We start from the raw sequence: 288,358 nt of genomic DNA, 5'->3' as shown, positions 1-288,358 counted from the left end.
TGTGATCCGTGCCTGTGTGTGTCTCCATGTATTTTCCGTGCCTGTGTTTCTCCATGTGTGATCCGTGCCTGTGTGTGTCTCCATGTATGTTCCGTGCCTGTGTTTTCCTCCATGTGTGATCCGTGCCTGTGTCTCCATGTATTTTCCGTGCCTGTGTTTCTCCATGTGTGATCCGTGTCTGTGTGTGTCTCCATGTATGTTCCGTGCCTGAATCTGTGTGTGTCTCCATGTGTGTTCCATGCCTGTTGGCATTTACATGTATGATCCATGCCTGTGTCTGTGGATGTCTTCATATGTGATCCATGCCTGTGTCTGTGAAGGTCTTCATGTGTGATCCATGCCTGTTTCTGTCTGTGTGTGTTTGTTGTTTCCATGTTTGCATCTCCATGCCTGTCTGTGTGTGCAAAGCAGTGATGAGTCAGGACACTCACAAGGCCACATTTGCATTAAAAATGATGTTCTTCGTGGTATCCTAAATTGCAAGAAAATCTAACAAGTTTGTACTGTAAATGTCAGTGATCCCCCAGCCCATCACTCTCCGACTGAATCGTGCTTTAGAAAAAGCATTCTGGCTAAGGAGATTGGAGTCAGGAATTAATCATTAGGCAAAGGGTTTGGAGCCCTGTGGGATTCTATTAGCTGGAAATTCAATATCTGTTTTTAAAAAATGGTTTAGAAATTCTGTGAAAGGTCACCCCATGAAGATAAAATAGCTGATGAAATAAAAGGCAATAAGGGAAAGCAATAACCGAGCCTGTGTTTTCTTGACCTTTTTAAATGTATCCATCATGGAGTCTGGAGTAAATCTCGTTAAGGCTTGCTGCCTCTCTTGTCGAAAGAGGAACAATTTTGAGCCACTCGTTCACTTGCCCTGGCCTTTCTTCCCAGGGTCAGGCAATCAGAGACCTTCCTGTGTCTGACAGCAGGAGGCTTGTGGAGGGAATTTTGTGATGGGATGTGAGAGATACAGCGCAATTCTGACTGCGTATCCTCTAGAAGCACAGCTTCTTATTCGGCCTTTCGTCTCGTGCCTGCAAATTATATCCTGCTACGTGAGGGGGGGCCACCCAAGCCAGTCGCTGAAATGTGCTGAAGATCTGGCATGACGTGCTCTGCCAAGGCCTCTCGGTCCAGGACACAAAGTCCTGCGCCACCGTTTCCAACTTGCTGAATGTATTTGGCCTCCATGCTCACACACACAGAGCATTTTTCCTGGGCTTCGGAAGGCGGGAAAGAAAGGATTTATAGCCGAGTATGACAATGAGAACTCAAAAGGAAAGACAAACCATTGCTCACTGAGTCCCATTACCTGCAGCAGGAATCACCGCTGCCCAGAAATGCACAGCTGGAAAGATTTAGCCTGAGGAAGACATCAGTTGTACCCCACGGTTACTCTGCAATGGGTAACAGTACTCCCCTTCTGTATATTCTGAAATCTATCTGTGCGGCACATATGGACTTCTATAGGGCACGTGCGCCTCGTGGCACACAATGAAATGTGGTTCCCCTTTTATAAACTCCTTTCTGCCAGTCACCCCGAAGTTGATCAGCAAATTACATGTCTCATTGTAATTAGGCAGCATCTTGTCAATCCAGTCAGACTCAATTACTTTCAGACTCGTTAGGGACTGACGGCCACAGGACAGAAAGCGCACAGACCTTCACAATGTGCCACAGTTCCTGAGAACTTGAGCTGAAGGCTGAGAGATTGCCTTCATTTTAGGAATTCATATTTGGAGAAGCTTTACGGAAAGGGAGAGTTTCTGAAACTCAGAATATGCTAATATGAAAGCATGGAAATTTACTCAAGCACTGCAATGACAGATCTGGAAATCTTCTGTACTGCCACGGGAAACGTCACTGTCTACGTGCCACAGGTGCCACCTTGGGCCCCCTTCCAGCCTTCTCATTTTGTATAGAGGACAGTATCTAAAACTTTGCTGAAATCCAAGGAAACCATATCCAGCTCATGTCCTTGATTTAAGTCTCTAATCATTCAAGTGAAAAAGTCGATCTTCCTATGCTATCTCAGCTCTTGCAACTCCCTGGATTGTAGAGAGTTCACTCCCCTTTCCTTCAGCATTAATTTTCCCACCACTGACAGAAAGCTAGCCAGCCTGTACTTTCCAATCTGTTAAAAGTCTGTGTCCTGTTCCCCTTACCTCTCCTCTCTGCCAGGGTCCTTCAGTCTCCTCTCATAGGACTTCTCATCCTGAGTTCTTTCCTCATCCCTTTTAGATGTACCAGATATTTTATTTATTTAACAAATTTTCTATACCGTCATTCAGTTGTACCGTCACAACGGTTTACAAAATTAAGAACATAAATACATAATTATAGTATAAATCAGAATAATTAAGGTAAAAAGATAAAAGGCTTTTGAGTATAATGTCATATAGAATAATTAAATATTAAAGACAAAATCCAGTATCAAAGTAAAAGGAAAGATAAAAATGAAATAAAAGATATGTTAGTTTACCATCTATCTCACACAGTTCCACAATTTGAACATAAGAACGTAAGAAATTGCCATGCTGGGTCAGACCAAGGGTCCATCAAGCCCAGCATCCTGTTTCCAACAGAGGCTAAACCAGGCCACAAGAACCTGGCAATTACCCAAACACCAAGAAGATCCCATGCTATTGATGCAATTAATAGCAGTGGCTATTCCCTAAGGGGCATATTTTTAAAAAGTACGCGCATGTGTGCTTTTGTTTGCGCACCCGGCGCAAACAAGAGTACACCGGATTCCAATCTTGCAAGGTCCTCCTGTAATGTATCACAATCCGCTTGTGATTTAACTACTCTGAATAATTTTGTATCATCTACAAATTTGATAACCTCACTCATCGTATTCTTTTCCAGATCATTTATAAATATATTGAAAAGCACCGGTCCAAGTACAGATCCCTGAGGCACTCCACTGTTTACCCTTTTCCACTGAGAAAATTGACCATTTAATCCTACTCTCTGCTTTGCTAAAACAGTCTATCTTGATAATGCAACATACAGTATAAAATAAGTAAGAGTGGTAAAAACAACATAAAAGAAATCAGTTGATATTCTTCCCTATCTTCTTGTGTCCTATTCTCCATACCTCTCCTCTCCTCCAGGGTCCTTCAGTCTCATCTCATAGGACTTCTCATCCTGAGTTCTTTCCTCATCTCTTTGAGATGTACCAGATAGTCTTCCCTATGTTCTTGTTTTTGAGATCCTTTGTACTTTTTGAATGCTGATTTTTTTTTTGTTTTAATTGCACCTTTTTGGAGAACCTATGGGTTTTCTTTTCTTCTTACCTTTATTTACTTTTCTTACAAAAACATTTGTTCTTTTTATTGTAGCTTTTTTAAGTTAGAGGTTAGGTCGGTTCAGCTTGGAGAAGAGATTGCTGAGGGGGGATATGATAGAGGCTTTTAAAATCATAAGAGTATTAGAATGGATAAATATAAATTTATTATTTACTCTCTCAGAAAATAGAAGGTCTAGGGAGCATTCCATAAAGTTAGCATGTACATTTAAAACTAATCGAAAACAATTCTTTTTCACTCAACATATACTTAAGCTCTGGAATTCGTTGCCAGAGGATGTGGTTAAGGCAGTTAGCTTAGCTGGGTTTAAGAAAGGTTTGGACAAGTTCCTGGAAGCAGAAATCCACAAACTGCTAGTAGTCAAGTTGACCTAGAGAATAGCCACTGCTTATTACCGGCATTAGTAGTATGGGATCACTGCTCTCTGCTTCAATGGCAGGGCGGAAAGAAGAAAATGGGAATTGGATTCAGAGAGCAACCAACAAGGACTCTGACTTTTACTTTGTGTGGAAAAGAAATAAGATTAGGGGTAACTTGCTGATGCGGCTGTTACTACCCTTAACCAATAAGCCTGATACTTTTGATGCAACTCCAATATTGCTCTCTGCTTCAACGTCAAGAGGTATGGGCAATAGAACTCAGACAGCAACCAACAAGGACCCTGACTTTTATAGTTTGGGAAACCGATAAGTATGTGGGTGACATGTACAGAGCAGCAAATGCTATCATAAGCTTGCTGGGCCGACTAGATGAACCATTTGGTCCTTTTCTGCTAGCACTTCCATGTTTCTTTGTTTTCAAGGTAATGTTTTGGGTCATTGCCAAGTACTTGTAACCTGGATTGGCCACTGTTGGAAACAGGATGCTGGACTTGATGGGCCCTCTGTCTGATCCAGTATGGCATGTTCTTCTGCTCTTCTACTTCATGCAGCTCCTTTCAACCTGTCAAGATATTTCATTTTTCATGGTCAAGCAAGCTGGGTCAGAAAATCTCCCCAGTAGGTGCAGGGCTAGACTCTGGGGCAAGGCTGGACTGGATCTTCCACCGGATCCTGAGTGCTGAGCCCTCAGGTTCCAGTATCTGGCAGGACTTTAGCTGGAACAGGAAAATAGGCCTGGAACAGGAGATATTCTTGGTTTTGTAGGCAGGTAGGAACTGGAGACAAGGCCTCGGACTGAAAACAGGGGATATAACAGGGCCATATGGAGGACTGGACAGGACAAACAAGGACTGATCAGGACGAGGACAGTATAACCACAGGAACCAGGACCTGAAGCACAGCAAGATACAGATAAGATAGAAAAATAAGGCAACAGACAAGGAGAACTAAGCAGACCTCAAGGCAGGACAAGGGGAACCTAGAAGGTCCAAAGGCCACAAGGCATGTTAAGAAGGCCAAGGAGGCCACAGGACAGGGCTGGAAGGCCAAGGAAGCCACAAGGCAAGTCAGAAACAAGAAGGCCACAGAGACCATGCAGTAGCAAGGAAAGCAAGGAGGGCCAATGCAAGGAGCCAATGTGACTTGATGAAGAGACACTGAGTTCTGAGAGAGTCAGAGATAAATAGGACTAGGAGCATAAAGGAGGTGGCTAGCATAAGAGAGAGGGTGGCTCTGAGAGGACCTCTGCTGGCTGGGAGGCTGCCTAGCAGCCAAGATCATGACATTTTAGCAATGTCAGTTTTTTTGAAATCCAGGATTTTTTTAGGTTAACTTGTTTCTGCCTTGACCTTCATATCAAATCATACTGTCTGATCATACTGTCTGATGATCACATTGCTTCTGAGTTCCATCACCATTTGTCTGAGCATCTCCCCTTGAATGGCATCCACAGTCTTGCAAGCCCTCAGCGATTCTGCAGAGTGGATGCTCCATGCCACATCTTGCAGGTTAAAGTTTCCAAACAACAAAAATTGGATGTTTGCCATTCTACCAGGAATGTGATTGGTCAGACTAAATGGGTTTTATGCTCATCTGCCATCAGATTCTCTGATTCTAAATATTGGGATCAGAAAAAAGAGATATTGCCTGATTTTATCCCCTTCACAGACTTCTGGATCTGTTTTGCCTAATCTCTTGGGAAGAGTGAGTACAGGTGACCTTGGATCAGATATTCCTGGATTTACTTCAGCTCTGTTGCTTTGGGGGGGGGGGAGAAGCAGACGCCCCTGTTTAGTGACATGGTGGCCCTACAGTAAAACACCGCTGATCTTAATCGTGTGGGTAGGAAGCAGTTGCAGACTTGTAATGGTGGGATACCTGACCTTGGTGTGGTATGAAGGAGTCTGAGGGTGAGTTAGTGCATTCTGGGTAGGCGGGTTGGTTCCTATAGCTTTAAGAGGTTAGAACAAACATCTCAGATCAGTGTGCTCCCACCCCCCAGATAGGTGTTTTAGGGCAGGGAACCTAAGGGCTAGCCTACGTCCTCAGGGTATTAGAGACCCTCTTACAAACAAAAGGCATGTGCTGCCTAACCAGATACATGTGAAGCTTTCCTGTGGGCCTGGACTCGTGGTATACCTTCCTGGTTCCCTTCAGCCCCTGTAGGTCTCACTGACTCACAACTTAAACACCTTTTTACTGCATCATTCCAGACAGCTTTGCAGGAACTTGAAAAATTACCAGGTTTCCTAAAACATAAATCATACTGGTCACTTTTTATATGATTCAATCACATAACTTTTCCTTTAACCCTTAGTAGTCAGCACTATAGCACTTAGGGCTAGCTTCCGTTTTACCAGCAATATCATACGCATCCTGGAATACTCTGCTTCTATTTCTCAATGCACAACCTTAGCCCCGATAAATCTCTGCACTGGCCATTAGACTTATAATCAAAGACCTTGCTTATCTACTGGGCTCTTGGTCTCACAGTACAAATCACACAAGAACATCTGTAAACCTAGCATATACAGATGTGTTTTTGCAATGGAATCACTACAGTTAGTCAGCCCAGCTTAGGCTTACTTAAGTAGCCTGGGTTTAATTCTTAGTTTCTGCAAGAATGCAATTGCATTTTATACAGTAAAACTCAGCTTCAGTCAACAAACACTCTGGGATTAATTCCTTAGCCCTGCTGCATTTTACACAGCCAAACTCATCTTCAATTAATCAATACACTGGATTTACTCCTTAGTTTCTTACAGGAGCACTACTGGCAAAAGCACAGCCAAAGTTAACCCTAATTAACAAACACCCTAGGTTCCATGCTTTTCTTTTCACAGGAGCTCTGCTTCAGTATAGCTACAGCTTGGTCACTTAATAAATTCAAACATAGCTTAGCTCGACAGTGGAAATATTTATCCGGCTCAGGCTCCTCATGCTGTGAGAGTTGCTCCATGGCAGATGTGCAGGGCTCCTTGACTCCCATATGCTATCTGTTTCTGCCTTTTTATGGAATCTGATGAGCAATAGCTGCAGGGTGTTGGCTCCTCCCTAATCAGCTGTTCACTGGTGACATCATCCTCCAGCCCCACCCAGGGAATCCTGGGAAATGCAGCTACACAGGAGCAGCTGCCTTAATAAATCAGGCCTCAAAGCTTTAAATACTCTCTTTTACTGAGAGACCACTATCAAAATCACCACAAGGCAATTGGGAGCACTATAAAAACAACACCTCTTTGGAGCTGGGATTCTGATTTACAGTTCATGGACTGCTCTGTGGAGCTAGGATTCTGATTTACTTTTTATTTATTTATTTATTTATTTATTTATTTGTGAGTTTTGTATACCTTCATTCAGAGAGGGGTACCATCACAACGGTTTACATCAAAACATAAATTACTAATACAAAGTTTGTTCCTCACACTTAAATTACTATCATTAAAATATTACAATTAGTAAAGTAAATCAAAAATCATTCACAACACATTAAAATGTGATTTACAGCTCATGGACCCCTGTGCAGAGCTGGAATTCTGATTTACAGCTCATGGACCCCTCGCTTTAGCTGAGATTCTGATTTACAGCTCAGGGACCCCGCTATAGAGCTGGGATTCTGATTTAGAGCTCAGGGACCCCTCTGTGGAGCTGGGATTCTGATTTACAGCTCATGGACCCCTCGCTTTAGCTCAGATTCTGGGCTGGGATTCTGATTTCCAGCTCATAGACCCTCTGAGGAGCTTGGATTCAGATTTACAGCTCATGGACCTCTCTGTAGAGCTGGGAGTCTGATTTACAGCTCATGGACCCCTCTGAGGAGCTTGGATTCAGATTTACAGCTCATGGACCCTCTGAGGAGCTGCCATTCTGATTTACAGCTCATGGTCCTCTCTGAGGAGCTGGGATTCTGATTTACAGCTCATGGACCCCTCTGTGGAACTTGGATTCTGATTTACAGCTCATGGACCCCTCTGTGGAACTGGGATTCAGATGTACAGCTCAAGGACCCCTGTGAGGAGCTTGGATTCAGATTTACAGCTCATGGACCCTCTGAGGAGCTGCCATTCTGATTTACAGCTCATGGTCCTCTCTGTAGAGCTGGGATTCTGATTTACAGCTCATGAACCCCTTTGAGGAGCTTGGATTCAGATGTACAGCTCATGGACCCCTCTGAGGAGCTTGGATTCAGATTTCCAGCTCAAAGACCCTCTGTGGAGCTGGGATTCTGATTTACAGCTCATGGACCCCTCTGAGGAGCTGGGATTCTGATTTATAGCTCATGGACTCCTCTGTGGACAGTGTGGAGCTGGGATTCTGATTTACAGCTCATGGATCCCTCTCCGTTGCTGGGATTCTGATTTACAGCTCATGGACTTTGAGTGGCAGCCACTTATGAATGAAAGTGGTGAGCTCTGTGTATCCTCCCATTTAATAGGGATAGGGATGGAAAACGTTTATTTACTTCTTTCCCATAGTCATTCTAGAATACCATTTATTTCATTCATTTTTTCTGATGTTTGTGAGTAAACATGTACATATGAATCTTGTGTGTGTAAAAAATGTAAGTGTACAAAGCACTAAAAACAGATTAAATTGACATAAATACCTCAGAAGTATCACTGCACAGGACACGGGTCTCCTTTAATTAATTAATTAACTTTATTTAAAAGAAATTGTAATAAGCACCCTCCAGTAGTTCAGGATGGCAAACAAAAAATACCTACATAATAAAAAAACAATCAATAGCGACTTCACATGAAAACTCAGAAACAGGAATGCGCACACAAGATGGAAGACCAACTCACTTACTCCCCGATATCAGTGAATGCTTTAAATAGAAGGCTGAGGTATTGAAATGCTTTTTTGAACAGGAATGTTTTAAACACTTTTTTAGACAACACTGAATCTGCCATATTATATAATTCATATGGTAATGAGTTCCAGAGCATTGGGCCCGCTGTCGAAAATCCCGTTTCCCAGGTCTATGATAAGTGAGCCAACCATGGTGAAGGAACATCTACAAGGTTCTGCTTGGTTGATCGGAGGGTGTGCACTGCAGTATGGATGTTTAAGGCAGCAGTGATTCATGCATTATTAACCTTATTAAGTAGTTTATGGAATGTGACTGTGAGTTTATAGATCTGTAATTAGACTGGCAACCATGCAATGACTGAAGAATATTTGTAATTTAGTAATGTATTTTTACATGTGTAAGGATATGAGCAGCCTCATTGTGAATCATTTTTAGGGACTGTATGGTGGTCTGAGGGAGTCCAGTGAATTAGTTTCAAACAAAATTGAAAAATGAAACAAATAGGGGCTAATTTCTTCCTTTCTGGGGACCATGAAATGAATTAAGAGGGTCCCCCAAATTAAACAAATCCTATTTGTTTCATTCGTTTGAAATAGAATGATTTCTACAAGCCATTATAGTCAATGGACTCATAGAAATCATAGGATAGGAACAGGTGCATGTGTACAGTTAGAGCATGTAGTCAGCAGAGAAAGGGAGGGTGGGCATGCTGTCAAAGAAATGAGAGAGGAATGACGTATCACAGATAAGCAATTTGCCAATCTGACCTATCGCTGTGGACCAGGTACAATGATGCTAATCTTGAAGACTGAACATGTCAAAGATTTGCTCTGCATTGCTTCTCAATACATTGTCTGTGTGAAACCATCTCTCTGAGTTCTTGCTAAAGATTTTTACTATGGCATATTTTATAGTTTCACTGTGCCAGCAATAGCCTGGCACACGTGAAAGGATAGCAGTAAGGCAGCACTGCATCATAATATCTGTGTCTTACAGCTTGCAGTTGCAGTTCTGTTTTTCCTTTGTGGTGATTTAAGCCTTAGGTACATTTGAGATTAGTCGTTTATTCTCTGTTTGCCTAGCAGCAGGCACAGTGTGCACAGTGGGCACTAGGCATTGGGCATAAGGGAGCAATGAGGGCAGGGCAGAGAGTGTAGCATAACAGGTTGTGTCAAAGAAGTAGTGCAGAGTAGACAGTGTGATACTCACTGCAGCAGTTTCTCTGTTTCCTTCCACAGCAGCAACGTATTGCCACTATCTGGGCATTACAATACCACTGCAAAATGGTAAATCTTTGTTGTAATCTTCACATCCCCAGTGACATAAAAATAATCATGTTCAGGATAGGTAAATGCAGAGCAGATGAAGTAAATGTGTCCAAAATTGACCAGGTTGGCACTGGCATTGCCAGGAAGAACCCAAAAAGTAGTCCTGCACTAAAACTCAAAGGGATTTTCTTCTGGATTACTAAGGCAGCAGGAGCTAGCTCTATGTCAAAGCAACTGACATACAGAGATGATAATGTGCCACTGCAGAGTGCAGATGATAGTGGGTATATTTTTCTCCAATTTGTTTTCAACAAGAGGGAAAAGGCTGCAGCAGATGATGCAGTAAAAACCATTTTTTACTCCACTGATTCAGATGAAGAGTCATTATTTGTCTTGTCTGAATCAGAAGGTATTGAAAGTATAATGGAAGAGAAAAATTTGGGAGGCATATATGGTAGTGTATTAGCTTCATCATCTGGGAGAGGAGTACAGAGGTCACCACAAGTGATCCAGGGATTGAATTCCATAGCCCCAGCTTTCAGAGGCCCCACACCCTTTGCAGTAGAAGAGGACCAAAAGGCTCATCTGCATACTGCTCCAAGCATCCCCCGGGAGAGGAGTCCAGAGGTCACCGCAAGCAATCCAGGGATTGAATTCCACAGTCCCAGCTTCCCAAGGACCCGCACCCTTTGCAGTAGAAGAGGACATGAAGTGCATGCCATTAGGCGTGCGAATCTCAAACTGTTCAATTCTTTGTGTGAAGATCAAGTTAATGGTGGTTAAAGAGGATTGGTAAGCTTAGCTTTGGGAAATGTTTGGACTTATAAAAGTTTGGAGAAAGGTGAAATAGTGGGATATATTATTTAGAGTTTGTGTGTATCTGAGGTAATAAGCAAACCAGAGATAGTTAATTCTAGTGTCTGTCTTTCCCACCCACTCATCCCTTGATTTTTGGACAAGAGATACTTTCTCATTAAAAAAATCAATCAAGCTCTTATCTAAATCATACTATTGTACCAGCCCTTATTGAAAGTTTAATCACCACCTTGTAGGACACTAGCTGATTAATTAGTAAATTAACCGGTAAATTTAAAATACTACTTCCAACTCCCTCAGTATCCTAAACTTAACAAGGAACTCAATAAAATTAAGATGAAAGCAGCATTCCAGCAGCAAGATGGGGCTTTCCAGTCTTTTGCATTGAGTGTCACATCTATGATTTTTTACTTGCCGGTGAGAGATTGTATGTGTGCACTCGGTACAAAGAGCTCCTGGCTCTCAGGGAACAAGTCCGATCTCTGGAGGCTAGAGTAGCAGACTTGGAGGAGCTGAGGTAGAGAAAGGTACATTGATGAGACCTTCAGGGATATAGTAGCCAAGTCCCAATTCCAGACTGGCAGCCCCAGTACTGCCTTGGATCTGAAAGGTTTCCCAGTAGGAGACCTTCACCGTGGTATAGGAGGAAATAATCCTGTAGAAAGGAAATGCTCTCCAGGTGATGCATTGACCTCTCGCACTGAGGACAAGTCTCCAAGGGCTACTGCCCAGGAGGGAAGGGTTAGGCCGGCCATCGTAGTTGGTGATTCAATTATTAGAAATGTAGATAGCAGGGTGGCTGGTGGACATGAGGATCGCCTGGTAACTTGCCTGCCTGGTGTGAAGGTGGCAGACCTCACACATCACTAGATAGGATTATAGACAGTGCTGGGGAGGAGCTGGCTGTCATGGTACATGTGGACACCAGCAACATAGGAAAATGTGGGAGAGAGGTTCTGGAAGCCAAATTTAGGATTTTAGGTAGAAAACTGAAATCCAGAACCTCAAGGGTGGCATTCTCTGAAATGCTTCCTGTTCCACGTGCAGGTCCCCAGAGGCAGGCAGAGCTCCAGAGTTTCAATGCATGGATGAGACGATGATGCACCTCCTGTGTCCACTTTTTTAGAAGACTCCACGGATAATATATCCACTAGAGCAACGTTAATAGTTTCTTTTTCTTTAAAACAGGATAAAAATTCACCGGTAAATTTAAAATACTACTTCCAACTCCCTCAGTACCCTAAACTTAACAAGGAACTCAATAAAATTAAGATGAAAGCAGACAGGGTTCCAGACATAAGACTGGAACCCTGTCTGACTACTTTCCGAAAAAAACTCAAGACATGGCTTTTCGTCCAAGCCTTCCCTGAAACCTAACAGTGCAACAGTTTTCGTCATATAGCTCAATAGACTAAATGTCCGACCCAGCCATTGTATATTCACTCTTGTTCATTCTCCAGTTTTTTTCTGTCCTTTGTTTCCTGGCTACTCTAGCCCCCAAGTTTTATTCACCATGTTATTTGTATCTGCGCCTCGGCCTTCTTGTTATATGGTTCTGTTAAGTTAACCCCTAAGTTTGATGTAAACCGGCCTGATATGAAGCTGTCATGAAGTTCGGTATAGAAAAATGTTAAATAAATAAATAAATAAATAAATAAATAAATAAAAAAAAAAAAACTTGTTCTTTTCAAAATAATTTCAAAATAAAGGCCTTACCTTTTGTGGGTAAAAGATACAAGTCTTCCCAGATGTTTCACGTGCAACTCAAGCATGTAGAAAACATTTTCTTTCTTCTGCATTTTTTTCTTAATCTTTCCAATAAGGTCTTTAAAGTTTGTAGCAAACAAGTTTTTTAAATCACGGGGAAAATAAATAGAGATGTTGAAAACCTTCAGTCACCATACAAAAGTTCATCAAGCACTGCGGTAAGGCATCAATTGGGAAAATTTCAGATTTGTCAATATTTATTTTGTATCCAGAAAGGGCTCCATATTCGGCTAAAAGATGCAGTAAGGTAGGGCCATATAAAGCAGAGGCTGACAGCTAAATCAAAATATCATCTGCGTATAAAAATCTTATGTTCTCTACCACTGAACTTGATACCGCTGATGCCAGCATGCTGCCTAATGACAGCTGCAAGAGGTACAATTGCAATGTCAAAAAGCAAAGGGGTCAGCCTTGGTGGGTGCCTCTTGTAATGTTAACAAAGGAGGGCAATAATCCATTAATCAGGACAGCCCGAGGGTGGTGATACATAGCCTGAACCCATGCAAGAAACTGACCTGGCAACTTGACATGCTCAAGAGTTTGAAACAAAAAGGGCCAACCTACCCTAACAAAGGCTTTTTCGGTGTCCAGAGACATAACAAGCACTGGTTTTCCTCCACCACATGCAAGACATTGAATAAGCGTCTAGTATTAACAGTAGAGATCCTGCCCCGGACAAAACTGGTCTGGTCTGGGTAGACTGAACTCTGCAAAACCACTTCTAGATACAACTGCAACACCTTTGCTATAATCTTTAAGTAAGAGTTTAATAGGGATATGGGCAATAAGAGCCACAATCCAAATTATCTTTACCCTTCTTTGGAATAAGAGTAATATTGGCATCGGTCATGTCACACAATGCTGAGGGTGATTCCCCAGCTTTTTGAAATAACGGAAAAAGGAAGGGAGACACAACCATGAAGTATTTCTTATAAAACTCAATATGGAAGCCAATCCATAAAACCCCTGACATTTCCCCTTTGGCAATGCCACCACCGTGTTTCGTATTTCCATCAACAAGATGGGAGCTGCAAGTTTTTCAGCCTGTTCATCAAACAACCGAGGCAGGTAGATACCTTCGAGAAACTGGGAAATGCCTTCTACCTGAGGGGTCTCAGACATAGCATAAAGATTAGAGAAGCAGGGTACAAAAATCTGTTCAATCTCCTTAGGGTCAGAACTTAATTTACCTTTCGAGTACCAAATGCTAAGGATATGTGACTTGCCCAACTTTCTTTTTACCAGTCTGGCCAGCATCGTACCGGGCTTATCCTCATGAACATAGAACTTTAACCTAAAGTATTTTCAAGCATGCCTAATCTTATTTATCTCAAGAGGCTTCAGCTACTTCGTTTTGCCTCCAAAAACTTGTGTGCAGGGGAGCAGTCATTTTTCTGTCTTATTTCCAGTTTAACAATTTCAACGAGTATTTCAGATACTTTGTCTGCCTACGTATTTTTTGTAAGTGACTTGCGTATGCAATGATCCTGCCTTGTAGAAAAGATTTAAAGGCCGCCCACTGAAGCCTGGGGTCATAGTCAGCTACTGAAATTTGTTAAATTCTGAGACTGCCTTTCTAACCAAGTCTGGAAATTCTTTATCACCAAGGAGAAAAACATTTAAACATGAATTGAAAGCTTAGGCCTTGGAGAGTTAAGTCAAAGCTGAATTGATATTGGGTGGTGATCAGAAATCGTGCTTGAAAGAATTGTACTGTTCAACACATCAGGATAAATATTGGGTGTGCACATAAAATAATCAATTCTGCTATACATGGTGTGCCGCGGCAAGAAAATGTATAATCTCACTCCTAGGGATGGTGCTGCCTCCAGACATCCACAAGGTGGAAGGTGGTGATAATATCAATTTCATTTGTAGAGCAAGCAGATCCCAGCCCAACTTTAAAGGTTTTGTCCATTTCTGGGTTTAGACATATTCCAATCCCCTCCAAAACCAAGGCTTCAAAGCCAAAGGAGGTTATTTTGTCCATCAGATGCCGATAGAATTCCTGTTGTTCGACATTGGGACCGTAAACCTTTACAAGTGTAAAAAAGAAGATGGTATTTTTTAAACAATGTCCACACCTGTTGCACACTCTTTGCCTTTGTAGCTGCACCTTTCAGGTTTTGGGTTTTTTTTTAATTTTCCTCATTTTGTCTGTTTCCCTTTTGAAAGTTCAGCGCTAGAACCATGGATTTACTTACTGTCCCCCTTCCAGTCATTAATTCAAATTTAATCATATTATGATCACTACTACCAAGCAGCCCCACCACCATTACCTCTCTCAACAAATCCTGTGCTCCACTGAGAATTAGATCTAAAATTGCTCTCTCTCTCATCAGTTCCTGAACCAATTGCTTAATAAAACTATCATTTATTCCATCCAGGAACTTTATCTCTCTAGCATGTCCTGATGTTACATTTATCCAGTCAATATTGGGGTAATTGAAATCTCCCATTATTATTGCACTACCAATTTGGTTAACTTCCCCGATTTCTCTTAGCATTTCTTAGCATTTCACTGTCCATCTCACCCCTCTCTCTTCTCTTCCCCAACACACAAGAGATTTCTACCCATAAAGATTTGATTGTACATGTAGTCTAATGCAGGATCTTTATCCTTTTGGACTCTATGTCATCCCAGACAAGAAGTGCCACAGTGCAAACAAGATTCTCCTCTATGTCATTGTGATATAATTTGTACCCCGGTAAAACACTATCCCATTGGTTATCCTCCTTCCAACAAGTCTCAGGTGATTCTTTACTTACAGGCACATGGACTACTTTTCTTATTTTTGGAACCTCACTGTTGGGATGCCTTAACTCTAATGCTTCATTAGTATCAATTGAAGATACCTCTCTCCGAACCATGCGCTGCTGAGCGACTGTCAGCTTTCCCCTTTGTTCTAGATTTAAAACTGCTCTATCTCCTTTTTAAAGGTTAGTGCCAGCAGCCTCGTTCCACCCTGGTTAAGGTGGAGCCCATCCCTTCAGAAAAGGCTCCCCCTTCCCTAAAAGGTTTCCCAGTTCCTTACAAAACTGAATCCCTCTTCCCTGCACCGTCGTCTCATCCTTACATTGAAACTGTGGCGCTCTGCCTGCCTCTGGAGATCTGCACGTGGAACAGGAACCATTTCAGAGAATGCCACCCTGGAGGTTCTGGATGTCAGCTTTCTACCTAAAATCCTAAATTTGGCTTCCAGAACCTCCCTCCCACATTTTTTTATTTTGTTGGTGCCCACATGTACCACAACAGCCGGCTCCTCCCCAGCACTGTCTAAAATCCTATCTAGGTGAGGCGTGAGTTCTGCCACCTTTGCACCAGGTAGGCACGTTACCAGGAGATCCTCACACCCACCAGCCACCCAGCTATCTACATTCCTAATAATCGAATCGCCAACTATGATGGCTGACCTAAATTTTCTGTCCTGGGCAATAGCCCTGGGAGACACAACCTCAGTGCGAGAGGACAATGCATCAAGTGGAGAGCAGGTGCTTTCTACAGGATCATTTCCTGCTGCACCAGGTTGATGCTTTCTGACCAGACCACCTTCTTCCTCCATGGCAGCACCAGGGCTGCCAGACTGGTGATAGAAGTTGGTTACTATATACCTGTCTTTCTGCCTCATCTCCTCCAGGTCTGCCACTCTAGCCTCCATAGATTGGACTGATTCTCTGAGAGACAGGAGCTCTTTGTACCGAGTGCCCAAATACAAACTCTCACCAACAGGTAAAAAAATCATGCATGTGAGACTCTATGCAAAAGACTGGAAGGTCCCCCTCTTGCTACTAGACTGCTGCCTTCATCTTAATTTTGTTCAGTTCCTAGTTAAGTTTAGGTTGCTATGGGAGTAGGGATGCATACAATTTAAGTCCTTTACATTTATTAGTGTATTCACTATCTCTCTCTCAGCCCAAAACTGTGGAAACACTTGACTTGGTGAAATTTCCCTAACCATGCCCCTTTCTTTTTTTATCACAGGCACTATTCTAACAAATTGATGGATCTAGGTCTAAGTTTGCACCTGAGGTAATGGAGAGAAAAGTCAAAAGAAGCAACAGTGGGATTTGAACCCAGCTTTACCTGAATCCTAGCCTGCTGCACTAACCACTAGGCTTCTCCTCCACTCCAAATGCATCCCTGATGTGGGAGGTCTTGACAGTATGGTGGGTTTAGACACCAGTGAGAATGAATGGGGATGCAGACTCTTTCTCACCTGTTAGTGGCACAGTACGAAGGATCAGAAGAGTTAAAGCAGCCTCTGGCAGTGAGGGCTTGGTGGAGATGAGGTGGCTGAGAAAATAAAAGCTAAAAGAACAGTGTTTAAGAAATATAAAGGATCCCAAAGAGAGGATCACAAGGAAGAATATCTGGTGGAACTGAGGGAGACAAAGAAAATAATCAAGAAAGCAAAAAATCAAGCAGAAGAAAGGATTGCCAAAGAGGTAAAGCGAGGTGACAAAACACTTTTCAGATATTTCAGAGAAAGGAGAAAAGTCAAAAGTGGTATAGTGAAATTGAAAGATGAAAAGGATCAATGTGTGGAGAGAGAAGAAAAAATGGCAGAAATATTAAATGAACACTTCAGTTCGGTGTTCATTAAGGACCCTGGAAAAGGACTGTCGCTAGTTAACAAGTAACTGGAGGGGAGTGGAGTAGATGAAACTCTGTTTACAGAAGGAGGAGAAGTCCATTAACTGCTATTAATTAAGTTGACTTAGAAAATAGCCACTGCTATTACTAGCAATGGTAACATGGGATAGTCTTGGTTTTTGGGTACTTGCCAGGTTCTTATGGCCTGGATTGGCCACTATTGGAAACAGGATGCTAGGCTTGATGGACCCTTGGTCTGACCCAGTATGGCATGTTCTTATATTCTTATGTTCTTACAGAAGAGAATGTATGGGAAGAGCCAGGAAAACTGAAAGTGGACAAAGCTATGGCACCTGATGAGGTTCATCCCAGGATACTGAGGGAACTCAGAGATGTGCTGGTGGGTCCGCTGCATGACCTGTTTAATAGATCCTTAGAAACAGGAGTGGTGCCGAGTGATTGGAGAAGAGCAGTAATTGGTCCTGCTTCACAAGAGTGGGAGCAGAGAGGAGACTAGAAACTACAGGCTGTGGGAAAAGTAATGGAGTCACTGCTGAAGAAAGAATAGTGAACTATCTACAGTCAGAAGAATTTATGGACCAGAGGCAGCATGGAGTTACCAGGGGAAGGTCCTGTCAGACAAATCTGATTGACTTTTTTGATTGAGTGACTAGGGAATTGGATCGAGGAAGAGCACTCGATGTCATCTACTTGGATTTCAGCAAAGCTTTTGATATGGTCCCACACAGGAGGCTTGTGAATAAAATGAGAAGCTTAGGAGTGAGTGCCAAGGTGGTGGCATGGATTTCAAACTGGTTGATGGACAGAAGACAATGTGTGATGATAAATGGAACTTATTCTGAAGAGAGAGCGATGTTAAGCGAAGTCCGCAAGGATCAGAGTTGGGACCGGTCCTGCTCAATATTTTTGTCAGCGATATTGAGGACGGGATAGAAGGTAAGGTTTATCTTTTTGTGGATGTTACTAAGATCTGCAACAGAGTGGACACGCCGGAAGGAGTGGAGAGAATGAGACTGGATTTAAGGAAGCTGGAAGAGTGGTCGAAGATATGGCAGCTGAGATTAAATGCCAAGAAGTGCAGAGTCATGGTCATGGGGTGTAGAAATCCAAAAGATCTGTATTTGATGGGGGGTGTAGGGCTGATGTGCACAGAGCAGGAGAAAGACCTTGGGGTGATAGTGTCTAATGATCTGATGTCGGCAAAACAATGTGACAAGGCGATAACTAAAGCCAGAAGAATGCTGGGCTGCGTAGAGAGAGGAATATCTAGTAAGAGAAAGGAAGTGATGATCCCCTTGTACAGGGCCTTGGTGAGGCCTCACCTGGAGTACTGTGTTCAGTTCTGGAGACCGTATTTCCAAAGGGACAGAGACAGGATGGAAGCAGTCCAGAGAAGCGCGACCAAAAAGGTGGATGGTCTTTATAAAATGACTTATGAGGAGAGATTGAAGAACCTAAATATGAATACCCTGGAGGAGAGGAGGAGCACGGGTGATATGATACAGATTTTCAGATACTTGAAAGGTTTTAATGATCCATGGTCAACAAACCTTTTCCGTTGGAAAAAAAATCAATAGAATTAGGGTCACGATTTGAAACTCCAGGGACGAAGACTGAGAACCAATGTCAGGAAGTATTTCTTCACGGAGAGGGTGGTGGATGCCTGGAATGCCCTTCCGGAAGATGTGGTGAAGACTAAAACTGTGAAGGAGTTCAAAGGGGCTTGGGATAAACACTGTGGATCCATAAAGGCTAGAGGATGGGAATGAAGAGAAGAGGCATGGGTTAGCTTGCTGGAATGGTGGCCTCTACCTGGTGATTACTACCCTTACTCAATAAGCCTTCACATGGTTAGTGCAACTCCAACATTGCTCTCTGCTTCAACAGCAAGGGGAAATATGGAAAAGAGTATTTGCATTCAGACAACAACCAACAAGGACTGAACTGCACAGTCTGGGTAAAGAAATAAGCGTGGGGGTAGCTTGCGTGTTGCAGCGGTTACTACCCTAAACCAATTAAGCCTAATGCTTCACTTTGAATGCATATCCAGCATTGCTCTCTGCTTCAATGGCAGGGGGAAATGTGGAAAAGAGGATTTACATTCAGACAACAACCAACAAGGACTGAACTTCACAATCTGGGTAAACAAATAAGTGTGGGGTAGCTTGCGTGTTGCGGGGGTTACTACCCTAAACCAATTAAGCCTAATGCTTCACTTTGAATGCATATCCAGCATTGCTCTCTGCTTCAACAGCAGGGGGAAATGTGGAAAAGAGGATTTACATTCAGACAACATCCAAACAAGGCATTGATCTGTGCAGGCTAGGTAAACAAGCATCGGGGTAACTTGTTTGATGCGGCGGTTACTACCCTTAACCATTAAGCCTTATCCTTCACTTTTGATGCAACTTCAATACTGGTTTCTGCGTCAACAGCAGGGGGTAGCAGGAAGTTTGAATCAGGCAGTTACCAATGAAGGCCTTGAACTTGGTGGTCGGTGACACAGAAAAGTATGGGAAAATAAGTATGGGAGGTTGCTGGGCAAACTGGATGGGCCAGGTTGGTCTTTTTCTGCCGTCATTTCTATGTTTCTATGATGATTTATGTAATAATGCCACCCTACTGTAAACATGTGTTTCAAATGGAGACCTCATGAATAATGAAGTAAATACAGTTCTGGACCTTTTACAGCCACTCGGCTACTCCTCCACTCCAAATGGTCTTCTTTTCAAATCAAAAGGCACACACACACAGACACAAAAAAAGAAATTACCTAGCTCCATGGCCTTCTTTTCTAATCAAAAAAGTACACACATAGACACTAGATAAGAAATTACTTAGCTCCCTGATCATTTATTTTTTAAGTCAGCCACACACACACACTAAGAGAAATTTACTTTTCTTGGATTTTAGTCAAAACACTAACTCACTCTTGAACCGCCAGACAAATCTTCTCTCAATACCCCCTGGTATAGTCACACCGGAGTAGTGAGCTGTGTAATTTTTAGGGAGCTGTGATATTGGTACTATGATTTATTTAGTGGTTGTGGTATAGTGATATTAGTGCAGAGAATTGTTTAGTGTTTGTGGTGCAGTGTTATGGGATAAATACAGGGGACTTCTGAGGGAGTGATGGGAATTGTAAGGGTAGATAAATTGGACGGATGGGCCTTGTGGCCTTTTTCTGCCTCATGTTTCTCTGTTTCCATATCAGTGCAGTGAATTGTTTAGCATTTGCGATGTGGTAATATTGGTATGTGGTGATGTTTGATGAAAACTTTTGTTCCACGAGGGACATTTGTGAATTACATCTGCGGTTAGTGTTACTTACTATACAGTGTGTATTTCATGTTTGCCTCTGCATGTCAAGTATAAACAGCCTTCATGTGTAGCTCCTCAGTTCCTGTTCAGTGTGCCTCGGAAATCCGTAGTCAAATTAAAACCGGCTTCTCCTTTTGCAAATTACTGCCAGTTATCATCTTCAAAGTGTCCTGATTAAGGATGTCTTTTAAGCAGCAGCAGGGAGAGAAGAAACACAAAGCATGAGAGAGAGCAGGGCAGGAGGCTGAAACGCTGCCTTCACACAGTCTACGATTATTGATTCCACCTCATTTCTGACTGTCACCGCTGATGGATACAGTTAATTTTTGCTGTTCTGTATTTATATTGGATATTGTCACTTACACCATTCATCACATGTATAATTGTCATAAAGAAGAGGAACGCCTTTCTCAGACATTTCATTCCAGAATATAATTATGCAGACACACGGCTGTAAAAGGCCCAGAATTGTAATTACTTCATTATTCATGAGGTCTCCGTTTGAAACACGTGTTTACAGTAGGGTGACATTATTACACAATTCATCATCTCTACCAAGCCCTTACTGCCAGAGACTGCTTTAACTCTTCTGAACCTTCGCATTGTGCCACTGACAGGCAAGGAAGGCCACTGCCCCATCTCCCTCTACTACCTAGAAACAGTGGCGACCCCCCGGGAGTGTCAGGATTTTATTAATCTGTGCTGAATGCACTTCTCTCTACAGATGACTGTTTCTGAGAGACAGAACTAAGGTCACATTTATTCTGTCTCTGCTGCTCTACTGGAGGAATCAACTCTGGCCTGGGCTTCCTCATTATAGAAATCGTCGGTTCAGTGTGCTGTGGCAGTCAAAAAAGCAAACAGAATGTTGGGAATTATTAGGAAGGGAAAGGTGAATAAAACGGAAAATGTCATAATGCCTCTGTATCACTCCATGGTGAGACCGCACCTTGAATACTGTGTACAATTCTGGTCGCCACATCTCAAAAAAGATATAGTTGCGATGGGGAAGGTACAGAGAAGGGCTACCAAAATGATAAAGGGAATGGAACAGCTCCCCTATGAGGAAAGACTAAAAAGGTTAGGACTTTTCAGCTTGGAGAAGAGATGGCTGAGTGGGGATATGATAGAAGTGTTTAAAATCATGACAGGTCTAGAATGAGTTAATGTGAATCAGTTATTTACTCTTTTGGATAATAGAAAGACTAGGGGGCACTCCTTGAAGTTAGCATGTGGCACATTTAAAACTAATCAGAGAAAGTTCTTTTTCACTCAACGCATAATTAAACTTTGGAATTTGTTGCCAGAGGATGTGGTTAGTGCAGTTAGTGTAGCTGAGTTTAAAAAAGGATTGGATAAGTTCTTGGAGAAGTCCATTACCTGCTATTAATTAAGTTGTCTTAGAGAATAGCCACTGCTATTATTAGCAAGAGTAGCATAGGATAGACTTAATTTTTTTGTACTTGCCAGGTTCTTATGGCCTGGATTGGCCATTGTTGGAAATAGGATGCTGGGCTTGATGGACCCTTGTTCTGACCCAGTATGGCATGTTCTTATTTATTTATTTATTTATTTTATTTATAGTTTTTATATACCGGGAGTTCCTGTATACAATACATATCACTCCGGTTCACAGTTAACAGAAGAACTACTGCCGGGGGGCAGTTTACATAGAACAGTTTACATGGAACAGTTTACATTGAACAAGACTTGAAACAAGAAAAAAACACTTGATCTAAATAAATAGGTAAAACCAAAAACTATGTTCTTATGTTCTTAACTATGTTCTTATGTTCTTATATAACATAAGAACTATGTATATAACATAAGAACTATGTTCTTATGTTCTTAACTATGTTCTTATGTTCTTATATATGTTCTTATGTTCTTATATATTCTTATTATGTTCTATAGTTATGTTCTTAACTATGTTCTTATGTTCTTAACCAAAAACTATGTTCTTATGTTCTTAAGCGTGATGATCCGATCTTGCAGGACATCGACTGCTTCCTTTGTGACTTCTGGCTCATATTTGATGAACCAGAACATAATGTGGTAAATTTATCGTCCAAGCATTTTTCTAGTGTTACTATGGACATCCTAAGTAAAGGATTGTCCTTTATCCCTTCATTTAGACATAACAATTTTCAAACTCTTACTAAGTTAAAAAAAAATTTCAGGAGACTGAGGCTAAAAGATTTCTTTGGCCCTCAAGAAGGAGTTCCAGCTAATAACACACTCACTAGATCCATAGGCTGGATGCCCCCTGAGTCTCCCAATCCACTCATCCTGGCATTCGAAGCTGTAGTGATAAATGAAATTGAAGAATTAGAAGCCAAAAAGGAATGGGTTAATTACAATATTTCTAAGGAAGAAAAAATGACTATCCAATAGCTACAAGCTGATCAAGATATTGTAATCAGGGGGGTGGACAAAGGAGGTGCATTAGTAATTTTGGATGTGAAAGATTATGAAACAGAAGCCTGGGAGCAACTCCAAAATCAATCATTTTATGAGAGAATAGAGGATGACCCAGGGAATGAGATTCTCACCCATGTTAATAATATTTTGGATGTGGCTATACAGGAGAAGAGCTTGACTAAGAAGGAATATAAATAAATATCTATACATAGAGTTATTTAGTACACCTTACATCTATTTTGCACCCAAGATACATAAATCACTTTTGAAGCCTCCCAGCCAGCCTATAGTGTTGGGGATAGGGTCTGTTTTTGAGGCAGCCACTAAATTTGTTGATTACATATTACAATCTTTAGTGAAGAAAATTAAGTCATATGTGAGGGACTCCACACAATTCATAAATATGATTGAAGAATTAGGGAGTATTCCTGACGGGTGTATTCTAGTTACTGCAGATATTACAGCCCTCTATACCAATATTCCCCAAGTAGACGCTCTGAGTATTATTGAGGTAGCATTGTCTGAACTTCATATTTGTGGATGCAGAAATACAGTAATTTTACAGTTAGCTGAGATTATTATAATGCAATTCTACTTTCAATTCCAAGGAAAGTTGTTTAGACAAATCAAAGGAATCTCTATGGGATCACCTTTGGCGCCATCTGTAGCATGTCTTTATGTGACATCTTATGAAGAGAAATATCTGTATTCGTCAGAGTATTTTCAGAAAGTGGTATTCTACAAAAGATATATTGATGATTTGTTCTGGGTTTGACATGGGGAAGAGTTGGAACTCAGTGAATTTGGAAGTTATTTGAATTCATGTGATCCCAATTTGGTGTTTACTATACAATCAAGTATAACACAAGTGCCTTATTTAGACATCATGATTCAGTCATATAATAGTAGGGATGTGCAGAGCAAAATTTTATGTTCATATTTTTTATGTCCGAAAGGGGGTCCCACTTGCGGCCAATATGGACATAAAAAAAATCCAATGAGTTGGGTATATGTACATATGTGCAAAAAAAAAAATTAAACCCCCTCACCCTCCTTAATCCCCCCCCCCAGACTTACCACAACTCCCTGGTGATCGAGCGAGGAGTGAGGACGTCATTTCTGCAATCCTTGGCGAGAAGCATGTGACGTCGGTGGCACGTCGAGTGACGCGGCGTCACGTGATTCCCGGCTCGTTTGCGCCGGACGGCTCGTTCGGCCCAAAAGAACTTTTGGCCAGCTTGGGGGGGCCTCCTGACCCCCCCAAGCTGGCCAAAAGTTCTTTTTGGGCCGAACGAGCCGTCCGGCGCGAACGAGCCGGGAATCACGTGGCGCCGCGTCACTCAGACGCGACGTCACGTGATTCCCGGCAAGTTCGCGCCGGACGGCTCGTTCGGCCCAAAAAGAACTTTTGGCCAGCTTGGGGGGGCCTCCTGACCCCCTCAAGCTGGCCAAAAGTTCTTTTTGGGCCGAACGAGCCGTCCGGCGCGAACTTGCCGGGAATCACGTGACGTCGGCGTCACGTGATTCCCGGCTTGTTCGTGCCGAACGAGCCGTCCGGCGCGAACTTGCCGGGAATCACGTGACGTCGCGTCTGAGTGACGCGGCGCCACGTGATTCCTGGCTCGTTCGCGCCGGACGGCTCGTTCGGCCCAAAAAGAACTTTTGGCCAGCTTGGGGGGGTCAGGAGGCCCCCCCAAGCTGGCCAAAAGTTCTTTTTGGGCCGAACGAGCCGTCCGGCGCGAACGAGCCGGGAATCACGTGACGCCGGCGTCACTCGACGTGCCGCCGACGTCACATGCTTCTCGCCAAGGATTGCAGAAATGGCGTCCTCACTCCTCGCTCCATCACCAGGGAGTTGTGGTAAGTCGTGGGGGGGGGGGATTAAGGAGGGTGAGGGGGTTTATATTTTTATTTTGGCTCAACAATCGCGATTTCCCACATATCGAACATATCTATGTTCGATATGTGGGAAATCCGATCGTTTATGTCGAATCAATTTTTTAAGTAAAAAAAAAATATGAGTTGCGTTTTACTAATGCGGTCAATCCGAATGCACACCCCTATATAATAGTAAGTTACACACTACAATATATGTTAAGCCCACAGATAGGAATACCACATTACATTTTCATAGTTTTCATCCAAAAAGATTGAAAGAGAGTATCTGCTCATCCGTTCATGATTATAAAATATGTGCTACAAAGTTAATGGATACATTTCAAAATCAGGGAAACCCTAATAAGTGTATTAAACATGCTTATAAAAGGGCCTTATATGCAAATCGACAGAATTTATTAAGGGTTACCCCTCATAATCAGATCAATAGACCAGTATATTCTTTGCCATTTTCATCAAAATCTAGTTCTATTAAGAAGGTTATCCTTAAACACTGGCCTATTTTGAAAACTTTACCAGGTTTTAGTGAAACCCCAATATTTGCCATGAAAAAAGGAAGAAATATTAGAACTATGTTGAAGGCATCTGATGGGACTAGTGAAAGTGAGAGTCATTGGGGGCAATTTGGTTGTGGGGAATGTTCAGTATGTGATCATGCACTCATTATCAAATCATTTAAGATTCCCGTTTGAAATATCTACATATCATAAAAGGATGATTTACCTGCAATTCCAGTAAAGTAATTTATGCCATTACATATCCTTGTAATTTGGTATATATTGGGCACACCAAGCGAGCTATTAAGACTCGGATTATTGAACATAAAAGCCGCTTGAGGACTGGTAAAATAGGAGCACTTTTAGTGGCCCACTGGCAAACAATGGAACATAAGATTGAGCAATTGAATTTTTTTGTTATACAACAGTGTAACATTAATCAACAAGGGGCAGAAAATAAGGTATTAAAAAAGATAGAACAAAGATATATCTTCAATTGGAAAACTGTTATGCCCCATGGACTTAATGAGGAAATAGAGTGGGATGCATTTTATGGGTCATCATAAGCATTGCATATAGAGATTATAGAATACAGTAATGATGTTTTTATGAGATAAGATATATAGATCTACTTTGGTAGCATGTGGGATGGCTTTATACTAGAGGCTCCAAGGTATTTTTTATTTTAAGTAGAGTACATCTGAGAAAGGAACAGAGAAAGATGGATCTATTGAGATGAATTAGTTGTATATTGAAAGCATACGGGGTTTTGTATAAAGTTTGTTGAAGTTTTTAAAAAACCCGGATGTAAGGCTAGGTGATGTAGGGGTAATTGGATGAAGGATATTTAAATTGGGTGACGCGTGAGATAGGCTTACACACACCCAAGTGCTGTGGACGCGTTTAGCGTCTTGAGGAAGTGATCGGTGTTACAGCTATGAGGAGAGGAACTATGGTGAATTTGAGTAACTGACATTGAAACAGTAAGTGGCTATACGAGTATTTATTGATAGAAGGGGGAAGAAGGTTCATTGTGATGAGAAATTATAGCGGGTGTTTGTGTTGCAGATTTGAGAGGCTCAGATGTTGTGAAATAATAAGTGGACTTGCCATTTTAAAGGAGTGAATTTGGCAATCAGAGAAGTGGATAACGGGTGATGTTGTGAACCGGTTTAAGGGAGTTTAGATGACAATTGATATACCTATTGATATTGTATGCACCAGTAATATGGTTGTTTGTTGAAAATCGTATGAGTATAAGAGCCATAATTGGCTTTTATGAGAATAATGTGGGATAGAGTCTCTGGAGTTTAGAAGTAGTTAAAATAGGAATTAATTGTTGTTGATTATATTATAGATGGGATCTTGCATTATGGACCGTCTCAGACATCTGAAGTGGTGAGATACAGTTGACTTTAGTAGTCATATGAAGAAACGAAATTCAAGAATAAAACACAGGGGTGACAGTGGAGAGCGGGATAGCACATTGAATCTCCTTGAGGAAGCCTTATAGTACAGGGCGAAATGAGGCTCTCGTAGGAGGATGTGAATTTTCATTGAAATGATAGTCTGATAATATAATATACAAAATATTGTATTTTGAAGAAAGTACAGTGCTTTTATTTGGTTATGTTTTAATTACGAGGGGATATGTTTATATGGTAGGATATGTATGCATGAGGTGTGGTATGAATGGGGGTCAAGCATGAGTGGGCATGCTATTGGATATTATATTTAAAATTGAGGATGTAAACATTTTTATAATATGTTAATTGTAAAAGTGTGATCTGTATATGGTCCATATGCAATAGAAATTGAATATCTGAAAATATGTTATAAAATAAAGTGTAATTAGGATAATTTGTTCTTTATGACCTCTGATTTGTATGATATCACTTTGTGTTTCTTCAGAGGATATGCATATAATATTCACCTAAGTAGGTTATCATATTTGATGAGCCCAGATGAGTATTATTGGCTGCATCCAAGCTGTCACAGATTCACCAGGGTTCTCGTACTGTCTGTGATTATGCGGTCCACTTCTGGACTCTGGCCTCGTAACTATAGTGGTGGCACGATAGTCTGTTAGCCATCTTTCATCAGGTCCTGTCTGAACCCTTGAAGGATGAGCTGGCCAGACAGGACTCACCTGAGGACTTGGAAGAGTTCATTAGGTTGACTGTTCACCTTGACTTTTGTCTGTGGGAAAGAGCTAGAAAACAGAGCCAAACCCAATGACCCATCCATCTAGCCCCCTAGTTCCAGCAGCTAATGATTCTTCCCATGAGCCCTCCATCGGCCAAAACCCCAGAGGAACCTATGCAAATGGATCAGCTTCGATGGTCACTGGAGGAACGCTTATTTAGAAGGCATCTCAACCTATGTCTTTATTGGCCAGTTCAGGACACTTTGCTGGCCAATACCCTGTTAAAGCGGGAAAACTCCTGAGTCTAGGGATGGTAGGAGAGGCCACCCTAGGTTAAACAAGGTATCTCTTCCCAACTCCTGTTTCTGGTGAGCATCATCCTGGGGAAATCTGAGATCCCACTTTAGGCATTTTTGGATGCTGGAGCAGCTGAGTGCTTCATTGAAGAATTGGTTGTCCTGCGTTATTGGATTCCCACTGAATCCCTGGTTACCATCCTCTCGATGTCATCAGTTTCTGGAGAGCCTTTGCCTGAATGAATAGCTTGCACCAGGATTCCACTCCATATGTGAATGGGCCTCCTCCACCAAGAGACCATTCTGTTCTATGTGCTTCCCAGGTCAATAAATGAGATAATACTTGGTCTTCCCTGGTTAGTTATTCATCAACCTCGCATTTACTGGGCCTCCCTGCAGTTGGAGAGCTGGGGTCCTCCCTGCCACCAGCAATGTTTAACCCCCCTCCAGCCTGCTGCCATGTGCTTGGACTGTGCATGCCTCTCGATGCCTGGGTTGCTGCCACAATATATGTGCTACCCCCTCATAGAATTTACGATTGTCTGAACTTCAGCTGGGGAAAATGCCCCCTCTGGGGGGAGAGTAAACCCACTAACTGAACAAGAGACCACGGCTATGTCACAGTACATTCAGGATAATCTGATAAGGGTTTCATCTGACCATTATTGTCCTCCACTGGCGATGGATTCTTCTTCGTGGGAAAAAAGTATGGGTCTCTTTGACCATGAATTGAATATCGGGACCTAAACAGGATTACCAAGAATTGGTACCTCTTACCACTCATCTCTGAATTGTTCAAAAGGCTGAGAGGGGCCCAAGCGATTACTAAATTAGACCTGCAAGGTGCATACAATTTGATTCGCATCAGAGAAGGTGATGATTGGAAGACCGCCTTCAACACCTGAGATAGTCATTACAAATATTTGGACATGCTATTCAGTCTTCGTAATGCACCTGTAGTCTTCCAGATGATGGTAAATGACAATTTTTTAGATCTGCTCCATTCTCAGGTCATCGTTTATTTAGATGATATCCTCATCTAAGACCTTGGAATAGCATCGTGTTCACGTAAGGCAAGTGCTACAATTCCTTAGACAGCATCAGCTCTATGCTAAATTGGAAAAATGCTTGTATGAGCAAAAGGAACTTTTATTTCTGGGATATAATCTTCTCTACAAGCTTCTGAATCAATCCAGAAAAGTTAGCTGCCATTCTTCACTGGCCCTTCCCAATGAGGCTTAAGACTCTCCAGCAGTTCTTAGGGTTTTCAAACTACTACAGAAAGTTTTTCTGAGACTATTCTTCCCTAGCAGTAGCTCTCACCACCCTTACCTGGAAGGGATCAGATCCCTGGGTTTGGAGTGAGGATGCCATTGAAACCTTTGACCATCTGAAACAGGAATTTACCCACCCTGATCCCACTCAACCATTTATCGTAGAGGTTGATGCCTCCACGCATGTGGTAGGAGCTTTTCTGGTTCAACATAACCCTCATGGTGTTCTTGTTATCTGTGCTTTTTCTCAAGAAAGTGTAATTCCTCTCCTCTGGGGACCAGGAACTCTTAACAGTTAAATTGCCTCTCAAATAATGGTACCATTTATGAAGGGCACCAGATTTCCAGTAACAGTCTACACTGACTAAAAAAATCTTGAATATTTGGGTCAGTCCCAGTGGTTAAATGCTCACCAAGCCCAATGGTCTCTGTTTAATTGATTTGATTTTGAGTTACAGTATCACCCAGCAGAAAAGAATCTATGTGCTGATGCCCTATCCCATTAATTCCAAGAAAACAGTCTTCCACAACACTCGAGTTCTATTATTAAACCCGCAAAGATCCACTTGGCCACCGCCTTGACCATACCCCCAGGGAAAATGATGGTACTACAACACCTCAGGGAATGGGAAATTAAATGGGCCCATGATTCTCGGATAGCTGGATATCCTGGCCTTGCCAGGATCTTTGAACTACTCTCCTGCTATTATTGGTGGCATCAATTGCTACAAGCACTATGTGGAGTCTTGTCCAACCTGTGCCATGAATAAGGTGCCCAGAGCCTGACCCTGGAGTCTACTTCAACAGTTGCCTGCTTCCAAGGGACCATGGACCCACCTTGCCACAGATTTCATCACCAATCTCCTGCCTTCAGATGGTAACACTACCAACTGGGTGATGGTGGACAGGTTTTTGAAAATGGCTCACTTCATTCCCCTTCCAGCAGTGCTATCTGCTCCTGAACTAGCCTGTCTGTTTATTCAGCATATCTTTTGGTTACAAGGCCTACCTACCCATATCCTGTCTGATCATGGTGTGCAGTTTACTCTTGATCTGTCTTTGACCTCCCTTCCATATTAGAAATCTGTTCCATATTAGCCTCACTGAAGGTCAGAGTTGGGGAATTTTGTTAAAGCTATAGTATATGCCTCTCTTACTCAGAGAAACGTGTTCTCAGGTTTAAAGGAAGCAACAATCCATTCTATTCTCAAAAAGTCCAATGCTAACCCTCAAATACTGGCTAATTATAGGCCAGTCTCATTTCTGCCTATGTTATGTAACGTGACTGAAAAACTAGTGTGCAATTAGTTGAAGGCATTTCTAACTGATAAGAACATTCTACATGAAGCACATTTCAGATTTTTCTCCAATACATTATAGAAATACTGCTCCTTTGTAGCACTGATATGATCAGGAAGGGGTATGATAAGAGACTTAATTATTTCCTGATCTTAATTGACCTATCTGCAGTTTTTGACACCTTAAACCACAATATTTTCTTGGGTTGTCTTCAATCTCTGGGTATTGTTTTCACTGTTCTCCACTGATTTACATCTTTTCTAATGGATCGATCATGCAGAGTATATACTGGTAATTCTCCTTTAGTTACAGGGATTTCTCAAGGTTCTTCACTTTTCCCTATACTAGTCAACAATTATTTGCTCCCTGTTTGTCATATTCTTTCCCAGCTAAATGATTCCTTTAAATTGTACACTGATGATGGGCAATTCTTTTTGCCTAGCAGGTCAACTTTTGCCACTGCATTTAATAAAATTTCTGTTTCTCACAGATCAGTGAGTGACTATCCACTATAGTCTTATACTGAATCTCAACAAAACCAAGATTTTTTTTTCTTTCTAGAACTGAAACCATTTCTATCCCTACATATTGGACCTTTACAGACACAACTATTCCAATCAAGTCTGAGGCATGAGACTGAGGTATTCTGCTGCTCTACTCTTTCCATGCATCTACAAGTTCACTCTTTGCTTCATAATTGTTTCTTTAAACTTTGAATGCTCTGTACCATCAAGCAATTCTTAAACACTTCTGACTTCACTCTTGTCACAAAATCTCTTCTTCTATCAACTTTGCATTACTGCAATTCCCTTTACTTAGGACTACACAATAAATTAATAAAACTATACAATAAATAAAAGCTATACAAGATGAGGGAGGAGAAAACAAAATCAATCAACTGAAAAATCAGGACAGGTGTTTAAGAAGCAAAACAAATCAAGGGAAAGTAAGTGAAAAGCCATGACTATAAATGCCCATAGTTTGATCAATAAAATCCCAGACCTGCAGACCCTAATGGTGGAGGCGGACTTGGACATTGTTGCTGTTATGGAGACATGGTTCACTGAGTCTCATGATTGGGATACAGCCATACCGGGCTATAACTTGATAAAGAGGGAACGAGAGGACAGAAAAAGGGGGAGGAGTAGCTCTTTATATCAAAAACAATATCTAAGCAACTGAACTGCAAGGAATGTGGGGTAGAGAAGAAGCATTATGGGCTGTCCTAAAAAAAGATGATGGTGCATCCATTTTTACTGGAGTGGTTTACAGGGCTCTGACTCAAACAGAACTAGACAGAGATCTGGTCGAAGACATCCAAAAGGTGGGAAAGAAGGGAGAAGAATTGATTGTTGGAGATTTTAACCTGCCAGATGTAGACTGGAGAATCCCTTCTGCAGAATCTACCAGAAGTAGAGAGACAGTGGATGCCCTGCAAGGGGCTCTATTCAAACAAATGGTAATAGAACCCTCAAGGGAGGGAGTTATACTAGACTTAGTGCTCAGTGCTTACTAATGGAGATAATGTCACTAATGTCTGGGTGAGTGCCCACCTCAGCAACAGTGATCATCAAACAGGTATTGTTTGATATAACAAATAAGATACAGAGAAGTCACGCAAAGACCTGAGTTTTGAATTTCAAAAATACAGAATTTGTCAAAATAGGGTCGTACCTAGAAGCAGAGCTGGAAGACTGGGAGAAAATGAGATGGAACAACAGTGTGCCAAACTAAAAGGAGCAATTACAAGAGCAACAAATCTATATGGTAGAAAAGTAAACAAAAGTAAGAGATATAAGAAACCTATCTGGTTCTCAAAGGAGATGGCTGATAAAATTAAAGCAAAAAGAACAGTGTTCAAGAAATATAAAGGATCCCAAAAAGGCAAGGAAGAATATCTAGTGAAACTGAGGGAGACAAAGAAAGCAATCAAAAAAGCAAAATGTCAGGAGGAAGAAAGAATTATCAAATAGGTAAAGCGAGGTGACAAAACATTTTTCAGATATATCAGAGAAAGGCTGAAGTGGCATAGTGAAATTAAAAGGAGACAAAGAAATGGCTGAAATATTAAACAATTACTTCAGTTCAGTGTTCACGAAAGAAGACCCTGGAGAAGGACTGATGCTAATTAACAAGACTGTGGTTGGAAGAAGAGTAGACGAAACTCCATTTAGAAAAGAGAATGTATGGGAAGAGCCAGGAAAACTGAAAGTGGACAAAGCTATGGGGCCAGATGAGGAATATTCCAGGATATTGAAGGAGCTCAGAGATGTGCTGGTGGGTCCACTGAAGGACTTGTGCAATAGAGTGGTGCCTCAAGATTGGAGAAGAGCGGTGGTAATCCTGCTTCACAAGGGTGGGAGCAGAGAGGAGGCTGGAAACTACAGGCCAGTTAGCCTCACCTCAGTGGTGGAAAAATTAAGGAAGACTCTGCTGAAGGAAAGAATAGTGAACTATCTACAATCCAATGGGTTGCTTGACCCGAGGCAGCATGGATTCACCAGGGGAAGGTGTCAGACAAATCTGATTGATTTTTTTGATTGGGAGATTAAAGAATTGGATCAAGGAAGAATGCTTGATAATAGAAGGACTAGGGGGCACTCCATGAAGTTAGCATGTGGCACATTTAAAACTAATCACTCACACAATTAAACTCTGGAATTTGTTGCCAGGGGATGTGGTTAGTGCAGTTAGTGTAGCTGGGTTTAAAAAAGGACTGGATAAGTTCTTGGAGAAGTCCATTACCTGCTATTAATTAAGTTGACTTAGAAAAAAGCCACTGCTATTACTAGGAACAGTAACATGGGATAGACTTAGTTTTTGGGAACTTGCCAGGTTCTTATGGCCTAGATTGGCCACTGTTGGAAACAGGATGCTGGGCTTGATGGACCCTTGGTCTGACTCAATAGGTCATGTCCTTATGTTCTACTTGGATTTCAGCAATGCTTTTGATACTTTTCCTCACAGGAGGCTTATGAAAAAAATGAGAAGCTTGGGAGTGTGCGCAAGGTGTTGTAGTGGATTACAAACTGGTTGATGGATAGAAGGCAACGTGTGATGGTAAATGGAACCTACTCTGAAGAGAGAACGGTGTTAAGCGGAGTGCCACAAGGATTGGTGTTGGGACCAGTTCCGTTCAATATCTTTATGAGTGACATTGCAGAAGGGATAGAAGGTAAAGTTTGTCTATTTGCAGATAATACTAAGATCTACAACATGCCGGAAGGAATAGAGAGAATGAGATATGATTTAAGGAAGCTTGAACGATGGTCAAAGATTTGGCAGCTGGGATTCGATGCCAAGAAGTGCAGAGTCATGCATCTGGTGTGTGGTAATCCAAAAGAGCTATATGTGATGGGTGGTGAAGGGTTGCTGTGCATGGAGCAAGAGTGGGACATGGAGTGATAGTGTCTAGTGATCTGAAGACAGCGAAGCAATGTGACAAGGTGATAGCTAAAGCCAGAAGAATGCTGGGCTGCATAGAGAGAGGAATAACCAGTAAGAAAAGGGAGGTGATAATGTCCTTATACAAGTTCTTGGTGAGTATTGTGTTTAGTTCTGGAGACTGTATCTCAAGAGGGACAGAGGCAGGTTGGAGGTGGTCCAGAGAAGGGCGACAAAAATGGTGGGTGGCCTTCATCAAATGAGTTATGAGGAGAGGTTGAAGGATCTAAATATGTATACCCTAGATGAGAGGAGGTGCAGGGGAGATATGATACAGACCTTCAGATACCTGAAAGGTTTTTGCAAAATCAACAAACCTTCTCCGTTTGAAAGAAATTAGTAGAACTAGGGGTCATGAAATGAAACTCCAGGGAGGACGACTCAGAACCAACATCAGGAAATATTTTTTCATGGAGAGGGTAGTGAATCCCTGGAATGCCTTTCCGGAGGAGATGGTGAAGACAAAAATGGTGAAAGATTTCAAAGGGGCATGGGATAAAAACTGTGGATCCCTAAAGGCTAGAGGATGGAAATGAAGAAAAAAGTGTATGGGAGTAACTTGCAGGTGTGGTGGTTACTACCCTTAACCAATAAACCTTCATACTGTTGATACAACTCCATCAGTGCTCTCTGTTTTAACGTTAGGGGGAAAAGAAAAAAAGGGGAATCAGATTCAGACAGCAACCAACAAGGGCGTTAAATTTTAAGGTCTGGGAAAACAAATAAGCATGGGGGTAACTTGCTGATGTGGCTGTTACTACCCTTAACCAATAAGCCTGAAACTTTAATGCTACCATGAGCTTGCTGGGCAGACTGGATGGCCGTTTGGTCCTTTTCTGCCATCATTTCTATGTTTCTATGAAAATAATCTACATTGACAGCTTTACAAGCAATACCAAACTCTGCTGCCCATTTGGTTTCTGGAACTCCCTTAGATGCCCATGTCTTTCCTGTTCTAGCACAACTTAACTGGTTGCCTATAGGCTGGCAGATAAAATTCAAAATTCTGACATTAGTATTCAGAACTGTTAAAGACTCACTCCTGGAAGTCTCCTAAAACCAGGGACCTATTGCCCAGCTTTGCGGCCATGAGGTGTCTGCTGATTGGTTCGGCTCTTTGACTCTGCCAGACTTAATATCAGAGTTAGCTGGTTAATTAATTTCACCCGCTAACTCAACTCCTTCCTGTTACTCCCCTGGAATGTCCCTAACTTATTAGCCAGCTAGAATTTAGCCAGATAAAGGCTGAATATACCTGGGTAAGCCATTTAGATGGATAACTATTACATTATCCATCTAAATGGCTTTTGAATATGTACCTCAATATGACAAAAAAAAAAAATAGTAAAAAAAAAAGTGCATATAAGTACCAAGTAATCTTAAAACTGCTAGCAAAATTAATTTCCTTTGGCTCTAACACCAGAATTATTCTCTGGGAAAAACAGTTATGAAAATGTATTTTTTTATATGATTATAATATAAACTAAAGTCATCCTTAATCACAAGTTTTTACTAATGTAGTTAGTCACTCAACTCTTAACTTGTTTTTCTTCCTAAGTACATAGTCATACTAAAACTCATCTGAAGGTCTGTATCATATCTCCCCTGCACCTCCTCTCCTCCAAGGTATACACATTCAGGTTCTTCATCCTCTCCTTGAAGGTCTTCTGAAACAGACCCCCCACCACCAAATCACCATTTTGATCGCTTTCCTCTGGACTGTTTCTATCCTGTCTCTATTCTTTTTGAGATATGTGCTTACAGTACTCCAGGTGAGGCCTCACGGAGGACATCATCACCTCCTTTCTCTTCCTGGTTATTTCTCTATGCAGCCCAGCATTCTTCTGGCTTTAGCTACCGCCTTGTCACATTGCTTCACCATCTTCAAATCACCAGACACTATCACCCCCAAGGTCCCTCTCCCATCAAATACAACTTTTTTTGGATTTATGCACCCCATATGCATAACTCTGCACTTCTTGGCATTGAATTGCAGCTGCCAAATCTTAGACCACTCTTCAAGTTTTCTTAAATCACCTTTCATTCTCTCTACTCCTTCAGGTGTGTCCACTCTGTTGCAGATCTTAGCATCATCCTTAAAAAGGAATACTTTTCCTTCTAATCCTTCCACAATGTTGCTCACAAAGATATTGAACAAAACCGGTCCAAAAACTGATCATTGAGGCACTCCAATTAACACCGCTGTCTCTTAAGAGTAGGTTCCATTTATCATTACTTCCTGTCTCCTGTCAGTCAACCAGTTACTTTGTAATCCACGCCACCACCTTGGTACCCACTCCCAAGCTTCTCATTTTATTCACAAGCCTCCTATGCGGGACCATATGAAAAGCTTTGCTGAAATCCAAATAAATCACAGTGAGCGTTCTTCCTTGATCCAGTTCTCTAATCACCTAATCAAAATGTCAATCAGATTTGTCTGGCAGACCTTCCTTTGGTGAATCCATACTGCTTCTGGTCCAGTAACCCACCAGATTGTAGATAGTTCACTATCCTTTCCTTCAGCAGAGCCTCCATTAATTTTCCCCACCACTGAGGTGAGGCTAACCTCCTCTCTGCTCCCAATCTTGTGAAGCAGGACCACCACAGCTCTTCTCCAATCCCACAGCACCACTCCCGTTTCCAGGGATCTATTGAACAGGTCCTTCCATGAATCTACCAAAAAAATACACACCTCAAAACATAATTCTCCTCTTTTATTGATCAAACAAACAAACAAAATACGGGGAACCTTGGGGACTAAGTCCTGCCAAGGTTTTATTTAGCTTACCAATGTATTCAGTAAGCTGGGCCGTACATGAAAGAGAACTGCAACATAACTTCTCTGTTGTAAGTTGGATGTGGCAGGGAACTTCCTCTAGGTTAGCAAGCGATTATAAGGTCTCTTGGGGAGTCTTCACCATTTTTTGCTAATAAAAGTTAGGATGTTTCATTTTTATTACAGCTACTTTTTTTGGATTAAAATCAGATACTAGGGATTTCCAAGATGGCTACTGACTAAGAGGCACGGAAATACAGAGCTCCATTACTGCTTCAAACATTTTTCTTTGTAGTCATGCTGCACATAAAAAGAAATGCGAAGATCAGGGAATCAGGGGCAAGCACCCCAGTTCCAGATGCTTCGCAACCTACCATCGAGGAGTTTCTGCTCCCGGTCGATGATACTTCTACTCCGAGGGCGTCCTTGGCGTCGAATCCAGAGGAGCGGGTGGAGCGGTCGCCGGACATGCAGGTCACTCTAAGCCCCGGAGCTCTGTTTACCCCCCCCCCCCCATTCCCTCTGGCACCTCCTGTGTCGGAGGTTTTTGTGACAACGAGAGGATCAACGGGAGACGGAGAGATATCTCCTGTTGCAGGCAGGACTGAGTTAATCCTTGGCCCTGTCTCCGGACCCGGAGCCTTGGGGTTTCCGGAGGGCTTAGCACAGGTAGCAGAAGCAATAGCTCCCTCTGCAGTGAGGGCCTCCACTCCCAGAGGGAACATAGAAAACGCTGGCGGAATCAAAGATGCAGCAGGAAAACCAAGGTACTGTGTTTAATTTGCTACACCCTGCTATTCCTAAACCTACAGAGATTACCATGGATTCTATTTGGGTTGCAATAATGGTGCTGGAAAAATCCATTTCTTCATTCATTAGTTGATGCTACTTCTACTTTAACTGGTAAATTTCAATCTATTAAATTGAATATTCTTTCAAATACTCTAAATTCCAGTATTGGATTCCCAAGTTACTTTTTTGCGACAAAATCAAGAACAGCTGATTAAGTCGGATCTCATACAAAAACGGAAATATAGAAATGGAAAATATAGAAAACTCCATTCAATATCAAAACCTGCGTATTCTAAATTTCCCATTTTCAAAACTATATCCTTTGGATATGCCTAAAAAATATATAACAGAAGTTTTGAAAATTCCTGAAGAAGTGATGCCTACTTTAGCCAAAGTTTACATGACAAAATCTACTGGTATGGATAGGTCTAAACAGATGCTTGAACCTGACTTGGATTTGACACCGTTTCTGCAAACATCTTCAGAAATGAAGATTTCCAGACGTGGAACTTTGTTTCTACAATGCGTCTTTTCCTAAGACAGAGATATGATATTGAAATCCTTCTTTCGTTATAGGAAATCCCAGTTTTTTGGTCAATTAGTTTGGGTTTTTCCGGACATTACACGTTCCACTCAGGAACGTAGGAAAAACTTTCTCTCTATGCATGCTGAAGTAGTGGGTATGGGGGCTAAGTTCAATCTTAGATTCCCATGTCAGTGTATAATGAATATGCAGGGTGTGAAATATGTATACTTTGACCCAGAACAATTGCCCTCCTTTTTAGAAGCAGGTACTTTGATATGTCCTGGTTAAAATGTTTTTTTTTTTTTCGATTACGGTATAAGGGAAAAAATTGTATCATGACAGCCTCTCAATTGCTTATGGTTTTGCTTTATTAAGATTCCGCTCATATATCTTTTGTCTTGGAATCCCTTTATTTCTTTAATATTACATAGGAGAAGAGAATGTAACTTAGTAAATTAAACTTATTTTCTTTTTTCTTTTGGAAATGTAAAAATTATAACTCCTATTTGTATTTTGCTTTAAAATTCCCTGTAATAATGGTAAAAATTCAATAAATAAAAAGTTAAAAAAAAAAACCCAGACACTTATTAGGATTTAAATGTAAGAGACCACTTCCCTCGCTTGTGCAAGATGGACGTGATAGAGAACTTTTTTTCCTATCTAAGAGATTACAAGGCTCTTTGAGCGTTTTCCTGTTAGTCAAAGGCGGGACTTAGTACCCTTGAGGGTTACTATTGGTCCAGGTTCTCTTTAAATGCACAGGAGGACAGAATGGCTCCTGTCTGGCAAGAACAGCAGCATCCACCTCCTGGCTTGAACTCACAGTAAGTTTAAACTACTATGTGGGCTATAGACTTTGATGTCATTATTGAGATCGATTTTTTTCTTATTAACAGTAGCCTCTCCGGCCCCTGAAGCAGGCATTCATTGCCAAAACACTGCCAGTGTCTGGCGGCTTCACAGTGCCTAGAGAAATTGGTTACAAACGTTCAAGGTATTTATTATCGACGCGGTGAAAAGCAGTCAAGCTGATGACATTAGCTGTCCCAGAATGGGCAGCTTCACTCATATTTTGTGTAATAACTTTCCCTAGAAGACTTCTAATTCTTTAAGGACTGTGGGTATCAAGGAGAGTTTGTAAATAAGACAAAATATATAACACACAATGAAGCACAAACATGAGTACTAAGGTTCACTCAAAAAATATAAAGCAAAAATGGTATATACTAACATTGAGGTACTCCCTTTTGGGTGTTACCCTTAAAGATACAAGACATTAAAAGTCTACCCATAAAGATTTGCATTTTCCCCGTATTTTGTTTGTTCCATCCATGGATCTGCCAGCACTTCTCTGAGCTCCATCAGTATCCTGGGATGAACCTGACTCCATGGCCTTGTCCTTTTTCAGTTTTCCTAGCTCTTCCCATACATTCTCTTCTGTAAATGGAGTTTCCTCTACTCAATCCCCATCTACGGTCTTGTTAACTAGTGACGGTCCTTCTCCAAGGTCGTCTTTAGTGAACACCAGGCTGAAGTATTTGTTTAATATTTCTGCCATTTCTTCTTCTCTCTCCACACATTGCTCCTCGTCACCTTTCAGTTTCACTATTCCACTTCAGGCCTCCCTTCTTTCACTGATATATCTGAGAAATGTTTTGTCTCCTCTCTTTACCTCTTAGGTAATCTTCTCTTCTGCTTAATTTTTGCTTTCCTGATTTCTCTCTTCATCTCCCTCATTGTTAACAGACATTCTTCCTTGTTTTCCTTTTTTTGGATCCTTTATACTTCTTGAATGCTGTTCTTTTTGCCTTCATTTTTTCAGGCTCTCTCATTAGAGAACCAGGTCGGTTTCTTTTTCCTCTTACTCTTCTTTGCATTCCTAACATAGGGATTTGTTGCCTTTGTAATTGCTCCTTATAACTTGGCCCACTGTTGTTCCACCTCACCCATTTTCTCCCAGTCTTCCAGTTCAGGAACATCCCCATTTCAATAAAGTCTACCAAGTTACACTTATATCTTGCAACCCCATGATCAAAGATGTGGTGGCTGTGTCCTCATGCTTGTTAAGAATGACTTCAAATTTACAAAGATTGATTTCACAATTTCCAAGCCATTTGAAGTGCTCTTACTAACCTTTGACATATTGAATGTTTGTCTCATCTACTGCCCTGCCTGTGTTATCACATAATTGCTTTCCCATTTATAGAAAGGTTAGCTTGTATCAAACCTGATGTAACAAAAAAAACATGTTTTAGGAGATTTTAACCTACCTGTGCAGCAGGAAAAATGTTCACTTTTAAAATTTGTTTTGTGGGGACCCTATTTAATTGTCTCACATGGATCAGCATCCCCCCCCCCCCCCCCCCCATGGAGTAATTGAAGGATCCACCCTTTACATGGCCTCGCTAGACAAACTAATCAGTTCTGATGTTATTCAGCTGCTGGTCCCTCTTGGCCCAGAACCTCACTAATGACCAACTTAACCAACTGCTTAGGAAAGATCTCTGACTGTTTATGAAAGAAAATAAATTGTGGTTTAAGCCATAAAAGACAGAGATTCTACAGACTGGAAAAAATGACCTCCACCATCTACACAAAGGTGACCCTGAATGGGATAACTCTGTCCTTAGCTGCCATGGCCAGAGCCTGAGCCTCATACTGAATTCTCAGCTCACCATTCAAGAGCTAATCACAGCTTTTCTGCTACGATGCCAACTGCTCCAGCTCTGTAATTTTTTTGCTGGCCCTGCCTATGCCACAGTTATCTACGCTTATGTCATTTCTTTCTTGGACTGCTCAAATTCACTTTACATTGAGCTCCCAAACAAACTAATTCGACAACTGCAACTCAGACAAAACACTGCAGTGTGAACAATACTGAAACAAAGTAAACTGAGAAGAATCACATCAACCTGTTAAACTTACACTGGCTCCCAACTTTCCATCATGTCAAGGACTTGACACAACCCACCCTCGACAACTATTTCACCCCTCTTATAAGTCCTCCCACCCAGGGTGCGCACTACCACAAGCCTGCACAGACATGCCAGGCCCCAAGAAATAACAACTCACCCGCTTGAGAAAAGAAAGCTTCTCAGGATCTGCTCCAGGCCTCTGGGACTCCACCACAGAAAAGCAAGCCAGCCCCAGCTCGTCTGTCAGCAAGCTACTGAAAACTTAGGCCTGGATTTTCTAAGTTTGCAGAACTTAGAAAATCCGGCACTAACGGGGGGCGGGCCTGCGAAAGCCGGCAGCGATCACACCACCGTGGTGCTATTGCTGCCAGCTTTCACAAACCAATAACGCCACCGTGAAAGGTGGTGCTATTGGCCGCGTTACTGATGGCGATAAGGCTCCTTACCTTTTCGCCGTCAGCGATGTCTTCGCGGCATCTGTCCTGGTGCCGCCCTGACTCATCCCCTTCTGGTGCGGACGCCGCCCAGAACATGCCCCGATCTAGGTATACCTTTGGAAAATGACTCTCTTAGTCTTTTGAAGCAGTATCCAACACACAGCTGTAACGATGAGACCCCTATATCTTACTTCCTGTTCAGATTTCTGTTATGAGTCCCGGCTATACCTTCCTCTGGTACATACATACAATCACTTGACTGAGACATAGCACAACCTCTGATCCATGCTACAGCTCACCCTAAACAACCCAACATGATCAGGCTCCACCTCTAAGGTAATGACTGCCTTTTGGCATATGCCGCTCCCAGCCCTTACGGCCACTGCCTTCGCATTTTTGCACTATGGTTACTCCATTTGTCACTACCTTCTGTTCTTGTTTATGATATGTTACTTATAAAATTAAACCCCCATCCTTTGAAACAATGTGCATCCGCACTGCACAGATTCTGTACTCTGCCTAACCTCCAGTTCTCTACTGCACTGTACAGTAAAGTAAAAGTGCGATAGGAGACAGAAGAAAACAAGGATAGAGCAGAGGTCTGAAATCCAATTGAGTACTGTATATCAAGGGGTAGACATTGATCAGCGGTGTTAGCAGCGAGAGGTCGAGGAAGATGAGTGGCCTTGACCACAAAAGAAGTCACCAGAAACTTTGGCAAGAGCGGTTTCTGTGAATGCAGAAGGCAAAATCCACACCGAAGCAGATACAGAACAGCTTGGGGTGGAGAGAAGAGCAGACAAAGTGGCTGGGAGGGGGAAGAATACAGGGTGTGGTAAAAGGAGTAGCTGAGAGAGAGAAGGAAAGGACTGGGAAGGCAGCTGAGAGGAAAGGTTGTGAGAGAAGAGTGAATCATGAAGAGGAGAGGGAGTGCAAGAAGAGACACAGAGAGGGCGAGGAGGTGATAATTGATGGAAGTGAGAGATGGACAGAGAAAGAGAGGCTGTGTGTTCAGGGATACACACAGGGGGGGAGGAAGAGAACTGACCAGGTCAGGAGGAAGCGTGGAACAGAGCAGATTAGGATAGGGGAGTGCAAAGCCCCTTGTCCCCAAATATAAATTAAACCATGTCTGTGCATGGGAAGAGAAGGAGAAAAGAGAAAAATAAGATAAGAAGTGGAAGAGGAGCAAGAGCTTAGGAGAAAGTAAGAGAAAAAGGGAGCTGAAAGAAAGAGAAGTGGGGATGGAATTGGGGAGGGAAGAGGTCCTGATATGGATTCAGGTGCTACCAGGTGTGTATACTGTGCAATTGCACAGGGCGGCACACCCAGAAGGCCATCAGAAGAAGAAGCATCCCCCGAGGCCACCAGAGGACCCTGTCCCACCAGCGGAGAAGAAGAGGAAGAGGCCTGCGAAGCTGCCGGTAGACCCCCATCTCACCGGCAACCGAAGAAAGAAGAAGAAACCCATTTTCCTACTCCTTCTCTCGATGCAGGCCAAAATGATGAAAATCAGAAGATCTATTAGAAGCGCACTTCGAGGTCATCTAAAAAGACACTTAAGATAAGTTTTCGTTCCCCCTGATGCAGGGCAGACTGAAACATCAGCTGGTGTTGGGGGTTTGTTTGATTTGCAATATTGCAGCATACACTTTGAGTTGCAATATAGGGGACAGTGTTATGAACAATGTGGCTTAGCAAATCCTGCACAATTTTAAATGGCATAACAAAAAATTTATAAAAACTTACTGTGGTTTTTTTCTCCTATTTTACCTTTCCTCTGGGGTGGATGATTGAGTAGACCAGGCAACCACCTTTAAAGGTGGTCTTACACTGGCTTCCCAGCCTGCTGATACCCCTTTGGAGAAATATACTGACATTATTTAAAGTTTGTGCTTTCTGAGTGATTGTTGTCTTATCCTGTTGTTATTTTTGGTATACAAATAGGAGTAACTGAAAGGCTCCCAATGGTATGGGTATGTGTGTGAGTGAATGAACGAAAACCCAACTGGGGGGGAGGATGTATGAATGGGAGCCTGACTGGGGAATATATATGTATGTATGGGAACCTTACTTGAGGGGAGAGTGTAGCAACCTGCCTGGAGTCTGTGTGAATAGGAGCTTGACTGGTATGTGTGTGTGTGTGTGTGTGTTTGTGTGTGTGTGTGTGTGTGTGCGTGTGAATGAATGGGAATCTGTCTGGGGTGTGTGTGTGTGTGTGTGTGTGTGAAGAAAATTTGTGCTGCCTTATTTATCCATGCCTTACTCAGGATGGCTGGAAATAAAAAGTTTTCAGGTATGGAGAGCGGTGAATTAGTTTTAATTATTGGATATCTGTGTCTGCTATTTTGAGATAAGTTATTGTTGTTTGGGAAATTTTTAAAATTTTGTATGAGCTCTTAATTATTGGATGTTATTGTATTCTTTAGTATTCCTAAAATCCCGTGCTCTCACCTACAAAAAAGTTCCAATGAACTATCTTTTTTATTATTTACTCAATTCAATGAAATAAATTAAGAACAAAGAGGTAAGTTTCATATTACTGGTGCATGCCTCCACGGCCTTGCTCCCTTCTTGTAGTATAATCATTAACTTGCCTCCTTCCTCCTTTTGTCCATTTTATTTGTGTTTGAAAATAATTTTTATAGAATGTTTTTTTAAAAAATTTTTTCTTAAAAAACAATTGTAATCTCCACCTAGCTTTAATTGGATAACCAAACTTTTTTTTATCCCTATGTACGTGGAAGATTATGTTTAAATCTCCTTTTTATCTACACGCCATCTATTTCTAATTTCCCTAAAAAGGGTTTTGTATGAACGCCGATTTTTTTTTGTGTTTTAAACTGCCACTGTCCAAATGAAACTATTCAAGACTTATCTCTATCTGTATTCTTTAGATCATTGGAAATATTTTTAAATGTATGCATTTACTAATATGATTGATTATATTTCTTGAATTTATTGTTTGATGAATTATTTGAGGACTGGTGATACTTCTGTTTATCCATTGCTGCACTGCATACAGAGTCTGGCTTGTTACAGTTTCCAGTTCAGTTTTTATTTATAGTTTATAGTCTCTTTATTCTGTATTTGGTGAGGGTGAGATGGTGTTCTGCATGTTTAACTAATGTGTGGTATTCTGTGTTTACAAAAAAAAAAAAAGGAGGCGACAGCACAGAATTTGTTCACACAGGGCAGCGAGCTTATCAACTTACCTCTGAACACCATCAGACCACTCCAAATCCTACAAAATGCAGCAGCAAGAATACTCACTGGATCTAAAAAAACATGACCACATAACCCCTACACTTATTTCACTTCACTGGCTCCCAATAAAATTTAGGATAGAATACAAAATACTATCCATACTACATAAAATAATATATGAAAAACAAACAAACTGGCTAAGCTCATCCATAAAAATGCATGATCCAAACAGAAACCTCAGATCAGCAAATAAAGGTCTGATAAAGATTCCACCTGCTCGTTCGAAACAACTCACCTCAACTCAAAAAAGAGCAATTTCTCTAGGAAGCCCTAAACTCTGGAACACCCTCCCAACCGAACTCAGAACACAAGAAAATCTAAAAACTTTTTAAAGAGCTAAAAACATGGAAAGCATATCAACTCACCCAATAAATCTAGTTTATAATGTTACGAATGGGCACTGGTAGGTGTAGTGGACACCACCTAAAGGGATGTCTCAGGGTGGAGAGAGACAGGAATGCAGTAGTGTCTAGTTGCTGGCAGGTGCAGGCAGGAAGTGGATACTAACGGGAACTGTGAAGATGGGAACTGGCTAAAGGGAGTCTAATACAGGCTGGAGGAATCTGATACAAGGTGCATGGAGGTAAGGGTGAACTTGAAATACTGGAACAGCATGGAGCTTTGTATGAAAGTGAATGCAGGTAAAGGTGAACAGAAAACTGGAACTGAGTGCTGGTAAGGATGAATTCAGGAAGCGTGCAGGTAAGAGTGATACTGACTGGAGGTATAAGTGACTGGACTGAGGGAACCCAGGGAAACAAGACTGACAAAGAACTAGACAGACAAGCCAGGAAAGCACTAACACTGAACATGAAACACATAAATGAATGTCGGTATATAAAAGCCCTAAATAAACATAAACCCGAAGGCAGCGGAACAAGGCACAAGCCTGAAGGCAGTAAGGTAAGACAGGAAGCCCGAAGGCAGCAGGGCGAGACAGGGAGCCCAAAGGCAGCAGCAAGGCAGAGAGCCCGAAGGCCAGACACAGGCAGGCAGAAGGCCCGAAGGCCACACACAGCAAGGAGGCTAGAGCAGGGAGCCCAGACGAGCTCGATGCCGAAGCACTGAGGGAACTGCTAGGCAGGGTTATAAAGGAAGTCTGGGATATAGAGTAGACAAGGAGGGAGGACTGGGCCAGCCAGGAGAGCATGCTCGTGGGGGACCTCTGGTGGTGAGGCGGCTGCATAGCAGCCCTGGTCGTAACATATAAAATGACTCTAAAGATTATAAAATATTATATTTCTATGTTAGCAACCTTATGAACCTTTTTGAAACCCTGTTATTCTTCGAAACTTTGTAAACCGTTGTGATGGCGAAACTGAATGACGGTATATAAAACTCGACAAATAAATAAAATAAATAAATAAATAAATTAGTGTTCCTTTTTTTTGTTTTCCATTCCATATGGGTTTGTTGGTTGCCCTGGCTAACAGGCCATACCCAGTTTTATTTTTTTATTGCTTGATTTAAAATAAGAAAACAGCAAGGTTAGATTATACTTTACTACTGTACTTTTCCCAATTAATGTTCTGATTGGATTTACTGTCTGCTTAGACAATACTAGTAAAAGGGTTAATTACTGTTTTATTCTGGTGTGATGATTTTTTCTTGTCTGCGGTACCACAAGTAAGAGTTTGTTTGGGAAGGGAACAGAATTGTGAAACCAGGGTGACCAGGGCCCTGTCTCATCTGTAATGTCTTTGAGAGACCTATCCTAATAGTCCTCAGCAGCATTTATTTGCACTTTCTCCTGGTTCAGTTCTGTTTGTGCTACCCTGTGACCTGCATGGCATATGATAATAAACACCTTTAGTTTAGTCTCAAAGCAGGCTCCAGATTTCTGAAACACTCTGGGAGATGGCACTTATCTCTCAGTGCATGAGATCAGCAGCCAGGAAGTGCCAGCCTGCGAGGCCTGAAAAGTGCTTGCCATGGAAGCACAGAAGTGGGCAGCTGAGAGATGGGCTCCTGTCACTCAGATAGGTTTATGAGAAAGGCAGGAGGGGGTGGGGGCAGATGCAGGGAAAGTGGAGGCTGGGGGAGGGAATGCAGGAGGAATGGAGTTTAGGGAAGCAGTTCTAAGAGGAGGCAGAAAGATCCCACATAGCAGGAGAGGAGATGGGGCAGGTGCTACGGAAGACAGAAATGGAGAGTTGGAGGAGGCAAGAGGTAAGAATGGGACAGGCATAGGGATGAGTGATGATGCAGAGATGGAGGAATAGGAGGAGTAAGAAGGGGTGGGAGGAATAAGAAAAGGACTGGAAGGAGAGAAGAGAGGAAAATGGAACTGAGAGTTAGGTGAGAGAACCAAAAGATGTGTGAAAAGCTACAGAGGAGTAAGAAGAGATGAGAAGTGTAAGCTCAGTAGAGAAAGATGGCACTTGGATTCAAGTTCCAGATCTTGGCCTGACTGTCTGACATTACTGCCTGGATATCCCGCCGCCACCACCTTAAACTCACATGGCCAAGACAGAGTTCCTTATCTTTCTCCCCAAGCCCACCTCCCCGCTTCCTCTTTTCTCTGTTTGTATGGATAACAAGGTCATCCTCCCAGTGCCATCAGCCTATGACCTAGCAGTCATCTTCAACTCCTCTCACTCCTTCTCTATACATAACCAAAACTCTGCTAAAAAAGAATGTTTCTTTCTCGATAATATCACCAAAATCCATCCATTACTTTCTGAACTACCAAAACCGTTATCTACTCTCTCAACCACTCCAGCTTTGATATTTGCATCCTGCTCCTCAAAGGTCTCCCAGTGCTCCACTTCTCTCCACTACAATCTGTCGTAAATTCAGCTGCATGACTTATCTTTCACCAAAGTCACTACACCCATACCAGGGGCCCTTTAAATCCAGCAGCCTTGGGTGTACATGTGCCTATGGAGGAGCGCGGCTGGTTGAGGTCAGCGATGTCCTCCCACATGGTGATCCAGTGGTGTATTGTGCATTGGGAAGTGGTACCCTACAGCATGGAGCACTGGCGGCATTTTACCATGTGTGGAGGCAATGGGGATGGCCCACCTGAGGAGGTAAGAGCGGCAGTTCACAGGAGCAGCCTGCAAACCACAAAACACAGCAATTAGTCTAGCCTTTTTTGTTTAATATATATTTTTTTAATGATAACTTTGCTTTCTGTGTTGAAATATTTCAGGGTTCTTACTGGGTTTATGTGGAGGTTTTAGCTCATTGGACTATTATTGTTAATTTACTTTATTTTTGTAAACCTTGAAAGTTTGAATTGTATGAATTTTATTTTGCTGATTGTTATTTATTGATCTGGATTGTACCTCACTTTGAGCATGGTCTAGATAGAAAGAGTGACACTCGTTTTACATGAATAGTTACATTTTAGGAGTCATGTTCAAACCTTGCTCTAGCTCTGTGGGTCTGTCTCCAAAGTAATTATTTTGCCTTCTGTGCTTACAGAAACAGTCTTTACCGAGTAAGGCCATGCTGTGACCTTGGGCAGCTTGTACTTCAGTAAACATAAACATGCCTTCTCATTCTCGTGTTGTGAAGGTCTTAAAAATGACATAGTGTAATTACATTTTATTAATCATTATTCAAAACCTCATATAAAAAAAACCACACCTCGGAACAGCTGTTTGATCGAAACAGAGCTTTTTCATTAATGAAACACCAGATAGGTTAGAAAGGATTCAGAGTTTATCTGACATTGCTTATTTATTATCAGCAAAACCCATTTAACCTTGGTATTTTAAGATAATTCCTTGTTCTGAATATCAAGTCTAGAAAACTTCTGTTTTCTCCAGATTTTTATGTCCCCTTTACTTCTCACGTTCATGTTAAGCTCCCTGAGACAGAAAACCCCATTACCTGTACCACATTTGTGAATTTTCTTACATTGTCAAAGGACAATTTACAAACCCTTTCAGAGAGTTAAAAAGCATTTTACCCACGTCAATCGATTGCTGAAAATGGCTCTCCCTCCATGCAGGTAATCGCTTGTGAATTCTTCCATAACAAAAACAGGAGAAAAAGTTTGCTTGGGCTTTCCCCAATTTTTATCAGTCCACTTTTTTGCTTTGAAAATATACCTGTACATACCTGAAAACAAGCGGAGATTAAGACAGAGGGCAGAACTTGTGTGGGCTATGTGCGTACCATATACGTCAAACACTGAGTGCTGAGTCTCAATTCTGTCCCAACACAGTTCCGAGGAATTCCAGTACAGACCAGAAAAGGAAGGCTCTCTCCCAATGCATTAACAAGAAAATAGCAGTAAAGCAAGAGTCTCTCCCAACAAGTACAGGCCAGTAAAGCAAGAGTCTCTCCCAATGCATACACAAGTACAGACCAGTCAAGGTAGAGTCTCTCTTATTCATTAACAAGCACATACCAGTAAAGGAAGGGTCTCTCCCAATGCTAGGGGTGTGCATTCGTTTTGAACGCATATGTAAAACGCAACTTATATTTTTAAAAGAGAAAAAAAAGGTTTGAGCAGAAACGCATCGCGAGTTCCAATGTATTCAACATATTTCTGTTGAATACATTGAACCTAAATAAACACTTAAACCCCCCCACCCTCCTGACCCCCCCAAGACTTACCAAAACTCCCTGGTGGTCCAGCGGGGAGTCAGGAAGCCATCCCTGCACTCCTTTGTGATTTCCTCATGGCGCCGATAGCCTGTGTCACAGGGGCTGCCGTGCCATTGGTCAGCCCCTGTCACATGGTCACCGGCGCCATCTTGTGCTCCTACCACGTGACAGGTAGGTCATGTGGCAGGAGGTCGCTCCGGGACCCCCGTTGGACCCAACCGGAACTTTTGGCCAGCTTGGGGGGGCCTCCTGACCCCCACAAGACTTGCCAAAAGTCCAGCGGGGGTCCGGGAGTGGAGGCGTGGAGGAGCACGTGACGCCGGCATCACTCCGCTCCGGCGTCACGTGCTCCTCCGCTCCGGCGTCACGTGCTCCTCCGCTCCGGGAGCCCCGTTGGACCCAACCGGAACTTTTGGCCAGCTTGGGGGGGTCAGGAGGCCCCCCCAAGCTGGCCAAAATTTCCGGTTGGGTCCAACGGGGGTCCCGGAGCGACCTCCTGCCACATGACCTACCTGTCACGTGGTAGGAGCACAAGATGGCACCGGTGACCATGTGAGGAGGGGGAAGAAGGGGCAGATGACATGTTTGCTCTCTGTTGACGGAACCCCCTTCATGGAGCCAGAAAGGATTAGGGCAAGGGCACGGGAATTTTACTCTGCCCTCTTCTCTCCGGACTCTGTCGACTCCAATGCCTGTAGTGACCTGTGGGATGGGCTTCCCACGCTCAGTCAGCGTGACAGGGAGAGGCTGGATAAGCCCTTCACCCTGGCCAACCTCTCTGTTGCACTAGGTCATATGCCCAACAATAAAACACCGGGCATCGATGGACTGACCATTGAGTTCTTTGTCCATTTTTTTTATCTCCTGGGACCTGATCTCCTGCAGGTCCAGAATAAAGCCTTGGAGACCGGTGTCCTACCCCTTTCCAGCCACCACCGCCTGGTGTTGAGCCTCTTACCCAAGGGGGGAGACTTGCTCAATATTCGGAAATGGCGTCCAGTCTCCCTGCTATGCATGGACTATAAGATGTTAGCCAAGGCCATGTTGCAGCAGCTGGGGTCTGTGCTGGCAGGTGTGATCCACCCCGATCAGTCCTACACTGTCCCGGGCCGGACCATCCTTGAGAACATTTTTTGGTCTGGGACCTTCTCCATTATTGTTGTAGGGCTGGTCTGTCGGTAGGCTTTTTGTCCCTTGATCAGGAGAAAGCCTTCGATAGGGTAGATCACATATACCTCATGGGAACCCTCCAGGCATTCGGATTCAGCCCCTGTTTAGTGGGTCTTCTCCGTGTCCTGTACTCTTCTGCAGAGTGCCTAATTAAGGTGAACTGGTCCATGATGGAGCATCTGGCATTCGGTCGAGAAGTGCATCAAGGGTGCCCACTCTCAGGGCAGCTGTATGTGCTGGCCATCAAGCCATTCCTGTGTCTTCGGTGGAGGCGACTCATTGGTCTGGTGCTGCAGACGCTGGAGTTGCGGATCACACTTTCATCCTACGCCAATAATGCGCTCCTCATGGTCCAAGACTCGGTTGATTTGGAGAGGGTGTGAGCCTGCTAGCGGGTTTTTTCATCCGCATCCTCAGTCCAAATCAACTGGGCCAAATGCTCTGGACTTTGTGTAGGGCCGCGACAGGTGGACATACCTCCTAGCCAGTTTGATAACTTTTCATGGAGCAGGGGGACCCTCAAATATCTGGATGTCCACCTAACCACTGCGAAGGCTGCAGCCCCAGCGAACTGGAAGTAGTTGGAAGTGAAGATCGCAATTTGTCTGGGGGCGTGGAAGTGACTGGTCTTTCTGATGTCCTTCCGAGGGAGAGCCTTAATGGTGAACCAGCTGGTGTCCAGCATGCTGTGGCATCAGCTGGCCACCCTGAGACCACCCTCCGGGTTCATCTCCTGGACCAGAGGAAGTTGCTGGACTTATTCTGGGCCAGGAAGCAGCACTGGGTATCCAGGGATGTCCTGGGCCTCCCCCTCAGGGAGGGGGATAGGCGGTGGTGGACATCAAATGCAGAGTCCTCACCCTGTATCTCCAGGCATTGTGGAGATTCCTGTACTCAGACCCACCTCCGCAGTGGTGTCCACTGGAGGAATCTTTCCTCCAACAAGTGGGCGGGTTGCGGTATGACTGGCAGCTTTTGGTGATCAAGACAGAAGTGTACGCACGCAACTTCTCATTGCTGCCAGCCTTCGACCCGTGCATTTTCAAAGTCTGGGGTGTGGTCTCCGGAACAAGAGATCCCTCGAGGCCCCTGAGTTTGGGCACTCCAGGAGAGCCCCTTCTTCACAACCCCGCTCTGGCTGTGAAGGTCCTGGAGTCCCCTCAGGTGCGCCGATGGCTCAAAGAGCCCGGGACCACGCAGGTCGGAGATCTCCTGAGCATAGACCGGCGATGTTGGGTGTCCTCAGAAGTGCTGGCCCGGTTCATGGGCATGAGGCACCTGTACATGGCCAGTCAACTGCCCAGTGACATATGGGGCCTTTTTACCCCCCGACCCCTCAGCCCATCCGAGGGGGTCCTCCAGGCCAGGAGTCCCCCGATCTTCCGGACCTGATTATCGGCCCCCTGAAACATCTAGGACCCCCTCAACCTCCCTGTCCCCTTCCCCATAGCCTCAGCAGGCTAGATATGATCCGGCAGGCTGCTGGATCATATCAGGGGAGCAGGAGGAGGGTGCCCATTCTGCGAGGCAGAGAAGAACATAAGAACATAAGAAAATGCCATACTGGGTCAGACCAAGGGTCCATCAAGCCCAGCATCCTGTTTCCAACAGTGGCCAATCCAGGCCATAATAACCTGGCAAGTACCCAAAAACTAAGTCTATTCCATGTAACCATTATTAATGGCAGTGGCTATTCTCTAAGTGAACTTAATAGCAGGTATTGGACTTCTCCTCCAAGAACTTATCCAATCCTTTTTTAAACACAGCTATACTAACTGCACTAACCACATTCTCTGGCAACAAATTCCAGAGTTTAATTGTGCATTGAGTAAAAAAGAACTTTCTCCGATTAGTTTTAAATGTGCCCCATGCTAACTTCATGGAGTGCCCCCTAGTCTTTCTACTATCCGAAAGCGTAAATAACCGATTCACATCTACCCTTTCTAGACCTCTCATGATTTTAAACACCTCTATCATATCCCCCCCTCAGTCGTCTCTTCTCCAAGCTGAAAAGTCCTAACCTCTTTAGTCTTTCCTCATAGGGGAGTTGTTCTATTCCCCTTATCATTTTGGTAGCCCTTCTCTGAACATTCTCCATCGCAATTATATCTTTTTTGAGATGCGGCGACCAGAATTGTACATAGTATTCAAGGTGCGGTCTCACCATGGAGCGATACAGAGGCATTATGACATTTTCCGTTTTATTCACCATTCCTTTTCTAATAATTCCCAACATTCTCTTTGCTTTTTTGACTGCCGCAGCACACTGCACCGACAATTTCAATGTGTTATCCACTATGACACCTAGATCTCTTTCTTGGGTTGTAGCACCTAATATGGAACCCAACATTGTGTAATTATAGCATGGGTTATTTTTCCCTATATGCATCACCTTGCACTTATCCAAATTAAATTTCATCTGCCATTTGAATGCCCAATTTTCCAGTCTCACAAGGATATGTTTCATATCTTTTTACATTGTCCCCGATTAACCTCCTTCCTCGCAGAGCTGAAAACCCTCCTCCTGAGCTTTTGGTTGCACTTCAGTCCACACTTGTGCATATATGACCGCGTATAAACTTATACCCAAGGGTAAATTACAGGTATTATCCACATATAAGTAACCATATACCATATACCTGTGTTTGTTTTCAACAATGTTTAATTCTTTATTACAACATTTTCTTTAAAACATTAACACATAACATTCATATATTTTACCATAATATTTTATCACATATACCAATACCATTCATACCACACATTCATACATAACAATACACGTTATAATACATGTTATAATACAAACAGGAGTCCCACAGAGTTCAGCCCTGTCCGCAACACTCTTTAACATTTATCTCCTCCCAGTGTGTCACCTACTCGCTGGACTTGGAATAATACACTACATATACGCGGGTGACATACAACTACTGTTACCCATCGTAAACATAATCGAAGAAACAATGAAACTGGCTAATATGTATCTTGAAATAATCAAACAACTCCTAAACCAAATGGAACTGGTAATAAACATTGATAAAACTAAATTCTTTCACCTAGAACGAAAAAATATACACACTACACAACCTATAATCGCAATCAGAAATAATCAAACCGTAGAGTTAGCAATAAAAGTATGTAATCTAGGGGTAATAATTGACACTGAGCTTAACATGAAATAATACATTTCACAGAAATTAAAAGAAGGTTACGCCAAACTAATGGTCCTTAAAAGACTGAAACCCCTGCTAACACTGAATAATTTTCTCCCAGTCCTACAGGCAATGATATTCGTGAGCACAGACTACTAGAACTCTCTGCTATTAGGGCTACCTCAAGTTACTATTTGACCACTCCAAATATTGCAAAATTCTGCTGCTAGAATTTTGACAGGCAAAAAGAAAAGAGACCACATCACAGGTACACTTGCTGAACTACACTGGCTTCCAACTGAACAAAGAATATAATACAAAGCATTGTGTATAATTCATAAACTAACACAGCACTGCACATACATGTACCACACAGAAACCTTAGATCTGCCCATAAAACACTACTAACAATTCCTTCTGTTAAATCAGCACGCCTCACTCAGGTAAGGGAGAGAGCACTGTCGCTGGCTGGACCTGTTCTATGGAACTCCATGTCACTCGAAATAAGGATGCAGAGAAATTTGAAACTATAGTCTGAAAAACTGGCTTTTTAAACAAGCTTTTTATAAAGACAAAGAGAAGGAGGAAAACAGTTGAAAGATAATGACGCACCAAGTAATCAGTTTTTTTCCTCTAATATCTCCATTTGCATATTAACACTAGATTTGAACTGCTTGACAGTTTTTCAACCGACATATAAGCCTTAATTAACACATAGTCTTTTCTTATTAAAATATGTTACCATTCTATGTTGGCACATGTATAATTTGTAATCTATACCAATTATAGTTTTTTTTTATTGTGCCTTTCTATAAACCGTTGTGATGGTGAATTAACTTAACGACAGTATAGAAGAGTTTTTAAATAAATAAATAAATAAATAAATAAATAAATAATACATATTGCATGACACATTGCCATATAAAATCATACATTTTTCTTATTTCCCACTTTATAGCAAACTATTTTTCTTGAATCATTCCCTTATATTCTTTTCTTAATATTCCCTTGTAGCTTTTCCTTATTTTCTTTTCCTTCAAAATACTCCTGACAAGAGACTCCTGTTTCACCTGATGGTTTCCTCAGGGGATCAACTTATTGCATCTATTGCTTCTTTCATATACAGGGAACATCTAACGTCACACCTTGGTTAATATACCAATCTTCATTAACCTATACTTGTCACACAAATATAAAATAATTAATCTCCGCACCTAGAAAACTTTTATTTAATATTCTCTCCACATTAAAAACTCTATTTTTTTAAATGCTTTTTTCAATATAGTACTCAACTCATTCTAATAAACAATACCAATAATTTAAACACAAGCTTCACCTGGTCACATTAAATTCCATTACCATATATCACCACACACAAAACCATTAATGTTGCCACTTACCTTTATACTACAGCTATTTTTCCTTTTATCCGGGGTTTACCAACTCCAAATAATTACACCTTTTATGGTGTAGTTATTTGGTGCGACGCCGGCAACAATCGCACCGCTGCGGTGTAATCGCTGCCGGCTATTGCAGGACCACCCCCGCTTTGCCCCCCCCCCCCACTCCCCGTTACCATGGGATTCAGAGAGCCCAGCGGTGTTAGTAAATCTAGACCCAAATCAAAATCGCCGTCTCTACTCAAAAGATTTTAAACAGCCAAATATATTTCTATTAGTTAGCTTACACCTTAGGATACCACAAAAACAAAGCATTTCATTGTTTAAGTTCAAAAATACTAACCTTAATGATTTAAACTTCGCCACATTATTTCACCAAAGTTACCTCTAGGACGCCTGTCTCTTCATTCAACAATGCCGCGGCTGTGCATTCAACAACTCCATACCCTTTAAATACCTGTCCGAGGGGCAAGATGGCTGCCGGGCGTAAGACCGTAGGAGACACTGGAGGGAAGGCTGCTGAAATTTCCACTTTTCTTCACTTTCAGCTAAAATAAAATGCCACATACTAAGCGAAAGGATCGCCTAAGAGGGGAGAATGTCATTAGACGATCCTCGACAGCCACAGATCTCTGGATTCTTCGTGGGGGCTCCACCGATAGTTCCAGAGTACTTGGTAACAGGGGTATGAAGCAATGTTTTCAAGGCAACCTAGATCGGCGTAATAGGCAGTCTCTTATGGCTTAAACAAAAGCTCATGCAACACCCCGACTTATCTGGTGGTTGTGCGGGTCACCGACGCGGCCACGTTTCAGGTCCACTCTCGGACCTTTCATCAGGGAAATTCGTCCTCTTACGATGTCGGTCAATGTTGAGCCGTTGCCTACTAGGTTCGTGGCATGAATCTTACGATTCTATCCAAGGCTGACAACGCTATGGGCTAACGGAAGTGACTTATTTGAACTGATTGCTGGAATAGCTGCGTGACCAATCTCCAGCAAGCTCTGAACGGATGACTTGTCCAACCATACGGCCAATCAAAAAAACAGACTCCATTGAATGATCTGTGAATGATTACGAGTTATGCAATGAAACTCCAATCTAATAGTTCGTTCAACCCTGCAGGAGCTTGTGATTGCAAGGTGAAGATCCAAAAGGCTTCTCGTTTATTTAACAGTCTTGTCCGCTGCGAGGAGTGTTTACTTGAAAAAATATTTGGAACTTTGGAGTGATTCACTTCACTTTTATTAATAAGTGAAACGATAAATGTCTTAAAGGATACACATAGAAAAATTCACTTTTAAAAAAATGTTTGCACATTGATTATACACTTTGGTCGGAGGAGGTTCGTTGATGATTAGACTGACAGTCAGATCACCCTGATGGGGATTTATGATTATTGCATATGAAACGTTCCTCTCCTTCCATAAATATTTTTCGCTTTATAACAGTTGAATTACTATACTCTATTTTGAGAATTGAGGAATTCCATTTAAGAGAAGTTATATATGCAATATGAAGGATTTATTTTGGGTTATTCTATTAAATCCACCCAGACACGTAGAAAGGAGTTTCTGAGGATGAGACCCGAGATCCTGAAATTGGGAGCTAGGTTCATGTTGAAATATCCATGCAAGGCATATATCAGATATTTAAACGTAAACTATATTTTCCTTGAACAGGAGCAGTTGAGAACATTCTTAGCAGGGCGTTCCCCTATTATAACTCCAACAGGCATGGTGTGACATAGTTTAAGAAGTGGTAGCATACCCGGCGAGCTTATCATTTAAAAATGCTTATATTAATATATATTGAATGCTCCTTTCTGCCCCACAATTGCATTGTTTTTTTCTTATAATTTAAATGTCTGAAAGCACATGGATTTAATATGTATTTACTTATTGTTAAAAATTTTCTTTTTATATGACAATGACTTTTCTGTATAGGAGTTTTTCCTGGTAAATTTTCAAAATTTGAAAATAAAGAATTAAAAAAATAAATAAATACCTGTCCAAGGAACCTCCCGTCCACACGTCATCTACTTGTATCACGCCCCCTACCTTATATTGAGAGCTCTGATTTAAATGAACACATTCCATTCAACTTCTTGATTTAATCCCAATGGTTCCACTGTTCCCCACTGGAAGATATATCTTTGTTCTTTCTGTACCAATATCCTATTGTTAGGTTTGCTGCTCGGAGTTAGAAATCTGTTAAGAGTTAGACTGCAGATTTAGCAAACTGTTAGGGTTGCTCCTCCCTAGGGTAGGAGTTAGCAGGCTGATAGGAATCTCCGTAAGGAGTTAGCAATCCTGTTGAGCTTTGCTCCCCCAGAGGGGAGGAGCTAGCAATCTGTTAGCGACTCTGCTATGGTTAACAGTCTGTTGGCAAACTGTTATAGAGTTGCTCCCCAGAGGGGATCTGTTCTTCCAGAGGGGAGGAAGTAGTATCTGTTATGGATCTCCGCACAGAGTGGCAACCTGATATACGAGAGTTCCCCTGAAGGGAAGTGTTGGCCATCTATATGGTTCCTGCTAAGAAGTAGCAATTGGTTATGATACAGTTCCTGAGGAAGGAGATGTAAGCAATAGTTGAGGGTTAGACTGCTAGGTAGCAGTTTGTTGTACTCAGCTCTTGAAGTGTGAGAGATGAGCACTCTAATGTAGAATGGTGAATCCTTGGGCCAATGGCAGATGACAGCGCCCCCAGGAGGATATCATGAGAGGGACTACCGACTAGGCTGAAGTATGGAGACAGACACAGATAGTTCTTTATTAGACAGGTAGTAGAACCACCAGAGGTGGCAGCAGTGAGCTGATGTGCCCAGCAGGGCTGAAGTCCTTCAGATCCTGGAACTTCTATCTCCGGGTTTGCTGAGCTGTAGAGAGAGACTCATAGTGAGTAGACAGGATATGCTGAATACATAACCAGAAGTAGATGATACACTCACATAGATTAATAAGAAGGCTCAGTAGCTGGAGAGAGTTAAGCTCTCGAGGAGCGAGTACCTGGTTCCAGGGACAGCTCTGAGAGAGCGATGGTAACTCACAGTTATATATCTCTGTAATGGTTTCTTAGGCAATAGAGAAGAGTTAGTATATTCAGGAACAGGAGCTTCTAGGCGAGTACTTGTTCCTTTATGCAAACTGAAATAAGAACTCACGATATCTGTATATGAAATAGCTTCTGAAATAGAAGAGAATCTTCGGAGGGTTTTAGGAACATGGGCCCTCAAGGAGTGAGTACCGGTTCCTATCTGCAATCTGTAATAATAACTCACGATCTCCGTACCTGCGATAGCATCTAGACAGAAGAGAATCTTCAGAGTTCTAGGAACATGGGCCCTTGAGGAGCAAGTACCGGTTCCTATCTGCAACTGGAATAGAAACTCACAATGTTCACGTCTGCGATCACTTCCAGGCAATAGGGAGTCTTCTGAGCGTTCAGGGACATAGGCCCTCGAGGAGTGAATACCGGATCCCATCTTAGCAATCTGAAAACAAGTCAACCTCACTCGTCTATAGTTTCCTGGATCACCCCTGAAGGCCATTTTTAAATATTGAGGTTACATTGGCCATCTTCCAATCTTCAGGTACAATGGGTTATTTTAATGATAGGTTACAAATTAATTGAAATAGGTCAACATTTCATTTTTTAGTTCTTTCAGAACCCTGAGGTATGTACCATCTGGTCCAGGTGATTTACTGCTCTTGAATTTGTCAATCTGGCCTACCACATCTTCCAGGTTCACTGTGATTTGGTTCAGTTCCTCTGAATCATCATCCTTGAATACTGTCTCCGGAATAGGTATCTCCCCAACATCCTCTTCAGTAAACACCGAAGCAAAGAAATCATTTAATCTTTCCGCGATGGCCTTATCTTACCTAAGTTCCCCTTTAACTGCAATACCTCTGCCTCCATTCTCTCTTGCTCATGGAATTCCACTAACTTTTTCTTTAGAATATGTACTATAGAGATGACTCTACCCAGGGGTGCACTTATGGAACTCAGATTCACTGAGGCATACTTGAAGGGCTTCAAGATTTATATCAGCTGCCTCATCACTACCCAATCATGAAGCTGCAGGAGGCAATGAGCACTTATATCTGTTTCCAGAGACAGATCCTCTGCAGCATCACATAAGTGGAATACCAGTGGGTGCCAACACCTTGAATCAGATGCATGTGAGGAATTCCAAAATCTTACTGCTTCTCATGGAGAATCTGCCCTGCCTTCATACCACTGTTGTTTCTGTCTCTTTTGAAGCCTTGGGGTGTTCTTCCCATTATTTATGCTTCTTTGCTCCTTGGATGCCTTGGAGAGCTCCTGCCACTGCTGGTACCCCTTTATGGTTCCTTAGGCTATTCAGATAACATTTTGTACCAAAATTTGTTATGCTTGCTGGCCGCAGTGCTCTGCTGCCTGCCTCACTCACTTGAAGCCACGGCGCCGTAGTGAAGCCTGCCCTGGGATCCCTTGTAGCAGTGGGGAGTTGCCACCGATGTACCACTCCTCTTTTGCAGCACTGAGTGTTGCTGTGCTCAGGGGGCCACTGATAACGCCATCTCCATGCAACACGGGATGCTGCCAGCACCACCACACTCCCTCTCTGCTGTTACAGGATGCTGCCGACTCCGCTCCTGTAATGGGACTCCCTGGGCACACTCGCGTTCCCCTCCCTCCAGATTTAAAGGGCCCACAGTGGGAAATGCTCCGCAGCCCTCACTGCTGACATCATCGGCTTCCTGGACACCCCTCCGGTGCCTTGGCAACAGGTGTCCTCTCTCAGAGTAGTGGATTGCCATTCCTGTATTCCTGAATTTTTGCGTTCCCGAGTCCCTGCATTCCAGCGTTCCTGCCTTCTGTGTTCCTTATTCTCCTCCTTCATCTCTCGGACTGATCTTGGCTTTGACTTCAGAGTGGACCTTGACCATGAGCTTCGCCGCCTGCCATGACCACAAGCCACGCTGCCTGCCTGCCTGCCTGCCTCAACCGTTGCCTGACCTATGACCTTGAGCTACTGCCTGCTCCTGCCTCTGACCTGTGCACCGGCAGCATCTCTTCACCCGGACTTCCAGCGCTGCAGAGGCCCCACCTAAGTCCAGCCGGCCCCGGCACCCGAGGGCTCAACCTAAGGAGAATGTGGGCTGGTAGTGATGAAGTTCCAGCAAGGTCTCTGCTTCCCACCAGCCTCGCCTGCTGACGGTGGGAACCTGTGGGGCTCCTCCCCACAGGTAGCGTTGACTCCCCCTCAGTCCAAGGGTCCACCAGAAAAACAAATTGACAGTCTTGATGTCTTGGCATGCCTTCACTCTTCTGATGATGTCTACCCACCAGTTTTATTTGATATAAATTAGTGGATGTATATTAGTATATTAGTATATTAGTGGATGTATATTATACATAGAGCTAATAGTTTGTTTTTTATTAACCATGTGATAACAGTGGTCTCTGGTTTCTTATCTTTTTTCTGACTTTTCTTGTTTTAGTTATAAACTTAGTATAGTTATGTTAAAGAATTAGGGATTATAATTATACATTGTATTTTTTTTCCAGCTATTACTTTAATTATTTTATTTTATATTTATTGATTTTGTTTTTGTTATGCAGTTTTTTGTTTAGTTATCTCTTTTAGTTTTTTATATTTTGAAGTTGTGAACCGTCTTGGTCAGACTTTGTTTGTGAAAGTCGGTATATAAAATGTTTTAAATAAATAAATAAATAAACTGATGAGAGAACCCCAATTTTGGAGCTTAAAATAGACTGCAGTGTTTTCCCCATAGTCTTTAATGGTAAATGTTGAACAGATTAAACAAACTTTTTTTGTTCATTTTAAACTAGTGAGGTGTTCTACAAAATTAATGAACCAACTGAAACAAAAATGTTTTCACAGCGCACCCCTAAGAAACACTGTTGTGTGGGAGTTCTCATGACCAGAACAGATTTCTTCTTCCTCACTGCTCGACAAACTGCATCACTCTCAGCTGAGCAGAAGTTGCAGGCAGAGCCAGGAACCATAAAGCACTAACTCCTTGCCACTGTCCCATGTGCATCTTACATATCTTAATAAGCACTTTAGAGATATTTGTTCTCCTGGGCCATTATCAAAGTGTAAAGCTTTGTAAGTTAAAGCAATTACAGAAGGCATGATTAATTTTCCATAGATAAAAGTGTCACAATGATGGCATTAAAGAGCATTTTTTAAAGAAATGTAGCAGCCTGTCAGATTTAATAAAAACCTCATTCCTCATTCCCCTGACTCATTCCTCTAATGACTGCAGAAGGCTCTGCTCTGTTTCTCTTCCCTGCACACCAGGCAGCTTCCGATACCAACTCAGGCCTTGTCTATGGAGAATCAATGAACAAGAATCAAACTATGAAGAGGGAATGAAGACAGTCCTGAATCCCCCGATAGCCTGCTGTATTTCTGTGCTTAGTATTCAGGCTGGGAAGAACAAGACCTTGGACTGAATTAAATGTGGCAAGACTGCATAAGAAGCAGGTGAGAATTACTAAGAAAAGAAACCACGCAGACAAAGCTTTGAGAAGGCAGAGTAACTTAAGAGGATATTGAGAGGACAGTGGGATGTCTGGATGAGATTGGATGTGCCTCACACGCTCACTTTACATTGGCTGGCATATGAGAGAGTCCTAAATATTTATAGAACACTGATAATAGGTAACTATAATTATTTATGTGCGACTGTCATCATTGGAGCTATTTAATTACTGGGCATGGCCATCCTGGTTCCACGGAGATTCCATGAACTTGCAGATCATTGCACCTGCCTCACTGTTCATCCTTCACTGTTCCAGCTGCATAATACAAAAAGGGATACGGTAGCAAATATTAAGGGACTCTAGATTACATTCTTCCAACATGAATTGACGCTGGATCTCGGGCCATCATCTGAGTGAAAGATGATGTATTTTCTGTTGGTGCTGCGTGCACTGCCTTGAGCCCTGAGTCTTGCTGTATTGGCGGTTAATAAGTTTGATTAGATAATAGTAATATTAAAGAGGAACTTTTGCTGGCAGCAGTGCTACAGGTATTCCTGTCCCAGGCTTCAGTCAACAATTCTGTTGTGCTACAAGTATTCCTGTCCCAGGCTTCAGTCAACAATTCTGTTGAGTCATGCCACATGTGTGAGTGTTTATAATTCTGTACCTCACTCAACAGAATGAATGGCAGAATGTTTAATATGAAACATTAAAAACCACAGCAGTAACCCAGGCATGCAATGGCTGGACCGGTCTGACAGGCTGTGGAGATAGGTTCAGTTACAGCATGGTCAGAGTGTCTGATTGTTGACTGAAGCCTGGGACAGGAATACCTGTAGCACTGCTGCCAGCACAAGTTCCTCTTTAATATTACAGAGGCCAAAACCAGGCCACAAGAACCTGGCAATTACTCAAACACTAAGAAGGTCCCATGCTACTGATGCAATCAATAGCAGTGGCTATTCCCTAAGTAAACTTGATTAATAGCCATTAATGGACTTCTCCTCCAAGAACTTATCCAAACCTTTTTTGAACCCAGCTACACTAACTGCACTAATCACATCCTCTGGCAACAAATTCCAGAGCTTTATTGTGCGTTGAGTGAAAAAGAATTTTTTTTGATTAGTCTTAAATGTGCTACTTGCTAACTTCATGGAATGTCCCCTAGTCCTTCTATTATTCGAAAGTGAAAATAACCGAGTCACATCTACTCGTTCAAGACCTCTCATGATCTTAAAGACCTCTATCATATCCTCCCTCAGCCGTCTCTTCTCCAAGCTGAACAGCCCTAACCTCTTCAGCCTTTCCTCATAGGGGAGCTGTTCCATCCCCTTTATCATTTTAGTTGCCTTTCTCTGTACCTTCTCCATCGCAACTATATCTTTTTTGAGATGCGGCGACCAGAATAGTACACAGTATTCAAGGTGTGGTCTCACCATGGAGCGATATAGAGGCATTATGACATTTTCTGTTTTATTAACCATTCCCTTCCTAATAATTCCTAACATTCTGTTTGCTTTTTTAACTGCTGCAGCACACTGAGCTGACTATTTTAAAGTATTATCCACTATGATGCCTAGATCTTTTTCCTGGGTGGTAGCTCCTAATATAGGAGCTTTCACTGCTCAGTCTCTCGTAATATATAGGAGAGACTGAGCAGTGAAAGTAAGTTTGAACATGTAAGAGTGTTTATGAGAGCAAATTTGTGAGCATCCGTTTCCACTGTGCAGTTGCCCTCCCCCTGTTCTCCCCCCCTCCCCCGCTAATCCATGGTAATCTCAGGGTAACTGGAAGTCAAAAGTTCCCAGGTATGCCTTTAGGTCATGCGATCTCTCTCGATGTCCACACTTCCTATGCTGTGGGGTTGGTGTGTGCCACCCAGCATTCATGTCCACGTAAGTGTATCACCATGAAAAGCTTGGGAGACCCAGGCTCAGAACGACAAGTCCCTGCATCCAGTGTGCCTGCTCAGTGACCTGGGGTGAGCTGGGGCAGCTGCATGTGCAGGGCTTGAAGGCAGAATTATTTCTAAGTACAGGAAAAGAGGAGAAACCAGCCTGCACCCATACGCCTTATGCTCGCGATTCCTCTCATTCCCACCCTTTCCCTGCAGCATTTCCACTGGCCTCTGACTCATGTGCAGCTGTGTATTTACACTCATTCCTCTGCTTTTCATGTCAGGGCACTGAAGTGAAAGTAAACCTCACTCCTGAAGCAGCCATCCTGATCCAGCAGAGACCAGAGACACACTGCCCTCTGAAACAACACCCTGAGATATTTACTGCCTTCCAAAGAAATGCATGAACAAGTTATTCCAGTGAACTCCACCTTATCACTGACAGCTCTGCTAAGAGAACCTCCCAGATCCATTCTCAAATGACCTGTAAGCCCTGGAAACAGCTTCTCAAGTCTTCCTGCAACCTTACAGGTTCTCCCTCTGCCTAATCCAATGAATGATGACCACCTTAACCTAGAACCACCTGAAAATGTTTTTCTTGACATCACTCAGTTCTCTTGTGTCAGAGTGATCCTCTCAGGCTTTACCCCTCAATCCCCCACTGCTAAGGATCCTCTGTGCTTATCCCAGGCTTTACCCCTCTCTCCCTCACAGCTAAGGATCCTCTATGCTTATCCCAGGCTTTATCCCTCACAGTTAAGGATTCTCTGTGTTTATCCCAGGCTTTACCTCTCACTCCCCCACAGCTAAGGATCCTCTGTGCTTATTCCAAGCTTTACCCCTCACTCCCCCACAACTAAGGATCCTCTGTGCTTAACCCAGGCTTTACCCCTCACCCCCCCACAACTAAGGATCCTCTGTGCTTAACCCAGGCTTTACCCTTCACTCTCCCATAGCTAAGGATCCTCTGTGCTTATCTCAGGCTTTACCCTCAATCCCCCATAGCTAAGGATCCTCTGTGCTTATCCCAGGCTTTACTCCTCACTCCCCCATAGCTAAGGATCCTCTGTGCTTATCCCAGGCTTTACTCCTCACTGCCCCACAGCTAAGGATCCTCGGTGCATATACCAGGCTTTACCCCTCACTCTCCCATAGCTAAGGATCCTCTGTGCTTATCCCAGGCTTTACCCCTCACTCCCCCGCAGCTAAGGATCCTCTGTGCTTATCCCAGGCTTTACCCCTCACTCCCCCACAGCTAAGCATCCTCTGTGCTTATCCCAGGCTTTACCCCTCACTCTCCCACAGCTAAGGATCCTCTGTGGTTATCCCAGGCTTTACCCCTCACTCCCCCACAGCTAAGGATCCTCTGTGCTTATCCCAGGCTTTTCTCCTCACTTCCTCATAGCGTATCTATAAGAGATGCATCAGACCCAGCTCGTGTTAGGATACTACTAGAATCCAGTTGAAGAAATCTGAAAAATGAATGTATGTGTCTATATTTGTAGAAAGGAAAGTGCTGGGGTGGCCAGTGTTGGGGGGGGTGGACACGAGTTGTTAGCATGAAATATGCGAAGCAGGAGCAGGGGGGTGGTGGAGGGGTGATATATGGTAAGGACTCACTCCCCAGATGTGTTGTTTAAAATATAAATATTGAGCACTTTGGGGAGGGTGCGGGACCTTTGGATTTCAGGTGGGAGGGAGTTGGGGACAAGTTTGAGCCTGCAGGCCCTCGATTTGTGGGTTTTTTAGCAACACTTCTTAATAGGCTAAATCATTTTTTACCTAACTGTCAATATTCATATTTAAAGTTATCCGGCTAAGGTTAGCCAGATAATTTCATTCCAGAATAGTCAGTGGGGCATTAATCCCACTTAATATCCAGGGAAAGTTATCCTTCTAAGGTTATCTGGATACCTTTTCCACTAAATGGCCATTTGAATATTGGCCTCACCATGCATTAGGGGAGATACAGACTCACAAGCAGGGTAATTTTCAAAGAAAATATAAATGTTAATGTAACATGCTATCAGAGCAATTTCCAAAAGCCACTGTCCCACATTAAGTGCACTTATCTCTGCTAAAACCTATTGATATTTCAGTGGCAGATCTTGAATCCTTTTAAAATTTTACAAAACTTTGTATTCTATTGAGTTCTCAAAAGAGTTTACTTGTACTTAGTGTACTTAACTTGGGTGCAGGGCTTTTAAAAATTGCTATGATAGTAGTTACATTTACATTTTACTTTGAAAATTATGGCAAAAGAGTGCCTTAAAGGACAAGACAAACTCTCGGTGCATTAATGGAGAGTTGATGCACACATGTACAGAGCAGTGAGGGAGCGAGAGACCTGCATGCACACTTTGGAAGTGTGTTTATGCGAGAGGAGAACTATTATGATCATTTCAGTGGAATATTTCAATTTTTGATTCTAAAATCTTGGCAGGTGCTACTTTTCAGTCCCACTTACTGCACTGCTCTCTCTGGATTTAAATAGAAGCATTGCCAATTTACTAAAACTAGCATTTAAATTTCCATGAGGCTTGGCAGCAGGATCTCTCACACAGAGAAAGTAGCATTTAAATCTTCGTGTCTGAAAATGAAAGCTATCCCTTGTTAAGTGAACCAGCGGGCTGTAAATAGGAATGTAAATATAATGGGGGAAATTTGCATATTTTAGTACAAATCTGTAATTCACATTCTTATAAAAAAAAGCTGCAGTAGAGGTGAGTGGGAGAAACAAGAAAAGACAGTGAGAAAGAGGGAAGGGAATAAAAAGGGAGGAGGGGGAAGAAGGGAGTGGGAGACGGGAAGGGAGGACAGAAGGGAGGAGCACTGATGGAATGAAGAGAAAGAGAAGGGTGGTAGACATGACAATGAGTGGGAAGAGAGGTGGGAAGGAATGAGTGATGTTTTTAATGTTTTTATGTATGTTGTACACTACCCCGAGCTTTTTCAGACAGGCTACATAAACTCTGAATTATAAATAAATAGTAAATGATGTTATGGGAGAAGAGGAGAGAGAGTGAATCAGCAAAGTAATGGCAAAAAAAGGGAGTGTAAATGAGTGATGTTATGGGGAGAGAGAGTTGGGAGGGAAAGAGTGATGTTATGGAGAAAGCCAGTGCTGGGAGGGAATGACTGATGTTGTAGGGAGAGAGAGAGTTGGGAGGGAATGAGTGATGTTATGGGGAAAGGGAGTTGGGAGGGAATGACTGATGTTGTAGGGAGAGAGAGAGTTGGGAGGGAATGAGTGATGTTATGGGGATAGAGAGTTGAGAGGTAATGAGTGATGTTATAGGGAAAGGGAGCTTGGAGAGAATGAGTGATGTTATGGGAAGAGAGAGTTGGGTAATAAAGAGTGATATGGGGAGAAAGAGAGAACTGGGAGGAAATGAATGATGTTATGGGGAGAGAAAGTTGGGAGGGAATGAATGATGTTATGAGGGAAGAGAGAGAGAGAGGTGAGAGGGAAAAAGTCATGTTATGTCAAAAGAAAGTTAAAGGTAATTAATTCTATTGTCTGTTTTTCTCTCCCTCCCACCCCTACTTCATCCTTTGTCTTATAGCAAGAGACACGTTCACATTAAAAATCAATCAGAGTTTTACCTAAAAAAAAGCAGGATAACCCCACCCCTTATCAAGAGTTTAATTGTCCCCTTACAGGTCACTACCAAATTAATAGTAAATAAACCAAAAACTTAAAGAACTCTAATTTATGCATTCCTTCTCCCTTACTAACCTAAACACTAACTAGGAACTCAACAAAATTAAGATGAAGGCAGCAATCCAGCAGCAAGAGGGGAGCCTTCCAGTTTTTTTGCATCGAGTGTTACATGTATGAATTTTTACCCGCTGGTGAGACGTTGTATGTGTGCATCTGGTGGAAAATGTTCCTGGTTCTCAGAGAACGAATATGATCTCTGGAGGCAATAGTGGCAGACCTGGAGGAGCTGAGGCAAACAGAGAGGTATATAGAGGAGACCTTCAGGGACATAGTAGCCAAGTCCCAACTCCAGTCCTGCCACCCTGTTAGAGAGAGCATCACCCTCCAGGAAGTTATCCTGTAGCAAGAACCTGCTCTCCAGGTTATGCATGATCCTCTTACACTGAGGATAAGTCTCCCAGGGCTACTTCCTAGTAGGGAAGTGTTAGGTCGGTTGTCATAGCTTGTGATTCAATTATTAGGAATGTAAATAGCTGGGTGGCTGGTGGGCATGAGCAACGCCTGGTAACATGCCTGCCTGGAGTGAAGGTGGCAACCTCATGCGTCACCTAAATAGGATTTTACACAGTGATGGGGAGGAGCCAGCTGTTGTGGTACTTGTGGGCACCAATGACATAGGAAAATGTGGGAGGGAGGTTCTAGAAGCCAAATTTAGGCTCTAAGGTAGAAAGCTGAAATCCAGAACCTCCAGGGTAGCATTCTCTGAAATGCTCCCTGTTCTATGCACAGGTCCCCAAAGGCTCAATATGTGGATGAGAAGATGGTGCAGGGAAGAGGGATTCAGTTTTGTAAGGCACTAGGGACCTTTGGGGGAAGGGGGAGATTTTTATGAAGGGATGGGCTGCACCTTAACCAGTGTTGAACCAAGCTACTGTTGCTAACCTTTAAAAAGGAGATAGAGCAGCTTTTAAACTAGAACAAAGGGGAATGTCGACAGTCTCTCAGCAGCACATTGTTCAGATGGAGGTATCTTCAAAGGATACTAATGAAGCATTAGAGTTAGGGCATCCCAACAGTAAGGTTCCAATAATAAGAAAAGTAATCCAAGTGCCTGTAATTAAAAACTCCCCTGAGCTAAAAGATTCCAATTTATCCCTATCAACTGAAAAGCAGAATGTAAATACAAGCAAAAAACACTCTTTGAAATGTTTGTATGCTAATGCCAGAAATCTAAGAAGTAAGATGGGAGAATTAGAGTGTATAGCAATGAATGATGACATAGACTTAATTGGCATCTCAGAGACATGGTGGAGAGAGGACAACCAATAGGGCAGTGCTATACCAGGGTACAATATATATCGCTCTGGTAGGAAGGATCAGCTTGGTGGGGGTGTGGCACTTTATGTCCGAGAGGGTATAGAGTCCAACAGGATAAAGATCATACAAGAATCTTTATGGGTAGAAATCCCATGTGTGCTGGGTAAGAGTACATTGATAGGAGAATATTACCTTCCACTTGATTAAAATGATGACACAGATGATGAAATACTAAGAGAAATTAAGGAAACTAACCAAATTGAAATCTCCCATTATTCCTGCACTATCAATTACACAAATATTGACTGAGTAAATGTAACATCAGGACATGCTAGAGATATAAAATTCCTGGATGGTATAAACGACTGCTTCATGGAGCAATTGTTTCAGGAACCAATGAGAGAGGGAGTTATTTTAGATTTAATTCTTAGTGGAATGCAGGATTTGGTGAGAGAGGTAACAGTGGTGGGGCCATTTGGCAATAGTGATCATTACATGATCAAATTTGTATTAATGATTGGAAGGGGACGGTCACTAAATTCACTGCTCTAGCACTAAACTTTCAAAAAGAAAACTGATAAAAGGAGGAAAATAGTTAAAGAAAAAAACTGAAAGGTGCAGATACAAAGGTTAAGAGTGTATAACAGGCATGGACATTGTTTAAAAATACCATCTTAGAAGTGCAGTCCAGATGTATTCCACGCATTAAGAAAGGTGGAAGGAAGTCCAAACAATCACTAGTACTGTTGTGATCCTGCCTGCGGCAGCGCCACGAACAGGCTCTTACCTCACGGCCAGGAGGCCGCGCTGAAGCCCAGACCTTTCTTTTTGCTTTGCTCCCGAGGCACGGAGGCCGCACCACCACTTCTGCCATAGCGGCAAGAACCATCGATGCCAGGGCCCTTGCGGCCAGGCCGCCATCTTGCCAGCACGGCAGGAGCCGTGCCGGGTCTTCCCTAGTGCAGCAGGAAGCCACCGGTGACCTTGTTTGCTTCATGGCCCGGAGGCCGTCGAAGCCGGGACCTCTCCTGTGGCTGGAGCCACCCTTGGTGATTGTTCAGCGGCTTGGATGCCGCCATCTTCCTCGGTGCCTGTCTAAGGCCCTCCTCCGGCGCTTCTGCACATCTGCAGCAGCATGGTCGCTGTCCAGGGTCCTGCCCCCTGCTACAACTCCTCCTAAGGGGCAGGCCCGCGGCTTTCTTCCCTATTTAAAGGGATAGTGAAGGTGCGGTCCCTGGAGCTCCTCCCGCAAGGTCCTCCCAGGGAGTTGTCGCCTTAGCCCTACAAAAGGGCTCAGCTGCCACTTCATCTTTGCCTTTGCAACGAGCAAGTCTTCCTTGAGACTTCCTGCCTTCAGCTCCTGCTTGGACTTCCTCTTCGTGGGATCCTTCGTCATGATTCCTGGTCTCTGCTGATGGTCTCTGTTGTTCCTGTCCAGATGTCTCCGTTGTTCCTGATTCTTGATGTCTCCTTCATGCTGACTTCTGATGTCCTTCCTTGTTCCAGATGTCCTAGCCTTCGCCATGATCCATCCCAGCATGGTCCGCAACCAGCCCGGTTAGGTTGGTAGGGTGCGCTGCGGCACAGTGATCTGCGACAACCCCTGCTGGGATGTGTAGGGCGCTGTTGGGTCTATTTCATCGACAGACCTGAGGACCTCTATGTTCCTGTCTTCCACCTCCTGGCTTGGAGTCTTCTGGATGTCCGCTTCATCCATTCCGGCTGCCCTTCGTTGAGTGTCCAAGGAGTTCATCCTGATGTCCTGGATTTCCACCTGGAGGCCTTCCTGTATATAGTCCTCCAATGCTCTGGACTCCGGCTATGCCTAGCCCCCGGCGGGCAGTGCTCTGGTGGATAGCCTGAGGGCCGTCCTGGCCACCGCAGCCTCCTCCCCGGCTGTGGGAGTTAGCGCTCTATCCGGAGTCTTCTCCATTTTGAGTTTTATCCTGTCCCAGACGTTTCGATTCTGGTCCTGGCTCCTAAGCTCCTTTCCATCCTCAATCCAACTTCTTTGGCCTGTTTTGTCAGACCTATGAAGCTCCGTCCAAGATGGAGGTTGCCTCAGGCATCACCTGGATTCCCAGATACAAAATAATTCAGAGTAGTTAAATCACAAGTGGATTGTGATACATTACAAGAGGACCTTGCAAGACTGGAAGATTGGGCATCCAAATGGCAGATGAAATTTAATGTGGACAAGTGCAAGGTGTTGCATATAGGGAAAAATAACCCTTGCTGTAGTTACACGATGTTAGGTTCCATATTAGGAGCTACCACCCAGGAAAACGATCTAGGCATCATAGTGGATAATACTTTAAAATCTTTGGCTCAGTGTGCTGCAGCAGTCAAAAAAGCAAACAGAATGTTAGGAATTATTAGGAAGGGAATGGTTATAAAACGGAAAATGTCATAATGCTTCTATAACACTCCATGGTGAGACTGCACCTTGAATACTGTGTACAATTCTGGTCGCCGCATCTCAAAAAAGATATAGTTGCGATAGAGAAGGTACAGAGAAGGGCAACCAAAATGATAAAGGGGATGGAACAGCTCCTTATGAGGAAAGGCTGAAGAGGTTAGGGCTGATCAGCTTGGAGAAGAGAAGGCTGAGGGGGGATATGATAGAGATCTTTAAGACCATGAGAGGTCTTGAACGAGTAGATGTGAATCGGTTATTTACACTTTCGAATAATAGAAGGTATAGGGGGCATTCCATGAAGTTAGCAAGTAGCACATTTAAGACTAATCGGAGACAATTCTTTTTCACTCAATGCAAAATAAAGCTCTGGAATTTGTTGCCAGAGGATGTGGCTAGTGCAGTTAGTGTAGCTGGGTTCAAAAAAGGTTTAGATAACTTCTTGGAGGAGAAGTCCATTAAAGGCTATTAATCAAGTTTACTTAGGGAATAGCCACTGCTATTAATTGCATCAGTAGCATGGAATCTTCTTAGTGTTTGGGTAATTGCCAGGTTCTTGTGGCCTGGTTTGGCCTCTGTTGGAAACAGGATGCTGGGCTTGATGGACCCTTGCTCTGACCCAGCATGGCAATTTCTTATGTTCTTATGAGTGATGTTATGGGGAGAGTTCATTCGGCAGGAATGATGAATTATTTGGGGTGAGAGAGATGGGGAGGATGAGTGAGGTAGGGATACAGAAAGGTAGGAGGGAATGAATGATAATTTGAGAAGAGAAAGGTGGAAGGGAATGAGTGATGTTATGGGGAGAGTGCATTGGGCGGGAATGAGGAATGTTAGGGGGTGAGAGAGTTGGGGGAGGATGAGTGAGGATGAGTGAGGTGGGGATACAAAAAGGTGGGAGGGAATGAATGATGATTTGGGAAGAGAAACTTGGAAGGGAAGGAATGAGGTTATGGGGAGAGAATGTTGGGAGGGAATAAGGAATGTTATGGGGCGAGAGAGTTTGGGAGGATGAGTGAGATGGGGATACAGAAATTTGGGAGGGAATGAATGATGATTTGGGAAGAGAAAGTAGGAAGGGAATGAGTGATGTTATGGGGAGAGTGCATTGGGTGGGAATGAGGAATATTACGGGGTGAGAGAGTTGGGGGTAGGATGAGTGAGATGAGCATAGAGAAAGGTGGGAGGGAATGAGTGATGATTTGGGAAGAGAAAGATGGAAGGGAATGAGTGATGTTATGGGGAGAGTGTATTGGGCGGAAATGAGGAATATTATGGGCTGAGAGAGTTGGGAGAGGATGAGTGAGGTGGGGATACAGAAAGGTGGGAGGGAATGAGTGATGATTTGGGAAGAGAAAGATGGAAGGGAATGAGTGATGTTATGGGGAGAGTGTATTGGGCAGGAATGAGGAATATTATGGGATGAGAGAGTTGGGAGAGGATGAGTGAGGTGGGAATACATAAAGGTGGGAGGGAATGAGTGATGATTTGGGAAGAGAAAGTTGGAAGGGAATGAGTGATGTTATGGGGAGAGTGCATTGCGTGGGCATGAACAATGTTACGGGGTGAGAGAGTTGGGGGAGGATGAGTGAGGTGGGGATACAGAAAGGTGGGCGGGAAAGAGTGATATTATGGGGAGAGAGTGTTGGGAGTGAATGAGTGGTGTCATGGGTTAAATCTTCAGTAATCTGCTCAGTAGCCAAATAGCTGACCAGGTTATGACTGAAAGTTTTCTTAAATTCAGCTGGTTATCCGGTCAATGCATAAAACTTTAATGTGTAAGTTAATGGCTTTTTTTGGCCAGGAAAAATAGAGTGATATGCAATAAAGCATTAAAGGATCTCTTAAAAGGATCAGAAAAGACCTTAGCATCAACACATTAGAATTCAGGTCCATGCATATGTAAATGAAGGGACAGTAAATAAAGTGAAAGAGTAGATAATGAGGTATGTCCTTAGCCAACACTATTTACTTCTGAGCTCTTGTTAACCCAGTGAGGATAACTTTCCAACAACTGTGAATAGCCTTATATGTGCACATACCTGGAATTACACAAAAGTGTGATCTTATTATTACTATTTTGCATGCATACACAAATGCAGATTATAAAATACGCTTATCTTTTATAGAAAACATGCACGCTTACACGTATGAATATTATATAATTTGCATAAATTTAATGGAAACATGTGTATATAAAGATTATAAAATATGCATATCTTATAGAAAATAAGGGTGTTCACGTATGCAGATTATAAATTCTGTGTATCTCTTATGGGAAATATGGGCACATACACATGCGCAGATTATAAATTAGTTGATGATTCGATAATTAGGAATGGAGACAGCTAGGTGGCTGTTGGGCGTGAGGATCCCCTGGTGGCATCTCTACCTGGTGCGAAGGTGGCGGACCTCACACGTCACCTAGATAGGATTTTAGACAGTGCTGGGGAGGAGCCGGCTGTTGTGGTACATGTGGGCACCAATGAATTAGGAAAATGTGGGAGGGAGGCTCTGGAAGCCAAATTTAGGCTTTGAGGTAGAAAGCTGAAATCCAGAACCTCCAGGGTAACATTCTCTGAAATGCTCCCTGTTCCATGCGCAGGTCCCCAGAGGCAGACAGAGCTAAGGAATATCAATGAGTGGATGAGACGACGATGAAGAGAAGAAGGTTTCAGTTTTGTAAGCAACTGGGGAACCTTTTGGGGAAGGGGGAGTCTTTTCCGAAGGGATGGACTCCACCTTAACCAGGGTGGAACCAGCTGCTGGCGCTAACCTTTAAAAAGGAGATAGAGCAGCTTTTAAACTAGAACAAAGGGGAAAGCTAATAGTCGCTCAGCAGCATATGGTTCAGAGAGAGGTATCTTCAAAGGATACTAATGAAGCATTAGAGTTATGGCATCCAAACAGTGAGGTTCCAATAATAAGAAAAGTAGTCCAAGTGCCTGTAATTAAAAACTCCCCTGAGCTAAAAGATTCCAATGTATCCCTATCAATTAAAAAGCAAAATGAAAATACAAACAAAAACCACACTTTGAAATGTTTGTATGCTAATGCCAGAAGTCTATGGGAGAATTATAGTGTATAGCAGTGAATGATGAATAGACTTTAAGGTAGATTTTAAAAGGGCTATGAGCGTGCCCATCTCGCTGCTCACTAAAATATGTGCTATTTTATAACCTATGGGGCCGATTTTAAATTGTAAGCGCATGGGGTACATTTGTGCATGCTACCCGCGCTGCCACACGCATGTTATAAAATCCAGGGTTGGCACGTGCAAGGGGGTGCACACTTGTGCACCTTGCGCACGCCGAGCCCAAGGGGAGCCCCGATGGCTTTCCCCGTTCCCTCCAAGGCCGCTCCGAAATCGGAGCGGCCTTGGAGGGAAATTTTTTTTTGCTCCCCTCCACCTTTCCCTCCCTTCCCCTATCTAACCCACCCCCCAGCCCTACCTAAATCCCCCCCCCCACCTTATCTCATTGAGTTACGCCTGCCTCTGGCAGGTGAAACTTGCGCGCGCCGGCTCGCCATCCCCCGGCACAGGCCGCTGTGCCGGAGGATTCGGCCCCGCCCCGGACCGCCCATTTTTGAAAGCCCCGGGACATATGCGCATCCCGGGGCTTGCGTGAGCCACCGAGCCTATGCAAAATAGGCTCGGCGCATGCAGGGGTAGGTTTTCGGGGGTTACACGCGTAACCCTTTGAAAATCTACCCCTATGTGTGTAGGTTATAAACTAATCTCCTTGCGTCATTGGAGCTGTGTGCACATACATGTGCACAGCGCTTTGCTGCTTCTCCTTGTTGGGGGGGGGAGGGCGGGAGAGAGAGAGCGAGTGTCTCTTTATAGGGGGCACTTTGAGTCGGGGTGAATTTTTGGGAGGTGGGTTGGGGTTAGTGGGCAGACACATTCAGAGGTATCCATTGTAAAATTGACCTCATCAAAGAATGTTTGCCCTTATAAGTGATGAAAAGCAACTCCATTTCACGTACACATGTGCAGATTTTAAAATATGCATAACTTTTATGGGAAATATGTGCAGGTAGGTACACATGTGTAGATTATAAAATATGCTGTTTTATGGGAAATATGGGCACGTACTCATATGCAGATTATAAAATATGTGTATTTTTATTCCCCTTTTCCTCTTTTTCCCCTGCCGTTGAAGCAGAGAGGAAAGATGGAGGTGTATAAACAGTATGAAGGCTTATTGGTTAAGGGTAATTACCACCGCACCAGCAAGTTACCCCATTCACTCTTTTCTTGATTCTCATCCTCTAGCCTTTAGGGATCCACAGTGTTTATCCCATGCCCTTTTGAAATATTTTACTGTTTTTGTCTTCACCACCTCCTCCAGAAGGGCATTCCAGGCATCCACCACCCTCTCTATGAAGAAATATTTCCTGACATTGATTCTGAATTGACATCCCTGGAGTTTAATTTTGTGACCCCTAATTCTACTGATTTCTTTCCAACGGAAAAGGTTTGTTGTTGATTGTGCATCATTAAAACTTTTCAGGTATCTGAAGGTCTGCATCATATCCCCCCTGCACCTCCTCTCCTCCAGTGTATGCATATTTAGGTCCTACAACCTCTCCTCCTAAGTCATTTGATGGAGACCCACTAATATTTTGGTTGCCCTTCTCTGGACCACCTCTATCCTGTCTCTATCTCTTTTGAGATACGGTCTCCAGAACTGAACACAGCATTCCAGGTGAGGCCTCACCAAAGACCTGTACAAGGGGATTATCACCTCCTTTTTCTTACTGGTTATTCCTCTCTCTATGCAGCCCAGCATTCTTCTGGCTTTAGCTATTGCCTTGTCACATTGCTTCGCCATCTTCAGATTGCTAGACACTATCACCTCAAGGTCTCTCTCTTGGTCCATGCACAACAGTCCTTCACCCCCATCACTCTTTTGGATTACCACACCCCAGAAGCATGACTCTGTACTTGGCACTGAATCCCAGCTGCCATATCTTCGACCACCGTTCAAGTTTCCTTAAATCACGTCTCATTCTCTCTACTCCTTCCAGCATAATCACTCTGTTGCAGATATTAGTATCATCCACATATAAACAAAGTTTACCTTCTATCCATTCCGCAATTTGCTCCCAAACATATTCAACAGAACTGGTCCCAACACCAATCCCTGTGGCACTCCACTTAACACCATTCTCTCCTCAGAGTAGGTCCCGTTTACCATTATACGCTGTCTTCTATTCATCAACCAGTTTGTAATCCAAGCCACCACCTTGGCGCTCACTCCCAGGCCTCTCATTTTATTCATGAGTTTTCTATGTGGGACTGTAACAAAAGCTTTACTAAAATCCAAGTAAATCACATCGAGCGCTCTTCCCTGATCCAATTCTCTAGTCACTCAATCAAAAAATCAATCAGATTGGTCTGACAGGGATTGCCTTGGATTGAGCAACCCCCCGGATTGTAGATAGTTCACTATCCTTTCCTTCAGCAGAGTCTCCATTAATTTTCCCACCACCAAGGTGAGACTAACCGGCCTCTAGTTTCCAGCCTCCTCTCTGTTGCTACTCTTGTGAAGGGGGACCACCACCACTCTTCTCTAATCACTCTGTACCACACCTGTTTCCAGAGATCTATTGAACAGGTCCTTTAGCAAACCAGCCAGCACATCTCTGAGCTCCCTCAGTATCCTGGGATGAACCTCATCTGGCCCCATGGCCTTGTCCATTTTCAGTTTTCCTATCTCTTCCCATACATTCTCCTTTGTAAAGAGAGTTTTGTCTACTCCACCCCCATCCACAGTCTTCTTAACTAGCGTCAGTCCTTCTCCAGGGTCTTCTTTAGGGATCACCGAACTGAAATATTTGTTTAATATTTTGGCCATTTCTTCATCTCTCTCCACACATTGATCCTTATCATCTTTCAATTTCACTATACCACTTTGGACCGTTGTCCTTTCTCAGATGTATCTGAAATATGTTTTGTCACCTCACTTTACCTCTTTGGCAATCCTTTCTTCCGCCTGACTTTTTGCTTTCCTGATTTCTTTCTTTGTCTCCCTCTGTTTTACCAGATATTCTTCCCTGTATTCCTCTTTTTGGAATCCTTTATATTTCTTGAATGCTCTTCTTGCTTTTATCAGCCACCTCCTTTGGGAACCAGATTGGTTTCTTATTTCTCTTACTTTTGTTTTCTTTTCTAACATACAGATTTGTTGCCTTTGTAATTGCTCCTTTTAGTTTGGCCCACTATTGTTCTACCTCTCCCATTATCTCCCAGTCTTCTACTTCTACCCCCAGGTACGTCCCCATTTTGACAAAGTCTGTATTTTTGAAATTCAAAACCCGGCTATTCGTTTGACTTCTCCAGATCCTATTTGTGATATCAAACCATACCGTTTGATGATCACTGGTGCTGAGGTGGGCACTCACCCAGACATTAGAGACATTATCCCCGTTAGTGAGCACTAAGTTGAATATAATGCCCTCCCTCGTGGGTTTCATTACCATTTGTTTGAACAGAGCTACCTGCAGGGCATCCACTATCTTTCTACTTCTGTTAGATTCTGCAGAAGGGATCCTCCAGTCTATATCCGGCAGATTAAAATCTCCACCAACAACACTTCTCCCTCCTTTTCCACCCTTTGGATGTCTTCGACCGGATCTCTGTCGGAGGCCTGTAAACCATTTCAGTAGAAATGGATGCACATCATCTTTTTTTAGGACAGCCCATAATACTTCTTTCTCTACCCCACACTTCTTGTAATGCAGTTGCTTGGATATTGTTTTGAAAAAAAGAGCTACTCCTCCCCCTTTTCTGCCCTCTCTGTCCTTCCTTAACAAGTTATAGCCTGGGAGACTTCGTGAACCACGTCTCCGTAACAGCAACAATGTCCAAGTCCGCATCCGCCATTAGGGCCTGCAGGTCTGGGATTTTATTGACCAAACTATGAGCATTTGTAGTCATAGCTTTGCAATTTTTTCCCTGAATTTGTTGCACTTCCTCGACACCTTTTCTGCTTTTTTGATCTGATTGATTTTATTATTTTCTCCTCTCACTTCCTGTATTGCTTGGGGTGACATGTCAATTTCATTGGCCATCTCCTGCCACCCCCATTATTTAGTTTAAATGTCTGATAATATATGATCTGAATTTCCACTTAGCATCCTCCTTCCTGCTACAGACAAATGTAAGCCATCCTTACCATATAGCATTTTACTGCTGCATATACAACCCCAGCTTCCAATGTATTCAAAACCACTTTCTGTACACCAGGTTTTGAGCCAGGAATTTAAATTATCTATATGGCACAGCTTCTCATTTCTCTTTCCATGAACAGGTAATACTTCCAAAAAGGCCATAGTCTTTGCAGTGTGTCTTATCTTTCCTAGATGATGGAAATCTTTTTGAACTTCATGGATACTATTTCAGTTGAAATCATTGATCCCCAGATGGATGATAACATTGATATCAAAGTTCCTACTTTCTTCTTCAATGAATTGGACTATCTGGTTTGCATTTCTAGGGAAATATGGGCATGCACATATGCACAGATTATAAAATATGTGTATCTTTTATGGGATATATGGGTATGCGCACATACATTATTTATAAAATATGCATATCTTTCATTGGAAATGAGGGCACGTACACATGCACAGGTTATAAAATATGCGTATCTTTTATGGGAAATATGAGCACACACACATGCACAGATTAACAAATATGCACCTCTTTCATGGAATATATGGTCATGCACAGATTATAAAATATGCATATCTTTTATGTGAATATGGGCACATACATATGTGCAGAAAATAAAATATGCGTATCTTCAATGGGATATATGGGTACTTACACATGCGCAGATTATAAAATATGCATATGTTTATAGGATATAAGGGCAAACACGCATGTGTAGGTTATAAAATATGCTTATCTTTTATGACATACATTGGCACGTACACATGCACAATTATAAAATATGCTTATCTTTTATGGAATATTTCGGCACGCACATATACAGATTATCAAATATGTATATCTTTTCTGGAATATTTGAGCACACACACATGCACAGATTATAAAATATGTGTATCTTTTATGGGAAATATGAGCATGAACACATGCACATTATAAAATATGCATATCTTTAAGGAGATATATGGGCATGTACACATTCAGATTATAAAATATGTGTATCTTTTATGGGATATGTGGGCACGTACACATGTGCAGATTATAAAATATGTGTATCTTTTATAGGATATATGGGCACATACACATGTGCAGATTATAAAATATGTGTATCTTTTATGGGACATATGGGCACGTACACATGCAGATTATAAAATATGTGTATCTTTAATGGGATATATGGGCACGTACACATGTGCAGATTATAAAATATGTGAAGCTTTTATGGGATATATGGGCACGTACACATGCAGATTATAAAATATGTGAAGCTTTTATGGGATATATGGGCACGTACACATGCAGATTATAAAATATGTGTATCTTTAATGGGATATATGGGCATGTACACATGCAGATTATAAAATATGTATATTTTTTATGGGATATATGGGCACATACACATGCAGATTATAAAATATGTTTATCTTTTATGGGATATATGGGCACATACACTTGCAGATTATAAAATGTGTATATCTTTTATGGGCTATATGGGCACATTCACATGTGCAGATTATAAAATATATGTATCTTTTTTTGGGATATAAAGGCAGTTGAGCAGATCCTTCTCCCTGTCCTGTAAAACCTAAATCTAGAAATCTACAGACTTGCTCCTTGTCTGGAGCAGCAGTAAAGTTACACAACTAAGAAACTGACGTGTATCTGGTTTTAAAATTTGAAGTTACGCATGTAAGTCTTGGTACTGCCCCGGAATGCCCATGCTCCGCCCTTTTCCCATCCCCTTATTCCTCACACGTGCTCAGGTACACGCTCATGGATTTTGAGCTTTTTAAAATCCGCATTGCATGAGCAATGCTTTTAAAATCAACCTGCAAGAGTGGAGGAGTAGCCTGGGGGTTAAAGCAATCGGCTGCAAAGCAGGGAATCCGGTCTACAGCTCCCACTGCTGTTCCTTGTGACCTCGGGCAAGTCACGTCCACCTCCATTGCCTCAGGTACAAACAGATTGTGAGCCATCTGGGGACACAAAATACCTACAGTACCCAAATGTAATCCACTTTGAAGTGCCTGAAAAGCGGAATATAAATAAAGAAAAGATGTGAATATTTCCCCCGGGATCTCATTTACCTGCACTAAATTTAGCTGGACAGAAAGAGATAATGCTGGGCCATGGGTGCAGAGAGTCAGTGGTATCTGGGTAAATCCCTCACAAAATCTGGATAACTGCTTAGCAACTCGCTGAATATTGACTCACAAAGCCATGGCCTTATGGGTTCCCTCCCAGGAGGTGACGGAGTGAAATGTTCCTGAAATCTTGAACAGACCTGAATCATTTCTCTTTGCCAAACTTCATCTTCTTGGCATTCCAGTCTCCTGCGAGATGGAAAACATTGGTCCCAGAAATGAATGTTATGAACAAGCAGTTCAAGGGCCCCTGACACATCTGTAGCCACGGTGACTTGTATTGCTCTGCTCACCACATTCTCTGTCGTGCACGGAAAGCCCTGGGATTAGTGCTGGCAGCGGTGCAGTCCAAGGATGATTGATGCATGCAGACGAATGAAACAGCAACCCTAGCACGAGTGTCGCCTTAATGACTACAATAGCATGCTAAGGAAATATTTATTATGTGCAAGGCACACAGAGAGGCCAGGCAGAAGCAAAGAGAAGCACAAGGCCGAGCTCTCATGTACTGTTATCAGTCCCCGGAAATCCACAAACACAGCATGAAGGAGCAGGGCGAGCAGTGCAGCATGAAACAAAAGGAACTCACTAAAGTGCAGGCCATGGGGAGTTGGGAGATTGGGCTTGCTACACGGGAGGCGACTCAGAGAGGAGGGGTATCAGAGAATTGGGAAGCAGAGGGTTGAGAGGACTGATGAAAGGAGGGGATGGAAAGGCGGGTGTAGAGGGTTTATGCACCCTGTGAGGAAACTATTAACTCCATTCTTGGAGTTAATAGTTTCCTCCTCTCAGAGATTGCTGCGTGCTGGTGCAGTTATACTGGGAACCCTGAGCTTGTTTCTGCTGCTGGACTGAGCAAATCACCAGAGAATAATGGCAAGGAGGTGCTTGCCCCCTTAGCGCTGTTCCAAAATTTGTGCTCTGCCACTAAGGAGCTGGTTTCCTTGCCTCGTGCAGGCTCTCAGGTCTGAATAATGTACGTTGGCTGGAGATATTGCAGGAGAAGCCCTCCAGAGAGCACTTCTGGGGATCTCACAGGACACAGGTCTCCTAGCTTTGCAGATGGCCTCTCTGGCTCCTGCATCCCCAGCACACCTTTCCCTGGTACACATTTTTGCATTCTGGTATTGCTAGGAAATGCATCAAAACTTGACAGAAGGGCTCAGGGACTCAGTCCTCAGATATGGATTGTTGCATGCAGCAGGAGCTAGGACAGTGTTTTAGGGGGACGATGCAACATCATGCACTCAGGCTAGCGCACAGCTTAGCCAGCGATTGGATGCACTAGGCTAACACCCGAAGCAATAATGGAATTAGTGCGTCCAAACTCACGCGTAGCTAATAGCGCTCATCACATATAAAATTGCATGTAGATGAGGCTATTAGCTATTACCCCTGATGCAAATATTTGCCGTGCACCTGACATGCACTTAATGCCAGCCCCGAAGCTGGCGTTAAGTCTTGCCGCGCATCAAGGGCTCACTAAAAATTGTAAAAAATATCCTGCTTTCTGTGGTTCCTCCTACTTTTAGCAGCATTGCGATTCTAAGTAGGAGGAACCACAGAAAGCGGCAACATGAAAAAATAAAGTCTTCACCTTGGCCTGCTTAGGGATCGGATGCTCAGTTTACCAGTGTCTGTTTTCCTAAACCGTGGTGCACACAGCCACGTCTCCTGGGCGCCTGATGCCAAGGACGCATTGGGGACGCACAATTGATCCCTAGCACATCGCTTTTAGTGCAGCACCTCGTTTACATACTGCATGGGGTGCCCAGGAGACCTGACTGTGCGCGCAATAATAAAATGGGCGCCAGTTTGTCACACGTTTTTATGCGCAGCTTATTACATCGTCCCCTGGGTGTGGGAATTGCCCTCTGCAACTCCCTTTTTAGTGGAAACATGCAATGCAGGCAGAACTTACCAAAGTACTGCTGAAGCCAAAGCAACCGACCTTATCAAACCAATACCCACTCTGCTTCACTTACAAGCGCGTGAATAAGCAAGCCCTCGCGAGCCCTCTCCCCACTTCTCTCCTCCTACACCCACACAAGAGGTCTCTCATCCTCCTCCATCTCCTCCTCCAACCACTGCCAGATTCTCCTGTTACGCAGCAAAAATCGAATTGAAGTTTGCTACCTTACTCTCCAGAAATGTTTCACTGCACGCATGTTATAAAATCGGCGCGTCCATATGCGCGCACCGGGAACCGTGCACACAAGGACGCCTGCAAGGTTCTTTAAAAATTTACCTTCGAGTTACGGGGGGAGTAAAGTGAAGAGCCGAGCACTGATGTTCAGCACCAAGCACCTAAATTAGGAGCCGAAATCTAGGCGAATGGGCAGTGGGATACATTTAGGAGCCTAACTTCATGTGAATTTTCAGCTGAAAACTTTGGCCCCTAAATTTAGGAGCTCAGCTTTGTTTGACTATCAGCCCTCTAATTTTTTCATTCCCACCTACCCAGCCTGCCATAATCAACCTGCGCTCCTTCTCCCCGTCCCGCCCCCAGCCCACAGAGTGAGACTGAAGGTCAAAGAGCGAGATGTTCTGGGGCTGTCTGAGATATTATTCTGGAAAGATTTCAGCATTGCACACATTGACATTTACCTACAGTGGCTGAATATAAACCACTCTGAAGTGGCTGAAAGATGGAATCTGAATTAGGCTTTCTCCTCCTAGACACAGAATGCAGGAAAACCATCGTAAATCAGACACATTCTTTGGTTTCAATCAATGTAATTCTTTAATCCCCATGAAAAACCCTAAGTCTTTTCCTCCAGTCTCCCCAACAACATCCTAGGGCCTCCCTTTTCCCGCAGTTCCATCCTTGGTCATTTCCTGCCTTCCCTCACCCCCACTCCATCCGCGGTCCTTTTCTAGAAATGCATTTTACATGAAAAAGGACAAAGTACAGTTTCTCCTGTAAACATATGACTTACAACATGCATATTATATTTACATGCCTTGCTGTTCTGCCAAGCAGAAATCCTGCAAAAAAGTGACTTGAAATCTATACAGTATTAGGCCTATTGTAACACACTCCTCCCTCAGAAAGCCAGGAGTAAATTGCATTACAATATAGCAAAACCTCCCATACCAAAATAGCACTAACTGCCTCTACTCAAACAGTAACAACCCACCTAAGAAATGGCAACACTGCAAATATTATACCAGGCCTTAAAACACCAATTATTAGGAAGACAGAACAAGCCATGCTGATATAGATCCCTGCACAAAAACTACACACTTGCAGAATACCTCCCCTCAGTCTCATGCCAAACATACAGCGACTCTTAAAACTACAGATTAAAGAGACCAAAAAAGTATAACTAGGAATGTACTGGCAAAAACTGAACTGGAAACTACACGAAGGCAGTGCAACAACGGAGAAAAAGAAACATCACCAAACAAGTCCCATGCCTGCAGAGTCCACATGAGATACTCCACTACCTGCTGACCTAAGTCCTGGTAGATCAGCAGTGAGGATCTCTCCAGCTCCTACAGCCCTTCTCCCAGCACTCACAGATTCCAGGCCAGCGCCAGCCCCATGCTTGGTGGTAACCTTTAAAATGGAGATAGTGCAGCTTTTAAACTAGAACAAAGGGGAAAGCCGACAGTCACTCAGCAGCACATGGTTTGAAAGGAAGTATCTTTGAAGGATACCAATGAAGCATTAGACTTAGGGCATCTCAACAGAGAGATTAGAATAAATTGAAAAGTAGTCCATGTACCTATAAGTAAAGAATCACCTGAGCTAAAAGATTCCAAATTATCCCTGTAACTACAAAGCAGAATGTTAATACAAATGAAAAACACACTTTGAAATGTCTGTATGCTAATGCCAAAAGTTTGAAAAGTAAGATGGCAGAGTTAGAGTGTGAAACCCACCTCCCAAAGGGGACGGAGGTTAAAGAGCATGCTACAATTTAAGTGGACTGCAGCAGAGAAAAAGAGGAAAATGCAGCTATGTAACATGAGTTGCCAGCCCAAGAAACCTAGAATGAGATTGAAAAGTTTACCAGACCCCTTACTGTGAAGGTGCTTAAATGACCATTGAGAATAGATGAATCAGAGACTCAGGTAGTGATTTGCATGTTACAACCTCCTGGACTACTGTTAGTAACTTCCAGTGAAATATCAAATTATATCAAAGGATAGCAAAATCCTAAATTATAGAACTATGACTGGAAAAGTCCTACTTAGGAGAATTCTGAATGAGAGAGGGATTTATGAGAGAAATTTACGGAAAACACAGTCCTAGGAAGTAAACAGATTCTCACCCTGACTAACAAGGAGCATCAGACTCTTGGGTACCCAGTTCTCAGGCAAGAGAAAAAAAGCTAGGCAGGATGGAAGGATGTGCACATATTCTCTTTCCATGGTCCTGCCTGGGTCTTGGTCTTTTGGCTGAGAGAAGGTGACACATCCAGGCTGAGAAACAGCGAATGACTGGCCATAAGCTTAGCAAAGCTAAAATCACTAAAAGCAGAGACTGTAGAGGGCCTGAATCACTGAATGCTAAACAAGCCATGTGCTTAGTGGAGCTGTAAACCCAAGCCAGGAAAAATCCTTCTACCAAGGGAGAAGAACCGAAGGACATTGGCAGATCCAGAAGTGGAGTGGTCCCCCAAGAGTTAGGGGACCACAGCAGCAGATTGGGAGGTGTCTCTGGGTCCCCTTGAGAAAGGGGACCCCAATGGTAGATTGAAAAGTCTCCCAGCAGGGTTTGGAGCCCAGCGGCAGATTGAACGGCCCCCCCAGGAGGGTGTGGACCCCAGCAGCAGATTGGCAGGTGATCCTAGATCCCTCTTGAGCAAGGGGACCCCAGGGCAGATTGAGCAGTCCCCCAGGAGGGTGTGGATCCCAGTGGCAGATTGCATGGTCCCCCAGGAAGAAGGCAACCCTAAAGGCAGGTCCTGAGGTGTAGTCAGGTTTTCCACGAGGGTGTGGACCCCAGCAGCATTCCAGGAGCTATTGTTGATTCCTCAGGAGGGCATGGACTCCATTGACAGACCATGAAGCAGAGCCAGGTCCCCAGGAGGCCATGGACCCTAGAGTTGGCATGGAACTTTCAGTGGAGTGGAAGTGGCATTGAGGAGATGGCAGTGGTTTAGATACAATGGACCCCTCTATGCTCACACTGCCCACCAGCCCAATTGCATCTTTTCACTTGAGTGAGACTTGGGAAAAAGAGGGAGAATAATAACACTTGATTAAGCAGTAACTCAAAAGGTCCCTTCTATTCTATATGGTAGTATACTGTGGGGGCCAACAACCCCAAATTGCCAAATATTAAATATTCTTGCTACTTTGTAAAAATATATATAGTTCTGTGGCCTGAGACTATTAATCATGAGTAGATAAGTGTGCTATTTGATATCCTATTAGCGATGTACATAGTCATGTAGAACTATATATACTTATATAGTCTAATAAACCTGTATATATTTGTACATAATGCCAGTCTTGTTCACAGTCCCATTTGTTTTCCTAGGGCGAAAGGCGGGAAATCCCACCCACTAACACTTTCTTCCCCAGGTGAAAGCACCAGGTGTCAAGAACATGAGGACCGATAGTCTGCCCTGGGGAGCTCCCACCAGGTCAGTCCTGGACCCAGGAACACCCCATGAGGTAAGCGGTAAAGGGGGCGTTACAAGTGTATAGCAGTAAATGATGACATAGACTTAATTGGCATCTCAGAGACATGGTGAAAGGAGAATAATCAATTCCATGGTATAGCAGTGCTATACTGCTATACCATGGAACAAATTATTTCGCAATGATAAAGGTGAGAAAAGAAAAAAATATCTAGAAACACACAACAAAGGCGGAAAATATTTTATTTTTGTAAAGAGAAATAAGGAATGGAAATCCATACAAATGCATTGTGTGAAATCACTGCAGCTCGGGGTATAGTTTTCTGTAGAGCTACTACAGGAACCTGAGGACTGGGAATAGAAGGTAGGAAAGGAAAGGGGATAAAATCCACACTGGAAAGTCTTCCACATTTCTTCCTCCAAAGAAGAAAGCCACCAGATATGCCCCTTGGTGGCCAGGGATGCATAAAGCAGCTGCCAACATTGGATGTCGTGCCCTCGTGTGTATCAAACACTGGGTTCCAAATCCTAGCCATTGGGATCCCAGGGATGAGGAACAATGGTAGGTGGCCACAAGCACTGGAGGTGAGGCTGGCAAGGTAAATTCGGCAATCAGTAGCCTAGGTCTTGTTGGGCAGTAAAGGTAAGGCTGGGTTGGTCAAGAAATGCTATAAAGATGCAGAGCAGAGGAGGAGCTGTGGAAATACCAGCAGTATCCACAGGGAAAGGCTGGGAGGTGACAGAAGTCCCCCGAGACAAAGTTCCACAGGTGGCACCAGCGGTAAACGAACAGGAGGAAGGGAGCAGTTGGAAGGCAGCAGTCGGAACCTGCTTAGGCAGATTGGGAAATCAGGAAGGTAGTGAGTGGGGGCCAAGAAGAGAGATTTAATGGCGGTAAGAACTGGCATCTGATCACCTGCCCTCCAACCCCCAACCCAATGAGGTCTTTACTCGCTAAAGGGCTTCCAGTACAAATCTCTGCATGGTGGGCATTGGTCCAATCAATGGGGAAAAACAGTCCGGTGTTAATCTTTGACTCTTCATCAATAAAGGAATAAAAATTAACTTATCTCTCCTCCAAATGTTCCCACTCTCCCACGAGAACTCCAGTGGGCCACCTAGGTGACACAAGAATCTCCCTCAATCGAAGTTCCCGGGTGCCTTTCCAGCACAAAGCAACTCCATGCCTAGTGTCACAGCAGTCTGGGACCCCCTTCATAGTCATCATTTCTGGCAGCCATCCTGAATTGGAAAGCCAACTGCTGAGGTCACTTTCAATGGCCATCTTGGTAATTCTGCCCATGGCTGTTTCCGGCAGCTAAATTGTATGCACGACGAGTGAGTAATCAAATTTGCAGATGACACAAAATTGTTCAGAATAGTTAAATCACAAGCGGATTGTGATACAGGAGGACCTTGCGAGACTGGAAGATTGGGCATCCAAATGGCAGATTAAATTGAATGTGGGCAAGTGCAAGGTGATGCATGTAGGGAAAAATAACCCTTGCTGCAGTTACACAATGTTAGGTTCCATATTAGGAGCTACCAACCAGGAAAAAGATCTAGGCATCATAGTGGATAATACATTGAAGTCGATGGCTCAGTGTGCTGCAGCAGTCAATAAAGCAAACAGAATATTAGGAATTATTAGGAAGGGAATGGTTAATAAAACGGAAAATGTCAATGCCTTTGTATAGCTCCATGATGAGACCGCACCTTGAATACTATGTACAATTCTGACACCGCATCTAAAAAAAGATATAGTTGCGATGGAGAAGGGTACAGAGAAGGGCAATCAAAATGATAAAGGGAATGGAACAGCTCCCCTATGAGGAAAGGCTGAAGATGTTAGGGCTGTTCAGCTTGGAGAAGAGACAGCTGAGGGGGGATATGATAGAAATCTTTAAAATCATGAGAGGTCTTGAATGAGTAGATGTGAATCAGTTATTTACACTTTTGGATAATAGAAGGACTTGGGGGCACTCCATGACGTTAGCAAGTTGCACATTTAAGACTAATCGGAGAAAATTCTTTTTCACTCAATGCACAATTAAGCTCTGGAATTTTTTGACAGAGGATGTGGTTAGTGCAGTTAGTGTAGCTGATTTTAAAAAAGGTTTGGATAAGTTCTTGGAGGAGATGTCCATTAACTGCTATTAGGCAAGTTGACTTAGGGAATGGCCTCTATTACTGGCATCAGTAGCATGGGATCTTCTTGGTATTTGAGTACTTGCCAGGTTCTTTTGGCCTGGTTTGGCCTCTGTTGGAAACAGGATGCTGGGCTTTATGGACCCTTGGTCTGACCCAGCATGGCAATTTCTTATGTTCTTATGTACAAGCAATAAATTGACAAAGAGTGGATTCGGTTATGAACCTACTTATCACCCAGTTTTGAAGGGCCTGGAGCTATACACCAAATTCAAGTGAAACAAGTGCCTGGTAAATGCAATGACATTTCTGATGCTCTTTCTCACTTCCAGTGGTGTCGTTTCCGGCTACTGGCACCAGAAGGAGAAGCATAGCCCACGAGAATTCCACTGTGACTGAGGAAAATTGGGTTCTTAGATCATTAGACCTGGTGCGATATTCCCTAGTAAGAAACACTTGGAAAAGCTACAAGCATGGATGGGGAAAGCTGGTGGAGTACATGACAAAGAAAGACCTGACATTAGTACAGGTAGTCTGGTGGAGGTCATAGAGATGCAGAGTGACACAGACCAAGTCCTATTTGGCTGTTATTAAATTCATGTGTAAGATTTCCAGTAGGGGGGGGGGGGACATAGCAAAAGCCTTCATTATAAATAAAGTAATGGAAGGGTGGAGAAAACAATTGGGGACTACTAAGGATTGGAGGAGGCCAGTAACAATAAGAACATTGAGAAAAATGTTAGAGGCTGTACGGCAGGTGACACAGGACAGTTATGAGGTGAAGTTATTCGGGGCAGTATTCCTGGTCATGTTCATTGGGGCTTTTAGAGTTAGTGAGGTGATACCTGCGGCCAGGTCGACAATGCATGGCAAGGAAAGGATCCCGCATATTTCAGGTGAGAGAAAGTGCTACCTGTGTGCTCTCTCATCCGTGGCACATCCAAACGAGCCCCCTGCTCCACTCCAGCTCTCACACTGCCACATTTCGGGGAGAACCAGGAGCATGTTATGGACCCGGGCACAAAGTGGCAGGCCAGGTTAGGGCAGGTCCCCAGCTGCTTCTTTTAGGGACAGAACGGGGAGTTCAATGCTGGCTTTTAATTAGTCTTTTCTCTTTCATGACCAACCAATGAAGTCCCTTAATCCCTTCCTGCTGCCAGACCATTATCTGTAATTATTCCTTTTTCATATGCAAACGAGAGCCTGCAGGAAACAATGCTCGGAAAGCAAATGCGAAATCCACAGCAAGGCAGCGAGCAAGGTTGCCCCACTCATCCGATTCATCCGCCTTTTGGTGATTCAGAGGAAGGCAACAAAGGACAGGCTGACTTTTCCCAGCACAGGAACCTGCCTCCTGGTCTCTGTAAAAAGAAAGCAAATCAGCAAGCCTGCCAAGAACTCACTTGTAGCAGCAGCCCCACCCCTGCAAGAACCAGCAAGAGTCTGCCAGCTGCAGCCTAAAACGGACTTCTCAGGGAAATCAATTGAAAAAAGTCAGAACTACACATCCATGCATTCAGCTGCACAAAATCAGGAGAGGCCTCATCCCCCACATGTATCTGCAGAGCAAAAATCCATTAGCCAGGGCAATAACTTTCAAAGTGGTGCGCAGGTGCACCTTGGCATGAGTGTGTTAATGCACACCCAGGGGCACATATGTATGCACGTTATAAAATAGGCAGAGCTCGTGCTTATGTGTGCCTAATTTTAAGTGGACGTGCGCCTAGGCACCTAAATCCCAATTCTAACGCCTAAGTCAGGGTATTTATAATGGGTAGACATCCGCACCATGACCGGTTTCACCAGTTTGTCCATCAGCCAGGTCTTCCAAACCCCGCTGGTTTGATAGCCTGCACTCCCCTGGTTATCCCTCCAAAGCAGCCTTTTAGGGTTTTCTTACAACTTACGCCTCCTCCATAGCAGAAGTAAACTTTCATGGTAGGGGACCTGGGCGCATAAGTATTTATGTTCACATAGAAACATAAGAACATAAGAACCTAGCTAATTGGTTTGGGATAGTAACCGCCGTAATAAGCAAGCTACTCCCACGCTTGTTTACCCTGCCTGTGCAATTCAGTCCTTGTTGGATGTCTGAATATAAATCCTCTTTACTTCATTCCCCCCTGCCGTTGAAGCAGTGAGCTGCGCTGGATATGTATTCCAAGTGAAGTATCAGGCTTAATTGATTCGGGGTAGTAACCGCCATAACAAGCAAGCTACACCCATGCTTATTTGTTTACCCAGACTATGTAATTCATTCCTTGTTGGTTGTTGTCTGAATATAAATCATCTTTTCTTCATTCTCCATCTCATGACCATGCTCCTTTCTGAGATCACATGAGATGTGGCATTGTGAGACTCAAAGGTGAAGGGGAGGAATATGCAGGGGCTGATGAGGAAAAAGCAAAATTGCTTAAAAAAATATTTGTGCTTGGTGTTCACTGTGGAAGGGCCTGGAGCAGGACCACATAAAATAAACAAACTAGGCCAATATTCAGTAGCCGTTTAGAGGACAGTTATCTGGCTACAGTTAGCCAGATAAGTTGTCCAGTATATATTCAGTGGGATAAACATCACGCTGAATATGCTTGGCTAAAGTTATCCGGCTATATATAGCGAAATAACTTTAACCCTAACCAACCAGTGATTGAATATAGCTGGTTAGGCCTAAAGTTAACAAGCTTTCTGTGGGCAGTTAACTCACTATTTACCCAGATATCTTCAGAGATACCAGGGTAAAATTAAAAAAGTTACGAGCCTCCCGGCCTGATGCCCACACCCTACTAAACAGCGAGTTATCCGGCTACATGAGGCCAGCAAACTTGAAAGCAGCTAGGTTAGCCAGATATCTGAGCCTCTCCCCAGAACACTCTCAAAATGCAAGGAGGCAGCCACATCCCTTTAAGAAGACAACAACTATTTTTTTCTTAAGTATGCAGCGGTGCTGGCAGCATCCATGTGGCACTTGAGACGGCTGGGAGTAGACGCGGAGGAGTCAGAGAGATGAGCGGAAGCAGCAGACTATAGAGAGCAGGCAGAGCTTTCACAACCATGGCAGCAGCAGGAGGCCGCAGGCCCAACTCCACTGTTTGCAGTGGATCAATGATGCACACACACACATCTTGCACTCACCCTCAAATAATCAAATTGTCAGTCAGCAGCTGCAGCGGGACTCGGAATCAGCATGGCAACAGCAGCCTCAGAGGAGCCAGCCAGTAATCCAAACAGCGATGCCAGCACAGCACAGCACAGCCGAGGAGCAGGTACTCAGTGCACTCAATGCATGCTTCTTTTTTTCCTCTGCAGATGTGCCAAGCAGTTGATTGGTCACTGATGCCCCCCTCTGTGTCATCACCCAGGCTGGAGTGCCCTCCTCGCCCCCCTCCCCCCGCCCATTAGTATGTCCACTCCAGGAGAGAAGGGGGTGTCAGCATGGCCATTTGGCTAGGGCCTACAATGTTCAAGGGGCCTACTTTTGTTGGGCAAAATTTTTAAAACAGCTAAATATCTATTTCTAACATGTATAAATAGAAATTTCAATTGTAATTGAAAAATTTGCTCGTAAAGCCTTCCTAAATAAATAAACAATTTTGGAGAAATTTAGAAAACGATTTCTCTTATTATCACATCAGAACCTTACATAGCTGGCACAGGCCTACTTCCTGCTCTCTCCGGCCTTGAGTATGTCACTGCCAGAGAGTTGGATCAAGACAGAGCGCTAAACATGGTGTACTTGGATTTCAGCAAGGCCATTGAGATGTTCCGCACAGAACACTTATAAATCGATCGCCCTTGAAATGCATCTTAGAATGACTGACTGGGTTAGAAACTGGCTGAGTGGGAGGCGACAAAGGGGAGTGGTAAATGGAGTTTTCTCTGAGGAGGGGCCATTTCAAGTGGTGCACCTCAGGGATCTGTCCTCGGACCGGCTCTTTTCAACATTTTCATGAGCGACAAAGTGGAAGAATTGTTGGGAAAGTTTTGTCTTTTGTTGATGATACCAAAACCTACAACAGGATGGACACCTAAGAAAGTGTGGAAAACATTAAACATTGTTAATTTCTAACCTCTGGCCTTTAGGGATCAGCAGTATTTATGCCATGCTCTTTAGAATTCGTTTACAGTTTTCATCCTCACCACCTCCTCAGGAAGAGCATTCCAGGCCTCCACTACCCTCTCCGTGAAGAAATATTTCCTGATGTTAGTTCTCAGTTGTCCTCCCTGGAGTTTCATTTCATGACCCCTAGTTCTACTGATTTCTTTCCATTGGAAAAGGTTTGTTGTTGATTGTGCATCATTAAAACCTTTCAGGTATCTGAAGGTCTGCATCATATCCCCCCAGCACCTCCTCTCCTCCAGGGTGTACATATTTAGGACCTTCAACCTCTCCTCATTACTCATTTGATGGAGACCTCCCACCATTTATGTTGCTCTTCTCTGGACCGCCTCCATCCTGCCTCTGTCCCTTATGACATACATCCACATGCATATATAATTACAAGGGATGTTCAGAGGCAAAATATCTGTGCCGTTTCACTAATTTCTTTTGTAGACCACCTCCATTTGTTTGGTTCATTTCAAACAACAACAAAAACATTTTATTTGTTCATAGTTTATCATTAAAGTCAATGAGGGAAGCACTGCAGCCTATTTTGGGCTCATAAATTGGAGTTTTCCTATCAATTCTAATGAAACTTGCGGGAAGACATCAACGGCATCTGGACTGTGGCAATGTGGCACCAAAAGTGGCATGAATAGCCTAAGGCACTGTATGGGGCAAAGAGGCACCAGCAGTGACTGGGGTGCTCCAGGGCACTGTCAGAGGAGCAAAGAAGCAGCAAAGGTGGGCACAGCACCCCAAGGCTTCAAAAGAGGGCACTTCGGACTCCCAAAGTCGTACTTCTGGGGCATGAGAGCTAGACCCAGAGGCAGAAAGACAAGGGAGGCAGGTATAGTAGGATCAGTACCGCTAAGGTGGTACATTCAGGGCATGGTAGTTAGACATAGTGCCAGCATAAAAACTATGTTACCGAACCTAATGGCACCTGTGTAAACTGTTAGATTTTAATAAAATTACTTTTTGTGCCTTACTGTAAACTGTTGTGATGGTATCCACCTTAATGACGGTATAGAAAGATTTAAATAAAATAAATAAAACCCCTAAGCAGATATAACTGGGACATGGCAAATAGGAGGAGGAGGAAGAGGAAGAATTCCATGGTGCTTTCAGTCATCTTGCCACTGGTATTGAAATTCTGGAAAACCCAGCAAAAGCAACTTGGAGCAATGAGCGCTCATTATACCCTCTGCCACTGACAATATACGTTCACTGGGCACGCTGGTTAGTGGGAAGGAAAGATAGTCCTAAACGCCCCTTGGCTAGGTCTGGCCGGACTGCGACTTTTGTACCCAATATGCCGGCACATCTGTGTCCATGCCCTTGATGGGCTCCATGAGATAGCTTGTCACCAAAATCTGGGCTGGGGGTCTCTTTTACTGGGGTGAGCCGAGGATCTCTCTCTTGCCAGCCGCTTTAGCTATGGCCTGTGTCACGAGAGATTGTTCTTTGCAGGCAACGTGACTTGGGCGTATTGAGGTGCCAGAAGAAGTGGTAGCTGACAGGCCGCTGCTCTGCTTGCAATGTTTCCTGGGCTCCACCCCCACTGTCCCCCCTGCCTCTGGTGCTGCTGTTCATACTCCCCAGCTATCTGCATCTCCTTCATGTACGCAAGACACTGGCACCGGAGGGTGAGGCTCCCTTTCACCTGTGCATCACAAAGTGTGCCAAGCATGTAAGTATTGTTTTCTATCAGAGGATTCAGCCTCTCTTGCATCTGCTGCTGCAAGGAATCCACAGACTGCAACAACTCTGCTTCCATTCCCACTTGCTCGTGGAAGCCTCTCATTTTTTTCCTTCAGAATATTTATTATAGGAATGACCCTGCCCTGGGTGGTGCTTATGGAAGTCAGATTTCTATCAGTATCCCGTCATGATGCCCAGGGGCAATGCGCATCTTTCTCTCTGTTTCGAGGCAGATGATGGAGGAGTGCCTGCTTCTCCTCTGCAGCATCAGATAGAGGGAAGTCCAGCGGGTGCTACTTAGGAGGCATCCCATATGCATCCTGCTTCTCATGGAGAAGCTGCCTACTATAGTCACACTTCTATGAAAACGCCCCGCTATTTTCTATCAGGTCCTTCAAGAACTGCTTCCCATGGATCTTGGGCTCCGGCCCCAGGGCATTCCTCACTACCAAGTGCAGCAAATGTGCAAAGCAACGGATACCTTAAAGGCCCCATCTCTCATTGCCCTTATCATATTTTTCCTAGTGACTGTCACAAAGAAATCTGCCTTAACCCTCCTAGCTAACAACCCTCCAGCATCTTTCTTACAGCTGATAAAATACCCCATCACCTGGGTGTGCAACAAAGCCTACCTGCACCCTAATGCTTTGTTCCCTGCCTCAGCCTCAGCCAGCTCCCACCAGTGTGTATCATTTCTGCTGATCCAGATATCACTGGTGAAATGAACACTACCCCCTTCTGCCTTAAGCCATCTGTGCGTGCATGTGACGATGGCAATGGTGGTACAGGGTGGGGATTACCTGCCTACTGAAGGTAGTCCTGGAGGGCAGTTTGTAATTGAGGCTGACACAGCCACTTCAAGCCCGTGTTTCCCGCTACCTGCAGGGGCTGCTCATCCAGGGCAATCGTTTCCCAATGCTCCCTGCTTCTTCCCCCAGGACAATGATATGGAACACCACCCCCATCTCCTCTGCAACAGGTAAGCCACTGTGGACCCATGGCTGGAGGCTGCTGGCCTGCCACCTGACCGGTGGAAGGGGCTGTGCCATTAGTTTGGGGAAAGGTCTTTCCCCTTTTCAACCCCCTTTCCTCTGGCTTTTACTTTGAATAGCAGAAGGGGTTCCCAGGTTAATACTGCCACCCTCCCCTGATGCCAGTGCTAGCAGGTGCTGCTTCTGCAGGTGCTGCTGATTACCAGCACTTGGCAGATGCCTCATTTTCTTCCCTCAACTGATATCTTTACTGCACTGAAAACACTGAGCAAGACACAGGTCCTCCCTCACTTTAAAGTGCCTCCAGATCAGGGCTGCAGGGCTGGTGTAAGTGTATTAGGCGCCCTAGGCAAACACTTGATTATGCACCCCCTTCCGTAACTTACCTACTGGCAGCAGCTCCAAATCATTGCTCACTCCTAGTGGTGGTAGTGGCTCCAGCACAGTGCTACCTTCTTTGACTTTATAGGCTCTCCTTGCGCTCTTCTCAATCTTCTGAGCCTCACACTGGTGGGATTTTGCTGCCCCAAAATGTTTGGTGCTCTAGGCAACCACCTACTTTGCCTAATCACAATCTCATCTCCACATCCCTCATAGCTGATACTGACACTGGAGTTGAGGTTGAGGGTGGACCCTGAGGAAAAATATCAGGGGCATTACTCATGCTCCCTACCTGTGCTTCCTGTTCTTTCTGGGGGTTGCTCTCAAAACCATCAGTATCATCTATCTCCACCATCACCACACTGGAGGCTAAATTTTCTTCAGCTGCCAGCTCTTCAATTTCTGATTCAGGGAATTCCAGGCAAGATTATTCCTCAGAATTAGTTGTTGAAAACATTGCCTCAGAAGCAGTAACTAATGTAGAGGAACACACTGTGGTTTTGGGAGAGTTCAACAATGCATAAGAGTGGGCATTTCATGAAACTTTACTTGAGAGACGCTAAAAAGTGAGAGTCGGGGAATATACCTGCATGCACGTCTAAAAAGATTTTTGGGACGTATAGATGAAACCCACGAGGGAATATGTTGATGGTGTATGAGCAGTAGGAGATTCTCAAAAGTTCTCCTGAAGAAGCCTGTGGGAAGGTGAAACATGTTTTGAGAAGATGAAGAAGAATTGAAGGATTTTTGTTCTTTGAACGAAGAAACATTTGTGCAATAGAATTATCTCTGCTTGTGAACAAATTGTATTTGAAAGATTTATATTGTACTGTGAAGAGGTTTTCGCATTTATGTGTGATATAATTTGGAAACATGGAGGTATTTTAATGATGGGAGGTATGAAGAATGTGAGTGGTATGAATGGTGTATGATTAGTGTGTGAGAGTGGGTGGGTATCTTTAGATGAATATTCCTTGGGGTGATGTGAGGTTTTGAGTATTGGATTGTTTTTAATTTTCTTGATTGAATAAAGATTGAGATAATATATATGTCACTATATGTTATTTGGTATTAAAGATCTCCCAAGCAGCATGTGCCTCCCAGAGCCTGCTATGTGTGATAAGATGTAACGAGAACCCTGTCCAAGGACCACTGTAATGCTGTAATTGCTGCCTGGGGTCGCTGCTGAAATTTTGCAAGTTACTAAAGGGACAGCTAAGCCCCCTCCCTCAGTGGTAATAGCAGTGAATCTCCCACTGCAGAGGAGGAGGCTATTTTTGAATGGCTTAAGAAGTTTAAGGTGGTAACAGAGGATTCACAAGGTGTAACTACCAAGAGGGTGGAGGATAGGAAAATGAATTCTCCTTCCTTCCCAAGAATAGGAATAGAGGATCAGAACGCATCCAGCGAGTCTCCGCAGGTGGAGGGGGAAGGCAGAACCCAAAGGTAAATACATGAATCAGATGATTTAGACAATAAATCAACAATTGAACTTAAAAAAACACAACAGATATTTATCATAACTTTATCCAGTTAACGCAGTACCCTCAGACAATTATATGTAAGTTGACATCAGTTTTACTTATTCTAACTCCCTATCAAAGTTTGAGAGCTCTTTTCTTATATTTCGAAGAATCGCCTACAATAAACTTTAGAACTTCAGAACGGGTTCTACTCAGGCTGTCAGATAAGTAACCTGTTTTTTAAAATTTAAATATAAAACTTCAATTGTTTTATGAAACTAAAGTTAATTGCTTTCACAGCTTTAAAGAACTTGACTCTTTGGGTTATTTTCCTTTTCAGCGACTCCTGTTCTTCTGGAAGACGGTTTACTAGCTAAGTATATTTACTAACATTTTTGTCTTTCTTTTTTTTTAAGTTTCTTGTTTGCATGTCTTCCAAATTTCAATGTTGCTTTTATTTTTTCTCTGTGTTTCCATTTCAGATATCTGAGTTGTCTGTGTCTCAGTTCAAATAAACATTTCTCAGACTTCTTTAACTTAACAATATGTTGTCTTATCAAATTTCCGTTGGGCCCGGCAGCATTGTCTTCCGACGCCGCACTCTCTCCGCTCCCAGAGGGCCAGACGCAGCGGCCTCTTCTGTGCATGGCAAAGAGCTGCACCATGCTACTCCTGCTTCTCACTGCCCGGCGTGGCTGCAGGACCAGGGCCGCCTTCCTCCCAGCCTCTTCATCTGCCTCCTCAGACATGTGAGCGGCCGTCTCCCCCACTTTTAAAGAACCAATGGTGGGAACGGTCCAGCAGTGCTTTCAAATGACATCAGAGGCAGAGGTCTATATAAGGCCACCTCTCACCTTCCTCCATGCCTAGGCAATAGGTCGTCTCATTGAGAAATGCATTGCCTGTGTTCCTGTTCCTCACTCCTGTGTGAGTTACTATGTTGGTCCCTGTCTTCCTGGTTGATCCTTCCTTCGCCAATCTTCAGAATCTTGTCTTCTCTGTCTCCCTTGTTCTCACTTCTTTGATTGGAGTCCTGGCTCTGGATCATGGACTGGTTCCTGGCTTCTTCTCGGACTGACCCTCTGGATTGACCCCAGCTTGCTTCCTGACTCCGCTTGTTCACCGCCTGCCCATACCTCTGCTGAATATTGACTCTGCCTGATTGCTGCCTGCGTAGACCTTTGTCCAAACTTGACTCCACATGCTCTTTCTGGACTGACCTCACACCTGCATCTTGTCGGATCTTCACCTACCCTGAGGCCCATTCCTAAGTCCAGCTGGCCCCGGCACTCGAGGGCTCAACCTAAGGGGAACGAGGGCTGGTATTGGTGAAGCTCCAGCTGGGCCTCTGCTCCAGACCAGTCTACCTACCTACAGTGGGGACCTGCAGGGCTCCTCCCTACAGGTTGCATCAACTCCCCCTTGGTCTAAGTGTCCACACTCCCAACATCATTGTTCCTGATATTCGACTTCAAGGCGTTGTTCTAGCTAGACTGTGTGATATTGTGATAAAAGTGTGCACATTTAACTCTGACTCTGTAGATCTGATGTAGCTGGCTGGGGTGAGCTTATTCAGATCTTCTCCTCTGAATTTAGTGTGGTGCAGAATTTTGAACACCGCTCTTTTTTTTATGCCTTGGCATAGTATCTGCTACTTGAGTGCACCATTTTCCTTCTTCATTTACAGTGTAAATTCCGTGCCCTATTCTTTAAATAACCAAAATATATATAAACTACATATCCTAGCAACTGAAGATCTTCCACTTATGTTCTAGTGTCTTGCTCAGTGTTGTCTAGAAGGCTAAATGAACTGGGCTAGCTTGGTGTAAAATAAAAGGATAATTATATTTTCACTATTCTTTGTTCTTCAGAGGGAATGAGTGATGTTGTGTAATTAATGCAGTATTTTTCTACATTCACTCTCTTCCTTTCTTTCTCTCTCTTCCTTTATAATTTACTGCCCAAGCTATGCAAATGTTTCTTGATACCAATAATGAAAATTGTTTCTATAATTCTGGAATTAAATACTCTGTGACTTAAGTACCTCCTTTTTGTGCTTTATTACACTGAAATCTCATCAATAAATAACTCTGGAGCATTTAGTGATTACCTTATGGTGACTATTTCTTCCAGATCTTTTACGGAGAGATGTCACCAACTCCTGAACTTTTTAAGCTGAGTTATAGTTTTAACATACAATTAATTAAAGACTAGGACAGCCTTTAAGATTTTCTCACCAATAATGGTACACAGAGGTGGGCGTATATCTATTAATAAAATTCCCTGCACTATAACAATATGTTATTCATTATTTTCCTCACACTTCTCATCTTTCACCATTTCTGTAAAAGCTGAAAGAAATATTACTGTGCCTCAGCTGAATTTTAGATGGTAACTGATTCTACTTTAATTCTTACCTGAAGATTTCCTACATATTTCCATTCAGACATACAGACACACTTCAAATTACAGGTTCTCTCCTTTCCTCAGTGTGATTTATTGTACTTTGAGTGAGATTTAGCAGTCTATATGTAAGAGAGGGGCACCAGAACCTACTGCTACAGTCAAATCCTAATGTCCATCTCCCAGAAATTTTCACTATTACCACTGTCTTTTCATGCTATAACTTGCTGATATTATGAGGGTAACTGTATAAGGTGTTTTACTACTCAAAAATCCATTGTAATGTTGCAGGACATGTTAGGAGGACTACTTGTGATTTCGAGCTGATAGGGCCCATATCAGCACCATCACAGATAAGAGAACTGTTTAGAGTGAGGGCTAAACTGGTTTTCTTACAATGACCACTTTACTTTACTTTTCCTGGCAGCTCAGCTTGTACTGAGTGTGGGGGGTGGTTGTTAAAAACCTGCTCCCCAGAGGGGGGAGGAGTTAGCAATCTGTTATAGATCTGCTCCCCCAGAGGGGAGGAGTTAGTAATCTGTTATGAATCTGGTTGCTGGATATGCCCATTGAAGGAGGAGTTAACAATATATTAGCGATCACCCCACTAGGGGGCGGAGTAGCACTCTGTTACTGGTCTTGCTAAGGAGTAGCAATCTGTTAGTGCTCTGCTCTTCCAGAGGGAAGGAGTAACAACTGTTATGCTTTGTTCCTGTAGAAAGATGAACCAGCAACCTGTATGATCCCCACAGGGTGATAGCTATCTGATATGGATCAGCTTCCGCAGAGAAAGGAGTAATGGTCTGATGTGGGTTGGCTCCCACAGAGTGGCAAATGATAATACCTCTCTATTAGTGTAGGAAATAACACTTAGTAGAAATAGTGAATCCCTGAGCCGATGGCAGATGATACTGCCCTCAAGTGGAGATCCTGAGAGGGACCACCTGCTAGGTGGAGTATTGAGACAAACACAGATAGTTTTTTATTAGACTGGAAGTAGAACCACCAGAGGTGTCAGTAGTGAGTTGATATGCCCGGCAGGGCTGAAGTACCTCTGATACTGGAACTATGATCACATACGTGGATGTGTTCTCGAAACAGAAGGCCGAGATACTTCCACCCCATCTCTCCTTCGATTGCGCCATCAATCTCCTTCCTGGTACTGAGCCTCCTCGGGGCCGCACATATGCCCTCTCGCCTGCTGAGACACAGGCCATGAGCGAATACATCAAAGAGAACCTGGAGAGGGGCGTCATTTGGAAGTCTAAATCCCCTGCCGGGGCTGGTTTCTTCTTTGTCGCGAAGAAGGACGGGAGTCTCCGCCCCTGTATTGACTACCGGTGCTTAAATGCTACGGGATCTTCCCCATTCCAAATTGTGTATGGAAAACAGCCACGCCCGCCTCTGCCCGTGCCCATCACAGTGCCATCTCCGGTAGCCCAGCTCTCTGCGGAAGAGCTACACCGCCTGTGGGTATCCACACAACGCACCCTGATCAAGGCCAGTCAGGCGGCAAAGAGGTATGCAGACCAATGGAGAAGACCTTATCCACCTCTTAGACCGGGCCAAAGGGTCTGGCTAAGTACACAGTTCATCCGCTTGAAGCTGCCATCATCTCGACTGGCCCCGCGATTCATCGGGCCGTTTCCCATCATCCAGCAGGTGGGTGCTGTCTCTTATCAACTTCACCTCCCTCCGTCTCTCAGGATACACAACACGTTCCACGTCTCCCTCTTAAAGCCTCTGGTATTGTCATGGCCCTCCAGCACACCTCCTACTCCTCAACCTGTCGCCTCTGAAGATGACCTCACCTACCAGGTCCTGGAGGTGTTAGATGTGAGAAAACTAGGGATGTGAATCGTTTTCCATATCGTCTTAACGATAGAAATCGTGTGGCAGGGCAAGAAAATCGTCTTAGGCACGATTTTTTAGTTAAAAAATCGTTTAAAAATCGTTTTTTTCCGATTAGTGCGCACTAACTCGAGTTAGTGCGCACTAACGGGAGTTAGTGCGCACTAACTGGGAGTTAGTGCGCACTAACTGAAAATGATACAATTTGACACTTTTCAGGTCAGTTAAGGTCAGTTTAGGAATGAATATGTATTCCTACTGGCTGCCCTCTTATTTATTCATGTTACCAAGTTTCCTACTGACAGTATATGGGGGATGGGAAATGGAAACAGTTGGTAGCTTGACAAAACAAGTAATGTGATCAGTCAATGTGACTAGAACTTGTGCCCTAACCCTGATACCAGGGGTATTGTGATCTTCCTGCACACAGTGCCCTATCCCTATTAATACCAGGAGTGTTGTGATCTTCCTGCACACAGTGCCCTATTCCTGATACCGGGGGTGTTGTGATCTTCTTGCACACATCCCGATATCAGGGATAGGGCACTGCATGCAGGAAGATCACAACACTCCTGGTATTAATAGGGATAGGGCACTGCATGCAGGAAGATCACAACACTCCTGGTATTAATAGGGATAGGGCACTGCATGCAGGAAGATCACAACACCCCTGGTATCAGGGATAGGGCACTGTGTGCAGGAAGATCACAATACCCCGGAGGAGTGAGGGTCAGGCAGCTCCCCCCTGTCTGTGAAGCCAGCCTCTCACTAGTAATGCAGGGAGGGAGCTGTCTCAGACTTCACCATCCTCCCCCCCCCCCCCCCTTACCCACACACCATTCACTAGCTGGGACATGGGGGAAGTCAGGAGTGAGGGTCAGGCAGCTCCCCCCTGTCTGTGAAGCCAGCCTCTCACTAGTAATGCAGGGAGGGAGCTGTCTCAGACTTCACCATCCACCCCCCCCCCTCACCCACACACCATTCACTAGCTGGGACATGGGGGAAGTCAGGAGTGAGGGACAGGCAGCTCCCCCCTGTCTGTGAAGCCAGCCTCTCACTAGTAATGCAGGGAGGGAGCTGTCTCAGACTTCACCATCCTCCCCCCCCCTCACCCACACACCATTCACTAGCTGGGGACATGGGGGAAGTCAGGAGTGAGGGTCAGGCAGCTCCCCCCTGTCTGTGAAGCCAGCCTCTCACTAGTAATGCAGGGAGGGAGCTGTCTCAGACTTCACCATCCTCCCCCCTCCCCCTCACCCACACACCATTCACTAGCTGGGACATGGGGGAAGTCAGGAGTGAGGGTCAGGCAGCTCCCCCCTGTCTGTGAAGCCAGCCTCTCACTAGTAATGCAGGGAGGGAGCTGTCTCAGACTTCACCATCCTCCCCCCCCCCCCTCACCCACACACCATTCACTAGCTGGGACATGGGGGAAGTCAGGAGTGAGGGTCAGGCAGCTCCCCCCTGTCTGTGAAGCCAGCCTCTCACTAGTAATGCAGGGAGGGAGCTGTCTCAGACTGGTATCAGGGTTAGGGCACTGTGTGCAGGAAGATCACAACACTCCTGGTATTAATAGGGATAGGGCACTGTAAGAGATGACTGTAGTAGATTGAATAAAGATCTGATGTTTCTGCTCTCCTCACACCAAACAAAAACAACACACAAGCAGAGAAGCCCTTCTTACAAAGCTGAGCTAGTGAGTTAAGTAGGAGGAAAAGTAAACATACTGGTGCCAGTGTGGCTACTTAAAAAATACACTTACCAACAATCAATTACATATATTTGAACTGTGTACAGTTCCAGCCAGGACCACCTTTCTAAAATGCACAGTGATTGGCAAATTCAACATGCACTAGCATTTCAGGTGCCTGCTAACAAAAATAATAAACAAACAAGTTCTAGTCACGTGAGTGCTGATCATTACATTACTTTTTTTGTCAAGCTTCCAACTGTTTCCATTTCACATCCCCCAACCATATTGGTAACATCAATAGATAAGAGCACAGCCAGCCAATAGGAATACATACATACATATTCATTCCTAAGTGACCTTTACTGACCTGGGAAGTGTGAACACTTTGTTTCATTTTCTGTTGGTGTTCGTTAGTTTCCAGTTCCATTTCCCATCCCCCCAACCATCACCTCAGTGGTAACCTTGGTAATATCAATAGATAAGAGGGCAGCCAGCCAATAGGAACACATATTCATTCCTAACTGACCTTCAGTGACCTGGAAAGTGTTTATTTGTATCATTTTCAGTTAGTGCGCACTAAATCGAGTTAGTGCGCACTAACGGGGAGTTAGTGCGCACTAACTCGAGTTAGTGCGCACTAACACGATTTAACGATTTTTAACGATAAATCGTTAGAATTTCTATTGTATCGTGTTCTATAACGATTTAAGACGATATAAACATTATCGGACGATAATTTTAATCGTTGAAAAACGATTCACATCCCTAGAGAAAACATCACAAGAAATGGGTGTATCTGTTGGCGTGGGAGGGCTTCAGTCCCGAAGAGAACTCCTGGGAGCCCATGGCTAACATCCTGGATCGGAGTCTATTGGACCAGTTTCACAGAGACCATCCGTCTAAACCCAGGCCTCCGGGAAGGCGCCCTAAAGAGGGGGGTACTGTTGTGTTTTGCGCCTGTGGACGGCCGCGAGCACGGCTCCCTACCTCCTCCCATGACCGGGCCGCCGGCGGCAGTGTCAGGGCAGACAGCCCTGCGTCCAGGTCTGATGCCCCCGCGCGTCGGCGCGGGCTGCCAGGCTAGCCACTGGGTCTGGAGCCGTCCCTGCTCCTCCCTCGCGGCTACTACTGCTTTCCTCTGCGGCCCGGGATCCAAGATGGCCGCCGCCATCTTAGGCACGAGGCCGCGCCTCTTCTCTAGATTTAAAGGGACCTCGTCCCTTTAATTACTCTCAGCTGAATCCTATCCATAGGGTCAGAGGAAGTATAAAAGGAGACTTCCTCTGACTGTTCCTTGACTTGGCAACGTCTCCTGCGAGTGTTGTTTGAGTTTGCTTGCTTCGGTGAGTTCGTGTCTTGATTCCTTGTTCCAGTTTCGTCTTGGTGTTCCTGGTTTCTGACTTCGGATTGGCTGATGGTGATTCCCAGTTCCTGACTTCGGATTGGCTGACGGTGATTCCTGGTATCGACTTCGGATTGGCAAGCGGTGATTCTCTGGTGTGTGACTTCGGACTGGCAAGCAACGACCCTCTGGCACTCGACTTCGTACTTCTTCTAGACCACCATCTCCAAGGGCCCACCTAAGTCCCAGCGGCCTGAGTCCCTACAGGCTCCTCCTGGGGGGACCGCGGGTCTCCAGGGCGAAGCGCCAGTTGGCCCTTGCACCGATACCCTGACCTCTCAAAGGTCCACCTAAGTCCCAGTGGTCGGGTCCCTACGGGCTCCTCCTGGGGGGACCGCAGACCACCAGTGGTGAAGGCCGCTCGTCTGCTCATCTCTTCGTCCGTCTCCACAGTAGCTTCTGTCTTCACTGCCAAGGGTCAGCTGCTCTCCTCCTCTGTCCTGCCTCGCCACCTGACGAGAGAACCTATGGATCCTCCACAAGGTGGTACATCCCCTTGTCGGCCCAAGGGTCCACAAGCCTGAGCATAACATTACCTTATTATTCTGCATGGGTTGCAGGAAGAGAACATGCACTGTGTGCCCTCTTTACCTTATTATTCTGCATGGATTGCAGGAAGAGAACATGCACCATGTGTCCTCTTTACCTTATTATTCTGTATGGATTGTAATACAAGAACATGCACTGTGTGCCCTTTTTACCTTATTATTCTGCATGGATTGCAGGAAGAGAACATGCATCGTGTGTCTTCTTTACCTTATTATTCTGCATGGATTGAAACAGAAGGACATGCTCTGTATGCCAAGTTGAGCAGTAAAAAGATTTATTTTCTTAACAATCACAACCTTGTGTGATGTGTGTGTTTTTTCCTGGACTGGGACTTAAGTCTAGGACTTCCATAGCCTAAGAGCCTGGAACCACTATCAGGAAGAACCCAAGGAGCATAGGGTTGTCTGCTTGCCCCTCCAATCCCAAATATACTTTTCAAGCCAAGGGAATAGGGGCTGCCCATACAGTCAGCTGTTAAGGACATAAGAACATGCCATACTTGGCTTGATGGACCAAGGGTCTATCAAGCCCAGCATCCTGTTTCCAACAGTGGCCAATCCAGGCTACAAGAACCTGGCAAGTACCCAAACACTAAATAGATCCCATGCTACTGATGCCAGTAATAGTAGTGGCTATTTTCTAAGTAGATTAATAGCAGGTAATAGCCTTCTCCTCCAAGAATTTATCCAAACCTTTTTTAAACCCAGCTACACTAACTGCACTAACCACATCCCCAGCAACAAATTCCAGAGTTTGTGCGTTGAGTGATAAAGAACTTTCTCCGATTAGTTTTAAATGTGCCACATGCTAACTTTCTGGAGTGCCCCCTAATCCTTCTATTATTCGAAAGTGTAAATACCTGATTCACATTTACCCATTCTAGACCTCTCATGATTTTAAACACCTCTATCATATCCGCCCTCAGCCGTCTCTTCTCCAAGCTGAACAGTCCTAACCTCTTTAGTCTTTCCTCATAGAGGAGCTGTTCCATCCACTTTATCATTTTGGTCGCCCTTCTCTGTACCTTCTCCATCGCAATTATATCTTTTTTGAGATGCAGCAAATTGTACACAGTATAAAAGGTGCGTTCTCACCATGGAATGATAAAGAGGCATTATGACATTTTCCGTTTTATTCACCTCACCATTCCCTTTCTAATAATTCCCAACTTTATGTTTGCTTTTTTGACTGCTGCAGCACACTGAACCGACCGTTTCAATGTGTTATCCACTATGATGCCTAGATCTCTTTCCTGGGTGGTAGCTCCTAATATGGAACCTAACATTGTGTACCTATAGCATGGGTTATTTTTCCCTATATGCATCACTTTGCACTTACCTACGTTAAATTTCATCTGCCATTTGAATGCCCGCTTTTCCAGTTCACAAGGTCTTCCTGCAATTTATCACAATCTGCTTGTATTTTAACTTCTCTGAATAATTTGGTATCATCTGCAAATTTGATTACCTCACTCATTGTACCCCTTTCCAGATCATTTATAAATATATTGAAAAGCATGGGTCCCAGTACAGATGCCTGAGGCACTCCACTGCCCACTCCCCTCCACTGAGAAAATTGTCCATTTAATCCTACTCTCTGTTTTCTGTCTTTTAGCCAGTTTGTAATCCACGAAAGGTCATCACCACCTATCCCATGACTTTTTAGTTTTCTTAAAATCCTCTCATGAGGAACTTTGTCAAATGTCTTCTGAAAATCCAAATACACTACATCTACTGGTTCACCTTTATCTATATGTTTATTAACTCCTTCAAAAAAGTGAAGCTGATTTGTGAGGCAAGACTTGCTTTGGGTAAAGCCATGCTGACTTTGTTCCATTAATCCATGTCTTTGTATATGTTCTGTGATTTTGATATTTAGAACACTTTCCACTATTTTTCCTGGCACTGAAGTCAGGCTAGTTGGTCTGTAGTTAACCGGATTACCCATGGAGCCTTTTTAAATATTTGGATTACATTAGCTATCCTCCAGTCTTCAGGTCAATGGATGATTTTAATGATAGGTTACAAATTTGCACTAATAGATCTGAAATTTCATTTTTGAGTTCCTTCAGAACCCTGGGATATATACCATCCAGTCCAGGTGATTTACTACTCTTCACTTTGTCAATCAGGCCTACCACATCTTTTAGTTTCACCGTGATTTGTTTCAGTCCATCTGAATCATTATCCATGAAAACCTTCTCCAGAACGGTTATCTCCCTAACATACTCTTCAGTAAACACCGAAGCAAAGAAATCATTTAATCTTTCCACGATGGCCTTATCTTCTCTAAGTGCCCCTTTAACCCCTCGATCATCTAATGGTCCAACTGACTCCCTCGCAGGCTTTCTGCTTCGGATATATTTTTAAAAGTTTTTACTTTGAGTTTTTGCCTCTACAGCCAACTTCTTTTCAAATTCTCTCTTAGCCTGTCTTATCAATGTCTTACATTTAACTTGCCAATGATTATGCTTTATCTTATTTTCTTCTGAAATGTGCAGTTTCTAATATGTCCAATTTTTGAATGAAGATCTTTTGGCTAAAATAGCTTCTCTCACCTCCCCTTTTAACCATGCCGGTAATCGTTTTGCCTTCCTTCCACCTTTCTTAATGTGTGGAATACATCTGGACCGTGCTTCTAGGATGGTATTTTTTTAAAAATGCCCATGCCTCTTGCACACTTTTTACCCTTGTAGCTGCTCCTTTCAAATTTTTTCTATTTTTCTCATTTTATCAAAGTTTCCCTTCTGAAAATTTAGCACTAGAGCTGTGGATTAGCTAATTGTTCCCCTTCCAGTCATTAAATAATTCAATTTTGATCATATTGTGATCACTATTGCCAAGCGGCCCCACCACCGTTACCTCTCTCACCAAATCCTGTGCTCCACTGAGAATTAGATCTAAAATTGCTCCCTGTTCTGACAGAGGACAGTGATTGTATGTCAGCCAGTCACTATTTACCTGTGAAAAATGCCCTCAAAAAATCTCTCGACCTGAAGCCCTGCCACCTGTGGCCAGAAGCCCAGACCCAGTCCCAGGCTGTAGAGTGGCACTTCACTTGGTCCTTCTTAGCCAGAGAACCTTTAAACCTGTGGAGAGGAGCCTGCTAGCAACTCTCATTATTTTTCAATTTTTGCTATACTAAGTTCCAGGAATAAAACCTTACTCAGGGCTGATAATTCATCTTTGCACCAATGCACTTGTGATTTCAATCTTTATTGTCTTTCATGCTAGCAATTGTACTTCTGCTTTGCACTTGCTTCCTTGCTCCCCCTCGTGGACCTTGCTTTCCATGGCTGTGAACGAGGCTGAATTTATCACAAACTCAAAGCTGCTCCATCATCTCGGTCACCTAAAGGCTCTCAGCATCTAACCTCTAAAATGTGAGACAAACACAATCCTTGCTGACTGTGAGCATCCAGGCCAGAGTGTGCATTCAAGGAAGCAGGACAAGCAGCGTCACTGCTATCTCCCCTGACATGAAAAATTCCTTCTCAGAAGTGATGGAGTTTACCCAGAAAATTAAATCTCTTAAGAAAAGGGAGACGTAACCCCTGACACTGGTGAGAAGGAAATGAAATTAGTCACTAATAGCAGGTCAGTGCACTCTGTGTGGAGTTAATGGAAGTGACTGGATGATAAACAGGCCTTTGGTTCGCAGCTATACTGCTCTCCCAGACCTGGCATTCAGCATTAATCTGTGTGGCAGGCGATTCATGCTCCCAGCACTAATGTATTAGGGCAGTCAGACATTTGAGCGATGCCAGAAGATGGGTGCCAGTCTGACAGTCATTTTTTTGCAAGATGTTTTGAAGGTCATTTCAAAGAGTGGATCCTTGTTCCTTCCTTCCATCGGCCCGCTACTGCCCGGTGTATGCTGCCACCTGGGTTTGGCATCTCTCCTGGCACTACAGGGTCTGAGTGAAGGCAGACCGCGAATTCAGAGGGGGCATCCCCATGGAAATTGGATTTTAAAATCTGCGCAAGCTATTTCCCTGAGCAGGTGCAAAGTGCATAGGTACTTTCCATCCTAGGGCAGTGTTCATGGAGAAAGGACTCAAAATGTAAAAAATGCAGGGTACGCAGGGGAAAGCACCCAGCAGCTTTCATCTACATGAGTGGCCTCAAGCTTGTCCCTTTGCTCCGTGAGTGGGAAGCACCAAAGATAGCTGGCAGGGGATGGGCTGCAGCCTTAGAGAAGAAAGGATTGATAGGGGACAAGGTAATGGGGGTCAGACGGGACCCATCCCTGGATAGGAAGGGACCTCAGCAAGGTTCTGGTGGATCCAGGGAGATGTTCTTTTTTTCAGGGCTGCAGAAAAATGCAGATTGGCAGATGTTATCCCTCTTTACATAGGCTGGAGGAGGCTGGAAAGTTCAGGGCAGTTATTCTGGCCTCAGGATCTAAGGCAGCATTACTTGGCCAGAGGGAGATTGTGTGGATGCGGCATAACCCCCGGCTCCTTCTTTCACACAACAAATGCTGGGCTTCTTTTCTTAATGCAGGAAGAATAAATGTCCAGAACCCTCCATAGAACAGAGCAGACGATGGAGAAGCAGAGCATTTAGCCTGTCCACGCTGCTAAGCATGCATCCCAGCTGCCAGCCACAGAGCGTGACCACCTGCATGATTTTTCCTTATCTAGGACTGTCTTTTTTTTTGTCTTCCTTCATCTTGGGTAGGGGAGAATACATGATCCCCCTTAGTTCCCTCCAGCACGCTCATTTCCCATGCATAACCTCAAAGCTCTGTGACAATCTTAGCGATCATTGCCCAAACCCCGGGCTCCTATGTGGCCTGCCAGATGGACCCAGCTACGTGAGCATCTGCATTTCTGTGAGGCTTTCTACTTTAAAATGGAAAAAAGGCAATATCTGGAAAGGTCTATACAATAATGTTCATCCTATGGGACATAAATCCCAGCTGTAGAGGCAGTCGTAGAAGAGGCAGTCTTGGAGGTAGTGGCTGTCACAGAGACCTGGTACACAGAAAACCATGACTGGGACATGGTTCATTAAAACCACATAGGTGAATGGTCCACAGAAATGATCAAATAACTTGCTGGTATCACACTTTGTGCAAAGCAGACACTGGAATTCTGCATATGCACCATGTTTTAATCATTCCAGTCTTATGTACTGGAAATATTGCTCTTTCTCTTTTTACTATTTGCACTTCAAATCTTAATAGCTGCTTTCAGTCTGATTATTGGACACATTGATTACTGTGGATTCCATACTCGTCAATTATTGAATCTACAGTACTCAATCTGTTAATAAACACTTAACTCAGGCTCACATCAGTGTGTTGAATAAAAGGCTAAATCAAAAAAATGTCCAATGTGGAAAAGCAATTGAATCCACAACAATAAATAAAAGGCTTTCATTTGTCCCAATGAATCAATTCCAGCTATTTGATTGTGAAATGGCTTTAAAGAGATTTCTATGTATACTGCAGTTGAAATTATTTTTTTCAGGTCAACCACAGAATAAGGATGACTCAGTGGTTTCAAGTGCCTTACGATGGGTTCCACTGGGAGCTATACATCTGGCTTTATTTATTTTTGATACTTTGGTTCACCAAGAAGTGCAAGCGATGTCTTCTATCAAACAATATGGCTTCCAGAATGTAACCTGGCTGGACAGCATTGCCCTTCTGAATTGCAGAGGGACAGTTCTATTGTCATAAAAGAAGCAGACAGAGGAGGTGCTGTGGTGGTTTTGAACACTGTGGATTATGTGCAAGAAGTGAATCAACAACTATTGGACATAACCTTTTGTTGTCCCTTATAGGCTGATCTTATGAGGAGATAAAAGAAAGGATTGAGAGAATGATGTATGAAGCCTTCCGGGCAGCAGTAATCACCAATAAGGAATTGAAATTCCTTAACATGCACTTTCTAATAAGTCCACTTTTTTATGTACTTCCAAAGATACCTAAAACACTTCTGAACCCTCCAGGCTGACTAATGACATCTTCCAAGGATCACTCTTAGATCCATTGTCTATATTTGTCAATCAGTTCCTAAGGGAATTTGTTCCCCTCCAGCCCTCCTACATCCATGATTCTACACACATCATAACAATTTTAGAAGATCTGGAAGGCCTTTTTCAAGACCTAACTTTGGTGACATGATATTGTAACACTATACAATACATGAGCATTCCTCAAGATGAGGCACTGAAGAATATGACACAGATCCTCAGCACTTGAGGGGAATTAGTCTGGTTACCCACCACATTCTTAATACAACTAGTAGCCAAAGTAGTATAATGTGAGATTTTCAGCATTGATGGCAAGGTTTACCAGCAGATAAAGGGGATAGCCATTGGGCGTAACCATAGCGCCTAACATCGAAAATTTATATGTTGGTGAACTTGAAGCAAAATGGTTACCAGTTTTCCCCTTTAAACCACATATCTCCTGTGGAAACGGTACATTGATGATGTGCTTCTAATATGGAAAGGGAGAGTTGAGACACTGGGGGAATTTTTCAACTGCATGAACTCATGCAGTTCACTTGCACTTACAGTAAACACACTCTCCTTTTTCTGGACATTACTTTTCCATTATTACCAGAGAGAGTCATCTTTTCTATATTTCACAACATAACAAAGAAATACATTACTATACTTTTCTAGCTGAAACTGAAACATCTATGGTCTAATCTACTCGACAATCAATTTCTAAGACTTATATTCCACAAGGAATATTTCTTATATCAGGCAGAGGATATGCGTCAGAGGTTCCTTCAGTGGGATTATCCACCAAGGATAGTTGATAAAGCCTAAAGAGAGCCTGATGGTCATATTGTGAGTAGTTTTTGGCTCCATAGCAGAAAAATCAAGAATCTAAGATTGTTTGTATATTATCATACATGCCTCAAACGTTTGTGGTTCAGTAGATTATAAAAATATACTAGCATAAGAACATAAGAAATTGCCATACTGGGTCAGACCAAGGGTTTCCAACAGTGGCAGACCAAGGGTTTCCAACAGTGGCCAACCAAGGGTTTCCAACAGTGGCCAATCCAGGCTACAAGTACCTGGCAAATACCCAAACACTAAGAAGATCCCATGCTACTGATGCCAGTAATAGCAGTGGCTATTTTCTAAGTTAGCTTGATTAATAGCAGGTAATGGACTTCTCCTCCAAGAACTTATCCAAACCTTTTTTAAACCTAGCTACATTAACTACACTAACCACAACTCCTGGCAACAAATTCCAGAGTTTAATTGTGCATTGCATGAAATAGAATTTTCTTTGATTAGTTTTAGATGTGCCATTTGCTGCTGTGCCGGTGCGCGCAACATGCTCCTTTGCAGGAACAAAACGTAAGTTCAAAAAATGGGGGAGAGGCTAGGATAGGGATGGGGGCGGGTAGGATAGGGGAAGGGGAAGGGAGGTTAGGGTAGGGGGTAGGGAAGTTCCCTCCCAGTCTGCTCCTTAATTGGAGCGGTCTGGGAGGGAATTGGGGAAGTCTGATGATGCTTCGCCTTGTGAATTCGCTAAATTATAGCTCCCCCCCCTTGCGCGTGCTGACCGGGATTTTATAACATGCTCGCACCAGCTCGCATGTTATAAAATCACACGTCCATTTGTGCATGCCAGGTAGCACGCGTTCTTTTTAAATATCTACCCCTTAGTTTTTGTGTACTTGCCAGGTACTTAGAGCCTGGCTTGGCCAATGTTGGAAACAGGATGCTGGGCTTGATGGACCCTTGGTTTGACCCAGTATGGCATGTTCTTATGTTCTTATTTCACTGTCCATCTCACCATCTTGGCCAGGTGGGCAGTAGTATCACTATCACTATACTCTTCCCCAACACACAAGGAATTTCTACCCATGAAGATTCGATTGTGCATTTAGTCTCATGAAGTATGTTTATCCTGTTGGACTCTATGCCATCCTGGACAGAAAGCACCACCCCGCCTCCCAGATGCTTCTCTCTGTTATTGTGATATAATTTGTATCCCGGTATAGCACTGTTCCATTGGTGATCTTCCTTCCACTATGTCTCTGAGATGCCAATTAAGTCTATGTCATCATTCACTGCGATACATTCTAATTCTCCCATCTTACTTTTTAGACTTCTGGCATTACCATACAAACATTTCAAAGTGTGTTTTTTGTTTGTATTTTCGTTCTGGTTTTTAATTGATAAGGATAAATTGGAATCTTTTAGCTCACATGAGTTTCAAATTGCAGGCACTTGGACTACTTTTCTTATTATTGGAACCTAACTGTTAAAATGTCCTAATTTTAATGCATCATTAGTATCTGTTGAAGATACCTCCCTCTGAACCATGTGCTGCTGAGTGACTGTCGGCTTTCCTCTTTGTTCTAGTTTAAAAGCTTTTCTATCTCCTTTTTACAGGTTAGCACCAGCAGCCTAGTTCCACCCTGGTTAAGGTGCAGCCCATCCCTTCAGAAAAGACTCCCCCTTCCCCAAAAGTTTCCCCAGTTCCTTACAAAACTGAATCCCTCTTCCTTGCACCTTCGTCTCATCCATGCATTGAGACTATGGAGCTCTGCCTGCCTCTGGGGACCTGTGCGTGCAACAGGAAGCATTTCAGAGAATGCTATCTTGGAGGTTCTAGATTTCAGATTTCTACCTAAGAGCCTAATTTGGCTTCCAGAACCTTCCTCCCATATTTTCCTATGTCACTGTGTCCACATGTACCACGACAGCCGGCTCCTCCTCCAGCACTGTCTAAAATTCTATCTAGGTGACGTGTGAGGTCCGCCACCTTCGCACCAGGTAGGCATGTTACCTTGTTGTGACATCCTTAAGTGACGTCTGCTAGATATGTTTTTCATTGGGTAAAAATGTTTTACAAGAACACCATGACATCAGACGCCTTTAGTATCCCCTGGCAGCCATGTCATTAGAACGGTGAAACTGTGGTTATTTTTGAATGAAACTTAACATAGTAAGAAACTTGATAAAGTTTGTTTGACTTTTCACATAGAATGCCTCCATTATTAACCAGTTTAGCCCCTGAAGCAAACAATAAAACTGTCAAAAAGCTGGCAGAGTCGGGCGGAGGTCCCCATGACTCTGGTCAGCTAGCACACAGGTCGATACTGTAACGTGCGGCTGAAGATTTCCCGTCTGTAACATGCTGGGAGCGCACAATTCGGACGCGTAAGGCGATCCAGCGATACAGTCTCCAGTTTCACGCGTCCTTAGCGCTTCTTAAAACAGATGCATAACCCTTTCCGCACGCAGCATGTATATGATATGTAAATGAAGGAATTAGCTGTATAATGAAGGAATTAGCTATTCCCCTCCGATACTGTGACGCGCGCTCAGATTATCTCCTTTGTAACCCGCTATTTTGCCGCGTCCTTAACCTGTTAGTTTACTGCCTACCCTCTACTTGGTGTTAGTGTGGTGTTAGTGTGGTGTTCGAAAATTAAAACGGGAATAAAGTGTAAAAAATGGGGGCGATTTCGGCGCTCAAGGCCCCGTCCAGTCTCCGGTGCAGCCCCAGTCCTGTCCCCTCCTCCCGAAGCAAAAAAAAAAAACAAACTGAAAAAGTAGCAAGGCTCGGGCCTGCTATGGTAGTCCCTTCTCCCTTCTCCTCTCCTCCCGATTTCGGTGCTCAAGGCGGCCGGGTGGGCGTGCATTCATCCAGGCAGAGGGAGCCGGCGGCGAAAGCGGCCTCCGGCTCCCTCTGCCTGGATGAATGCACGGCCCCCGCCGGCAGTGAATGAATGCCCGTGCGATTTTGGCGCTCAAGGCCCCGTCCGGTCTCCGGTGCAGCCCCAGTCCTGTCCCCTCCTCCCGAAGCAAAAAAAAAAAACCCGAAAAAGTAGCAAGGCTCGGGCCTGCTACGGTAGTCCCTTCTCCCTTCTCCTCTCCTCCCGATTTTGGTGCTCAAGGCAGCCGGGTGGGCGTGCATTCATCCAGGCAGAGGGAGCCGGCGGTGAAAGCAGCCTCCGGCTCCCTCTGCCTGGATGAATGCCAGTGGCTGCTTTGCATGAATGCCACTGAATTCCAGTGGCTGCTTTGCATGATGTAAGATGCCAACACTATTGTGGACCGCTTATCTCTGTGGTTTTTGATGATTTTTCTTTGGAGGTTCCTTTGGGCTTTTTTGTATATATGGGATATAGTTATACCAGGCTTCAATCTATTCAGGAAGGACCAGATAGGAAGGAAGGGAGAAGGCGTAGCATTATATATAAAAAAGTAATATTAAAGCAATAACATTGCTGGGCATACACAATAAGAAGGAGGCACTGTGAGTTAATCTGGAAAGAGGGAATATAATATCTAATATATTGGTGAAATACAGCGTTTCCCCATCCTCTCCTGGAGGCACACCTATCCAGTCAGGTCTCTAATGAATGCTGATCTATTTCATGCATATTCATTACGGATATCCTGAAAACTCGACTGGTTAGGTATGCCTTTAGGAGAAGGCTGGGAAACACTGGTGTAATATACAGATCTGCTTGAAAAAACCACAAAATGACAGAAACTAAATACATAAAATATACATCCATCAAACTGATCCAAATTCAATAATCACTTAAAACGGTATGGAAGGACCTTCATACCAGATCATCCACTGTCTAGTGAAATGCGGCAGTGACCTTAAAATATAATCATTGGCAGGCTTAAATTTTAGACAAAATGGAAGCAGAACTGTGGAGTAGGGGTGCCTGAGAGGGAGGGAGGGAGCAGGGCCAGAAAGAGAACTCTATCCCCCAAACACACACTCTCACTTATGAACATACTAGCCGTTAAGCCCGTAACAACGGGCTACATTAACATTTTTTTTTTCAGTCCATTTCCTTACCCCTTATTCTCCCCCTCCCCCTCCCCTCATTCTCCTCCTCCCTCCCATTCTCACCCCCTCATTATAGAAACATAGAAACATAGAAATGACGGCAGAAGAAGACCAAATGGCCCATCCAGTCTGCCCAGCAAGCTTCACACATTTTTTCTCTCATACTTATCTGTTTCTCTTAGCTCTTGGTTCTATTTCCCTTCCACCCCCACCTTTAATGTAGAGAGCAGTGATGGAGCTGCATCCAAGTGAAATATCTAGCTTGATTAGTTAGGGGTAGTAGCCGCCGCAATAAGCAAGCTACACCCATGCTTATTTGTTTTACCCAGACTATGTTATACAGCCCTTATCGGTTGTTTTTCTTCTCCCCTGCCAATAAGCAAGCTACACCCATGCTTATTTGTTTTACCCAGACTATGTTATACAGCCCTTATTGGTTGTTTTTCTTCTCCCCTGCCGTTGAAGCAGGGAGCTATGCTGGATATGCGTGAAGTATCAGTTTTCTTTTTTTCTCCACTGCCGTTGAAGCAGAGAGCTATGCTGGATATGCGTGAAGTATCAGTCTTCTCCCATGCTGTAGAGAGCATTCTCCCTCATCCTCTAGTCTCCCTCCCCCCTCCCCTCATTCTCCCTCTAGTCTCCCTCCCCCCCTCACTCCTCCCTCCCCTCAGTCACTCCCCCTCTCAGCTCATTCACAACCCCTTCGGATGGCGCAGACGGAAGATCTTCGGGGGAGGTCCCTCCCTCCCTCGCGCGCGCCGCCGCCGCTACTGCTTCTGCTCCTCGCCGCACCAGAGGTCCCTCCCTCCCTCGCACGTGCCGCCGCCGCTACTTCTCCTCGCCGCGCCATTTTTGTTAAAGGCAAGCTCTGACCGACGTGCTGCCCGCTCATGCATGGTAGAGTTGCTCTCTACTGCGCATTTGTGGCACGTCGGTCAAGCTTCATTTATCTAGTAGATATGCAAACACACACACATGCTCTCTTTCACACACACATATATGCAAACACACACACATGCTATCTTTTACTCACATGTATATGCAAACACACGCTGTCTTTCACACCACGTATATGCAAACACACACATGCTCTCTTTTACACACACACACACACACACACATATATATATATATATATATATATATATATATACACAAACACACAATGCTCTTTCACACACACGTATATGCAAACACACACATGCTCTCTTTTACACATACACACACACATATATATATGCAAACACACACATGCTCTCTTTTACACACACACACACACACATATATATATATATATATATATATGCAAACACACACATGCTCTCTTTTACACACACGTGTATGCAAACACATATATGCTCTCTTTCACACACACATATATGCAAACACACACATGCTCTCTTTACACACATGGATATAGATATATATATAGATATATATATATATATACACAAACACATTGCTCACACTTCATTTCTGCAGGAGAACTGATTTACACTGCTAGCTCTTCTCCACTTCATCAGGTCCTGGAAAAAAAAGGCAGCAGAACACACACATTCTGGTTCATTCTGCCAGAAATGAAGGCCAGAGTAAGAGACATAAAAAGTGTTGAATTAACACAAGCTTGAACCTTGAGAGCAGTGGTACCAATCAACAATGTCAGGGCTGAAGCTTTAATGATTGGCACTGGTGCTTACAACTTTCAAACAAGGGTTCACTTATCTCCTTTTGTGTCTGTTCTTTGCTCTGTTTCAGGATCAAGCACTCCCCCTCCTCTTCCCTACAGAATAGGAGGATGGGGCTAGATTAGGGAAAAGAGTGGCTGTTCTCTACTTTGTCTGCTCCAGGCTCCTCCTCTCCTCTCCTCTCTTCTTCCCTGCAGGCTGCCTGGAGGGCAGGGGCTGGAGCAGAACGATACCGCATGCCTGCCTCTGAAGTCTAAAAGAAATGCCAGAACTCCATTCCAGGCCATTCCCCCACAAATTAAACCCTGATCATTGGTCCAAAATCCTTTTCAGGTCACCTTTTTTAATATATATGTTCTGTTAAAGTCAAAGAATCTTCAAATGGTGATCATGATGAATAAAAGTTTCCAACCAGCGATGAGAAAAAAGAGATGGATAACTTAGCATAGGACAGAAACGCTACACATCCAGCCATCCTGACAAGGCACTGCAGGATGATTTGTTCTGTCAACTGGAACCCACATGGGCGGGGACAATACTGGACCTGCTGCTTACTAATTGGGACTGTTTCTGATGTTGTAGTGGATGATCATCTGGAATCCACTCATCACTGGATGGTGTGGTTCTGTCTAAGACCATATGAGATGAAGTTTCATTCAAAAGTGAGGGTCCTAGACTTCAGGAAAACTAACACCACAATGGGGAAGTAGAAGAGCAGTGGGCAAAACTAAAAGGAAATACCATAAGGACAACTAATCTTTTTGTTAGGAAAGTAAATAAAGGGAAGAGGAAAAAGTGACCATTATGGTTTTCTAAAGAAGTCACTGAAAAGGTGAGGGAGAAAAGGTTTGTATTCATAAACTACAAGAGATTACAGGAAGAGGAAGACGGACAACAATATCCGGAAAAGCTAAGAGAAGCTGGGAAAGTAGTCAGGAATGAAAAATTCAAACAGAAGAAAAAATAGCAAATACGGTAAAACTGGGGGACAATATTTTTTTTTAGAAATGTTAGGGATAGAAGGAAATGCAAAAATGGCCTTGTGAGACTCAGAAGTGAAGGGGAGAAATATGTAGAGGCTGATGAGGAAAAAACAAAATTACTTAACAAATATTTCTCTTCAGTGTTCACTGTGGAAAGGTCTGGAGCAGGATCACATAAAGCAAACACAAATAAAATTGGAAGTGAAGTAAACTTCAATCAATTTTCAGAACATTGTATTTATGAGGAGCTAACTAAACTTAAAATAAATAAGGCAATGGGGCCAGCTGAGATACATCCGAGCAGGGCCCGTGCTAGCATTTTTGCTGTCCTGTGCGAAGAATCACTGTGATGCCCCCCTCCTTGTTTTTTTTTCTATCACAGAATACCCCACCTCAATTAAACATGCAGAACACAGACTCACTCTCACCAAATTCAGAATAAAAAGACTATAAACAGAAAATGAACCAGAAACTGCAGCAAGCTAGACTATGTATGCAATGCAGCAATGGAGAAACAGAAACATCACCAGTATTCATAAATCATCCATCAAGCAATAAAATCAAGGAATATAAATCAGTCATATTAGTAAAACCATATTTGGAAATATTCTTTTTATAATGATCTAAGGAATAGAATAACATCCAATAATTAAGAGCTCATACAACATTTTAAAAATTTCCCAAACAACAACATAAGGATGGAAAATTCATTGCTTTCCATACCTGAAAACATTTTATTTCCAGCCATCCTTAGTAAGGCATGGAATAGTGAGGCAGCACAAATGTTCTTCGCACACACAAACACACACACATACACACACCCAGTCAGGCTCCCATTCACTCACACACACACCAGACAGGTTCCCGTACACCCCAGACAGGTTCCTGTACACGCACACACATACACATTTCAGACAGGTTCCCATACACACAAATACACCCACCCACACACACACACACACACACACACACACACACACACACATCAGGTTCTCATGCACACCAGACAGGTTCCTATTCACATAAACACAACCCTCCAGTCAGGCTCCCATTCACCTGAGTCAGGCTCCCATTCACTCACACCACATCCCCACACCCCCTCCAAGACTTTCATTCATTCATTCCCCCCCACACACACATACCAGCAGGAGCCATTCTGCTGCTCCTCCTCATGAGCCAGCCCATGCGCTAATCAAACCACATGAGTTTAGCACTTACATTGAAATCATCAGTTCAGTGTGCTGCAGCAGTCAAAAAAGCAAACAGAATGATAGGAATTATTAGGAAGGGAATTGTGAATAAAATGGAAAATGTCATAATGCCTTTGTATCGCTCCATGGTGAGACCGCACCTTGAATACTGTGTACAGTTCTGGTCACCGCATCTCAAGAAAGATAGAATTGCACTGGAGAAGGTACAAAGAAGGGTGACCAAAATGATAAAGGGGCTGGAACAACTCCCCTATGAGGAAGGCTAAAGAAGCTAGGGTTGTTCAGCTTGGAGAAAAGATGGTCGAGGGGGGATATGATAGAGGTCTTTAAAATCATGAGAGGTCTAGAATGGGTAAATGTGAATCAGTTATTTACTCTTTTGGATAATAGAAGGACTAGGAGACACTCCATGAAGTTAGCGTGTAGCACATTTAAGACTAATAGGAGAAATTTTTTTTTCACTCAGCGCACAATTAAGTTCTGGAATTTGTTGCCAGAGGATGTGGTTAGTGCAGTTAGTGTAGCTGGGTTTAAAAAAGGTTTGGATAAGTACTTAGAGGAGAAGTCCATTAACTGCTATTAATCAAGTTGACTTAGGGAATGGCCTCTGCTATTACTGGCATCAGTAGTATGGAATCTTCTGAGTGTTTGGGTACTTGCCAGATTCTTGTAGGCTGGTTTGGCCACTGTTGGAAACAGGATGCTGGACTTGATGGACCCTTGGTCTGACCCAGTATGGCAATTTATTATCTTCTTATGTTCCTCTATGCTGATCTTGTGCATTGTGAGATCAGCATAGAAAATGTGCTAGCTGGCAACTGCATGTGTTTTGGAAAGCGAAACACAGCACCAAGAAGGAGTAGGAGAACAGGCTCCTTCATTAAGAACATAAGAACACAAGAACATGCCATACTGGATCAGACCAAGGGTCCATAAAGCCCAGCATCCTGTTTCCAACAGTGGCCAATCCAGGCTATAAGTACAAGGGATGTGCATTCGCTCAGGACGAATTAGACAATTTCAACGGGGCAGCCGAAAAATAAAAGGCCTGAACCGCGGGAAACTGAAATTTCCCGTGGTGGGTCGATAACGAAGGCCAAACTAGAATGTTCGGCCAAAGCACATCCCTAATAAGTACCTGGCAAGTACACAAAAACTATCCCATGCTACTGATGCTATTAAAAGAGTGACTATTTTCTATGTCAACTTGATTAATAGCAGGTAATGGACTTCTCCACCAAGAACTTATCCAAACCTTTTTTAAACCCAGCTATACTAACTGCACTAACCACAACCCCTGGCAACAAATTCCAGAGTTTAATTGTGCGCTGAGTGAAAAAGAATTTTCTCAGATTAGTTTTAAAAGTGCTACATGCTAACTTCATAGACTACCCTCTAGTCCTTCTATTATCCAAGAGTAAATAACCGATTCACATTTACCCATTCTAGACCTCTCATGATTTTAAAGACCTCTATCATATCCCCCCTCAGCCATCTCTTCTCCCATTTGAACAGTCCTAACCTCTTTAGTCTTTTCTTGTAGGGGAGCTGTTCCATCCCCTTTATCATTTTGGTCGCCCTTCTCTGTACCTTCTCTATCGCAACTATATCTTTTTTTGAGATGCAGCAACCAGAATTGTACACAGTATTCAAGGTGCAGTCTCACCATGGAATGATACAGAGGCATTATGACATTTTCTGTTTTATTCACCATTCCCTTCCTAATAATTCCTAACATTCTGTTTGATTTTTTGACTGCTGCAGCACACTGAACCAACGATTTCAATGTGTTATCCACTATGACGCCTAGATCTCTTTCCTGGGTGGTAGCTCCTAATATGGAACCTAACATCATGTAACTACAGCAAAGGTTATCTTTCCCAATATGTATCACCTTGTACTTATCCACATTAAATTTCATCTGCCATTTGGATGCCCAATTTTCCAGTCTCACAAGGTCCTCCTGCAATTTATCACAATCTGCTTGTGATTTAATTACTCTGAATTATTTTGTATCTTCTGCAAGTTTGATTACCTCACTAGTCATATTCCTTTCCAGATCATTTATAAATATATTGAAAAGCACCGGTCCAAGTACAGATCCCTGTTTACCCTTTTCCACTGAGAAAATTGTCCATTTAACCCTACTCTCTGTTTCCTGTCTTTTAGCCATTTTGTAATCCATGAAAGGACATCGCCTCCTATCTCGTGACTTTTTAGTTTTCTTAGAAGCCTCTCATGAGGGACTGTCAAACGCCTTCTGAAAATCCAAATATACCACATCTACCGGTTCACCTTTATCCACATGTTTATTAACCCCTTCAAAAAAATGAAGCAGATTTGTGAGGCAAGACTTGCCCTGGGTAAAGCCATGCTGACTTTGTTCCATTAAACCATGTCTTTCTATATGTTCTGTGATTTTGATGTTTAGAACACTTTCCACTATTTTTCCTAGACTGAAGTCAGGTTAACCGGTCTGTATTTTCCTGTATCGCCCCTGGAGCCCTTTTTAAATATTGGGGTTACATTGGCCACCCTCCAGTCTTCAAGCACAATGGATGATTTTAGTGATAGGTTACACATTTTTACTAATACATCTGAAATTTCATTTTTCATTTTTTAGTTCCTTCAGAACCCTGGGGTGTATACCTTTCTTCTGCCTCTGCTGAGATAGGGTCCACCAACGGCCTCACGGGCCGATTCCTCTTCTGGGCTGCTGGTGAAATAGAGTTCACTGACGGCCTCAAGAGCCTCTCCCTGCTCCTGACGCCGCCCCACCAGGTGTGCTGCCCAGTGCAATTATATGGTTTGCACATCGGGTGGCGCCAGGCCTGCATCTGAGGGAACTATGGAAACTGCTCACTGCTGACCTTTTCAATGCTTTTTTAGAGTCAGGAATAGTCCCAGAAGATTGGAAAAGGGCGAATGCATTTCCTATTCATAAAACTGAAAGTGAGGAGGAGGCTGGGAAGTACTGGCCAGTTAGTCTGACCTCTGTGGCTAGTAAACTCATGGAATCACGGTTAAAACAGTGGATAGTGCAATTTTTGGAATTCAATGGATTTTTAAAATCAGAGGCAGCATGGTTTTTACCACAGAAAGATACATTTTTTTGATTGGGTGTCCAGAAAGTTGAATCAAGGCAGAGCACTAGATGGCGTGTACTTGGATTTCAGCGAGACCTTTGACACGATTCCGAATAAACAACTAATAAATAAACAGAGCAACCTTGGTATGGGTCCTAGAGTGACTGACTAGGTTTGAATCTGATTGAGTGGGAGGTGCAGTGGTAAATGGAGTTCAGTGCGAGGAGAGGGCATTTCTAGCGGTGGGCCTCACGGATCGGTCCTTGGACATTCCGAAAGGATTGTTGGGAAAGTTGCTGATGATACCAAAATCTGCAACAGGGTAGACAGTTACAAAGGTGTGGAAAACAAGAGGAGGGATCTAGCAAAGCTCAAGGAATGTTCCAGGGTCTGGCAACTAAGATTTGATGCTAAAGTATTCAGAGTTAATCATTTAAGATGCAAAACCCATGGGAAAGGTTCAGTGTTGTAGGTGTAATACTTCTGAGCCCAAAGGAAGAGTGAGATCTGGGGGTGATTGTATCTGATGTACAATTCTGGAGACCGCACTTGCAAAAGGATATAAATAGGATGGAGTCGGTCCAGAGGGTGATTGCTAAAATGGTCAGTGGTCTTCATTCTAAAGCATATGGGGATAGATTTAAAGATCTAAACATGTATGCCCCAGAGGAAAGGAGAGTCAGGGGAGATATGACAGAGACATTCAAATATCTCAAAGGTTTCCAAGCACAGCACATGAGGTGAGCCTCTTTCAATGGAAAAAAGGCTCAAGCATGAGGGGTCATGAGATGAGGGTGAAAGGGGGTAGACTCAAGAGAAATCTTAGGAAATATTTCTTTACAGAGAGGGGTGGTGGAACAGTCTCCTAGTGGGAGTAGTGGAGACAAGGACAGTGTCTGAATTCAAGAAAGCCTGGGATAAATACAGGGGATCTCTAAGGAAGTGATGGGAATTACAATTCTAAATTAATTGGACAGATTGACATACTGGATGGGCCATACAGTCTTTTTCTGCCATCATGTTTCTATGTTTCTAAGCTAGTAGAAGGTGGTGTTGACAATGGTGTCTCATATCTTGTAACTCTGTGCTTAGTAGATGGAAGCTGGATGAATTGGTCATGCCGTGTTGCCACTCATGTGACAAATGGTCAAATTAGTGCTTCTTGTATGGGCCGCAGGTTGCCCTCCACTATGCATCCACTCGCTTCAGAACCCACTCTTACTCATTGTATCTGTGTGTATTGTGCAAGCATAAATGTGTGCATGTTGTAGATATATGTGTGTACATGTGTGCATATTTAGTTATCATTTATTTGAGATTTTTATATTCCGCTTTTCAGCACTTCAAAGCAGATTACATTCAGGTACTATATTGCTGTGAGTATGTGTAACTTCTGTTTAGGTGTGTGTGTAAGTGTAAATGCATACATGTTGTTAGTGTGTGTGTATGGAGTTGTGTGTATGTGAACGTATGTGTGTGTGTACATTACCATGGTTATGTGTAACCTTTATGTAGGTGTGTAGGTGTAAATGCATGCATGTTATAAGTGTGTTTGTGTTGATGTTGTGTATATGTGAGTGTATATGTGTGCATATTACCGTGTTTATGTGTGACTTTTTATGTAGGTGTAAATGCATGCGTGTTATGTGTGTTTGTGTTAAGGTTGTGTGTATGTGAATGTCCGTGTGTGCATATTACCGTGTTTATGTGTGACTTTTATGCATGCATGTTTTAAATGTGTACGTGTGTGGAGTTGTGTGTATGTGTGTGTGTGTGCTTTCAGATGCCTGTGTATATGTACATTAGTGTGCATATGCACGTCGGGAAAATTGTTGAGCAAGGGTGCTTGGGTAATTATCTTAGCCTTTAAATAAAGAATCTAGGAAAAAACCTTCATTTTCATGCAAATATTCTGAGTACCTGCTGAGAGGAAAAATACTTGAGCACAGTTCTATTTATGTAAAAATATGATTAGCCTGTCAGCCCTTATCAGGCACTTAGGGGCTTTATCCTGGGCAGGCACCTCGTTAATGATTGCAGGGCCTGCTGCTTAACATGGAGGAGTGGGATGTAAACAGCTCGATCACCTGAAGGAATTCATTTTCTTCAGATTAATATACAGCAATCTCTCCTACACCAAGCAGGCCACGTTCAGCGCCTGCAGATGGAAATTCTCTTCTTCCTGCTGCATTAATCATTGTCCTTCCCTGCTAATACTTCAGTAATTGGCAATACTGGTGCTATTTCAGCTGCACAGGATGGCGTTGCTTTCCCAGACTGGGTCCTGCTAAACATTCACAGCTGATGCAGCAGAGACACACGGCTCTGTCTCTGCTTTCACCCTCTTCTAGTCTCCACCCTTGCATTCTCTGTTCCTCTTTCCTTTGCCTCTTGGTTGGGACTTAGAATGTGTAAACAGAAGAGGATGGGCAGTTACCAATGAAATCCACATTAATTGCAAACAACTTTAAACGTTCAGTGCCAGAAATAGGGCAGCGGGCATTAAACACCAGTCAAAGGTTTGAGCAGTGCATGGAGCGTAGGAAAGAGAAGACTTAGATGACTAGTTACTAAAGCGGGTCAGAAATATTTGTACGGGGTCCATATTCAGCTGCCACACGGCTCTGCTAGTTAGCCAGTTAGGCATAACCGGCTAACTAGTGCAGTGGTGCAGCCGCATCGCTGAATACACCCGACTAACTTTAGGACACCCCCCTTTGGTCCGACCAGAGTTCGCCAGGTAAATCAGCAGGCTAACTCTGAAAATCAAGTGACCCGGTTAATTTATCCAGTCAACTCATCCCCACCCTTGATTTGTCCAGCTAAAAGCCAGCTAAGTCACATGGGGGCTAAGTGGCACCCGCTGACCGTAGCCAGATATCCAGCAGCACCACTTAGCCAGCTAAGTGTTGCATGGCCAGCTAAGTGCTGTTTTGAATATCAGGACCAACTTGCATTAGTGCAGGCTGCTTAGCGAGACATTTGTAAAGCATGTCAAGCCCTTTAATAAATCCCGAGGTAACGACAGTTTTATTGCGTACCCTACCAGTAGGAAAAAATCTGCTTTACCGGCCACGGTAACGCTAGTCCACTCCTCTTTCCGACATGAGCAAATCAAATGCACCATCCCCCCCCCCCCACACACACACACACACATCCTGCCCCTACCCAGAGCATCAAATTCTCCCCTATCGGATCTTCAGGGAAGGAGCATCCTCAACCTCTGCTGCCCCGACGGCTACACAGCATCAGATAATGGAAGCCTCCCTTGGGGGGGCACATGGGGGCCCCAGCTGGGGAACTGGCCTGCTGAGGGAGAAAATGCTACAGAGGGGTGAGCTCGTCTCCGGGTGGGGGTAGTGTTTGATGCTCTGGGGCAGGGGGAAGATCAGCTTGTGAGGGGGAGAGAGTTTGATGCTCCAGCAGGTGAGTCTGCCGATTACTCTCAGTAAATAGTTTGGGGCAGGGAGGAGTAACAATACTAGCATTCTGGCAGCCGCAGAATAAACGGGTGCAGATAAAGACCAAAATGGTCCATCCAGTCTGCCCAGTAAAGATTCATCCAGTTTGGTATAGGCACATATAAAATCAGTTAGGCAACCCAAAATCAACTCCCCTCCCTCCACGCCTTAACTGGCCTCTCAGTCTTTTCCCCACCGCCGTCTTCCACAGCAGTCCTAAGCATGCCCAAAATCTGCCACAGTGATAGGTCATGTCGAGCCTCGCTATCTTCAAGGATCTTCATGTAAGACCAATATTTATTTCCCCCATCTATGTCCTGTTACCAAGTTTTGTAATAATCCCCAAAGTCGCCAAGGTTAGTGGAGTTGAGGTCTCCCACGCTGAATGACATTTGGGTTTTGACCATGGTCTCTCAGAGCAGGTCACCCCAGTCCTCTTGGACACCCACTGTTGTGGTACTGCAGTTTATGGTTGCAATGGCTGCTCCATTACTATCCTCTGTCTCCAGGGAATGGAGGAGTAGCCTCATGGTTAGAGCAGCAGGCTAAGAACCACTGAGTCCAGCAATCAAATCCCACTGCTGCACCTTGTGACCTTGGGCAAGTCACTTTACCCTCTGTTGCCTCAGGTACAAAACTTAGATTATAAATTGTCTAAAGTACCAAAAAATCAGATTAAAGGGATCATTTCTGTTTATCAAACGGTTTTTATGACCCCCTAGTTCTACAACTTGCTTTCCATTGGAAAAGGTTTGATTCTTGTGCATTATTAATATCTTTCAGGTATGTAAATATCTGTATCATCTCTCCCTGACTCTACTCTGCTCTAGGATATACATATTTAGGTCCTCAATTCTCATCTCATAAATCTTCCAATACAGAGACTAGGGATGTGCAGACCAAAAGTTTATGTTCATAAGTCCATAAGTCGAAAGGGGGGGTCAATTTCGGTCAATATGGACATATGGAGAATTCCATAAGTTGAGTCTATGTCCATACGTGCACCGGTTCTCTAAATAAAAATTTAAACCCCTCACCCTCCTTAATCCCCCCCCCAAGACTTACCAAAACTCCCCAAGCTGGCCAAAAGTTCCGTGAGGGTCCGGGAGCGGACGCGCGGGGAATCACGTGACGTCTGCGTCACTCCGACGTGATGCCGACGTCACGTGGTCCACCGCGGTTCCGCTCCCGGACCCTCGTTGGACCCAAACGGCAGTTTTGGCCAGCTTGGGGGGGCCTCCTGACCCCCCCAAGCTGGCCAAAAGTGCCGTTTGGGTCCAACGTGGTAGGAGCACAAGATGGCGCCGGTGACCATGTGACCGGGGCTGACCAATGACACCGGCAGCCCCTGTGACACAGGCTATCGGCGCCATGAGGAAATCGCAAAGGAGTGCAGGGATGGCTTCCTGACTCCCCGCTGGACCACCAGGGAGTTTCTGTAAGTCTTGGGGGGGTCAGGAGGGTGGGGGGTTTAAGTGTTTATTTAGGTTCAACGTATTCAACAAAGCTATGTTGAATAAGTTGGAAGCTGCGATGCGTTGCGCATCATCACTTTTTTTAAGTTTGAAAAAAAATAAGTTGCGGAGTGCAAATGCGTTCAAAACGAATGCACACCCCTAGAGGCTACTAAAATGGTCAGTGGTCTTCATTCTAAAGCATATGGGGATAGACAAAGATCTAAACACATATGCCCTAGAGGAAAGACGAGATAGGGAAGATATGATAGTACAGACATTCAAATATCTCTACGGTTTCCATACACAGGGGGTGAGCCTTTTTCAATGGAAAGGAGGCTCTAGCACAAGAGGTCATGAGATGTGGGTGAGATGGGGTAATCTTAGGAAATATTTCTTTACTGAGAGGGTGGGGATGTGTGAAATGGCCTCCCAATGGAAGTGGTGGAGACAAAAACAAACACTGAATTCAAGAAAGCATGGGATAAAAACAGCAAATCTCTAAGGAAGTGATGAGAATTACAAGGCTAAATAAATTGTACAGATGGGCAGACTGGATGGGCCATTCAGTCTTTTTCTGCAGTTATGTTACTATGTTTCTTGTCACCTTGCTTTATTTCCTTCAGATCATCTGGCACAATCACCTCAAGCTCGTTCTCCTGATTGGTGACATCAGCCCACCTAGTGCCCTATCTTGTATACCCCCTGTGCACTTCTGCACCATGAATGCATGACTACATTTTGCATTGAATCTTATCTGCCAAAGGCTTTGACCACACCTCAAGCTTTCTTAATCACTTTGCATTCTGTCTTCTCCCTCAGGTTTCCCCGTTTGGTTGCAGATCTTAGTGCCATCTGCAAAAAGACAAACTTTTCCTTCTAACCCCTCCCCAATATTGCTCATAAAGATATTGAAGAGAAATGGCCCCAGGACTGATCCCTGAGGCGCTCCACTTACCGCCCTGCTCTCCTGAGAGTGAATGCTGTTTACCACCATTTTCTGGCACCTATCACTTAACCAATTTGTGATCCAGTTTACCTTGTAACCTACATTTAAAAAAAATGGGACTTTTTACTTTAAATAGTAAGTAAGGTTTTTCCCTCCCACCATCTCTAGTACCAAACATAAACCCTGAATGAATGCTTCTGAGATCATGTTGAGTTTCTGAGATGTGTCAGGCAGAAGTACTGTACTTTATCAGGAATCAGAGCTGGACCAGGGCTGATGTACAGAGATGCGCTCTGGAGATGGACCCCTATTTAATATTTAATAATATCGTTACCTTGAGGGGCAGAGGGAAGTAGTGGACAGACCTAGGTCTCCCCGGAGGCCAGATCCTGTGTGCCTTGGTCCATACTCAGGGTCACAGATGAAGGAACTTGGAGCAATCTGAAGATGTCCCACGAATGACTTCACAGAAATCACATGGGTGTTTGGAATCATCTCCAGACCCTGCACAGCGTGCCGATCATAGCAGCACACACTCGCACGCAGAAATGCTGAGGGAGTGCAGCAACCACTGCCTCTGGAAAAAATAATCAATTATTAAAGAAAATGCTCTGCTGCCAGCATTCATCATTTCAAAACGTTTTCCCTTGTCTATCTTGCTGAACTGCTGGAAAGATTTTCCCCTGGGAGTGAGACATTTATTACCTAAACCTTTCTGAGTCCCTCATTTGGATACCTCAGGAAACAGTCTTATGCAGAGCTTTAGTGGGCGAGAACTGTTTAAATAGACAAATGTTGTAATATTTATGGTTAATATCAGCCTTATAAGGAATATAAGGAGCAGCAGCACTTTCCATTTGGAAAACAAGCTGCCTCTCCTCACATGAGGGACACTGGGCCAGCTAGGGAACAAGAGCCTGATAAAAGCCCTGAGCAATGGCAGCCGGTAACTTTTCGAGAGTCACGTCAGAGCTGCATGTGGGACTAGCAGATATGAGCCTAGGACTTATTTTATAAACCTCCAGTGTATTACAGTGTCACACGGAGATGTGAGGAGGGAAAACTGGTGCTTTAGGCGTGTTTCAGGAGAGGGCTTCAGAAGCATGAGCAATAGTTGGTATTCTGTAAGCGGTGTAGGCACACATGACTGGACTCGTCTGTACACTTTTACTCCTGCTAATGACTCACACAGTTCAAATCACATTTAAGTTTTGTCTGTAGTCTTTGGGTGGGAGGTCTGGATGAACTGTTCAGGGGGAACTGGTGGCAGTCTGAGTGAACTGGTGATTCTAGGTTAAGTGTGCAAGGAGAAGAGTACATTCATACCTGCCTCAGTTTTTACTTCTGAGTTATTATGCATACATTATTCTTATAATTATTAAGTACTATGCAATATGTGTGCATAATCTTTTAAAATGGTAAAGGAAGTCTGCATTTTCCTGCATATGCGGGCAATTTCAGGGCAAAAATCCTCAGTGCGACTGCCACCTCACAAACTATAAAATCCCAGCATCAATTTCCTGGGCATGCTTACCTGCAAATGGTGTTAACATGGACAGTTCTGAAAGTTGGACTAAAAACTCCTGTGCCTGATGTAGTATGAGAAATGGGACATATATACAGTATATGTGTGAACCTTTTAGGATTTTAAGATTCCGGAAATTGTTAAAAACGTGGTTGATGAGCAATGCTCCTGAATACTGATTTGTTTTATTTTAAGAGCTGGGTTTGAGCTGATTTTAGAGTACTGTCTATTATTATGTTAATTTCCCTTCTGCTACGGCCAAGTCCTGGAATCATGGCTGCCTGCAGTGTGTGTGCTCCAGGCTTCTTCTCCTCTTCCTGCAGGCTTACTGAGGGGCAATGGCTGGAGTAGTAACAGAGAAGCTCAAAGCTTTTTAGTGTTTCCCAGGACCCATCAATTAAAGCAAACCTCCCGAGTCTCTGGGGGAAATTCAGAGAGCTACCAGTATGATAAAATCTCCCGTCCTGCTTTTCTTCCAAAGTATACCATTGCAACTCACATTCTCAGGTTTGGGAACTTAAGTAATTAAATCTAAAATCCATATGCAAGAGAAGGAGCTCACATCATGGCTCTTAAATGGACTTCCCCGGCTTCAATGGCTCATCCATCCCCTATGCTTGCATTTCACCCCCAGTTTAACGTCCTTAACTTTGAGCCACAGCAACAGTTGCCAGCATGAGCTCCTCTTCTGTGAGCCTCCTGTATAAAAAAAATAACTTCATCCCAGAGGAGGGGCCTCTGCACCGCAGACTGCTGCTCAGGTGGGGGTGAGGGAACTCCACATTGCAGCCTTGCAGATTTCAGCAATGGGAACCGCATGCAAGTGGGCAACTGATGCTGCCATGGCCCTTACAGAGTGAGCGTTCACGTGGCCTCCAAGCTGAAGGATTGCCTGCACATAGCAGAAGGAGATACAATCTGCCAGACAATTGGACAGAGTTTGCTTGCCCACTGTGACTCCTAGCCTGCTCCTCCCTCTTGCAGTCCAAAGTGTGCAGAGCCCACTCGCCTTGATGAGAATGAGGCCTCGGGGAAAAGGTGGGCAGAATGATGGACAGATTAAGATGAAAATCAGTCACCACCTGTGGCAGGAACTTAGGATGCATATGCAGGACCACTCTATCATGAAAGAATTTCATGTCAAGCAGATACGTAACCATCACCTGAAGCTCACTGTCCCTGCACACCAAAGTGACTGCCACCAGGAAGAGAACCTTCCAGGTGAGAAACGTCAGATCGCAGGAGCACAGAGGCTTGATGGGGTCAAGCATGAGCCACGCTAGTACCAAGCTGAGGTCCCAGGACATAGTAGGAGTCCACAGGGGAGGTTTCAATTGAAGCGAGCCCCACAGAAACCACCCCACAATGGATTGCACAGATATGGGTGTACCACCCCCACCCTGATGGTAAATGCTGATGGCACTCAGGTGTCCTCTGACCGAATTGATCTTCAACCCAGCTTCTGAGAGGTGCCACAGATAGTCAAGCAACCTCGAAGTGGGGCAGGCAAAGGGATCCAAGCCAAGACCCCTCACACCAAACAGAGAACCTCTTGTTCATCTGCAACTGCTCCCAGCATCTCCCAGGAGAGGAGTCCAGAGGTCCCTGCAAGAGTTCCAGGGATTGAATTCCACAGCCCCAGCTTCCAGAGGCCCCGCACTCTTTGCAGTAGAAGAGGACTGGAAGTGCTCGCTGTTAGGTGCGCGAATCTCAAACCCTTCAATTCTTTCTGTGAAGATCAATTCAATGGTGGTTAAAGAGGATTGGTAAATACAGCTCTGGCAAATCTTTGGACTTATAAAAGTTTAGAGAAAGGTGAAATAGTAGGATATATTCTTAGAGTTTGTGTGTGTCTGAGGTATTAAGCAAGCCAGAGATAGTAGTTAATTCTAGTGTCTGTCTTTCCTACCCACGCAACCCTTGATTTTTTGACAAGGGTTGCGTGGGTCCATTAAAAATCAATCAGACTCATCTAAATCATACTATTGTACAAGCCCTTATTGGAAGTTTAATTATCCCGTTGTAGGACACTAGCTGATTAATTAGTAAATTCACCTGTAAATTTAAAGTACTCTAATTCCAACTCCCTTAGTATCCTAAACTTAACTAGGAACTCAAAAAATTAAGATGAAGGCAGCAGTTGAGCAGCAAGACGGGGGCTTTCCAGTCTTTTGCATTGAGTGACACATGTATGATTTTTTTACCCGCCGGTGAGAGATTGTATGTGTGCACTCAGGGCAAAGAGCTCCTGGCTCTCAGGGAACGAGTCGATCTCTGGAGGCTAGAGTAGCAGACTTGGAGGAGCTGAGGCAGAGAGGTACATTGATGAGACCTTCCGGGACATAGTAGCCAAGTCCCAAATCCAGTCTGGCAGCCCCATTGCTGCCTTGGATCAGAAATTTCTCCCAGTAGGAGAACATCACCCTGGTATAGCAGGAAGTGATCCTGAAGCAAGGACCTGCTCTCCAGGTGATGTATTGTCCTCTCACATTGAGGAAAAGTCTCCCAGGGCTACTGCCCAGGAGGCAAGGGTTAGGCCGGCTATCATAGTTGGTGATTCAATTATTAGAAATGTAGATAGCAGGGTGGCTGATGGATGTGAGGACCGCCTGGTAACTTGCCTGCCTGGTGCGAAGGTGGCAGACCTCACATGTCACCTAGATAGGATTATAGACAGTGCTGGAGAGGAGCCGGCTGTCGTGGTACATGTGGGCACCATCGACATAGGAAAATGTGGGAGAGAGGTTCTGGAAGCCAAATATAGGAATTTAGGTAGAAAGCTGAAATCCAGAACCTCCAGGGTGGCATTCTCTGAAATGCTTCCTGTTCCACATGCAGGTCCCCAGAGGCAGGCAGAGCTCCAGAGTTTCAATGCATGGATGAGACAATGGTATAGGGAAGAGGGATTCAGTTTTGTAAGGAACTGGGGAAACTTTTGGGGAAGGGGGAGACTTTTTCAAAAGGATGGGCTGCACCTTAACCAGAGTGGAACCAAGCTGCTGGCACTAACTTTTAAAAAGGAGATAGAGCAGCTTTTAAACTAGAACAAGGGGGCCGTAGAGGCAAAAACTCATAATAAAAACTTTTAAAATATATCCGAAGCAAGAAACCTGAGAGGGAGTCTGTTGGACTGTTAGATGACCGAGGGATTAAAGGGGCTCTTAAGGAAGATAAGGCCATTGCAGAAAGACTAAATTCATTCTTTGCTTCTGTGTTTACTAATGAGGATGTTGGGGAGATACCAGTTCTGGAGATGGTATTCAAGGGTGATGAATCAGACGAACTGAACCAAATCACTGTGAACCTGGAAGATGTAGTAGGCCAGATTGACAAACTAAAGAGTAGCAAATCACTTGGACCAGATGGTATGCATCCTAGAGTACTGAAGGAACTAAAAAATGAAATTTCTGATCTATTAGTTAAAATGTGTAACCATCCATTGTAACTGAAGACTGAGGGTTGCCAATATAACCCCAATATTTAAAAAGGGTTCCAGGGGCAATCTGGGAAACTATAGACCTGTGAGTCTGACCTCAGTGCCGGGGAAAAATAGTGGAAACTATTCTAAAGATCAAAATCGTAGAGCATATAGAAAGACATAGTTTAATGGAACACAGTCAACATGGATTTACTCAAGGGAAGTCTTGCCTAACAAATCTGCTTCATTTTTTTGAAGGAGTTAAACATGTGGATAAAGGTGAACTGGTAGATGTAGTGTATTTGGATTTTCAGAAGGCGTTTGACAAAGTCCCTCATGAGAGACTTCTAAGAAAACTAAAAAGTCATGGGATAGGAGACGATGTCCTTTCGTGGATTACAAACTGGTTAAAAGACAGGAAACAGAGAGTAGGACTAAATGGTCAATATTCTCAGTGGAAAAGGGTAAACAGTGGAGTGCTTCAGGGATCTGTACTTGGACCGGTGCTTTTCAATATATTTATAAATGATCTGGAAAGGAATAGGACGAGTGAGGTTATCAAATTTGCAGATGATACAAAATTATTCATAGTAGTTAAATCACAAGCAGATTGTGATACATTACAGGAGGACCTTGCAAGACTGGAAGATTGGGCATCCAAATGGCAGATGAGATTTAATATGGACAAGTGCAAGGTGTTGCATATAGGGAAAAATAACCCATGCTGTAGTTACACGATGTTAGGTTCCATATTAGGAGCTACCACCCAGGAAAAAGATCTAGGCATCATAGTGGATAATACTTTGAAATCATCAGCTCAGTGTGCTGCAGCAGTCAAAAAAGCAAACAGAATGTTAGGAATTATTAAGAAAGGAATGGTTAATAAAATGTAAAATGTCATAATGCCTCTGTATCACTCCATGGTGAAACCGCATCTTGAATACTGTGTATAATTCTGGTCACTGCATCTCAAAAAAGATATAGTTGCAATGGAGAAGATACAGAGAAAGGCAACCAAAATCATAAAGGGGATGGAACAACTCCCCATGAGGAAAGGCTGAAGAGGTTAGGGCTCTTCAGCTTGGAGAAGAAACATCTGAGGGGGGATATGATAGAGGTCTTTAAGATCATGAGAGGTCTTGAATGAGTGGATGTGGTTATTTACGCTTTCGTATAATAGAAGGACTAGGGAGCATTCCATGAAGTTAGCAAGTAGTACATTTAAGACTAATCGGAAAAAATTATTTTTCACTCAACGCACAATTAAGCTCTGGAATTTGTTGCCAGAGGATGTGGTTAGTGCAGTTAGTCTAGCTGGGTTCAAAAAAGGTTTGGATAAATTGTTGGAGGAGAAGTCAATTAACTGCTGTTAATCAAGTTTACTTAGGGAATAACCACTGCTATTAATTGCATCAATAGCATGGGATCTTCTTGGTGTTTAGGTACTTGTCAGGTTCCAACAGTGGCTTGGTTTGGCATCTGTTGGAAACAGGATGCTGGGCTTGATGGACCCTTGGTCTGACCCAGCATGGTAATTTCTTATGTTCTTATTTCAAATGGTAAGGCTTCCTGGTGGAAGGCTTCCTGGAAGGTAGCAACACCTGAGACACATCATCAGAGAGATCCAGGGGCTATAGGACTAGATGCTCAACATCCAGGCCATTAAGGATAATGCCAGGAATTTTTGATGGTGCAGTCTGCTCTGATCCTGTGTGATCAGATCGGGAGAGGACACCGATGAATGGATTCTCTGATCGACAGATCCCAAAAGAGTGGGAGCCAGACCTGTCTGGGCCAATAAGGGGCCTCTAGAAGCCTATTCCCCTGGTCCTGCTGGAGCTTCAGGAGAGTCTTCATGACCAGTGGGATAGGAGGATATGCTTATAGGAGACCATGCCCCAATGTTAGGCAAAGGCGTCCATAGCTGGAAAACCATCCTTCTTGAACAGGGAGCAAAATTTGCTCCCCTTGAAGTTTAAGGGGGAGGCAAAGTGATCCACATCTGGAGTTCCCCACCGGCAGAAGATCCTGGCCACCACCATTGGATCCATTGACCACTTGTGCGGCTGGAACGCTCAACTCAGACTGTCTGCCACCACATTCTCTGTCCCTGCTAAGTATGTCGCTCTCAGGAGCATGCCCTGGAAAGAGTCCAGGACCAAATTTGTACCACCTCCTGACAGAGGAGAAACAATCCAGTGCCTCCCTGCTTGTTGATGTACCACATTGCTACCTGATTGTCTGTATGGATCAGGACTGTCTTGTGAGACAACAGGTCTTGAAATGCCCAAAGGGCATAGCGAATTGCTCGAAGCTCCAGGAAGTTGATCTGACATGGGAATTCCTCAGCTGTCCACCCACCTTAGAATTGGAGATCATGCATATGCATCCCCTAACCCAGGGGGGAGGCATCGGTGGTCAGCACTGTCTGAGGTGGGGAGACTTGGAAAGGGACTCCCTGCTCTAGGTTGGATAGATCCTCCCACCAGGACAGGGAGACTCGGAGAGGCAGCATGATGTGTACATGCGCCCTGACATCCTAAGATGATGGTTGCCACTGTGAGTGAGCAAGGTCCATTGTGCTCTGCACATGCACAGTTGGGCCAAGGGAGTGACATGAACAGACACAGCCATGTGACCCAAAGGACGAAGCAGCAGATGAGCAGAAACATGTTGACAGCTGCGGACCAAGCACACCAGCGACAGGGCAAGCTCTTGATCACACAGCAGAAACACCTTGTTCTGAACTGGGTCCAGCCTGGCCCTGATGAAGCCCAAGTGTGGTGATGGGTTGAGGTGAGATTTGGGGTAATTGATAACAAACCCCAGAGATTGCAGCACATGGATAGTCAGACGTAAGGAGTGAAGAGCTGTCTGCTGAGTTACACTTTGGACCAGCCAGTCGTCCGAGTAGGGGAACATGTGCCCCCCCCCCCCCCCTGATGCCAGAGGTGTGCCCCTACCACCACCAGGCACTTGGTGAAGACCTGGAGGATTGACGCAAGGTCGAACGGCAACACTCGATACTGGAAGTGAGCATTTCCCACCACAAAGCGGATACGTCCTGTGACTCGGGAAGATTGCAATGTGGGCGAAGGCATTTTTCAGGTCCAGAGAGCAGAGCCAGTCTCCTTTTCTTAGAAGCGGGATCAGGGTACCCAAAGAGACCATCTTGAACCTTTCTCTTTGAAGGAATTTGTTAAAGGCTTTCAGGTCGAGAATAGGGAATAGGTCCCCATGTTCTCTTTAATATCAGGAAATACCAAGAGTAGAACCCCTTGCCCCGCTGGTGGAGGGGGACGGGTTCCACCACTCTGGCCATTAAAAGGGTGGAGAGCTCTGTGAGAAGTATTTCCTGAGGAGTGGATGAAGCCATGATGGACACAGGGGAGAGTCCGCAGGAGCGTCCCTGAAGTTCAACCGGTACCCTCGGTGAATAAAGGTGAGAACCCACCGATCCGATGTAACGTGAGGCCAGTGGTATGCAAATTAGAGCAGCCTGCCTCCAACTGCAGGGCAGGATGCCGAGGGTACAGCAATCTGACTCATGATCTCTGCTGGGGGACTGACTGAGGCCTGGAGGTCCACTGCTTATGGGAATGACCCCTGGAGCCAGCATGGGGTGTGTGAGCCTGTGAGGCAGGAGGATAGTATTTTTTCTGGCGATAGGATTTTCTTGAGCTTTGTCTCAAGGGCCTCCTAACCGAGGACGGTGGGTCAGAAGCACTAGCCAATAGATTTTGAAGGGTCTCATGGTGATCCTTCAATTGGGCCACCGCGTCCCTGACATTATCCCCAAAAAGATTCTCACCCATGCAGGGTAGATCTTCCAGCTTTTCTTGGACCTCCAGCCAAAGGTCCAAGGCAAGGAGCCAGGCCATCCTGCGGGCACCAATACTCGCTGTAGCTACTCTCATTGCTGTCTCGAAAACATCGTAAGTGGATCTCACTTCATGTTTTCCTTCCTCCACTACTGCTGGGAATGCATCTTGCTGCTCTTGAGGCAGGCACTCTGAAAGCTCCTGGACCTGCTTCCACAGGTTCCAGTTGTACTGGTTCATATATAGTTGGTAGGAGGCGATGCGGGAGATGAGCATAACTCCTTGATACACCTTTCTACCCAGGGCATCCAATGCCCTATGCTCCCTCCCTGGAGAGGCAGAGGCGTGGGTGCAAGAGTGCTTGGCCTTTTTGAGAGCAGACTCCACCACGATTGATTGGTGTGGGAGATGGCACCTATCAAAGCCCAACGCTTGTTGGACCAGTTGGATGGTATCCACCTTCTGATTAACTGGAGGGATGGACACAGTGTGCTTCCAGATCCTGAGGACATGAACTGGTACAGCCACTATTTCCTTTGGAACATTCACAAACTGGAGGACTTCCAGCATTTTGTAACAGGCATCCTCCTCCATGAGAAGCTGAAATGGGATGGCTTCAGCCATGGCCCAGACAAAGCCCACAAAGGAAAGATTCTCCGGGAGAGATCTACGCCTCTTATCTGGTGGGTAAGGCTCTGAAAGAACATCTCCCAAGTTCTCCCAGGAGGAATTGCAGGTATTGTCCCCCCAGGGGTCATACGGAGCCTCTTCCTCGCTAAGGTCCTCTGGGGCTGGCGTGGATGGTCCCAACAAGGCCTCTCAGTTTGGACATTGAAGGCACTGGGGGAATCGAGGGCACCGGAGGCATCGGCAGTGCTGAGGGCACCAAAATCCCCAATGGCTCAGGAACATGACCAGGAAAAACCGTCTGTGGGCATAGCGAGTCTGTCAGTGCCACCGGCCATGGCAAGTCTTCCTCCTCGGAGGATCCAAGAATGGGTATTGTACCAGAGGGGGGCATAGGAGACCACTGGGGAACTGATGATCCCCGCAGCACTGGCTGCATCGGAAGGACACCTAAAAGGATGTTCAGATGCTCTAGCAGGGGTGCCAATAGAGAAGGCACAGGCTCCGGCACCGGCATAGGTACTGGTACTGATGGTGGTTTGATACCCCGCAGGGCTCAGAGTACTGCCATCTGAACCTTGCGGTCCAACTTCTTCTGAAAATCTGGTGAGGTTAGAATGAAAGGAAGAGGAGGTGTCACCAGAGCTTTCTTGGGGCCCTGAGGAGGCTCGGTGCCCAGCATTGATATCGGTGGGGAACTCCTGGTACTCTTAGGTCTGATAAGAGGATGATGCCTCTTCCCCACGGGGTCACTTCGGTGGCGGCATGGCAGCCGTCCATTCCACACCAGCTCTGGGACTGTGTATCGATGGCAATCGGTGATAGTGCTTATGGCAGTGCTCAGCCCAGTCTTTCCCCGGCACTGAGGATGCTGAAGATCTCAACATCTTGGAATGCTGCGACATCGGAGATGGTCTATCTCCGGCTCCTCTCTCTTTGGATGGGTCTGCCGAGTGAGGGGCGGCGTATCCGTTGGCTCCCCTCGGAGCGACGCTCCTGATGCTGGAGTAGAGGGATCAGATGTTTTGGACCCAAAAATCTTTTCCATCTTATCCAGCTGGGCACAACGACCTTTGGGTTCATCTGATCGCAAGGATGACACCCATGGATGTCACGTGATGCCCCCAGGCAGAGGCTACAGACCTCATGCCTGGGGGGTCATGGCTGGTGAGTCGATGGTTGGTGGCCACCAAGGAGTGACATGCCAGGAATAGACCACTACGAAGGAAAAAAAACAATGCTTACCATGGCCCTGGATGGGGCACCGACTGGAGAAGAGGGGCCCGGCGCAGAAAAAGGTCGGAAACGACTGGGAACAATTCTGAAAAAAATACAAGAGCAGAGCTCCAAAACCATGAGGCAATTACTTCGCGGAAAAAAATAGTCTGAAGAGGGACCCCGCGTGGACGCATGGATAGTGGCATGCTAGGCACGCTCAGTGTGCCAGTCAAAGTTCTAGAAAATTTGACAAAGCTTTCCGTGCCGGGCTCCATCTGATGATGTCACCCATGTGTGAGGACTACCATCCTTCTGTCCTAGGAGAAACATCATTGTTTATTTATTACATGCTTCTCCAGCTGGGGAGCACAAAGTCAGTTATACAGAAAGTATGGTAGCAAAGTTTGTGCTTATTTGTACGCTGGAGTATCAATGTGTAAGCTGAAGTCTCTCATGATTATCAGAAAAGATCTTTGGGATCATTTTCATTTGTGGGTTCCCATTCATATTTCATGTTCTCAAGAGGAGTCTACTTGTGGCTCCATCTATCAGGGAGGCCAAGCTCCCAGTTACTCATAGTAGAACCCTTTCCTGTGCAATGCCCTGGGTTCTGCTTCCGCAGTATATTTAAATGTATATGTAGATATGTTTTCTTATTATGCTGCTACCTGGTGTCATTTGTGATGTTATTCAGCTCAGACTGCTGTAAAGCTAAACCTCCTTATTGTTTACTGTTTAAATGCTGCTGAGCTTCTAATTGGTTCTGGTCCTGTAAACTCCCTTCTCTGTCTGGGTTATCTTGGTTCTTCCTTTGAATCCCGGGGCGTCCCTACTTCCTGCTGAAAGTTCAGTTTGAGCTGGCTCTTGACAAGTTTGCAGCTTTCCGGAATTCTCTGCAGACTCTCGGAAGCATCTCTCTTTTTTACCTTGCTTCCTTATTTCCTTGCTCTCCATTGCTGGTTTCTGCTGTCTGCTGGCAGCCTCAACCTCCCCATATACCTCTCAAGCTGAAAAGTGTATCAGTTCCGCTTCTCTGTGCATTTATATTCAATACCATGTCATTCCTAGTGAGTGTCAAATTGCTTATCATTCCATAAATGCTTTGGTATTTAAGATCTGAGTTCCCTCTGGCTTTGGGAAATTTAAAAAAAGGAAGAGATCTTCAAGGAGGAGGTTTAACTCTCCGATTAGGCTCCTTCTCTGCATCGTGCTCAGGCGAGCAGGTGTTTGCATGTATAAAACGGGCTCGTGAACATTACCTGATGTATGTGTGTGGCAGTGAATAGCTCGGGCGAGGGATTCTGCGTACATGAAAGTAATACTTAAAGCAATAAGGATAGCCGTCTGACCAGCACCAGATCCTGGGAACTGTCTCAGCTATTTCTCTTCTGCATTTGTAACTGCTTCCTTTTACCACTAAATGTAAAAGAGAAACAGTCAGGAAGTAAAGGAAAAGCTGAAGTGACTTGTCAGAGGCAGACACTAGCACCATCAAGAGGTGCTCCCATGACACTGACGCAGAAAAACGAATACCAGGAAACCCAACTCCAGTGGAAGCCGAAGCCTGACATGGTCCCCTCAGTTTTACAAATGCACTTATTTAGTTCTGTCTGCTCCTGCAGAAAGCTACAGCAGGCACCTAACGCAGAATGAAAGGATCGGCCAGTCAGGCATTCGAGCTCAGATTCATACAGCAATAAGAAATCAGAGGCCTGCCCCTTTCCTAGCACCCCCATGCCTCAAACTCACCAACCCTTCGGCTGCATTTAGGGCCTAAGTTCTGCGAGGAAAACAAAGGCCTAGACAACGCTGAGTGAAGAAATACTTCCTTTCATTTGTTTTACATCTGAAGCTTACTAGCTTCATGTTGTCTGAAAGGTAAATAACCCTTCCCTATTTACACATCTGCCCCACTCATGATTTTAGAAAAATCAAATCCTATCCCCTGATCTGTTCAGCACACAATACTCAAGATGAGTTCGCACCATGGACCTATACAAGGGCATTATCTATAATCCAGATGGCAGATAAAATTTAATGTGGACAAGTGGAAGGTGTTGCATATAGGGAAAAATAACCCTTGCTGTAGTTGCACGGTTAGGTTCCATATTAGGTGCTACCTCCCAGGAAAAAGATCTAGGCATCATAGTGGATAATACTTGTAATTACGTGAGTAATGTGTACAGTTCTGGTCACCACATCTCAAAAAAGATATAGTTGTGATGGAGAAGGTACAGAGAAGGGCGATCAAAATGATAAATAGAATGGAACAGCTCCCCTGTGAGGAAAGACTGAAGAGGTTAGGGCTTGGAGAAGAGAAGGTTGAGGGGGGATATGATAGAGGTCTTTAAAATCATGAGAGTGGGTAAATGTGAATCAGTTATTTACTCTTTCGGATAATAGAAAGACTAGGGGGCACTCCTTGAAGTTAGCATGTAGCACATTTAAAACTAATCAGAGAAAATTATTTTTCACTCATTGCACAATTAAGCTCTGGAATTTGTTGCCAGAGGATGCTGTTAGTGCAGTTAGTGTAGCTGGGTTTAAAAAAGGTTTGGATAAGTACTTGGAGGAGAAGTCCATTTCCTGCTATTAATCAAGTTGACTTAGGGAATGGCCTCTGCTATTACTGGCATCAGTAGCATGGGGTCTTCTTGGTGTTTGTGTACTTGCCAGGTTCTTGTGGCCTGGTTTGGCCTTTGTTGTAAACAGGATGCTGGGCTTGATGGACCCTTGGTCTGACCCAGCATGGCAATTTCTTATGTTCTAATGTTCTCAGTTTCGTTCTCTGTTCCTTTCCTAAAAATTCCTAACATTCTATTTTCCTTTTTGACTGCTGCACGCACTGATCCAAAAATGTTAAGATATTGTCCAGTGGTTGGGTGGGGGCCGGGGGTCCCTTTTGTGCTCGGCGTCCCTGGCGGTAGGGTTGGGTAGCCTACGGGACCCGGTGCTACTGCAATGGCACACCCTGGAAGTGCCATAAGTTACACAAATGTATGCAAAACTCCACATTCAGCATTGTGTTAATTTTAGATTGTGCATGCACATTTGCATGATTTATTGTTTTTCACTGCTTGTTTTGTTATCAGTTGCTGTTTCCAATGTATTATTGCTGTTGTTCAAATTTGTGTTTATATTAATTGCGATACACTGAGATATGTGGATCAGCATAATAGAAATCATTTAAATAAATAGATAAAGGAATCTGAGGTTATTTTCCTGGTAGTGATTCTAACATGGAAAGCAGTATTATGTACCTCTAGACGGGATTATTTTTCCCTATGTGCATCACTTTGTACTTGTCCACATTAAATTGCATCTGCCATTTAGATGCCCAGCTTCTTGGTCCCACAAAGTCATAAGAAAATAACAATTGCCATGCTGGGTTAAACCAGATCCATCGAGCCCAGCATCCTGTTTCTGACAGCAGCCAATCCCTGCCACAAGCACCTGGCATAAAGTAGCCTGCGGGTTACAGCAGGGGGTAGCAAAGCAGGGAAGCCAGAGTTCAAATCCTGCTGCTGTCTTTGTGACCTTGGGCAAGTCAATTCACCATCTATTGCCTCAGCTACAAGGTAGAAGGTGAATTTTAAAAGCCCTACTTGCGCCAAAGCCGTGAGATGCACAGAAGTTGTGCCGGCACGAGATGCGTGGATTTTAAAAAGCACGTGAGTACGTTCGTATCTCCCAGTACGCGCACAAAAATGTTTTTGCAAAAAAGGGGCGGGGCATGTGCGTGTTCTGGGCGGGGCATGGGCATTCTTAGATTTCTCAATGAAATCTGTGCGTAAGTATTTATGTGCAGAAGCGCCCACCGGAGTCCCCTGCCACCTAACCTTACTTCTGCTATGGATGGGGTGTAAATCCTGAAACAAAAAAACTCTAGCTTAGTGGTGTTTTAAGGGGTAAAAGGGAGGCTGGTTAACTAGGGGGGTTAGGAAGTCCTCTCCTTTGCCTGGGTGAAATGGGAATGAACTGGGGAAACTGGTAATTGTGACGGCATGTGTGTCTACTAAAATCTCCCCACTTACGTGACAGAGGCAGCATTTGTGCATACATAGAAACGACAGCAGAAAAGGTCCAAATGGTCCATCCAGTCTGCCCAGAAAGCCCAAGGCAGCACCTGCATCGCCGTACAGGTCACCTCCATACTTATCAGTTTCCCAGACCGTCAAAGTCAGGGCCCTTGTCGGTTGCTGTCTGAGTCCAATTTCCCATTACCTCTTGACGTTGACACAGAAAGCAATGTTGGAGTTACATCAAACGTATCGAGGCTTATTGGTCAAGGGTAGTAACAGCCGCATCAGCAAGTTACCCCCATATTTATTTGTTTCCCCAGACTGTAAAAATCAGGGCCCTCGTTGGTTGCAATCTGAATCTAATTCCTCTTTTCACTTTTCCCCCTGCCGTTGAAGCAGAGAGCAAAGATGGAGGTGTATAAACAGTATGAAGGCTTGTTGGTTAAGAGTAGTAACGACCACACCAACAAGTTACCCCCATGCACTCATTTCTTCATTCCCATCCTCCATCCTTTAGGAATCCACAGTGTTTATCCCATGCCCCTTTGACTTTTTTCACTGTTTTGTCTTCACCGCCTCCTCTGCACATCCATATAAAATTGTGCACACATACACACATGTGTGTTATAAAATGGCCGCTGTTTCAAAGTTACCGTCCCTGATTCTGAGCCATCTGGGGACAGGAAAATACCCGCTGTACCTGATTGTAATCTGCTTTGAAGTGGCTGAAAAAAGCAGAAAATAAAAAAAAATACTCACGCCCAGGGATAGCAATGGCTTTCCTTAGTCTCCCTGGCTAATAATGTGCTATGGACTTTTCTTCCAGGAACTTGTCCAAACCTCCTTTAAACCCTGCTGTGCTCGTCACCTTGATCACGTCCTCTGCCAACGGATTCCACAGCCTGATAGTGCGCTGAGTGACAAAGTGCTCTCTGTGATTTGTTCTGACTCTGCTGGTTGTTAGTTTCATGCAGTGTTCCTCTGTTTTAGTATTTAAAAGGGTAAATAACCATCCTTTATTTACCTGATCCACCCCACTCATGATTTTATAAACAAGATAATATATGGAATCAGAAGACACCCATTTTCACTCTTCAAGCCTAGTGCATCCTTATTTATACCACAAGCAGTCTAATTATTCAATTCCTAAATTTAATTTAAATTTTTAAATTTGATTATGATTGTACTCTGGGTTTTCTTATTTTTTGATAGACCATGCCTTCTTGTTTCTGATTGACAGCCTGATTGGCGCCATTTACACCATTATAAACGTGGTGTCCAGTCCCTATTTTTTTGATTCATATGATGCAATAAAGTGTATGTTAATGTTTAGTGATATTTGATATGCTTATTCGTTTTCCTTTATGTTTTGAGTTTGTCTATAGCGCACTTAAGAATTTTAACGTTTTCAATATGGTATCTGATAAAACAACTGATTATGTCATACATTGAAGGGAGGGCAGTTTTTTCAGTGTTGTTTCAGATAGGACAACTAAGTAGGTTGTACAACTGAAGTGAGGGCATATGCCGGTATTCAACAATAGAAGAATTTATATTAAGGTAACATCATGTTTGGTGAGTTAGTGTATATTTCAACCACTTTCACAACAATACGGCCGAATCTCTCCACTGTCTCTCTGTATTCATACTGAGAAAGAAGGCTGCTGATAGGAAGTTCTATCGATATTTGAATGTGCTTTACCACTACAATATTTTTCGTCAGATAATTGTCAGTAAGGATTAACGCTTACACCATACTATTTCTTTGGCTATTGCATCAAAGATGGAAAAGACATGAATATATCGATAAAGTAAAAACACCCCCGTGCCTTTTTGGGTATGAGAAAATTTTGAAAATTCTCGCGGTATATTTAAAATGATAGAGCTCGTAGGAACTAGTACAAGATATATAGACTAAATTTCACCGGGTTTAACAACTTACACGTTATATTTCATTTTCTACACTGTTTATGCACCTTTATCATTCACCATTCACAACTTATTGGGCTATTTCACTTTTATTCTATTTTATTATGTTTTTATTTTTCATAATTTTATTAACTCGCTTTTTAAGTTTTATTTTCTCCTATTTCTTGAGTTTTAATTGTTGCGTGTCCCGGCCGCTTTGGTGCCGCAGTTGGGCCTGCTCACCTTGACCAGTTCCGGCCTTGGCACAGCCGCCAGCTCCCGACATCCCCGACGCTCTCCCCAGATGTCCTCGGCCTATTCCACGCCACAGGCCTCTCAGCAGAGCTCCCGTAGGGGCTCTGCATCTTCCATCTTCTCAGCCCCGCCCCTAGGTGCGCAGGCGGCCAACGTCGTTGCCTTTAAAGGGCCAAGCGCGGGAAACCCGGCTCGGACACATTCCGATGACATCACACAGCCCCAGTATATAAGACAAGGTTCTGTCCCCAGAACCTCGCCTTGGCAATCGGGTTGACACCTTGGTGTTTCTAGTTTGCCTGTTCCTTGCTCCTGTGCCTGATCCTGTGTCCCAGCGTCTCCTTTTTCCAGCGTCTTCGTGTCCCAGTGTTCCTGTGGTCCTCAGTGTCTTCCAGCGTCTGTCCTGTTCCTGCTCCATGTTCCCTGGTAGTACCCTTCGGACTGATTCTTGGTACTGACCTCTGCTTGCCTGACTACGACATGACCGCTGCCTGGACCTGACCTTTGCCTGCTTTTTGACCATGTTGACCACTGCCTGGATCTGACCTCTGCCTGCCTGACCATGTTGACCACTGCCTGGAACTGACCCTCACTTGCCTTGACTATGCTCGGACAGACCTTGGATTTGACCCCCGCTTTGGCTGACCACTTCTGGATGGATACCCTGGCTTTGACGCTTGTGCTTCACTCGGACATCCTCTTCTTGCCTTCTGTGACCACCAGACCGACCTGCTTGGACTGTGACCGCGGCCTTCATCTGACCAGACCCACAGGCATTGCCTGTTCTGCCTGGAGAGCCTTCCTGAACTGTTACCTCCCAGAGGTCTCCGGAATCTCCAGTTCAGGTCTGGTCCATCCTCTCTGCATCAGCCATGCACCCTTACTTGTGGTGGGCACACCTCTCCACTACGTCTCCGGTAGATCCTCTGAGGCCCACCTAAGACCAGGTGGTCCGGGTACCCAAGGGCTCAACCTGTGGAAACCCCGGACTGTTATTGGCGAAGCTCCAGCTAGCCTCTGTCTCCTCGTGTGCTCTGCCTCCTGGTGGCAGGCGCTTTCTGGGTACAACCAGAGGGCTGTACCAATCCTGCACCAGGCCAAGGGTCCACCTCCAGCACAACATTAATATTATATTTATTTGATATGAATAGGTAGCATACCCCTTACTTTACCTTTTTTATATATCTGATTCCATATATTATCTTGTTAGGTTTTAAGATTGGGAATAGAACACCACACCAATACATAATCGATACATATTGCGCGAACAGGTAAAAATTAGAATCCATATTTCAGTTGATTGAGTGGTGCCATAGTCTTCCTTTTTCAGTTTGTATTTTTTAAATAAATGAGATGGCATCTTTTCAATTTTCAATAAATGTGTCGGCCTCTCTTCAATATATGTGCAGGCCATTTTTAATTTTCATGTTTGTGTCATGTGTTCGGTTTTACCATTGTGTAAATATAATTACTTGTGAGTTTCAAGTTTTTTGCTGCCCTTCTGTCTGTTTTTATTTGTTATTTATGAATGTCCATATATATGTATAAATTGCTCACTTTTTATGTCATCTTTTTTTTTAATTATTTATGTATATCTTTATGTCATTCTAATGATTTGTTCACTCTTGTAGCCCCTGAAGCAGCCCCCTGTAAGTGGGCGAAACTCAGGCCAGAGTCGAGCAACTATTGTGCAATCTGTCATCATAATAATAAAATGGTTTTTATAATGACATTTTCTTGTGTTAACCATTTTACACATGCACATGCTATTTATACTTGTGCATCTTTTGAAATTTCACCTCTTAATGCCTCTAGCATGTCCCAATGAGACACTGACCCAATCAATACCAGGGTAATTGAAATCTCTCATTATTACTGTTTTGCCAAATTTATTTGCTTTTTTTTTTTTTTTAATTTCGGCTAGGAGACCACAGTCAGCACCTTCATTTTGGTTAGATGGCTGGTAGCATGCATCCACTGCTGTACTCTTATCCATCACACATGGAATTCTTATCCATAAGGATTCCACCCTGCATTTTGTTTCCTGCAGGATTTTTAGCATGCTTCACTCTATACCATTTTTTACATATAGTGCCACACCTACACCAGTTTGATCTTCCCTATCATGATGATATAATTTATACCCTGGTATCACATTGTCCCACTGGTTATTCTCCTTTACCATGTCTCTGAAATGCAGGTAATATTTATATTCTCAAGGGTTGCCAACTGCCCCGTTTTGGACTGGACAGCCAGGTTTTTAGCTTTGCTGTGCAGGGTCTGGTCAGAAGTACTGACCAGACCCTGAAAATCTGGTTTTTGCAAGACACTTCTCCTCTTTCCTACAGTTTCCTAGTTACAGGGAACGACAGAGCTGAGCTGTGTCCCCATCCGCTTGCCTCCTTTCCTGTGTTGTCATTGGATGGGATGGAGAGAGGAGGCGGGGCATAGCACAACCCTCAGTTTCCAGGGGCTCCACAGATCTCTGCAGCAATGCCCTCTGGGTCCCTCCCCCTCCCTCACTGAGTGCTGAGCCGAGAGAGGGACTACAGCGAGCCAGTGGACGGATACAGAAAGAGAGGAGGAGAAGGTGGAGAAAGAGTCAGTTACAGGGTGGGGAAAGGGGAGAGGCAGTGGAGTCACAGAGAAAAGGGGAGGGAAAGGAAGATAGACAAAAGGGGAGCAAAGAAAGAAAGAGAGACGAGGTATGGAAGGAAGGAAAGTCACAGGGAAGGGGAGAGACACGATGGGAGAATGAGGGAAAGCAGGAGACATAGATGGGGAAGAGAATTAAGAGGCAGAAGCGACACAAGGAGACAGGGATCCATGAGGAAAGGAGAGAGTGAAACTGGAAGGCACCAGGGAGGAGAGGGAAAGAAAGACAAGAGTATGGGGAGGGAGGGGAGGGAGGGGACTAGAGACAGAAGGGCAGCACAAGAGAAGAGTGCACAGAGGAGGGAGAGGGCATATTGAGAGACAGGTGGCACAAGGGAGACACAGATGAAAGACTGGGAAGGTTTAGGAAAGGGAGAGTGAAGCACCTATGTCTGAGAGAGAAGGCTGTGTGCTTCAGTGTGCATGGTGTATGAGAGGAGGCTGTGTGTGTGTGTGTATGTGTGTGTGTGTGTGTGTGTCTGACAGAGAAGGCTATGTATATGAGAGAGAAGGCTGTGTGTATGAGAGAGGAGGTTGTGCGTTTGGAAGTGTGTGTGTATGAGAGTGGAGGTTGTGCATTTGTGAGTGGGCATGTATAGATGAGAGAGGAGGCCATGTGTTTGGGAGTGTGCTTGCGTAGATGAGAGAGGAGTCTGTTGTTTGAGAGTGTGTGTGTCTGTCTGACAGAGGAGGTGTTACGACTGTCACTGCCTGACGTCTCCACTCCACCCACCTTACCTTTTTTGCGACTCCTCCCACGGTTGATGGACGTCTGGCTGCCACGGCATCTGCCTGCCGTCCTCTCCGGGTATGTGGGCCCTGGGCCGGTGTGAGAGATGGTATTGCCCATGGGGAGGAGCCCCATGAGCCTCACCATTGGGAGGCGAGGTCTCAGCTGCTGGGTGTGTAAAACAGCAGGTACTGGAGAGAGAGAGAGAGCAGAGAGAAGTAGAGTGACACTGCCCACAGAGCGGGGAGTGTAACAGCAAAGAAACACAGACACAGGGAACACGGGGTCTGTGAAGTGGGGTATACCCAATAGGATTCTTCTGTAGAGATGATACGGCAATGGTTCGCAGAGTGGGGTACACTGATGAGGATTCCTCAGTAGAGATGATATGGCAGTGGTCCGCAGAGCAGGGTACAGTGATGAGGATTCCCCAATAGAGATGATATGGTAATGGTCCGCAGAGTGGGGTACACTGATGAGGATTCCCCAGTAGAGATGATACGGCAATAGTCCGCAGAGTGGGGTACACCGATGAGGATTCCCCAGTAGAGATGATACAGTTGTGGTCCGTAAGCAGAGTACTCACAGTAGAAGTAGTGATGGTTCCAAGGAAGCCCAGGGAACAGGGCAGGCAGTGGTCCTAGGCGAAAGACCTTCCGAGGAGCAGATAGCCAGACGAGGAAAGGGCTCCCAAGGAACGGGTACCCGGGACGTCTCACGCCGAGGAAGCAGGAGTTGGAACGGGAAGTTCGTTGTCAGCGAAGCGGATTCAGCAATGAGGGAACTTGTTGCCAAGTCGTAGGTAGGCAGGGCCAGCCAGCTTAAGAGTCCACGATGAATGACGTCATCCGGGGGGGGACACGCCCCCAAGGTTCCCGCCATGACGTGCTTAAGACTGGCCCGAGAATGTGCGCGCCTAGGGAACTCTGAGGGCAAGATGGCAGTCAGCAGCGTCCACGCTGTCCAGGAAGGCCCGGGAACAGGGACAAGCAGGCCGGCGATAGCTGGCGGAGGCCGCAAGTCTACCCAATGGAGTCAGTGCAGTAAGGCAAGAGGTGAGCAACAGTATGGTATATTTTCTCAGAACATACACAATTCTAACAGTAGCAAAACATACACTAACCTTTACTTGATCACAGAATTAATCAAAGTATATTTTCTCAAACCACATGCAAGTCTAACACTGGCAATCAAAAACTAACCTTTACTAGCTCACAGAATAAACCCAAAACCTACTAGAATTGGGCAGGAGCTGGCTGATTCCCCACCACAGCTGATAATGATTGCAGAATGAATTGATGCTCCTTAATTAGAGCTACTGTCTTTTAAAAATTTGTGATCAAGTAAGTTGTCCCCTGAACAGGAAACACCTGCAAGATGATCATATACATCCACTTGGTGGCCACTCACTCATAACCACTCAAGCCACTGAAATCCAATGAAAGTGGATGAAATCCTGGCTGATGTGTCATAAGCTTCATAAACTAAACAGATGAGACATTTATCATATTCCTCCATGTCTTCCATTGCTCGACAGAAATCAATCTGCTTTGGGTCTCATATAATTCCATCAAAGGTTTACCTTTTGCATACATTCATAGAAATACTGCACCATATAGAGCTGGAAAGCTGCAATCTAGGCACTATGCATGAATCACAAGACCTTTTTTTCCAAACACATTCAACACTTTTGGATCTTTCCCAGGAGTGATGTGGTTATTACTCCAAAACCATGGGAGACCTGGACTTTGTACTTTAGGTTCAGCTTCTTGACCAGCAGAAGGTAAGATGTTAGTGTTTGCCCATAGATCATTCAGAGGAGAGATATGCTGAAGTATGTCCATAGGAGATCTGAGGGAATCTCCAGGGAATCTTCTTCCTCCCCGTACTATTGGGAAACACCAAACCATAACTCCAATGATGATGAGGGTGAACAAGGAAGAGATCTCTGCTGGTCTGAGGGAGAAACATCTGGTAGGAACTCAGAATGAGCTGATACCACTTCTTCCCCTTCTGATTCATGAAGGGACTCCCCTGCAGGAACAGGAATCCACCACATCAAGGTGATGACTTACTCTCATTGCACGAAGCTTTTGATGAGATATATACAATACTGTGGGACCTTGGGCAACCCCACTATGTGGAAAATTTTCCTTCATCTTGGAAAGGAGACATTCTTATCTCACTTTCTGGTCTCCAGAGTTTAAGGGGGCAAATAAATTATTCACTGGCTCCGATAACTGGGCTCCCACTGACTGAGGGACCCTCTGCACTGGAGTTGGACAGACATCCTCTTCAGAGACCCAGATGAGCTCATCATCACTAAGGGCTGCCAGTAAACCCGAGGAAGAACCCAACACCATGGCAGCTACATCTATTGTGGCAGCAGCTGGCTCTGAGGTACTCTACGCAGTCTGCATTGACGAGGCCCATGAAATGAAAATGTGGTCCCTGAATGGCACCAGCAGTGTCTCCTTCTGTGCCATAACATCAGCAGTTTGACTTTTGGATTTATGTGCCAAGGTGCTTTGCTCCAACACCATAAACATGCCGCACCTAGTGCGTAAACTGCTCCCTGGAATGTAAGCTGATAACACAGACAGAACCCTGGTCAAGCCCAGGTTTGAGTAAAATAAATGGCTTGACATCATGGAGATCTCAGATCTTCTGCACTATGAAATATGATAGAAACTGTGCCGAATAGGCTATCTTCCACCTCAGCATTGAAGAGAGGCTCATTCTGGCAAAACCTTGCACTAATGGCATTGGCCTTTTCTTGGCTGTCCTTCATGTTGTTTAGGTGCTCTTCTCAGTGATTTGTCTGTCACAAGCTTCTGCACCATGCTCAACCCCTGACCTGAGATGGATCTAGGAACCAGCACCATGGGGGGTGGGGGAGGAAGCAGAGGAGCTTACCCATGCATGCGGGAGCAAGAGGGGGAAGGTTCCTGTCTTAATTTTCTGTATTGAGAATCTGACGGTCTCACACCTTCAGAAGGAGCAGCTCTACTGCTCAGTCTGATACCAAAGCTTTGAGCTCTTATTCACCGGTGCCTTCTTTGGTATTGTTGCACCCAGGGGACATCCAATTTCTAGCTGTAGTAATTGGAGGCATCATGGTTAGGGCCTAGGCAGCAATAGCAGATGGACTATGTATTCATGATGGATATTTGGCATCCACAGATGCAGGCCTTGAAACCACTGGCTGTGGATTTTTTGGCTTATATATTTCCTATACTTATCTAATTCTTTGTTCGTATTTTTCTGTTATGTTACATTTCTATACCATCTTCCTTGGATAACAGTCCAACCCAAAGCAATTTGCAAAACATGAAACAAATATATACTCTATCACGTCTCTCAAGCAAAATGGCGCCGGCCATATGGCCATATTGCCGTACGGCCGGCGCCATTTTCCATTACGGCAACACGATTCGAGTGCAGGAGGTCATTCCCGGACCCCTGCTGGACTTTTGGCAAGTCTTGTGGGGGTCAGGAGGCCCCCCCCAAGCTGGCAAAAAGTCCCTGGGGGTCCAGCGGGGGTCCGGGAGCGATCTCCTTCGCTCGTGACGTCGGGGGACAGGAAGCAAAATGGCGCCGGCGCCATTTCTATCAACGCACCCGTGGCCCGAGAGTGGAAGATCACAATGGGACCCCCCCCACTGGACCCCAGGTAATTTAAGACATTTTGGGGGGGTTCGGGAGGATGGGGGATTTATTTTAAAGGGTCGGGGTGGGTTTTAGGGATGTTTTAGTGTGCCGGTTTTCCCGCCCTCCCCCTTCCCCTCCCCCTTCCCCCGATTTACGATTTTTGACGATAAATCGGGGGCATTCCTATTAAATATCGCCTCTAACGATTTTTGACAATTTAAAATATATCGGACAATATTTTAAATCGTCAAAAAACGATTCACATCCCTACCAATAACAATCCTCAGTGGAATAACAAATACAATTCTTACTATCAGGAAAAAACTAGCTCATGGGGTAGCTCATAAATTATAAGAGGACTAGTTGCTAATATATGTGCTCAGCATGCTGAAACAGGTGAGGAACAAGGCTGCATTCCTAATGTATTAGATAGAAAAGTTGACAATTGAGAAGGATGATAGAAAATATATGAAGCCCCTGACATTTTAACCACACATTGGCATGGGAATTTGAGTAAGAAAAAAGTTCCCAGTTCCAGGACCCTAGAGTTCATCAAAAGAAATTGACGCCTTCTCGTCTGCGTAGCCCTGGCCAAATCAGGAAAAATTTGAACTCTATTTTTTAGAAAGGGCTCCATACGATGTTTAAAATATTTCTTAAGAACCCATTCTCTGTCCAACTCAAGCAGAAAAGAAACAAGTAATATGGCTGATGTAACCAAATTTTCTTCAGATGTTTCCAATATTGTTATAATATCCAGTTTGGGTGTTTCTATTGGAGAGAGAACTTGCATCTCATCCTTATCAGGAGAGCTTTTCTTGAAAGGTGGGATATAATATACCCTTGAAATTAAGGGAAGAGTCTGTTCAGAAACCTTAAGTATTTCCATTAAATAACTTTTCCACATGTCTTAAGGAAGAACATGCAGCGATTTAGGAAAATGAATACTTCCCCTTATTTGGTTTTCCATATTTTCTAATTTAAATTGTTGAACCTGATTTTCCTTACTCAATGCTTATTGTAAAGCTAAAGAGCTTTCAGATTTTATTTTAAATGATTCCAAAAGTTTCTTGTTTTCCCTAGAGTCTTTCTCCACATTATTTCGGATGTGAGCATCCATTGGGCCGGTTGGAGGGGTTGAAGAGAGAGTAGCTAAGCCAACTCGTTCTCTTGCCCTCCGTTTTTGGGCAGAATGCAGCATCAGGAAGGAAAAATAAGCACCGAAGCTATCAGAAATGCTCACTGCCAGAACGCTAGTGCGCCATCTTGGACTCCCACTACTGATGGCTGTCTTTAACTGCTGTTGGCAAGTTGGATATTGTCTGTGGTCACCATATATGGAGGTCAACATTATCATAATTGATTTGGACCCATTTCACCAATTCACCTAGAATCTACTAGGACCTGTGTTGGAATGCCATTTATTTCTACTGAAATTTCAAAGGTGCCAGCCTCTTGCATGAGAATGTCTGCAAAATGACAATAATGTAGTGTCACAGCACTAATGTCCATAGCTTCTTTTTTATGGTGGGGACAGTCACGAGTGAAATGGTCGCTTTCTTCTCAATTGAACATGGGGGCCTCCCCAAGTTGGGCATTGGGGTTATGAGCCACATTTGGGCCTGCTCTTCTGGCAGCCAGAGCTTTGATTCTTAGACATCAGCGTCTAAGCCCATCCCATAACTTTTCAGGGTGTCTTTGGTATAGAGTGAGCTTGGTAGTATGTCTCAGCCACTTCTAAGGCCTTCTCCAGGGTCAGATTTTGTTGTTGGAACCATCCGAGGCTATCTAGGAATTGCTCCAAGAGAATTGTCTTGGCGACCTATTTGTCAGTCTTCCCCTCTGAGTGGAGCCACTTCCAGGCAACATTGCGAAGCCTATGGAAAAGTTTTCTTGGATTCTCTCCAGACTGCAGGAACCCACACTGGAAGCGATGTTAATAGATCTCTGGGGTAAGCCTAGCTCTTTGAAGATTGGAAGTGCTAACTTCCTGGTATGTAGCAGTGCCATCGGAGTTCATAGTCTGGAAAGCAGCTTGACAGTCTCCAATTAATAAGTTGCCTAGATAGGCAGTCCACTTATCCTCCGGCCAGCTGGTCAGTCTAGTAGTTTGCTCAAGATTCTTTAAGAAGCAATCAGAGCCCTCTCCAGGAGCATCTTCAGGGCCAGCACGTCCCAATAGGTGAACTAGGCAGTCGCCTAGGGCACCAGCCATTAGGGGGTGGCAAAGAGCAAATATATGGAGCCGCGAGTGGAGCCCATCCCATCATGGCCAAGAGAAGTAGAGACTTGGTGGGCCATGAGCAGCATCCATCCTACACATGGCTGAGAGAAGCAGTCTTGGCAGGCCAAAAGTGGCACCTGTGTGTGTGTGTGAGAGGGATTGTGTGTGTATGAGAGAACAATGGTGTTACTGAGAGCGAGAGAGGGAGCCTGTGTAAGGGTGTGTGTGTGAATGAGACAAGGAACCTAAGTGTGTGTAAGAGAGGGGGGCCTGTCTGAGTGAATGAGGTCAGGGCCGGGGGCTGGACCATGGGGTGGAGGGAGGAGGCAGGTTACAAGGCAGAAGTTTTGCCTAGGGCACCTAATACCCTTGCATCAGCCCTGGTCATCTTCAATAAGGCCGTGGCCAAGGGAAGTGATTTAGTCACCGCCGTTTACCCTGATTGTGCTACTTGAGTCAACAGGGTGTTCTGCTTAGCCACTTGCTCCTGCAGCACCTGTTGCTGGTCGATATGGATCTGCAAAGCATTTTTGCAGCTGTTGCTGCCCGGTAGCCAGGATCCGTATTATTTGTTTCATACTTGCCTGCATTCTGGGAGAGGGGAGTGCTAGGCAGGTGACTCTCCAAGGAAAGGAGAGAGTGTACATAATTTTCTGTACTTAGGGCCAGGCACACAAGAACACTTAGACTCAGTAAACGGTATAAAGTAAATTTTATTTGGCATTATAAGTGTTCCTGGGAGATGCTGGATACTGGGTGCCCTTTGTCTTTCAAAACAACCAGCATCTCATTGAATACAGGAAGTGACCCTTCTTTTATAGTTAAACATACAATATTGCCGAAACTTCTAGAATTATGTGACTGCCCAAAGACTCATTTACAGAGACACATCATGCTGTGGTCATGACAACCTATCCTCTGAACTGCCCTGACAAGTTTTTCCCCGGTGTAGCTCATTTGCCATCACTCTCCAGATACTCCTTTTGTCCTGTAAATGATCTTGTCCAGTGAGGTTTCAACAGGATAGTGCCTGAAGCTCCCGCCGTTGGTTTCTTCTGTGTGACCCATTGAATAGGCCTCCCTTGTTGGTGCCAGTACTTTAATTAAAGCTGTAACCTTAGGGAATCTTCGTTCACCTGGCTCCTGTCAGTAGAGATAGGCATCTGTGAGACACAAGCTTGTATTTTGGTTTCATGAGAACCAAGCTTCCTTGTATTATGATTTAAATATTGCCATTGATGCCCACCTGGCCTTTAATTATAGGCTTTGCAGAGCATACAAGTTTCCCAGATCTTCCACATTCTTGAGTCTGAGATGGTCAAAAGTTCACTATATTTCAACAGTGTCAGTGTGAATCAGCCAGCTGAGGATTCTGGGACTGGCTGAATGAGCCAAAGTTCTGAACCAAAGTTCTGAATTATATCAAGAGAGAGAAAAAAAAATGAATCCTGCTGACCTGTCCGACCCTGACTCACTTCTTGAGCCCTATCTATTCCAGGCAGGCTCTCCCATTCAGTGAGAGCTCGGAAGACCCCAGGAAATAAGGAGAAAAAAAACTCGGTGGTATTTTTTATTCCTACTGATGCTATGCATGGTGGCCTGTGGTTCCCTCTTTAGGCCACCAGTCCCACTGCTGCCACCATGTATTGAAGTTTGGGCCAGCCGTGGCGTCTGGAATAGCCAAGGAAGACAGCAAGACTTGGCTGTTCTGGTCAGGAACAAATGTTTATTTACAGGACTTCAAAGAAACAGCAAAATAAAACAGTAGATCAACTCGCTTTAAACATCCAAAGAGGTTATACATACTCCGTACGGGCATAACACGGGGAAGAAGCAGCTCCACAGGGCCTTCCTAAACCTTCTGGGCCCTGATCCTTTATACTGTTAGGAAGGGAGTCTCCCAGGACCCAGAATCCTTTGCAGGTTTGCACCTTAAGGTGGACGGGAGCAGATGGCTCTATTCTGTGTTTTTTTTTTTTAATTTATATTTTATTCAACTTTTATATCATTTAGATATATTTCACAGTTTGAAATAACAAAAGAAGAAAATTACATTTCTCAGACATTTTAGTCCTAACTGTAGATAATAATCTAGAAATAAAATTATAGGAAAAAGAAAGAGAGGCTATGAGAGAATCATAAATCTCTAGAAGCAGACTAAATAAGAAAATCTAAATAAAGTATTATCAACGCTCCCCATAACACTATTTACCAGAACAATAAAGGTACATTAGGGATGGGTGTCCAAGTATTGCCTTAACTGAATAGACTGAGTAAAGATATACTTATTCCCGATTTATAATAATACATTGACATGGAAATTTCAATAAGAATTTTACTCCTTTATTCTGAGCTTCTTCCCTCATTAATAAAAATTCCTTCCGTCTGATTTGAGTTGTTCGGGATATATCAGGAAAAATCCTGATACTTTGACCATAGAATTTCTCATTCTGATGTCTAAAGTATAACCTCAGCAGGGAATCTCTTTCAGATAAGAAGGAAAATTGTATAATGAGGGTAGCTCTAGTATTTATGTTTGTTTCAAACGATTTTTCTAATAAATCCGATAAATTTAAATCAGATTGATTTTCCTGAGTCTGACTCTTGATTTCCTGATTTTGAGGAATATAATAAATTCTTGCAATTGCTGGTATTGCTTCATTGGAATATTTTAAGATGTTTACCAAATAACTTTTAAATAGGTCCAATGGTGATATTAAATGACTCTTAGGAAAATTCAATATCCTCAAGTTGTTTTTTCTGACCTGATTTTCTATTACTTCTAATCTCTCAAAGTGGATTTTCTCAGATTTAATTGGATTTTATCCATTTCATTCACCTTAACTTGCACAGATTTCACAGACTCTTCTACTCTATCTATCTTAGTTTGAAAAACCCCATTCTTATTCATAACTTCCTGCATCATATTTGCTATAACATTTATTGATTTCTGCATAGAGACTAACATAGTTCCAATCTCTTCAAGGGTGAAGTTTTTAGGAGTTATTATAGAGATTCCAGTTAAGAGTCCTTCTTGGATACTCCCACTCCCTCCCTCCCTCCCTCTATTGGACTTTGGCCGGGAGTGGATTGCCTAGATGTAATATCACGTTGATCCCTGGAACCCTTCTGCGGGCTCTCCAAGGAGCAGATCGAAACCTCTGCTTCTCTCTGGTCACTCAGTGATGAAAAATCCATCTTAAGTTTGGGATCTTCTCCAAAAGGTATCCCAACTCTAATCCCAGCTGGTGGTTCAGGTGTTTCTGGTGCCCCTGGGTTAAAGATGTCTCCTGTGTCTGGGGGGTCAAACCACGCTCCTGGCTTGGTCCTCCTGCGACATTTCCCCCAGGTATATCTATGGGGGTTCTTGCAAAGCAGTCCTCAATTTTAAGTTGATTGCCCATCACTGGAGTGGAGGACAGTTCTCTCAACTTTGCCTTTCTCTTTGTGTGTGGCATTACAAAGAGAAGGCTCAGTCCAACTTAGTTTTAATCAAGTATATAAGATAATAGATAAAAGTCTTACCGAGGCTCTTTGCCGTTGAATAAAGCAGGAGACTTATTTCCTTCTCATAGCCTTACGGCTGCAGCTCAAATAAACAAATTAACAGAACTTCTTGCCAACGCCAAACTAAGCCAAGCAAAGCTTGGCTTAGTTTGGCATTGGCGGGGGACGACGGGGGCTAAGCCAAGCAAAGCTTGGCTTAGCCCCCGTCGTCCAGGTCCTCGCAGGCAGTGAAGAAAATGAAGGAAAATGCTCACAGGTAATTTATGAGCTGCAGCGATTAGGGAGCTGTAGAGATGCCGGTTTTGAAGGCGTCTCAAACTGCTCCGCCCCCATCGTCCAGTCCTCGCAGTGAAGAAAACGAAGGAAAATGCTCACAGGTAATTTATAAGCTGCAGCGATTAGGGAGCTGTAGAGACGCCGGTTTTGAAGGCGTCTCAAACTGCTCCGCCCCCGTCGTCCAGGTCCTCGCAGGCAGTGAAGAAAACAAAGGAAAATGCTCACAGGTAATTTATGAGCTGCAGCGATTAGGGAGCTGTAGAGATGCCGGTTTTGAAGGCGTCTCAAACTGCTCCGCCCCCGTCGTCCAGGTCCTCGCAGGCAGTGAAGAAAACGAAGAAAAATGCTCACAGGTAATTTATGAGCTGCAGCGATTAGGGAGCTGTAGAGACGCCGGTTCTGAAGGCGTCTCAATCTGCTCCGCCCCCGTCGTCCAGGTCCTCGCAGGCAGTGAAGAAAACGAAGGAAAATGCTCACAGGTAATTTATGAGCTGCATCCTAGTCTGTGTTTTAAGGTTGATTTGAGGGAGTCTTTTGTATATTCCCTCACAGATCTATTACACATTTATTTCTCTCCGAAACTGAAATATTCTAAACTCTCTTCTCCTTGGCACCAGTCTCATATTAATATTTCCAACAAGTGTTTGAACTGGAAAACATGGCAGTTGTATGGTAGATGGCTCTTAGAACAAATTGTAGTTGAAGTGGGGCTGCTTCCATTTGACATCCCAGTTGCACAATTTGGTTTTCCTTCAACTGAATATTCTCACTGGTTATAACCGCAAAATAGTTTGCATCCAAGGATTTGTCTTTGCAATCTCTAATCAAGCTCTCTAATCTTGTTTTTATCATGACTATGGGCCACTGGGTCACCTTATTTCCCATTTATGTAAGACTATAAAAAGTGTTAAATTTCCTGTTTCCACTGGGTTGCACTTGGCTTTCAGAGCTGGAATGCCCTTCTACTGATGTGGACTGGCATTATATTTGGAATTCTACGTATTTCACTCTCTTCCAGTGTTACTCAATTACTTTTTTTTTTTTAATAATGCACAGAGGTGTTTGGATGCCATGGAAATTGTTTAGAGCTGGTCTTTTACAGGACCAGTCCTCAATTAAATTGAGGACTGGTCTATTGTCCTCCTGGTATACTACAAAAAGGTTGTTCATCACATTGAATTATTTACTAAGGGGTAGATTTTCAAAATTTACGTGCGTGCGCATACATGAACATGCGCATGTTATAAAATTTTGGGTCGGCGAGCGCAAGGAGGGGTATCGTTTTGCAAATACACATGGTGACACATCGGGGCCTTCCCCAGTTCCCTCCCAGTGCGCTCCAATTAAGGAGCAGACTGAGAAGGAACCTCCCTACCCCCTACCCTAACCTCCCTTCCCCTTCCCTGCCCTCCCCCTAATTTTTCTATTTTACCTTTTGCTCCTGCCAAGGAGTAGGAGCAAGTTGCACGCACCGGCACCCTGCCGGCACGCGATCCCCTGGCACAGCGGCAAATGGCCACTTTGCCCGGCGCCTCTAGCCCCACCGCACCCCCCCCCCCCCCGGACCACCCCTTTTTAAAGCCCTGGGACTTACAAGCTTCCCAGGGTTTACACACGTGGCCGAGTCCGTTTGAAAATTGGCCGGCACACGTAAGGCCCTGGATTTACGTGTGCCGGGGTTTGAAAATCTACCCCTAGGTTTTTTCTGTCAGCAGACTCTAAATTAATTGTTGCAGACTTTAACCTCCATGTGGATAAAAAACCTAGAACCATAGAGGTAGATCTTAAATAAGTACACCGAATTTTATAAGATACCCGCGTAGCCGCGCGTATCTTATAAAATCCGGGGTCGGCGCACGCAAGGCTGCAAAAAATTGGCAGCCTGCGCGCGCCGAGCCAAGCAGCCTGCCTCCGTTCCCTCCGAGGCCGCTCCGAAATTGGAGCGGCCTTGCAGGGAACTTTCCTTCTGCGTCCCCCCACCTTCCCCTCCCTTCCCCTATCTACCCCACCCCCCAGCCCTACCTTTGTTGTGCAAGTTACGCCTGCTTGAAGCAGGCGTAACTTGCGCGCACCGCCTCAGCATCCCCCGGTACAGGCCGCAGTGCTGGGGGGACTCGGAACCGCCTTCCCGGCCCGCCCCCGAACTGTCGTCATGCCCCCGGACACGCCCCCTCCCGCCACTTTTACGAAGTCCCGGGGCTTTGCACGCGCCAGTGGCCTATGCAAAATAGGTGCGCTGGCGCGCGAGTGCCCTGTGCGTGTAAATCCGGCAGGATTTACGCGCGCAGGGCTTTTAAAATCTAGCCCATAGCCTGTGAAATGTTCTTAGAAGCAATGGAGGCGCTAGGGTGGTCCCAAGTTACTTCAAAAGCTACTCATAAAGCAGAGCATATTTTAGACCTAATATTTTCCAAAATCAGCAACTGTCTAATTAATACTTACCACACCATACTACCCAGGTCTGACCACCGATTAATAAAGGCTGAAATAACCTTCCTTAACCCCCTTCCTAAAAGGAAAAATCAAAATCACACCTTTACCTTCAGGAAAAAGATAGACAAGGGGATACTTTCAGAATCAATGGAAACTAAGCTCCTTGAATTAAATCAAGCTAATGCTTCTTCTGCCTTTGATTCTTGGGAACAAATTGTCACTGACATAGCTGATAACATCAGTCCTGTCCTACTGAGAACCATTAATAAAGAAAAGAATACTTCCAATCTGAAGAATCCATGGTACAAGGATTTTTTAAGACATACTAAACAGAAAATTTGAGAAACTGTGGTGAAAATGTCCTTCTCCAGAATCCCTTGGAAAATATAGATCTCTCCAAACTAAATATTGTGCATTAAGTAATAAAGCAAAAAAAGATGACTACACTAAATAGATCCATGGAGTAATACTTAATTCTAAATTGCTCTTTGATATTGTTAAAAATGTAATTAAGGCCCCACCATCTTTCTTTTTGGGAAACTATAACTTTTCAAAGGCTGCTTGTAATGAATATGCCTCATCTTTTTTAGTTAAAATTAATAGGCTAAAAAATAATTTCCCTGCCTGTTCTCTTACAAGAGCCCGTGAGGATTTCCATGGCCTGGTTAAATGGACTACGTTTGACAAAGTAACCGATCTTGAAATTAGTCAAATTACTGCTAAAATTAATCCAGCTATTCATCCATGTGATCCAATCCCAGTCAATTCTTTGAAAGAAGTACACTTTGTGGTACATTTTAAAAGACAGCGCGCGCGCGAACAAAAGTATGCTGGATTTTATAAGATACATGCGTAGCCGCGCGTATCTTATAAAATCCGGGGTCGGCCCGCGCAAGGGGGTGCACATTTGTGCAACTTGCACGTGCCGAGCCCTGCACGTGCTGCCCGTTCCCTCCGAGGCCGCTCCGAAATCGGAGCGGCCTCGGAGGGAACTTTCCTTCCACCCCCTGTACCTTCCCCTCCCTTCCCCTACCTAACCCACCCTCCCGGCCCTATCTAGACCTCCCCCCCACACACCTTTATCTGAAAAGTTACTACTGCCTCCGGGCAGTAGTAACTTACACGCGAGGCCCCGACACAGGCCGCTGTGTCAGAGCACTCGGCCATGCCCCCGGAACGCCCACACGCCCATGAACACGCCCCCGATCCGAAACCACACCCCCTGGCCACGCCCCCAACCGCCCCTTTTTGCAAGCCCCGGGACATATGCGCTTCCTGGGGCTTGCATACCTTATGCGCGTAACCCTTTTAAAATCCGGCCCTGTGTTATTACTCCTAAAATCACTACCTTAATTAATATCTCTCTTTCTGAAGGACTTGTTCCATCTGGTTTAAAACAAGCTGTGATAAAGCGATTCCGAATAATAAAACTGGTAGAATTGATGATTGTCCCATATCCAACTTGTCTCTCAAAAGTACTTGAAAATGCTGTGTTATCCCAACTGGTGAATCATTTGGAAGACCAAGATATTATTTTTCAAAATCAATTTGGATTTAGGAAACATCATTCAACTGAGATTCTACTCCTCTCCTTAATGGACTCTGTTTTACAAGGATTTGGTTATGGAGAATCTTATTTTCTCATGCTAATTAATTTAACAGCGGCCTTTGATACTGTGATTCGTATCCTATGTCATCAGTTGAGCAACATTGGAATTGATGGTAGTGTTCTCAGATGGTTCTCTTCCTTTCTATCTAATAGGTCGTTTCAGGTAAAATTGGGCAGTCACATATCTGATACTTTCCATGTAGATACAGGTGTCGCTCAAGGTTCATCCCTAACGGCAACTTTATTCAATATTTATATGCTTTCTCTAAGAAAATTACTGGTGGATTTAGGGATCTCTTTCTTTCTGTATACTGATGACATACAGTTCTACATTCCATTTTCTAAATCAATCAAACATACAGTGTCGACAGTATCAAGCTATAGGAAAGCTATTCAGCAAGTCCTGCTCAACTTAAACTAACATTAAACTCTAGTAAGTCTGAAATAATTTGGTTAAGTAGAAATTCTTCCACAATTAAACCACTGGCTTTGGACTTGGGGATTTTTCAAATTACTCCCTCAAATCAAGTATGAGACTTAGGTATCCAGTTAGATGAAAATCTTACTATGACAAAGCATATCAATAAATTAGTCAATATAGGTTATGCCAAGTTGCATATATTACAACAGCTGAAACTTTTATTAACTTTCAAGGATTTTTGTACAGTATTGCAAACTCTTATTTTCTCAAACCTAGACTATTGTGACTCTCTATTACTGGGTCTTCCTGCAAGTCTTTTAAAACCTTTACAATTATTACAAAACACCTCAGCCAGACTCTTACTAGGAACTAAGAAATTTGAACACATTACACCCACGCTGATTTTACTGCACTGGCTACTAGTACAATCCCAAATCTATTACAAAGTATTAACGCTAATATTCAAAACAATTAATTCCAGTGACACTGGTCTGATAGGTGTGAAATTACAACTACACACACCTCAGCAAGCACTAAGATCCCAAAATAAAGGTCTACTGATTGTTCCAACAATACGGAGTGCACATCTGACGCAAGTAAGAGACTGAGTGTTTTCTATAGCAGGTCCAAAGCTTTGGAACTCACTACCTGCGATGTTACATTTGATACCAGATAGAAAAAGATTTAAATGTGAGCTAAAAATAGCTGATCAAATATGCTTAACAGAGTGTAAGAGAACTACTGTATCAAGATGGATGAGGGTTTTTAGTTTGAAGCATGAGGAATAAAATGTAATGAGAGAGCGAGGGAATTTCAATACTAAGAATGGTGAGAACTTTTTGGATCAGAAGCATGTAGGATAGATGCACTGAAACATGACTTACAATGTACTGTTATATAATTTTCTTGTATCATTTGTAATATGTTTTTAGTAAGAGGTTTAATTTGTATTGGAGCATTTCATTTGACATGTTAATTTTGTTTGTTTTTAAAATTATGAATGTTAATTTTGTAAACTGTTGTGATCTTGATGTGGAGAAAAGTATATAAAATATCTAAATAAATAAATAAATAAATATTGGTCTTGTGCTGTCCCCAAGGTGTCATTATCCCATATGCTATTTTTATGTCCTTTTGTTAATGTCTTTTGGAAGTCAATAAGGCACACCATATCTCATATTTTGGTATTAGTTGTACCAACACTTATCGTATTATTATTTTAAGGGCAGCAGCTTTTCCATGCTATCTTTCACCTCCTAACAAGAAATTGTTTGATTTTTTAATAGTGATACCCATTAAATAAATTCTTTCTAACTGGAAGAGTAGTGATTTACTTAATGAATATTTCTGGCAGAACTCAGTTTGAATGTGCTATAAATATGAGAAGGCTATGGCTATCAAGTTTCATCAGATGGCTCAGTGGTCAATGATGTGGAGGTCACTGGATTAATATTTGGAATCCTCATCTCTATAATACACAATTTCTGATGTAGACTCTCGGATAATACTTGTCTCATTTATCCTGTGATTTGTATCCTAATTCCTCTTGACTTGTATTATAAGATTCTTTTTCTTTGTTATAATATTTTAAAATTAATAAAGGCAATTCAACTAAAACAAAAATTAATACATAATAAAAAGACATCAAATAATATATAATACAGCATAAAATCAGTAATAACAAAATATAAGTATTAACAGCATAAAGTTCTATTTGCGTGGCTGTTGACACAGCTGCAACAATTTTTTAAGGAGCAATGAGGCAGTAAAATGGCACTACAGCTGCAAACCAAAAAAATCACAAGAAAGACTGGAGCACATCAATGTAGCAGCTCAAAGAATGACACAGGAGCTCCCACTGTGACATTTTTACTGAGCTCTGACAGCTGGGTCCATGTCACTACCATTGGGTGATGTCATCCATGTATTATGGCTAATTCATGCCTGCTTGTCAGCAGAGAATTTATGAATGTTGATATATTTTTTGAGATTTTAGTTTCATTCCCCAGAAGCAATCATATCCACTTATAAACTGTTGATCTTTAAATATCCCAGGCAACTCCTTAAGTGTTGCCCCCTAAATGCTATTGAGCCAATACAGATCCAAATATAAGGTAAATAAATGGGAGGTATATGCTCCATTTTAGAGAGTTTTTTTTTTAAGATGATTGCGTTATGTATTTATGTGAAAGATGCACGAATAGAAAGTAGTTATGGTGGTAGCACTCTCACAAGTTTCCAGCTTGTGCTAATTCATGCCCTCTGTTTAATGCTTCATCAATACAATAATGTTACTTCTGCCTAACACACAGATTGCCACGCATAGAAACATATACCATATTTTCAATTATCTCTGCAAATGTATAACATTTACACACATTTGTGCATTAAGAAAAATATTTTAATCATTTATCGAATATTATTTCCATTTTCTTATGAAAATATTGATCAATAATCTCTATACAAGTAGAAGCTAATACAGGAAGTGCAATTTCCTCCCTATGCCAGATGCACAAATCTGGGAGCAGGGCTGGATTCCTTCATAATGAGAGCCGCCAGAAACCGCAGGCAGAGACACGGGAAAGGGAACAGTGGGAATCCTCATACATTCACATCTCTTCAGCAATTAGTAATTAGAGAAGGAGATTTGCAGTAAAGGAAAGGCCAGATCCTTCTGACACTGCGTAACCTTGCACAGTATTTGTGCGGATGTGGAACGCAGGGCCTGCCCTTCACTTGGTCTCACAGACTGATTAATTTCACAGCTCTCCCCATGGTCAGGAGCACAGAACAGAGAAATGCCTTTTATGCCGTTTGTACGCCAATGCTCATTATACAAATACATTTGAGTCAAAGTAGGATTGAGATTCTGTTTCAAAAAAGTCATCCAGCTGCCACTGCAGAGTTTCAAATGTTGGTCTCTCCTCGGGGACCTTTTTCCAGCAATCTAACATGATCTGGTAGAGATCCGGGGAAGTGTCTGGCGGTTGGAGCATCCTTTCTCCTTTTAAAAGCTTCTGCAATACTTGATTTCCATTTAAACCTAGAAAAAGAGGTGAAAAACAAACTCGTAAAAAAAAAAAAAAGGTCTCTTTTCTCCCCACATGAGATTTACAATAGCAAACATCCCCTCCCGGACCCCATGCTAAGGCAAATTTTAAAAGGCCTACGTGCGCCAATTAGCGGCAGATGCGCGCACAAGTTGGGCCAGCGCGTGCCGATCAGATTCTAAATGCCGCCCGTGTAGGCACGCATCTCCTGCTACATGCACAAGTCAAAGGTTTTGTTAAAGGGGCGTGGCCTGGGCAGGGCGTGGCTTGTCTGGGAAAGAGATGTGCATATAAATACTTATGTATATACTTGTGCGTGCCAGGGTCCCCCTGCCGGGTAACTTTACTACTGCTATGGACTGCGGGTAAGTAATAAAATAAAAAATTGTAGGCTAGTCAGCAGGATTTTAAGGGTTGGTGCTAACAGTGAGAAAGGGAGGCTATTAAACCTTTTTTTTTTTTTTTTTTTTTAAACCGGAGTGAAGGCAGCTTGCTGTACCTCGGTATATAAATGACTTCAAATAAACAGTGAGAAAGGGAGGCTATTAAAACCACGGGGGTTTGGGAATGAACTGGTGAAACTGACAATGGCGTGGACTTCCGCTCCTTTTAAAATCCCCTCACATGGTGGAAGCCGGATTTGCACGTATGTTATAAAACAGCTGCATTCATGGTCATGAGCCAGCAAACGTGAGCACATGTGTGCTCATGCACCTATTTTAAATTTACCGTCACTATGAGGGAGTCCAATGACTCCAGAGCTTTCACTTTCTAGCCTAAAATTCCCCAGGCCATTGCTGGCAGATTTAACTCAGAAATTTATTTCTCTCAATCCAACATGAGAATTGAAAAACAGGGTCAGATCAGGGTACATCTTGTTTAGTTTAGTTTTGATTAACCACTTTTCTTATAATAGATCAAAGTGGTGAACATCATAAAAATTATATGCAATAAAATTAAAACATAAATACATAATACAAAATATAACGAGCATATAAAATCAAGCAGAAAATCCCAATCTAACAACACTTTAATACCATAGAACGTCAAGCAATAATCAAGCAGATTAATAAATCAATTGTCATCTGCCTTATGGAAAAGGCTGAATTTTTAAAGCTTAGTGGATGTGTGTAAGAATGAGGGCATGTATAGAGTTGTCCATCCGGTGACACGGCCTTCCAGTTTCTAACAGCCGTGGTTCAGAGATGCAATGACCCAGGATTCTGTTCTGCACGGTTATGTTAAATAGACTGTGATGGATCTGTCTTCCATAAATTGTCTAATCCGTATTTATTTATTTATTAGACATTTATTTTTGTTGTAACTCGCTTCAAACTTTGGAGGAATTAAGTAATAAAATACAAAACAACTTGCAACACAGTAACTTATGTGGCCATCTCTGGATGGACCAAAGGGCAACTGTGCCACTGAATATACCCTGCTAGTTAGTCGAATAGGTTTATCTGGCTAACTAGCCAAGTCACATGGCAGGAAAATGGTCCCTGTATTATTTCAGATAAATCATTTAAAGATGGACCCCCCTCATGTTACTTAAAAGAAAGGCTCTTACCAAGGTAGGGCATCTTTCCATATGTGACTATCTCGTACAGAAGGACTCCAAAGGACCAGACGTCAGATTTAACGCTGAACTTATTAAACTGTAATGCCTCTGGTGCAGTCCATTTAATAGGAAGCTTTGTACCGGGCTTTGGTTCATAAACATTTCCATTTTCCGCCTGTCATAAAAGTGAACAAACAGAAGATTTGTACACATTAACTGGGACAGATTTCCAAACAGAGGACTGAAAACCATGTTCTGACATCTGTGGAATTTCAGGGCAAAACCAGTGCAAGTTACAAAGCTACAAAGAGGTCAGCAGTGGGTGACTACATTTAGATGGAAATATTCTGGGCAGGCCAGAGGCAGCCTGAAGGCATGCAACGCTGATTTTCAGCAATAGCTGTCCCACATGGCTGAGTAAAACCTCAGACGCTACAATTACAGACCTGGATTTGACTGGCCAGAGCCCCCCTCCCTCCTTCCTGCAAGGAACAGTGGTTTGCGGGGATGACATCTTCCCTTGGAAACGCCCTCTCCTCCACGAACAAGTAAAAGTTGTACGAGGGAGCGGGAAAGGTTAACAGCACCCACTCAGTTCCTCCTCTCTATCCACCCTCCCCATCGTCCCCAAACCCCTCACAAGGCCTCGCAAAGAGGCAGACAGAGCCTTACCAACCCTTAGAGTGACATCCATGGCTGCCCCGCTAATGACACTGGGAGCGGTACTGGGGGGGGGGGGGGATCTTCCTCCTGGCCCGGCTTGTCAGGAGTTGGGATAGAGGGGGGTGAGGACTGTCAGGAGGAGGGAATCGGGATCTGGCTGGACAGATTTAAGCCTGCTATTGCAGTGCCTAGATTTGGCTGGCCAAGTGGGGGTAGCTAAATTTCTGCCCCTGATCCAACACTGCCTTTGTGCAGGCAATGAGTACATTTTATCTTGTTGCAAGGCCTTATAAGTGCATATGACTGCGAGTCTTAACATAACTTGCTGCCTATAGCAACTTTGTGCACCTGGCCAACTTGTCCTGGATTAACTGTCAATGCGATGTGCATGAAACAGAGGGGCGGTGGTCACCTGCCCTGAACTGTGCGCACGTTCCTGGTGTCTGAAGCTTTAGCAGCTTTTCTCTCTTGCTTCAAAACAATTAGTGATGTTATTGGCGATACCTTATGAAATGTAGGCGGCATATAAATAAATTAAACATTGTGTGCCTTTCAATTATGAGAGCTCTGCTATCTTCCTATTATTCTGTCCTCACCTGGGTCGCTTGCTGGCTTTCCTTCAGGACATGAGGTGTCAGGAACAGAAGGACGAAGCAGAAAACCTCCATTAAGTCCTGAAATGGCACCTGCTGGGCCTCTCTGCTCCTTTTCATGTTCCCACAACAATATTCACACAACAAATAGAAAAAAAGCACAGAGCCAGAAGATTTCCATTCTTAAAGGTACCTGAAATATCCTGGTAAGTCCAAAGTCCGCCACCTTGTAAACATCATGTTCACCCACGAGAACATTTCTGGCAGCCAGATCCCGGTGCACGTAATTCTGAGATTCCAAATAAGCCATTCCGGCAGCGACCTGAGCAGCTATGTCCACCTGCTGCTCCAGCTTGATCGTTGACCCTCCGTCATCTGGAAAAGGAACCATAGAAATGATGCAATTACGGGTGGGGTTGCATGAAATCTGCAGATACACACTCCAGGGGGAAACACAGCAGCTGCTTGAAGCAGAAGGAAGCGGCTTTGTTGATTTCACAGCATGCAGGGGACAGCAGAGATGAGAAGAGCTCGCCCACCTGGCACACCCAACTGCTGAGAAGTGTACAGGAATATCTAATGGGCAAATTTTAACAGGATGCAGAATGGACGCTACTAATGAGGAAGAGCTGAATTGAAAAATAAATTGAATACTAAGTATTGGAAGCAAGGGAATTGATATTATGGGATTTCTAAGAGAGACTTTAACAGATAATCAGGTTTAGACACTGCTAAAATACCTAAATCCTTCACTTTAAATTCTGCAATGCCTGCAGCGTAATTACAATGAGCCTGATTGATTTTCAGCAGGAATTAGTGGGCTGAAAATTCCACCCCACTGAATAGCTAACAAACAATACTGTCTATTTTTACACTGATTTTCCAATTTTAACTTTTAAAATTCTTCCAGGTACAGTAAGTCCCTGCTCCACAGAACTTGTAATTTTAGAGGGAACCTAAGGAAACAGGAAATAAAGTGTCTTCCCCAAAGCCACAAGGAATATCAGTGGGGGAAATGGGATTTGCACCCTGGTTTCCCCAAATCTGGGATGGATTTTCAGGATGATCCCATTGAACATGCATGTGAAATGTGCATATGCTGTGTCTCCCGTGCATGCAAATTTATTTCATACATATTCATTGAGGATATTTCGGAATCCAGATGTTTGGGACGTGTGCTTTAATCAAAAGACCGCTCCATCACTAGATGGATTCAGTCACACAAAAAGTGCTCCCAGAGTCAGGAAGAACATAAATGGCTAATAGAGATGTGAATCGTTTTTGAACGATTAAAATTATCGTCAGATAATTTTAAAATCATCCAAAATCGTTAGAGTGCACGATACAATACAAATGCCCCCGATTTATCGTCAGGGGCATTTGTATTGTATCGTTAAATAGGGTGCGGGAAAACTGGCACACCAAAAAAACCCTAAAACCCACCCCGAACCTTTAGAACAAATCCCCCACCCTCCCAAACCCCCCCAAAATGTTTTAAATTACCTGGGGTCCAGTGGGGGGGTCCCGACGCGATCTCCCTCTCTCTGGCCACGACTGCGTTGAGAGAAATGGCACCGGTGGCCCTTTGCCCTTATCATGTGACAGGGCAAAGGTAGCACCGGCGCCATTTTGGTTCCTGGTTCCCGACGTCACGCGTGCAGGAGATCACCCCCGCTGGACCCCCAGGGACTTTTGGCCAGCTTGGGGAGGGCCTCCTGACCCCCACAAGACTTGCCAAAAGTCCAGCGGGGGTCCGGGAGCGACCTCCTGCGCGCGGGCCGTATTGCCAATCTTCAAAATAGCGCCGGCGCTACCTTTGCCCTCACTATGTCATACAGGCGACCGTCGCCCGTATGACATAGTGAGGGCAAAGGTAGCGCCGGCGCCATTTTGAAGATTGGCTACCTTTGCCCTCACTATGTCATACGGGAGAGTGAGTGATCTGCCTTGGAAGTGTATCCCTGTGTCTCTGAATGTACCACATCTGCCAGGGAAATGTGCTCCAGTGAATCTGAGTCTCTGAGTGTACCACATCCACTAGGAAAAATGTGCCTCAGTGAGTCTTAGTGTACCATATCTGCCAAGTAAATGTCCCCCTGTGAGTGAGTGTACCAGATCTGCCTTGGAAATGTATCCCAGTGTGTCTGAGTGCACCACATCTTCCTGGGAAATGGGCCCCAGTGAGTCTGAGTGAACTACATCTGCCAGGGAAATGTCCATAATGAATGAGTGTACAATGTCTGCCAGGGAAATGTAGCCCAGTGAGTCTGAATGTACCACATCTAACAAGGAAATGTCCCTATTGAGTTGGAGGACATTGCGACACAACTTAAATGAGTTGCGATTTTGTGTTTTAAATAGAGTCCAGTTACCACGTGGAGGTGATGTTTCGTTGAAGTTATTATGAAAAGAATAACGTTATATTTTTCATTGGGATACGTTTGAACCACGAGGACTCAATATGGATATTGAGTGGAGTGCTTACATTTGAGATGATAGGGTTGGTTATTTTGATCATTGAGATGTTATGTGTGGTTGAATTGTGTGAGATCTCTGTGTAGGTTTTGCTTTGTGTGATCTGAATTATAGTGGGTATGTTAATATGGAGGAATGTGTGACATCATTTTTAACGGTCCTTTGACTTTTTCTGACATTGTTCAAACATTAGGTCTTTAAAGGTCTATTGAAGTTTTTGATGTCACTCAAATGATGGTATATATAGGGTGGGTTTGGTGTATGTGCACAGCCGTGACGTCTCTGGTCTATTTCAACAACATTGATGAGAACTGGGTAAGATTGGGTATCGTAGTTTGTTATTTTGTATTGAGTTTTATTCATTGAAGGGGTAAGAGTAGTGATTATTATTGAGGTGGGACTTTCGCTAAAACTCGGCTTTTCTGCTATTTTTGATAGTAACCTGGAAAGAAACTGTTAAAAACGTTTGAAGGCTGTCTTTGCTGTGGAAATGCTGAATGAAGGTTGAGAAATATGTTGGGTAAATCGGGTTATTAGTAATAAGGCGAATAGTAGACATGTGTGTGGTAGATGTGGTTGTTTTATCCATATGTTTTTCTTTGTAGTATTTATGCCTTGAAAATCCCTGATTAAACATGGATGATAATAGGCGGTAAGACGGTTTAAGTCTTGTTCAGGTAAGAAGTTTGGAGATTTTCCAGTGTTAATAATTGTTTGTGTGACACTTTGTGACCAGAGAAAATATATATATAAAAAATAATAAATTATTGATAACGATATTACCACAAAAAATCTTAAGGAAATTTGTTGATTTATAATATGATTTTTATATTTTTGGTATAATGATAAATAATTTTATAGATGTGAACATTTGAAATGAGTGACCCCCTGAGATATCAGTGGCAATCCGGTGCGAAATGATTGTTACATCCCCTGATGAAACCTTGTGGTGAAACGGGAGTCTCTTGTCGGGAAGAGGAATATATTAAAAGAAAAAATTGAAGATAGTTATTGAAGATATGGTATTGGAAGGATTACACCACCGTGGATATATAAGAGGAAATGTGAAGTAAAGGTATTTGGGGGAATGACCAATTAAGGAATCATTTTAACATATTGTTTTGTATATGTAATTTACATGTGAAATTTGTTGTGTAATATGTTTTTGTAATGGGTATGAATGTGAAGAGTGAATGATTTATATGGATTATGTATATTGTTTTGTATGAAGTTATTTAGAGACAATGTTTATGAGCTTTTGATAAATTGTTAAAATAAAAATGTGATAAATATTATATACACAGGTTTGTGTCTATATATTGTCCATTGCTATAATTACCTGTGTTTAGAGCCCTTGATGTATGTATACTTAAATTCAGTTCATGCCTGGATAAAAATGCAGATTGGTTGTATGATTACAGATTATAGACAAATCCAAAGCAATCAGAGCAGTCCGGTTTGGCAGATACAAAACAAATATTAAATTGGCACAAAGCATGCAAGATTTGGACATACCTCTTGTTGAGGTAATAAAAATTGTACGGATGCATCTTGACTCTGCATTGTCTATTTCAAAGCAGGCTCCTGTTTGTCTAAATCAGTCTTTTTTATTTTGTGAATGGTTCAGAGACTGAAACCTTATTTGTGTATGTCACATTTAACTATGTTATCATGTCCCCTAATTAATGAAAAACAGACTATTGTAATTCTCTGTCGGGTCAATTTTTAAACCCCGGTGCGTGTAAATCCTGGGGTTTACACACATGGCCGGGCCTTATGTGCACTGGACCCATTTTCAAATGGGTCCTGGTACGCGATTAAGTGCTGGGGCCTGAAAAGGGGGTGGGGCTGGAGGCGGCCAGTACAGAGGCCATTTGCTGCTCTGCTGGGGAAGTGCGCGCTGGCAGTCGGCCGGCGTGCGCAAATTGCTTCTTTTCCGGAGGAGCAGCAACTTTAAAAATAAAACAAAATAGGTAAGGTAGATTAGATTTAGGGGATGGGGAGGAGAGGGGAAAGGGAAGAAAGGATAGGTAGGTGGGTTGGAAAGTTCCCTCCCAGTCCACTCCTTAATTGGCGTGCGCCGGGAAGCACTCGCACCTTTTAAAATCTACCCCTCTATCTGTGTATTATGGAAAGTAATTTAAAGCAAATACAATTATTACAGAATACAGTTGCTAGGATGATCAAAGATGCTTTAAAATCTGATCCCCCAGAGATCTGTACATTGCAGAATTGTGTTTAACGTTTTGGGGTAGATTTTATAAATTTGCGCGATCGCATACTTTTGTTCGTGCACCAGGCGCGAACAAAAGTACGCTGGATTTTATAAGATACGCGCATAGCCGCGCGTATCTTATAAAATCCAGGGTCGGCGCACGTAAGGGGGTGCACATTTGTGCAACCTGCGCGCGCCGAGCCCAGCGCGCCCTGCCTGTTCCCTCCGAGGCCGCTCCGATTTCGGAGCGGCCTCGGAGGGAACTTTCCTTCGCCCTCCCCCCACCTTCCCCTCCCTTCCCCTACCTAACCCACCCCCCCGGCCCTATCTAAACCCCCCCCCTTACCTTTGTTGCATGATTTACACCTGCTAAAAGCAGACATAAATCTGCCCGCGCCAGCGGGCTGCTGGCGCACCATCACCTGACCCAGAGGCTGGTCCGGAGGCCTCGACCACGCCCCCGGGCCAGTGCCACGCCCCCGGGCCCGCCCCCGCAAGCCCCGAAACACCACGTCATATAGGACACGCCCCTTTTACAAAGCCCCAGGATTTACGCGCGTCCCGGGGCTCTGCGCGCGCCAGCGGCCTATGCAAAACAGGCGCGCCGGCGCGCGCAGGGCATTTAAAATCCACCCATTTGTGTTTGACTCACTAATCATTGTCAAAAGGCTCTCAGATTACCTTGCAAATGTACTGGTTCTTTATAATCCCTTGCGAAATTAGAGGTCTTCACAAAAGGGACTGCTTGGATTACCCTCTTTGAAAGAAATTGTGTAACCGTTCCTTAATGTACAAGTCCAGTACGGACAGGCCCATAAACTTATTTGTAACTCTTTGGGGCAGGAACCCAGCCTAGCTCTATTATTCAATAGACTCGGGGATGAAAGGAGTCCTCTCACTTCATTCTCTTTAGGTAACCCTGGAAGAGGGGTATTTTTCTATTCGCTGTGTGCCAAGCGCCGAATGATCTCGCTGGAGTCACTGTGTTAATGTCCAAAAAGTAATTCTTTACTGAAGACAATAAATGGGAAATGGCATAACCCTTTGATCCAAAGCAGCACAATGAAATGTTCTCCCAAATCAGTGCAGGAATATTCCTATCCTCCAGGGCTTGGCAAAATAAGTTCCCCGGTTGGCAGGGGGTATGCGCTACCTCTGTGCCTGCACAAACCAATAAATCTCTTCCTCTGCCCAGGGTCTGAAGAATCACTGGATGGTGTCCTCTTGAATGGAAGGCAGGGCAATCAGAACTTCCATCCTGGCTTACAGAACTGAAGATAACTCCGGGGTGGTGCTCCCTTCCTCACCAAGGCAACGGGGGGCAGGTCTTCCCTAACCCGTGCCCTGAGCTCCAGCAAGGCCCCTACCCAGAGGGGTAACTCCCACCAGTCAGGCTGCGTATTGGCTGAGCAGAAACCCTCTCGACTCTTGGCTAAAACTGGCTGCTCCTGTAACACAAGAAAATCTGAGCTCCTCTCTGCTTCCTGTGCTTAGTACTAACTCAAAGAACTGCCTCCCAGGCTGCAGCTTACAGCTATTCTACAGTATTACCAAGGGGACGGCCATTCCAGTCCCCGCAGAAGGGGCTCTATCTGAATGGTTCCTCCCTTCATCCATCCTACTCTAACTCAGGGTTTACTGGTAATCCAAGAAGTGCTCAGGTTACACATGGAAGGGACCAGAAAATCGGTTTTTCAGCACCAAGCCCCATTCGCCTGGAACTCTGCCTAGTATTGATAGCCACATGGCTATCAATTTTCATAAAATTGAAGGCAATTTTATGAAATTCAGGAAACTGGTTAAATCCTGGCTGTTTACTTAAGCTTTCAATTAGGTTCCAGTAATAATTTGCACAGTTCTCTTTTGTGATTTTGTTCTAATTTTTTGTGTTTTGGATTATTTTATTACTATTTATTTTATTGATAACTGTATATATATTTTATTTTTTTTGTATAAGTTGTTTTGTATTTTATTGTACACATTTTTGAACTTTTTATGAAAACTGGTTCATAGCAAGATAGTAAAAGTTACTCCCAAGCCTGATGATAAGGGTTCTAATATTTACAATCAAAACCAAATAACTGTCAAATCCATACATTACTGCCAGCAACATTTTTACTGGGTGAGCAGCCTTCTTGATAATTTGGACCAGTGGTTCTCAACCAGTATGTCAGGACACACTGGTGTGTCACAAAGGGGTGGAAAGTGTGTCACCAAAAATTTGATATAGCAAGCCTATGCTTTCTATAACAGCCACAGGTGCTTGCTGCATGAGAAGAGTGCAGAGTAAGGAGCTGGCACTTAAAATTCCTGATCACTGTTCCCTGTTGCTGCTTTTTCTTCAACCTTGGCAAATGGCAATCACTGCCACCACCAATCCAAGCCAGAAATGTTGCAGGCATGCTGTATCCTGCCCCTGCCTTCCCTCCTTCCTCCTCCCTGCCTCCCGGCTTCTTGGAGTTTCAGTTTTTCTCTGTATGCTTGTTTATAATTTATGGTCTTTTATTCTATATTAGATAAGAGTCAGTCTACATTCTACATGTTTGACAGAGGTGAGGGATTCTGCTAACTAGGATGTAGATTCTGAGTAGGAATCTAGAGCAGTCTGGCTTTCTTTGTTTTTCCAATAGTAATAGGATAAAACATAAGCATTGTCAGGTTAAGGGTAAAACATTGATAAGACAGGCAAAGAGAGAATTTGAATTGAAGTTGGCCGTAGAAGCAAAAACTCATAATAAAAACTTTTTAAAATATATCCGAAGCAAGAAACCTGTGAGGGAGTCGGTTGGACCATTAGATGACAGAGGGGTTAAAGGGGCTCTTAGGGAAGATAAGGCAATTGCAGAAAGACTAAATTAATTCTTTGCTTCTGTGTTTACTAATGAGGATGTTGGGGAGATACCAGTTCCAGAGATGGTTTTCAGGGGTGATGAGTCAGACGAACTGAATGAAATCACTGTGAACCTGGAAGATGTAGTAGGCCAGACTGACAAACTAAAGAGTAGCAAATCACTTGGAACGGATGGTATGCATCCTAGGATACTGAAGGAACTAAAAAATGAAATTTCTGATCTATTAGCTAAAATTTGTAACCTATCACTAAAATCATCCATTGTACCTGAAGACTGGAGGGTGGCCAATGTAATCCCAATATTTAAAAAAGGCTCCAGGGGCGATCCGGGTAACTGTAGACCAGTGAGCCTGACTTCAGTGCTGGGAAAAATAGTGGAAACTATTCTCAAGATCAAAATCGTAGAGCATATAGAAAGACATGATTTAATGGAACACAGTCAACATGGATTTACCCAAGGGAAGTCTTGCCTAACAAATCTGCTTCATTTTTTTGAAGGGGTTAATAAACATGTGGATAAAGGTGAACTGGTAAATGTAGTGTATTTGGATTTTCAGAAGGTGTTTGACAAAGTCCCTCTTGAGAGGCTTCGAGAAAACGAAAAAGTCATGGGATAGGAGGCGATGTCCTTTCGTGGATTACAAACTGGTTAAAAGACAGGAAACAGAGAGTAGGATTAAATGGTCAATTTTCTCAGTGGAAAAGGGTAAAACAGTGGAGTGCCTCAGGGATCTGTACTTGGACTGGTGCTTTTCAGGTTATATATAAATCATCTGGAAAGGAATACGATGAGTGAGGTTATCAGATTTGTGGATGATACAAAATTATTCAGAGTAGTTAAATCATAAGCGGATTGTGATACATTACAGGAGGACTTTGCAAGACTGGAAGATTGGGCATCCAAATAGCAGATGAAATTTAATGTGGACAAGTGCAAGGTGTTGCATATAGGGAAAAATAACTCTTGCTGTAGTTACACGATGTTAGGTTCCATATTAGGAGCTACCACCCAGGAAAAAGATCTAGGCATCATAGTGGATAATACTTTAAAATCGTCGGCTCAGTGTGCTGCAGCAGTCAAAAAAGCAAACAGAATGTAATAGGAATTATTAGGAAGGGAATGGTTAATAAAACGGAAAATGTCATAATGCCTCTATATCGCTCCATGGTGAGACCGCACCTGGAATACTGTGTACAATTCTGGTCGCCGCATCTCAAAAAAGATATAGTTGCGATGGAGAAGGTACAGAGAAGGGCAACCAAAATGATAAATGGGATGGAACAGCTCCCCTATGAGGAAAGGCTGAAGAGGTTAGGACTGTTCAGCATGGAGAAGAGATGGCTGAGGGGGGATATAATAGAGGTCTTTAAGATCATGAGAGGTCTTGAATGGGTAGATGTGAATCGGTTATTTACACTTTCAAATAATAGAAGGACTAGGGAGCATTCTATGAAGTAAGTAAGTATCACATTTAAGACTAATTGGAGAAAATTCTTTTTCACTCAACACACAATAAAGCTCTGGAATTTGTTGCCAGAGGATGTGGTTAGTGCAGTTACTGTAGCTGGGTTCAAAAAAGGTTTGGATAAGTTCTTGGAGGAGAAGTCCATTAACAGCTATTAATCAAATTTACTTAGGGAATAGCCACTGCTATTAATTGCATCAGTGGCATGGGATCTTCTTAGTGTTTGGGTAATTGCCAGATTCTTATGGCCTGGTTTGGCCTCTGTTGGATACAGGATGCTGGGCTTGATGGACCCTTGGTCTGACCCAGCATGGAAATTTCTTATGTTCTTATGTTCTTAAGTGTACTGTGTTCTATATTTGCAGTCTTGCTTTTTCATAGGTAAGGTTGTTGTTGTTCAAGTCCTGGGTGTTAGTGCTGTTATGGTATGGCTGCTATGCTATATAATTTGTAAATGTCTTTTTAGCAGGTTTTCATGTTATTTCACAAAGTGCCTGGTAGGGAAGGGATTTTGAAGTACAATTACTGAGGGGATACCAGAATTTGAATACGTTTTTTGTATGGTGAGTTGAAAGGGGAAATTTCCTAACGTTGCTCTGTATAAACTTCAGAAAAGGTCAGAACTTCCTGAAGTTGACAGTGAAATGCATGAGAGTTTGTCTGTATTGAAAAACTGTGTGCTGCATATGCATATCAGTCCAGATTTCTCACTGATGCAGTAAGCAAAGATTAAAACTTTTGTGAAAAATAAATTTGATATGATATTTTAGAAGCAGTTATTGAAGTTAACGAATATTTTATCTTTCTCCTGCATCTTTTTCTACAATAAAATATCTAGGACATTTTTTTCTTAGTATAGCTGTTAAAAGTAGTAAGCAATGTGTCACGCTTGTCAGCATCATCTGGCAGGTGTGTTGTGACGGAAAAAAGGTTGAGAACCACTGATTTAGACAATGCGATAGAAGTAAGTGATACCTGACTGGCAGTACTGTAGTACCTGATGCACCAGTAGCAGAAGTATTGGAACATTAATTCGTCCTGAATTACCCATGGTGCATTTGACATTATTGTATGGTATATTGAATTTTGTGCATTCATTATCAATACATTTGTGTATGGTGAATTAGTGCATTAATTGGAAGTATATGATATTTTACTAGTGGTAGAGTATATACAATTCATTAGTAATGTTGGTCTATTCAGTGTCTTCCTTATCATCCCATCAGATATCCGCTCGTTGCATCCAGCTTTAGCCCTAGTTCCCACTGGCAGTATTTTTTCAAAGGGTTGTCGTGACTGTTAGTAAATGAGATGAATGTCTGGGAACAGTCTCAAGTATACCCATCCCATACCCTACTAACATTCCTTTAGCAGCACTGATGCAGAGAGAGAAGTCGTCCCTAACCCTGAATGCTCTATAGCAGGCTTGATAAATCTGCCTCTTTAAGTTTTCCTAGGACACTTCCAGGACTTGCTCTTTCATACTAACTCTCCTTCCCTGGTCACAGAGAAGAGATGCACCACAACCTCCCTGTAAGGTACATTGTGTGGAGCTGGCCTTGGTGCTGTCAGCTGACCTGCCATTAACTTCTTCCTGTGACTTACTCTGGAGGTACAGCAGGAGACTGCCATGGCGCATCAGCTCTGTGACAATATAGATAGGATCTTCTAAGCTGCAAACGGCATAGAGTTGGATGAGTTTGGGATGTCTCAGCTTCTTCATGGTCTCTGCCTCTCTCAAAAAGTCTCTCTGTTCCATGTAACCTGCAATGATAGAAAACACAAAGCAGACAATCAGTGCAGGAGGGAATGGGTCATTTGTGACATAAGCAGCAGTTGTGGCAGTGAAGTCAATGAGAATGCATTCTGCAGGAGCAGATGTGTCGCAGACCTCCAGCATTGTCTAAAGATGCCAGCAGGAGATGTTTAATATAGATGCCTCATGTGGAAGAGGGGACATTATTTTTTTTTTACTGCTTTATTTTAATTTTCAATAACACTTAAACAGAACAAAGAGTACCATCAACTAAATACAGGTACACCCTTGGCATTCCCCCTCCTTCCTCCCACCCCTGCTCTAGTGAAAATGATAATGCTATTATGTTTGACTGTGACACACAAAAGTCCTAGAACTCTCTCCAAATTCTCCAGAGTTCCCTATAAAGGCATGAAGGCAAGTCCATTTTCATGGACTCCAGCTACTGGTTTATAATTTGAAGTTTGCAGCTTGTAGCTGGATCCTTGACATATACGATAGTTATTAAAATGACAATAGGTTGTTGCTTGCTCTGGATGAAAGGGATGTTAAATATCCTCTCCAAATGTCCATAAAAAAGTGCATATTTTCGCGAGGAGGAGCAGCATGCAGAGAGATTTTCAAAAACTGCCAAACGATGAAGCTGGTTTCTCCAGTAAGTTATGGTTGGTGCTTTCACATCCAGCCAATGAGCCAGAATTGATTTTTTGGCCAATAAACAGGCCTTCTTAAATAGCAATCCTTGGGAATCGGAGACATCATCTTTAATCTCTACCAGGGAGTCAAATAAGCACAATAAAGGGGATACAAGAAAAACACATCGATGTAAGGTGCCCAGATAGCCAAGGATTTTTTCCCAGAATTCCTGTATCAGTATACATCCCCAAAAACAATGATATAATGTTCCTGGAGAGTCCCCACATTTTATTCATAGAACAAAATTGGCTAGTTTGGCTTTATGAGCCCATACCGGCGGAACGTACATAAGGTGTAGAAATTTAAATTGTATTTCTCTCATCTGCACATTTTCAGATATTTCATTAAGATGCACAAAACAGTTTTGGATCATAGGAAGGGTAACTGGGATAGACATCTCTTGGTTCCAACATGTAACCAACTCATGCAGAGCCGAGGCACCCCACACCTGCTTCAAAGCTGCTATTAAAGAAGTACAAGACAGCTTCCTTCCCGGTGGCAATGAGAAATTACCCGTCAATTTAGATTTATACAAAGATAGGGGGGATTTCAGGAGATCTGTCACAATAAAATGATGGGCTTGTAAATAAGCATAGAGGTCTTTATGTGATAACGAATATTCACTTTGGAGATCCTGAAAGCTGTGGACTAACCCTCGCTCCTCTTCTACAAACTGATATAAATAAGTGAAACCTTTATTGGCCCATTGTTGAAAACTTACATTAGTCAGACCTGGAGTAAACCTAGGATGGCTCATTATGGTCAGCACAGGGGACACTATCCAAGGGATTTATAGTTTAGCACAGAGCAATTTCCAGACTTTTTGCACGTCTCCACTATCGGGTTGTTTTGAATTTCCCCTGGAAGCGAATGGCCCAGTACATGTAATAAATTCCCAGTTAGTAATGGATGGCACCATGCCTGTAGAAAGGCGTGAGGGGAAAATGTCTCAGAGACCCATAACCAATCAGACATGCTGCAATAAGCAAGCAACATTGTACATCTTCAGGTTCAGACAGTTCAGCCCTCCTGCTTCACGAGTCAATTGCAATTTGGAGAGGGCTAACCTGGCTTGTTTATTTCCCCACAAGAAACTACTTCGTGCTCTGTCCAGTTCCAATATATGTATTCGTTTAAGTCAGACCAGTAACTTTTGGAAGACATATAGCCATCTGGGTAGCTCCATTATCTTAAATAGTTGGATCCACCCCCTCCAGGGATAAAAGCAGATTCTGCATTCCCGCAGCTGCCTCTTGGTCTTCCGTAACAAGGGAAGTATACTACTGTCATATATTTTTGTAATATCTACTGGGATGTTAATAATGCCTAAATATCTCATTTCTTTCTCCACCCACCGTAAGGGGAAGGAGCCTGGCCAGTAGCTCTTTAAGATTCCTATAACATCTAAGACCTTGGATGTATCCTGGTTGATTTTGAGTCCTGAAAAGTTACCAAACTGATTCTGTAAAAGCATGACCTTTTGCAAAGAGGAGACAGGGTTTGTTAATAAAACTAAAACATCATCTGCGAATGTAGCTATCGTAAAAGATTCTCCCTTCAGTTCCAATCCCGATATATTTGGGGAGTTTGCTATCTTACTTAACAATGGATCCAGCGTTAGGATATATAATAATGGAGATAGGGGCCTTGTCTTGTACCCTTCTGCAGCTCGAAATCTTGAGACATGTCCCTATTGGCTAAAATCACCGAGCAGGGTTCTTGGTATAGTAGGGAGATATTTTTCAGCACCTCCCCTTGCAGACCATATCTATTCAACACGGAAAATAAGAAGCACCACACCACAGGGTCAAATGCTTTTTCAGCATCGAATCCCATGTCCAGGGCAGGAATATGCATGAAATTACACTGCAACACAGCCATCCACAATTGTACCAGATGTTGCTTGCTGCCCTCCCAGGTACAAAACCCCCTTGATTTGGGGAGATTAGGCTCGGCAAAACCACCTTCAGCCTATTCGCTAAAATGTTTGCAAATTATTTTAAATCGAAACAATTCCAGATATGGTAACGGGTCTGTTCAGTTTTTCTAATTGTTGTGCTGTCACTTTTGATAATTCTAATCCCTGAAAAAAGGATTCCTCTAGTTCACCAGCATTGTCCTTGGAGTCCTCTGATTATAATTTAGCATAGAAAGCGTGAAATATATGATACATATCTGTCGTGGAGGTATATTTAACCCATCAGGTCCATGTAACACCTCTAGATAGTTATGCCCCTTTTTGGTTTTAAAGTTAGCTAGTAGTTTACTAGCCTTTTTCCCAAACCTGTATAGTTTATGTGATGTATAAAGCAGAGAAGTCATGGTTTTTTGATGCAAGAGACAATTAAGCTGATATAGTGATTATCTACATTGTTTTCTATTGGCAGCAAATGGGGAGGCTATCAAGTTTGCTTTAGATTTTTTAAATATTTTCTCCATATCAATGATCCATTTATTTAGTAGTCTATTTTTCCGGATCATATAGGCTGTGATGTCTCCCCGTAGAACCACCTTCCTCTCCTCCCAGAACAGCAGGGGGTTTGTCTTCTGGGAATAGTTATGTTCTGCATATTCTTTCCATTAGATTTTAAGAAATATTTGAAAGTCTTCATCTCCTGTGAGGTGAGATGGAAACCTCCAACAACGCGGCCTATGTCCCATAACCCCCCACTTAACATCCACTCAGAGCATTCTGTGGATCCAAGCTCAGCCTTTGATACATAAAAAAATTCACAGTACTGGCTAAAATATAATCAATCCTTAGCAAAGGCCCATGATTCAATGCCATGTGGGTAAAATCTTTCTCTTCTGGATGCATTACTCTCCATACATCTGATAAGTGCAATTATTTACAAAGATAAGGAATACCCTTCCTTAGCCCCAGTCTCGGCAGATGGGCTTTTGTTTGGCGGTCAATGGAAGGGTCTGCTACACAATTAAAATCCCCCGTGAGAAATACTGGACCTATAGCATGTGTGAACAAGGCCTGGATAAGGTCCGTGAAAAATTGGAGTGAATAGGTATTTGGTGCATACACTTTGCCTATGGTCACCAGCTTGCCAAATAGTTTCCCAGTAATAATTACATAGTGGCCAGCATTATCCTTTAAGGTAACCATATGTTCAAAGACTATTCCTTTACCTATTAGAATAGCAACTCCGTCTTTTCGACTGACTGCTGGAGAAAATAATTGCTGGTCCACCGACCTTTAGTTAGTTTTGAATGCTCTTTATTATCTAAATGTGTCTCTTGCAGACATACTTGGGCAGATTTTTAATCTTATGCATGCGGGGTACATTTGTGCTTGCTACCCGACGTGCACAAATGTACACCCAATTTTATAACATGTGTGCGCTGCCGCGTGCATGTTATAAAATCCGGGGTCGATGCATGCAAGGGGGTGCACACTTGTGCACCTTGCACGCGCCAAGCCCTAGGGGGAGGCCCAATGGCTTTCCCCGTTCCCTCCGAGGCCGCTCGAAATCGGAGCGGCCTCGGAGGGAACTTTCCTTTCGCTCCCCCCCCCCCACCTTCCCCTCCCTTCCCTTATCTAACCCATCCCCCTGCCCTAACCAAATACCCCCTACCTTTATTTCAGGAGGACTCGGGACCGCCCCCAGACCGCCGCCCCATCCCCACCCCTTCCCGCCCCTTTTTCAAAGCCCCGTGACATAGCGCGCGCGCAGCCGAGCCTATGCAAAATTGGCTCGATGCACGCAGGGGTAGGTTTTAAAGGGTTACGCGTGTAACCCTTTGAAAATCTACCCCACTATGTAAGCCTTAGGTCTTTTAAGCAAAGCCAACAATTTGGTCCTCTTTACCGGGGATCCCAGTCCAGCTACATTCCAAGATCATCCATATGATAAAGATTCAGCCATATGATAAAGATTCAGCCATATAGATTAAAGCACTCCTGTGATATATGTCCAAATTTACCCTGAGCCCTTCCCCCCCCAGCCTAGGGGCCCAGTATTGTGAATAATATTTCCCAACCAGCCATTGCCCTTACATGCCCTCCATGTTTGTGTCAGCCATTAAATTGTCCCTTCCTCTCCTCCCGCGACCCCCACCTCCTAATTCTCCCCCTCTAGATTTTACTCCTTTGCCTCCACTGATCCCCAGTATAACTGGAGATATTGAGTGTCAGAAATGGTGACCTCTCTGGTATGCCAAGGTCTCCTCATGCAGCAGGTAGAGATGCTAGGAAGGGCCTTGTGCTAGCTGCTGTGTCAAAAGCCTTCCAGACTCCATTATGTTCCACTCTCAATCGAGCTGGATATTGTAGATTGAATTTAAAGTGATGGTCATGGAGCTCCACACATATTTGTGAAAATTCTCTCCACTTCTGAGATATAACAGTAGAATAATCCTGGAAGATTAAAATCTTTTTTCCCTTCATATTGCAGTGATGGCTTTTTCCTGTAAAATAGCCGATCTTGCAATGATAACTCTCGGTCTCATGGAGTCTTGGCTCCGTTCCCCCAAGCGGTGTGCTCTCTCCACCTGGCAACTACCCTGTAAGTGGCTCAGGCCCAGCTCTTTGTTTTTTTTTATAATTCATATTTTATTAATTTTCATAAAGTAAGCATACATCTCACTCCATCAGAAAATAAATGATATGTAGAATATCAAATTTCACATTAAGCATAATCAAGGAGAAATTATTACCAACTACAACACTTTTCAGCGAGGTAAAAATGATTTTTAAACAAAGACAACAAAAGACCCAGACATCTAAAGGGAGAATGTAAGGAAACAGAATAAACAGGAAAAAACTGGCTTAATGGATACGGTGTATTACAATGAATGATTATCTTAAGGGATCTATTATACAGGATTGGTATTCAAATTCCTAGCATTTAAGAATGATTACAGCTGTTCTGACATAGTGAAAACAAAACATTCATCTTTTCCTTGGACTATGCACCTACAAGGATATTTTAATATGAACGTGTACCCTAAGGTTAATTACTTGAGGTCTCACACTAAGAAACTCCCTTCTCCTTAATTGGGTGGTCCTAGAAAAATCTGAGAATATTTTAACAACTTGGTCATGAAAAAAGTAAGGGATATATTTTGGAAATACTTTCTCATTACATCACTAATATCTTTCTCTGTCACAAAAGACACAAGTAACGTTCCTCAGTCTAGAATCTCTTCTGTTGAACTTTCCAAAAATTGAGTCAAGTTGTCGAGGACTTCCAACTGATTATCTTTGATATTTTTTCTGGCTTTTGATATATAGTATGCCTTATTGACCAAAGGACGTTTCTTCTCTTCAAATTTTAAATTTTCCACAAAATATATTTTCTAAGCATGCTATGGGTGTCCTCTCCCAGAACACGAGGAAAATTTAAAAATCTCAAATTAAGATGTCAAACATGATTTTCCAGAGATTCTAGTCTTTTAGATTGTATTCCTTAATCTTTTATGAATTTAAAGTTGATAGTCTGAGCTTGCGATGTAGTTTGCTCCACCACTTCAACTCTCTTGCTAAGATCCTTAATCTGGCCTCCCAAATTAAGTTTAAGGAATTGTATCTCCGAAGTCAATTTTACATATTTGCTTTCACAATCCTTCACTAGCCCTCCTAGGCTAGCTACCAGATCCCATAAAGCATCCAGGGTCACTATGGCCAGTTTTGGGGGCAATTGAAAAAACTCATCCCCTTCCCAGACATCCACCACACCTGGAAGATCCACCACTTGCGCCGCAGAGATCCTCCTTTCTTCCTCCACAGGATCCACCGGGGATAAGAATAATTTAAGTTCCTCTGGGACCCTTATCGATGCTGCTTCCAGTATACTGGAGAACTGAGGCTGCAGCTCTATTTCTCCACCTCGCCTTCCCCCTCCCGCTGGGTGGATAATGTCATCCTTCTGCGTTGCATCTTGCAACTCAAACTGTGATGCTGGAAGTGGTGGGGGCCGATAATCAGGGGAACTAAGAGTAGTTTCCCCATACAGTGCCGAAGTTCCCTCTCCAGACACTGAAGCGAGGATAATTTTACCTCTAAATTCCACCATCGTCGTTGTGAAAGGAGTTATCAGCTTCTGCCCAGGAGTTAAGGTGGGCTCTGGGGGAAAAACCCAAACCTTGCCTTTTCTTTTGGGAGGCATCTTCTTCCAGGTAATGTGTAATCACAGAGCGATTTCCCTTCTGACTGTTCACGCTGCCATCTTGGGTCCGGACCATGCACACAGTTCTCAGGCTCGGGCCCAGTTCTAAAATCAACCAGCCTTCCAACAGTGTATGGACCTCTCTATCCATGTAAGATTCTGCAAAGCCTACAAATCATAAATTATTTCGTCTAGACCTGTTTTCCAGGTCATCTGCCTTTTGTTCCAGGGCTTGTACTTGCTTCTCCATTGCTGTTTGTTTGTGCTGCAAGGCCTGTGTCTCTTCCTCCACTTCAGACACTCTTTTTTGGGCGTCTTCAACCTGTTTAATGATCTGCAGCATTTCGTTTCCAGAGGCAATTTGCTGGGATAGTTCCAAGAACCTCCCGTCAAGTGCCTGCACTACCGCCACAGTAACATCTTCCACGAGGTCTCCATGGTTGTTGTTTACCACAATGGGTCACGGGCTTGGGGGGCTGTCAGCCATTTTAGGCTTATCGGGAACCTTTTTCTCTCGTTGCTGCTTTGCTGGCATATTCCCTGTGCCTTGGAGCAGAAAGCCCTCGATAGAGATCTGGGAAGCCACATGTGACAATTGGTATTGACAAAAGCCCAAAATGGGAGATTTCAATGATGATGTTTGAAGGGAGCACCGGGAATGAGCAGGCTGCGGTGCTCACTCGTTCAGCGGGTCACGTGATCTCCCGACAAAGTCTCCTCAGGTTCAGTGGGTGCCAACCTCTTCTCTTTCACCTCTTCTCAGCTTCCTGTGCAGTTGGACTGTCACTTTCCTTCTGCTTTTTGAAGTCTCTGGAGATGAGAGGATATAACTGTGCTGAGAACTGAGGAGTGTGAGAAGATAGATGTGCCTTCACCTCGCTGCTAAGGCCACCATAGAACCCTGCTATAAGTAAAGTTAAATAAATGATCTTGCCTTGCCCTTGGTTAGGTGATAAGACCTTGCCAGTATTCTCACTTCTTATTTCCACAGCACTACCAGATGTACTGCAGAGATCTAAACCAGGGATATGAGTACTCCTGGGGGTACATGGAAGCCTGTCAGAAGGTTCAGAACCAGACCATCAGCACACCAGAGAAGGAAGCCTGAACTGCAGAAAACAATCATCTGCCCAACACACACACACACACACACACAAAGAGATAAATTCAAGCAGGAGATCCTTGGTTTCCCATCAGCTGCCATGTTCTGACCTGGAGAAATGGGAGACATAGGAAAGAGCACCTCAGATGCGTCATCACTACCCCAAGAGAAGCAGGAGAGTGTGCTGGCTGAGGAACTACAGGGACGAGGAGAGAGAGTGAAGGTGCAGTACTTCCTGTCTCCAATGCTGCCTCCTCGTCCTCTTATCTCCCTATCACAAGGGCTCTCTGATTGTAAATGAAGCCTACACAAGGGTAGGAAGAAGAGCAGGTAATCATTGTCCTCTGTGCTGCAAGTTGTCTCCCATGTAGGTGCTGCTTGCTCTGCTGCTACTCTCCAGTCGCCACAGGAAAGATGCCAAGACTAGGGAGATGAAGAGATGACGAGAGCAGAGTTGAGAAGGAGACTGGGAATTGGAAAGAGCCCTCCATCTTTCTCTCTCTGGCTCTCCCCCATCTCTCCTTGCCCTCCATTTCCCTTGCTGAATCTTTCCCTACACATCCTAACTCTCCCTCTCTATCTATTAATCCTTCATCTCCACCTGCAAACAGTCTTCCCCATGGTGAAGAGGAGAGATGTGGGGCAGGAGCCTCTGTAGAGAAGCACAGGCAGATTGCAGGCACTGAACCGATCCAAGAAGTAACACACTAAATTATTTCTAAACATTTGAACTGCATTTGGCTGCTTGTTTTATGTTAAAGCCCAATATATTCACAAGAACATAAGAAGTGCCAGGCTGGGTCAGACCTAGGTCCATCGAGCCCAGCATCCTGTACATAAGAACATAAAAAGTGCCAGGTTGAGTCGGATCAAGATCCATCGAGCCCAGCATCCTGTACATAAGAACATAAGAAGTACCAGGCTGGGTCAGATCAAGGTCCAGCCTGTACATAAGAACATAAAAAGTGCCAGGCTGGGTCAGACCAAGGTTCATTGAGCCCAGCATCCTGTCCCCGATAGTGGCCAGTCCAAGTCACAGGTACCTGGCAAATCCCATAAAGTAAATCTATTTCCTATTACTCATGCTCAGAGATAGCGATGGCTTTCTTTAGTCTGCCTGGCTAGTCATGTCTTATGCATTTTTCCTCCAGGAACTTGTGCAAACCTCCGTGAAGGTTTGTGCTGACTCATTGCCAGCACAGATACTGTTAGGTCTTTATTGTCCACCACCTAGGGGCTCTGGACCTATTCTTTTCTTGAGCTGAGTTAAGCCACTACCGATTATTTTTAGGGCTCGCAACCATGCCTTATTTTTTCCCAAGTTGGACTAGGACACAAAGACAGTAATTGCCCACAGAGTCAAACCAGGCTAAAGGAGAACCACCTGCAGAAGTACACTTTGTGTTCATGAAGACAGAGAGAGAGCGTCTCCAGAAGGGACCCCCACAGGACTCATCATGGGGAGGTGTGAAAGAACACAAGCATGCAGGCTCAGACACAAAGGCACCGTAGGGACTGGGCAGCCTTCTGATATCACTACAGTGGCTCCCCATCCGCTTTTCTATACAGTTCAAGCTTCTCTTACTCACCTACAAGTGTCTTCACTCTGCAGCTCCTCATTACCTCCCCCTCTTATTCCCCCTGCACCACTCCTCCTGACCTCTCATTATCAGGCAAGCTGCTCCTCTCCTCCATTGGCAACTCCCATCTCCCAACTTTCCACTGGCCTGGAATAGACTTCCAAAGTTGGTGCACCATGCTCCCACTATGGTCACATGCCACTCCTTTCTAAAAACCACCTTTTAGAGGTTGCTTTTACATTTTAACCCCTGGCTTTCCCTGGTCTTAGATTTGTTGAGTTTAAGTATTTTCAAGTAATCAGGAGGGGGTAACATGCATGGAACAGCAGTTACAGCCTTAAACAGAAGGTGAGGGGGTAACCTGCATGGAGTGACAATTACTACCCTTAACAAAAACATGGGGGTAACCTGCATGGAGCATGGACCAGATGGTATGCATCCTAGAATACTGAAAGAACACAAAAATGAAATTTCTTCTCCATTAGTTAAAATTTGTAACCTATCATTAAAATCACCCATTGTACCTGAAGACTGGAGGGTAGCCAATGTAACCCCAATATGTAAAAAGGGCTCCAGGGGCGATCCGGGTAACTACAGACCAGTGAGCCTGTCTTCAGTGCCGGGAAAAATAGTGGAAACTATTCTAAAGACCAAAATCGTAGAGCATATAGAAAGACATGGTATAATGGAACACAGTCAACATGGATTTATCCAAGGGAAGTCTTGCCTAACAAACCTGCTTCATTTTATTGAAGGGGTTAATAAACATGTGGATAAAGGTGAACCGGTAGATGTAGTGTATTTGGATTTTCAGAAGGCGTTTGACAAAGTCCCTCATGAGAGGCTTCTAAGAAAACTAAAAAGTCATGGGATAAGAGGCGATGTCATTTCGAGGATTACAAACTGGTTAAAAGACAGGAAACAGAGAGTAGGATTAAATGGGCAATTTTCTCAGTGGAAAAGGGTAAACAGTGGAGTGCCTCAGGGATCTGTACTTGAACCCATGCTTTTCAATATATATCTATATAAAGAAAAATGTAAATGTTCGTTTGTTCAAAATCTTAAATGTCCAAAAGTTCTTCACCGATTGCTTTGAAATTTTGACACAACGTTGCATTTGATTTCGCGCGTGTTTCTATATACCTATATTATATAGATGTCACACCGGTGACAGGTAAAAACATGATTTTTTTGCAAAAACAGCACCATCTGTTGGACGTAAAAGCAACACACGCTATCTACAATATAAATGGGCTCTGACTGACGGACCGCAAATGCGCGGTAGAGATCTGCTCTATCGCGCATGTGCGGAACATAGAGCTCTGCGCTACGTGCTGGGTGTCACAGAGAGGAGGAGGAAAGGGCAGACGAGTCACCGCTCCAAGAAACGGCTCAGCCCATTCCTCCGCCGCTGGGGAAGGGGGGGGGGCGGGAGTAGGGACTGCCGGACAGTTACACACAGGAGGAGGAAAGGGTAGAAGAGTCGTCGAGCCAGTCCATCCACCGCCGGTGAAGGGGGTGGGGGGGAGTTGGAACGGCCAGAGCAGAGAAAATGCAGAAACGTGCGCTTTCTCTTTTCTTTCTTTTCCATTTGACCAGAATGAGCTACAGCAACGCGTGGCCGGGTACAGCCGCTGGGGAAGGGGGGAGGGAGTAGGGACTGCCGGACAGTTACACACAGGAGGAGGAAAGGGTAGAAGAGTCGCCAAGCTAGTCCGTCCACCGCTGGGGAAGGGGGGGGGAGGGAGTTGGGACGGCCAGAGCAGAGCTAATGCGCATTGTGAAATTAAACCAGACTGAACCATGGCAACGCGCTCCGAGAAATGGCTCAGCCCGTTCCTCCACCACTGGGGAAGGGGGAGGGAGTAGGGACTGCCAGACAGTTACACACAGGAGGAGGAAAGGGTAAAAGAGTCGCCGAGCCAGTCCGTCCACCGCCGGGGAAGGGGGGGAGGGAGTTGGGACGGCCGGAGCAGAGATAATGCGCATTGTGAAATTAAACCAGACTGAGCCACGGCAACGCGTGGCCGGGTACAGCTAGTATATATATATATATAAATGATCTGGAAAGGAATATGATGAGTGAGGTTATCAAATTTGTGGATGATACAAAATTATTCAGAGTAGTTAAATCACAAGCGGATTGTGATACATTACAGGAGGACCTTGCATAACTGGAAGATTTGGCATCCAAATGGCAGATAAAATTTAATGTGGACAAGTGCAAGGTGTTGCATATAGGGAAAAATAACCCTTGCTGTAGTTACAAAATGTTAGGTTCCATATTAGGAGCTACTACCCAGGAAAGGATCTAGGCATCATAGTGGATAATACTTTAAAATCAGTGTGCTGCAGCAGTCAAAAAAGCAAACAGAATGTTAGGAATTATTAGGAAGGGAATGGTTAATAAAGTGGAAAATGTGATAATGCCTCTGTATCACTCTATGGTGAGACCGCACCTTGAATAATTTGTACAATTCTGGTCACCGCATCTCAAAAAAGATATAGTTGCGATGGAGAAGGTACAGAAAAGAGCAACCAAAATGATAAAGGGAATGGAACAGCTCCCCTATGAGGAAAGACTAAAGAGGTTAGGACTTTTCAGCTTGGAGAAGAGCCAGCTGAGTTGGGATATAATAGAGGTCTTTAAGATCATGAGAGGTCTTGAATGTGTAGATGTGAATCGGTTATTTACACTTTTGGATAAAAAAGGACTAGGAGGCACTCCATGAGTTTAGCAAGTAGCACATGTAAGACTAATCGGAGAAAATTCTTTTTCACTTAGCACACAATTAAGCTCTGGAATTTGTTGCCAGAGGATGTGTTTAGTGCAGTTAGTGTAGCTGGATTCAAAAAAGGTTTGGATAAGTTCTGGGAGGAGACGTCCATTAACTGCTATGAATCAAGTTTACTTAGGGAATAGCCACTGCTATTAATTGCATCAGTAGCATGGGATCTTCTTGCTGTTTGGGTAATTGCCAGGTTCTTGTGGCCTGGTTTGGCCTCTGTTGGAAACAGGATGCTGGACTTGATGGATCCTTGGCTTGGGCAGCATGGCAATTTCTTATGTTCTTATGAGCAGCAGTTTCTACCCTTAACTGAAACATGGGGGTAACCTGCATAGAGCTTCAGTTTCTACCCTTAACAGAAACATGGGGGTAACCTGCACAAAGCAGCAGTTACTACCTTTAACAGAAACATGAGGGCAACCTGAGTGGCTAGTTAAGTTAGCTGGATACTCATATGCAGCTAACTTGATTGGGATATTCAGTGGTGCAGTCGCGCTGCTGAATATACCCAAATAAGTTACAATTAATCGGATATGTGGTATCCGGCTAATTTTGGACCTGCCCTATGACACATCTAGAGTTAGCCAGTTAAGTTAACCGGCTATCTTCGCTCCTCCTCGGAATGCCTACCTCCCGCCCCAGGAATGACCCCCAACTTACCCAGCTAAATTCTAGCAGGATAATTCATTATCCGGTTAGAATTCAGCCGGATAAGCCATTTAGATGGATAACTTTCCCATTATCTATCTAAATGGCTTTTGAATATCTACCCCTATGCATTTTGTCTGCATTTCTTCAGTGGATTGTAAGCTCCATAGAGCAGGGAGTGTCTCATGCCTATTTGAACAGCTCTGCGTATGTCTAGTAGTGCTTTAGAAGTTATATATAGTAGTAGGGGGAGCAGTGATTGATTAATACTTGTGACTGCACAGCAAGTAGAATTAGGCAGACTCAGTTGGACAATGTGGCTCTTATCTGCTGACATTCCATTTTATTATCGGTTTGGGTCTCACTTTTTTACAGATTAGGACATCTGAAGAAGAGACCTGGGAGATCTCAGTTGTTCAGGTAGTAGAAGGTATATTTCCTGGTCCTTTAAAAGGTATCATAAGCTGTAGACTCCATTGTTAAGATAAATGAACCTCCCAGAATCCCGGTGAATGTGCACCGACCTGGCTTCAATGTTTTGATTGCGACTGGTGTGGTGTTATTCCACATTCCTTCCCACACGTCACCATACTGCCCTGATCCCAGCTTTTTCAGCAGTTTCAGAGAATTGCGATCAATTTCCCATTCATCCTGTGTTTTATAGGACAAGTCAAAAGTCATCGGGACTTCTTTCTGTATTAAGGAAGAAATGACACGTAAAAATCAATAAACATATCCTTATCGAAATCTTTTCCCTAAATTAATATGCATCATCATAGCTGGGCTAACAAAGCAACCTTCATCCAAGCTGCTCAGCGGCAGATTGTAAGAAAATATCTGCCAGGGGGATTTTTTTCAAAACTGGCCTACAGGTTATATGTGTGAGCCCCTTGTGCACTTTGGGGCGGATTTTCAGAGCCCTGCTTGCCTAAATCCGCCCAAAACCGGGCGGATTTAGGCGAGCAGGGCCCTGCGCGCCGGTGAGCCTATTTTACATAGGCCTACCGGCGCGCGCAGAGCCCCGGGACTCGTGTAAGTCCCGGGGTTCTCCGAGGGGGGCGTGTAAGGGGCATGTCGGGGGTGGGCCCGGTCGTCGCGGCATTTCGGGGGCGTGTCGGCAGCGTTTTGGGGGCGGGTACGGGGGCGTGGCTACAGCCCGGGGCGGTCCAGGGGCGTGGCCGCACCCTCCGTACCCGCCCCCAGGTCGCGGCCCGGCGCGCAGGAGGCCCGCTGGTGCGCGGGGATTTACTTCTCCCTCCGGGAGGCGTAAATCCCCGGAGAAAGGTAAGGGGGGGGGGTGTAGACAGGGCCGGGCGGGTGGGTTAGATAGAGGAAGGGAGGGGAAGATGAGGGGAGGGCGTTGGAGGGAACGGGGGTAGGCAGCGCGGCTCGGCGCGCGCCGGCTATACAGAATTCATAGCCTTGTGCGCGCCGATCCAGGATTTTAGTGGATACGCGCGGCTCCGCGCGTATCTACTAAAATCCAGCGTACTTTTGCTTGCGCCTGATGCGCCAGCAAAAGTACGCCTATTCGCGTTTTTTGAAAATCTACCCCTTTCTGTGCAGCACATGCTTCAACAGCTCCCAAAAGCATACCAAGCCAAACCTTGAGAGGTCCATCATACAACCTGGAGCCAAAATATCTCTAATATAAATTTCACATTTTTTTCCTAGAAAACTAAGTAGAGCACACTCTAGATCAGGTGTGAGCAAACTGAACTGCAGTCCCCCTTCCATCCATTCAACTGGTTGACCCCTTGACACCCCCTTCCCCAAGTTTAGTTAAAACTTTCACATATATTTATCCTGGATTGTGGCCTGGTGTTAAAGTCTCTTGCCAACCATTCTGCTCTTGAACCAATTGCCAGTGAGGCAACCACATTACCAATCAGTGGCTCAGATACAGATGCACACACTCTCTCAAAGACACACATTCTGTTGTTGTGCTGCTGCTCAAGTGCTCACTTAGCCAGTGCCTCCCACATCATTATGTAAACGTCTTGTTTGCTGCTAGCTGTTCCCCAGCCTGCAGCACCCCCTCCCTTTCATATCCCTTCTTTGCACCCCAACTGTCCATGAGACTCTCAGGTTCTACAGCCAGCTGCCCCCCCTCAGAGCTCAGTCCAGTCACCTCAGACAGAATTCTCACTAACATTATGCAGGCATTTCTTCCTGGCTCATCCCTTCCCCTGCTGCAACTGTAGATTGCCTCCACTTCTCTGGCTTCCTCACCAGTGCATTCCCATTGATTCTGTGTTAGAGTCTGCTTTTATAATTATGGTTCTCCAGACTCCGCTCTGCCTATTTATTCCAGGAGAGGGACTATCAGAATTAACCCATGTTGTTGGCTTTCTCTGGGGTTACAAGAAAATTTAGCCATGGCTGAGACATCACACATCACTGTTGCAGCTGAGACTAGGGACAGCCACTGACCCCAAGCAGCAGTTTGAGATGGAATCCTGTTTTCCCACATGGAGCCAATGCAGCCAGGGCTGGTGCATGAGTATTAAGCACCCTAGGTGAACCTTAGAGCCTTGCATCCCCTACCCTCCCCACACCCAATTAAAGATTATTAGGTCCATATTCAAAAGCTTTTAGCCAAATAACTCAGAAGTTATCCAGCTAAACGAAGATAAGGGCACTTTACTGCTAAATTATAGCTGGATATTAAGTTAGCTGGCTAGAATTTAGCTGGATAAGTTAGGGGCATTCCAGAGGCATAATTGGGAGGAATTGAGTTAGTTGGATAAGTTGTCTGGCTAACTCCAATTCAGAGTTAGCTGGATGATGTATTCAGTTAACTCTAGTTGGCCCATAGAGCTATCCTAAAGTTAGCTGGTTATACTTATCCGGCCAACCTTAAGATAGTTGGATATACTATATATGGGCTAAGGTAGCCGTATAAGTTTATCTGGATAACTAGCTGAGCCACACAGCAGCTGGATATGGACCTTTATGCATTTATAATAATAGATTTTACATGGAAAAGGAAACAAAGTACAGTTTTCTGAGGTAAAAATATCATTTATAACAATATGTATATTTACATGCACTGCTGTAGTGCCAACTGGAAAACTCTGTAAACTAAAAAGACACTTGGAATCCATATGGTATTAGGCTTATTATTTCATATGTTGGGTATGAACTTGGTACTCAGAAAGCCTGGAATAAACTGAATTACAATTACAGTAAAGTAAACTTCCCAGCACTCGACCAGCACTCGACCTAAGAAAAGGCAACACTGCAAATATTACACCAGGCCCTAAAACACCAATACACCTTCTATAAGGAAAACAGAATAAAGGGATCTATAGCAGCCAACACAGAAACTACATGCTAGCAGAATACCTCACATTGGTCACATAGACAGACCCTCAACAAACAGAATACATAGGAATGTACAGATAAAAACTGAACTGCATGCAGTGTAATGGTGGAAGAACAGAATCTTCACCGTTTTTCATAAAATATCAAACAATAAAATCAAGAAATATAAAACATCAGTCAGAAGAGTAAACCATACTAATGAAAAGAATACATATTTCAAAAATTAAAAACTCAAACACTTAAAAAAATTTCCCAAACTCCCAATAAAATATTTCAAAACAGGAATGACAAACACTCAATTAAAACCAATAAGGATAAAAAAAAATTTCCTGTTGTCCATACCTGGGAACTTTTGATTTCAAACACCTTGAGATTGTCTGGGGTGGGGGTATGTGCACAGAATTTTCTCATTTTGCTCTAACACCTACACACACACTCACATGGTCACTGATTCACACACAAACAGTCATAAACACACGCTCACTGACACACACACACAAATGCTCAGTCACATATATACTGTCACACACTCATTGATACACAAGATCAGTCACACAGACACTCTCCCGCACTCACATGTTCACTCGTACATAAACTCTATGTGACTTACCAGAGACTGTGACTGCTCGCACACGTGCTCACTCACTCACACACTCTGTTGACTCCTCTTTCCAGAACGAAGAAGCTGCATTAGCCCCTGTGATTAACTAAAAAGGTTTTACTCACTTACTGATGGCTAGGGGATGCAGGCAAAGCCCAGGGATAACCGAGTCTCGGCGGGCTGCCTGTTGCTATGGGAGGCTGTATCTCTTGCCATGGGAAAGGTGGACTGCAAGGCCCCGATACTCTTTATTTAGATTTTTTTTCTTTTTTATCCTTTTATCACCACCCAAAAATGAGGGGAGGCCCACTGCATGGCATTGAGCCAGCAGAGGAGACATGAGGCATGGAGCTGGTGTGAGGCAGCTGTGGGAGGCCTCCTGGCTGCCTCTCGCCAGGAGAGGCAGGCCCGGGGGTAAGGAGGTGGCAGCTGAAGAGGACTAGGGAGTCACCACGGGGAAAGTCAATGAGCGCAAGGCTCCCACAATGCAACAATCGCTGCTGGGGATCTGGTCCTGCTTGCATCAGCAGTGTTGCCAGATGCCAAAAATGTTTTCAGCCCAGTTGGTCACTCAATCTAGCCCAAAAGTAGCCAAAAACTCAAAAGTTGTAAAAATAATTTTTATTCTGCAAGATAGTACACAAATTCCTGCATTGTCTGCATACAAGTTTACAAAATTTACAATGTATATAAAAAAAGGTAAAAAAAGATTGCTAGAAAAATATAAAACCAAGGTTGTCATGTTCAGTGTGCAGAGCTGCGCCATTCAAGATGTACTAGAACTTCTAATTTAGAAGCACGTCCAGGTTGGGGGCCTGACCTGACCCCCCCCCCCCCCCCCCCCCCCAGGGCACTACATATTTTTGCCCTGGCCATGGTGATCTCTGCACATTCAGTGCAATATTGTAAAAGCAAGTGAAAATTTAAAAAAAATGTATGCGTTGTGCAGATATTGAATACTTGCACACAGTTTGGGTTTGAAAAGCATGCTGGCAAATATGTGGCGTGCACAGGAATTGGTCGAGGCTCATTAGTGGAGGTATAGAAGACAGAGATAAATAAATATTTTAGAGAGTTATTTAAAACTTTCCAGAATTTTGTAGTTCAAATCAACACAGAGAAACAAGTGCACATATACTGGCCAACCCCCTCTCCCCTCCTTCTGCCCAGCAGATTCTCCTCCTGCCTCTAAATGCTGCTTGTAACTGGGATTTTCTTGGGGTTTTTTTGGAATGGTGTGGCTAAAGAAAGTAGGGTGCAGAACAAAGGGGAAAAAATAGCAGGCACAACCTTATTCTCACCATTTTCACGCCTGTGTTGGTGCTGTGCAGTCACAACTTGCAGTAGTTTGTTGTGACTGTGATGCATCAGGAAAAAGTTGGTAGTTTAATAACTTCATGCTTTAAGTATATAATCCCCATCCACCACGCTTCCCTTCCACTTCCGGCAAGACGCCCATAAAGATGCCCAAGAAAAAAAGAAGCCCAAAATCCCACACCCGAAAAAACGGAAACATTTCCTACACACTATCACTGGAAAGTAGCCCAACTGAGCATGAAAACCGCACATCTGGCAACACTATGCATCATCTCGAGAAACACCACAATGTTCCCCAGTATATTTTTTTAAACTTTTCAATTAATTTAAACTAATATGTGTAGGACCTGTTATGTTCAGGCTTGTGAACCCTTGGGCTGACGGGAAGATGGAAAACCTTAGGAGGAAGATCCGTAGGTTCTCCCGTCGGGTGGCGAGGCAGGAACAGAAGACGTGACCAGCTGACCCTCGGCACTGGAGACAGAAGCGACTATGGAGGCAGAAGAAGAGTCATGCCATCGAGGAAGGAACAGTGTCTTCGCCACTGGAAGCCCGCGGGCCCCCCAGGAGGAGCCCGTAGGGACCCGGACCGCTGGGACTTAGGTGGACCCTTGAGAGGTCGAGTGTTCGGTGCAAAGGCTGACTGGAGCTTCACCCCTGGAAGCCCGCGGTCCCCCCGGGAGGAGCCCGTAGGCACCCGGGCCGCTGGGACTTAGGTGGGCCCTTGGAGACGATGGCCAAGAATAAGTCCAAGGTCAAGTGCCAGAGGGTCGTCGCTTACCAGTCCGAGGTCACACACCGAGGGATCACCACTTGCCAGTCCGAAGTCACACACCAGAGAATCACCGCTTGCCAGTCCGAAGTCAACACCAGGAATCACCGCTAGCCGATCCGAAGTCAAACACCAGGAATCACCGCTAGCCGATCTGAAGTCAGGAACCAGGAACACCAAGACAAGACAGGACCAAGGATCCGAAGTAGAAGAACTCACCAAAGCAAGCAGACCTGACTAACCCGAAAGTTGTCAAGTCAACGAATGAGCAGAGGAAGTCTCCTTTTATACTTCCTCTAGTTAAAGGGATCAGGTCCCTTAAATTCTGAGAAGGGGGCGCAGCCTCGTGTCTAAGGATGGCGGTGGCCATCTTGGATTTCCTCCACGGAGGAAACGCCACTGGACGCCGCGAGGGAGGAGCAGAGATGGCTCCCCACCCGGTGACCAGCACCGGGGTCCATGTCAGATCATGGGACGTCGGATCCGGGGCTTCTTTCAGAACTCCCGCGGCGGGTAACCGCCGCGGGCATGGTAGGGGGCCGCACCCGTGGCTGTCCATGGGCATGGAACACAACAGTACCCCCCCTCTTTAGGGTGCCTTTCCGGAGGCCTGGGCTTAGACGGGTAGTCCCTGTGGAATTGCTCAAACAAGCCCCAGTCTAAGATGTGCGCCAATGGCTCCCAGGTGTTTTCTTCGGGACCGAACCCCTCCCACGCTAACAGGTACTCCCATTTCTTCCTATGCTTTCTCACATCCAAGACCTCTCGGACTTGATAGGTAAGCTCATCTTCGGAGGCAATAGGTTGGGGAGTCGGAGGCGTGCTGGAAGGCCACAATAACACTAGAGGCTTCAAGAGGGAAACATGGAATGTGTTGTGTATCTTGAGGGAAGGCGGCAGACGAAGCTGATATGATACGGCACCCACCTGTCGAATGATGGAAAATGGCTCAATAAATCGCGAGGCCAGTTGCACTGATGGCAGCTTCAGGCGGATGAATTGTGTGCTCAGCCATACCTTTTGACCCAGCTTCAGAGGCGGATATGGCCTTCTTCGCCGCCTGACTGGCTTTGATCAGCGCGCGCCGTGTGGAGACCCACAGGCGGTATAACTCGTTTGCAGAGAGTTGGGCTACCGGGGACATGACTGGAATGGGAACTGGCAGCAGCGGGCGTGGCTGCTTCCCATATACTATCTGAAACGGTGAGGATCTGGTAGCCGTGGAGAGATGTGAATTGAGTGCAAATTCCGCCAAGGGTAGCAGGCTAGCCCAGTCATCCTGTTTCTCCTTGACGTAAATACAGAGAAACTGCTTCAAAGTTTGGTTCGTTCTCTCTGCAAGACCATTGGTCTGCGGGTGGTAGGCAGACATAGAGTCCAAGGTAACATCAAACTTTTGGCAGAGGGCCCTCCAAAACCTGGCAGTAAATTGAGGCCCTCGATCTGAAAGGATGCTCCTTAGTAGGCCATGTAGACTGAAGATGTGCTGGATGAACAGCTGGGCCAGCTGTGGGGCGGACAGCAATCCTGGGAGCGGCACAAAGTGTGCCATTTTACTAAACCGGTCAATGACCACCCATATGGCCGTGTTGCCACTGGATGGTGGCAGGTCGACCACGAAGTGGATTGCCACGTGAGTCCACGGTTCCGAAGGCCTGGTAAAGGCTGAAGCAAGCCTGGGGTGGAGAGGCCTCTGGCCATGCCCAAGCCCCACCCCGCCCAGTTTTTTCAAGCCCCAGGACTTACACGCGTCCCAAGGCTCAGCGCGCACAGGAGTGGGTTTTCGGGATTACACGCGTAACCCTTTTAAAATCCACCCCACTATGTCTAAAAAATTCCCCTTGAAACCGGGGTACCACAAGGGTCAGCATTTTCGGCCACCCTTTTCAATGTATATTTATTGCCGGTATGTCATCTACTTGTTGGCTTAAGCCTGAGTGTTTATATCTATGCAGATGACATTCAAATTTTGATCCCGATTGAGAATACAATTGATAAAACATATAAATTAATTGCAGTTTATCTCAATATTATAAACCAGCTCCTTTGTCATATGAAATTTGTATTAAATATGGATAAAACTGAAATCATTTTGCTGGAAAGGAAATGTAGAAATGAAGTTTAACCAAATAACACAAAAATAAAACCAACTGACCATGCTCGTGATCTCGGAATCATATTAGACACTGATTTGAGTTTTAAAAACCATATATCAATCAAATTAAAAGAAGGCTACTATAAACTTCTCGCTCTTTGACAACTGAAACCTCTGTTTGAATAAAAGGACTTTAGGACAGTATTACAGTCTTTGATTTTTTCCAGTATGGACTACTGTAATTCCCTTCTATTTGGTCTTCCTTTATCTATAATTCATCCTCTACAAGTCCTACAGAATGCAGCCGCTAGCTAGAGTTTTAACAGGTAGCAAAAAATCTGACCACATTACGCCCATTTTGATTTGATTACACTGGTTACCTGTAAAATATCGTATACAATACAAAATAGCCTGCATCCTACATAGAATTATCTACGGCAAACAAACCGACTTGTTAAATACGGCTATTCGATTGCATGCCCCCCAGAGAAACCGAAGGTTGGCCAACAAAGGCCTGTTAACGATTCCTTCAGTGAACTCAGCACACCTAAGTCAAGTAAGAGAACAAGTAATCTCTATAGCAGGCCCCAAATTTTGGAACACATTACCAACGGATCTGAGACTACAAGCCGATACAAAAAAATCAAGAAAGAACTTAAAACATGGTTATTCTGCTGTGCTTATGCAGAACCCAATTGAGCCCAGCCTAACTCCTGATTTTACTTTTTAGAGGTCTTTAATCTTTTTATTATTTTTACTGCTTAAAATTTATTAGTTTCTATTTATTTATTACTTTTACTCTATATAGCTGCTTGATATCTATGTTTTATATAGCCGATTTACATGCGAGTTTTATTGATTTTATACCTGTAATTGTATTTTATTTTTCTTATAATATTGTAAACCTGTTGCGTTTGTGCCTATTCTCGCCCTCGCTCCACCCTCTCTACCTTTGTGGAAACTCCCTTCAGCTCAGATGGACAGATGCAGCCACATCTTCTCTCCGCCTCTCAGTCCTGGTATCCCCAGGCTGGCTTGACGCTACGGATCCCCCATGTTCCTGATGACGTAAGGGCGCACGCGCACTCCAGACTTTGTACCAGCAAGGGCGTGAACCTTGGGGGCGTCCCCCCGTAATGACGCATTCCATTTTCAATTTAAAAGGTCTATGTTTGCTAACTACAAGCGAGTTAGCAAGGAACTCCAACGGGACTTGCTTCAGCAGTCCACGCTACTTGCAACTACGTTCCAAGTCAGCTTGGGGAATTCTTCTCCACCGCTGGCCTTTTCAAACTACCAGGAGTACCTGCTCCTCGGGGTCTCCACTCTCTTATTCTTGATTTCAGATTGTTGGACGGGATCCGGCACTCGCTCCTCGAGGGCCTACGTTCCTGAAGACTCAGAAGACTCCTATTGCCTGGAGGCGATCGCAGACATAAACACAGTGAGTCCTATTTCAGACAGGAACCGGTACTCGCTCCACGAGGGCCATTGTTCCTAATCGCTAAGGCTCCCTTCAGTCTAAGACGTTATCGCAGGTACGGAGATCGTGAGTTACCATTGCAGATTGCAGATAGGAATCGGTACTCGCTCCACGAGGGCCTATGTTCCTAATTCCTTTCTCATATTCTCTTCTTCCTTAGAAGATATCGCATACCTATATCTAATGGATTACTATTACAGATTAACTATAGGAACCAGTACTCGCTCCACGAGGGCCTACGAACCTAAATCTCTTCTAGCCTCTCTTCTATTCCAGAAGCCGTCCCATACACAGTTATTGTGAGTTCTGTTTCAGACTGCCTACAGAAACCAGTACTTGCCTGCGGCTCCTGTTCCTGTATACTGAAGACTCTCTGTTGCATACAGAAGACACTACAGAGATCTACAAATTGTGAGTGTATCATCTACCACTGGTTATGCCCAGCATACCCTGTCTACTCACTACCTATGGTCTCTCCTTACAGCTCAGCAACCCAGAGATCATTGTTCCAGTATCAGAGGGACTTCAGCCCTGTCAGGCATATCAACTCACTACTGCCACCTCTGGTGGTTCTACTTCCAGTCTAATAAAAGAACTATCTGTGTTTGTCTCAATACTCCAGCCTAGCCGGTGGTCCCTCTCAGGATCTCCACTTGAGGGCGCTGTCATCTGCCATCGGCTCAGGGATTCACTATTTCTACTAAGTGTTACTCCTACACTGATAGAGCGGTATTATCATTTGCCACTCTGTGGGAACCAACCCATATCAGACCATTACTCCTCTCTCTGCAGAAGCCGATCCATATCAAGATAGCTATCTCTCTGTGGAGATCATACAGGTTGCTGGTTCATCTTTCTACAGGAACAAGCATAGCAGTCGCTACTCCTTCCCTCTGGAAGAGCAGAGCGCTAACAGATTGCTACTCCTTAGCAAGATCCATAACAGAGTGCTACTCTGCCCCCTGGCGGGGTGATTGCTAATAGATTGTTAATGCCTCCTTCTACGGGAGTATCCAGCAGCCAGATTCACAACAGATTACTAACTCCTCCCCTCTGGGGGAGCAGATCTATAACAGATTGCTAACTCCTCCCCTCTGGGGAGCAGGTTGCTAACAAAACCGTTGTGATAGTATATGTGATACAAAGGTATATAAAACTTAATAAACAAAACTAATAAAATAAAAAGATTTGAAATATAAAATCATGAGAGGTCTAGAACAGATAGATGTGAATCGGTTATTTATTCTTTCAGATAATAAGGACTAGGGGGCAGACCATGAAGTTAGCATGTGGCACATTTAAAAGTAAATGAAGAAAGTTCTTTTTCACTCAATGCACAATTAAGCTCTGAAAATCATTGTCAGAGGATGTAGTTACAGCAGGTAGTGCAACTGGGTTTAAAAAAGGTTTGAATAAGTTCCTAGAGGAAAAATCCATATTAATTAATAAGCAAGAGTAGCTTGAGACAGGATGCTGGGCTTAATGGACCCTTAGTCTGACCCAATAAGGCAACTTCTTATGTTGTTATATTCTAATGCTAAACTCACTGCAGGGCCAAGGAGACCAAAGCTAGAACTCTACAGAACCAAGCTCCCTAATGCTAAAATCACTGCAGGACCAAGCTCCCTAATGCTAAAATCACTGCGAGACTAAGGAGACCAAAGCTAGAACCCCTACAGTAGAAAAACAAATCACTAATTTCACTGCGCAGGAAACTGGCAGTGAGCTTACAAAGAATCTTGCTGCATTTCCGGAGAAAAATGAGAGACTATCATCAGCTCAATCATCAGCAAAAAGAGTTGGTAATAAATCTATTCTAGCTTTACCTTTTCGCATGGTTTGCCAAGTGTGACACAAAGTCCATCGCTGTACTTCATGTAATGCTCAATCAAAGCAGACAAATTTGGGAACACTTTTTTTTGGGCCAAGAAAAATCCTCCTGTATCCAGCAATTTGATTCTGTAGTGCTTCACCGAAGTCCCATCAAACACTGAAAACCAAGAGAGAGTCTGTGAATACAATCGTTCATACAAACTAAACCTGAGGGGTTGCAATGTCCTCGAAGACGTGGAAAAATATTTGAAAAATTCAAACACCAGCCAAATGTTTTAAGGGCCCGGAAAAAATGTTTAGGTTTTTTTTTTCGCCTTGTAACTTTTCTTGGTAGTTTATTGGCTTTGTCTAATTGTGTTTTTGCATAGTTACCTTTTTTTTCTCCCCTATCCCCTACAGTCTCCTTTTCTCCCTTTAAAAAGATAACATTTGATCGTGGATAAAGACCTTTAAGAATCAGTTTACTTCCTGCTCTTTTCACTTCTTCACAACCAGGAACTCTCCAGAGATAATTTCCAAAAGACTTTACGTGCATAAATGGGCTTTTGAAAATTGCTGTTACTTATGCTACTTTTACATGTGTACCTCCTTTTGAAAATTACCTATATACAGGATAACTTTCAAACAAATATGCGCAGGGACATATACGCTTTTATGGCTGCAAACAAATCCTCACAAATATTTTACAATACATTACACACGTATGACATATGTGGGTTTCAAAAACTACTTGCATTTCTACCCTGCAGCATACACATGAATACATGCAATGCACTGAAACCATGTACATCAATGCATTGAACATGAAAACTTTTACCTACCTGATTTAAAAATATATGCATGTATAGTAAAATAGGACTTACATGTGTAGCTTGGCCAGTTTTAAAATATGCGCTCGTAAATGAAATTAACCAGTTTACCAATTACTCCACCAGTTCACCCAGTCCTTCTCCAGGTCATCGAGACCCTCCTGGTTTTTCAGTCTGAACACCTCCTGGTTCCCCCAGACCTCCCAGCCAGTCAGCAGGGTCCATCAAGCCCAGCATCCTGTTTCCAACAGAGGCCAAACCAGGCCACAAGCACCTGGCAATGATCCAAATACTAAGAAGATCCCATGCTACTGATGCAATTAATAGTAGTGGCTATTCCCTAAGTAAACTTGATTAATAGCCATTAATGGACTTCTCCTCCAAGAACTTATCCAAACCTTTTTTGAACCCAGCTACACTAACTGCACTAACCACATCCTCTGGCAACAAATTCCAGAGCTTTATTGTGTGTTGAGTGAAAAAGAATTTTCTCCGATTAGTCTTAAATGTGCTACTTGCTAACTTCATGGAATGCCCCCTAGTCCTTCTATTATTCGAAAGTGTAAATAACCAAGTCACATCTATTTGTTCAAGACCTCTCATGATCTTGATGTACGCATGTTTTAAATGTGGCCAATTTCTACCTGTAAATTGTGGCTTAAGCTGCATAAGTCCTAGTTTAATTTCATGTGTAAAATATACACGTGTATATTTCTAAAATAGGTGGGTAAAATACGTGGTTTCAGTGCACTGCATGTATTCACGCATAAGGTGCATGGCAGAATTAACACGAATCTAAAAACGCACACATATATGCGCATATTACAAAATAGTCTAACAAATATGCGTATGGCCAGATACATGAGTATATACCGCCACATGCAGTCGTTTGAAAGTTCTCCTCCCTAGGTTCTAAATTTAGGCCTTGTTTCAAATACAGAAATAAAGACAACTGAAATCTGCTGGCTAACAGCACCATGCCGTATAACCCAGCAAACAACACACAAACTTGAAGTAGAAAACAGGGAAATATAACAATCAGCCACAAGATGGCACCCACCTATCAGTTATCATCAGCAACATTTCCTTTTTAAAATATGCTACAGAATAAGTCTCTTAGGGGGCTTTCAGCATGCATGCAGCTGCAGATCTCTCTCTCTGGTGTCGCTGGGCTGCTAGCTTTCCTGGCCACTATGCCTAACCTCAAACTTCCAACAGACGTCTGCTTGCTCACGGCTCCCAGCACTACTGTTCCCCACAGATCCTCTTCTCTCCGTGCTAGGGTATGTAATTGAGCAGGAGGGATTGCTCGCCACTCACTTAAGCTGTGTTTGTGCCATACACAGCAGCCTTGTGAAGCAGGCTGCTCAGCCACTTGCAGATCCAGACAAAGTCAGCACATAAGGCAGTTGGGTTCCATATTAGGTGCTACAACCCAAGAAATTGATCTAGGTGTTATAGTGGATAACACACTGAAATCGTCGGTGCAGTGTGCTGCGGCAGTCCAAAAAGCAAACAGTCCAAAAAGCAAACAGAATGTTGGGAATTATTAGAAAAGGAATGGTGAATAAAACGGAAAATGTCATAATGCCTCTGTATCGCTCCATGGTGAGACCGCACCTTGAATACTGTGTACAATTCTGGTCGCCGCATCTCAAAAAAGATATAATTGCGATGGAGAAGGTACAGAGAAGGGCTACCAAAATGATAAGGGGAATGGAACAACTCCCCTATGAGGAAAGACTAAAGAGGTTAGGACTTTTCAGCTTGGAGAAGAGACGACTGAGGGGGGATATGATAGAGGTGTTTAAAATCATGAGAGGTCTAGAACGGGTAGATGTGAATCGGTTATTTACTCTTTCGGATAGTAGAAAGACTAGGGGGCACTCCATGAAGTTAGCATGGGCCACATTTAAAACTAATCGGAGAAAGTTCTTTTTTACTCAACGCACAATTAAACTCTGGAATTTGTTGCCAGAGAATGTGGTTAGTGCAGTTAGTATAGCTGTATTTAAAAAAGGATTGGATAAGTTCTTGGAGGAGAAGTCCATTACCTGCTATTAAGTTCACTTAGAGAATAGCCACTGCCATTAGCAATGGTTACATGGAATAGACTTAGTTTTTGGGTACTTGCCAGGTTCTTATGGCCTGGATTGGCCACTGTTGGAAACAGGATGCTGGGCTTGATGGACCCTTGGTCTGACCCAGTATGGCATTTTCTTATGTTCTTATGTTCTTAAAGTCTTTGAACGTAAGAATAAAGGCCCATCAAACCCAATATCCCATTTCCAGCAATGGCCAATCCAAGAGGTAGATAGATTCAAAGCTGCTTATCCCAGGGACAAAAAGTGGATTTCTGCAACTCCACCTTAATAATGGTTTACGGGCTTTTCCTCCAGGAACTTGTCCAAACCTTTTTTAAATGCAGCCACACAACAGCTTTCACCACATCCTCCAGCAACGAATTCCAGAGCTTAATTATATGTTGAGTATAAAAATATTTTTTTCCCATTTGTCATAACAACATAATAATTGCTATACCCGATCAGACTGAGGGTCCATCAAGCACTGGGTTTTATACATGTAAATGTACTTTACCCATGTAGATAGGCTTTTGAAAATTGCTATAATATTACCCATTGAATTGTCCATAGGATATATGCACATAACTGCATTTTACACAGGTAAATGGCTTTTGAAAATAGCTATAATAGTAGTTACATTTACATGTGGAAATCCTTTTGAAAATAAGCCCCAAAAGTTGCTATTTTAAAACCTGCCAAAGTGACATGCGTACGTCTTTTACTTGCGTACATCCTCCTGCTCATTATCTAGTGTAAGTGATCATAAACACAGAGTGAAAAAATGACTAAGGGGTTCTGGGTGAAAAGAGGAGAGGTCAGGCTGAAGAGCCAGGAGGATCTTTACAAACTGCAAATGGACTGGGGGAACTGGCAGACTAAATGTTATAACTGGTTATTTAATTGTCGCAAGCATGTTATAAAATCCCCTGGCTTAAGTATTTAAAAGCTGACTTATGGGGGTAAAAGCTTTTAAGTAATGCGTATCCTCTTTAAACTGGAAGTACAAATATGCGGATCTATAGTTTGCACACACTTATCATTCTAATTTTCAACTTATTCGGCTAAGTAGCACCTTTCCCGCTACTTAGATGGACAAACTTGAACTTATTCGGATAAGCTGTGGCACTTGAATACACTTGGCTGCGCGCGCATGTTATAAAATCGGGCGTACATTTGTGCGCGCCGGGATGCACACAGAAATGTACACCCGCGAGTACCTCTTAAAATCCAGCCCCTTACTCAGTCACTAAAATCAGAATTGTATTTTATTCAAAATCGCTAATGGACTCCTATTTTGAAGTTTTCCCTCCTAACTGGGGAGGGTATTATATAAAAGAAAAAGAGCCTGCAATGGGTGGTAGATTAGGGGTGGGAATCAAACTGATGACTTGTTGCCCAGGAACCAGTAAGGTGAATTTTCAAAACATTACGTGTGTAAGTAGCCTCTGCTCGCCTAATCCATATGTTATAAACGTTGAAAATGTGCATGTATCTTCACTTTCATGCACACATATGTGTGTGTGTAAAAAAAGGGCATTCTAAGGCCCTTCCACACTTTCGCAGGTAGGTTGCTATTTCAGAAGAGACGCACACACATTTTTCAATTTCCTTGCATATTTTTACCCCTGCTAATTATGATATTAAATGTGTTCATTGTGTAGTACTGACTTTGTAGACTTGTAGGAGTTCAGGCTCCTCTACAGCCCTCCGCTCTACCACCTGAGCTATCGAAGGCTGAAGAAGCAGGATGGTCTTGATGGCCTGGAGAAGGACTAAGCAAACTGGTGGACTAATTGATAAAGTGTTTCATTTCCTCAACATTTGTATGTTTTAAAATTGGTGACTTCCACGTGTATTCGGGACTTACACAAGAAAGTCCCAGTTTACTTTCACATATTAAAAATTTGCATGTGTATTTTTAAAATAGGTGGATAAAGTACGGACTTTCAATGCATTTGAAATCTTCAAATGCATTGAAAGTCGTTTTTTATAGTAAGCACTTATGGGATATACGCACGCTAGAAACTATTATGGTAAAACTATGCGTGGCCAAATTCATAGGTTCTACTGCGCGCAGTTCTTATCCTCCCTATTCTCACTTTTTCAGATCAAGTAAGTGATTTTTGCAAACTCACAACTCTAATACTTACAAATAAATACTTACTTATACTAGCTCACAAAATTAGTTCAGTCTACCATCCCCAAACTCTCAAAATTCTTAACAGTGGCAAGCAAATACAAACTTACACAAGCTCAAAAATTAGCTCAAAGCCTCTCTATGTGGATGACCTTCGATTAGCCACTAGATGGCCCTAGGTCCCTTAACATCAGGACTAATTATAACTTACAGTCCGATACAGAACTGTGAGCTCGGCTGTAAGGGGTAATAGTGTATAGAAAACACAAGACCAACGCCCCCCCCCCCCCCCCCCCCCCGAAACTAATAGTGCTCACCACCTGAAAATACATGTTGATGAGCCTATTAGTTAGTCACCTGGAATACTGAAAGTAAAATGCATGGCCAAGCTGCACATTTTACTCTCAGAAATTAATGCCTGCCAAGAGCAGGTGTTAAGTTCTAGGCAACTCTTAAAAGTGTACAGAACAGCAGAAAATTCTGCTGTTCTGTACATCCTTCGACTTAATATCCTAGCAAGTATTAAGTAGGAAGATTCAAAAATTAAAAACAAAAAAAAAAATCTGCCTGCCAGTTAGCGGGTTCAAAAACAGACGCTCAATTTTGCCAGCATCCGTTTTCCAAACCCCTGGCTGTCAGCAGGTTCGAAAACTGACACCGGTAAAATTAAGCGTTGGTTGTCGGACCCACTGACAGCTGCCTCTTCCTCTAATAAGGAGGCGCTAGGAACGCTGGCTCTCCCGCATGTTTTACTGAATCTGCCTGTTAGTGGGATTTTCCATTCCTTTGCAGTCTCTCTAATGAGCCTACTGTGATTGGCTATTCCAAGGGCATAAGGTAGAGTTAAAGGTAGAATGTGATTATCTTGAGTTGGCTCTTGAAGCATAAGGAGCTATTTTTCTTTTTCCCCAGCTGACTTGGGCCCACTAATCCAACTTATTGCGTTTCCTACATTTAGAGGAGATTCCTCTTCAGTGCATTCCCTGTCTGAGAAGGTCTGCCTCATTTTTGGAAGATCTGAGAGAATTTAGAGCAGGATTTTTATTTATTTATTTATTTTTGTTCTAGGGAAAGGGACAAGCCCCAGAACTGAAGGCAGCGGTTGGAGACCTGTGAGCTACCCCTGTACTCTGTAGAGGAAGCAAAATATTGACAGCACTACCCGGAGTGTGATTTTTGGACTTAAGAGACATTTGAATTTTCCTCCTTTTGTTAGTGTGGAGGTTTGTTTCCCACTCCTCCTCATAACTTGGATTTAGGAGAGTGAGAACTTTGTTCAAGACTGGAAACATCATACTTTTCCCCCCAGAGAAGTCACACAGAATGGAACAAAACATCAAATCTGGAGACTCCCAACGGATCTCACCCCAAAGGGATCAGGGCACAGGCAGTGGGCAAGAGACAGAACTTTGGACTCAGGTAGGACTTTTGCGAGCTTTTGGGTTTCCTCCAGTAGGATTCCCTTACACCTAAACCCTTTCAGCCTCCTATGTTTTAGGCTGTATAATTAAATATCTGAGGATTCAAAATCTAGGACTGCTATTTCTTTCCTTAAATGTAGATATTGAGCTCTGGAAATCAGTGCAAAATGCCCAGCCTGGCACTGTCCACTTCCAGGCTCCTAAGTGTAGCACTCGGCAGGGGGAATTCACATTTATGCAGACCTGGACACCTAAGAGACCGATTTCCAAAGGGTTTAGGATCCTGTATTGGCCCTTTTCAAAATTTTCTAGGGCTGCGTTCCAAATTTAGAAAACTAAAAATGGATGACTAGAGGGGTGGAATTAGGATAAGGAAATAATTAGGTGCTCAGTAGGGATGTGAATCGTTTTTCTGACGATTGAAAATATCAGAAGATATTTTCAAACTCGTCAGAACTCGAGGGGCCCCCGAACCCGATAGGAAAACCCCATGAAATTTTTTGTGGGGTTTTATTGTTTTGGGGTGGGGGGCGGGAAGAAAGGGCACTTAAAAATAACCCCCAAACCCACCCCAACCCTTTAAATTTAATTCTTTCTAATCCCCCAATCTCCCGACCCCCCCCCCAAAAAACTTTTTTAAAGTACCTGGTGGTCCAACGGGGGTCCCGGGAGCGATCTCCCACTCTCGAGCCGTCGGCTGCCACTAATCAAAATGGCGCTGATGGCCCTTTGCCCTTAGCATATGACAGGGTATCCGTGCCATTGGCCGGCCCCTGTCACATGGTAGGACCACTGGTGGCCTGCGCCATTTTTAAAGATGGCGCCGGCCATCTATTACTCCTATCATGTGACAGGTGCCGGCCAATAGCACATATACCCTATCACATGCTAAGGGCAAAGGGCCATAGGCGCCATTTTGTTTACTGGCAGCCGACGGCCCGAGAGCGGGAGATCGCTCCCGGGACCTCCGTTGGACCACCAGGTTCTTTTTAAAAAGTTTTTTTTGGGGGGGGGGGATTAGAAAGAATTAAATTTAAATGGTCAGGGTGTTGTGGGTTTTTTTCGGCACGACACAGCTGATTTAAATGGGTAAAAACCGCGGGAACGAAGATTTCCCGTGGTTTTTACCCAAACCTGATACCGGAAACGAGTCCGGTACCGATTCACATCCCTAGTGCTCAGCACTGACTTTCAGCAGTGGACACCAAACTAAGGATCTAAATCTAAGCCATTTAACAGCAGGGCTACATTTAGGTCAATTTTCAGCCAATAATTTGGAATCCTGTTTGACTGAAAATGGGACCTAACTGCCTGATCCACTGAGGCTTTTCTCCCATTCTGTCTATGGGAAAATATTGTGATGAATCAGGCCCTAAATTTGGATATCAGCCTCTAACTCCTTACATTAGGTGGCTTGATCTTGTGACTATTAAATACAAAATGTTAATACCTGACAGTGAGTACTCGTCTTTCTGGCTTTCGCTTCCTCGAACCAGGAATGTGCCTGCACATGTTCCAGGATACATCAGCTGTTTCTCAGCATCTGCTCGTTTTAGCTCTCCAAAGAACCACCTGGATAAAAAGGTACAAAACCGCATTTAAGAGCTTATTTTAATCACTACAAAATGAAACAAAGAACATCTGGCTATAACAGATATCCCCTGAGGTTAGAAGATGAATTTAATATGCCACATTATAGAATCACAGAAACGTGATGATATAAAAAGACCACGCAGCCTATCCAGTCTGCCCATCCGCTCTGCATTCCCTAGCCTTCCCTCAGAGATCCCCTCTACTTGTCCCGTGCTTTCTTGGATTCAGATACTGTCCTCACTTATTTAATTATTTATTTGAAAGCCTTTACATTCCGCATTTTCCATAGTTCATAGTGGAGTCCTTGTCTGACTGGGAGGCTGCTCCATGCATCCACCACACTCTCTGCCCTCTCTATAAAGAAATACTTCTTTAGATTACTCCCGAGCCTACCCCGTTTCATCCTCATCCCTAGATCCTTGGTTCTAGAGCCTCCTTTCCGTTAAAAGAGACCCGCCTCCTGTGCATGGAAACCTTGGAAGAATTTAAATATTTCTATCATATCTCCCTATCTCGCTTTCCTCTAGGGTATACATGTTTGATCTTTAAGTGTATCCCCATATGCAGGGCCGGCACGTCCATTAGGTGAATTTTGGCGGTCGCCTAGGGTGCTGAGCCGTAGGGGGCGCCGAAAAGCAGCCATGTGGTGCCGCAAGTGGGACCTATCCCGCTCGCGGCAAAGAGAAATAGAGACTGTGTGCTTCTCAGGGCTGCTCGCATCTTGAAACAGAAGTTATAAGCACTTGGATTAACAGCAAAGCGCTATCAGGAATTCGTTGAATTTCCGACGACATGAGTCAGGTTGACATCCCTTGAGGAAAGACTGGCAGGTCTGAAATGAAGCCCTGTTGGGTGGACAGTAACCGTGATAAAGATATGTCGGTTTTCAATTTATATTGTACAAGAGTTTGTGTAACCATGATCAATTTTTAGCTCTAATGTGGCAACACTATCTGACCAGAGCAATCCATAGATTAACATTTTGAAAAGAAGAATATTTTAAGAAGACAATCTAAGATATTTTTTGGATAAATTTATGAAAGAGCTTCTTTTTTACGTTGAACAAGCTGAATTACTATAGATATAAATAAAAAAAAGGGTCGGAGGTGGACAGTTTATGATTATACTGTGAATGCACATTACCGGCTGGTAATGGTAACTGAGCAATGTATGAAACTTTCCACTTCATCCTCAAAAAATGTTTTCATAGTTTTTCCCCTTACAGGAGCGGCATGTGGTGGTTATCCCTGGTTTATTCTGTTTGAGGAGTAAAGACTGTGTGGGCTCAGGGAATGAGTCTTGATTAAATGGAGAGGTGGATGGTTATGGAATTTTTCTTACTGATGACTTGGGAATTGTTTCCATCCTCCCTGCCTCAGTTGTTTTGTTTTTGCTGAGTTTCTCTGAATTTTCATTGCTCTAGTAACTCATTTGATACCCTTACCTTCATTGGGCAGCAACCACAGAAATCTTCAATATTCTTGAGGATAATTACAGTGGTCCAGAGAGAAAGAGGAAGAGAGAGGAGGCGTGAGGAGTCATTATGAATCCTTATCAGGGGTCACTTACATGTACTACAGATAGAGGCAGAAGAGAAATACAACCAGTACCATCCAGGAGAGTGCTCTGCGGCAGAGGCAGCAGGTCAAGAGACTGCTTCATTGGATTTAAATGCACTGACTAAACATCCAAAATTACATCTGCATGCGAGGGAAGTTTGAACCTTGCCCTACATCAGGAAGGAAGGGAAGGCTTGAATTGGGAGAACTGGCTATTGCAATTGTGTAAGTTCACAACAGAAGATCTAAAGGTAACATAAGAAACTGCCATATTGGGTCAGATCAAGGGTCCATCAAGCCCAGCATCCTGTTTCCAACAGTGACCAATCCAGGATACAAATACCTGACAAGTACTCAAGCAGTAAATACTGTAAATAAGCAATGGTTAGTCCCAAGGACAGAAAATTTCATAGTGGTGCATGGGCACATATGTACGCATATTCGTCAGCTCGACATTTCGTGCAGCCCTTATTTCAGCGCATGTTGGGCTTTTAAAATTACCCTTTAAGTCAATTTGACTAATAGCAGTTTATGGACTTCTTCTCCAGGAACTTATCCAAACCTTTTTTAAACCCAGCAAAGTGAACTGCCTTAACCACATCCTCTGGCATTGAATTCCAGAGCTTAATTGTGGAACTGCCGCTGTAAAGAACTTTTGAGCAATGTACAAAGTTCCAGTAAAGATTGTATGGGAAACCAGCATCTTACCAGCGTAATTATTGCTGCACTATACTTTTCAAAGGGATCATCTATGCTGTGTACATAAGTACATAATTGGGTATACAGAGCACAGCCATGCACTAGGCCTAGAAGAGCTTTCTTCACCCCACTCAGGTAATCAAGGAAAGATTTGAGTGAAAGAACTGGTTAGAGCTCTGGACCGTTGAGGCCTTTGTCAGGAACTGTCAGCCCAGAGTTACACTGTGTTCTGTTCTAGAGATGGGATGGAAGCGGTCCAGAGAAAAGCAACCAAAACGATGTGGAAATATGAGATGAGACTAAAGGACCTAAATATGTATATCCTGGAGGAAAGGAGAGACTGGGGTTATCCCATACCTGAAAGGAATTGATGATGCAGAAAAATCATATCTGTTCTGAATGAAAGGGAAAGCCTCAGGAACATAGACAGAAACTATTGATTCATGGAAAGGCTGGTGAATGCATGAAATACACTCCTAGAATAGATGGTGAAGACAAGAACCGTAGTGGAATTCATAATGCAGATAATCCCGACTGGCTAGAGAATACAAATGGAGAAATGGGATATCTTCTGAAACACCTAAAGTTTACATTTCTGTTTGGGGAAAACCTGCACAGAGTGGCACAAACATGGAGGTAACCTGCACGGAGTGGCAGTTACTACCCTTAACAGTAACATGAAGGTAACCTGCATGGAGTGGCAGTTACTACCCTTAACAGTAACATGGGGATTACCTGCATGGAGCAGCAGTTACTTCTCATAACAGAAGCATGGAGGTAACCTGCAAGGAGCGAGGGCTACTACCCTTAACAGAAACATGGAGGTAACCTGCACGGAGTACCAGTTACTACCCTTAACAGTAACATGCGGGTAACCTGCATGGAGCGGCAGTTACTACTCTTAACAGAAACATGGTGGTAGCCTGCATGGAGCGACAGTTACTACTCTTAACAGAAACATGGGGGTAACCTGCACAGAGCGGCAGTTACTACTCTTAACAGAAACATGGGGGTAACCTGCACGAAGCAGCAGTTACTACCCTTAACACAAACATGTGGGTAACGAGCATGGAGTGGCAGTTACTACATATAACAGAAACATGGGGATAACCTGCACTAAGTGGCAGTTACTACCCTTAATAGAAACATGGAGGTAACCTGCACAGAAAGCCAGTTACTACTCTTAACAGAAGACACGGGGGTAACCTCTATGGAGCGGCAGTAACTACCCTTAAGAGAAGCCATGGGGATAACCTGCACACAGTAGCAGTTAATACTAGGGATGTGAATCGTTTTAGGACGATTAAAATTATCGTCCGATAATTTTAATATCGTCTTAAACCGTTATGGAACACAATACAATACAGATTCTAACGATTTATCGTTATAAATCGTTAGAATCGTGAGCCGGCACACTAAAACCCCCTAAAACCCACCCCCGACCCTTTAAATTAAATCCCCCACCCTCCCGAACCCCCCCCCAAATAACTTAAATAACCTGCGGGTCCAGCGGCGGTCCGGAACGGCAGCGGTCCGGAACGGGCTCCTTCTCTGAATCTTGTTGTCTTCAGCCGGCGCCATTTTCCAAAATGGCGCCGAAAAATGGCGGCGGCCATAGACGAAAAAGATTGGACGGCAGGAGGTCCTTCCGGACCCCCGCTGGACTTTTGGCAAGTCTCGTGGGGGTCAGGAGGCCCCCCACAAGCTGGCCAAAAGTTCCTGGAGGTCCAGCGGGGGTCAGGGATCGATTTCCCACCGCGAATCGTTTTCGTACGGAAAATGGCGCCGGCAGGAGATCGACTGCAGGAGGTCGTTCAGCGAGGCGCCGGAACCCTCGCTGAACGACCTCCTGCAGTCGATCTCCTGCCGGCGCCATTTTCCGTACGAAAACGATTCGCGGCGGGAAATCGCTCCCTGACCCCCGCTGGACCTCCAGGAACTTTTGGCCAGCTTGTGGGGGGCCTCCTGACCCCCACGAGACTTGCCAAAAGTCCAGCGGGGGTCCGGAAGGACCTCCTGCCGTCCAATCTTTTTCGTCTATGGCCGCCGCCATTTTTCGGCGCCATTTTGGAAAATGGCGCCGGCTGAAGACGACAAGATTCAGAGCAGGAGCCCGTTCCGGACCGCTGCCGTTCCGGACCGCCGCTGGACCCGCAGGTTATTTAAGTTATTTGGGGGGGGGGTTCGGGAGGGTGGGGGATTTAATTTAAAGGGTCGGGGGTGGGTTTTAGGGGGTTTTAATGTGCCGGTTTTTCGATTTTTCGATTTTTCACGATTTTTAACGATTTTTCACGATATTTTACCCCCCCAAACGGCAACAATACGATTCCCTCCCCCTCCCAGCCGAAATCGATCGTTAAGACGATCGAGGACACGATTCACATCCCTAGTTAATACACGTAACAGAAGGCATGGGGGCAACCTGCTCGGAACAGCAGTTAACACACTTAACAGAAATATGGGGTAACCTGTACAGAAATGCAGTTGCTTCGTTTAACAGAAAGCATGGGGGTAACTAGCATTGAGTGACAGTTACTACTCCTAACAGAAGATATGAGGGTAACATGCACGGAGCGGCAGTTAAAATCTTAACAGAAGGCATGGGGGAAACCTGCCCAGAGTAGCAGTTAATACCATGAAGAGAAGGGATGGGGTAACCAGCACTGAGTGACAGTTACCACCCTTAACAGAAGATATGAGGGAAACATGTATGAAACGGCCATTAATACCTTTAACAGAAGGCATGGGTGTAACCTGCATGGAGCGGCAATTACTTCCCTTAGCAGAAGGCATAGGGGCAGCCTGCATGGAGCAGCAGTTACTACCCTTAAGAGAAACATGGGGGTAACCTGCTTGGAGCGGCAGTTACTTTCCTTAACAGAAACATGGGGGTTACCTGCAAAGAGCAACAGTTATTACCCTTAACAGAAGGCTTGGTGATAAACTCATCTTGGGTGATCACCATGATCACCCAAGATGGCAACTACCAGCTCTCCAACACTCATCCTCTGGCACCACCTCCTCTATCTCCCCGGGTCAGAAATCTAGGAGTCTTCATGGATAACCAACTGAATTTCAAAAGCTTCATCAGTAACACCGTGAAAGAATGCTTTTTCAAACTCCAAGTCTTAAAAAGACTCAGACCCTTACTTCACCCCCATGATTTCAGATCAGTTTTGCAAGCAATCATATTCTCAAAAATTGATTACTGCAATTCTCTTTTACTTGGGCTCCCAAATATCTCTCTAAAACCTCTACAAATGCTCCAAAATGCCACTGCTAGGATTCTAACTAAAGCAAAAAAAAGGGACCATATTTCGCCAATTTTAAAGAATCTCCATTGGCTCCCTATAAAATATAGAATCATCTACAAAACCCTCTCTACCATCCATAAATCTATATACAAAACCTCACACCTCGACCTCAGGATACCTCTGCAACTACATTCATCCTCCCGTCCATTGAGATCTGCACAAAAAGGCTCCCTAAAAACACCTCTATTCAAAATTTCTTCAAACAAAAGAGCCTTCTCCACAGCAGGTCCCTAACCAATGGAACTCTCTCCCCGCAGATCTTAGGCTCGAACTATGCCCCATCACATTCAAAAAAAGACTCAAAACTTGGCTTTTCACACAAGCCTACGCCGGAACTGATCTTTTATAACACTCTCCCTTCCTGGTCAATTTCATTCTATCCCACTTTGCTTAATAATCCTTGAATTACTTTCAATTTCCCTCCTCCCAATATTTCAGCCACTTGCTAAATGATTGATCCTAATCTCCAATTTATAAGATTTCTGCTATTTAAAATTGTATATATGTTATAAGGTGCTATTTAATTAATTCAATTTTTTCCAAGTTCCTCATTTTCCTTGTTCTCTGTAAGACACTTGTGTTAAGTCATTTTTAAGTTTTATATAAACCGAAGTGATTAGTAACAATGTAACCAGAACCTCGGTACATAAAAAATGTTAAATAAATAAATAAAATAAATAAACTGCATGGCAGGGCAGTTTCTACCCTTAACAGACAGCATGGGGGTAACCTGCATGGAGCAGCAGTTACCACACTTAACAGAAATATGAGGTAACCTGCACAGAAAGGCAGTTGCTACATTTACAGAATGCATGGGGCTAACTAGCATTGAGTGACAGTTACTACTCTTAACATAAGGTATGAGGGTAACATGCACGGAGCGGCAGTTAATATCCTTAACAGAAGGTATGAACATAACATGCACAGAGCAGCAGTTACTCCCCTTAACAGAAGGCATGAGGGTAGCAAGCACAGAGGAGCAGTTAATACCCCAAACAGAAAGGATGGGGGTAACCAGCATCGAGTGACAGTTACTACCCTTAACAGAAGGTATGAGGGTAACATGCATGGAGTGGCAGTTACTATCCTTAACAGAAAGTATGGAGTTAACTAGCATAGAATAGCAATTACTCCTCTTAACAGAAGGCATGGGGGTAACCTACCTAGTGTGGCAGTTACTATCCTTAACAGACACATAGGGGGAACCTGCACGGAGCAGCAGTTACTGCCCTTAACAGAAACATGGGGTGACCTGCACGGAGCGGCAGTTACAGCCCTTAACAGAAACATAGGGGTATCCTGCACGGAGCAGCTGTTACTACCTTTAACAGAAACATGGGGGTAACCTGCACAAAGCAGCAGTTACTACCCTTAACAGAAACATGGGGGTAACCTGCACGGAGCGGCAATTACAGCCCTTAACAGAAACATGGGGGTAACCTGCACGGAGTGGTTGTTACTGCCCGTAACAGAAACATGGGGGTAACCTGCACGGAGCGGCAGTTACTATCCTTAACAGAAACATTGGAGTAACCTGCACAGAGCGGCAGTTACTATCCTTAACAGAAACATGGGGGTAACCTGCACGGAGCGGCGGTTACTATCATTAACAGAAACATGGGGATAACCTGCACGGAGCGGCAGTTACTATCCTTAACAGAAACATGGGAGTAACCTGCACAGAGCGGCAGTTACTATCCTTAACAGAAACATGGGGGTAACCTGCACGGAGCGGCAGTTACTATCCTTAACAGAAACATGGGGGTAACCTGCACTGATTGGTAATTACTAATTACTACTATAAAAAAACTTTCTGGTGAGAACTGGATGGTCCAGTTTGGTCTTTTTTCTGCCATTATTTACTATGATGCTATTCCTTTAACTCTTTCTCTACCTTCAGACATTGCAGGGGAGAAGTCTGGCAGGGCTGTGGCTCTGTTGTACAGCTCTCTCTTCAGCACTGGTGCTGTTTCTAGAAGCGTTTGCTTTGGCAGGGTGTTTGGAGCATTGATCACGCTCAGGAAGTTGTGCAGCAAACGCTCTCCCTGTCTCCTGCTCTCTAGGAAGAAAAGTAACCTTTCCATGCTCTAGGGGTGTGCATTCGTTTTGAACTTAAATGTAAAACGCAACTTTTTTTTTTTTTTAAACTTAAAAAAGTGATGAGGCGAAAACGATTGGATTTCCAACTTATTCAACATAGCTATGTTGAATACGTTGGAAATCGCGATTGTTGATCCTAAATAAAAATTTAAACCCCTCACCCTCCTTAATCCCCCCCCCAAGACTTACCAAAACTCCCTGGTGGTACAGCAGGGAGTCAGGACGCCATTTCTGAACCCCCCAAGCTGCCCAAAAGTTCCTTTTGGGTGCAACGAGGGTCCCGGAGCGAACGCGCGGGGAATCACGTGACGCCGCGTCACTCTCACGTGACGCCGACGTCACGTGCTCCTCCCAAAGGAGTTCAGAAATGGCGTCCTGACTCCCTGCTGTACCACCAGGGAGTTTTGGTAAGTCTTGGGGGGGGGGGGGATTAAGGAGGGTGAGGGGTTTAAATTTTTATTTGCACGTATGGACATAGACTCAACTTATGGAATTCTCCATATGTCCATATTGACCGAAATTGACCCCCCCCCCTTTCGACTTATGGACTTATGAACATAAACTTTTGGTCTGCACATCTCTACCATGCTCTTCCTGGATTAGGGGAGTGACGTCATCTGGGTCAGGCCAGCAGCTGAGTGCAGACACTTTCTGCCGTCCCCTACAGCCTCACTGATTAGGAAATGCAGCTGCGGATAATTTTACATTGTGCACTGTATACAAATTTCCCACAGTCATGCACGCCACTAAAGAGCCTCTGATCCAGGGTAACAGGCTTGATCTCTGTTACAGTTTTCTGCTGACTTTCTACTTTGCTTTGATTTAGAAATCTCTATATTCAGTGCTTATCATGCTTTGGGAGTGTTTCCTGGACATTGTACACTCTTTCTTAATTGCCTCGCCCTCTGGAAACAGATCTCAGGACCTTGATAATATTTATGTGCAGCGATACCACATTGGACTTTGAGATCATGACACAAGCGTGAGAAGACGCTGGATTATGGGTGAAGAGAAATTTGTATGCTACTATACTGCTAAGCTGCATCTATGCCCTGCCTTATTTTTAAGTGTTCTCCTTCTCTCCAGATCTATCCAGGGATCTGAACTAGGACCCGAGCTTTTCAATATACTTTCTTTTATAACTCTTTATTTAAATGTTTGCAGTTAATACAAAGAATTACATATGCAAAACACTAATACAGTAAGTGAGAAAAGGATCCAACATATCCTAGTCACAATAATGTAAGCTGAATAATAATGTTGTACAACCATGTATATCAAGCAACCTTTAAAAACAAAGGAGTGAAGAGATCAGCATAGATTAAAACATAAAAGAGAGTATAAATTAAATCACCAGACGTCCTAGCGAGTTAAGCCATAGGCAGGTGGGCTGCTATGTATGGCTCCCAGATGGCGTTAAATTTTAATTGCTCACGTATTTTTTCTAAATTTTTCTAAATCTGCTATAGTGTCGTACTTGTTTCATCCAGAAATCAAATCAAGGGTTACATTTCCAAAAGGTAGCTACAGTAAACCGGGCAGCTAATAAAAGATGACCCGCCAACCGTCTCCACTTCAGGGGAACTAAGGGATCATCCCACCTTCCCAGTAGGACCCAGACAAGGGGATAGATGGACAGGGAGTTGCCGAATATCCACCGATTTGTTTGCCACCTTCTTCCAAAAGAATTGGACCCCTATTACAATGCCACCACATACGGATATTAAGTCCCTCGCTCACCGCAGCCCCACTATTATTGTGAGCTATCAGAAAAGGATATGTTTGGAAAGTAAACGGGGAGGTGAGGTACATTCTGTGTAACAGACGAGTCATTAACTCAATACGGCGTTGACAGATAGAGCTGCGGTGAGTGTTAGTCCAGATCCATTTCCAAGTCTGGGTGTTATAAGCAGTGCCCAAGTCACTATTCCAACAATCAATTAAAGCTTGAGGGGTGACAGTACCCATGCTTCCCTGAAGAATACCTTTATATAAGAGGGAGGTACCCTTCCAGGAAGCATCAGGGTCGGACAGATATGTGTATTAACCAGGAGGGTCTGGGAGCTGCGCTTGCAGATCAAAAGACGGCAGAGAGAGCGGTGCGCAGTTGAAGGTAGTTAAGCATGAGAGGAGGCCGAGAGATTGTATTAGGAGCTCAGCTCCTCAATGGTTTGAAATTACCCATCCTCCCATAGTTGTATCAGGTGACACAGGCTGCTCTCTCTCCAGTCCTTGAAAACCGGGGAGAATGTGTGACCGGAGATTAGAGCATTTCCATAAATAGGGGCAAGGTGGGAGAGAGGCTCTGAGTTCAACTGCAGATATCGAGTGACTTGTTGCCAAATATTAAGAGTATGTGCTATAATGGGATTAAGTCTAGCAACTCTCCGATGAATCGGGGAGTCAAGTGGTGGGAAGGGCAGCATGGCTAAATCCGCAAATTCAGATTTCTATTGCTCAAGCGTCAGACTGCTCCCACAAGCCGAAACCAAACTTTAAGAGCAAGAAGCCTGGCAGCCCAGTAATAAAATCTAAAATTGGAGAGAGCCATCCCGCCCTGTCGCTTGGGAAGCCACAATTGGCGTAGCCGAATGTGGGGACTATGGGAATTCCAGATAAACTGCGAAACAATACTATGTAGAGAATGAAAAATCTTAGCTGGTATGTTACAAGGAATATGTGGGAATAAGTACAAAAACTTCGGCAAAATAACCATCTTGACCAGATTGATACACCCGGCCCACGAGAGTGGCAAATGAGCCCACTTTTGTAATTTCAATTTGGTGTAAGCCAAGATCGCATCACAGTTTTTAGAAAAAAGCTCAGAGAGATTATGGGGGATAAAAATCCCCAAATAAGGAAAACCTTTCTCAACCACACTAAATTCCTTCAGACAAAATGGAATCACCATACAGGGACCTAAGGGAAGAATCTCTGATTTAGCGAAATTCAACTTATAACCAGAAATTGCACTGAAGGTAGCGAGAACAGTCATCAAGGCTGGGCCCGAAACATGGGGATTGGAGAGAAAAAGAAGTACGTCATCCGCATATAAAGAAATAGAGTGCATGGCAGATCCAAATTGAAAGCCCTGCATACTGCCTGATATGAGCAGCCAGGGGTTCGATTGTAAGGTCGAACAGAAGAGGGGAAAGGGGGAAGGAAACCACGGGGACAGGACTCCATTTATGAGAAGTTGAGCCTGGGATTTTTCATACATAGCCTGTATCCATTGCAAGAAACTCACCGGCAATTGCACATGACGCAGCACAATATACAAAATAAGGCCAAGATACACGGCCGAAGGCCTTTTCCGCGTCAAGGGAAATAATGAGGCCATTTATCCCAAGCACTTTGGCAAGGTGGATAATATTGATCACCCGTCGTGTACTGGACATAGAGATCCGACCTTTGACAAAGCCAGACTGATCAGGATGCACTAAACATGGAAGGACAGTTTCTAAATGAAGCTGCAGGATTTTGGCCAGAATTTTAAAATCTGTATTTAGAAGAGAGATCGGGCGGTATGATCCACAGCTAGTCGAGTCTTTCCCTCCCTTGTGAATAAGAGATATAGTAGCATCACCTAAGGATCCTAAAGAAAAAGCAGTCAGACCAGCTTGATTATACAGAGAAAGTAAAAAGGGTCCCACGTCCGAAAAACATTTCTTGAAGAAATCAATAGGATATCCATCAGGCCCAGGACAATTTCCCATTAGGGAGTGCTTGAATAGCCGCCCAAATTTCGCCCAACGTGATAGGAGCTGCCATATCTCCCCCTGCGGCTCTCCGAGCTTGGGCAAATCCAAACGGTCCAAGTACCCCTGTATGTGCGAAGAGTCACAGGGAGGAGGGGAGGAGTATAGGTCAGAGAAATATTGCACTTTTCAATATATTTATAAATGCCCCTTAACATTGTTCATTAGTTCATTTGCATATCTAATCCTAATATGAATGCAAATAGTTGTAACTCTGCTTGCTGACTCTCTTCTCCTGTACCTTTGTATATCATCCAGTTAACCCCCCTCCCCCGTTAATTGTAATTTCCTTTCTCAGTTACTTGTAAACCGACATGATGTGTCCTACGAATGCCGGTATAAAAAAGTGTTAAAATAAAATAAAATAAAATAAATAAAATGATCTGGAAAGGAATACGACAAGTTAGATGATCAAATTTACAGATGATACAAAATTATTCAGAGTAGTTAAATCACAAGCGGATTGTGATAAATTGCAAGAGGACCTTGTGAGACTGGAAGATCGGGCATCCAAATGGCAGATGAAATTTAATGGGGACAAGATGGAAAAGAAGGGAGAAGTGTTGCTCTTTGGAGATTTTAATCTCCCGGATATAGACTGGAGTATCCCTTGTGCGTAAGCTACAAGAAGTAGATATATAGTAGATGCCCTCCAAGGGGCTATGCTCAAGCAAATGATAATGGATCCCACGAGGAAAGGTATAATCCTGGACCTAGTGCGCCCAAATCAAGACAATGTCTATATTCTCCTATTAAGTGCCCTCATGAGCACCAGTGATCATCAGATGGTATGGTTTGATATTTCGAATAAGGTACAAAGAAGTCACACAAAGACCCGAGTTTTGAATTTCAAATGTACAAACTTTGACAAAATGGGGATTACCTGGAGGAAGAACTAGAAGACTGGGAGAAAATGGGTGAGGTGGAACAACAGTGGGACAAACTGAAAGGAACTAATACAAAGGCAACAAATCCATATGTTGGAAAAGTAAACAAAAGTACAAGGAAAAAGAAACCAACCTGGTTCTCAAAGGAGGTGCAAAAAATAAAGGCAAAAGGAACAGTGTTCAGGAGGTATAAAGGATCCCAAAAAGAGGAACACAGGGAACAATACCTGGTGAAAATGAGAGAGACAAAGAAAGAAATCAGAAAAGCAAAAGGCCAAGCAGAAAAAAGGATTGCTCAAGAGATAGAGAGCCAACAAAACATTTTTCAGATATATAAAAGAAACAAGGAAAGCCCGAAGTGGTATAGGGAAATTGAAAAGTGACAAGGAACAATGTACAGAGACAGACAAGGAAATGTCAGCAATATTAAACAAATTTTTCAGTTCTATGCTCACTAAAGAATCCCCTTGAGAAGAATGTTGCTGGTTGACAAGACTGTATAAGGGAATGGGCTAGACACAACTCATTTTACAGAAGAGTACGTATGAGAAGTCTGGCATCCCTGGTGCTGCCTTGGAGGAGGAAGGTCTCATGATTGCAGAGCATCAACCTGGTGCAGCAGGAAATGGGAGGTCGGGTAGGCTTCATGCCTGCCCGACCAAGATAATATGGCGCCAGGCTCGCTAATGCAAGCCTGGCTGGCGTCATGCAGGGGAGAGGGGAGCCTCGAGGTGGCCGGCCGGCCCTCGGGCTCCTCTTGCTTCCTGCTGCTCTTGGATTGGTGGTTCTTTTAAACCACATAGTGGTGGGAGCCGATTGGCTCCTGTGGTGTCTAGTTGGGAGGGGGGAGGAGGAGTTGGAAGAGAGACTACCTGATTCATCAGGTCTGTCTCTCTTCTCGGCCTGGCATCTGGCGCTGCATGCCTCGTAGTTCCGTCGGCGGGGGGCTTTTTTCCTCGGTTCAATTCCTGGCAGGTTTCTGTGAGCAGGTGCGGCTGCCGTGGTTCGAGTTGGTGGCGAATCGAGGGGGGGGGGGGGGGGGAGCGATGGCGTCCGAGGAAGCTGCGATGGCGTCGGGAGAGACGGAGGGTGCAGTGCCAGAGAAGCGCCGTGGCAATTCGGCCCGGCGGTGAGTCCTGGGGGAAGCACGGATAGGGGGAGGATTGCTGGGGGGCCAGGCTGCAGTGACTGGAAAAAAGGGGGGGTTCTCGCAAAGCCTCTCTGCCGGCTCAGCCTCGGTCAGGTCCCTCCCTTTCTCCTTCCCCTCGCGATAACTCTCGGCAGCCGGCAGCTCGTGCACACGGAGCCGTCCGGTGCTGTGACAGGCAGAGCTGCAGCGGCTGAGGCTGTGCTGCCTTCTACGGCACCTAGGCCCAGCACTGGGCCTGTTACCGGGGTGGAACTAGCCGGGGACATTTCTGTTAGGGAGGGGGGTGGAGCTAGTAGTCGGGCCCCCCTGGATGGACTTCTTTAGGTTCCCCCAGGGTGGGTGCTTCTGGGGCTCAGGGGATGAATCCAGCAGCCGATCCAGCTGCTGAGTGGTGGAATGCTGGCAGGGGTGCAGGACTGGACTGGGGCCCAGGGGACAGCTGGGGTCTGTATTTTCCTGCATGGTAAGAGAGCATCAACACATTTCCATGAAAATCTGGTTATCCATTAACTGCTTGCAGTGGGAGGGAATGAGAAAAAAAAAAAAGATCTATGCTTATAATGAAGGCATATGTAACGCATCGTCAGGCCTCCCAAAGTATTAACAAATATCCAGAAAAATGATGAAAAAAATAAGTTCAAATAGCAGCAATTATTCAGTTGGGCAAAGTTTGAAGAAAACTGTCTGCTCTTTTGTAGATAATAGAATAGATTCTCCGTACTGATAGACTCGCATCTTAGGAGAGAACAGAACAACAAACGCCTTACAGGTAGAATTTAAAGTCCTATGACTTCCTGCCACCTTTGCAAAGTAATCACTAAATAACAAGAGTTTATTACCTTCCTATTCCAAGGAATCTCTTTTTTATAAGCCAATATCAACAATGTTTGCCTGGCTATCATGGGTCTAGGGCATGAACCAGGCTCTCTAGCACCTGGTTCCATCTCTAGGGAAAGGCCCACTGACCCTAGCAACCATTTGTGTATCAGATATAATAATTTTGATTCCTTTACACATTCAGCAAGTCCAATAACACAAGATTATTTCTCCTGCCAGAGTCCTCCTGAGCTTATCTGTGGGCAATTAAAGATTTATTTTCCTCCTTTACAGCTGCAATTTGTGAGGTAAATTGCACCAATGCCATTTCTTGCACTCCTAGTCATTGGACTACACCAGAAAATCTTTAGGTTTGGCATTCAACACCTTCACAAACCTCCTCCAGAGCTGAGCAAAATGTGCTCATCCAATCTTCAGCAACTGCAGAGGCATGCCTGGAAATGTCTTTAGCAAGGGCTTCTTCAGACACTACAAGCGACCTTACTGAATCCATCACCATTTCATTGTCAACCTGTTTCAACTTCTCCCACTGCGATTTCAGAGTTTTCAAGGACATAATCTACTGACTTCAAGTAAATCCCCACACGGTAATCCAGTAAACATAGTCTTCAAGCTCTATAAACACAGAAATGCCAAAAAATAAACAGAGGAGGAGAGAAAGCCCGGGAGCACCACAGCCCTGCCACCTCACAACCTCTGCTGCTTTTGTTCTGTTGGTACACGGTGGTGTGCAAGCACGGCAGTGAGCACCACAACCCTGCCACCTCACAACCACTGCTGTTTTTGTTCTGTTGGTACACGGTGGTGTGCAAGCACGAGCAGTGAGCACCACAACCCTGCCACCTCACAACCTCTGCTGTTCTTGCTCTGTTGGTACACGGTGGCGTGCAAGCACGAGCAGTGAGCATCACAACCCTGCCACCTCACAACCTCTGCTGTTTTTGTTCTGTTGGTACACGGTGGCGTGCAAGCAAGAGCAGTGAGCACCACAACCCTGCCACCTCACAACCTCTGCTGTTCTTGCTCTGTTGGTACACGGTGGCGTGCAAGCACGGCAGTGAGCACCACAACCCTGCCACCTCACAACCTCTGCTGCTTTTGTTCTCTTGGTACACGATGGTGTACAAGCACGAGCAGTGAGCACCACAACCCTGCCACCTCACAACCTCTGCTGTTTTTGTTCTGTTGGTACACGGTGGTGTGCAAGCACAAGCAGTGAGCACCACAACCCTGCCACCTCACAACCTCTGCTGTTCTTGCTCTGTTGGTACACGGTGGTGTGCAAGCACGAGCAGTGAGCACCACAACCCTGCCACCTCACAACCTCTGCTGTTCTTGCTCTGTTGGTACACGGTGGTGTGCAAGCACGAGCAGTGAGCACCCCAACCCTGCCACCTCACAACCTCTGCTGTTTTTGTTCTGTTGGTACACGGTGGTGTGCAAGCACGAGCAGTGAGCACCACAACCCTGCCACCTCACAACCTCTGCTGTTCTTGCTCTGTTGGTACACGGTGGCGTGCAAGCACGGCAGTGAGCACCACAACCCTGCCACCTCACAACCTCTGCTGTTTTTGTTCTATTGGTACACGGTGGTGTGCAAGCACGAGCAGTGAGCACCACAACCCTGCCACCTCACAACCTCTGCTGTTCTTGCTCTGTTGGTACACGGTGGTGTGCAAGCAAGAGCAGTGAGCACCACAACCCTGCCACCTCACAACCTCTGCTGTTTTTGTTCTGTTGGTACACGGTGGTGTGCAAGCACGAGCAGTGAGCACCACAACCCTGCCACCTCACAACCTCTGCTGTTCTTGCTCTGTTGGTACACGGTGGTGTGCAAGCACGAGCAGTGAGCACCACAACCCTGCCACCTCACAACCTCTGCTGTTCTTGCTCTGTTGGTACACGGTGGTGTGCAAGCACGAGCAGTGAGCACCCCAACCCTGCCACCTCACAACCTCTGCTGTTTTTGTTCTGTTGGTACACGGTGGTGTGCAAGCACGAGCAGTGAGCACCACAACCCTGCCACCTCACAACCTCTGCTGTTCTTGCTCTGTTGGTACACGGTGGCGTGCAAGCACGGCAGTGAGCACCACAACCCTGCCACCTCACAACCTCTGCTGTTCTTGCTCTGTTGGTACACGGTGGTGTGCAAGCACGAGCAGTGAGCACCACAACCCTGCCACCTCACAACCTCTGCTGTTCTTGCTCTGTTGGTACACGGTGGTGTGCAAGCACGAGCAGTGAGCACCCCAACCCTGCCACCTCACAACCTCTGCTGTTTTTGTTCTGTTGGTACACGGTGGTGTGCAAGCACGAGCAGTGAGCACCACAACCCTGCCACCTCACAACCTCTGCTGTTCTTGCTCTGTTGGTACACGGTGGCGTGCAAGCACGGCAGTGAGCACCACAACCCTGCCACCTCACAACCTCTGCTGTTTTTGTTCTGTTGGTACACGGTGGTGTGCAAGCACGAGCAGTGAGCACCACAACCCTGCCACCTCACAACCTCTGCTGTTCTTGCTCTGTTGGTACACGGTGGCGTGCAAGCACGAGCAGTGAGCATCACAACCCTGCCACCTCACAACCTCTGCTGTTTTTGTTCTGTTGGTACACGGTGGCGTGCAAGCAAGAGCAGTGAGCACCACAACCCTGCCACCTCACAACCTCTGCTGTTCTTGCTCTGTTGGTACACGGTGGCGTGCAAGCACGGCAGTGAGCACCACAACCCTGCCACCTCACAACCTCTGCTGCTTTTGTTCTCTTGGTACACGATGGTGTACAAGCACGAGCAGTGAGCACCACAACCCTGCCACCTCACAACCTCTGCTGTTTTTGTTCTGTTGGTACACGGTGGTGTGCAAGCACAAGCAGTGAGCACCACAACCCTGCCACCTCACAACCTCTGCTGTTCTTGCTCTGTTGGTACACGGTGGTGTGCAAGCACGAGCAGTGAGCACCACAACCCTGCCACCTCACAACCTCTGCTGTTCTTGCTCTGTTGGTACACGGTGGTGTGCAAGCAAGAGCAGTGAGCACCACAACCCTGCCACCTCACAACCTCTGCTGTTTTTGTTCTGTTGGTACACGGTGGTGTGCAAGCACGAGCAGTGAGCACCACAACCCTGCCACCTCACAACCTCTGCTGTTCTTGCTCTGTTGGTACACGGTGGTGTGCAAGCACGAGCAGTGAGCACCACAACCCTGCCACCTCACAACCTCTGCTGTTCTTGCTCTGTTGGTACACGGTGGTGTGCAAGCACGAGCAGTGAGCACCCCAACCCTGCCACCTCACAACCTCTGCTGTTTTTGTTCTGTTGGTACACGGTGGTGTGCAAGCACGAGCAGTGAGCACCACAACCCTGCCACCTCACAACCTCTGCTGTTCTTGCTCTGTTGGTACACGGTGGCGTGCAAGCACGGCAGTGAGCACCACAACCCTGCCACCTCACAACCTCTGCTGTTTTTGTTCTGTTGGTACACGGTGGTGTGCAAGCACGAGCAGTGAGCACCACAACCCTGCCACCTCACAACCTCTGCTGTTCTTGCTCTGTTGGTACACGGTGGTGTGCAAGCAAGAGCAGTGAGCACCACAACCCTGCCACCTCACAACCTCTGCTGCTTTTGTTCTCTTGGTACACGATGGTGTACAAGCACGAGCAGTGAGCACCACAACCCTGCCACCTAACAACCTCTGCTGTTTTTGTTCTGTTGGTACACGGTGGTGTGCAAGCACGAGCAGTGAGCACCACAACCCTGCCACCTCACAACCTCTGCTGTTTTTGTTCTGTTGGTACACGGTGGTGTGCAAGCACGAGCAGTGAGCACCACAACCCTGCCACCTCACAACCTCTGCTGTTCTTGCTCTGTTGGTACACGGTGGTGTGCAAGCAAGAGCAGTGAGCACCACAACCCTGCCACCTCACAACCTCTGCTGCTTTTGTTCTCTTGGTACACGATGGTGTACAAGCACGAGCAGTGAGCACCACAACCCTGCCACCTAACAACCTCTGCTGTTTTTCTTCTGTTGGTACACGGTGGTGTGCAAGCACGAGCAGTGAGCACCACAACCCTGCCACCTCACAACCTCTGCTGTTCTTGCTCTGTTGGTACACGGTGGCGTGCAAGCATGGCAGTGAGCACCACAACCCTGCCACCTCACAACCTCTGCTGTTTTTGTTCTGTTGGTACACGGTGGTGTGCAAGCACGAGCAGTGAGCACCACAACCCTGCCACCGCACAACCTCTGCTGCTTTTGTTCGCTTGGTACAAGATGGTGTGCAAGCACGAGCAGTGAGCACCACAACCCTGCCACCTCACAAACTCTGCTGTTTTTGTTCTGTTGGTACACGGTGGTGTGCAAGCACGAGCAGTGAGCACCACAACCCTGCCACCTCACAACCTCTGCTGTTCTTGCTCTGTTGGTATACGGTGGCGTGCAAGCACGGCAGTGAGCACCACAACCCTGCCACCTCACAACCTCTGCTGTTTTTGTTCTGTTGGTACACGGTGGTGTGCAAGCACGAGCAGTGAGCACCACAAACCTGCCACCTCACAACCTCTGCTGTTCTTGCTCTGTTGGTACACGGTGGTGTGCAAGCACGAGCAGTGAGCACCACAACCCTGCTACCTCACAACCTCTGCTGCTTTTGTTCTCTTGGTACACGATGGTGTACAAGCACGAGCAGTGAGCACCACAACCCTGCCACCTCACACCTCTGCTGTTTTTGTTCTGTTGGTACACGGTGGTGTGCAAGCACGAGCAGTGAGCACCCCAACCCTGCCACCTCACAACCTCTGCTGTTTTTGTTCTGTTAGTACACGGTGGTGTGCAAGCACGAGCAGTGAGCACCCCAACCCTGCCACCTCACAACCTCTGCTGTTTTTGTTCTGTTAGTACACGGTGGTGTGCAAGCACGAGCAGTGAGCACCACAACCCTGCCACCTCACAACCTCTGCTGCTTTTGTTCTCTTGGTACACGATGGTGTACAAGCACGAGCAGTGAGCACCACAACCCTGCCACCTCACAACCTCTGCTGTTTTTGTTCTGTTGGTACACGGTGGTGTGCAAGCACGAGCAGTGAGCACCACAACCCTGCCACCTCACAACCTCTGCTGTTCTTGCTCTGTTGGTACACGGTGGTGTGCAAGCACGAGCAGTGAGCACCACAAGCCTGCCACCTCACAACCTCTGCTGTTCTTGCTCTGTTGGTACACGGTGGTGTGCAAGCACGAGCAGTGAGCACCCCAACCCTGCCACCTCACAACCTCTGCTGTTTTTGTTCTGTTGGTACTCGGTGGTGTGCAAGCACGAGCAGTGAGCACCACAACCCTGCCACCTCACAACCTCTGCTGTTCTTCCTCTGTTGGTACACGGTGGCGTGCAAGCACGGCAGTGAGCACCACAACCCTGCCACCTCACAACCTCTGCTGTTTTTGTTCTGTTGGTACACGGTGGTGTGCAAGCACGAGCAATGAGCACCACAACCCTGCCACCTCACAACCTCTGCTGTTCTTGCTCTGTTGGTACACGGTGGTGTGCAAGCAAGAGCAGTGAGCACCACAACCCTGCCACCTCACAACCTCTGCTGCTTTTGTTCTCTTGGTACACGATGGTGTACAAGCACGAGCAGTGAGCACCACAACCCTGCCACCTAACAACCTCTGCTGTTTTTGTTCTGTTGGTACACGGTGGTGTGCAAGCACGAGCAGTGAGCACCACAACCCTGCCACCTCACAACCTCTGCTGTTCTTGCTCTGTTGGTACATGGTGGCGTGCAAGCACGGCAGTGAGCACCACAACCCTGCCACCTCACAACCTCTGCTGTTTTTCTTCTGTTGGTACACGGTGGTGTGCAAGCACGAGCAGTGAGCACCACAACCCTGCCACCACACAACCTCTGCTGCTTTTGTTCGCTTGGTACAAGATGGTGTGCAAGCACGAGCAGTGAGCACCACAACCCTGCCACCTCACAACCTCTGTTTTTGTTCTGTTGGTACATGGTGGTGTGCAAGCATGAGCAGTGAGCACCACAACCCTGCCACCTCACAACCTCTGCTGTTTTTGTTCTGTTAGTACACGGTGGTGTGCAAGCACGAGCAGTGAGCACCACAACCCTGCCACCTCACAACCTCTGCTGTTCTTGCTCTGTTGGTACACGGTGGCGTGCAAGCACGGCAGTGAGCACCACAACCCTGCCACCTCACAACCTCTGCTGTTTTTGTTCTGTTGGTACACGGTGGTGTGCAAGCACGCGCAGTGAGCACCACAACCCTGCCACCTCACAACCTCTGCTGCTTTTGTTCTCTTGGTACACGATGGTGTACAAGCACGAGCAGTGAGCACCACAACCCTGCCACCTCACAACCTCTGCTGTTTTGTTCTGTTAGTACACGGTGGTGTGCAAGCACGAGCAGTGAGCACCACAACCCTGCCACCTCACAACCTCTGCTGTTCTTGCTCTGTTGGTACACGGTGGCGTGCAAGCACGGCAGTGAGCACCACAACCCTGCCACCTCACAACCTCTGCTGTTCTTGCTCTGTTGGTACACAATGGTGTACAAGCACGGCAGTGAGCACCACAACCCTGCCACCTCATAACCTCTGCTGTTTTTGTTCTGTTGGTACACAGTGGTGTGCAAGCACGAGCAGTGAGCACCACAACCCTGCCACCTCACAACCTCTGCTGTTCTTGCTCTGTTGGTACACGGTGGTGTGCAAGCACGCGCAGTGAGCACCACAACCTTGCCACCTCACAACCTCTGCTGCTTTTGTTCTCTTGGTACACGATGGTGTACAAGCACGAGCAGTGAGCACCACAACCCTGCCACCTCACAACCTCTGCTGTTTTGTTCTGTTAATACACGGTGGTGTGCAAGCACGAGCAGTGAGCACCACAACCCTGCCACCTCACAACCTCTGCTGTTCTTGCTCTGTTGGTACACGGTGGCGTGCAAGCACGGCAGTGAGCACCACAACCCTGCCACCTCACAACCTCTGCTGTTTTTGTTCTGTTGGTACACAGTGGTGTGCAAGCACGAGCAGTGAGCACCACAACCCTGCCACCTCACAACCTCTGCTGTTCTTGCTCTGTTGGTACATGGTGGCGTGCAAGCACGAGCAGTGAGCACCACCCTGCAACTTCCAAATCCCTCCCCAACTGTGCCCCTGAGAAAAACTCCACTCACTTTGGATAGACTTATGTGTAAACACGACAAACGTAGATAAGTTTACCTGCATAATGGGCAGGCAATTTTATAAAAGGGCCTTTCTACACATCACACACTGTATTATGTGCTGAGGTCCCATGGAAAATTGCTCAAGAGGTCAATTTTAAAAGGAGCGCACGTGCGCCCAGAAACAATTTTATATTGTGCCTGCAAGTACATGCGTATTATTTTAAATATTCTTACTGGACATATATGTGCAGCCTTTATGTGCATAAGTGATCATATTGGAGGGGAGGGAGAGAGAGAATCTGACACTCTCTATATATTTCCCACTGTAAGAGGGGGCACTTTCAAGTCAGGGTGAGTTTGGGGTGTCTGACGAGAGTCTACAGATCCTTGCACCTTAGGCAGTCTAATGTATCACCATCTCCCCCCTCCCCAAACCCACCCTGAGTTGAAAGTGCCCCTCTTCTGCTTGGCACCACAACATTGCATGTAAACATAACATATATGTTCTAAGTAAAGTTTTTACCTTAGAAGACTGTACTTTGTCCTGTTTGTCATGTAAAATCTGTTATTATAAATGCATACATTTTAATTGTGTATGGGGAAGGCTGAGGGGGAGGGGCAGGGTTTTTGCACAAGACTGTAAGGCTCACCTAGGGTACCTCATACCTCAGACACAGAGCCGCACCATTCACCCATCTCCAGCCGGGGAAGGTTGGGAGGCAGAAGGCAGGGTTTGTGCCAGCTTCCTAGAAATATCATTAGCGCTCTGTCTGCCCCCCCACATTCCCCCTTCCCTAGCATTTCAAATAGTCAAAAGGGCTATGCGCCAAGGTGAATCCCCCCTCCTCTTTTTTGCGCCAGGCTGGAGGTGGGGGGCGCGCTCTCTTTCTTGAATCGTGTGTTTTCTATGGGGATATTTGGTATGGATTTGATGGTTTCACTTGTGGTCCGTATTGTGGATGTTTGCATGATTTTCAATCTCTTACAAACTTTGGGATGAATTCTCCAAGACTTATGTGCGTTAAAATTAGCACATATGTGCACAAATAGCTTCTACTTTTGCACATGCTATTTTCTAAACATGAAACATAAACAAGTATTTCCGCTTTTGCGTACAAAATGGGAGATCCAGGGCGGGCCAACTGTTACGCACGTAAGTTGCTAGTTTATAAGAGATTTACAGGAGTACAGGCGGTAACTTTACTCCTGCTAATTATTAGGGATGTGAATCGTTTTTCAACGATTAAAATTATCATCCGATAATTTTAATATCGTCTTAAATCGTTATAGAACACAATACAATAGAAATTCTAACGATTTATCGTTAAAAATCGTTAAATCGTGTTAGTGCACACTAACTCCCGTTAGTGCGCACTAACAGAAAATGATACAAATTGACACTTTCCAGGTCAGTAAAGGTCAGTTAGGAATGAATATGTGTTCCTATTGGCTGGCTGCCCTCTTATCTATTGATGTTACCAAGGTTCGCACTGAGGTGATGGTTGGGGGGATGGGAAATGGAACTGGAAACTCACGAACACCAACAGAAAATGAAACAAAGTGTTGACACTTCCCAGGTCAGTAAAGGTCACTTAGGAATGAATATGTATTCCTATTGGCTGGCTGTGCTCTTATCTATTGATGTTATCAAGGTTCCCACTGAGGTAATGGTTGGGGGGATGTGAAATGGAAACAGTTGGAAGCTTGACAAAAAAAGTAATGTGATGATCATCACTCATGTGACTAGAACTTGTTTGTTTATTATTTTTGTTAGCAGGCATGTGAAATGCTAGTGCATGTTGAATTTGCCAATCACTGTGCATTTTAGAAAGGTGGTCCTGGCTGGAACTATTATACACAGTTCAAATATATGTGGTAATTGATTGTTGGTAAGTGTATTTTGAAGTAGCCACACTGGCCACCAGTATGTTTACTTTTCCTCCTACTTAACTCACTAGCTCAACTTTATAAGAAGGGCTTATCTGCTTGTGTGTTGCTTTTGTTTGGTGTGAGGAGAGCAGAAACATCAGATCTTTATTCAATCTACTACAGTCAGGCAGCTCCCCCCTGTCTGTGAAGCCAGCCTCTCACTAGTAATGCAGGGAAGGAGCTGTTTCAGCCTCACCATCATCCTCCCCCCCCCCCCCCCTCCCCTCACCCACACACCATTCACTGGCTGGGACATGGGGGAGGGTCAGGCTGCTCCCCCCTGTCTGTGAAGCCAGCCTCTCACTAGTAATGCAGGCGGGATAGGGCACTGCATGCAGGAAGATCACAACAGCCCTGGTGTCAGGGTTAGGGCACTGTGTGCAGGAAGATCACAACACTCCTGGTATTAATAGGGATAGGGCACTGTGTGTACATGAAGATCACAACACCCCTGGTATCAGGGTTAGGGCACAAGTTCTAGTCACATTGACTGATCACATTACTTTTTTTGTCAAGCTACCAACTGTTTCCATTTCCCATCCCCCATATACTGTCAGTGGGAACCTTGGTAACATGAATAAATAAGAGGGCAGCCAATAGGAATACATATTCATTCCTAAACTGACCTTAACTGACCTGAAAAGTGTCAAATTGTATCAATTTCTGTTAGTGCGCACTAACTCCCGTTAGTGCGCACTAATCGGAAAAAACGATTTTTAACGATTTTTCAACGAAATAATCGTGCCAAACACGATTTTCTTCTCCTGCCACACGATTTCAATCGTTAAGACGATATGGCACACGATTCACATCTCTACTAATTATCTCACGCAGCTGATATCAGCACAGCTGACCTTTGGGGTGAGTGAACTAGGCGGTCACTCAGGGTGCTGGCCCACAGTGACGGAGGAGAGACCTGGCAGCAGGATATGGTGGATCCCATGCCGCTGCAGTCAAATGAGAGGGGAAAGCCCTGAGAGTGTGTGCTCGTGAAGGAGAGTGAGAGCCTGTGTGAGTGCGTGCACGTACAGGAGTGTGCGGAAGCTGTCCTCTTTGTCAGGGCAGAAATGTTTGGGCTACAGTGCTCGCACGTTCGCTACTCCCCACTCCGGTAGCAAGGCTCCTGTTTGAGATGCATGCTCTGTAAGTACACTGGATATTTCTCCTTCCATGGTGCGGGGGAGCAGCTGCCAGAGGAGGTAGAGGACAGAAATTCCATTCCCCCAGTCCTACAGGAGGATGGAAGGCGAGAACCCGGCACAGACCAGCGTGTGACCCTTCCCTGGAACCACAGTTATGCCTCATGAATGGCATTATAATTAATTGTTGTGCCTGTTGTTTCATATATTACCTTTCTGGTTTCCTATTAAGGGCCGGATTTTAAAAGGGTTACGCGCATATGGTTCGCGTGTAACGCTTTTAAAACGCCCCTGCGCATGCCGAGCCTATTTTGCATAGGCTTCTGGCGCACGCAAAGCCCCGGGACGGCGTGTCAGGGGGCGTGTTGCGATCTGCGCGTCATCGGGCGGCATGACGCGGCCACCGCATCATCCGGGGGCGGCACCGCGGGCGTGGTGACGGCCCGGGGTGCCGCCCTGGGGGCGTGGCCTCGGCCTCCGGACCAGTCTCCGGACAGGAACATGGCGCGCAGCAGCCGGCCCAGTGAGCGTAAAGTTACGCCTGCCTCGAGCAGGCGTAACTTTCGCAACAGAGGTGGGGGAGTTTAGATAGGGCCGGGGGGGTGGGTTAGGTAGGGGAAGGAAGGGGAAGGTGGGGGAAGGCGGAAGGAATGTTCCCTCCGAGGCCGCTCCGATTTCGAAGCGGCCTCAGAGGGAACGGGCAGTGCACGCAAGGCTCGGCGCGCGCAAGTTGCACAAATGTGCACTCCCTTGTGTGCGCCGTCCCCGGATTTTATAAGATACGCGCGGCTACGCGTGTATCTTATAAAATCCGGCGTACTTTTGTTCACGCCTGGTGCGCGAACAAAAGTATGCACGCGCGCTGTGTTTTAAAATGTACCCCTATATGCATCCTGTTTCCAACAGTGGCCAATCCAGGCCATAAGAACAAGCAAGTATCCAAAAACTAAGTCTATTCCATGTTACTGTTGCTAGTAATAGCAGTGGCTATTTTCTAAGTCAACTTAATTAATAGCAGGTAATGGACTTCTCCTCCAAGAACTTATCCAATCTTTTTTTAAACACAGCTACACTAACTGCACTAACCACATCCTCTGGCAACAAATTCCAGAGTTTAATTGTGTGTTGAGTGAAAAAAACTTTCTTCGATTAGTTTTAAATGTGCCACATGCTAACTTCATGGAGTGCCCCCTAGTCTTTCTATTAATGAAAGAGTAAATAATCGATTCCCATCTACCCGTTCTAACTTCATAGAATGCCCCCTAGTCCTTCTATTATTCGAAAGTGTAAATAACTGAGTCACATCTACTCGTTCAAGACCTCTCATGATCTTAAAGACCTCTATCATATCCCCCCTCAGCTGTCTCTTCTTCAAGCTGAACAGCCCCAACCTCTTCAGCCTTTCCTCATAGGGGAGCTGTTCAATCCCCTTTATCATTTTGGTTGCCCTTCTCTGTACCTTCTCCATCGCAACTATATCTTTTTTGAGATGCGGTGACCAGAATAGTACACAGTATTCAAGGTGCGGTCTCATCATGGAGCGATATAGAGGCATTATGACATTTTCCGTTTTATTAAACATTCCCTTCCTAATAATTCCTAACATTCTGTTTGCTTTTTTGACTGCCGCAGCACACTGAGCCGACGATTTTAAAGTATTATCCACCTTGATGCCTAGATCTTTTTCCTGGGTGGTAGCTCCTAATATGGAACCTAACATCGTGTAACTACAGCAAGGGTTATTTTTCCCTATATGAAACACCTTGCACTTGTCCACATTAAATTTCATCTGCCATTTGGATGCCCAATCTTCCAGTCTTGCAAGGTCCTCCTGTAATGTATCACAGTCTGCTTGTGATTTAACTACTCTGAATAATTTTGTATCATCCGCAAATTTGATAACCTCACTCATCATATTCCTTTCCAGAACATTTATATATATATTGAAATGCACCGGTCCAAGTACAGATCCCTGAGGCACTCCACTGTTTACCCTTTTCCACTGAGAAAATTGACCATTTAATCCTACTCTCTGTTTCCTGTCTTTTAACCAGTTTCTAATCCACGAAAGGACATTGCCACCTATCCCATGATTTTTTAGTTTTCGTAGAAGCTTCTCATGAGGGACTTTGTAAAACATCTTCTGAAAATCCAAATACACTACATCTACCGGTTCACCTTTATCCACATGTTTATTAACCCCTTCAAAAAAATGAAGCAGATTTGTTAGGCAAGACTTCCCTTGGGTAAATCCATGTTGACTGAGTTCCATTAAACCATGTCTTTCTATATGTTCTACGACTTTGATCTTGAGAATAGTTTTCACTGTTTTTCCCGGCACTGAAGTCAGGCTCACTGGTCTATAGTTATCTGGATCACCCCTGGAGCCTTTTTTAAATATTGGGGTTACATTCGCCACCCTCCAGTCTTCAGGTACAATGGATGATTTTAATGATAGGTTACAAATTTTAACTAATAGATCAGAAATGTCATTTTTGAGTTGCTTCAGTACCCTAGGATGCATGCCATCCGGTCCATGTGATTTGCTACTCTTTAGTTTGTCAATCTGGCCTACTACATCTTCCAGGTTCACAGTGATTTTGTTCAGTTCGTCTGACTCATCACCCCTGAAAACCATCTCCGGAACTGGTATCTCCCCAACATCCTCATTAGTAAACACGGAAGCAAAGAATTCATTTAGAGGTAGATCTTAAAAACATACGCGCGCGCGAACAAAAGTACACCGGATTTTATAAGAGGCCGCTCCGAAATCGGACCGGCCTCGGAGGGAACTTTCCTTCTGCATCCCCCCACCTTCCACTCCCTTCCCCACCCCCCAGCCCTACCTAAATCCCCCCCTACCTTTTGTAGCAAGTTACGCCTGCTTGAAGCAGGCGTAACTTGCTCGCACCGCCTCAGCATCCCCCGGCACAGGCCGCAGTGCTGGGGGACTCAAGACCGCCCTCCTGGCCCGCCCCCGAACCATCACCACGCCCCCCGGACCCGCCCCAGACTGCCCCGGACACGCCCCCGGATACGCCCCCAGCTTGCCACCACGCCCTCGGACATGCCCCATCCCACCCCTATTATGAAGCCCCAGGACTTACGCGCGTCCCAGGGCTTTGCACGTGCCGGCGGCCTATGCAAAATAGGTGTGCCGGCGCGCGAGTGCCCTGCGTGCGTAAATCCAGCAGGATTTACCCGCACAGGGCTTTTAAAATCTAGCCCTTTGTTTTTCTGCAATGGCCTTATCTTCCCTAAGAGCTCCTTTAACTCCTCGGTCATCTAATGGTCAAACCGACTCCCTCACAGGTTTCTTGCTTTGGATATATTTTAAAAAGTTTTTATTATGAGTTTTTGCCTCTATGGCCAACTTCATTTCAAATTCTCTCTTCGCCTGTCTTATCAATGTTTTACACTTAACTTGACAAGGCTTATGTTTTATCCTATTTTCTCAGATGGATCCTTCTTCCAATTTTTGAAGGATTTCTTTTGGCTAAAATAGCCTCTTTCACCTCACCTTTTAACCATGATGGTAATCATTTTGCCTTCTTTCCACCTTTCTTATTGTGTGGAATACATATGGTCTGCGCCTCTAGGATTGTATTTTTAAACATTGTCTAAGCCTGTTGAACACTTTTAACCTTTGCAGCTGAACCTTTCAGTTTTTTTCTAACTATTTTCCTCATTTTATCAAAGTTTCCCTTTTGAAAGTTTAGTGTTAGAGCTGCAGATTTACTTATTGTCCCCCTTCCAGTTATTAGTTTAAAATTGATCATGTTATCATCACTGTTGCCAAATTGCCCCACCACCATTACCTCTCTCACCAAATCTTTCGTTCCAATAAGAATTAAATCTAAAATAGCTCCCTCGCTTGTTGGTTCCTGAACCAATTGCTCCATGAAGCAGTCATTTATAACATCCAGGAATTTTATGTCTCTTGCAAGTCCTGATGCTACATTTACCCAGTCAGTATTGGGGTAATTGAAATCTCCAATTATTATTGCACTGCCAAATTGGTTTGCTTCCCTGATTTCCCTTAGCATTTCATCATCTGTCTGACCATTTTGTCCAGGTGGATGGTAGTATACTCCTTTCACTATATTCTTACCCAACACACATGGGATTTTTACCCATATAGATATGTACATATCTATATATATCTATATATATCTATATATATCTATATATATATATCTCTGTACATATGTTCCTGATTTATGGTTCCTGATTTATGGTTCACAGTTACATTTAATTGAGTTTATGAAAGTTCTCTTTTAATAGTTTTCCTGTATACTTGTGTTAATGTATTCTGCCTTGAGGCGACTGTTTTAATGTATTTCCGCCCTGGAGGCGACTGTTCAGTTCCTTGTAAACCGGTGCGATATGTATTCTTTACAGGAACATCGGTATATAAAAATTAAAAATAAATAAATAAATAAATATAGATTCTACTGAGCATTTAGACTCTTGTATAATCTTTATCCTGTTGGACTCTAAACCCTCCCGGTCATAAAGTGTCACACCCCCACCAAGTTGATCATCCCTATCATTGCGATACAATTTGTACCCTGATATAGCACTGTCCCATTGGTTATCCTCCTTCCACCAAGTCTCTGTGATGCCAATTATGTGAATCTCATCATTTGCTATTATTCACTCTAAGGGAAAGATAAAAAATCTACGCGCGGGCGTAGATTTGTTCGCGCAACCCGGCATGAACAAATCTACGCCCGATTTTATAACATAAGCACGCTGCCATGTGCATGTTATAAAATCCGGGCTTGGCTCGCGCAAGGGGGTGCACACATGTGCACCTTGCGCGCTCTGAGCCCCGATGGCTTTCCCTGTTCCCTCCAAGGACGCTCCAAAATCGGAGAGGCCATGGAGGGAACTTTTTTCCGGCCCCCCCCCCCCCACTTCACCTCCCTTCCCCTATCTAACCCACCCCCCATCCCTAACTAAATCCCCCCCTACCTTTACTCCAAAAGTAAGGCATGTGTAACTTGCATGCGCTGGTGGGCTGCCGGAGTACTCGACAATGCCCCCGGTCCACCACCATGCCATCGGCCACACCCATGGCCCACCCCCGAACTGCCACCATGCCCCAGCCACGCCCCCGTCCCGTCCCAGGGCTTGCGCGCGCCACCAAGCTTATGCAAAATAGGCTCGGTGCATGCAGGGGCAGATTTTCTCGGGTTACACGTGTAGCCTTTGAAAATCCACCTCTAACTCTCCCATCTTATTCTTAGACTTCTGGCATTGGCATACAGACTTTTCAAAGTGTGTTTTTTGTTTATATTAACAACCTGCTTGTCAGTTGTTTGGGATAATTCGGAAATCAGTAGCTTCAGTGATTTTTTACATATAGGCATATGGACTATGTTTGCTTTTAATGGAACCTCTCTGTTGGGATGCCCTAACTCTCCTGTTTCATTAGTATCCTTCAAGGATACATTTCTCTGAACCACGCACTGCTGAGTGACTGTCAGCTTTCCCCCTTGTTCTAGTTTAAAAGCTGCTCTATCTCCTTTTTGAAAGTTAGTGCCAGCAGCTTGGTTCCACTGGTTAAGGTGGAGCCCATCCTTTCGGAAAAGTCTCCCTGTTCTGGATCAAGGAAACATCTGTGCTTTTCCCGTCCAGACAGCTAAACGTTTTCTCCAATCAGTCCTCACGACAAATATTCTTTAATTTGAAATTATTTATTGCACAGGTAATTTTGTTTTTGTTACTTACAATTGTTGCATTCCAAATGTTTGCCCCAAGGCAGAAATCTTTGGTAGCTGGAGACAGGGTGGCAGGGAGAAGAGAGAGGTCTCTTGGGCTGCAGGAGTTAGTTCATGGTAGAGGTAAGAAGCATAGCAGATGTAAGGCTGATTTGCAGTAAGAGAAAAGGTAAAAACTCACTATTTTCTCAGGGTTATGCAGAGTGCTTCTGCTGAGAGGCCAACATGGCCAGAACTGAAAACTCTCCACGAGAGCTGCTGAAAGGGAATGCCTCCACAAGCTGGGGGTAAGAAAGAGGGGGCAAGGTCCAATGGCAGTGAGCCTAGGACCCATGTGACATAGGGGGAACATGAGGGACAGTCCCTTGAGCCTATGAGGTACCTAGGAGGACTCATGTTAGATTGAGGGGCAATCAAGCTTTTCCCAAGTGAGAGAACACAAAAGGGGGAGAGAACTTCTCTTAAGGGCAAGGTTCCCTTAAAGGCAAGGCTCACAGACTTCTATCATGGGTTACAAAAAGTGTTTCAGCACTAAGCACAGTTAAACTACAATATGTACAGATACAGACATGTACCCACTGCTGGGGACAGAACACTCCCCTTTCCCCAAAAGTTTCCCCAGTTCCATACAAAGGTGAATCCTTCTTCCCTGCACCATCGTCTCATCTGCGCATTGAAACTCTGGAGCTATGCCTGCCTCTGGGGACCTGCACGAGGAACAGGAAGCATTTCAGAGAATGCCACCCTGGAGGTTCTGGATTTCAGCTTCCTACCTAAAATCCTAAATTTGGCTTCCAGAACCTCTCTCCCACATTTTCCTATGTCGTTGGTACCCACATGTACCACGACAGCCGGATCCTCCCCAGCACTGTCTATAATCTTATCTAGGTGATGCGTGAGGTCTGCCACCTTCGCATCAGGCAGGCAAGTTACCAGGTGGTCCTCATGTCCACCAGCCACCCTGCTATCTACATTTCTACACGCTAGAGAACTATTTAGATCATCTCTAGAACTCACTTGAACTTCGGCAGTCTAATATCAAAACCTAGTATCATAACTATTAACTGTTTATTTAGCCTACATTAGGCACTGTATCTTTTACTTATGTTACTAACCCCATATATACTAATCCAAGTTATATCGACCTGTTCATTGTAAGACATTTACCTGTCAATGTTATTGTTTAGAATGTAAACCGAATTGATCAGTAATTCTGTTATTGGAAAGTCGGTATATAAAAATGCTAAATAAAATAAATAAAAATTTCTAATAATCGAATCACCAACTATGATGGCCGTCCTAACCCTTCCCTCCTGGGCAGTAGCCCTGGGAGACTTGGAGAGCAGGTCCTTGCTACAGGATCACTTCCTGCTGCACCAGGGTGATGTTCTCCTACTGGGAGACCTTTCTGATCCAAGGCAGCACTGGGGCTGCCAGACTGGAATTGGGACTTGGCTACCATATCCCTGAAGGTCTCATCAATGTACCTCTCTGCCTCCCTCAGTTCTTCCAAGTCTGCTACTCTAGCCTCCAGAGATCAGACTCATTCCCTGAGAGCCAGGAGCTCTTTGCACCAAGTGCACATATTCAGTTTCTTACCGGCGGGTAAAAAAATCATACATGTGACACTCAGTGCAAAAGACTGGAAAGGCCTCCTCTTGCTGCTGGACTGCTGCCTTCATCTTAGTTTTATTGAGTTCCTAGTTAAGTTTAGGATACTAAGGGAGTTGGAATGAGAGTACTTTAAATTTACAGGTGAATTTACTAATTAATCAGCTAGTGTCCTACACGGGAATGATTAAACTTTCAATAAGGGTTGGTACAATAGTATGATTTAGATAAGACCCTGATTGATTTTTAATGAGAAAGTAACTGTCTCGTGCCTAAAAATCAAGGGTTGAGTGGGTGGGAAAGACAGACACTAGAATTAACTATCTCTGGCTTGCTTATTACCTCAGACACACAAACTCTAAAGAATATATCCCTTAATTTCACCTTTCACCAAACTTTTATAAGCCCAAAAATTTCTGAAAGCTATACTTACCAATCTTCTTTAACTACCATTAAATTAATCTTCACTCAGTTAATGGAAGGGTTTGAGATTTGCACGCCGTTAGGTACACGCTTACGGTCCTCCTCTACTGCAAAGGGTGCAGGGCCTCTGGAAGCTGGGGCTGTGGAAGTCAATCCCCAGAATGCTTGCGGTGACCTCTGGACTCCTCTCCAGGGGGATGCTGGGAGCAGTATGCAGATGAGCCTTCTGGTCCTCTTCTACTCCAAAGGGTTCAGGGCCTCTGGAAGCTGGGGCTGTAGAACTCAATCCCTGGATCGCTTGCGGTGACCTCTGGACTCCTCTCCCAGGGGAGAGCAGTATGGGAGCAGTATGCAGATGAGGCTGTACATTTAATTGTGATCTGAGATTTTGTTTATATCGTGTATATTTTATGTGAAATTTTGATTTTATGTTTTTGATTGTGTGTAGTTATTTATTTTGATTTGTAAACCGCTTTGATTGGTATTGCTTCCAGAAGGCGGTCTAGAAGTGATTTTAATAAAATAAATAAATGGGTGCAGAGTAGAATTAGGACATTTCCTTTTACTACTGGTGTTCGCTCAGTAAGAGACACAGACTCCCTCCACTATCCCTCCTGTATTTCAGAACAGGCTGATCCCTTCCAGGATTTATCTCGTCGCATCACATCTTAGGAAATCAGAATTGCATGCATGCAGTAAGTAAAACAAACCTGAAAGAGCTGGAGCCAGCTGGGAACCCGAGCAGCATACGTGTTAAGGCAGCAACGTGAAGAATTTGCATGTGCTTTAGCCTTACCACTGGCTCTCCAACAGTAATGCTTATCTGCATGCAAATCAACAAAAATTATTTTAAAATGTATTTAAATGGCCTTTTTTGGTATTAAGGCTGGATGTACTGTCCAGTGTTAAAATAAATCTGTGAGGGTTAATACAGGCCACCTAAAGCAGGAAGCTTAACTAAGCTCAGAAGATTAGTATATACTCCTGCCGATGATTCACAAGCATCCCCTGCCCCCAAGCTCCAGAAACTCAAATTAGGGTCTCAAGACCACCACGTTCCCCAGACCCCTCCCCCAAACTATCTAATGTTTGGGTACTTGCCAGGTACTTGTGACTTGGATTGGCCACTGTTGGCTAGATGGACCCTCGGTCTGACCCGGTATGGCAATTTCTTATGTTATGTTCTTTTGTTATGTAAACTCCCCAGCATTATCTATCTATTTATTTATTTATTTATTTATTTATTTATTTATTTATTGTTTTTATATACCGACATTCGATCGAGATATCACATCGGTTTACATGTAACTAGAACAAATAAGGCATGACTTGCTTATTTTACATTATAACATGGAAACTGTTTGTAACATGGTAAAAGGAAGGAAGGAACAAGGGATTATACATGGTATTTGAAGATCACATTCCTTCATCTGGGCATCCAGATTATAGATGACTCCTCTATTTGTAACCCTCAACACTAGAGAAGCCCTGAGATGCAGGGGTCCTTCTAATATAAAGCAGGGGTAGACCTAGAAACCCTTCCTGGATATAGCTTTCGAAAGGATTTACACAAATAAAAGTATCATGAATTCTAGCAATTTACAAAAGCTCACATACATGGGTAAATTCTTATGACACTTCTGCCCTATGGAGTGAATTTTCACCTGTAGAAGTAATTTTCAAAAGCCCAGTTTTACATGTGTGTAAATCTTTCTGAAAATTGCTTCCTTTGAGTTTTGGGGGATCTTTCTCTGGGTTAATAATTTGCATAGGGTACTGGCACTCTGCATATGATTATTTAGGGACACTAAAATCCTATATACTGTGCAACATGTGCACACTATCATGCCCTTATACAGAGAGAAGGGGTGGCGGAGGGGTAAGTGAGGAGTGTGACTGAGCCCAGTGATACCTGAGTACTTTGACCTGTAATCATCCCTGTCACCCAGCACAATATTCCTCTTTTGGAGCGTTATCGTAAGTTCAAACAGTGAAAGAAGGAGGTCAGCATACTGGTAATTAGGAGCTATTTTTATCTTGCTGTAACTGGAAAGACAGGTTTAACGGATGCAGCCAACACACTAAAGTACTTCTGCACTGCACACACGGCACCATTGATTCACCACGTTCTCACCTTCTGCTCAAGTTACTGGGAGCTACTCAGCTGAATTCTTAAACAATTAAAATAACAAATCATAAGCATCTATTTGTACAAGGCCTATATTCCACAAGCCTTCCATCACCTCACCCTACATGTGACAGGAGGTTGGATGAAGCTTAGAAACAGAGAATGTGACAGCAGATAATAAGAATGTGACAGCAGGTAACACTGAGAATGTGACAGGTAACAATGAGAATGCCACAGCAGGTAACAATAAGAATGTGACAGCAGGTAACAGTGAGAATGTGATAGCAGGAAACAATGAGAATGTGACAGCAGATAACAATAAGAATGTGACAGCAGGTAACAGTGAGAATGTGATAGCAGGAAACAATGAGAATGTGACAGCACGTAACAATAAGAATATAACAGCAGGTAACAATGAGAATGTGACAGCAGGAAACAATGAGAATGTGACAGCAGATAACAATAAGAATGAGACAGCAGGTAACAGTGAGAATGTGACAGCAGGAAACAATAAGAATGTGATGGCTGGTATCAATAGTAATGTGACAGCTGGTAACACTGAGAATGTGGTGGCAGTAAACACTGAGAATGTGGCAGCTGATAACAATAAGAATATGACAACAGGTAACACTGAGAATGAGAGGGCAACAATAAAAATGTGGTGTCAGATAACAATAACAATGTGACAGTAGGTAACACTGAGAATGTGGTAGAAGATAAAAATAAAAATGTGGCAGCAGGCAACACTGAGAATGTGGTGGCAGAAGAATGTGACCACAGGTAACACTGAGAATGTGGTGGCAGATAACAACAAGAATGTGACAGCAAGTATCGCTCAGAATGTGGTGGCAGATAACAATAAGAATGTGACAGCAGGTAACACTGAGAATGCAATGGCCGGTAAAAATAAGAATGTGGCGGCAGATAACAGTAAGAATGTGACAGGAGGTAACACAGAGAATGTGGTGCAGTTAACAATAAGAATGTGATGGCAGATAACAATAAGAATGTGATAGCAGGTAACAATGAGAATGTGGTGGCAGATAAGAATAAAAATATATGGCGGCAGATAATAAAAATTTGGCAGTAACTTACGGGAGGATCCAAGATGGCTACCGGATGAGGGCGTGTGTTCAGAGCGTCCTCGTGCAATTCTAAAAACGTTTTTCTTGCGACTTTCTTTTTTCCTCAAGAATGGGAAGGAAGCGCAAACCAAGGATTTCTTACCCCGCAGAGCCTTTGGTGAGTGCTCCGACCGGCCCGATGGACGCCCATGTCACACGCAGTGTTAGAACTTCGGGAGACCAGCCGCTGCAGTGTGGGGGAGGGGAAGTTGAGCTCCCTTCATTGCCTGGCTCGATATCACCTTTAAGTCCCGAGGAGAGGACTCCTCCGCTAAATCCAGCCGCCGGGAGAGAGGTACTGCATCCAGGGGAAGGAATCTCCAACCTGAGTGTGCAGGAGATTTCACCAGCGAGGCATGGAGAAGTTCCGCCGGCGGCATCGAGCCCCATTGAAGTGCTGGGGCAAAGCGATGAAGGTAATGGAGCCACGGGAGGAGAAGTCTCAGCTGCTGCTGTTCTTACCCCCGTAATAGAGATACCATCATTGGTAAGACCACTTGTGTTTTCTTTTGAAACTTTGTGGGAAGCCATAAATGAAATGAGAACTAATGTATTACAACAACTTATGCCAGTAAGGGAACAAATTAAAGGGCATGAAAAGAAGTTGGAAGTGCTTGAAAAGGCAGATGTGGAATTGGATCAACAAACTGCAACTATTCGGACTGAGATAAAAATGGTTCAGCAAACACAATCAATGCTGATGAGAGACAATAAGACTATTGTTTCAAAGATAGAAAATTTGGAAAATTATGCAAAGAGTCGAAATTTAAGATATATACATTTTCCTCAATTGCCAATGAGATCACCAAGGGAAGTTCTAAATAAATACATGTTGGAAATATTGAAAATTCCAGAGGATCAAGTTCCATCGGTCATAAAGATATTCTATTTGTCGAAACCTAAAATAGAAGCAGTAAATCAAGAAGGAGAAGTTGAGAACATGGCACCTATTGATGATCAACCTTTAAATATAACAGCACTCCTAGAAACATCTGACACGGAGATGGCTATTCCTGCAACTTTAATTGTGACTTTTTCCTCAGAGATAGACAGGGAAAGGATATTAAGACTGAGTATAAAACACAGAAGTGTAAGATTTCTGGGGCTTTTGGTTAGGGCCTTCCCTGATCTCTCCCATGAAACACAGAGGAGGAGGAAAGCATTCTTACTCCTGAGACCGCAGGTTTCGTTAATTGGGGCAAGATATTTCCTCAAATACCCTTGCAAGTGTGTGGTAAAGCATTCACAAAATACATATGTTTTTTTCGATCCACCCCAGTTAACCCAATTCTTAGTGGGTAAGTCTCTAGTAACAGCTGAAATACCTCGTGAAGAGGCTCTAAGTCCTCTATGAAAATATAATGACACTGTAATTATCTGGTAATATATTGTGTAGTTATATACTATTTTCCTTTGGGTATGGTCGATCCTCCCCCCCATTTTTGTGGATCTCTAGTAGAGGAACTGAAAATTTGTCTGTGGTTTAAGTATGGAAATTGTAAAAATACAGTTTGTATGATTGTACGGTTCTTTTCTTTTCTGTACAAGATTTATGTTCTTGAAATATTGTAAAATTGCATAAATATAAAATTAAAAAAAAAAAAGAGTAACTTACATAAAGTATAGGTTTATAGAAGATCAAGTTATATGACCAGTTGACCAATTTTGTTTTTGTGGGTTTATGAAACAGTAAGACCCATTCTGTCTGCTCTTTTTAATTCCTTTTTCCAGATGCCTTAGACCACAGTTGTTTTCTGGCTTTCCCTTCACATCTTTAAAGCTAAGAACATAAGGAATGCCGAGCTTGGTCAGACCAATAGTACATCAAGCCCTGCAACTGACAGTGGCCAATCTGGGTTGCTTGGTAGAAGTACCAAACATGTCCTAATGTGAAGATCCATTCCCTGTGCTTCACTCCCAGCTCCCAAATCTACCTGGCTAATCATTGGTAATGAACCCACCCTCCAGAGACTTATTTTAACCATTTTTAGTCTTTGCTACATTACTAAGGATCATCTGTGCATATCCAAAACTTTCTTGAATTTTTATCTTCTCTACCTTACTTAAGAGGCTGTTGTGTTCCATGCGTTCACCACCCTTCCTGTGAACAAATATCTTCTGATACTCCTCTAAAGCCTACCTACCCATTTGGAGCCTCACCCAGTAACGTCTTCTTCTAGAGCTGCTCCCTGCCCCAGGGACTATACCCGCCGTTGCCTGTGCCCAGTGTGGAATGGGCCTTCTCTCTCTCACACTTTGAACCTTGCTCACTGCTGCCCATTGTGGTTCATGCTCCAGGTGCTTACTGAATGCTAGATTCTGCGGTTTCCTCTGAATTGCTTCATTGCTCCCATCTGCTGCTGGTATTAGCCCCAGCCCTTATTTTTCATGTCACTGGGTTCCTCTATTTGAAGCCCGCAGGGGCGTGCGCCTGAGTCACATGCATGAAGGAGTGCAACTTAGGAGCATCTTCTGCGCATTACTTCAGGTGACTTTAGAGAGTTTTTGTTGTCCAGGGTCGTGCTCTTCTTTTAAGCTCTGTATTTTGCGGCTCCCATCCCTTATAATGGTAAGTTACTCTTCTGTTTTTTTATCTGTGCATTTCACTTTTTTAACCCTTCTTTCTTAGCCACTGATGTGTTAATTGATGAGGAAATTAGTGATCCAAATAGGTTAGTGGAAAACCCAACATGGGCTCTGGAGAACTGATGCATTGACATAAGGGAAAAAGCACAGGACTGCTTCTACGGCCCAAGTCCACAAGCAAAACACATCAAGCAGCACGTGTGACTTTTCAGTAAGGCTCCATCACCCAGTAAAAAAGAGAAACTTAGGGGTAACTTGCACATTACAGCAGATACTGCCATAAGCCGCTTGCTGGGCAGGCTGGATGGACCATTTTGGTCCTTTTCTGCCGTTATTACTGTGTTACTATTCAGGGTGTTACAGGGAGGGGTAGATAACCTTTTCATAGGCCTGTCCTTTACAATAATGTTTTTATTTATTTATGAAATTTATATTCCACAATCTTTCAGCAATACTGCCCTATGAGGAGTACATCATAACAACAATCCTAAAATTATATAATACATATAAAAACGTACATGAACTTAAAAGAGGACAGCATGAATGTAACAAAAACAACAAGCCACATAATATTTCTGTTGCCTGTGAACCGCAGCCAGCTGGCCTCTGTTCAAGGTCTACCAGCCTTTCTTTGTTTCTTGTAAACGGACAGGCTATTCAAAAAAAAAAAAAATCTGTGTATTGATAGACTTGCTAATGGGCAATTCCCCGGATGTGCTTTGTTTGAACGAATCTTGGTTCCTACTCTCTGACTCGGTTCTATTGAACCAATTATGTATTGCTGATTATGTTGTTTTTTTCTAAACCACAGGAGAAAAGAAGAGGAGGTGGGCTTCTTATCATTGCCAAATGTTTGTGGCAGCTATTGTTCATCCATACTGAGAATACTACTCCATTAGAATTACTTAACTTGACCTCTGCATTAGGGTCTCTGCCTAGTTTATGATCCACCTGGCTGTTTAGCTACCAACCTATCAATATTTGTTGATAGTCTTTCGTCCAGCAAAGCTGACATTAATAATGCCATCATTTTGGGTGATTTTTTAAAAAACTATTTATATAAACAATCACAACCTGTACAGAGGTGAGACATGGTACCACTGGATAGTACAGCATTTTACTTTTACAAATAACAGACACTGATCTCCTTTTGGAACATTTAGGATCTCCCAACGCTCCCAGCTTAACAAATACAACTCTTACCTTTCAGTTGCCCCTGCATCTTAAAGGATGAGAGGTGCCCACACTGGGCCCATCAACCTAGCTTAATAGATATAAGGCATCCAAACTTCTGTTAACCACTTTAACATTCAGATTGATATGTCTCTTCCCTCTAATGAATGTAAGGACTATTTCAGGTGTTATGCAGTTTCTTGGGTGAATGCAGCTGATACACTTCCTCACTCATAAGTACAGCCACATCTTTGAATTAGTGTTTGTTCATGATGAATGGATTTCAGCTGACTCTTGTCACACATATGGCACTAAGGTCCAGTTGCGTTTGGCGGTCCGCAGACTGCTCCCGCAAGCCGCCACCCTTACCTCCCTGGCTGGGCTGGCCACCCTGTCTCTTCTTGCAGCTGGACACTGCCGGTGTGCCACCAAGCGGCAAGACGCTGCCAGCCCAAACCAGCCACACTCCTCCTTAGGTGCGCGCGTGCCCGACATTATCTTATTTAAAGGGCCCATGGTGGGAAAAGCCCCACAGTGCTCCCTGATGACCTCACATACTCAGCCCTATAAAAGAACATAAGAACATAAGAAAATGCCATACTGGGTCAGACCAAGGGTCCATCAAGCCCAGCATCCTGTTTCCAACAGTGGCCAATCCAGGCCATAAGAACCTGGCAAGTACCCAAAAGCTAAGTCTATTCTATGTAACCATTGCTAATGGCAGTGGCTATTCTCTAAGTGAACTTAATAGCAGGTAATGGACAAGAACTTATCCAATCCTTTTTTAAACACAGCTATACTAACTGTACTAACCACATCCTCTGGCAACAAATTCCAGAGTTTAATTGTGCGTTGAGTGAAAAAGAACTTTCTCCGATTAGTTTTAAATGTACCATATGCCAACTTCATGGAGTGCCCCCTAGTCTTTCTATTATCCGAAAGAGTAAATAACCGATTCACATCTACCCATTCTAGACCTCTCATGATTTTAAACACCTCTATCATATCCCCCCTCAGTCGTCTCTTCTCCAAGCTGAAAAGTCCTAACCTCTTTAGTCTTTCCTCATAGGGGAGTTGTTCCATTCCCCTTATCATTTTGGTAGCCCTTCTCTGTACCTTCTCCATCGCAATTATATCTTTTTTGAGATGCGGCGACCAGAATTGTACACAGTATTCAAGGTGTGGTCTCACCATGGAGCGATACAGAGCCATTATGACATTTTCCGTTTTATTCATCATTCCTTTTCTAATAATTCCCAACATTCTGTTTGCTTTTTTGACTGCCGCAGCACACTGCACAGACGATTTCTATGTGTTATCCACTATGACACCTAAATCTCTTTCTTGGGTTGTAGCACCTAATATGGAACCCAACATTGTGTAATTATAGCATGGGTTATTTTTCCCTATATGCATCACCTTGCACTTATCCACATTAAATTTCATCTGCCATTTGGATGCCCAATTTTCCAGTCTCACAAGGTCTTACTGCAATTTATCACAATCTGTGATTTAACTACTCTGAACAATTTTGTGTCATCTGCAAATTTGATTATCTCACTCGTCGTATTTCTTTCCAGATCATTTATAAATATATTGAACAGTAAGGGTCCCAATACAGATCCCTGAGGCACTCCACTGTCCACTCCCTTCCACTGAGAAAATTGCCCATTTAATCCTACTCTCTGTTTCCTGTCTTTTAGACAGTTTGCAATCCACGAAAGGACATCGCCACCTATCCCATGACTTTTTACTTTTCCTAGAAGCCTCTCATGAGGAACTTTGTCAAACGCCTTCTGAAAATCCAAGTATACTATATCTACAGGTACAGCTACCGAGTATAGTGCATGTTGCTTCCCAAGCCTGTTCCAGTCCTCGTCTTCAGCCTGTTCCTGTCTTGCCTGACTACCTCAGCCCTATCCCTTCCTTTTCTTCTCCTTCAGACAGATACCTGCCTGGACTCTGGATATGCCTGATCACTGTCTGCCTCTGACTCTTGCCCGGACTTCGACACATCTACTCACCACCTGCCTATGAACTTCGCCTGGCCTCAGACCATGTCTTCAGTTATCAGCAGAGACCCTCACCTAAGTCCTGCCAGCCCCAGCACTCAAAGGCTCAACCCAAGGGGAATGTAGACTGATATAGGTGAAGGTCATGTCCGGTCTCTGCTTCATCTGGATCCGTCTGCTGACTGTGAGAACCTGCACAGCTTTTCCCTGTAGGGAAAGCCAATCTCGCCTTAGCCCAAGGGTCTACAGACATAACAGGTCCCCTGGACTGATCATTCTTTAATCCACTCTGCAATAAATTGTCAAACCATTTCATAGGACTACTGCCCTCCACAGTATCCTGCATCAGCATCCAACTGAGGCTGACCAGTTGCAGTCTCAATGGCTTCCATTGTTTGCATAGACTCCTGCACAAGACATAAAGAGCATGATTAATCACTGGCAATTTTTTCTTCATGTTGCCTTGAACACTCTAGGCCCTATGAAACCTGTTCTCATTTAACATTATAAAACAGGTCCCTGGTATATATCATCCTCTTTAAGGATATTAAGACATGAACTTCTGTCCCCTGAATACTGTTGGTGCAAGGATAAGTCGGATATTAACCAAGCATTCTACCAGTCTAGGTTAGTGGCCTATAAGGAGAACATGGGCCGAGCAAAACATGTTTGGTACTCAGCTTCATAGCCTGGTGAATTATTTAAGTTTGATCATTCTCTTATCACTCCACCAACAAGCATTCCTTTAATGGTCTCACAAACTTTATCTGAAACATTTTCCAAGTTCTTCTCTAAAAAAGCTGCTCAGATAGTTGAGTCCTTTAGTCAACTGCTTCAGTTTCTCTTCCATTTCCATCTTCCCCAGATGCTCTTTGGCATGAGTTCACTCCTGCCTCATGTTCTGAGGACACTGCCATACAATTTCTGCAGGTTCAACTCTTGTTCCTCACCCTTGATTAAAGTATGCCGCCATGAGGTGGGCCCATTTATTACTGAGATCATGAATGCCTCACTATCCGAGGGCTCCTTTCCATCTCTGCTGTAAATCCCTGTTTTTCACCCTCTTCTGAAAAAACCTAACCTTGACTCTGCAGATCCTTCAAACAACCTATTTATCTTTATCTTTATTTAAATGTGTTAATCACCTATACACTAGGCGATATACAAGAGGGAAAGAAACATACAAAAAATCTGTACATATACAGAACATAAACAATGCAGATACCAATCGGGAAATATACCAACATATCAAAACAATCCAAAGGACTAGTAAAATGCCTGTCTAAATAGCCATGATTTTAAAGAAATCTTGAAGGACTTCACGCTGTGTGCCAGTTGCAGTGCTTCAGGAAAGGAGTTCCAAAGGATCGGGACTGCAACCAAGAAAGCACAGTCTCTGATGTTACAAAGCCTGGCATGCAATGGCGAGGGCACATCTAGGAGCGGAGCTGGTGAGTCAGGTAATAAAGGCGCAACAAGCCATTACACCAAGGAGAAACAGCAGAGGAAATCAATTTGAAAGTAATGACTGCAACCTTGTATTTGTTGCGCTCTGCCGCTTCTTTCTAAGATCATTGAGAAAGTTGTCCAAACCCAATTGCAAGAATACTTTGATGTAGTTCAGAGTTTGGATTTTGCCCTGACACAATATCGAATCTCTGCTACTTTTAATCTTGGACAGTATTCAGCAGAGCTTTGATTCAGGAACTAAGTACTTTCTAATTTCATTGGATATATCATTGGCCTTATCTATCATCATCAATCACAATATATTGCTTGGCCATTTGAAGGCATTTGGCATTTCCTCGACTGTTCACTCTTGCTTTGCTTCTTTTCTCTATAATCGTTTTTATTATGTGGCTATTGGTGACAACTCATCTGGCTTACACCCTCTAAATACAGGTGTTCCTGAGGGTTCCTCTCTCTCCCCCACTTGTTTTAATATCTATCTTGCACCTCTTTGTTTGGTCCTGTCAGACTTCAATGTGTCATTTAAACTGCACACATATGACATACATTTTTTCTTCCCTGTCTCTTCAACATATGCGTTACCTTTAGAAAAGTTAATCTCTTGTTTGTCTAAGGTTAAGGAGCGGATACACGATAATATGTTGGCCCTTAATATTAAGAAAACAGAAATTTTGCTTCTTTCTCGAGTCTTGCATGAGGATGCCCCTTCAAACTTTTTATTTGAAGGTCATGTCATTCCAATTCAATTAAAGGCATGTAATTTATGGGTGCTCTTTGAGTCTTCCCTGTCTCTGTAACCCCTTCACTGGTACAATCCACTTACTGCAGTTTTTTAAATCTCTACTTAATCAGATTTTTGTACCATAACCCAGTCTCTCATCGCACTCTCACTAGGCCACTGTAATGCTCTGTTTATGGGCTTGCCTAGTTCATACTTTCATGCCTTTCAACTAGTACAGAATTCTGCAGCTCTGCTAATTTCTGGATCTTCTTTTTGAATCAAATCTCACCTGTCCTAGCTGAGGTGCATTGACTGCCTATCAGCTGGAGGGCGAAATTTACAATTCTCACTTGGATTTCCAAAGCCCTTCATGAGCCTGGCCCATCTTGTCTTAATTCTTCAATTTGGAAATGTCAACCAGTTCATAGCCTCTGTAGGGGTGGGGGCGGTGAAAGGTTCTGGAAGCTTGGGATGTATTTGGGAAATATATTTGGTGGGCTTTGTTTTTCTTATTTTATATCGTGGAACTGCCATTTTCCTGCTGGGAATGTTAGTCAATTTGTCCTGCACACTCTGTTACTAGGATTTCTTGGATTTTGTAGTTCTTTGGGTGTTCATGCAGTGGGTTTTCTCTTACAAAATGGTAAACAATTTGGTATTTTGTTTCATACATTATATATGCTGTACCTTGTCTCCTTGCATTTCTTTCATTTAAGTCATGGGTTCATTAACCAATTTTATAACCTGGAATGTAGCTGGCATGGGCTCGCCTATAAAAAGGGAGAAGATGTTATCTCATATTCATCGGTTAAGGTTAGAGATTGTGTTTCTACAAGAGCCTCACATGGTTGACAAAGAGCACATCAAATTACGGAATAAAAAAGGATATAATCAGATCTTTTTTTCCTCGGGCACATCTAAACGTTGCGGAGTGGTGATCTTAATTCGCAAAAGGGTCTTCTTTGTGTTAGACCAATAATTTGGTAAGTATTTGGTAAATCAATCATTTTAGCATCTATATATGCCCCCAATCAGTATGATCATAGTTTCTTTACTAAATTGATTACCTGTATTTCAACTTTGGGAACAGCTCCTGTTGTTATAGGTGGGGATTTTAACTGCATTTCTGATCCTTGTTTAGATAAATGTTCTGCATCTGTGATTCCCTTTCTGGATCCTGGGAAGGGTATTCCCTTTATATGTGATTCTCTTTCGCTGTTGGATATATGGCGGTCACATCATCATGACAAAAGAGACTACACTCATTATGCCAGGACACACCCCACTAAGTCCAGAACTGATTACATTTTGATTCCAGAATCTTTGTTTAATGTTGTTAACAAAGTGGGTATAGGACAGTTGGTGATTTTGGACCATTGCCCTGTGATCTGCTCTCTGGGGGGAACTCCTGGGTTTGACTCCCTTTTTCAAAGGAAAATGCCGGAATGACTTTGTAAGGAGAGAGATTTTTCACAGTTCTTGCAGAAGAGGTGACAATATTTTCTGGAGGCAAATCAGCAGCATAGGGACATCCCCATTTTGTTCTGGGAGACAGCAAAGGTAGTGATGAGGGGAGAGATTATTCAATATGTAAGTCTGAAAAGGAAACAGAGGAATAAACAAATCTTGGACCTGGATAAAAATTGGTATACTATAAAAATCAGTGGAATAAGAGCAACTCTGAGGAATGGAGACTCAGGTTCTGAAAGATTCAGGTAGTCCCTTAATGATCTTCTTCACCAGAAGGCAGCTGGCGCTCTTTTAATTTACAAGCATAAATTGTTTCGATATGACAATAAGCCAGAATGGTTGCTAGCTAATCTTACTAAGTCACATTCCCAATCTAAATTTAATAGTAATATCAGAAGACCTAATGGTTCGTTTGCAACTTCTACCTCAGACATAAGGGAAGTGTTCTGGGATTTTTATCACACTTTATACAATAAGGAAATCTCTAGCTTACAGAGTCAAAATGCATTTTTGGAACACTTACAGCTATCTCACCTATTTCCCGAACAGGTAAATAATCTAAATAAGGCAATCTCTTCCCTAGAGGTCTCATCTGTTATTAAAGAATTGAAATTGCACAAATCACCGGGAACAGATGGCTTAAATTCTCTATTTTATAAACTGCTTCATTCTTCTGTAGTTCCTGACATTTGTGCTCTCTTTATTCATATGATTTTAAATCAAGCTATCCCAGATTCTATGTCGGTTGCAGCCATAACTATTTTACCTAAGCCTGAGAGAGATTTAACGGACCTTGGTTCTTATAGACCAATTTCCTATTGAACTAGGATGTAAAAATTTATGCTAAAATACTGGCTAATTGCATAAAGTATATTTTACCTGATTTGATATCACCAGAACAAACTGGCTTTGATTTTTGGTAGAAAACCTATTACTAATATCAGGCGGCTGCTGTTAATTTTGGAATCCTGTCATACCCAGAAAGTAGTTGACTCTTTATTGATTTGTTTTGATGCAGAATAAGCCTTTGATAGGGTGGCATGGGATATTTTATTTGATGCTTTAAAAGCTTTTGGTTTGGAAGGTTTCATTTTATCGGCCATCCAATATCTTTATCATGATCCCAAAACTTTTATTTGTGTTAATGGCGTTACATCTCCCTTATTTAGTCTTGGGAGGGGAACTCAGCAAGGATGTTCCCAATCTCCCCTTTTATTTGCCTTATCCTTGGAGCCACTGGTATATAAAATTAAACAACATCTAGCCATTACTGGAGTATTTATTGGGTCCTATGAGCTGAAAATTCTGCTCTTTGTGGATGACATGTTAATGGTATTAACTAATGCCCGCATTACTCTTCCAATCCTTTTTGAGCATATTCATAATTCTGGTACTTTCTCAGATTTAAAATGGAAACTCACTAAATCAGAAGCAATGGACCTTGGTGATCATCTCCGTGATGTCTGTGTTAACTTCCCGCTTGCGTAGGCAAAGAACACCATCAAGTAGTATTTAGAGGTTAAATTACACAAGACCCCATTCCTTTGGTAACAGTGTAATATTGCACCTCTTCCTTTGGAATTTCAAAAAAAACTGTCAGGTTGGAAACATTTTCCTCTATCTTTACAGGGACCCATGGTGCTAGTTAAAATGATTTTGATATCTAAACTACTATATTTATTGCAGATGTTTCCTTTTTTTTTTTTTTTTAAGAGAAGGGATATCCATTTTTTTCAGAAAATATGTTCTCAATTCTTTTGGTGTTTTAAGCAGGCATGGCTTCATTTTTCTGTTTTGTCTACCCCTACAGCAGATGGGGGTTTTGGTTTTGCACATATTAGATTTTATAATTTGGCAGGCCTTTTACAGATCTTGAGGGAATGGTTGACATTTCAAAATACACAAGATCATTTATAGTTCTCCTGGAACAGGAATTTGCAAAACCCTATAGTTTAATGTACCTGCTACATGCACAACCTACCTAGACTGTTGCCCCTTTCTCTTTGCAAGTCTTTGCTGATTAGCTCCATGAGGCAATGTTGGCGTGCTCTTCAACAGCAAGTGGGATTATCATGACAAGTTTCTCAGTTTTTGCCGTTGTGGGGGAATCCACAGTTTTTGCCTGGTTGGTACACTGAAAATCTCTCCAGGCTCTACTATCAGGGCATGGCAAATGTATTGCCTTTTGTTAATCTACAGGATGGGGCAGTGCGATCTTTTTCTTTTTCCTGCCAATCTGTTGCCTTTGCTAATGCTGATTATTTGATGTACATGCAAATCATCAGTTATATTAAGGCACTGCGAGTGGATGATTTAAGATCTCTCACAAATGGCCCTTTTCAACGACTTGTGCATCTCAGTACCAGAGCCAGGGTTTCTATATCAATGTACTATAAAGTATAATATTTATTCCACGTTAGCGAGCACATAGTTGCATGATCTTCACTGTGAGCTATTGGATGATGATCTATGTGATTTTGATCTTTTAGTGAGGAAAGCAGTTCTGAGTGTGGTATACTGAGAAATACATATAAAAATATTACATAGGCTTATGTTTTGACCACGCAAAGCACACCTGGCAGCTATAGCTAGCGCTGATCTATATATTACGTGTCTTCAACCTCAGGCTACTTTTATTACATTGTTTAAGGATTGCGCTGTGTCAAAACAATTTTGGAAGTCTGTAAAGCGATTTTTTGCAACTGCTGATGTACCAGTTAATTCCAGGGATTCTGCTTTTTGCCTCCTTGGTCCTAAAAACCCTGCAGTACAAGTTAGTTTGTCTATCACAGTTCTTCTCCTAAAGGGGTGTTTGGTTGTGCTGCATTTACTTCTGAGACATTGCTTAACTGCTTTGGGCCCTAGAATTGATATGTGGACTGATGCTATGTTGGAGTTATATATGCTGGAATCCAGATTCCTATTGAAGTCATCGCAGAAGAAGTGGATGGCTAGCCGAAATATCTGGAAACCTTTTGTGTGTTCTTTGTCAAAAGAGTTGATAACACATCTCAAATTGGACTCCAAGACTCAGGCTCCTTCATCTTCATTGGGGATGGAGGCTTGACTCTTTTGGTTCCTTTAGATTTACAATGTTCCCAGGTGCTAGATTGAGGGAGGGAAGGGATTTGGGCAAGGGAGGGCTAAACAAGATTTGTTGGTTAGTGATGATACCTTTGTTTGATTGAGTGTGGTTTGCTATTGTTGTTGTAATATTTGAAAATTTTCAATAAAAATGATTTAAAAAAAAAAAAAAAAAAAAAAAAAAAGCTGTTCTATCTCCTTTTCATAGATTAGTGCCAGCAGCCTGGTTCCACTCTGGTTAAGGTGGAGTCCATCCTTCGGAAAAGACTTCCCCTTCCCCAAAGTTTCCCCAGTTCCTTACAAAACTGAATCCTTCTTCCTTGCACCATCGTCTCATCCACGCATTGAGACTCCGGAGCTCTGCCTGCCTCTGGGGACCTGCGCGTGGAACAGGGAGCATTTCAGAGAATGCTACCCTGGAGGTTCTGGATTTCAGCTTTCTACCTCAAAGCCTAAATTTGACTTCCAGAACTTCCCTCCCATATTTTCCTATGTTGTTCATGCCCACATGTACCATGATAGCTGACTTCTCCCCAGCACTGTCTAAAATCCTATTTAGGTGATGCATGAGGTCCGCCACCTTCGCACCAGGTGGGCACGTTACCAGGTGATCCTCATGCCAACACCAGCCACCCAGCTGCCTGCATTCCTAATAATCGAATCACCAACTATGACGCCGACCTAACCCTTCCCTCCTGGGCAGTAGCCATTGGAGATACATCCTCGGTGCAAGAGAACAATGCACCACCTGGAGAGCAAGTCCTTGCTACAAGATCATTTCTTGCAGCTACAGGTTCATTTCCTGCTGCTCTCTGATCATGAGACCTTCCTCCTCTAAGGCAGCACCAAGGCTGCCAGACTGGAGTTGGGACTTGGCTACTATGTCCCTGAAGGTCTCATCTATGTATCTCTCTGTCTGCCTCAGCTCCTCAAGGTCTGCCACTCTAGCCTCCAGAGATCAGACTCATTCTGAGAGACAGGAGATCTTTGCACTGGGTGCACACGTACAACTTCTCACCAGATTCAAAAGACTGGGAGACCACCCTCTTGGTGCTAAACTGCTGCCTTCATCTTAAATTTGTTCAGACTTTTAGAAGCAGGGAGATTCTGGACTTTCAGCGGAAAGAACTGTTCCAGCAGCTGGTAACAGAACCGACACTGGACCTGGTGCTTACAAATGGGAACAGTGTTTCTGATGTCATGGTGTATGATCACCTGGGATCCAATGATCAGAGGATAGTGTGGTTGAGTATTAGAGCGCAGGCAGTGGTGGTTCAGGAAAACTAACTTTGTTAAGATGGGGAATACGTTAATGATTCATTAAATGGATAGGATAAACTGAGGGAAGTAGAAGGGCAGTGAGCAAATCTAAAAAAAAAATTTGTAAGGGCAACAAAGCTCTTTGTTTGGGTAATAAAGGTAAGAGGAAAAAGAGACCATTAAGGTTTTCTACAGAAATAGCTGAAAAAATAAGGGAAAAAAGGTTAGATTCATAAACTACAAGAGATCACAGAAAGAGGAAGACAGGCAACAATATCTGGAAAAGCTAAGAGAAGCTGGGAAAGTAGACAGGAGAATGAAGAGGCAAATGGAATAAAAAATAGCAAATGCGCTAAAACTGGGGGACAGGACTTTATCTTTAACTATGTTAGTGACAGAAGGGGATTATAAGACTCAAAAGTGAAGGGGAGCATATGTAGAAACTAATGAGAAATCAGAATTGCTTGACAAATATTTATATTCAGTGTTCATTATGAAAGGGCCTGGAGCAGGATGAGAAAAGAACGAATATAAATAGGATTAGAAGTGAAGTAAACCTTAATTGATTTTCAGAAAAGTGTGTTCATATATATCAGAGAAAGAAGGGAGGTCCAAAGTGGTATAGTGAAATTGAAGGGTGACAAAGATCAATATGTGGAGAGGGACGAAGACATGGTGGAAATATTAAACAAATGCTTCAGTTCAGGGTTCATTAAGAAGACCCTGGAGAAGGACAATTGCTGGTAGACAAGATCATAGTTGGGGATGAGTAGACGAAACTCAGTTTACAGAAGATAATGTATAGCATGAGATAGGCAAACTGAAAGTGGACAAGGTCATGGGGCCTGATGAGGTTCATCCCAGGATACTGAGGGAGCTCAGAGATGTGCTGGGGGGGTCCGCTAAATGACCTGTTCAATAGATTCCTGGAAACGGGAGAGATGCCACGGGATTGGAGAAGGGCAGTGGTGGTCCTGCTTCACAAGAATGGTAGCAGAGAGGAAGCTGGAAACTACAGGCTGGTTAGCTTCACCTGAGTGGTGGGAAAATTAATGGAGACTCTACTGAAGGAAAGGATAATGAACTATCTACAATCTAGTAATTGCTGGACCCGAGGCAGCATAGATTCACCAGGTGAAGGTCCTGTTAGACAAATTTAATTGATTTTTTTAATTGGGTGACTAGAGAATTGGATCAATGAAAAGCGCTCAATGTGATTTATTTGGATTTCAGCAAAACATTTGATATGGTCCCTCATAAGAGGGTCCTGTAAAAATGAGAAGCTTGGGAGTTGGTGCCAAGGTGGTGGAGTGGATTACAAACTGGTTGACTGGCAGGAGACAGCATGTAATGGTAAATGGAACCTACTCTGAAGAGAGAAAGGTGTTAAGTGGAGTGCACAAGGATTGGTTTTCAGACCAGTTTAGTTGAATATCTTTGTGAGCAACATTGCGGAAGTGATAGAAAGTAAAGTTTGTCTACTTATGGATAATACTAAGATCTGCAACAGAGTGGATATGCCTGAAGGAGTAGAGAGAATGTCAGGAAAGGTTTGTCTTTTTGCCAATGATACCAAAATCTGTAACAGGTTGGACAGCCAGAAAGGAGGAATATAGCAAAGCTCAAGGAATGGTATAAGGTCTGGCAGCTAAGGTTTAATGCTAAAAAATATACAGTAATGCATTTAGGATGCAAAAACACAAGGAAAAGGTACAGTATTGAAGTGAAATTCTAAGGACAAAGGAAGAACGGGATCTGGGGATAATTGTACCTGATGATCTTAAGGTGGCCAAACAGGTGGATAAAGTGATGGTAATGTTATGACTGCCGGCCGCGGCAAGCTGCGACCGGGACTTACCGCTGTCCCCAGGGGCCGGATGGACCGTCGGCACTGAGACGGACTTCATGCATTCCCTCAGCGGCAGCAGCCGCTGCCATCTCAAGATGGCCGCGGCGTTTCTCCCCGCGCGGCGAAGCTCCGCCCCCTGACTTCTGCTAGGGCCGTGCGGGCGGCTCTGGCCTTTAATTTAAAGAAACACTCACAGGATGTGAGCTGGTTCCTTCCTGCTGCACCCTAATTGGCTGGAGACTATTTAAGCAAGGTCTGTACCCTCAGACCTTGCCTTGACTTCTTGGCTCCTGAGTTTGTTTTGTTCCTGGTTCCTGATTGGCTTCCCGGTGTTGATTCCTGGTCCGGCTGACGTTTCTCCTGGTTTTCCATCCCTGGCTTGGTGACGGACATCTCTGACTCTCGACCCCTGGATTGGCTGTGGACATCTCTGGCTCTCGACCCCTGGACTGGCTGCGGACCTCTCTGGCTCTCGACTTCTGGACTGGACTTCTGAGGGATCCTCGGGGTTGGCTCTTGACCCGCTGAAGGCGTCAGCTACTGTTTTCTCGACCCGCTGGAGGTGCCAGCATCTGGATTACACGACCAGCAGGAGGCGCCTGCATCCAGATCTTCTTCCGTTCTACATGCAATCCCGAGGATCGGCCTCGCCTACCGACGGTGGCCTAATTGGACATCGCCGGACCAAGGGTCCACACCTCTGATCATAACAGGTAAAAGCCAGAAAAATATTTGGCTGCATAGGGAGAGTAATTGTCATCAGAAAAAAGGAGGTGATACTGCCCCTGTTTAGGTCCCTGGTGAGACCTCACTTGGAATACTGTGTACAATTCTGTAAACCAACTTTCAAAAGGATGTCAACAGGATGGAGTCAGTCCAGAGGGTGGTTACTAAAATGGTCAGTGGTCTTCATTGTAAAGTATATGGGGATAGTCAAGAAGATCTAAACATGAATACCCTAGAAGAAAGGCGAGATGGGGTGATATAATAGAGACAATCAAATACCTCAAAGGTTTCCATGCATAGAAGTTGAGTCTTTTTAATGGAAAGGAGGCTGTAGAACAAGGGGGTCATGAGATGAGGTTGAAATGGGGTAGATTCAAGAGTAATCTTAGAATATATTGATGCTTTTGATGTAACTACAACATTGCTCTCCACTTTGAAGGCAGGAGAAAAGTGGAACTGGATTGACATAATAGCGAACACTGGGCCCCAACTTTTACAACCCAGGGTACTGTTATGCAGACATTAGGGATAAAGCACAGGGGGTAACCTTCACAGAGTGGCAGTTACTACCATAAGAAACTTGCTGGGCAGACTGGATGGACCATTTGGTCTTTTTTTGCCGTCGTTACTATGTTACTATGTAACTTAAAGTAGAAAAAGCTGGATGGGATACATCTGAGGGTATTAATAGAACTTAGAGCAGTCCTGGCAGCTCTGCTGTCTGAAATTTTCAATGTTTTTTTAGAGACTGGAATAGTTCTGGAGGACTAAAGATGGGTGGAGTCGGTTTCTCTTTACCAAAGTGGAAGTAAGGAGGAGGCTGTGAACTACAGGCTGGACAATCTGACCTCTCTGGTGAGCAAATTCATGGAATCGTTGCTAAAATAGAGGATAGTGCAGTTACTGTTGTGCGTCCCGGCCGCGTGGGTGCTGCGACCAGGCCTGCTCACCTCGCGCTGCCCTCCACTAGCGTCAGCATATCATCCACAAGCAAATGGCCAGAACGAGAGGACTAATCGGTCTTTGAAAACCTTCCTGCGATCATAAGTCAACAACTAGCAAGATAACTGGGCTGACCTACTGCCATGGGCAGAACTATCCCATAACACCCATATCGCCTCTGCCACGGAAGAGTCCCCCTTCGCTGTAGTCTTTGGCCGTCAACCTCGCCTTCCCCTGCCAATTCCAATCAGTGTACCCTCACCTGCAGCCCATTCTACAGTACAAACCATATGCCGGCTCTGGAACTAAGTAAGGGAGCGGCTCTGTCAAGCAGCTGACTGGGCCAAATGAATCACTGTCGCCCATCGTCAGACCGCACCTCTGTTCCTGCCTGGACAAAGAGTCTGGCTTAGTACTAAGCACATCCGGCTATGGTTGCCTTCCCAATGGCTAGCCCCCCAATTTATTGGTCCATTCCCCATCCTTCGACGCATAGGAGCAGTCACCTTCCAGCTGAAACCTCCAGCTTCTAAGGGGATTCACAACACGTTCCATGAGTCGCTACTCAAACCCTTGATCCTGTCCTGGCCTTCCCAAAGGTCTCCTCCACCGACACAACACTCAGCAGAACCTGAAAACACCTTACAAGTTAGAGAAGTCTTAAACGTCCGATGCCATCAGGGCCAATGGGAATACCTCCATTCGTGGGAGGGCTTCGGCCCAAAAGAGAATTCATGGGAGCCCTCTCACCAAATTCTCGATAAAAATCTTCTTCAAGAGTTCCATCAGCAACACCCAGAAAAACCCAGACCGGTAACGGGGAGGCCTAGAAGGGGGGGGGGGGTACTATTGCACATGAGTGCTGCGACCGGGCCTGCTCACCTCACGCTGCCCTCCACTAGCTCCGGTCTTGCCGCTGCTGCCAGCTCCCAGCGTCTCCGATGCTCACCGCGGCCCTCTCCGGCTTCCTCCACATCGCAGGCCTCACAGTGGAGCTCCCGTCAGGGCTCCATGTCTTCAGCCACCTCGGCCACGCCCCTAGGCGGTGCACAAATGGCCGATATCCTGAGCTTTAAAGGGCCAAGCGCGGGAAAACTGATTCAGATGCAGTATGATGACATCATGTAGTAGCCTTATAAACAACGAGGCCCTGTCCCCAGGACCTCGCCTTGGCAATCGGGTCGACACTGTGGTGTACTAGTTTGCCTAATCCTGTGTTCCAGCGTTTCCTTGTTCCAGTGTCTCCTTGTTCCTGCGTCTCCGTGTGTTCCAGTGTTCCTGCGCCCTGTGTTCCTTCTTGTGTCCTTACTCAGGTAGTACCTTCTCGGACTGATCTCTGGTACTGACCTCAGCCTGCCTGACTACTCTCTTCATCTGCTGCCTAGAACTGACCACTGACTGCCTGACCACTCTTGTCGTCTGCTGCCTGGAACTAACCACTCCTTCCTGACCACTCTCTTCGTCTGCTGCCTGGAACTGACCACTGCCTGCCTGACTACTCTCTTCGTCTGTTGCCTGGAACTGACCCTCGCTTGCCTTGACTACGCTCGGATTGACCTTGGTATTGACCCCTGCTTTGGCTGACCACTTCTGGATGGATACTCTGGTTTTGACCCTTGCGCTTCACTCCTACATTCTCTTCTGGCCTACCGTGACCAATAGACCTACCTGCTTGGATTCTACCCGTGGCCTTGACCCGCAGGTACTGCCTGCCTCGCCCGGAGAGCCTTCCTGAACTGTTACCTCCCTGAGGTCTCCGGAGCTTCCAGTTCGGGTCTGGTCCATCCTCTCTGCATCAGCTGTGCACCCTTGCTCGTGGTGGGTACACCCCTCCGCTACTTCTCCGGGAGTCCATCTGAGGCCCACTTAAGTCCAGGTGGTCCGGGTACCCAAGGGCTCAACCTGCAGAAACCCCGGACTGTTATTGGAGAAGCTCCAGCTAGCCACTGTCTCCTCGTATGCTCCACCTCCTGGTGGCAGGCACTCTCTGGGTCAGACCAGAGGGCCGTACCAATCTTGCACCAGGTCAAGGGTCCACCTCCAGCGCAACAGTTTCTGAAATCCAATAGATTACACAATCCCGAGGCAGCATGGTTTTACCAGAGGTGAAACTTGTCAAACAAATCTGATCAATTTCTTTGATTGGGTGCTCAGAGAGTTGAATCAGTGAAGAGTACTAGATGTAGCGTTCTTGGATTTCAGTAAAGCTTTTGATATGGTTCTGCATAGGCGACTTTGGCATCCTTAGTTTGGGCCCTAAAGTGACTGACTGGGTTAGAAACTAGTTGAGTGGGAGGTGACAAACATTACTGGGACATGGAGTTCACTCCAAGAGAGAGGCATTACCAATGGTATTCCACATGAATCTATCCTTGGTCCAGTTCTCTTCAACATTATTTTTGCAACATTACAGAAGAGCTACTGGGAAAGGTTTGCTTTTTTGTGGAAGATGCCAAAATATGTAACAGGTTAGACACCCTGGAAGGGGTGGAATGTATGAGGAGGGATCTAGTAAAGCTGAAGAAAAGTCTAGAATCTGGCAGCAGGCTCATAAATTTAAGTTATAAAAGCCCAAGAAAGCAATACAGTCTAGAAGGTGAAGTTCTGTGCACAAAACTAGAGAGAAATCGAGAGATGATCATATCTGATGACATTAAGGTGGTCAAACAGGTAGTTAAGGCGACAGCAAAAGCCAGAAGGATGCTTGGGTGTATAGAATAAGAAATAGCTAGAAGGAAAAAGGAGGTGATAATGCCTCTGTATACAGAAAGACTCTTGTGAGATCTCATTTGGAATACTGTGTACAGTTCTGGAGACCGCACCTTCAAAAGGATACAAACAGGATGCAGTCAATCAAGAGGGCGGCTACTAAAATGATCTTCATTCTAAAGCATATGAGGACAGACTCAAAGGTAAACATGCATACACTGGAGGAAAGGGGAGACAGACATTTAAATACTTCCAAGGAATAAATGCAGAGTACTGGGTCTCTTAACGGAAAGGAGGCTTTGGAATAGTAGGTCATAGGAATGAGGGTTAAATTGGTAGACTCCGGAGTAATTTAAGGAAATATTTCTTTATAGTGTAGTGTGGAGACAAGGAAAATATTGGAATCATAAGACAAGTACAGGGGATCTCTGAGAGAGAGGAAGGGGCAGATAGACAGACTGGATGGGCCTTGTGAGCTTTATCTGCTATCATGTTTTATGGTGACTGTTAAATTTCACAGAAAAATTGGGTCAGTTTTTTAGAATGATTCTCAAAAATGTCCTATATATATATATGTATTCACCTTTAAAGTTTTCATCCCTCTTTTCCCTTCTTTAAACTTAATTTTTGGTGAGACTTTTAAAATCACATTTCCACACAGCCCTTGCCACCCAAGGATGACAACTGAGCAGTGTGATAGAAGATTGTAGAGTCCTGGCTGTACATATGGTGTATATTCATTGTGCCACATGCACCAGGCATGCTTCATAAGGAGGTTTCCTTTGGGTGTTGAAAGTTTTAGGAACACAACTCAGACTCAGCCAGACTGACAGATGTGTAGGAATCTCAGCTGCACTGTTTCATTTACTTGTTAGGTGTGGCTAGAAAAAGCGTGCTTGCCTACAATGTAATTGATTTATTTATCTAATTTGTAACCTGCCTTTCCAAGAATGCTTAGTGATGGGAGGAACCCGAGTATCGATGTTTCACTGTGGGAGAAGATAAACAATTTATTCTGGACTGAGGAATGAAAGGAATTGAAAACTGGAAGCTATAGGGTTACCAACTAGCTCCAGAATGTCAGCATAGATTAATCCAGTCCTGGTTTTACCCAACTGTCTGCATGGACTTGTACTCTTGCTTTATTTTTAGGGAAATCAACAGGGACACCAGAATGGCATGTCCATACATTCTTATAGTTACCCCAGGCTTTGTTGAAATTCACTGTCTTCTAGGAAGACATTTTATGTACCCACCACTCTTTCCATGAAGAAATGTTTTCTAATATTATTCCTGAATGTATCCCTTCTTGAAGTATTCTCCTTTATACAGAAAAATATTTTCTTCTTGTGCATTATTTATATCTTTGAAGGTGGAGAGCTGTAGAGTAAATGATGACATAGAGAGAGAAGTGATATGAGCAGAGCAGTTGGCCTGGTAGGGAAAATGAGATGCTGGATGTTGGACTGGGCATGTCACTTTTATGCTCTTCTAACCAGAGTGGCACCAAGTGGTAGTACAGCAGTGATCCATGAATGCATGCTGCCCCCCTATCTCATAGCCTCTCAATTTTCCAAGTAATCTCTCATGCATTACTTTTAAAGTACAAATACACTATGTAACTGGTTCACCAGCATCCATGTTACAGTTTCAAAGAATTTTAAACTTTTATAAGACATGACTTGCCTTCCTGAAATTCATGCTGGCTATTCCTAATTATTCCATTTCCTTTTATGATTGTCTCTATTATATTATTGGATATTCATGTCAGGCTTACCGAACTATAATGTAAAGATAATGGACCTTTGTGCTGCAGCATGGTTGATGCAGCCTAGTAGGCGAACCTACTAGACCCACGCCAGCTGCTGGTGAACACGCCCTAGACTGAGACTAGCTGGAGCTTCACTTATACCAGCCCCATTCTCCATGTGTTGAGCCTTTGGATTGCAGAGGCCATCAGGTTTAAGAGAGTCCCACAGAGGGTACAGAGTGAGAGAGTCTGGAGCAAGGCCAAGGTCTGGACAGGTTGTGATGAGCTAACTGGGGCTGAGCAGGTGGCAAGCGGGGTGTAGCTGAGGTCACTGGCAGGCACGAGGGAGATCCGGGTCCAAGGCAGCAGTCAATGGCGAATAGACTAAAGAAGGACTGGGATGATAGAGGCCAAAGCGGGATAGGCTGGGCAAGGCCGACAGGATCAAAGCATGATCAGGAACCAATGTAGGAGCAGAATGGACTGCATTCGAGCAGGGTCACCTATTGCTGAGGTAATCCTGTGGAGCGTGGCTAGGCATAAAAGACCCAGCTACATGATGTCATTGCTGAGTGCAGACAGTTGGATTTCCTGCCATGGGGATTTCATAAGGTGCCATGCATAGGGGAACCTGCACATGGTGGTGTGCTTGCCTCTTCGGAGGCCATCGGTATCCTGGGGTGAGTGCTGTCTGTTGCGGGAGCCCTTGAAAACCGAAGTCACATTGACTTTCTAGTCTTCTTGGGTGGATTCCTTCTGGTCCTGGGGACTTGTTACTGTTTAGCCTATCTATAATTCTTCTCTCTTCTTACTGCTCTACAGTGATGTCTTTGAGTAGCTGAGAGGCAGCGGTTTGAGGAACCATCCTGAAATCCTCCCTGGTGAAGAGCAACACAAAGAAATCCTTCATAACACTCTTAATCGCTTGGTTGCCTAGAGGGCTGATTACCTTCTTCGCTGGTCTCTTTACTTTTAATATATAGGAAACAACTTTTTATTATTATTGTTTCTGGCTTCCTTGGCAAGCTTTTTCTCTAAATCACTTTTGGTCTGCCTTATCAAGGTTTGACATCTATTCTGTGATTGTTTGTGCTCCCTTCTATTTTCATTGCTTGGGTCCCCTTTTCCATTTTTTAAAGAAATCTTTCTTGGCTCTAAGCCTCTTGCACCTCACTATTTAACCATGCTAGTAACCTTTTGGTCCTTGTCCTCCCTTTTATAATGAGTGGAATACACTTCAGCTGCAATTCCAATATGGTATTTTAAACCTATCCAGGCCTCTTGAGTGTGGATTCTTGCTAACCAGCTTCCTCATACTTTCACAATTCCCCTTCTTGAAATTCAGGCAAAGCGGGAGGTGAATTGATCCCAATGGGCCAGATTTTCAAAGGATTTATGCTTGAAACCGCTCCTGTGCGCGCCAAGCCTATTTTGCACAGGCCTGGCGACGCGCGCAAGTCCCGGGGCTTTGTGAAAGGGGCGGAGTGGGGGCGGGGCCGAGGCCTCCAGCACAGTGGCCGTGCCGAGGGATCGCGCGCCGGCACTTGGCCAGCGCGCGCAACCTACGCCTGCCCAGAGGCAGGCGCAACTTATTAAACAAAGGTTAGGGGGGGTTTCCATAGATTTACAGTAGCTCACACCTTTTCATTGTAGCCAAAGGCAAGTTATATTCAGGTACTGAAGGCACCACCCGCGCCCTTTCCCCTCTAAGGGGGGCATTTACTATGTGGTAAATGGCCTAGTGCAGCGTCAATACTTGGCAGTTCAAATACCACACGTTACCTTTCTTGGTTCTGAGGAATGTTTTATTTTATTTAAAACTTTTATATGCCGCGATTCTATGGTCTCGGCAGCTGATATTAAAAAGATGCATATTTACAACTAAACAGCACATTAGACAGCAATGAGCCTGCCAGCCTAAGTTAAATGCTAACACACAGATTCTTAGCACATTAAACCTGTGCTAAAAGCCTGTTTACATTCTGAATGCTTCCCTGAAAAGAAACGCCTTTCGCTGCTTTTTAAAGGAAGAAAAGCACTGCTCCTTCCTTAACCTTTCAAGCAATGAGTTCCAGAAGATCGGTCCTGCCATTGCAAAGACTCCAGCAATTAAGAGCACATCCAAGAGGCACTGCCAACAGATCTTAAACTCCTGGTTGGCCTGCATATCCTTAAAACTTGCTAATACACTGCAGCATGTCATTGCTTAAAGCCTCATGAATCATGGTCAGCAGGGGCGTTGCTAGCTACTGCAAAGATCTGCGGCATGGGCCCACAGGCCCTTCCCTATCCTGTCCCCCCACAGACCAGAACTGGGGGAGGGAAGAGCCTGACCATCCGATCCTCCCCTCTTTAGCATAAATTTGCCACCATTGCCCCTGAACTGGCCTCTTCTCTCTCAGCCCTCTGTTCCTTCTATTCTAGCATCTCCGGGACAGCGGCAATGAACAATCTACCAATGGATCACCACCAGGCCCATCAATCATGAGTGATGCACTCATCAACCAACCTGAAACACCTTAAGAGTGTCAGAGCATAATCTGCATTGATGCATGCATTCCATTAATTGTATGTGTGCATGTGTAGAATGCTTGTATTGTTCATTTTTCCCCAATTTTATGCAAATATTATGAGTGCATCCATCAGCCATAGTTTTCCCTGATCTCTTTTTAAGATGCTCCCAACAGCTGGCTGAGGGACCCAGACACAGCACAGCACAGCACAGCACACCACCACCACTTACACACTACCTTTGGGTTACAATACTGTAGACATTTAAAAATTGTGCAGACTAATTTGATGCTGAAAACAAATTGACAGTGAATCCTCTGAAAAAACTGAATTACATAAGCTCGATACAGTAAGGCCGCGGTAAAAACAGTGCGGCAGTGTCAGGCGCACCCTTCCTCCCCGCACGCACAGTTCTCTTCACTAACTCCCCGATACTCTCCTCTAATCGCATGCAAATGCATGCCGCAGCTGTGAAGCGTTAGGGAAGGGTTATGCCCGCGCAACCCATTTTACTGTATAGGCGCTGTAACAGCGCCTATACAGTAACCTGGGTGCGCTGGTACCTGTCATTTCAAATGACATTTGAAATGACAGGCACCAGGAAGTGTAAAAAAGTGTAAAAAACAAAAAACCTGTGTGTTATATAAAAAAATAAAACAATTTTAAATACCTGTCGGAGGGCCGTGGGTCCAGGCGGCCGGTGGGCGGCGGGCAGCCATCAGCGGCATCCGGTAGTCCCTTCTCCCTTCCTCCCTCCCTCCCCTGCCTGGATGAACGCCAAAATCGCACGGGCGGGTCGGCAGCGGGGGGGCGGCAGCAGGATCCGGGAGCGGCGGGTAGGCAGCAGCGGGGTCCGGGGGGGCAGCGGCAGCAGGATCCAGGGGCGGCAGCGAGATCCGGGGAGCGAGTAGTGGCAGCGTGTTCGATCGGGCAGGCAGGTAGGTGGCAAAATAAAGATGGCCGCCTGCACGGGAAAATCGTGCAATTGGCCGCTGAAGACGTGACGTCACGACGTTTGGCGTCACGGGGTGTGACGTCACGTCTTCAGCGGCCAATTGCACGATTTTCCCGTGCAGGCGGCCATCTTTATTTTGCCACCTACCTGCCTGCCCGATCGAACACGCTGCCGCTACTCGCTCCCCGGATCTCGCTGCCACCCCTGGATCCTGCTGCCGCTGCCCCCCCGGACCCCGCTGCTGCCTACCCGCCGCTCCCGGATCCTGCTGCCGCCCCCCCCCCCCCCCCCGCTGCCGACCCGCCCGTGCGATTTTGGCGCTCATCCAGGCAGGGGAGGGAGGGAGGAAGGGAGAAGGGACTACCGGATGCCGCTGATGGCTGCCCGCCGCCCACCGGCCACCTGGACCCACGGCCCTCCGACAGGTATTTAAAATTGTTTTATTTTTTTATATAACACACAGGTTTTTTGTTTTTAACACTTTTTACACTTACCATAGCAGGCCCGAGCCTTGCTACTCTTTCGTTTGTTTTTTTTTTTGCTTCGGGAGGAGGGGACCGGACGGGGCTGCAGGAGACCGGACGGGACCAGGGCGGGTAAGCAATGTTTTTACACTACACTACACTACACTAACTCCTACTAGGGGAGGCGGTAAACTAGCAGGTTAAGGCCGCGGCAGAACAGCGGGTTACGGAGGAGATAATATCAGCGCCCGTTACAGTATCGCAGGGGAATAGCTAATTCCTTCATTATACAGCTTTTTCGTTCATTTACATGCTGGGTGCGGAAAGGGTTTAGGAAAGGGTTTAGGAAGCGCTAAGGACGCGTGAAACTGGAGACTGTATCGCTGGATGGCCTTACTCATCTGTATTGTGCGCTCCCAGCACGTTACAGACCGGGAATCTTTAACTCAACGTTACTGTATCGACCTCCCAAACCAAAACATCACTACCAATGAAAAGGCAACACTGCAAACATAGCCTGGCCTTGCCATTGCTACAAATAATAATAATATCCCTGTTTTTCCAGCTATTGGAGCTTTGCATTTTTGGGTTCCTCCCACTACTTTTTCCATCCTTTGTTGGATGAGTCTCAGGGATATAAATTGCCCCTTGAGCATGTACAAAGGGTCTTTCTGCTCCACAGTGGATTGATCAAGTATGGAGTCTGTTTCTGGTCTTTCTCCTTTGTGGATTGATTGACCAAGGAGTCTGCTGAGCTTATAGATTCACCAAATGAAGGAGTTTGGAAGTAATGGATTTCTGGCGAAGATTTTCCGAAGTGAGATTTTTGTGGTAACAAACCTGTTTACCAGCTCCCGACAGACTGGCGAACCCTTGTTGTTGAAGGGCTGGGATTCTGATTTTCACCTTTGTGCCCAGTTAACAGCAAAGGCTGAAGATCTGTAAGGATATGTTTTGAGAAGTTCTGGTGAAATCCACTGCTTAACCCTGGGAATCTATTGAATTTAAGAATCCTGCCAGATACTTGTGACCCAGACTGGCCACTGTTGGAAACAGGATTTGGGGTTTGATGGATCCTTGGTCTGACCCAGTAAAGCAATGTCTTATGTTTTATATTCTTGGGCCTAAGCAGTGCCACACACCCTCACACACACACAAAGCTCTCACACATGCTATTGCTCACAACTCAAGCTTTCATACATGCTTCTGCTTACACACACACATACACACAACACAAGTTCTCACACAAGCTATTGCTCACAGACACGCTATTGCTTAAACACTCACGCACAAGTTCTCACACTCTCTCTCTCTCGTGTCACCCAGAATGTGCAGAGAGCAGGCACAGCAGCCATCCTCTCTTCAGTCACGCAGCCCAGCCCAATGCAGCAGCCTTCTCCCTTAGACCAAGGACCCAGAATTGTGTCAGCCTCCTCTCAAGCTTGGCCACAATGCAAAGCTGCCTTTTTTCTACTGTGCGGGAGTAGGGACGCAGCGGAGCACACATGGCCTTGATGCCCTCTAACCACCCCAATCCCAGAGCAAAGCAGTGCAGCAACTCTCAATGATGCAATGCTACTTGCAGTGGCAGGCTAATTGAGACTAAACCAAAAATTAGCAGGGCTGCTGAGAATCAGGGCATGGGCCTATGTGCTGGGTGCTAATGATGCTTCTGATAGTCAGAATCATATTCTATACTGCGGGGATTCGACTCCAATAAATCATTCTGCCTAGTTCTGATTAACTTAACAGTTGCCTTCAACACTGTTGACCATAATCTTCTATATGCCACCAGCTGAGAAACATAGGGATTGATAGAAATGTACTAAAATGGTTCGTCTCTTTCCGTGCTGACAGATCTTTCTAAATAAAACTAGATAATCACCTGACACATTCCAGTGCACAACAGGTGTTCCGCAGGGTTCGGCGCTATCAGCAACCCTATCTAATATCTACATGCTGCCATTGTGCAAATTATTAACTGACCTTGGAATAAACTTCTTTTTATATGTAGACAATCTACAATTCTATACCCCTCTAACAAGATCATCTGAGAAATCAGCATCACTTATTTCTGGATATATGATCACCATAAAAGAAAAACTTGCACAATTGAAACTATTAATGAATTCCCAAAAAAACAAACTAATTTGGTTGAGCCCCACCAAAATCTATTCCACCTGGCATTGATCTTGGAAACTACCAACTAATTCTGAAAACTCAGTTAAGGGATCTTGGTGTCTAAGTCGATGACAACTTAACTATGAAGACCTATATTAGCAAACTGATCAAATCTGGTTGCCATAAACTATGAATACTTAGCCGACTGAAACCTCTTCCTAGCACAGCTGACTTCTGAACCATTTTACAATCTCTAATATTCTCAAAGTTAGATTACTGCAATTCTCTATATTTCTAGGACTTCTGGCTAGTCATCTTAAACCACTCCAACTTCTGCAAAATGCTGCAGCCAGACTACTGACCGAAAAAAGAAAGTTCAACCACATCACCCCAACCCTGATAGCAGTGCATTGGCTACCTGTACAATCGAGAATAATATACAAAGTACTAAAAAAAATATACAACAACATGAATCCAAACAATGATCCGATGGGAATAACATTCAAACCACATATTCCCACACAAGCGCTAAGATCTCAGAACAAAGGCCTGCTAGAAATCCCTACCATAAAAAAATTCTCATCTAACACAAACGAGAGACAGAGCGATATCAATTGCAGGCCCAGTGCTATGAAACTCAATGCCAGAGAATCTTCGAATAATAACCAGCATTAAGAAATTTAAGAATGAACTGAAAACTTGGCTACTTGATAATGCCTACTCTCTAGGTGATATAACTAGTTCCCCCTTACTCAGTTAACCAATTATGTCCTGCATATTACCGCATTCTCTCATCCCCCCCCCCCCCCCCCCCCCATAATGATTACAAATGCGTCCTATATGTCTGTCTTTGAAGTACACCCTTAGATTTGGAATGTTTTCCTTGAATGTTTACTCGTATGCAAGCCTGCCTTTGTAACTCACTCTGTGAGTGTTAAGCCTGCACACCATTGTGATTTCTCACATGGAACAACAGTATATAAAACACTCAAATATTTTCTATTTAATTGGTAACCAATGGAGATGAAAAAGGACAGGAGAAGAAACTTCATTACGAGCAGCTCCAATCAGGATTCTTGCAGCAGAGTTTTGCATTATCTGCAAAGCTCTAAAGAATGATTATGGAAGACCCAGATAAATTGCATTATAGTAGTCAAGAATCATCAAAACTAGTGCTTGTAAAACTGTACGAAAGTCACTGATAGCTAAATAAGGTTTAAGTTGTGGTGTATCCTTACCTTAAAGAAAGAACTTTGTGCTTTAAATGATAAGTTACAGTCCAGTGTGATACCTGGACTTCACACCTGTTTGAAATCGGAATAGAACAGCTATCGAATTGAAATGTTGCAGATTTATGAATCAAATAATTTTGGTCTTGCTAATATTCCGCATAAGCCTGTTACTTTTCAACCAACATTTCATTGCATTAAGAGAAATGGTAGGTAAAGTGCATGGTAATGAGCTGATTTGCATGCAAGCGCATGTAAATCAACTCATTTCTAGGAAATTTGATATAAACAAAATAACATGGCTTGTCTCAAAAATCACAAGGCGCGTTATTTTCAAGAAAGTTAACTGCAGCTCCTGAGTTCTGGCTACCTTTCTCCGGGTGCATTGGGGTGCTAACAAGCATCCTTATGCTTCCAAGTCATTAATGAAAAGACCACCTTGTCCCGAGGAAGCCTCCCAGAAAGGTGGCAAAGCCCCCCTTTCCCCCTCCTTCAATGCTTGAGTTAGCCAAATACTAAAAATTAAAATTTTCACAAAGTACAGGTGAGGCGCAGGCCCTACCTAACCCCTCCCCTTTTCCAGCCTGCTGCTGTAACCAGTAAGCTTAGGGTTGGGGTGCAGGGTTACTACTGAAGCTGGTGGTATACCAGAAAATTTGCTGCTGCCATGTGACCGACAGTCTCTTTTTTCCTGTATATTTGTCTTCTGTCTCTTAGGTGAAATTGTAAGGCACTGCGTGTGTAAGTAGTTCTGTAGAATTGGTAAATAGCATCAGTAATGTTTCCAACATAGGGCCAATCCCCTTTTCAATAGAAAACTGTATTATAAGCAACTGGTAAGCAGAAAAAAACATAACTTTGAACCAAAGATGAATGGTATATTAAAGGAGATGCGACAGAGCTCAGCAGAGGAAAGCTCATCTGAAAGAGTCCTCCACCCCTCACGCTTCAACTCAATGGGGATGAGAGGAAGATTGAGGAATGGGATAGTGCTATACCAGAGTACAAATGATATCACAATGATAGGATGGATTACCTTGGTGGGGAGATGGCATAGAGTCCAATAGCATAAAGATCCTGCAAAAGACTAAATGCTCAGTAGAATCTTTATGGGTAGAAATCCCATGTGTGTTGAGTAAGAGTATAGTGATAGGAGTATACTACCGTCCACCTGTACAAAATGGTCAGACAGATGATGAAATGCTAACAGAAATTAGGGAAGCTAACAAATTTGGAAGCATTGTGAAAATGGGTAATTTCAATTACTGCAATATTTGACTGGGTCAATGTAACATCAGGACATGCTAGAGAGAGAAAGTTCTTGCATGGAATAAATGACAGCTTCTTGGACCAGTTGGTTCAGGAACCAAAGAGAGAGGGATCTATTTTAGATTTAATTCTTAGTGGTACGCAGGATTTGGTGAGAGAGGTAACGGTGGTGGGGCCACTTGGCAATCATGATCATAAAATAATCAAATCTGACTTACTTACTGGAAGGGGGACAATATGTAAATATACAGCTCTAGCACTAAACTTCTAAAAGGTAGACCTTGATAAAATGAAAAAAATAGAAAAAAATGAAAGGTGCAGCTACAAAGGTAAGAGTGTACAACAGGTGTTGAAATTGTTTAAAAGTACCATTTAAGAAGCCGAGTCTAGATGTATTCCACACATTAAAGAAGGTGGAAGACATGGTGGATAACCAATGGGACAGTGCTATACTGGGGTACAAATTATATCGCAATGACAGACAGGAGCATCTGGGAGGTGGGATGGCACTTTATGTCCAGGATGGCATAGAGTCCAACAGGATAAAGATCCTGCATGAGACTAAATGCACAATAGAATCTTTATGGGTAGAAATCCCTTGTGTGTTGGGGAAGAGTATAGTGATAGGAATATACTACCGTCCACCTGGCCAAGATGGTGAGACGGACAGTGAAATGCTAAGAGAAATTAGGGAAGCTAACCAAATTGGTAGTGCAGTAATAATGGGAGATTTCAATTACCCCAATATTGACTGGGTAAATGTAACATCAGGACGTGTTAGAGAGATAAAGTTCCTGGATGGAATAAATGACAGTTTCATGGAGCAATTGGTTCAGGAACCGAAGAGAGAGGGTGGTGAGGCTGCTTGGCAATAGTGATCATAATGTGATCAAATTTGAATTATTTAATGACTATAAGGGGAACTGAAAGCAAATCCATGGCTCTAGTGCTAAACTTTCAAAAGGGAAACATGGATAAAATGAGAAAAATAGAATAAAACACAACAGCACAGCGGAAAACTATGGCGCCGGCATGTACTGAATTACACAAGCGAGGGATTAAATTTGGACTGCTTTACCTGGCTAAGTTACGTGTTTTCCACGATAATAAATTTCTCTTCTTCACCTCTAAAAAGCCACGGAGGGCTTCATTGCCACACTGCCACGTGCCGACGGAGAGTGAAGGGAACCTACATGCTGGCTTCGGCTGCTTTGCTATGGCTGCTGGGACGTTCTCGAATGTTAGCTTGAATTGCTACAGTTTTGTTGACTTTCCTTGTTCAATGGGCCGTGGATTTTGATATCTACCTGTGCATTTGTCGGTTGCTACGTCCGGGCCTGCGACCCTTGTTCTGCGTATTGACACTGAGGCCCATAGTTTTTGAGACTCTCAAGCTCTAGGGCAGGGGTCGGGAACCCATGGCTCGCGAGCCAGATATGGCTCTTTTGAGGGCTGCATCTGGCTCGCAGACAAGTGTCGCCATACTTCGCGGTTCCCCGCTGACCCAGCTGCTCCCCGGTCCTCCGCCGCTCGGGCTTAAAATGCTGTCAGCCCGGGCGGAACGCGGCAGGACAGCTGGAGTCAGCGGCACCGGCGTGCTCTCTTCTCCCCCCCCCTCCCCCCGCGGCCCGGAAGAGGAAGTGGAGAGCATCGGGTGCCTGCGCGGGAAGAAGAGACCACACTAGCGTGGTCTCTTCTTCCGCGCAGGCACCCGATGCTCACCACTTCCTCTTCCGGACCGCGGGGGGGAGGAGAAGAGAGCACGCCGACTGGAGTCATCCGGGTGCCTGCGCGGGAGTCATCGGGTGCCAGCGCTGGAGTCATCGGGTGCCTGCGCGGCAAGACCCGCGCAGGCACCCGATGCTCTCCACTTCCTCTTCCGGGCCGCGGGAAGAAGAGAGCACGCCGGTGCTCTCTTCTTCCCGCGGCCCGGAAGAGGAAGTGGAGAGCATCGGGTGCCTGCGCGGGAAGACCCGCGCAGGCACGCTAGTGTCCGACGGGAAGAAGACTGCAGCGCGGCTCGGAGGAAAATGAAAATCTTCAACCGCGGCCGATGGGACTCCGCCTTCGCCTCTGCGAGGGCTGAAAATGAAGGAGGTTAGCGTTGGGAGGTGGCTGCTGCTGCCGCGAGTTCCCGGGGGGGGGGGGAAGGGGGAGAGAGAGAGTGAATGAATGAGCGAGCAAGCATGTGTGTTTGAGATCCTGTGTGTGTGAGTGAGAGATTGCATGTATGTGAATGATTGAGAGCCTGTATATGTGAAAGAGAGTATGTCTGTGATTGAGATCCTGCCTGTGAGAGAGAGAGCATGAATGTAAGTTTACCATTGGGAACCTGTATGTGTAAGTTTGTAATTGAAAACCTGTTTGTTTGAAAGAGTATGTGTGTATGATTGAGATCCTTTGTGTGTGAGAGAGATCATGTGTATGTATGATTAAGAGCCTGTGTGTATAAGTAAGAGAGAGATCATGTGTGTCTGTGTCTGATTGACAGCTGGTTTAGGTGATGGAGCATGTGAGTATGTGATTGAGAGCCTGTGTTTAAATGAGAGAGAGAGACCATGTGTGTATGTATGTGATTGAGAGCTGATTTAGGTGAGGGAGCATGTGAGTATGTGATTGAGAGCCTGTGTATAAATGAGAGAAAGAGAGGACATGTTTGTAAGCATGTGAATGAGAGTCTGTGTGTGAGAGAAAAAGACAGCATGTATTTATGTGATTGAAAGCCTGTGTGTGTGTAAGCGTGAAAAGATAGACAGCATGTGTGTAAATGTGTAATTAAGAGCCTATATAAGTGAGAGAGAAAAAACATTTGTATATGTGAGTGACTGAGAGCATGTGTGTATAGGTGTGTCATTGAGAGCCAGTGTGAGAGAGAGCGCTGGTATGTGACTGAGAGAGGAGAAAGTTCCAAGCAAACCACCCCACCTCCTGCTAATTCAGAACAATCTCAGGACACCTGGATATCAAACGTTCCCAGGTATGCAGAGCAAAAAAATTTTTGTATCCTTATTATTTTTCATTACTGGATCTTTGTGTCTGCTATTTTGAAATATTTTGTTGGTATCTGGAAATGTTTTATATGAGTTTTTAATTATTGGATATTCCATTCATCAGCTGTTTCGAAATATGTTCTTTTTGTTAGTACAGTTTTACTGCTGATGATTTTATATTTCTTGATTTGTTTTATAAGGATGTGTGATGTTTCTTTTTTCCTTTGTTACACTGCATACAGAGACTCTGGCTTGTTGCAGTTTCCAATTCAGTTTTGTCTGCATGCTTCTTGTTATGCGTTTTGGTCTCTTTATTCTATGTTAGGTGAGGGACAGCACGTGATTCAGGTGAGGTTTTCTGCTGGCGTGTAGTTTCTGTGTAGGACTCTATAGCAGCCTGACTTGGTCCGTTTTCCTAATAGGAGATGTATTGGTGTCTTAAGGCCTGGTGTAATATTTTCAGAGACTTATTGTACTTTAAAAGTGTGATCTTACATAAAATGCACACATTTACTTGTATTTAGTTTTAAACATATTGTATGGCTCTCATGGAATTACATTTTAAAATATGTGGCGTTTATGGCTCTCTCAGCCAAAAAGGTTCCTGACCCCTGCTCTAGGGTATAGAAGGTTTCATGTGTTTACAACATTTTTGAAAGGTTGCACTATACTGTGTTGCTGCCAGTTGTGGGGGGCTGGGGGGGGGGGCGGAGGGGAGCTTCTCTCCACCCAGCACGATGCATGGTGGGGGAGAGAGTGGCTCTGAGCCTCTTGGGGCGAGTGAGAATGTATGGGTTGTGTGTGTGTGTGTGTGTGTGTGTATGTGTATGGGTATGGCTGAGGGGTATGAATGAAGGTTCTTGCGTTCAGGGGTTCTGAAACATAAGGGGAGGGGACAGGTTGGAAAAGCAGTTACTGAGACCAAGGCATATGGGGTACCTTGAATATGAAACCAGGTATTTGCGGCTTAGCTGGGAAGCTGCAAGGCTAAACACCGTGAGGGTTCCCTGCCCTATTCATGGGCTGGGCCAATAATACTGTGTGGTGATAGATGGAATGGCAAAGGTTAGGGTGACTACATTGAATGTAGAGGAAATCCACTCCCCTATTAAGAGTAAAAAATTATTAGCTCAGTTTAACCGTATGCATTGCATTCCCAGGTGGTTTTTCTTCAGGAAACCCACTTGTGTGATACCGAACATCAGAAACTTAAAGAAGAGTGGGTGGGCCAATGTCTGTACTCTTTCTACACAGCTCGCAAATGGGGCGTGGCTTTACTCTTTCATAAACAATTGCCATTCCAAATCACTAGAACTTGTCATGGCAAGGAAGGGCGCTATGTGATTGCAGCCGGGGTCCTTTTCCAGCAGAAGGTGGTATTCTGCAAAGTTTACGCTCCTAATATTTATTCACATGATTTCTTCTCTCATTTGGTGGGCGGAATTTACTGATCATATCATGGTGGTGGGCAGAGATTTCAACGTGGTGGCCAATAAACAGGTGGATTGCAAACCGCCCAAGCTTGCTACCGCTAATGACCGACACCAGGGGGTAAACTTTTTATTTAACGAGTTGCAGCTTATGGATGTGTGGCGTGTCCTGCATCCGGGGGATATGGACTTTTCTTTTTTCTTCAATCCCCACCAGACGTATTCGAGGTTAGACTATTTGTTGATCTCGGATAGATGGTTCCCCAGGGTGGAGGAGTCGAATATTGGTGTTATGTCCTTATCAGATCATGCCCCTGTCTCGGTCCTTTTGACCTGTGAACGAGGCCCGAGGCCCCCATTTTCATGGCGCATGCGACCGGATCTCTACTTAAACAAAGATTTTCACTCCCATTTGCAGCGCTGCTGGAAGGAATATGTGTCTCTTAATACCACCCCGGACATTTCGGCGGCTATGTTATGGGAGGCCAGGAAAGCGGTTATGCGAGGGGAAATTATCGCTTATGTGGCTAAGACTAACAGGCAGCGTAATGCTGAAATCCTGCGCCTTACAAAGGTGCTCAAGGAAGCACAACAGAGACACGTGGTTGATATGATCCCGGAAGCTAAGGGCCAGATTGACCAGGCGCGGGAAGTCCTAAACAACCTCCTCCATCAGAGGGCAAATGGGTGGAGTGAACTACAAGTCACTGCCTTGCATGTCTCATGTATGGGTACCGCACGCAAGTGATCTACCAAAGCTGACATAGCTCGGACCAAATGAGCCTTGATGTGGCCCTGAAGTTGTAGTCCTGCATGTGCATAGCAGAAAGAAATACAGTCAGCTAGCCAATAGGATAACGTCTGTTTGGACACACGACCCCCAACCTGTTACTGTCAAAGGAGACAAAGAGTTGAGTAGACTGGCGGTGATGTGCTATTCATTCCTGATAAAAAGTCAGGGCCCTCTTACAATCCAGAGTGTGCAGGGCATGCTTGCCCTGGTGAGCATGCGGTCTTGGAAAAAAGGAAGACAAGACAATGGATTGATTGAGATGGAATTCCGTGACCACCTTTGGGAGGAATTTCGTCTGTGTGTAAGATCACCATATCCTGACAAAATTTTGTATAAGGTGGATATGACACTAAAGCCTGAAGCTCCCTAACCCTGTGTGCTGAGGTGACCGCCACCAAGAAGATGACCTTCCAGGATAGGTACTTCAGATTGCAAGATTCCAGGGGCTCAAATGGTGTCCCCATGAGATGGGTTAAGACTTCATTGAGGTCCCAGGAGACCGCTGGGGGGTAGTCGAAGGCTTAAGCTGCAATAAGCCTCACATGAAACGTCCTACAAGAGGATGGTTGGAAATGGTGGCACTATCCATCCCTTGATGATATGCCTCAATGGCACAGAGGTGACCTCTCACCGAAGGGGTCAGTAAGCCAGCCTTGGACAGGTGCAATAGGTAGTCCAAAATCTTTGGTGTGGGACATGAAAACAGGTTGAAACCGTGCCCTTCACACCAAATAGAGAATCTCTTCCACTTGAGATTGTAAGATCTCCTTGTAGGTGGTTTCCTAGACTTTAACAGAACCCGAGACACACCATCCAAAAGGCTCAGGGTCTGCACAGTCACAGAGTCAACATCCATGCCATGAGGGACAAGGCTCAGAGGTTGGAATGGCACAGCCTGCCCTGGTTCTGCATGATCAGGTCTGGAGTAGTCCCCAGCCGGATAGGAGGATAGGAGGCCAATTCCCACAGAAGTGGAACCAAATCTGGCGTGGCCAAAAAAGGGCAATCATGATCATGTGCCTCAGTCCTGTTCGAGTTTCTGAAGTGTCCTCACACCACTCCTCTGATACCCACAGACAGATAAAGCACAGGATACAGCACCCAAAGCCCTCACATCCCCTCCTCTGATACCCACAGACAGATAAAGCACAGGATACAGCACCCAAAGCCCTCACACCCCCTCCTCTGATACCCACAGGCAGATAAAGCACAGGATACAGCACCCAAAGCCCTCACATCCCCTCCTCTGATACCCACAGACAGATAAAGCACAGGATACAGCACCCAAAGCCCTCACCCCCTCCTCTGATACCCACAGACAGATAAAGCACAGGATACAGCACCCAAAGCCCTCACATCCCCTCCTCTGATACCCACAGACAGATAAAGCACAGGATACAGCACCCAAAGACCTCACACCCCCTCCTCTGATACCTACAGATAGATAAAGCACAGGATACAGCACCCAAAGCCCTCACATCCCCTCCTCTGATACCCACAGATAGATAAAGCACAGGATACAGCACCCAAAGCCCTCACCCCCTCCTCTGATACCCACAGACAGATAAAGCACAGGATACAGCACCCAAAGCCCTCACATCCCCTCCTCTGATACCCACAGACAGATAAAGCACAGGATACAGCACCCAAAGCCCTCACATCCCCTCCTCTGATACCCACAGGCAGATAAAGCACAGGATACAGCACCCAAAGCCCTCACATCCCCTCCTCTGATACCCACAGGCAGATAAAGCACAGGATACAGCACCCAAACCCCTCACCCCCTCCTCTGATACCCACAGACAGATAAAGCACAGGATACAGCACCCAAAGCCCTCACATCCCCTCCTCTGATACCCACAGACAGATAAAGCACAGGATACAGCACCCAAAGCCCTCACACCCCCTCCTCTGATACCTACAGATAGATAAAGCACAGGATACAGCACCCAAAGCCCTCACACCCCCTCCTCTGATACCCACAGGCAGATAAAGCACAGGATACAGCACCCAAAGCCCTCACACCCCCTCCTCTGATACCCACAGACAGATAAAGCACAGGATACAGCACCCAAAGCCCTCACACCCCCTCCTCTGATACCTACAGATAGATAAAGCACAGGATACAGCACCCAAAGCCCTCACATCCCCTCCTCTGATACCCACAGATAGATAAAGCACAGGATACAGCACCCAAAGCCCTCACCCCCTCCTCTGATACCCACAGACAGATAAAGCACAGGATACAGCACCCAAAGCCCTCACCCCCTCCTCTGATACCCACAGACAGATAAAGCACAGGATACAGCACCCAAAGCCCTCACATCCCCTCCTCTGATACCCACAGACAGATAAAGCACAGGATACAGCACCCAAAGCCCTCAGACCCCCTCCTGTAAATACAGAAATTTCTCGGTTCAGGAGACTGATTTTGGGTACCAAACAGAGATATATTTATATAACAGTCTTCCCTCCCCGAGGACTATAGCTCTCCCAAGACACTAGTGAAAGAAGATCAGATAACTCTGTCCATGATATCCAGCGTCATGCATCATGAAAGTTAGAACTTACGGTTCGGCCTCGATGCTCTGATAAGGGGCCACGTAGTTGCTGGGTATGTAGCCCTGCTCTCTGTGCTGAGGGGCCAGCGCACGGGCTCGCCACCAGCCTGAGTGCTGGGTGTCTTCTCCATGAAGCACCTCCAGCAGGTCCCCGGCATGGAAGCTCAGATCCTCAGCAGTGCGTGCCTGGTAATCGTAGAGCGCTACGTAGACCTTGCAGGGCAGTGGCGGTCCGTTTGGCTCGGAGTTGCCGTCAGTTGGAGGCCACCCTATAGGCTTGGAGCTGTTCTCAGAAGAGGGGAAGCAGCACGGCACACAGGGCTGCAGAGCCCCACAGTGCTTCTGGCACAGGTTCCCCATCCTTTCTCCTCACTGACCAGGTCTGGATTTCCCCAAGTCTCCTATCCTGTCCTGTCCCGAGGCAATGTGCTTGGGATCTCCTCAGGAAAGTGTCTAAAGCTTCTCACCGTTGGACTGGGGAATTTGGCATAGATTCAGGAGTTACAGGCTAAAAAAAATTCAAGTTTTCATTGTCAGTCAATTGCAGTCCTTCGTACTTCAAAGTCCTGGTAAGAATTTCATTCCAGGTGACTCTGAGGGTGAAGAAAAGCAGCATCTGACTGATCCTTTACAGTTCCTTTAATCCAAAGCAAAAGGCACATCAGAGAAAATCCCAAGGGACAGATACTGTCTTTACCGCTGAGAGGAGCAGGTGCCTGGCCCTGCCGTGTGAGGTCTCCTCTCTCTCTCCTCAGTCCCGGAGGTGCTGATCTCAGTCTCAGTCTGAGGTCTCCTCTCTCTCTCCTCAGTCCCGGAGGTGCTGATCTCTGTCTCAGTCTGAGGTCTCTCTCTCTCCTCAGTCCCGGAGGTGCTGATCTCTGTCTCAGTCTGAGGTCTCCTCTCTCTCCTCAGTCCCGGAGGTGCTGATCTCTGTCTCAGTCTGAGGTCTCTCTCTCTCCTCAGTCCCGGAGGTGCTGATCTCTGTCTCAGTCTGAGGTCTCCTCTCTCCTCAGTCCCTGATTGACTGCCACTCTTTTCTTGCCAATGATTAAATCTCTGGTTTGTTTTAGTACCTGAGGGATAGGCAGCAATTGGTTTCCTTCTTTTACTTCCTGGTTCACATTCTTTGTGCACTCTGTAACTCCCCTTTGCTGTGATTAGATGGAATCTTTAACCCTCTGGCCTCACCTGGAAAAAACCTGACAGTCCTCTGGCACAGGGAGGAGGAAGAGCGCCACAGAGGAGCAGCTGGCAGGAGGCAGGGAGGAGAGATCCTTCCAGGGCAGGGAATTTCAGTCAGTCTCACTGCAATGAATGTTGCTAGTACTACTAATAGGAAGATGACTGCAGAAAAAGACCATACGGCCTGTCTCTACAATCCCTACCACTCTCTGACAGATCCTCTGTGTTTATCTCATGATTTCCTGAATTCAGATACTTTTCTTGTCTCCTCCACCTTCATGTTGCCAATCATCAAGGTACGGAAACGTGCACCCCCAGTTTGTATAGATGCACCCCCAGTTTGTATAGATGCACTGCTACCATGGCGAGACATTTTTTGGAGACACATGGGGTGAATCTAGACAGCACGTGATACTGGAGATGACAAGTCCCTAGTATGAATCAGAGATATTTCATGTGAGCTGGCAAAATCTCTATATGGGTGCAAGCATCCTTTAATTCGAGAGAGAAGAGCCAGTCCCCTTTTTTTCAGCAAAGGAATCAAGGTGAGTAAGGAAACCATTTTGAATTTTTCTCTTTCTCATGGCCCTTAGGCATCAAGAAATGCTTACAGTAAAATCCCTGCCTTTTCTCCCCTGGTGGAATGGGCTCAAGCACATTGGTCTCTATGACAAAGGCGAGCTCCTTCTGCAGATGCTGAGATGACCCCCAAGAAGGGTCTAGTCATTGATTTGGAGGGATATGCACACGGTGCCCTTTTCGTATTATGAGGCTCAACGGTTCACATAAAACCTCAGCCTGCTCTCTTATATGGATATTGGGATCTGGGCTTTGCTCTCCATGATTTAGTCTGTGTTTTGACTGGATTTGGTGGCTGTACTTAGAGGCCTCTGCTGTCAGCTGCCTCAGGTGAGCACGAGGGGCCTGTTCTTTACAAGACCGAGAAGGGTGGAGGAAGCTGCCTGCCTGAGTTGTCTGCTTCTATCTGACCCTAGCACTTTAAACCTGTGCCTGCTGTTTCCTCTCCTGCACGGAGCTGCAGAAGGAGCCCCAATAGGTCGCCAACAGGAAGCCCTGATGTTGAGCCTCCCAACCAGTCCTTAATGGAGCTGCCTTCCAGGTATGCCCCATGTGCACCTTTCATGCACGTGCTTCATGCAGCTCCCGGCCTTAATGCTAAGGACTATGACATTATTGGCATTGAGGATGCATTGCTGATCAATAGGTTTTCTCTGTCTCAATGTCTTTTATCTATTTCTGAGTTCTCTCTGATTAATTTATCTGCCTTTCCTTTTTGCAGAGGATTGCTTTACAATTTACTTATTTAAAATTAATTTCTAGGCAGTGGACAGAAATATCATATAATAAATCTAAAACTACATTGTATGATATAATTCTTCCCAAAAGAAAGCTTCAGCTTCAACTGTTCAATTCAGAGCACTCTGCTGGGGAGAATTATCCCATGTTGTGGAGTTTCAGATGTATTTTGTGACTGCATTTCAGTTTGGTGTACAGAAAGAAACATACCTATTTAAATTCAACTACACACAACTACTGTCTAGTGTCATAGGCTCAGCGGCGCGTGCAAGCCCCGGGATGCGCGTATGTCCCGGGGCTTTGAAAAAGGGGTGGGGCAGCGGTCTGGGGGGAAGTCCCGAGTCCTCTGGCACAGAGGCAGGCGTAACTCTGGAATAAGGTGGGGGGAGGATTTAGGTAGGGCTGGGGGGTGGATTAGATAGGGGAAGGGAGGGAAAGATGGGGGGGGGGAGCGAAAAAAAAGTTCCCTCCAAGGCCGCTCTGAATTCAGAGCGGTCTTGGAGGGAACAGGGAAAGCCATCGGGGCTCCCCTTGGGCTCGGCATGTGCAAGGTGTACAAGTGTGCACCCCCTTGTGCGCACCGACCCCGGATTTTATAATATATGTGCGGCAGTGAGCGGATGTTATAAAATTGGGTGTACTTTTGTGCGCACTGGATAGCACGCACAAATGTACCCTGTGCACATAGGATTTAAAATCGACCCCAATTTTATCTGATTTGTTTTAAATGTGCTACTTACTACTTCATGGCGTGCCCCCTAGTCCTTCTATTATCCGAAAGAGAAAATACAGATTCACATCTACCCGTTCTAGACCTCTCATGATTTTAAAGACTTCTATCATATCCCCCCCTCAGCCGTCTCTTCTCCAAGTTGAATAGCTCCAACCTCTTTAACCTTTCCTCATAGGGGAGCTGTTCCATCCCCTTTATCATTTTGGTCGTCCTTTTCTGTACCTTCTCCAGTGCAACTATATATTTATGAAATGCGGCGACCAGAATTGTACACAGTACTCAAGGTGCGGTCTCACCGTGGAGCGATACAGAGGCATTGTGACATTTTCCGTTTTATTCGCCATTCTCTTCCTAATTCCTAACATTAATTGATTTTTTTAACTGCCACAGAATACTGAGTCAACAATTTCAACGCATTATCCACTATGACACCTAGATCTCTTTCCTGGGTGGTAACTCCTAACATGGAGTGTAACATCATGTAACTATAGCAAGGGTTATTTTTCCCTATATGCATCACCTTGCACTCGTCCACATTAAGGGCCGAATTTTAAAAGCTCTA

The 288,358-nt window shown here is 44.3% G+C and overlaps 1 protein-coding gene across 1 annotated transcript; it reads right to left on the bottom strand.

The window, feature by feature from the left end:
- Window positions 1-161,163: 161,163 nt before the first annotated feature.
- Window positions 161,164-285,673, bottom strand: FRK (fyn related Src family tyrosine kinase). The gene is made up of 8 exons (XM_029595235.1): window positions 284,575-285,673; window positions 210,786-210,907; window positions 202,878-203,041; window positions 191,981-192,149; window positions 178,372-178,530; window positions 167,953-168,134; window positions 166,513-166,678; window positions 161,164-164,935 (listed from the first exon to the last, which is right to left on the bottom strand). Exons 1-8 carry the CDS (start codon window positions 284,922-284,924, stop codon window positions 164,724-164,726), a joined length of 1,524 nt encoding a protein of 507 aa, XP_029451095.1. The 5' UTR covers window positions 284,925-285,673; the 3' UTR covers window positions 161,164-164,723.
- Window positions 285,674-288,358: the final 2,685 nt, after the last annotated feature.

Source organism: Rhinatrema bivittatum, chromosome 3 (genome assembly GCF_901001135.1).
Source record: "Rhinatrema bivittatum chromosome 3, aRhiBiv1.1, whole genome shotgun sequence".
NCBI lineage: Eukaryota > Metazoa > Chordata > Amphibia > Gymnophiona > Rhinatrematidae > Rhinatrema > Rhinatrema bivittatum.
The sequence above is the reverse complement of the archived record's forward strand: the minus strand, read 5'-3'. Positions and strand labels throughout refer to the sequence as shown.

What these genes read in the sequence shown, in the direction of transcription:
- FRK (XM_029595235.1), bottom strand. Translation starts at nt 284,924, where the DNA reads ATGGGGAACCTGTGCCAGAAGCACTGTGGGGCTCTGCAGCCCTGTGTG. An exon ending in GACTTACCAGGATATTTCAG is followed by an intron (nt 166,679 to 167,952) that starts GTACCTTTAAGA and finishes CTTTTATGACAG; the next exon opens with GCGGAAAATGGAAATGTTTA. An exon ending in TGGAAAGATGCCCTACCTTG is followed by an intron (nt 164,936 to 166,512) that starts GTAAGAGCCTTT and finishes CTCTTTTTCTAG; the next exon opens with GTTTAAATGGAAATCAAGTA.